The sequence below is a fragment of the Pongo pygmaeus genome, chromosome 9 (genome assembly GCF_028885625.2).
Source record: "Pongo pygmaeus isolate AG05252 chromosome 9, NHGRI_mPonPyg2-v2.0_pri, whole genome shotgun sequence".
NCBI lineage: Eukaryota > Metazoa > Chordata > Mammalia > Primates > Hominidae > Pongo > Pongo pygmaeus.
In genome coordinates, this window is record NC_072382.2 from 18984259 (window position 1) to 19272616 (window position 288358).

The 288358-nt window shown below is 45.6% G+C and overlaps 1 protein-coding gene across 3 annotated transcripts; it reads right to left on the reverse strand.

Moving 5' to 3' along the window:
- Positions 1 to 27092: 27092 nt before the first annotated feature.
- PTPRJ (protein tyrosine phosphatase receptor type J) lies at positions 27093 to 217502 on the reverse strand. Of its 3 annotated transcripts, XM_063671817.1 has the most exons (24): positions 217058 to 217502; positions 88079 to 88097; positions 85170 to 85406; positions 76887 to 77150; positions 74279 to 74536; positions 72965 to 73183; positions 70136 to 70399; positions 67462 to 67719; positions 61561 to 61818; positions 60580 to 60858; positions 58084 to 58374; positions 54807 to 54938; positions 52898 to 53108; positions 52659 to 52783; positions 50886 to 50973; positions 48345 to 48386; positions 47652 to 47739; positions 43952 to 44042; positions 41973 to 42046; positions 41728 to 41862; positions 37826 to 37945; positions 34280 to 34440; positions 33383 to 33518; positions 27093 to 30680 (listed from the first exon to the last, which is right to left on the reverse strand). In XM_063671817.1, the coding sequence occupies exons 1-24, from the start codon at positions 217493 to 217495 to the stop codon at positions 30522 to 30524; spliced, it is 4347 nt and encodes a 1448-aa protein (XP_063527887.1). In that variant the 5' UTR covers positions 217496 to 217502; the 3' UTR covers positions 27093 to 30521. The 3 variants fall into 3 exon arrangements, with proteins under 3 accessions (XP_063527887.1, XP_063527888.1, XP_054295499.2); XM_063671818.1 differs by lacking the exon at positions 76887 to 77150; XM_054439524.2 differs by lacking the exons at positions 27093 to 30680; positions 33383 to 33518; positions 34280 to 34440; ... (11 more) ...; positions 60580 to 60858; positions 61561 to 61818 and adding an exon at positions 66557 to 66676.
- Positions 217503 to 288358: the final 70856 nt, after the last annotated feature.

Sequence of the window (288358 nt, forward strand, 5' to 3'; positions counted from 1 at the left end):
CCTAAAGTGCTGGGATTACAAGCATGAGCCACCGTGCCCGGCCAAGTGCCACAATTTCTATAGCTCCCACCCAAGGGACTGTCTCCTTAATGACTATGGATCTCAGACTTGATGAGGCTTTGCATTTCTGAATGGTCCTAGATGACAGAAAACAAACAGGTAGACATGCAATTAGCTCACTTGCAGCAGCTATCTCCCCAGGATTAGAGAGTGCAGCCTGGACATGAGCACAGGCTTTTGGTACAAATCCCCTCCTCAGCTTAGTGCAGACAGAATAGGAGATAAATGCCCATGTTCAGCTTCACCATGAAGATAAAATAAACTTGAACATGCATCCAACACCCTAATCTTTGTGGCTATATCTAGAAAGTCTGGCTCCTACCTTACCAGTGTTGGGGTACTGACACAACATGGCACATTCTACCAGACAAACACAAAGGTTTGAGTGTCATCTCAAGATTTCTAGTCCGACAGATTGATGAGATTCTTCTCCCACATAAGGCTAGTCTGACAAGACCAGGAGAGGTAGTTGTCTTCTCTAATGCACAGGAACCAATACAAACAGTCAAGGAAAATGAAGAAACAGGGGAATATATTTCAAGCAAAAAAAAAAAAAGAACTCCAGAAACCAACCATGTGAAGTGGAGATATGTGATTTACCTGACAGCAAATTCAAAATAATCATAAAGATGCTGACCGAGGTCAGGAAAGCAATTCAAAAACAAAATAAGAAGGGGAACATCACACTTCGGGGACTGTTGTGGGTTGGGGGGAGGGGGGAGGGATAGCATTGGGAGATATACCTAATGCTAGATGACGAGTGGGTGGGTGCAGCGTACCAGCATGGCACATGTATACATATGTAACTTACCTGCACATTGGGCACATGTACCATAAAACCTAAAATGTAATAATAATAATAATAATAATAATAATAATAGAAAAAAAAGATTTTAACAAAAAGATTGGAAGTATTTTTAAAGTAACACACAGAATCATAGAGCTGAAGAATATTATCATTGAACTTAGATATTCAATAGAGAGGTTCAATAGCAAACTACATCAGGCAAAAGAAAAGATCGGTAAACTCAAAAATAGGTCAATGGAAATCATACCATCTGGGCAGAAAAAAAATGAAAAAGAGAGTGAGGATAATTTAAGGGATTTATGGGACACCATCAAGCATAACAACATACATGTTGTATTAGTTCATTCCCACAGTGCTATAAAGAATTACCTGAGACTGCATAATTGGTAAAGAAAAGATGTTTAATTGACTTACAGTTCCACAAGCTGTACAGGCCTCAGGAAACTTACAATCATGGTGGAAAAGTGAAGGGGAAGCAAGCACATCTTCACATGTCAGCAGGAGAAAGAGAGAGAGTGAAGGGGAAAGTGCTACACACTTTTGAACCACCAGATCTCATGAGAACTCATGATCATAAGAACAGCAAAGGAGAAATCCACCCCCAAGATCCAATCACCTCCCACCAGGTTCCTTCCTCAACATTGGGAATTACAATTCAACATGAGATTTGGATGAGGACACACAGCCAAACCATATCACATATTATTGATGTACCAGAAGGAAAGAGAGAGAAAGGGACAGAAAACTTTCAAAAACATAATGGCAAAAAGTAGCCTTGGAAGGAAATAAAAATCCAGGTCCAGGAAACCCAAAGGACACCAAACAAGAGGAATATAAAAAGATCCACATGAAGACAACATAATCAAATTGTCAAATTTAAAGAGTTTTGAAAGCAGCAAGGGAAAAGTAAATTGTTATGTAACAAGGGTATCTCCATCAGATTATCAGCAAAATTTTTTTAGCAGAAACCTTACAAGCCAGAAGGGAATGGGTTGATATATTCAAAATCCAGGGGAAAAAGTTTGTGATCCATGTTTATAATTGTTACATCTCCCTGATTAGCTGCCTTTTTGTTATTATAAGATATTCTCTGTCTCTAGTAATACAATTTTTTCTTAAAGGCTTTTTTTGTCTGATATAGGTGCTCCTCTCTTAGATCTTTTCCCAACCTTTTACTTTCAATCTGTTTGTGTTCTTGAATCTAAAGTGTGTCTCTTATAGAAAGCATGTAATTGGATCTTGTTTTTCCATCTAGTCTGACAATCTGTGCCTCTGATTGGTGTGTTTACTCCATTTACATTTAATGCTAGTATTGATACAGTTGGGTTTATGTCTGATATTTTGCTATGTTTTCCATATGTCATATGTCCTTTTTTCTTGTTTCCCCTTTATCACCTTCTTTTTTATTAAATAGATATTTTCTAGTGTACCATTTAATCCCCTTTTTTTAATGTTTTGGTGGAGGATGGGATTAGACATTACTCTAGGAATTATAATATGTATCTTAACTTTTCACAATCTACTTCAACTTAAGTGTTTAAAGGGGCATGCAAACACTTCCAACCTCTACATCCCCAAGAAGTTGTGCAGAAAAGGGACAGGAACATTCAGTTTCTATTTTCTAGGAATTATAATATGTATTCTAGTACATATGTATGTTAGTACATATGTTATAAATTCAACAATACAGTGTTACAATTATTGTTTTATGCAATTTTGTATCTTTCAAAGAAGCTAAGAGAAAAAAAGCAAAAATGAGTCCTCTATGTTAACCTATATATTTATCAATTCCTGTATCATTCATCTCTTCTTATGGATTCATGTTATCATCTGGTGTCATTTTCCTGTGCTAATATAGGCCCATTTTCTCTCCCTTTCTTTGTGTATTTTAAAATATATTACATCTTTAAAAGTTATAGGCCCAACATATAATTTTATAATTATTAATTATCTACTTGTCTTTTAAGTGAGTTAAGAGAAAAAAGAGATATATAAACATTCATACTATCTTTTATAATGTCCTACATAATTACTTTTACTGATGTTCTTAAATTTTTTCATATGGGTTTATGTTACCACCTGATATCAGATCCTAAAAATCTTCCTTTAATATTTCTTGTAAAGCAGATCTATTAACAATAAAATTACCTCTTGCTCTTGTCCCTTAGGCTGGAGTGCAATGGTGCAATCTTGGCTCACTGCAACCTCCACCTCCTGGGTTCAAGTGATTCTCCTGTCTCAGCCTCCCAAGTAGCTGGGATTACAGCACCTGCCACCATGCCAGGCTAATTATTTTTTGTATTTTTCTTGGAGACAGGGTTTCACCACATTGACCAGGCTGGTCTCGAACTCCTGACCTCAGGTGATCCACCCACCTCGGCCTCCCAAAGTGCTGAGATTACAGGTGTGAGCCACCACACCGAGCCTTGTCTTCTTTTTTAAGAATAGTTTTTCTGGGTATAGGAGTTTTCATTGATAATTATTTTTCAGCAGTTTGAATATGCAATCCCATTGCCTTCTGGCCTACATTGTTTCTGATGAGAAACCAGCTGTTAATCTCATTGTGGTTCCCTTGTAATTGATGAGTTAAGGTTTTTTCTTACTGCTTTTGAGATTTTTGTCTTTGACTTTCAAGGGTTTGACTATGTTGTGTATAGATGTAAATCCCTGCATTTCTTACTGGGAGTTTGTTGAACATTTTGGGTATGTAGGGATAAGGTTGTTACTATCTTTCATTTGTTTTTTTTGTTTAGTGACTTGCCTGAACTAATTTTGTGGAGTCTGCGTCTCCAAAAGTGTACAACTACTGATGTTTCTTCCAGTTTTCTTTTTATTCTTGCTTTAAATTTTAAGCCTGACTTACCATAGGTCATTTCTATGTCAGTGTAGCTTTGTGGTGAGTCAATGATTGGTCAGAGGAAGAATTTAAACATCTCGAGGCAGTAAGGCTTCTGCCCCTTGCCAGTGGATCTGTGTGTGACTCAGATGGTTTCAGGCCATTTATAAGTCTGCCCCAGCTTTTACTTTCTGCATTCGTGAGGTCTCACATTCAGCTAGATTCAAGTAGTTATTAGGGTTCTCTCTGGTCTCTCATGACCATATGTGCAGCCTTCACATAAACACAGTATTCCAGATCACAAGAGATAAAAAGGATCTTATCAAGGCCCTCTTTGGCTTTCTCATTCCCTGGATCCTCCTGTTACATTCCTGGCTTGTCTACCAGGTTGTTGTTTGCCCCACAAGACTCAAGGTTTCAGGCTACTGAAATGTTGCACTTTTCTGATTGCTTGCCACTGAGATCACTATTGTTTTTGACAATGTCCCAGGCATGAAATTTTCCTTAATCTGTTCCAAATAAAGTCAGCTCCCTCCAGCAGTGGAGCTTACTGTCCTTACAGCCTGCTGCTCTGCCCTAATAGAACTTCTGCACCAAGGAGCTAGGGAGTGAGGGGCTGGGGGCAACCTCACTATAAAATGCCAGAGGCTCCCACTCTTCTTTCCAAGGTTGGGTAAATTTTCTTGAATAAGCACTTCCAAAGTTGTTGTATGCTTTTACTCAATATCCAGTCTTTTAATCATTATTTTCAATGATTTTATCCAGGTTTTTTTGTTATTTCCTGGAGATAAAACTTATGAGTTCCTCACACAGCTTTTCTGGTAGTTCTGCCTTCCCGAACTTTCTTTTTAATGGCAAAAGATAAGATGTAAATATCAAAACATATTAAAAATTATAATAATGAAATAAGGGAAGTATTGGTACAGTGATAGATACAAAATATAGTAAAATAGTAAGTAAAATGTGTAGCACTCCCATGTGACATGCAAGTATCCATGAATTCTTGTTATCCCTTATCAGGAAAGTGAAGGGTGGCTAAGTTGAGAGTCAGGTAATCTTCCAGGAGGGCAACAATGGTGAGAATACCCTACCACAGGCAGTGAGAGACCAACACCCTAAACCAAGGGCCATATGGAGAACATGACTGAGACTCCGAGGGTTGTATAGACAATATGGGCCCAAATCAACAAAGGAGAATGAGGAATCATAACCCATACTGTATATTATCTTCTATAAATCAACAAGGAAAAGGTCAACAACCAAAGCTTATGAAAAGATAATTCATAGAAGAAAATATATGGCCAATAAAATATGAAAAAATTCTCAACTCATAGTCAGGTAAAATAAATTGCTTTAAAATATATCTTTATTTTTACTATCTTTATTAGTTTGACAAAAATATAAAAGTTGATAATATCCATTGTTGGTACAGCAGGGAATGATGGTACCCTCATATATTCCTGGGGGAACCTGTACTATGATTTGGATATGATTTGCTAGGCCCCATCAAGTCCCATGTTGAAATTTGATTCCCAGTGTTGGAGCTGGGGTTTGGTGGGAGGCATCTGGGTCATGGGACAGATTTCTCATGAATGGCTTGGTGCCATTCCCATGAGAGTGAGTGAGTTCTGTCTTAGTTTCTGTGAGAACTGGTTGTTGAAAAGAGCTTGGCACCTCCTCCCCTCTGTCTCTCTTGCTTCCATTCTCTTGCCATGTGACCTCTGTACATACAGGCTCCCCTTTCCCTTTGGCCATGATGGAAGCAGCCAGAAGCCCTCAACAGAAGCAGATGTTGGTGTCATGCTTCCTGTACATCCTGCAGAACCATAACCCAAATAAACTTGTTTTCACATATACATATAAATTACTGTCAACAAAAAGAATCAAACTCTGTAAAATATTTGAAGATATTTATTCTGAGTCAAATATGAGTGACCATGGCCCATGACACAGCCCTCAGGAGGTCCTGAGAACACATGTCCAAGGTGGTCAGGGTTCAGTTTGGTTTTATACATTTTAGGGAGGCATGAGACATCAATCAAATACATTTAAGAAATACATTGGTTTGGTTCAGAAAGGTAGGCAACTCAAAGTGGGGGTTGGAGGACAGGGAGTTTCCAGGCTATAGGTAAATTTAAACATTTTCTGATTGACAATTGGTTGAATTTGTCTAAAGACCTGGGATCAACAGAAAGGAAATGTTCCCATTAAGATAAAAGATTGCAGAGACCAAGGTTCTTTTGAAATCTCATAGTGGCTGCCCTTAGAGACAATAAATGACAAATGTTTCCTATTCAGACATTTAAAAGGTGATAGACTCGATTTCTGGGGGAGGAGCCAAGATGGCCAAATAGGAACAGCTCCAGTCTACAGCTCTCAGCATGAGTGATGCAGAAGATGGGTGATTTCTGCATTTCCAACTGAGGTACCAGGTTCATCTCACTGGGGTGTGCCAGACAGTGGGTGCAGGACAGTGGGTGCAGTGCATTGTGTGTGAGCCAAAACACGGTGAGGCATTGCCTCATCCAGGAAGTGCAAGGGGTCAGGGAATTCCCTTTCCTAGTCAAAGAAAGGGGTGACAGACGGCACCTGGAAAATTGGGTCACTCCCACCCTAATACTGTGTTTTCCCAATGGGCTTTAAAAAAATGGCACACCAGGAGATTATATCCCGCACCTGGCTCAGAGGGTCCTACGCCCATGGAGCCTCACTCATTGCTAGCACAGCAGTCTGAGATCAAACAGCAAGGCGGTAGCCAGGCTGGGGGAGGGGCACCCACCATTGCCAAGACTTGATTAGGTAACCAAAGCGGCCCAGAACCTCCAACTGGGTGGAGCCCACCACAGCTCAAGGAGGCCTGCCTGCCTCTGTAGGCTCCACCTCTGGGGGCAGGGCACAGACAAACAAAAAGACAGCAGTAACCTCTGCAGACTTAAATGTCCCTGTCTGAAAGCTTTGAAGAGAGTAGTGGTTCTCCCAGCACACAGCTGGAGATCTGAGAACGGGCAGACTGCCTCCTCAAGTGGGTACCTGACCCCCGAGCAGCCTAACTGGGAGGCACCCCCCAGTAGGGGTGGACTGACACCTCACATGGCCGGGTACTCCTCTGAGACAAAATTTCCAGAGGAATGATCAGGCAGCAGCATTTGCGGTTCACCAATATCTGCTGTTCTGCCACTGCTCCTGTTTGCTCCGAGGCAAACAGGATCTGAACTGGACTTCTAGCAAACTCCAACAGACCTGCAGCTGAGGGTCCTGTCTGTTGGAAGGAAAACTAACAAACAGGAAGGACATCCACAATAAAAACCCATCTGTACGTCACCATCATCAAAGACCAAAGGTAGATAAAACCACAAAGATGGGGAAAAAACAGAGCAGAAAAACTGGACTCTCTAAAAATCAGAGCACCTCTCCTCCTCCAAAGGAACACAGCTCCTCACCAGCAATGGAACAAAGCTGGATGGAGAATGACTTTGACAAGTTGAGAGAAGAAGTCTTTAGACAATCAAACTACTCCAAGCTACAGGAGCAGATTCGAACCAATGGCAAAGAAGTTAAAAACTTTGAAAAAAAATTAGATGAATAGATAACTAGAATAACCAATGCAGAGAACTCCTTAAAGGACCTGATGGAGCTGAAAACCAAGGCACAAGAACTACGTGATGAATGCAGAAGCCTCAGTAGCTGATGCGATCAACTGGAAGAAAGGGTATCAGCAATGGAAGATGAAATGAATGATATGAAGTGAGAAGAGAAGTCTAGAGAAAAAAGAATAAAAAGAAACCAACAAAGCCTCCAAGAAATATGGGACTATGTGAAAACACCAAATCTACATCTGATTAGTGTACCTGAAAGTGATGGGGAGAATGGAACCAAATTGGAAAACACTCTGCAGGATATTACCCAGGAGAACTTCCCCAATCTAGCAAGGCAGGCCAACATTCAAATTCAGGAAATACAGAGAACGCCACAAAGGTACTCCTCGAGAAGAGCAACTCCAAGACACATAATTGACAGATTCACCAAAGTTGAAATGAAGGAAAAAATGTTAAGGGCAGCCAGAGAGAAAGGCTGGGTTACCCTCAAAGGGAAGCCCATCAGACTAACAGCGGATCTCTTGGCAGAAATCCTACAAGCCAGAAGAGAGTGGGGGCCAATATTCAACATTCGTAAAGAATTTTCAACCCAGAATGTCATATCCAGCCAAACTAAACTTCATAAGTGAAGGAGAAATAAAATACTTTACAGACAAGCAAATGCTGAGAGATTTTGTCACCACCAGGCCTGCCCTAAAAGAGCTCCTGAAGGAAGCACTAAACATGGAAAGGAAAAATCGGTATCACCCACTGCAAAAACATGCCAAATTGTAAAGACCATCAAGGCTAGGAAGAAACTGCAGCAAAAAATGAGCAAAATAGCCAGCTGACATCATAATGACAGGATCAAATTCACACATAACGATATTAACTTTAAATGTAAATGGACTAAATGCTCCAATTAAAAGACACAGACTGGCAGATTGGATAAAGACTCAAGACCCATCAGTGTGCTGTATTCAGGAAACCCATCCCACGTGCAGAGACACACATAGGCTCAAAATAAAGGGATGGAGGAAGATCTACCAAGCAAATGGAAAACAAAAAAAAGCAGGGACTGCAATCCTAGTCTCTGATAAAACAGACTTTAAACTAACAAAGATCAAAAAAGACAAAGAAGGCCATTACATAATGGTAAAGGGATCAACTCAACAAGAAGAGCTAACTATCCTAAATATATATGCACCCAATACAGGAGCAGCCAGATTCATAAAGCAAGTCCTGAGTGACCTACAAAGAGACTTAGACTCCCACACAATAATAATGGGAGACTTTAACACCCCACTGTCAACATTAGACAGATCAACGAGACAGAAAGTTAACAAGGATACCCAGGAATTGAACTCAGCTCTGCACCAAGCGGACCTAATAGACATCTACACAACTCTCCACCCCAAATCAACAGAATATACATTCTTTTCAGCACCACACCACACCTATTCCAAATTTGACCACATAGTTGGAAGTAAAGCACTCCTCAGCAAATGTAAAAGAACAGAAATTATAACAAACTGTCTCTCAGATCACAGTGCAATCAAACTAGAACTCAGGATTCAGAAACTCACTCAAAACTGCTCAACTACATGGAAACTGAACAACCTGCTCCTGAATGACTACTGGGTACATAACAAAATGAAGGCAGAAACAAAGATGTTCTTTGAAACCAATTAGAACAAAGACACAACATACCAGAATCTGTGGGACACATTCAAAGCAGTGTGTAGAGGGAAATTTATAGCACTAAATGCTCACAAGAGAAAGGAGGAAAGACCTAAAATTGACACCCTAACATCACAATTAAAAGAACTAGAAAAGCAAGAGCAAACAGATTCAAATGCTATCAGAAGGCAAGAAATAACTGAGATCAGAGCAGAACTGAAGGAACTAGAGGCACAAAAAAACTCTTTAAAAAAATTAATAAATTCAGGAGCTGGTTTTTGAAAAGATCAACAAAATTGATAGACCACTAGCAAGACTAATAAATAAAAGAGAGAAGAACCAAATAGACACAATGAAAAATGATAAAGGGGATATCACCACTGATCCCACAGAAATACAAACTATCATCAGAGAATACTATAAACACCTCTGTGCAAATAAACTAGAAAATCTAGAAGAAATGGATAAATTCCTCGACACATACATCCTCCCAAGACTAAACCAGAAAGAAGTTGAATCTCTAGATAGACCAATAACAGGCTCTGAAATTGAGGCAATAATCAATAGCTTAACAACTAAAAAAAGTCCAGGACCAGATGGATTCACAGCTGAATTCTACCAGAGGTACAAGGAGGAGTTGGTACCATTCCTTCTGAAATTATTCCAATAAATAGAAAAAGAGGGAATCCTCCCTAACTCATTTTATGAGGCCAGCCTCATCCTGATACCAAAGCCTGGCAGAGACACAACCAAAAAAGAGAATTTTAGACCAATATCCTTGAGGAACATTGATGCAAAAATCCTCAATAAAATACTGGCAAACCAAATCCAGCAGCATATCAAAAAGCTTATCCACCATGATCAACTGGCCTTCATCCCTGGGATGCAAGGCTGGTTCAACATATGAAAATCAATCAACATAATCCAGCATATAAACAAAACCAAAGACAAAAACCACATGATTATCTCAATAGATGCAGAAAAAGCTTTTGACAAAATTCAACAACCCTTCTTGCTAAAAACTCTCAATAAATTAGGTATTGATGGGTCGTATCTCAAAATAATAAGAGCCATCTATGACAAACCCACAGCCAATATCATACTGAATGGGCAAAAACTGGAAGCATTTCCTTTGAAAACTGGCACAAGACAGGGATGCCCTCTCTCACCACTCCTATTCAACATAGTGTTGGCAGTTCCGGCCAGGGCAATCAGGCTGGAGAAGGAAATAAAGGGTATTCAATTAGGAAAAGAGGAAGTCAAATTGTCCCTGTTTGCAGATGACACGATTGTATATCTAGAAAACCCCATCGTCCCAGCCCAAAATCTCCTTAAGCTGATAAGCAACTTCAGCAAAGTCTCAGGATACAAAATCAATGTGTAAAAATCACAAGCATTCTTATACACCAATAAGAGACAAACAGAGGCCCAAATCATGAGTGAACTCCCATTCACAATTGCTTCAAAGAGAATAAAATACCTAGGAATCCAACTTACAAGGAATGTGAAGGACCTCTTCAAGGAGAACTACAAACCACTGCTCAATGAAATAAAAGAGGATACAAACAAATGGAAGAATATTCCATGCTCATGGGTAGGAAGAATCAATATCATGAAAATGGCCATACTGCCCAAGGTAATTTATAGATTCAATGCCATCCCCATCAAGCTACCAATGACTTTCTTCACAGAATTGGAAAAAACTACTTTAAAGTTCATATGGAACCAAAAAAGAGCCCGCATCACCAAGTCAATCCTAAGCCAAAAGAACAAAGCAGGAGGCATCACGCTACCTGACTCCAAACTATACTACAAGGCTACAGTAACCAAAACAGCATGGTACTGGTACTAAAACAGAGATATAGACCAATGGAACATAATAGAGCCCTCAGAAATAATGCCACATATCTACAACTATCTGATCTTTGACAAACCTGACAAAAACAAGCAATGGGGAAAGGATTCCCTGTTTAATGGTGCTGGGAAAACTGGCTAGCCATAAGTAGAAAGCTGAAACTGGATCCCTTCCTTACACCTTATACAAAAATTAATTCAAGATGGATTAAAGACTTACATGTTAGACCTAAAACCATCAAAACCCTAGAAGAAAACCTAGGCAATTACCATTCAGGACATAGGCATGGACAAGGACTTCATGTCTAAAACACCAAAAGCAATGGCAACAAAAGCCAACATTGACAAATGGGATCTAATTTAAAGAGCTTCTGCACAGCAAAGGAAACTACCATCAGAGTGAAGAGGCAACCTACAGAATGGGAGAACATTTTTGCAACCTGCTCATCTGACAAAGGGCTAATATCCAGAATCTACAATGAACTCAAACAAATTTACAAAAAAGAAACAGATGACCCCATCAAAATTGGGCAATGGATATGAACAGACGTTTCTCAAAAGAAGACATTTATGCAGCCAAAAAACACATGAAAAAATGCTCGTCATCACTGGCCATCAGAGAAATGCAAATCAAAACCACAATGAGATACCATCTCACACCAGTTAGAATGGCGATCATTAAAAAGTCAGGAAAAAACAGGTGCTGAAGAGAATGTGGAGAAATAGGAATACTTTTACCCTGTTGGTGGGACTGTAAACTAGTTCAACCATTGTGGAAGTCAGTGTGGCAATTCTTCAGGGATCTAGAACTAGAAATACCATTTGACCCAGCCATCCCATTACTGGGTATATACCCAAAGGATTATAAGTCATAGTTCTATAAAGACACATGCACACGTATATTTATTGCGGCACTATTCACAATAGCAAAGTCTTGGAACCAACCCAAATGTCCAACAATGATAGACTGGATTAAGAAAATGTGGCACATATACACCATGGAACACTATGCAGCCATAAAAAATGATGAGTTCATGTCCTTTGTAGGGACATGGATGAAACTGGAAACCATCATTCTCAGCAAACTATCACAAGGACAGAAAACCAAACACCCTATGTTCTCACTCATAGGTGAACAATGAGAACACATGGACACAGGAAGGGGAACATCACACTCTGGGGACTGTTGTGGGGTGGGGGGAGGGGGGAGGGATAGCATTAGGAGATATACCTAATGCTAAATGACAAGTTAATGGGTGCAGCACACCAGCATGGCACATATATACATATGTAACAAACCTGCACGTTGTGCACATGTACCCTAAAACTTAAAGTATAATAATAATAAAATTTTAAAAAAGAAAAAAAAGGTGATAAACTCTTACTTAATCTCTTCAGAATTGGGAGGGCATGGAAGAAAAAGATCTAGCTATGTTATTAGAGATTCTTTATAGATGCACATTTTCCCCCATAAAGGACTGCTTCGCAGGACCATTTCAAAAGAAGCCAAAGGAACATCTTTTGGAAAATATTTTGGCTTTGTTCTTTGTCATGTAATGTTATGCCAGAGTCAAATTGGAAAGTAAGTCATGATCTATAGGGTTAAATAAAATCCATCTGATGAGAATTTGTGGTTTGTAGGGCATCACTCCCCAGACCCCTTAGAAAGGAATTTGGGCGAGATTAAAAAAAAAAAAAAATCAGAGCTTAGTCCACATTACTCAGGCACAGGTATTTCTTTATAGTAACAAAAATGGTCTAAGACAGCCTGTAAGTTAATAACTGGGGCAGAGACCACTAATTGTCCACCAAAGCCCACTCTCCGCCTCATTTAGGCACACAGCTAGGCAACATTGCTGGCCACTAATGCAGTCAGGAGTGCAGGTAAATAAGTTCTCTCCAATAGAACATAAGAAGTGATGTGAGCCACATGCGGGCCTGACCATAAAAGCCTTATGTGCACACACTCCAAGTCCTTCCTCTTCCACTGCCTGGGTGCAGATAATGCAGAGGCCTTAGTTGATATTCCTGAATGACAAGAGAAGAGCCACCCACCAACCTGACACTACTCAGCACTGCCACCCGACGTCGATTAAGCCCTTGGAGTTTTCTGGACCATCTGCCACCATGACCTATCTTAATGTAACAAACTGAGTTGTTTAGCTTCTAGCAGGACAATTTGGCCTCCTCCTTGAAAATGTAATGTGCATTCCAGTGAGCCAGCAATTGTCCTGGTTACCTCTCCTAAAGTAGTATTGCGAATGGCCCAAGAGTGATGTATACAAAGACACCGTAGCATTGCTTATCACATAAAACATTATTTGCAATGTACCCAAAAAAGGTCTATCTAAACACGGTAGAATATTGCTTATTTGGAAGATGTGGGAGATAAGAGAAGAATGAAGACAGGCCAGGCGTGGTAGCTCACACCTGTAATCCTAGCACTTTGAGAGGCCGAGGCTGGCGGATCTCTTGAGGTCAGATTTCAAGACCAGCCTGGCCAATATGGTGAAACCCTGTCCCTATTAAAACTACAAAAATTAGCTGGGCTTGGTGGCACATTCTTGTAATCCCAGCTACCCAGGAGGCTGAGGCAGGAGGATCGCTTGAACCCAGGAGACAGAGGTTGCAGTGAGCCGAGATTGTGCCACTGAACTCCAGCCTGGGCAACAGAGTGAGACTCCATCTCAAAAAAAAAAAGACGAAAGACAAAATAAATAAATAAATGAGACTGTACATGGATCAGTGATGAAACAAAGAGTATAATTAGCTCAATCTTGAGATCGATACATACACACACACACACACATTTTGGTGCATGTGTAAAATAAAATACTATGAAATAGTTAAAAGAATGGATACATCCACATATACTGACATTGAAAAAGCTCCAAAATATATTATTAGTTAATCAAAAAAGCAAGTTGCAAAACATAATACTGTAAGTGAAAAAAAAAAAAAACTTGTAGATTGAATCCACATATTCAGTTGTTTCCACTAACCCTCCACAACTCAGTTACTGACCTCTTTGAATTTAGTGGAAAATGTTCTCTGCTGCTACAGGGATCATCAAGGGGAGAAAAAGGGCCAATTAGTTCTTCTTTCTGTAAGTTTTGATGATCATTCAGCCCTCTGCCCTCTGGGCACACACCCAGGTTTTATGGCATGGTGACAGCCTTTGGCAACTAATTACACCCTAAGGAGTTGAGGCAGAGAGTTAGGAAAAGTTTTCAAAGAAGCAAATTAATGTCATCCCCTGAGGGTTCTTCAGAGCTACCTGAGAACTTCTTTTACCTCCCTGAGATTCCCAGCAGCTCCAGCTACATAATTAAAGGCATGATTGGAGGTTGGGAAAAAACATCCTCACTAAATGTTCAGGTCACTGATAAGCCAGGACTTAAGGTTCCAAATTCCTCCTGTAAACACACTGTGGGCCAAAATTAAGACGTAATCTTTAACCAGTACCCCTTTAAGGTCCATAACAACACATTTGGAAGCAGCTGGGCCACTGTGCCAATGTAGAAAAACAGAGGTCATTCATTTCTCCTCTACTCCTTCCCCACGCAGGTTGCTCTGGAAGGGGAGAGGACACTGCCATTTATGGAAACCCTGCTGTGCACTGGACACTGGACCAAGCACTATATTCAGCCTCCTGACAAATGTGGCAGAGAATGCCAATACTCACCAACATCCAGTTATCTTCTTCCTGGTCATGCAGCTAAATGCCATTTCCCTATCAATGGAATGTGGATGACAGTCATACACAGATGTCCCTTGGTATTCACAGGGGATTGGTTCTAGGACCCTGGTGGACACCAAAATCTGTGGGTGGTCAAGTCGTTTATATAAAGTGGTGTCGCATTGTCATATAAACTACGCACATCCTCCTGTGTACTTTAAATCATCTAGATTACTTATAATACCTAATACAGTGCAAATGCTATCTAAATGGTTGTTATAGTGTATCTTTTATGTTTTATTATTATATTGCTATTATTTTTATTTTTTATTTGAAATGTTTGTGGGTTTTATTGATGGGTTTTTTCTCCAAATATTTTCAATCTGCAACTGGTTGAATCTGTGAATGCAGAACCCATGAATACAGAGAATCGACTGTATGTCACTTCCCAACTTGGCCATAAAAACCTCCCACACATTGTCTTTGGCCTTCTCTTCTTTGTCTACCAGCTGAATGATGACACTTTGGGTGACCTTGAGAGGTTTGGGTTAAAGGTCATACAACCCCTACCAGCCTAGGTTCTTGAGTGGCTGCCAACCGCATGAAACTGGGGTATGACAATAGGCCATTGAGATCAAGGGGTTGTCTGTTATGGCAGCCATTAATTTACTCCATTTCCTACAATCTATCTCACCACCTGGAAAATAAAAATTAAATCACATCTTTTTTTTAATCCAACTAATGGCTCAAGGCCTCACCTGTCTTATTAGCAGGAAGTTCATTCTCTCTCACACAATGCAGGACCCCATCTCCATCCCAAATTTTCCAAGAACTTCCCAGGAACACTCAGTCAAAAGGACTCCTGCTTCCAAAAAGCCATGTGTGAAGAGAGAAAATTAAAAATCTGACCAATCTTTGTTTTCAGTCATTACCATGCAGTTGGTCCCATATAATCTGGTGGGCATGTGTCTCCGCCCACTGCTGCAGTGATGCTGCTGCAGGTCTGACTTCTGCCATGCCAAGGTTAGCTTCCCTACTTGTGCTCCAAGGTCATTGTTCTCTTTGTTCATTCTCACATGCTCAGCTCTTGATCCCCAAAACACAGTGGTCTAGGATGGTTGGATCCAGAGAAGCTTCCAGCCCCAGCACATGCTGCATCAAATCAAACCTCCCACGCAAACCCCAGTGCTGAGCCTACAGCATCAACACAGGTACCCCTTTCCCTCATGGTAGGATTCCTTAGGGGCTTCTAATATTCTTCTGTGCAGATGGATCATGGTCAATATCATCATCCTGAACCACAAAAATAGGTTTCCTTAATTGCAAATCTCAGAGAGCAAAAGACAGGATCTCACTGGGTGTGGTGGCTAACACCTGTAATCCCAGCACTTTGGGAGGCCAAGGTGGGCACCCAAGGTCAGGAGTTCGAGACCAGCCTGGCCAACATGGTGAAACCCTATCTCTACTAAAACTACAAAAATTAGCCAGGCATGGTGGTGGGCACCTGTAATCCCAGCTACTCAGAACGCTGAGGCAGGAGAATTGCTTGAACCTGGGAGGCAGAGGTTGCAGTGAGCCAAGTTCACACCACTGCACTCCAGCCTGGGTGACAGAGTGAGACTCCATCTCAAAAACAAAACAAAAGACAGGGTCTCATTCCTTCCTTTCCTGAAAGCCCCTTGCTCTGGATGAAAATCTGTCTCTACCCAGGGGAGAGTAGTCTGCCTCAGGAAACACGTAATAGGCTCCTACACTCACGATCTCTGCATTGTTAAGCAGAGCATTCAGTTAACTTCTTAGAATAGAGACTCTACTCCAAGGAAATTTTCTGCCTCTGTTTATATAAAGGCTAGTAGTTCATCTTGAAAATGCACACACTATCTCATTTAAAACTGTAAGTAAATGCTACCATCGTTCTCAGTTTGCAGATGAAGAACCAGAGATTCAAAGAGACGTGGTGGCTTGCCTGCAGCATCACACCTAGCAGATGGTCAGCCAGGACCATCTAATGCCAAAGCCTAAAGCTTGTACCTAAACCCACCTCCCCGCCAGCCCCATGAGTCCACCAGGTATGTTTCACATTCCTCTTCCCCACCCTACCCCTTTCCTAGGGTTTTCCTTTTCCGCTTCCCAGCTTCTCTGCTCCCAAGTGACCCTATGTCTCCTGACCCTGCTACTTACGCTAAATCAGCAGGAATGTCAGCATCTGAAAGCTGCGTCTTAGGAGTAACTCCCTCTTGCAAAGCTGGGGTAGAGTCATGGACAGAGCCCAGATTTTTTTTTTTTTTTTTTTGAGACGGAGTCTCCGTCTGTTGCCCATGCTGGAGTGCAGTGGCGCAATCTCGGCTCACTGCAAGCTCCGCCTCCTGGGTTCACGCCATTTTCCTGCCTCAGCCTCTCCGAGTAGCTGGGACTACAGGCGCCCGCCACCACGCCCGGCTAATTTTTTGTATTTTTAGTGGAGACGGGGTTTCACCGTGGTCTCGATCTCCTGACCTCGTGATCCGCCCGCCTCGGCCTCCCAAAGTGCTGGGATTACAAGCGTGAGCCACCGCGCCCGGCCAGAGCCCAGATTTTTAAGCCCAATAGATGGGAGCTCAATTCCCAGGCTTGCCATTTACCAGCTGTGTGGCTTTGGCAAGACACTAATTGTTTCCACTTTTTAAATAAGGACTTCACAGGGGCTGACAGAAATTGATGATTGTTGCATTTTCCTGCTGAATCAATCTGTGCTTTGTTCCTTCTGCCTCCCTCACATCAAACCAACAGATATGGCCGGGCGCAGTGGCTCACACTGTAATCCCAGCACTTTGAGAGGCGAAGGTGGGAGGATCACTTGAGGTCAGGAGTTCAAGACCAGCCTGGCCAACATGGTGAAACCCCATCTGTACTGAAAATACAAAAAATTAGCCAGGAATGGTGGCGTGCACCTGTAATCCCAGCTACCTGGGAGGCTGAGACATGAGAATCACTTGAACTCGAGAGGCAGAGGCTGCAGTGAGCCAAGATCGTGCCATTGCACTCCAGCCTGGGTGACAGAGTGAGACTCTGTCTCAAAATGTGTTTATGTATCTATGTATATCTGTGTGTGTGTGTGTGTGTGTGTGTGTGTAAAACTCAGAGGTCTATAAGAATTTTAATATTTTATGTGGAGGGTAGGCCCTGGCTATAAAAAGTTCTAGTTTGGTTATAGCTGTTAAAATAGACTTTTTTGAACCTCTCATGTGAAAATAATCTGGAAAGCCAAGTTTAGTGGAAAGATAAAGGGATTTCTAAATTCCAAAAAACTGTCTTTACTTATCCAGAGAATGGGCAGGTACAGTGGCTCAAAGTGTAGTCCCAGCACTTTGGGAGGCCAAGGCAGGAGGATCATTTGAGCCCAGGAATTTGAGACCAGCATGGGCAACATGGCGAGAACCTGTCTCTACAAAAAAAAAAAAAAAAAAAATAGCCAGGCATGGTGGTGCGCACCTGTGGTCCCAGGTACTCAGGAGAGGCTGAGATGGGAGGATTGCTTGAGCCCTGAGCCCAGGAGGTCAAGGCTGCAGTGAGCCATGTTTGCACCACTGCACTCCAGCCTGGGAACACAGCGAGACCTTGTCTTATAAAAAAAATTTTTTTTAAGAGGAAAGCTCAGAATCTGAGCACACAATTTTATTCTAACCATGGGGAGAGAAAACTGAGGATAAAACAGGGAGGGCCTGAAGAGGCTCTGGCTGAAGGTGCAGTGGAAAGAGGCATTCAGAAGGGATGAGACTAGAGTCCCTGAGGACACCACATGGGCCCCCAACAAAGATGCCAGCATCCCGCCCTCTTGCAGGGGAATTTGAACTCAAGTCAACAAAAAGTCAGGAAGAAATTCCAGATAAGGCTGAAAAAGACTTTGAGAACAGCCAGATATGAGCTTCGCCCCCACTTCCAGCACAGCAAAGGAGCAGCAGAGCTGCATGGGTGAAAGCAGAGCTGCAGTGTGCATGTGCGAGAGAACGAGAACTTCCCATGCACCCTATCCCAGGGATGCTTTGAAGCCACACAGACCACAGTATCTGAGGTCCGGACAAGGAGGCAGCCTTGTCCTCAATAATGGATTAAGGAGAATCATTAATTAATGATTAATTAATCCTCTGTAATGACAGAGTCCATGGCCAGGAGCAACAAACATGGCCAAGGAGAGAGGGAGACCAATTTCATCTCCATCAGATTCAGCAATAACAGGCAACGTCTGGAGATACACAGGGTAAGAAATATCAGCAAGAGCCAATGAAGGCCACAGGATGGCCTGAAGACCAGAAGGGTTTCCACCCCACCGCTGTGAGAAGACACAGGCTTCCCCCTCCTCTAGCCTCCATCTTAAAAAAAAAAAAAAAACAAAGGAAGCCGGCTCGATGGCCAACGCTTGTCATCCTAGCTACTCAGGAGGCCGAGGTAGGAGGATCGCTTGAGCCCAGGAGTTCAAGACCAGCATGGGCAACATTGCAAGACCCCATCTCAAAAAAATTTAAAAAGTTGAAAAAAATCAAAGGAGGAGAGTGGATGGAGAAAACTTTCAAGACTGAGCATTTATCAAAGAGAACCTGAGTTAACCTAAAAAACAATTTGGTTGTTTTTCTTTTTTAACTTTTAAGTTCAGAGATCCATGTGCAATTCTGTTGTACAGGTAAACATGTGTCACAGGGGTGTGTTGTACAGATTATTTCATTACCCAGGTGAGTATTAAGCCTGGTATCCACTAGTTATTTTTCCTGATCCTCTCCCTCCTCCTACCCTCCACCCTCAAGCAGGCCCCTGCGTGTGTTGTTCCCCTTTATGTATCCATGTGTTCTCAACATTTAGCTCCTACTTATAAGTGAGAACGTGCAGTCTTTGGCTTTCTGTTCCTGTGTAAAAAAGTTTTTAACCAGAAGACACTGAATCACCTTTAACTGACAAGTCCATGCTTTCCTCAGCCGTTCGCCATCAGCAGGACGGGGCTTGACAGCAAGGTGAGATCGGCTCTAAACGATCCGGGGTGCTGTTCTGCGGGTACTCACCTGAGCTGCAGGGCACATTTTGGAACCCTCAGCAAACTCATCTCCTAGGATTAATAGAACATATGTCAAGTGCTTGGCAGTGCCAAGCCCCACCCAGAGCAGACACTCCGTGAACATCAGCTTGTCCTCCTCCTCCAAGGTTGGGATTTCATGCAATACAAGTGTTTGGGTGGAAGGCTCTTCCTGCCACCCTGTAACTGTACTATGGTGGAGAAGGCCTGCTCCATCCATGCAGTCGTGTACTCAGGCGTGCATGCATTCAGCAAACACACTGTATCCAGATGCCAGGCCATGTGCTGGCCTCCGGGTATCCAGGGATAAATGAGAAATAGCTCCTGCCCCCACAGAATTGTGAAGCCACAATTACAATCCTGTGTTCCAAATGCTATGATAAAAATAGTAGCAGACATTTACTTATTACTTACTATGTTCCAGGCACTATCTTTTCACTTAACGTTGACAACAGCTCTATGCGGGAGAGCCAGCTGGGCCCCAAGGTCATGTGTGAGATTCTATGATAGCACAGTCTAAATAGAAAGGAGTAAGAGAAGGCTTTCTAGAGTGAGGAATGCCTAAAGCTGAGTTTGGCCAAGGAAAAGGAGAAAGATACAAGAATTTGAGCAAAAAGAAGATAATCTTGTAAGATACAATAAATCTTTCTGAGTTTCTCTTCAAGGGATTTAGCCTGTTAACTTCCTTATCCCTCGTTCTCAAACTCAACTTTCTTGTTCTCCTTGCCCCTAGTTAGCATAAACAGCCTACCCCATGTCTGTTAGCTCTAATCAATAAATCTGTTCCCTTGGTGACCTCTGCCCATTGTTCCCCTGAAACTGCACGTCTCACACGCTCCACCTCCATACCTCACGTCCCCCTCCCCTTCTATATTTAGGAAAATATGTACAAGTAGCCAATTGGGTCAGCTCAGATTTTGCAGTCTGACCCCAGCCCATGGGGGAGTGACACAGAGATAGGGACTGCGTTAAGGATAAAAACTCCCTGGTCTCCTTTGTTGTCTGTGCTCTTGTGATTTTGATTGATGCAAGTGACACCCTTCTACAGAAGTAAATTGCCTTGCTGAGAGAATTAAACTTTTGCCTGAGTGCTGGTTTTACTTCACGGCACCGAGCATTTACTCCTGGAGCATTTTATATCCAACAATCTCATGTGTAGAAATCATGTGTAAGTTGTTTATTATGGCTGGAGGGTGGATTCTGAGCAGAATGTAGTGGAGGCAGGCTGGTGGTTGGGACACAGCCATGTCCCATCCACCACCCCAGGTACCCTCCTGCTTCAGCTGGTTACCATGAAGTGACTGAGATGACCCCCTCCCCATCAGAAGCAAATGCAAAGGGCAGATCCATCTTGTTCTCTGATGCCTTCTTTCCATCTCACTGCCCCCAGGACCAACAACATTACACCAGGAGGTAGAGCAGAGGGAGGCACAAAGTCATCAGTCACGCTCCAGGAAAGAGGCCTTCTCAGCAGCCAAGGCTGAGCCTTCTCCCCTGAGCTGCTCCCATGAGAGGGCTGACCCCTCAGGGGAGTTTGCTCCTCAAAAGGCCCTTCCTTGTGTTGAGCCAAACCTGTCTCCCTGTCACTGTCACAGGTCCTAGGCTGACCTGTGAGGCCACATGAGGCATGTGTCTGTCCCCTCTTGCCCATGGTGGCCTTCCAGACTTTCCAAGAAAGAGCCATGCCATCTCCCTCCCTCTAAAGGTTCTGGAAGTAAGCAAGCCTCCAGGCCAGGTGGAGTGGATAGCACCAATGGATTTGTTGAAAGGGCCTTCACAGATTCTTCTCATCTAGGGAGTCTATGGCCCATGTCAGGGAACATGAAATGCCTCAGAAGGACCCTCACATTGCCAAGGCTGCAGGATCAGGGCCTACAAGTCTGGATCAGGTTGTCCAAGACACAACCATGACACCTGAGCATGCAATTTTGACATAACAAAATTGGTCTCATGACATGACACCTGGTCTCACACCCAAGACTGCAGCTGTGGAAACACAGGACAGAATTCCTTAGATCCTGGATGTGTGGCCCTCACTAATTGGGAGACTCAAACCGGTGCTCCCAACTCCTTATAAAGGCTCCCAGAGGTTTTGAGTTTGTGATATTGTTTGGATGTTTGTCCCCTCCAAACCTCACGTTGAAATGTAATTCCTCCCGGGCATGGTGGCTCACACCTGTAATCACGGCACTTTGAGAGGCCAAGATGGGCAGATCACTTGAGGTCGGGAGTTTGAGGCCAGCCTGGCCAACACAGTGAAACCCGGTCTCTACTAAAAATACAAAAATTAGCTGGGCATGGTAGTGGGAGCCTGTAATCCCAGCTACTCAGGAGGCTGAGGCAGGAGAATCGCTTGAACCCAGGAGGTGGAGGTTGTGATGAGCCGAGATCGCGCCACAGCACTCCAGGCTGTGCAAAAGAGGGAGACTCCACCTCAAAGAAAAAAAAAAGGAAGAAATATAATTCCCAGTGTTGGAGATGGGGCCTGGTGGGAGGCGCTCCAATCATAGGGACGAATCCCTTGTGAATGGCTCAGAGCCATCCCCTTGGTGATGAGTGAGTTTTCCCTCCAAGTTCACGCAAGATCTGGTTGTTTAATAGTGTGTGACACGTCCCCCCATCTGTCACCCTCTCTTTCTTGCTCCTGCCCTTGCCATGTGACATGCTGGCTCCTGGTCATCCTCCTCCGTGACTGTAGCTTCCTGAGGCCCTCACTAGAAGCAGATGCCAGCACCACACTTCCTGTATAGCCTGCAGAGCCATGAGCCAAACTAAAACCTCTTTTCTTTATCAATTAAACAGTCTCAGGTGGTGTTTCTTTGCAGCAATCCAAGAAAGGCCTAGCACAGTTTGCTTCTTTTTCATTTGCCTATTCAAGTTACAAAAAGGGGGGGGGGAGGCGGAGTGTTCATTATTATAATGTTCATTGTGGATGAAGCTGTAAAGAAACAGGCATTCTCACACACTATAATGAGAGTGTAAATTGCTATCTAGAGAAAAATTTAGCAGAATTTCATCTAAGCATTACCTTTTTTTCTTTTTTGAGATGGGATCTCACTCTGTAACCCAAGTTGGAGTGCAGTGACACAATCTTGGCACAACCTGTCTCCCGGGCTCAAATGATCCCCCCACTTCAGCCTCCCAAGCAACTGGGACAACAGGCATGTGCCACCACACCCAGCTAATTTTTTGTATTTTTTGGTAGAGACGACGTTTTGCCATGTTGCCCAGGCTGGTCTCAAACTCCTGAGCTCAGGAAATCCACCTGCCTTGGCCCCCCAAAGTGCTGGAATTACAGGCATCAGCCACCACGACCAGCCTAAAGCCTTACCTTTTTATATATATTTTGATTCATTAATTTTATAGAAAAGTTTACTAAGAAATTAATTGTGATGTCTGCAAAGATCTGGCTACTGTGATAGATGCCACATCCTTATTCACAGGAGAGTAAAATCAGAAATAATCTAATGGCAATCAATAAAAGAGTAGTTAACTTGAGAGTGGTATGTGTCCATACTGTGGAGTATTATGCAGCTCTTAAAATGGTGAACAGGATGAATACCTAATAACACAGAAAGAGTTCACAATATGTCAAATATAAAAAGCAAGTTTCAGCCAGGCACGGTGGCTCAGGCCTGTAATCCCAACACTTTGGAAGGCTGAGGTGGGCAGATCACCTGAGGTCAAGAGTTCAAGACCAGCATGGCCAACACGGTGAAATGCCGTCTCTGCTAAAAATACAAAAAAATTAGCCAGGCATGGTGGCATATGCCTATAGTCCCAGCTACTTGGGAGGCTGAGACAAAAGAATTGCTTGAACCTGGAAGGCAGAGGTTGCAGTGAGCCAAGATCATACCATCGCACTCCAGCCTGGGTGACAAGAGCGAAACTCCGTCTCCAAAAAAAAAAAAAGCAAGTTGTATTAGCCAGGTGTGGTGGCATGCACCTGTAGTCCCATCTACTCAGGAGGCTGAGGTGAGAGGATCACTTGAGTCCAGGAGTCTGAGGCTACAGTGAGCCATTATGGTGCCACTGCACTGCAGCCTGCATGACAGAGTGAAACCTCGTCTCTAAAAATAAAAATTTTTAATTTTAAAAAAGAAGCAAGTTTCAAAAAATCTGAGCACAGAACCAACTTAAAAGGTTAGCAGCCAGGATAGTGGTTAGCTTTGCCAGGGTGTGGCTGAAAGGGGGCACCAAGGTGGCTTATGGCATGCTGGTCGTATATACTTTTTTAATTTGGGTGCTGGTTATATGGGTGTGTTCATTTTTGGAAAATTCTTCAAACTGCCAACCTATGATTAGTGCATTTTTCTGTCTGTATTACGCTTCAGTAGAAATATTACTCAAAGAAGTATGTTAATCTTGAAATATGAACATGTTTGATTCCAGTTTTGCAAAAAGATGAAAGCGAATACACGAAGATGAAGATGTATGCATGTGTGCACATATGGGGTGTGTGTATGTGTGTGTGTGTGTGTGTGCTATGTTTGTGAGAATTCTAAAGGTTACAGAATTATTTACAGTAAAATGTTAACAGTGGTATTACCTATGTGGTGGGCTATATTAGCCTATATTAGTTATCTCTTGCTGTGTAACAAATTATCCCAAAACAGAGCAGTTTGAAACAGTAAACATTTATCATCTCAGATGCTTTCTGCAAGTCAGGGAGTCTGGGTAGGTTCTGGCTTGGGGTCTCCCAGGAGGCTGCAGTCAAGCTGTCCGCCAGGGCTACTGTCATCCAAAGGCTGACCTGAGAATCTGCTTCCAGGCCCACTCATGCAGCTGTTGGCAGGAGGTTCAGAAGAAGCCCACCACGTGGGCCTCTCTCAAGGCTGCTCAGAACATGCCAGCTGGTTTTGGAGAGAGCGGCGTGGGAGGGGGGCTGGAGAGAGAGAGACAGCGAGAGAGAAACTGCACAGTTTTATCTCAGAAGTGGGATGCCATCACCTCTCTGCAATCTACCAGTCCCACAGACCAACCCTGCTACAGTGGAGGAGGGGCTACACAAAAGTGTGAATACCAGGCGGGAGGATTATTGGGGGACATCTTGTTGAATGGTGACAACATAGGATTTTTTTATTTTCCCTCTTTTCCTAAATTTTTTTTTACCACGAACATATTATGTAACAAATTATACGGAAAGCTGTCAGCTGCTGGCAAGGGCGCTTCCTTCGCCCTGTTGTTGGTTTTTAGCCTTCCCTTATGGACCTCCTGGTTCCTTTCCCAATCCTATGTGCTCCACTGGCCTGCCACAGCCTAGCCAAGGATTGCTTCCACAGCCCAGTTCTCTGCCGCCATCTAGTGGCATCATCCAAAACTGCTGGCCCCAACAGGGGCCCACTACTCACCTTTTGGGTCAGGAGGCTTCACCTGCCTGCAGGGAGCTAAAAGCCCAGGCTCTCATGTTGGAGGCCCCAGAGATCTGCCACGTTCAGCCCCAAATAGAGCTGTGAAACCCCAGAAGGGATGGGATGGCTATCAGAACTTGGAAGCTTGGCCAGGCGCCGTGGCTCACGCCTGTAATCCCAGCACTTTGGGAGGCCGTGGCGGGCAGATCACAAGGTCAGGAGATGGAGACCATTCTGGCTAACACGATGAAACCCCATCTCTACTAAAAATACAAAAAAAATTAGCCAGGCATGGTGGCGGGCGCCTGTAGTCCCAGCTACTAGGGAGGCTGAGGCAGGAGAATGGCGTGAACCTGGGAGGCGGAGCTTGCAGTGAGCCGAGATCGTGCCACTGCACTCCAGCCTGGGTGACAGAGCGAGACTCCGTCTCAAAAAGAAAAAAAAGAAAGAAAGAATTTTGTAACTTGACTAGTACATTTTAAACTACACTGTAGCTTCATTTTTTTGAGGCAAGGAGGGAAAAGTGCTAAGTTTTAAACTAGTTACTCTTAAGTACTCCATATTCATTGGGAGGGGCAAGGAGGGAAAAGTGCTAAGTTTTAAACTAGTTATTCTTAAGTACTCCATATTCATTGGGAGAAATTAGGAACTATTAACAGGTGAAAATAAAAAGAAAATCCACTCCTAATCCCAACATTATATTATTCTAGAGTTGTGTTTCTTTTCTTCTATGCACTTATTTAATTCTTATTGGGATTGTTCTCTGTTTATAGTTCTATGAATTTGTTTTCTCACTTAAGCTTTACATTTTATAAGACCACAAGGTGATCCTTTGGTTTTTCTTTCCCACAATATCTCAATTCCTAGGCTATACGTGGGTAAGGTAGTTTTTATCAAACTAAGTGCTAGGAGCAGAGAATGCTGTGCTATTTTGCAGGGTAGCCTAGTTTGGTTTTTTTTTTTTTAAGTCTGCAGATAACAGGTCAGCAATACAGTGTCTCCCTGCCTCCTCTAAATCAACACTGTGGGCAGAAAAGTTCTGGGACAACTTTGGCCTGAATCAAAACAGGAAGATGATGGATACTTTATCCGCAGCCCAAGCACTGTCCCTAAGCAGAAAGCCCAGGAGAGCTAATTATATCATAATACACCCCCCACCAACTGGGTATCCATCCACCTGCAGACTCATACCTCCAACTTTCTGGGAACACCCACAATCTTAAGACACACAGCCACTTCTTCCAAGCCTCCTCTTCACTAAATTGCCCTGAATAGGTGTTACAGGCTGAACTGGGTCCCCTCCAAAACTCATATGGTCAAGTCCTAACCCCCAGTAAAACAGAATTTGACATTTGAAGAGAGTGTCTTTGAAGAGGTAATTAAGGTAAAATTAAGTCAATAGAGTGGGCCCTGATCCAGTATGACTCGTGTCCTTATAAGATTAGCCGGGAGCGGTGGCTCACGCTTGTAATCCCAGCACTTTGGGAGGACAAGGCGGGTGGATCACGAGGTCAGGAGTTCGACACCAGCCTGACCAACATGGTGAAACCCTGTCTCTATTAAAAATACAAAAAAATTAGCTGGGTGTGGTGGCAGGCACCTGTAGTCCCAACTACTCAGGAGGTTGAGGCAGGAGACTCACTTGAGCCCGAGAAGCAGAGGTTGCAGTGAGCCGAGATCGTGCCACTGCACTCCAGCCTGGACGACAGAACAAGACTCCATCTCAAAAAAAAAAAAAGAAGAAGGAGGTCAGGACACAGACAAGCAGAGGGAAGACCATGTGGAGGCATGGGGAGAAGACAGCCATCTGCAAGCCAAGAAGAGAGGCGCCTGGAGGCTGGGGCAGGAGAATTGCTTGCACCCAGGAGGCGGAGGTTGCAGTGAGCTGAGATCATGCCTCTGCACTCCACTCTGAGCAACAGAGTGAGACTCCGTCTCAAAAAAAGAAAAAAAAAAAAGGCCTCACAGGAAACCACCCCTGCCCACACCTGGATTTCAGCCACCAAAATTGTAGGAAGTAAATCTCTGCTGTTTAAACCACCAGTTGGTGATACTTGTTATAACAGCCCTAGAAAACTAAAACAATCCAGAAATCCCAAAGAGAAATGTGTTTTTGTTAAGGATGCCCAAGTAAAATGCAGGCCAGTAAACTGCTTGGTACATTGTAAGAAGGAAAAAAGAAGAAGAAAGAAAGAAGCAAAGGCATAATGCATTGACTTTGTTTATATTTGGTATTTGTAAGTCTTTAAAAAAATGTTTTCAGGCCATTTTTTCCTTAAAAAAAAAAAAGCAACCAACAGCAACACTCTGTACAAGTATAACAAACATTAGAAATATGCGTCATTCCAAAATAGTTACAGGAAAATTACAGTTTAAGAGTCCACATCAACACATCCTATTCGTATGTGCCCCCAAGGGAGAAAAAGCTACAGTATATTAAACACACAGCTGCTACACAGTAGTCTGAAAACCCAGAACTTAAGACTTTTGAGGCAAATCAACAACAGTCACCAAGACTTGTTTAGCTCAATAAGTACAATCAAGCATTTCAAAAGAGAACCAGGCTTTTTCATCCCAGATGAAAAACACACGTGATCAGCTGCATAGCTGACCCCCGCCCCTCGATCCCCAACCCCCCGGGAGCCTCTGACTAAACAGAGCACAAATCCAGTGGAGTCAATTAGGCGGAAGTCTGGCTGGAGGTTACAGTATGGCTGCAGTGGGCAGACACCAAATGTCATTTCCTGCTGGTGCCGATCATCACTAGATCCGACTTTGGAGGCAAAAAGTCGTTGTTCCTGGGAGATGCTATCAATGGCCCAAATCCCCCAAACAAGCTGGCCACCGATCTTTGGCCCTTCCATTGACACCCAAACCCATACCAGCTGCTTTTCTATATGCAATTGTCAAAGACTGAACAGGGGCACTTAACACCATCCCCCCGATTCCACTGGACTCTTCCAATTTGAGCTCATTTTTCCTGGGAGGGGTTGAAGAAGCTCAGAGGCACCCTCCTCTTGCCTCTGACCAACCCCCAGCCTGTGTGTCCTTTATATTTACACATTAATCTTCCCTTTTCAAGCACTGTGCTATAAATACCCTTACCACCCCCACTGGCCCTGTCCCCAGCCCTTTTCAGGATGCAGAGAAGCATCGTGACCTTCGTGTGACCTGCCTATTTGGAATCCCAGACCGCTCCCCCGCAAGAGTTCCTCCCATGATTGCTGGGGCCGCTTGCCCATTTCCCACCAGGCGGAAGGGAAGAGGGTTCCTGTGTTTTTCATTTTGATACAATATGTTTACAATTATGTTGCTTTAATCTTTTAAAGAATTTAATCTTTTAAAGGATTTTTTAGCAACAAGTCCCTTCCTCTGACTTCTCTGTGGCGGTGATGTGGGCAGAGCAGGGCTTAGGAGCTCCCTGGGATTTGCCACCCATCACAATGGTTTGGGACACATTGGAGGGGAGAGGGCCACAGACCACAGAACTGCTACCTGAGCAGGGACCTATGAATGAAGTACCGACCGCTCTGAGATCTCTATGAGTTGGAGGCAGGCCAGTGTGAAGGTGTGGGAGGAATCCCAGCTTCATACAGCACCCCGAGGACAGCGTGGCTTCCCTGATTCACACCTACTGAGCCAAGGCCCCCTCTGAAGTTAGGTCAAGAGGGCCCACCCTAGCCGGGCCAACTCATTCCTTTGAGGACCTGATACTCAATGAACTACCAAAACAATGCAAAGGATTCAGCAAAAAGTGCAATTTCCATTTGAGAAGTAAGATTCTCCCCAAAACATGACGCCACCTTTTCATCCTTTCAGTACCTCAAAGGGAAAGGGAAATAAAAGGCATACAGCACTAACCCTCCGAACCATAGCCGGGGCTTTAAAAGTGTGGTTCACCCTTTAGAACCCTAAAAGACCATTAACACGTCCAGTCAGCTATCAAAGTGCCAGTGAGGTGAGGGGCGTGGCAGAGTCAGGAGGGACCAGGAGGCTGGAAAAGCCCGCTCCCATTCTCAACAGGACACACCTGTCCTGTTTACAGCAGGACGCATTACTGTGGAAACAGCCACAGGACTCCAGGGACTTGGTTATTCCTTCATAAAACCTTGTCAACTTCATTGCCTATTGGAGGATAAACTCAAAACAACTTCAAAATATAACCTGAGCCACAATATAAAATAAAAAGAAGAAAAAAATCTTTTCATGTTAATGCCTTAGGAAGTTTACAGATTATGTACCAATAAAATAAATCCACATAAATTTGAAATTCTTGGTGGATACACACCTGAAGCAAAAAAAAAAAAAAAAATTAATCTACATTTTAAAAATCAAAGTAATTACAGCAGCAGTATAGTGAAAAGAGGTTTTAAAAATAATAATTACATCTTTGATACAAATTCAAACTTTGTACATCTCAATTCATAGGAATGACTGTTTTTGAGAGCTTAGTATATATATATATATATACAATAGATTCCGATATGTGTCACGGCAGAGAGAGACGAAAGCCAGTGGACTTTGGGGAAGGAGGGATTAATCTGACACTGAATTCACGCTGAAGTGTTCACAGATTGCCACGCTTCTGAACATACACACACACATACAGACACAGACACATAAAATGCCAACCTGAGTAAAACGTTACTAAAAACCTAGAACATCATGAATCACTAAGTCACATATTGCACCTTTAAATAATCCTTCATACCAAATACAGACATGAGAAAAAGGATAATACAGGGACAAGAAAAGGATTTCTGCCACTGTAGGATTCCTCTGCTTCTCCCATTCCCACCCACAGAAATTCTCAAGGTGATATTTGAGTCGCCATTCTCACCCAACCAATGGGTTGAAAATGTTGCCAACAGAAGAGTCTTTGGAGAAAACTGGGAGGGAAAAAGGAAGAAAAAATGGAGCACAAATGTACAGGGGGCAGGGGAAGCGGGGTTGGGGCAAAGAGGCCTCCTCTGATCAAATGAGAACAGAAATATTACTGAGGAGGCAAACCTCTGATGCTAAGCTACTGTTTAAATATTCCGTATATTCCAATTATGAGATTCAGTACAAAAATATAGATCTCTACTGAGTTTTGCCTGTGGAAGCATAATTCAGAAAAGGCACATGTTCAAATAGAAAACCCATTCGGAAGAGGTGCCACGTACCCCTCCCTGCGCAATCATCATCCACAATTAGGTATTTTCCATCGGCTAGATTCCAAGACACAGTAGGTAAAAATAGACCTCTGATACTTAAAATATATTCAACCCAACACAATCCTGGCTTTAGCATGTGAATCATATAAAATAGTCTTTTTTAAAAAAGAAATTGTTTTGGAAAAAAAAAACATAGCTCCCTTTTCCTGGTTTTCCACAATCCTCAAGGGGGGAAGAAAAAAGTGACCTCATCCCATTGGTCATCAGGAATGCAGGTGATTTGCTCCCCACCCATCCACAGCCCCCGACAGCCCCAATTTGTCATCTGTCATATGCAGCTTCATGCCCTCAAAATTAGTTCTCACAAAACAGAACAAAGAATTAAGATATTAGACATATAAAAACATGTCGACATCGGGGCATGTGCCTTCGCTGTGGGTGCGACAGTCTGCTTCACTCCAGAAAGGTTTTTCCTTTGGAATTAGGCGATGTAACCATTGGTCTTTCCAAACGTGGTCACAGGTGCAAGGTTTTCATAGATTGTCATTGCAGTTGTGTTCTGGTAGATAAGATCTACTTTTGAGTCTTTCTGGGATCTGACAATATCCAAAACACACTGATTGAGGAAAACATACTGGTCCTGATAGAAAAAGGAAAGAGAGAGACAGAAAATGAACATGGGTCCCAGAAATTAGCACCCAAAATTATTTTCAAACAGGTCATTCCCCCGCCCAACTCCCAAACCCCATCCACCCAACAGCAAACAGTTCAAGCGAACATGTTTCAAGAGGTAACAACATTACAGTGAAATCTGAAATCACAGAAGCAAGATGTCCTTCATCAGTGATTCTCAACCAGATGATCACACTCCACACCTCCCCTCCCCAAGGAAAAATGCCATAGTCTCAGGGAAGGGCAAAGGAAGGAGGAAATGTAGAGGAAAGAATGCACACACACATTCGAACAATCAAATGTCCAACAAGATTGCCTTGGCTTGTGAGACTGTGCAGAGTAAGAATCAACAGTAATGCTCAACCGAGGAGCGAGGTTAAAAGGAGATGATCAGGTGGAGCTGGATGAGGACTATCCTTCAGGTAGGTATATCAGAATCTGTGGGTTGTGATGAAAAAAAGAGGAAACGAGGGTATAAGCTGACACAGAAAAATATCCATGATATTATAAGAGGAGAAAAAAAATCACAAAGAAGCAACATATATAAAACAGGATCTGGCCAGGCGCAGTGGCTCATGTCTGTAATCCCAGCACTTTGGGGAGGCAGAGGCAGGTAGATCGGCTCAGGTTAGGAGTGCGAGATCCGCCTGGCCAACATGGTGAAACCACGTCTCTACTAAAAATACAAAAATTTGCTGGGCGCAGTGGTGCACGCCTGTAATCCCAGCTACTCAGGAGGCTGAGGCAGGAGAATGGCTGGAACCCAGGAGGTTGAGGTTTCAGTGAGCTGAGATGGCACCACTGCACTCCAGCCTGGCCAACAGAGCGAGACTCCATCTCAAAAAAAAAAAAACAGGATCCAATTTTTTCTAAGTACTCTGTGTGTGTGTGTGTGTGTGTGTGTGTGTGTGTGTGTTTACAGATGTACATAAAGAGCCTTATAAAGACGTACACCAAACTATAAACATTGGCTACCTCCAGGAAGCAGGACTGGGGAAGGAAGAGTAAGAGAAAAATATATTGAGGCCAGGCACGGTGGCTCACACCTGTAATCCCAGCACTTTGGGAGGCCGAGGCAGGCTGATCATGAGGTCAGGAGATCGAGACCATCCCGGCCAACATGGTGAAACACCGTCTCTACTAAAATACAAAAAAAAAAATTGGCTGGGCATGGTGGCACACGCCTGTAGTCCCAGCTACTCAGGAGGCTGAGGCAGGGGAATCGCTTGAACCAAGGAGGCAGAGGTTGCAGTGAGCCAAGATCGCACCACTACAATCCAGCCCAGTGACAGAGCAAGTCTCCGTTTCAAAAAAAAAAAAAAAGAGAGAGAGAAAAATATATTGTCAAATGCTTTCATATGAATAAGTATTGTTTTCAAAATATAAAAATGAGATTAGACTCTAGTAGCAGGCATAAGAGTTCTATGTTTCTCAAAAAAGGATCAAAGATTGAGAAATACTACTGTATATAATTATAGCAGAAAAAAGAAAATCTCTCTTTTGACCAACACAGGAGGTGAATTTCACTCTTTCCACAACAACCACCAAGCTCACCCCAGAGCACACAATGTACCCAGGCATCTAGAACATTCCCTGCTAGACTCAAAAACACAGCACATATTCATAGAGTTCTAAATTGGTACAGGATGATAGCCTGATACAAAATTAATATTCTGCTCTCATCCTGGTCAAGGAACATTCACCCCTTTGAGAAAAGCAACTTTGCAATATGTTCTGTTGAAAACATGCCTCAAAAACACTTCTTCTCAGTAATATTTTGGGTAAAACCAAATCCAACAGTAGTATAGAAACTATACCATAGATATTAAGTGTTCCTTTTCTCCGCTAGTCAGCCACCCTTCTGTAGCTATGATAATTGATAGTCTTTAAAATGTACAAGTCTGGGTGAGGATAAATTGCTGTATTAACATTTAAGCGGCATTATGATATGTCACATCATTAATGTTTGATGAGTTTGTTTCATTAGCTTATTTTAAAGATGGTCAGACCTTCTTAGAAACAAAGAGTGGAAAATACCAGTTTTATGAGTTTAAAACCTGGAAGCCAAAGTTCAAAGATGTCCTAAGATTATTTAATGAGTCAGAGGCAGCAAGGTAAAGAATCCTGACACTATCTCAGTAGTAGTTCCATTACTGATATCAGTACTACTATGTCACTTATATTGGGTAATTTACTTCCAAGTCAGCTTAGAGTCTGCAAAGAAATCCAGTGTTAGTTCACGGCCAAGAGCTGGAAAGATCTGGAAGGGTGACATATTTTAACACAAGTGCATGACACAATGCAACCTTTTAAAAATGGAGGGGAAGGGCCAGGCACAGTGGCTCACGCCTGTAATCCCAGCACTTCGGGACGCTGAGGCAGGCAGATCCTTGAGGTCAGGAGTTCGAGACCAGCCTGGCCAACATGGAGAAACGCCGTCTCTACTAAAAATACAAAAATTAGCTGGGTGTGGTGTGCATGCCTGTAATCCCAGCTACTTGGGAGGCAGAGGCAGGAGAATCGCTTGAACCCAGGAGGCAGAGGTTGCAGTGAGCCAAGATCATGCCACTGCACTCCAGCCTGGGCGACAGAGCAAGACTCCGTCTCAAAAAAAAAAAAAAAAACAATGGAGGAGAAGGGTGGAATGTCAAATACAGATCTTGGTCTCACCTCTGTCTGCACCATTAAAGGCCTATGCATTCGAAGGTCATACACAATCCCATACACATCCACGGTGTTCTCATTCTCTATCTGGTAGATGAGACGATCAATGGCAATGAAAGTGCCCGTCCTTCCGACCCCAGCACTGAGAGAAAAGAGAAATAAGCCTATTACAGTGGGTTCCCTCGACTGCAAGCCTCTTAGAGTTCCTCATTTGTACATGCATCTTGCTTTCCTTCACTGTCACACTTTGAGGGCAATGCGCAGGATCAGTACACATTTGCTCAGTTGAAGCCTCAGCAAGTCAGACAGCCACTAGCTTGGGACTGGGGCGTAAGTCCCAAACTCACATTTGAGTCAGATGCCACACATACAACCCTTTGCTCAAGCTTCTTCAATCCCAGTCCCATTCAAGTTGCCACCATAACCCAGGACGGCACATTTCATCCATTTTTTCCCCACTGGGCAACAGAGCCCCTCCTGTCTTCTGTCCTAAATTAATTCCTTTAGCTTCAAAGCTAACTTCTTATTGTTAGGGATTGGCAAACTTTTTCAGTAAAGGGCCAGATAGTTAACATCTTAAGCTTTGCAAACCATATGGTCTCTTTCTGCCACTGTGGCAGAAAAGCAACCATAAACAATATATAAATAAATGGGCATGCTGTGTTCCTAGAAAATGTTATTTACAAAAACAGCAGCTGACCAGATTTGATCCATGGGTTACAGTTTGCCAACCCCTGTTTTGGAAGCTCAGGGCTTAGGGAGTAAGTCCATGGTTCCTTATCCAAACCTTTCCTAAATTCGTAAATGCCTATTATATTCCCTCTTAGGCTTTGTTTTTGTAAAGTGCTCATAAATATATAATGACATTTGAAATCTGTCGCACGTGACGTGCCATCTGCATACCTGCAATGCACCAGAATCGGCGATTCGGGAGGACTCTGCTTCATGTAGTCACGAACGAGGTACCGGAAGTTGATGAGCAGGTCAGTGGTGTCGGGAACACCGTGGTCTGGCCAGGAGGTGAAATGGAACTGTCTCAGAGGGTGACTCTCACTTGTCTGGATCTAAAAGCCCAGAAAATGATTTAGATCCAGAGAGAAAGGCTGCCTAACAACATCAAAAAGGCAGGGGAAATCAAGCAGAGCCTGAGTACTAACCGGGAGTTGTAATGACTAAAAATTAAACTTTACATTTGCACAACAGCTGATAACGTGCTTGCTCATCAAACCCTCACAATATGCCCAAGAAGGAGAGTTTATTATCCCCCTTTAAAGATGAGGCAGCAGAGGTTCACAGAAGTGAAGTCATTTCTCCAACACTGATTTCAGATGCAACAGAAGTCCCTCATCCTCCAATTCTGCATTCAGATCCTTCCCTTCCTGCCACAGCTGCCTATCAATAATGAACTCACATTCTTACACCTGCACCTCCTTAGAGCGCCATGAGCCCCATCCCCGAGCCCCCCTGGGAATGTCACTGACAATAAAACCAAAAATAATTTACTCAAATACACCACGATAATCAGTGCCTTCTAGGCAAGAATGGCCTCATAATTCACTATGTCCCCTAGAGAAGTGAATAAAGTGACAGGCCACTAGCAGGCACCATGCAAATATTTAGAACTGGAGAGGGCTGAGAAAGGACTCCCCCAAAAAAACCATCCATTTCAACATCTGAAAGACAATAGAGCTCATTGTTACACAGACTGGTTCCCTACCTCATACCAAAGCACATACCTTGAAGCGCCAGAAGCCCACCCCAGCTGGGGCGAGTCCTGTCCCTGACTCAGCTGTACTCGTTATGCCCATACCAGGGAATGACCGTACCCATGTGACCTACATCCGCACTGCAGGCATTTCCACCTCCTTTATGACAGCTGCCCTTTGACACTCATTTTTTCGTATGTATATTCATGATAAGAACAATGAATGTGCAGTATTCAAAATTTGGAAAACAGCAGGAAAAAAAGAGTGAGGGGAGAGGTGCTAGAAGACCTCATCACAGACAAAGTTAACATTCACACATTTAACCAGAAGTACTAATCCAAAGACAGAAACCAGCTGTGAGAGATGGAGGTGAGGGAAGAGGAAGAAAAAGGGAGGGAGAGGGAGAGGGGAGAGGAAAGGGAGTGGGAGCCGGCAAGGGGAGAAGGAGGGGGAGAGGAAGAGGGAGAAGTGAGGAGGGGTATACTTAGTATTATCTTCGTGGAGGGGCAAAGGGGCTCAGGTTAGGGGTGGTAATCAAAGGAAATCTTTAGCTCTGTTTGTAATTTCTCAATTTTCTAAAGGAAAATGTATTCATGCATTTTGTATAATTAAAAAATAACATGGTACTAAACGCCATGTGGTGTTCTGGATCAGAGCCTGGAACAAAAGACGGCTTTAGTGCAAAAACATGAAATCTGAATAAAGTCTGGAGTTTAGTTAATAAAAAATAATAATCATAGTAATAGCAATTTTTAAAAATGATGTGAACAACTCCACCCTAAATTCCCCTCCACAAGGTAAGCCCCAAGCAGTGGAGGCAACCAAGGAGAAGCCAGTCAGTGCAAACGAGCAAAATCTATAGAAATAAGCATGACAGGCCGGGCGCAGTGACTCCCACCTGTAATCCTAACACTTTCGGAGGCCGAGCAGGTGGATCACAAGGTCAGGTGTTCAAGACCAGCCTGGCCAATATGGCGACACCCCATCTCCATTAAAAATACAAAAAAATTAGCTGGGCTTGGTGGCAGGTGCCTGTAGTCCCAGCTACTCAGGAGGCTGAGGCAGGAGAATCGCTTAGACCCGGGAGGCAGAGGTTGCAGTGAGCCGAGATCGTGCTACTGCACTCCAGCCTGGACGACAGAGAGAGACTCCATCTCAAAAAAAAAAAAAAAGAAAAGAAAGAAGCATGACATTTTTCTACTACTGTGAGCTGCATTATTTAGGTGGCCAGATCATGGTAACAGCTTTGATGGCACCTCCAGAGGAGGAACTGAAATATCGAGGCCAGACCCTTTGAGACACAGCAATTAGTAAAGAATTACTACTTAATATACTATACTTTATCCATGACTTATGGAATCTTCAAGGATAATCTCATAAACTAGACCCTAATCCATCAACCCCCAAAACCCACCCAAAAGATTCAAGATTCAACTCCAGTGAATCTACTTTCCGGCTTTCCTTTTATGCACTATTCATAATATGCATACATTTTCATCTTCTAGAATGTTTCTCTTACATTACATCCTACCATGTCCCCATGGTAGTTATATAGTCTACCCATCCCTTATTTATCTTTTTTTTTTTTTTTTTTTTGAGACCGGGTCTTGCTTTGTCACCCAGGCTGGAGTGCTGCAGTGGCACAATCTCAGCTCACTGCAGCCTCAACCTCCTGGGCTCAAGCCATCCTCCTACCTCAGCCTTCCAAGTAGCTGGGACTACAGGTGTATGCCACCATGCCTGGCTAATTTTTGGGTTTGGTTTTGTTTTGTTTTTGTAGAGACAGTTTCAGCATGTTGCCCAAGCTGGTCTCAAACCTGAGCTCAAGCGATCCTCCCACCTCAGCCTCACAGGTATGAACCACCGCACCTGACCCATCATTTCTAATAGCTGAATAATGATATTATAAGCAGACGAGTCATAGTTAAGTTATCCATTCTACAAAAGCTACAAAAGCTACAAAACCATGTCTGCATGGTTCCCAAAGTTTTCCTCTATTATAAATAATGCTGAGACTCGTCTTTCTGAATAAGCCTTTGGTTGCATTTCAGATTATTTCCTTAGGATAGTCTCAGACTTCAAGCCAGCAGACCAAAGAGAATAGACCTTTTTAGGCCTGTGATATAAACAGCAAAGAGTTATGCCAATGCACACACCCATCAACAGATACCAATGCTGCTTCATGGCACTGCCTCTATTTTCAAAGCATCCTTGAGAAAGAAAAAAGGCACGTAAACTTGACTTCCTGGAATGCCTGCACAATTTAACTGGATTTGCTTTTGTAAATGTTGAGGGTAAGGGAGGCCATGTGCATATGCCCTGGAATCCTATTAATGTAACTGTTATCAATTACTCCTAACAGCAAGTGGCGCAAGTGGCCGCTCCTGATGCCATATTTCTAACCAAATAATCCAAAAGGCTACAGTTTGTTCTGTAAAATCTATGAGCAAGTCACCTGGAAGTGGAAAGAAAGGAAAGAGTTCCTGATGCAGAACCATGCTCTTAAGATTCATTTTATTCAGGAATAACTTAGGATATTCCCAAGAAAGTAAATTTCCCAGAAAAGTCAAGGGGTTGCCTTGGAGTATACATGCATATGGATTGTTCTGTTCTGAAAGGAAAGAAGCAAAACATTTCTCACTGCATAGGAAAACATATTAGTCAATATCAACCTAAAACATATCACCCCCAAATTAACATATGGTAATTACATGAGCTCAATTGATCCTGACTTCTTACTTACATTTTTCACTGTGAAATCTCTGATGGTCCATTCCGGAAGAACAATTTCTGATGTCATTGCCACAGTTATGTCTCCATAGTCCTGAGCCTGCTTGGAGGGCCAATACTCCTCACATTTGGTCTAGAACAAAATTGCATTTTTATAAGAAGACTCAGATCATGCCACCTGCCATCACTAAAACCTCACAAGGGAGACTGGCTATTGAAAACTGGCATCAGAGACGGAATCAGACCTTCTAGTTGGGTTTTGTTTGACCCTTCAAATTTTTTTATTTTATTTTTTAGAGACAGGGTCTCACTATGCTGCCCAGGCTGGAGTGTGGTGGCTATTCACAAATGAGATCATAGCACACTACCGCCTCCAATTCCTGCACTCAAGCAATCCTCACGCCTCAGCCTCCCAAGTAGCTGGGTCTATGGGCACACCACAGCACCTGTTGGAATTGTTTGTTTTTTCTATTTTTAATTTACAATTCTTGCCAACTCTTAAAATTCCTCATAAAAATCCAGACTTATTTTCTCTTTAAAAACCAGATCTGCCTAAACTAGGCTCTGCTTTCAGCGTGAAAATTGATTTAGAGCAGAGCAGCAGCTGTCCCTTGACCTAGGACACAGTCCCCATCCAGCTCCCTTTGCCCCTAGAGTAGCCACACCACAACTGTTCACTGACCTCATCTTCTCCCATAACCCCAGACAGCTGGAAGAAATGAGGACTTTTTCCCCAGGCTTTCAGATATACATCGGTTGCAATACAAATACACACACCAATAAAGAAAATCAAATTAAATCATTCTGGGGTCTTTGATTTCTATAAAGTTGGTGGGCAGATGTGAACAGAAATAACCAGGAAACACCTGCTCTCCAAGAATATCTGAATCCCTGTTTGGCATATGACTACCCACATACACACACACACACACACACACACACACACACCCCCCACATACACACACACGAACACACTCAGTATTCTAAGGTGTGCTCTACTGCTGGTAGTTTTCAAAGCTAATTGATTACCTGTCTCACCTGAGAAGTTTGAGTTGTTTTGGGTTTTGTTTTCTGTTTTTTGTTTGTGTGTTTGTTTGAGACAGTCTCACTCTGTCATACAAGCTGGGGTACAGTGGCACGATCACGGCTCACTGCAGCCTCAACCTCTCAGGCTCAAGTGATCCTCCCACCTCAACTTCCAGAGGAGCTTGGACTACAGAGACATGCCACCACACCCAGCTATTTTATATTTTTGTAGAGATGGGGGTCTCACTATGTTGCCCAGGCTGTTCTTGAACTCCTGGCCTCAAGTGATCCTCCCACCTCGGCCTCCCAAAGTGCTGAGGTTACATGCCTGAGCCTCTGTGCCTGGCCTTGTTTTGTTTAAAAAGAGATGCCTGGGTTCTGCCTCCAGAGATTCTGACTCTGGCTGCGGGATCTGTATTTCTTTAAAGACCCAGGTTCCAAAGAAAGAACCCAGGATCCGGATACACACTGACATGGAGTTGATTCCCAGCTCAGCCGCTTACCAGGTATATTTTTGTTGCTACCTTGTGGACAAGTTCTTAAACTCTCCAAGCCTCAGTTCCCCCATCTATGAAATCATACCTCACAGGGTTGTTACAGGAAAAAAATAACATATATGGAGAATCTAGTGCAGAAAATATACTCCCTTCCCCATTCACCCAGGGTCACTAAACTCACTTCAATCTTGATTTTCGATGAACAAGAGACCATTTAAATTCATCTCCATGTTCTCCATTAATATAATTATGCCATTTTTGTTTGTCTAACAGATAGATTTATAAGAATGTTTCATGTATAAGGCCCTGGGCTCAACAGTATTAAGAGGTTTATTTGCATTCTTCTTTTTTTGTTTTGTTTTGTTTTGAGACAGAGTCTTGCTCTGTTGCCTAGGCTGGAGTGCAGTGGTGCAATCTTGGCTCACTGCAACCTCCGCCTCCTGGGTTCAAGCCATTCTCCTGCCTCAGCCTCCCAAGTAGCTGGGATTACAGGCAGGCACCACCACGCCTGGCTAATTTTTGTGTTTTTAGTAGAGATGGGTTTCGCCATGTTGGCCAGGCTGGTCTCAAACTCCTGACCTCAGGTGGTCTGCCCACCATGGCCTTCCAAAGTGCTGGGATTACAGCTGTGAGCCACTGCACCCGGCCTATCAGCATTCATTTAAAAAACACTTTTATTTCTATTACAGCCTATTCTCCTGATTCAACAAGAGGGTAAGGAGCCCACCCTCTATCACAAGCAACATGAGGATGGGCGTCATCTCTTACTGCTCTGTTATCTTTCCATCCTCCATCCTCGGCCCCTAGCACAGGACCTTACATATACCAGGGGCTGGATAAACATCTGCTAGCTTACCATGAATTAAAAAACATTAAAAGAAATGACGCCTGATGGACTCCCACTATCCCGGGGACAGTACCACTCCAAGTGTGCACCCTGGCGCCACAGCAGCAGGATCACCTGGAAACTGGCAGAAATGCAATTCCAAATTAGAAACTCTGAGGGTAAAACCACCCTCCTGGTGATGCTGATGGATGCTAAAGTTTGAGATCCACTGGCTTAAGGAATCGATTCCTATTCCTCAAGTAATGAACCTACACTTAAAAACAACTCATAAAGCAACATTAAGTCCCATTCCTAAGGCACAGCATTTTTTAGATTAGCATGTGTTTTTCAGTTCTCTTCACATCAATTTATGGAAATACAGAATTTTATTACTATAAAAAATATTGGCCGGGGGTGGTGGCTCACATCTGCAATCCCAGCACTTTGGGAGGCCAAGGCAGGTGGACCACAAGGTCAGGAGATTGAGACCATCCTGGCCAACATAGTGAAACCCTGTCTCTACTAAAAATACAAAAAGTAGCTGGGCATGGTGGCGCCTGCCTTTAACCAGCTACTCGGGAGGCTGAGGCAGGAGAATCGCTTGAACCAGGGAGTTGGAGGTTGCAAAAGCCAAGATCACACCACGGCACTCCAGCTTGGCAATAGAGTGAGACTCCATCTAAAAAAAAAAAAAAAAAAAAAAAAAAATATTATCTTTGATGGAAGCAGCAGAGGGATTTCAGGACATTACAGGAGAGAGGAGGCTGCTGAGGCTTATCCAGGGATAAGTCTGAGATTTTGCTTAAAGAAAGGGTTCCAGGCCAGGTGCGATGGCTCACACCCGTAATCCCAACACTTTGGGAGGCCAAGGAAGATCACTTGAGGTCAGGAGTTTGAGACCAGCCTGGGCAACACAGTGAGACCTTGCCTCCACTAAAAATAAAAAAAATTATCCAGGCGTGTGGTGCATGCCTGTAGTCCCAGCTACCCAGGAGGCTGAAGTGGGAGGGAGTCCAGGAATTCAAAGCTGTAGTGAGCCATGATCGCACCACTGTACTCCAGGCTGGCTGACAGAGGAGACCCTGTCTCAAAAAAAAAAAAAAAAAAAAACCTGGGGTGGGGGCAGGAGGGGTTCAGTGCTCAACCTAAGTTTGAAAATCATGGAGCTGATGAAAACCCTCATCTCACAGATGAAGAAACCGGTTGCTTAGAGACTTGATGGGCTTGTCCGTGTTCATGGGGCCAATGAAGAACACAGCCACACCGTGAACAGCATCTTGCACTAGGCCTGGGAGATTTTGCTATTTACTAACTCCAGCAGCGACGTAATAAACAGAAGACACTGATATTTGTCCAAAAAAAAGATAATGACAAAATAGAATTGTTTAAAGAATGTTTTTAACATTTCTCTTAAGGGGAAAAAAAGACAGAAAACAAGTTTATAAGAATAAAGTGCTAATGTTTGAGTTTTTTTTTAAAGAAACAAGTGGTTTTTAAGATACCCTTCTGCCACAATAAAAAGCAATTAATGTAATTTTAAATTTTAAAACTAAAAAAGATACTTACTCTTCCCTGTTCAACACATTTGGTCAACATAATGATGGCATATACATTTTTCTCCCAAACCATACGCCAAAAATCTTTCAAAGTGTTCGGTAAAGGTCCTTGTGTGGCAATAAAATCTTTCTTGGAGTGGTAGCCCTAAAAATGGGAAACAGCACATAGTCAACCTCAAAGAAACAGAAAGAAGCAAAGCACACTGAAGATTTCATCAAAACAGTCCGGTGCTGTGAGACCATCCCCCAACTTACAGGCATGTAGTTGGCATTGATGTAGTCATCCGTTGAATGGGTCTGGACCGAAAGTTTGACACGGGAAATATCATCTGTGACATTAAAAGAAAAAAGGTCCCCATTATAAGCAAATGTTTTAGTAAAGTTGGATGCAAAACAGAAAAAAAAATGAAATTCAAAATGGCAAAACTGGGACTTGTGTCTTTGAAGATGCACAGTGTGGCATTTCATATAGACCACCTCATTTAATCCTCATGGTCACTCTATATGACCATGGCACAGAGAAGTCACATGATCACCAGAGCAGAGCTAATGAGTGGCAGGGCCAGGATTTGAACCTGCAGCCTGACACCAGGACCCAAGATCTTAACCACACCAGACGCCTTCTCACATAAAATGAACCTGTTACTATTAGCATCCTCAGGTGTCTACCATGAGGGAATATGCTAAAAAATTTTATTTACTCCTCAAAACCACCCTACAAGCCACTGCCCTGTTTCACAGATGAGGAAACTGAGGGTTACAGAGATTACGTGACTTCTCCAAGTCCATATATCTGGTGAGGGGCAGTCAAAATTCAAATCTAGTGCCCCTTCCACTAGGACGGGGTAGGTCCCTAGGTTAACCGTTCTACTCTGCCTCTATTCTCATATAAACAAGTTGTTATAAAAACAGAGTACCAAGTTCAAGTATAAATTGAATGTATAAGAGTAGGAGGGTCTAAAACACAGAATTATATGTTTTATAAATATTATTGTCATCTCAAAAGCATACACACTTAAGCATGCCCAACTTAGATGAAATAATAACCTTAGAACTGCAAGTGTCAGGCTGAGCCAGAAGCAGCACCACCTCAGTTTCCCTGTCTCTCATTGTACTACCTCACCCTCCTCTGGACAAAACAACATAACAATGCTAAGTCTCCTACTGATCTGAGTCTCAGCCTAAAGGCTTCCCAATAAGAACAATACCCAAACACCCACTTCCCAGCTCCCACTCCAGATCTGAGAATCTCCACAGACATTCACAAAAAGGGGCCGATAATCCCAAATTACCCCTACAAGGGCAATACCCCCAGCCTAGTTTTAAAAGCATTTCCCTCAGAACATGGGCCAATATTCCTTGTCAAGTACAAGGAAATAAATGGAGAGAAAGAACCCAAGAACTAGAAAATGCTGAATTTAAAAAGAACTTAATGTTTTAGTCCAGGAATGAAAAACACGGCTTCAAATAAAGATGATGATGTCCTGATGTAAAAATTATCTGCAAAGTCTATCAATTTCAGCTCCATCAGAACATGGCTACGATCAACTTATGCTCCTCTCTGTGCCCTAATTCCCACCCAAAAGAGAGATTACAAGGGACTTTCAATGGAGAAGTATTTACATTTCATCTAATGGTTTGATGTAATAAATAATTCTTATTTTAAACTCAATTTGCTGTTATCCTGTTGACTAAGATGCAGACATTGTTAATTCTCAAAAACAGGAAATGAGCTAAATATAAGTCATACTTAGCTGTGGAATTCACTCAGCCCATGTGTCTGGACACAGAAAGTGTGACTCCCCATCTCCCTCTGCTCGCTTTCATTCCAGAATTATAGAATTGAAATAAATAGTTGTGAGACAGAGGGGTTAAGAACACAGACTCTGGCCTTTTCCCTTACTGAGACAGACAGACCTAGTACAAAGCCTAGTTTTCCCATCACTACCTGTGTGACCTTGGAAAGATCACCTAACCACTCTGTGCATTTTCCTCATCTGCAAAACAAATATTCTACTACCTACTTCATAAGGCTGTTGTGAGGATTAAAGAGAATGCACTTAAATATAGTGCTTAGCACATAGTAGGTGAATAATGGATGGTTGTGGAAGTAGGTGACTAATGAATGGTTGTGGAAGTGGTTACTTAGGATCACTGATTCCCTCCCTCTACAGTTAGAGATGTGATGGCCACTGATGGAAAACAGAGAAGATGCTGTGGATAAAATAACTTACAGGGCAGAACATTATTATAGCGATTCTTTCCTCTATTCTCAGCCAGTTCTGCTGCATATTTAGGTTGACTAATTCCAACAAGCTTCAGATCCTGAAAACAAAACAAATGAGGTGTTCATTTATTTAGTCTTCAAATATTATTCATATTTAGCATAGCATATGACAGTGAAACCAGCCCAACAGTCCCATAGACAAGCTGTTTTTGAATAAACACAGAAATTTACCCTTCTGCTATTAAAGCCTGAAACTTGTATTTGTTTTATCCGAGTTCCTTTCTCAGGAAAGGACCTTCAGGGAGTATCAAAGAACTAAAACTAGTCAGATCACTGCACCAGATGCCTCCTTGCCCCTTCCCTAGTTCCTGTTTTTTTTTTTGTTTTTTTTTTTTGAGACAGAGTCTCACTCTGTCGCCCAGGATGGAGTGCAGTGGCGCGGTCTCCTGCCTCAGCCTCCTGAGTAGCTGGGACTACAGGCGCCCACCACCACGCCTGGCTAATTTTTTATATTTTTAGTAGAGACGGGATTTCACCATGTTAGCCAGGATGGTCTCGATCTCCTGACCTCGTGATCCACCCACCTTGGCCTCCCAAAGTGCTGGGATTACATGCGTGAGCCACCACGCCCAGCCCCTAGTTCCTGTTTTCTTACACATTGTTACATTTCTTTCCTGCTGTATAAACCCCTGGTTTTAGTCAGTCAGGGAGGTGGATTTGAGATTCAGCTCCCATCTCCTTGGCTGCAGCACCCGATTAAAGCTTTCTTCCCCGGCAATATTTGTCATCTCAGTGATTGGCTTTCTGTAAAGGTGAGGAGCAGGACCTAGACCAAACCCGTGGTGTTTTGGTAACAAAAGAACAAAGTGGAAATGTAGAGGTGATATGGGTTAAACCGTGCCCCAAAAAGATATGTTGGATTTCTCACCCCCAATACCTATGAGTGGGATCTTATTTAGAAACAGGCTCTTTACAAGCCCGCACTGCCAAGACAATCCTAAGCCAAAAGAACAAAGCTGGAGGCATCACGCTACCTGACTTCAAACTATACTACAAGGCTACAGTAACCAAAACAGCATGGCACTGGTACCAAAACAGAGATATAGACCAATGGAACAGAACAGAGTCCTCAGAAATAATACCACACATCTACAACCATCTGATCTTTGACAAACCTGACAAAAACAAGCAATGGGGAAAGGATTCCCTATTTAATAAATGGTGCTGGGAAAACTGGCTAGCCATATGTAGAAAGCTGAAACTGACAAAAATTAATTCAAGATGAATTAAAGACTTAAATGTCAGACCTAAAACCATAAAAACCCTAGAAGAAAACCTAGGCAATACTATTCAGGACATAGGCATGGGCAAGGACTTCACGTCTAAAACACCAAAAGCAATGGCAACAAAAGCCAACATTGACAAATGGGATCTAATTAAACTAAAGAGTTTCTGCACAGCAAAAGAAACTACCATCAGAGTGAAGAGGCAACCTACAGAATGGGAGAACACTTTTGCAATCTACCCATCTGACAAAGGGCTAATATCCAGAAACTACAAAGAACTTAAACAAATTTACAAGAAAAAATCAAACAACCCCATCAAAAAGTGGGCAAAGTATATGAACAGACACTTCTCAAAAGAAGACATTTATGCAGCCAAAAGACACATGAAAAAATGCTCATCATCACTGGCCGTCAGAGAAATGCAAATCAAAACCACAATGAGACACCATCTCACACCAGTTAGAATGGCGATCATTAAAAAGTCAGGAAACAACAGGTGCTGGAGAGGATGTGGAGAAATAGGAACACTTTTACACTGTTGGTGGGACTGGAAACTAGTTCAACCACTGTGGAAGTCAGTGTGGCGATTCCTCAGGGATCTAGAACTAGAAATACCATTTGATCCAGCCATCCCATTATTGGGTATATACCCAAAGGATTATAAATCATGCTGCTATAAAGACACATGCACACGTATGTGTATTGGGGCACTATTCACAATAGCAAAGACTTCGAACCAACCCAAATGCCCATCAATGATAGACTGGATTAAGAAAATGTGGCACATATACACCATGGAATGCTATGCAGCCATAAAAAGGATGAGTTCAGGTCCTTTGTAGGGACATGGATGAAGCTGGAAACCATCATTCTCAGCAAACTATCGCAAGGACAGAAAACCAAACACTGCATGTTCTTACTCACAGGTGGGAATTGAACAATGAGAACACTTGGACACAGGAAAGGGAACATCACACACCGGGGCCTGTCGTGGGGTGGGGGGAGGGATAGCATTAGGAGATATACTTAATGTACATGATGAGTTAATGGGTGCAGCACACCAACATGGCATATGTATACATATGTAACAAGCCTGCATGTTGTGCTCATGTATCCTAGAACTTAAAGTATAAAAAAAAAAGGCTCTTTACAGATGTAAACAAATTAAAATGAGGTCATACTAGATTAGAGTGGGCCCTGAATCCCATATGACTGTTATAGGAGGAAAAGAGACAAAGAGACATAGACACATGAGGGGAGATGGCCATGTGAACACAGAGGCAGACATGAGAGTGTTGCTGCCACAAAACCAAGGGACGTCTGGGGCTCCCAGAAGCTGCAGAGGTGAGGAAGGGCGCTGCCCAGCGGTTTAGGAGGGAGTGTGGCCCTGCCCACACCTTAATTTGGGACTTGTGGCCTCTAGACAGTAAATTTCTGTTGTTTTCAGCCTCCCAGTTTGTGGTGCTTTTTTATGGCAGCCTAGGGAACTAATACAAAGGTTAGAATATAGGAAAAAGGATAACCCTTGCCTTCAAGCAGTTGCCACCTGGAGGAGAGGTGTACTGTACACAGAAAAAACTAACATTACAACAAGGCAGCATTAAAGAAATGCTGAATATTGGTAATAAGCAACAGCGGAAACAAGGCAGTCTGAGCACAAAGAACTCAAGTCCTCCTAATGGGATCCCAGAAAGCCCATGGAGGAAGCAGCATGTGCACTGTGCTGAGTGCTGAGCAGGATTTCAAGAGAGCAAAGGCAGAGATGCTGGACAGGGCAGCACAGGAGGACGAGTGTGCATGGTCACTCTGAGCAGAGCTAGTTCCTGGGCTGGTTGGAGCACAGCATGGGGAACTGAAAGGCAGACACTGGCCAAGAAAGTCCTTGTGCAGGGCTTCATGTGAGCCTCACAAGCCATCCTAGGCCACACTGCCATCAAGCCCCAGACCTCTACATGCCCATTTGGTTTCTTTCCAGCTCATACAGTTTCCTACGTATTGTGGCTAACAGTTCCCTGACTTGAATTCCTAGTTTCTGTTAACACTTTTCTAACTTTCAGGAAAAACAAGCCAATTTCTAAGGAAAGTGGCTGTGCTTCAGTCAGGAGTAGTCCGAGGTAGACATCCAGGACAGTATGACGCAACGGGTTTGGAGCGCAACAACCGCGTGCGTTATATAGCCATTTAATGTAACCTGTTTGTGTGAGTTCACACCTGGCTTTGAGTGTGTGAGTAATATATTGTCTGTGAGTAATATAACTGCACTGCTGACTCTGTAGAAGAGAGAATAAAGCCATGTCCCAACTGCCTACAGTCCCTCGAGTGTTCTTTCAGCTACCTGCCACCCGTCCACCAACTCCCCTCAGATCCCAGCCTGGGTTGGAACCTGACACAATTAAAAACACAGTATTTACAGCAACGTACTTCGTATTCCTCTGCGAACCCACAGTTGGAGTCAGCTTGCTGCTTCTTGAAGTAGGCCTCAAAATTCTCCACTCTGATTAACTTAGATCTAAGAAAACAAAACTTATCAGGATTTTTTACATTCAGTGAAGTCCATATTCAATAGAAAAGTACAAGTTATTAAAAAAATAAAGAGATTACTCACTTTTTAGGTCTTGATGATAGAAAGGGAAAGAAAAAAATAAACAATTAGAAAGACTCATTCATACTCTAGAGATGATAGTAAACAATCTTCCCAAAACAACAAAACCTAGGGTACAATTTGGCAAGAGGGGGTCAGAGTACTATGATTCACAAAACACTAAAATATGAATCAGGAAATCTGATTTCTAGACCCACTTTGTAACTAATTGGTTTTGTGACTTTAAGTAAGTTCTTCTCTCCCCTGGATCTTGATAACCTATTTGACATTTTTTAATCAAGAAATCCGTATTTATTGGTAGAAGAGTAGAACATGACAAGGAAGCTAGCTTCAGGAGACTAATGAAACATAGATTCCTTGCAGAAAACAGAGCTAGCAAAAACTTCCAGATGGTCATGGTCAAAACGTGCCAATCAGGAAAAATGACAGCAAGTTCCATCAAAAATTATTTATAGATAGTCACTGAACAGATTGGAGGATTTAAAATACAGCTCATAATTTGAGAGACTTACTTAATTTGAGAAAAGGACACTTCATTATTCTTTGCATCTTTCCTGTTTTAAGAGAAAAGAGACCCATTAGACAAAAAAGGATTCCTTCCTGTGCTTTTCCCTTGCGTATCCGGAGTTGATGTCATCTATGAAATAAAGGTGTTACACCTTTTCCTCAGGCATTAGTTCACAGCTGACACCAAATCCTGCCCCCTAATACTAAACTTAATGACCCAAGCTGCAAATGCTAATTACAAATTTGTGAAGTTATTTTCTTTTGTACTATCTAAAAGAATGAAAAAAATCATATCCAAGTCACTTTTAAGAACTTCCTTGCAAATATATAGCAGTGGCATTACTTTAATGTAAAGCAAGACTTGTTATTTCACACTTTGTTTTTGAGAAAGCTTTTCTGATAAATGAATGCAATAAACCAAAAAACATATCAGATCTGGAACTGGCAAGTTGGTGAGGCATCCACACACTCCTGTACTGTTGACTCAACTCTGCATTGGTATTTAAGAAAAACTTTCTGTAAGGTAATTTGGCAGTATGTATCAAAACTGAAAGCATGCATACCCACTGACCCAGCACTTGCCTAGCTTGGAATTTAGCCTAAGGAAATAATCGTGAATGTGTCCAAAGATTTAGGCACAAGGATAAGTAACTGTGGCCAAGAAAAAAAAAATGGAAACACCTAGGAAATTGGTTAACTAGATCATGGTACTTCCATACAGTTGAATACTCTGTAGCCACTTAAAATGATGATGAAATGAGCCAGGCATGGTGACTGATGCCTGTAATCCCAGCACTTTAGGAGGCCGAGGCAGGTGGATCACCTGAGGTCAGGAGTTTAAGACCAGCCAACATGGCGAAACTCCATCTCTACTAAAAATACAAAAAAAATAGCCAGGTGTGGTGGCGCGCACCTGTAATCCCAGCTACTTGGGAGGCTGAGGCAGGAGAATCGCTTGAACCCAGGAGGCAGAGGTTGCAGGGACCCGAGACCACGCCATTGCACTACAGCCTGGGCAACAAGAACGAAACTCTGTCTCAAAAAAAAAAAAAAAAAAAAAAATGATGATGAAATGAAGCTGCCAACAATGTCTAAACTGAATAAAGCAGGCTAGATACTAACATGTAACATGATTCCATGTGTGTGCACACATTTGTGTGTGAGTTTGGTCGCATCAAAATGTTCAGACTAGTTTTGTGTGGGTTCTGCGACTGCAGATTTCCTATTTATTTTTGCTCTTCTTTTCTATACTTTTTGCCATAAGCATGTATTACTCTTATTTTTAACAAGAAACAATAAAACTGTTTTATCCAGCCACTGACTGATCCATTTCCTCCCCCAAAATCAGAACCTAATCTGGCCAGGCACGGGGGCTCACGCCTGTGATCCCAACACTTCAGGAGGCTGAGGCAGGGGGATCCCTTGAGGTCAGGAGTTTGAGACCAGCCTGGCCAACATGGTGAAACTCCGTCTCTACTAAAAATACAAAAATTAGCTGGGTGTGGTGGCAGTGCCTGTAATCCCAGCTACTCAAGAGGCTGAGGCAGCAGAATCACTTGAACCAGGAGGCAGAGGTTGCAGTGAGCTGAGATCATGCTACTGTACTCTAGCCTGGGGGACAGAGCCAAACGCCATCTCAAAAAAAAAAAAAAGAAAAACAGAACCTAATCTAAAAGCTGGAGCATGAGCTCTGCCTGTCACTCCAACAGGGCAGGGTGGCAGCACAAGGAACCGGCCTGGGCTGCATCAGGACCCGTAGGGCAGGATGGAGATTCCCTGGTTGGCAGCACCTTACAGCAAAGTAATCCCAACTAACACACACAGGCTTCACACACTACACAGACAAGAGGGCGTGCCATGAAGTGCAAGGACCAGGTTCAAGTTCTATTTCCACACTTGCTGACTCAGCTTCCGCATCCTTGGAAGGGACTTACTGGACCTGCCTCGCAGAGCCTCATGCATGAGATAATTCATGGAAAGCACAGATGCAGGCACACGGTGAGCACTCAAAACAGGGCTGCTACTTTTACCATTTAATGACCTCACAGGGTAGTTGTACAGATAAAATAATAATAATAGCATATAAGGCACAAGACACTGAGAAGTGCCTTATTTATTCAGTCCTCCTCAGCTTCACAAGTTAGGCACAATGATTATCCTCCTATCATAGATGAGTACATTAAGGCTAAGCTTCCTAAACAGCTGGTCAAAGACAGAGCTGGTGTTCAAACTTAGCTACCTCTGGAATGAAATCTCTTAACATCATAATACTATGAAACTGACTTGTAAACAAGAACATATCATTTGAAAGTAGCATCCCACACTGTGGCGTCTATCAGTGGCCTGATGTGACACCTGGGAGCACATTAACATTACCCAGCTGGGGGCGCAGAGGAAATAGGACTGGCCAAATGCAGAACACTATGGGTGAAGGGAATATGGCGCTCATCACATCATTCCTTCCAATTCTGTCAATGTTTGAAATGTTTCTTAATAGAAAGCTTCCTTAAATACCAGAGTATTATTATTAGCATAAGCAATATCACCTCTTCTTTCTCCAGAAGATGAAGCCTCCCACAGTCACAATAACCAGGGCACCAAAGATACAGCCAAAAACCGCTCCACAGATGACACCTGAGAAAAGTCCAAATGGGAGACACTTCAAGAGGTGTTCATGCAGACCACACAATGTGCTAAAAACTGGCCTGGGACCCTAACACCAGACAGTTAAAGTGTGTATGCCATACACACACACATGCATGCACACACACAGGCACACACACACACAAGGGAGTTAAATAGCTTTGAATCTAAAACTAGTCTATGCATGCAGAAGCCAGATTCCTGTTCCCAACCCACTACTACCTGGATGGTCTTGAGAAAGTTACTGTTCCTCTCCAGGTCTCAGTCTCCTCAACTGCAAATTTAGGGAACTGGGCTGGATTTTCAGAGATTTTTCCTGCCACCTCTGATGTTTTGAGACTAGCACCCACGTATGAGCAGAGGTACCTACAGCAGCATCCATGCTCAGGTGACAGGAAACACATTTGTTTACTGGGGAAGGATGTGGGGACTCCCTAAACTTTGCTTCTGGGGCAGGCATTCTTTCCTGCGCCCAATAACCACCAACTAGGAAAGAAAAGCAGACAAACTAACAAACCAGTCAGTCCATTCGCCTCTGGCTTGAAGGTAGGGGATGAACCCCTCTTGGATCCCTGAAGCTCCTGTATCACTTAGGTCTATGTGATAAAGGGTAGAAGCACTTGACAAGGGTCCAAGACCAGAATTTCAGGCCTGCCTCTAAAGCCACCGTGTAACCCTGAGCAAGTTACTTCCCCTCTCTGGGCCTTAAAAGTCTCACTTCCAAAAAGCGGGCAGATTGGAAGAAGGTGGAAGAAGGCTTGCGGCCAGGAGTTCAAGACCAGCCTGGGCGACATAGCAAGACCCCATCTCTACAAAAAATTAGCCAGGCATGGTGGTGAGCACCTGTGGTCCCACCTGGGAGGCTGAGGCAGGAGGATCCCTTGAGCCCAGGAATTCAAAGTTACAGTGAGCTATGATCATGCCACTGTACTCCTGGGCAACAGAGCAACACTCTGTCTCAAAAATAAAATAAATAGGCTGGACATGGTGGCTCACGCCTATAATCCCAGCACTTTGGGAAGCCGAGGTGGGCAGATCACCTGAGGTCAGGAGTTCGAGACCAGCCTGGCCAACAGAGCAAAACCCCATCACTACTAAAAATACAAAAATTAGCTGGGCGTGGTAGCAGGCACCTGTAATCCCAGCTACTCCCGGAAGGCAGAGGTTGCAGTGAGCAGAGATCGCGCCACTGCACTCCAGCCTGGGTGACAGAGCGAGACTCTGTCTTAAAAAAAAACCATAAAATAAAATAAATAAACAAATCAATAAACATAATTAAAATTATGAAGTAAAATAAACAGAGGATTGAACAAGACAATTTACGTGGCTTCCTCTGATTCTACTATTTAAGGATTCAATGCACTGTGTCAAACTGTGCACCTGGCATATGGGCCCACAAGTGACCACACATAGATAAGGGGAGTCAATAATCTTTGCAGATTGGAAGAACAACTGGCACTTAGAGAAGGGAGAGTGTGGGGTCCAGGCTGTGGGACCTCTGAGGAGGAAGCCCAGTGAGCCCGGTGACCCAGTGACATCTCAACCTCTGCGAGGGGAGAGCTGGGCACACAAACCCTCCTGAAGGTCTGAGGGAGGCATGTACACAGCTGGCCTTCTATGGACACGTGGAGCAAAACGCCACTGAACCGGTGCCAGGACTGTTGTCTTCTCCCTACCTGGATCCTGGGGCAAGGAAACGGCATCTGAGTAGCGACTGAAGGACACATAGCTCTCAGCCCCATCGATGAGCCCCTTGTTTTGAGGGTGGAAGGTAATGTTGGTGAAGCCAGCCACACAAGCCCTGTGGGATAACAAAGAGCAAAAAGAGGTCCCTGAGATGTGTCTGACCACAGGCATGTAGAGCTTTATGCTCATGAGGCTCAGCCCCCAAAGAGTAAGAACCAGAAGACATTACCGGTAGGAGCCCAGAGGTTCCAGCTTCCCATTGTAATAACCAAGCGTGGTTGACTCATTCCCAACATCAATTTCATATTTCAAAACTTCAGACAAGCTCTGAGAACGTCCCTTTTCTTCTGTTCTTATGAGGTATGTCACATAAGTATCTGAGGCTCCCTTTTTGAAATCCTCATACGTGTATTTCAGGACATCTGCAGAAGGGTGACCAGCTAAGAAAGGTACACAGAAGGAGAATCATAAGAAAGTGATGGCAGAGAGATTTCTTCTCCTGCGTATCTACATGGTGGTGATGCTGAGTGATAGTGATACCAGCAACCATCTCTCAAGTATCTCTCTGTGCCAGGTTTGACTTACATTGAATTCTAAGGGTTTCACCTACAGTAACTCACTTCATCCCCATGAATCCCATCACATAAGCTTATTGTCTCCATTTTACAGACAAGAAAACAAAGGTACAAAAGGCTAAAAGGACCAGGCACAAGGTCACACCGCCTATGAGGTAGAGTTGGGTTCCCAATCCAGGGCATCAGGCTCAGAGCCCAAGGTTTCATCTAATCACAGGCCAGCACTGGTCAGTCTGGCTGCTATGCAACATGGCCTTCCTCAATGGGACTTGCTGACAAGCATCACAGCAAAATGACTAAGAGCTGGAAACAGACCCAAAATTAAAAGATAAAAAGAGAGAGAGATTTCAACCTCACTTTTTGAAATTTTGCCACAGGTTATGGCACCAGCAAATTTCTATCCTCCCAGATCCCCAACCCCGACAGTGTGTTTGGTCTCCATCCTCCTCGAGGACATGAGGACAGCACCACAGTAGGAGAGTGGGCAGAGGAAACACTGCATTATTTATGCATAAAGAATCTCCCAGACCAGGCACAGAGGCTCATGCCTGTAGTCTAGTCCCAGCACTTTGGAAGGCCAAGGTGGGAGGATTACTTGAGTCCAGGAGTTCAAGACCAGCCTGGGCAACATGGTGAGACCTTGTCTCTAAAAGAAAGAAAGAGGGAAGGGGAAAGGAAGGAGAAGGGGAGAAGGGGAGGAGGAGGAGGGGGGACAGGGAGGAGGAGAGGGGGAGGAGAGGAGGGGGAGAAAGGAACTCCCACAACAAAACTCGGGGGGAGGGGGAGGAGGAAGAGGGAGAGGGAGAGGAGAGGTGAACGCGCGGGGTGGGGGAGGAGAGGGAGGAGGGAACCCCCACAACAAAACTTGGGCCTTTAAATCTAGGCCTTATGCAAGCACTCAAACACAGCTACCAAAGAGACTCTCGAATTATTCCTTTCCTACCACAAAAGAATGTAACAGAGCCCTTTAAGGAAAAGCAGCCTTTAATCCACCTCTTCTCTCAGCTAAGGAGATACTCTGCAAATTCCCACTAGCAAATGCAAATCTTTTTCTATTTTCTTTCAAAGGAAAGTCATCCTCTGAGGATGGCATGTGTGTACGTGTGTAGAGTGAGAGAGAGAGACAGAGTTGGTTAAAACTAATATTCTACCACCTAAAAGGCCCAGTGAGGTAAAAGAGAAGAAAAACCTAGATCACAGATCAGCAAGTTATGGGCCACAAACCAAATCTACCTGCCATGGTAAATAACATCTAGTGGGAATGGTCCCACTCATTCCTTCTGTATCTTCTGTGACTGCTTGCACACTACAATGGCAGAGTCAAATGCTTGCAACAGACTCTATACCACCTGCAAAGCTTAAAATATTGGCAATCTGGCCCTTTCCAGAAAGTTTGTCAACCATCAGGCAAATACCTCACCCTTCTTCTCTGAGTACACAGCATGGGCTGCAGTGAGAAGACAGGCGTTTGTCTGCATTACTCACATGCCTCAGTGGGCACAGAGAAAGCTCTGGTCACTGCATCACTCACAGGCTGTTTAACCCATGGAGGCCTCTCCTTACCTTCCCCGGTGGTGAGAATGACAGCATAGGCTTTGATGGGTCCGTGGCTGGCTTCAAATCCACTGAACTTGACCTTTACTGAATTGTGACTGACAGATGTAATATTAGGGGATCCATCTGGAGGAGGGGGATCTAAAATAAAACAAAACAAAACATGATCACCCAATATTGAAAACCAAAGCAACACATTAGGTAGAGAACATGCTTCAGCGACCTCCTCAAGATCTTACCCTGGAAGCTACATTCTGGGCTCGTGCAAAGCAGCAAATCCAGAAGCAAAAGGCAGGGAAGGAAACTGGTGAGGAGCAGAGACGGCAGATCCTGGGAAACCCACCTAGCTCAAAATGACCCCTTCAGGGCATCCAGCCAAATCCCCAGGGCAGGCATCCAGCAGCCTTGTTTGGTTTTGCTATTGTTGTTTTGAACAATACATGCTTTTATTTTTTAACAGATTGATTGAAATATAATTAGAATACAACCAAGGAGATGAAAGACTTGTAGAGTGAAAACCACAAAACATTGATAAAATAAAGAAGACACAAATACACAAATACATGCAAAGACATCCCATGTTCATCGATTGGAAGACTTCACATTGTTGGAAGACTTGACACTACTCAAAGCGATCTATAAATTCAATGCTCCATCAAAATCCCAATGGCAATTTTTACAGAATATAAAAAAAAAAAAATCCTAAAGTTCATATGGAACAATCAAAGACCAGGAATAGCCAAAGTAGTGTTGAGAAAGAATAAAGCTGGAGGCCTCACACTTCCTGATTTCAAGATATATTTAGTCAAAGCTACAGTAATTAAAACAGTATATTAAAGGCATAAAGACAGACATCAACCCATAGAACAGGATACTGAGCCCAGAATTAAGCTCTCACATATACAGTCAACTTATCTTCAACAAGGATGTCAAGAAGACACAATGGGGAAAAGACAGCCTCTTCAACAAATGGTGCTGGGAAAACTGTGTATCCATGAGCAAAATAATAAAACTGGACCCCTATCTTACACCAGACACAAAAATAAACTCTGAATAGATTCAAGCCTTAAACATTAAACCTAAAGCTGTACACTGTAAAATTTGTTTAAAAAAAAAAAAAAAAAAACACATTGGGGAAGAGCTTCTTGACATAGTATTTACAATGGTTGCTTGGATACCACAAAAAAAGCACAGCAACAAAAGCAAAAATTGACAAGCAAGATTAAATCAAACTGAAAAGGTTTTGCACAGTAAAAGAAACCATCATTAGAGTAAGAAGCTAGTATCCTTGCATGAGGAAGCTAACCTACCCTTGTCCTCTCCCCTGGTCCCATATGACTCAAGATGAGCCGGGTTCATTATCCTGAGATCTGGGGTGGAAGAAGGAGAGTGAGAAAGAGACTGTGGTGGAACTCTAAGGTGTGGCCTTGGGAGCTGCACAATGACACCACATGGACTTGGCTTGGCCCCAGGATCAGCTGGTCAGCTGAGAGCAAAGACGGAGCAAATGTCCAAGGAGAAGAATCACAGATGAGGTGGGAGAGAACACACTTTCTGCTGAGACCTGGCCACAGCACTATTCCGTGTTCTTCATAAACAGTCCCCACATTTTTCCCAGAGTTGGTCTAAAATACCACCTACAGAAACCCAACAGATCCTCTTCCCAGAAACCAGAAAAGCCCCCACAGGACCCTCCATGTATGGCCTCCATGATTCTGCACACCCCCACTTTCCACGCCAGGGTATGGAGCCACTCTCTGAACTAACACAAAAAAAAGAACACAATGAATTAAAGATGATCCACTCCACACACTCTCTCTCTACCTAAATTCCTCTCACACATACAGTTTGGGTTATTGTCATTTTTTTTTTATATTTTTTAAAAATAAATGAGATGGGATCTCGCTATGCTGCCCAGGCTGATTTCAAACTCCTGGGCTCAAGCAATCCTCCCACCTCAGCCTCCCAAAGTGCTAGGATTACAGGCATAAGCCATCACGCCCAGCCTGTTCTCATTATTATATATATTCAAGATTCAAGGAAACAGAAATCTGAACTCCAAAACAACCACAACATAATTGTCTAAACCTGCGCTGATACAGCAACCCCCTAGCCACGTGCGGCTGCCAAGCCCCTGAGAGGTGACCAGTTTGCATTCAGATGTGCTACAAGCACACAATACAGACTAGATATCAAAGACTTAGTACAAAAGAAGACGTAAAATAACTCATTAATACTTTACAGAAATTACGTGTTAAAATAATACTTTTAATATACTAAGTTAAGTAAAATGCTATTAATACCAATTTCGGCTATTCCTTTTTACTTTTTTTTCAGTGTGGCTCCTAGAAAACTTTAAATTATACCTGAGGCTCACATTGCACATCTAGTGGATGGTCCTGCTCTAAACTACGAGCTTCAGCAACCTCGCAAGTACCCGGCAGCAGTGCTCGCTGGGAGGTGGCATTCCCATGTTAATAGTCAACTGCTAGCACAGGCTCCTACATTTCCCACCAGCTCTATGCCCTGTAGCTGGCCAGAGAAGGTCAGTCCCCAGGTCCTTGCCACAAAACTGGCAGCAGCATGCTAGCTAATCCACCACCAGACCTGGAAATCCTCTCCCTCTCAATGCTCTTCTCAGTCCTATGCTCCAGGGGCCCTGTCGCCCCTATTCACCATAGTATCCCTCACCATAGCACACAGTAAGACACCAACAGATGTGGGCTAAAAGACGACCAGGCGCAGTGGCTCACGTGGGTAATCCCAACACTTTAGGAGGCCAAGGCGGGTGGATCACTTGAGGTCAGGAGTTCAAGACCAGCCTGGCCAACATGGTGAAACCCCATCTCTGAATACAAAAATTAGCCAGGCGTGGTGACATGTGTCTGTAGTCCCAGCTACTCAGGAGGCTGAGGCACCAGAATCACTTGAACCCAGGAAGCAGAGGTTGCAGTGAGCTGAGATCACGTCACTGCACTCCAGCCTGGGTGACAAGAGCAAGACTCCATCTCAAAAAAATATAAAAGAAAACATGGCAGTGAGGCAATGAGTTATGCTGTAAAGAAAAGGAGACTTTTAGAATGTAAAAAATGAGCCCCTCTTACTCTGCTTTTTTAGATTGATTTCTATGGAATGAGAAACCAGTCTATGCCAGTAAAAGCAAATATTTTAGGGGAAATAAAAAAACAAAAACAGATTTCTAGTCCACACGTGCAGACCCACTGTGGGTCAGCCGCTCCAAGAGTGATCACAGTGCCAACTGACCAGTCCCTGCCTTGTAGCCCACCTGTGATGCCAGTGGTGCAGGTGTTCTGGGTGGAGGCTGCCATCTTTCCACAGGACACAGTGGTGATGCTGATGTTGTACGAGGTAGAAAAATTCAAATACGTGACTTCCGTTCTATACTCAGTGCCATTCTCAGAGGAGCAGCCCTCCAGGTGGGTCGCATTGACCCAGGCTCCACTGCTGACCTCCAGCTCGAAGCCTGCATTGGCACCAGGAGGGCAGGTCCATTTGAGAACCAGGGCTGGCTCTTTGGGGACCACTTCACAGTCGAAGGAGGCCACGGATGCAGGATCTGCAAAGCAAGCACAGCACAGCATGAGATTCCAGGACTTTTGCCTTTGCAAACATGGAAATAGGGAGCAGCAGAATCCTGGGGATGAGAAGGTGGGTGGGTGATGTGGTGGAAGAGGCAGGGGCTGACCCTGAATTGGGCAACACCAAACTGTGTGACCTTGGGTCAGTCACCCAACTGCTCTGAGCCTCAGCTGCAGGACTCTTTGAAGAGTAAATTGAACAATGATGTCAGGCACCAAGAAAGATGCCTGGAAGAGACCAGGGCTCCGTGAGAGTCAGCCGTATCATCCTGTGAGAAGTAGCAACTTCCTCACTTGCACCATCTCATCATGAGGACCCCTTTTTTTTCTGAGACGTAGTCTTGCTCTGTCGCCCAGGCTGGAGTGCAATAGTGCGATCTCAGCTCACCGCAACGTCCACCTCCCGGGTTCAAACGATTCTCCTGTGTCAGCCTCCCAAGTCGCTGGGACTAGAGGCACGCACCACCACACCCAGTTGATTTTTGTATTTTTAGTAGACATGGGGTTTCACCATGTTAGCCAGGATGGTCTCGATCTTTTGACCTCCTGATCCACCCACCTTGGACTCCCAAAGTGCTGGGATTACAGGTGTGAGCCACCAGGCCCAGCCAAGGCCCCCTTGATGATCCTTCTGAGACAGGTGAGGCCCATACTGTCCCATCTGCAGATAAATCCACAGAGGCTCAGAGAGGTTAAGTAATTGGCTGATGATGACGTGGCAGGTGATGAAGCCAAAACTAGATCCCAGGTTTTCTAAGTCTAAGTTCAAGACACTCTCTACTCACATAACATACTGCATCATCAATGGTAAATGGCATCAGTTTCCGCATCTTCAAAATAGAGTGTTATTTGTCTCTATCTGAGGGCCAATAGATTTTTACTGAGGACTAACATCAAACTGATGTAAATAGAAAACTCCATATTACAAATGGAGGACAGTATTATCATTAATTGAATGTCACAGAATTTTAGAGCAGGAGAAGCTCTACCAAGGCACCTAGTGCAACTCCCACATTCGCCACCCAGGGCCTGGAAAGGTAACCTGAACACTGCACCCACTTTTACAGCTCCTGTTCTACCCACACCCAGTCATAAATGCTCAGATAGTTTTTATCTTGCTATAGGCTACAAATAACTATAGCTAAGATAAATATCAGCAATGAAAGGCACCCAAATATCAAAGATGGGTGTCTAGACCAGGTGGGATGGAGCAGAGGTGACCCAAAGCTGCAGGGATTTCTGTGGCCACCCCACTCACCACTGAAAAGCCAGAGGCCATCAAGGCTGGAGCTCCTATACTACCAGGGAGGCTGATCCCATGAGACAAACACTTCCAAATCAGCCTGAACATATCTGAATGGCCTGGGCCAAAAAGGGAAGAGGTAGGAGCGAGAAGAGCAGAAAATGAGTAGTGCACGGGTGCTGAGTGATAAAGGTGCCACAGTCAGCACTGTGAGCAGAAGTGTCCACCACTGTCTGCAAAGCCTTCCCTGGGCTGACCTGAAAGCATCCTCAATTACACAGAGGGCTCTTCTCTTTATCACACATTTTGAGTTGTGAGACAGGTGAGGATCAAGAAGGATGCAAAGGCTGGGCTTCATTTCAACAATAACCTTTCCATCTTCTCCAGCACAAAAGACAAACCAATGCCAGACATCATCCACATCCTGGCTCAGCCCCACTCAGGCCTCACCTCCCACCTATACCCTCCTGTTCCTGCAGGTCCACTCCTCCCACCCTTGCCTCCTGCTCTTCCTCCAGCCTCCAGACACGGTGGTGATGCTGCACAGGCTCCTCCGCACAGGCCTCTGCCTGTAATGCTCTCATGCCCTGATATCCACGTGGCTGGCTCCTTCCCTTCATTCAGATCTCTGCTCAAAAGTCACCTTGTCATTGAGGCCTTTCCTGAGCACTCTAGATAAACATCCCACTTCCTCCTTCGAAAAGTTCTAAGAAGGCAAGGACTTGACTGGCATACGGTATATGCTCAATAAATATTTATTGAATACAGAAATGATGAGGGCATCGAGACAGCACCGATAAGCTAACAGGATGCCTCGGAAAGCTCAATGTCCATCACTGCACAGAACACAAAACCAAACAAACTACAGAGTGGGAGGCCTGACCTGCAAGGTCAGCACCACTCAGGGAGGAGTCCAACAGGCAGTTGGGGCTACACTCACCTGTACAGAATGACTTCCGGCCAGGTTCCAGTGACTTGATCCCATCCCCTACTTGTGCAAAGATCTCCACTGTGTATGATGAGCCAGGTATTAATTCAGTGACTGTAGCATCAGTAATTCCAGTGTCCGTGACTACTTGTGTTGCGTTGCTGGAATTTCCAACCTTCTCAATAAGAAGGCAGTAGGAGTACGTGGGAGAGGCGTCATCAAAGTTCTGCCAACTTAAAGTTGCTGCTGTGGTGTTGGTACTTACATCAATGTTGGACACATTGCTGGGCCCTTGATTTTTAAAAAAAGGCAATTCATGTAAAAGCACAGATTAAGTAGCCAGGACTATTTACTATATCCAAAAATAGCCTGGCTCATTTTAGAAAGAATGAATAAAGCTAGTATTTGCTGGCTCAAAAGATGGAAAACTTCCCAAAAACTCATCAAGAAAATAATTATACAGATTAGATCTCAAAAGAAGTTTAATTTAGGCTTCTTTTAATACTTCAAGTTTATTTCAAATATATTTTTAACATTTAATTTCTAATCTGTTTTTTAAATCTAATAGATGGAGAAAAATATACTAAAAACATATTACAAACTAACATCTTTACCATGTATTTAATTCAAATATTCGCAAAACACCTCCCTAACTGTTGCAGGCAAAGCTCCTCATCTGGGCAGTATCTTCCAACACCAACATGACAAGGTGACCCTTCTCTACTCTGTATTCTCAAGGAATGACTAGAACAGTTTCAGTCTCCATTCCCAAGGAATCATTTCTTCCTTTTAATGACAATTCTAAGTTCACATAGCTTGAAGAACAGTGCCCCATGGGGACAGCAGAACCGTTGCTGAGACCAATGTTTTCAACTTCAGCAATTTCAGAGTCAACCTGGATCCCAGAAGCACACTGGCCATCATTTAACCAGTGCCTCCTCCAAGAGACAGTTAGAGAGGCTGTTCCTTAGAAGGGCATCCTAAGAGACTTACGTGTGTACTGTGCAGTGGAGTTGGGGTCCCCCCAGACGTGGTCCACTTCTGGAGAGATGGTGATGTTATATAAGGTGCCCGGGATCAGGCCCTGGAGAGTGACCGCTTTGTCATACGTGCTTGTGTGGTTACAGCCATGCTTGGATGCTATGACTAAATGGTAAACATACTCGGAAGCACCGTCTGGGCTCTTCCACTCCAGCCGCATCTCCGTGGTGGTGACGCAGACCACGTGGACGTCAAACACTGCACTGGGAACTGCTCAGAAGAAAGGAAGGAGAAGGGAAAACTGTTACTGACTATCATGACGCCCAGCTTCCTCTCCAAGTGCTGAGGAGAGGACCTGCTCTTTTGCCATTACGCTTTCTAATGAGTTCACAAAAGGCACACTCCACAATCGAGCTGAGAAATGCACACACTCAGTGCTCTCAAGAATTTCAGCTCTTCTGCGACGCACATGAACTTCCCAGTTTATCTTACCAGTTCTCCAGTTTTTTGTTGTTGTCTTAAAAATGAGCCCTTAGGCTGGGTGCAATGGCTCATGCCTGTAATCCCAACATTTTGGGAAGCCGAGATGGATCACTTGAGGTCAGAGGATCGAGACCAGCCTGGCCAACATGGTGAAAACCCATCTCTACTAAAAATACAAAAATTAGCTGGGTGTGGTGGTACACGCCTGTAATCCCAGCTACTCGGGAGGCTGGGGCACAAGAGTCGCTTGAACCCAGAAGGCAGAGGTTGCAGTGAGCCGATATCACACCACCGCACTCCAGCCTGGGCGACAGAATGAGACTCTGCCTCAAAAAAAAAAAAAAAAAAAAAAAAAAAAAAAGGCCAGGCACAGTGGATCACGCCTGTAATCCCAGCACTTTGGGCGGCCGAGGCAGGCGGATCACCTGAAGTCGGGAGTTTGAGACCAGCCTGACCAGCACGGAGAAACCCCGTCTCTACCAAAAAAAGTACAAAATTAGCTGGGCGTGGTGGTGCATGCCTATAGTCCCAGCTACTTGGGAGGCTGAGGCAGGAGAATCACTTGAACCCGGAAGGCGGAGGTTGCAGTGAGCCAAGATCGTGCCATCCGCACTCCAGCCTGGGCAACAAGAGCAAAACTCCGTCTCAAAAAAAAAAAAGCCCTTCAAGGGGTCATCTGAAGTGGAAATCACATTCAGTTTTTTGATATGGGTGCTGGTAACGAGATGTGTTCAGTTTGTAAAAGTTCATGAAGCTATGCGCTGAGGATACATCCCTTTTCGGTATGTATATTATATCTCAATAAAGAGGTTTTTTTGTTTTGTTGTGTTTTTTAAATCAGTGACTCAGAAGGAAACATCTTCCCGTGACACAGCCTTACATACCAAAGAGGAAAACTGAAATGGAGAGCTGACCTTTACTAAGATGCAGCATTTGAGGACGGATGAGGAAGGGAAGAAAACAGGCACACCCTGCACCCTGAGAGCAGAGTCAGAAGTGGAGCCTCCCACAGGAGCCCATCCTCCGATCATCTCCCGCTGCCCACTCAGCCACTTGCACCAGGGATGCCTATATCGAGGCCCGGAAGTAACCGCGGAGGCTGGGCCTATTTTCTACCGCGGCGTTTAACCCTATCTCTCTTTACCTGGCAACAAACGTCACCTCCAGGGAGAGGAAATGGGCAGGTAGGGGACAAAAAAGGGAAATACTTTCACTGCAAATACCTTGTCCAAAAAACAAAAAAAAAAATTGTGCCATGTTTACGTACTATCTACTCCAAAATTAATTTTTTTTTTAATTTTAAGTGGATTCTCCTTACAGAGAAGCCACTGGGAGGAGCCTTTGTTTCCTACCAGCAGATTCCTGATGTCAAAGGGATTCCACAGACAAAAGACCATGAAAGGTAGCCTTTGCCTATAAACATAAAAACCTAGAAACAACCTAAATATTCAATAACATGGGGAGGGCTGTGGGCACTGTGATCTGGCTGCATGATGAAATATTCTTTAGCCACTAAAAACATGAAGGCCATGCTAACTATAGGGGAAAGTTGTGGTATAGACTGAGTAAAAAAAAATTCAAATACAAAATAAAAGTATTTGTATAATAATTACAGTAATACAAGCAAAATGTATGACTGTGGACACAGAGAGAAAAGGAATTCGGTTGGGTTAGAAAAGTAGAGATATTTGTTTCTTTTTATTTTTATTGTGGTAAAACATACATACCATAATATTCATCATCTTAACCATTTGTCAGTGTACAATTCGGTGTCATCAATATTCACAATGTTGTGTAACTATCACCACTACCTGTACCCAAAACACTGTCATCATCCCCAGCATAAACTGTAGCCATTAAACAATAATGCCCACTCCCTCCTCTGAACAGCCCCTGGTAACCTCTATTCTAATTTGTGTAGAATATTAAGTTGCCTAATCTAGGTACTCATGTAAGTGGAATCATCCAGTATTTGTCCTTCTGTGTCTGGCTTATTTCACTTAGCATAATGTCCTCAAGATCCATCCATGTTGTACCATAAATCAGAATTTCTTTCTTTTCTGTGGCTGAATAGTATTTTGTTGTATGGATGAACCACATTTTATCTATCCATTCATTTGTTGATGGGATCTTGGGTCCACCTTTGGCTACTATGAACAATGCTACTACTATGAACACTGATGTATAAATAACTGTCCAGGGCCCTGTTTTCAATTCTTCTGGAGATATACATAGGACTGGAATTACTGGATCATATGGTATTCGTTTCCTTTTTTCGAAATTGCTTTTAATGCTGTTAAGCTGACTTTTTCCAATAACAATAAAGGTTATTTGATAATAGAAAGGTAGCCCCCCTAAGAGTTTAGATCTTATAGCAAGCCTGCTTGACTTTCATTCAATGGGACCACTGAATGAAACGGGTCCTTTGAGACAATGGAATTCCAGGCGGGTGTTAAAATTACCCTGTAGAAATACTGATATTAAGAGGAAAGAATATTCATAATAAACTATAGTAAAAGAGATGCCTTCTCCTCACTAATACTAAACTTTACTGCTGTACCACATCAAAGTGTCAATCTACATGGTGGTTAAGCACTTGGTCTTAGACAGCAGACACAGGTCAGTTTGCCACCTTGTCACTCTGGGCCAGTTACTTAAGTTCGCAGAGCCCCCATTTCTTACTCTGTGAGACAGAAATGGTAATAATACCTGCTCCATGAAATTGTGTTAAAAATGTAAAATACAGTATGAGAGCACTCAGCACTTTGCAGACCCCCAGCATATTATATTATTGTTACAGTAAGTTCTGGGCAATAGCAAGTAGCACAATATCATGCATCTCCCTCAGTGGTGATCCTCTTACCATTATCCACATCCTTAAAAGACAGAAGAAACATGTGGATGTTAAGACGTCATGTCAACAGTCTGAAATGCAGATTTGCAAAGGGAATACTGCATTTCATCCGAGGGATGCATTTTAGTAGATCCCTTATTTCAGAAGCAGACCCTCTGAGTGACTATCGGTGCTTAATCCAACCAGCACAGTTGAAGAAGCTTCTTCAAGGAGAATCTCAAAAGCCTAACTCATTTCATGTGTGTTTCAAGGAATCTGTCCCATTTCTTTATATATATATATTTTTTTTTTTAATTATTATACTTTAAGTTCTAGGGTACAAGTGCACAACGTGCAGGTTTGTTACATATGTATACATGTGCCATGTCGGTGTGCTGCACCCATTAACTCATCATTTACATTAGGTATATCTTTATTCTACCCTCTGTATAAAAGATTTCAACTATCTTGAATCTTAGATCAAGGAAGACTGTATGTTTTTCAACCTTTCCAAAAAACAATTATTTCAAAATTTTAAAACAACAATAATGAACATTACTCTCTAGGATTTCCCAGAAGTTTCTCCTGTAGGCCTAGAAACAATTTAATAATTTAAACTGTTTCTATAAAAAAAAAAAAAATTTTTTTTTGAGACAGGGTCTCCCAGGCTGGTGCTGGTCTGCAACTGTTAGGCCAAGCAATCCTCCTGCCGCAGCCTCTCAAGTAGCTGAGACTATGGGTGCAGGCCACCGTAGCTGACTATAAAATGATTTTATCAATTTCAATTAGCCTTCTAGAACTAACAAAGTATCGCATCACAGCGTTGTTTAGGAAAGACTGTGAACAGTCCACCTGCCCAACACAGCACAGTAATTTCTAACACATCTTGACCAGAGGTTCTTAAACTTTTTGCTCTCAGGACTTCTTTACCATCTTAAAAGTTATTAAGGCTCTCAGAGAATTTGTATTTACATAGGTTATATTTATTAATATTTACTATATCAGGGATTTAAAATGAAGAAATTTTTTTTTTTTTTTTTTTTTTTTTTGAGACAGAGTCTCGCTGTTGCCCAGGCTGGAGTGCAGTGGCACGATCTCGGCTCACTGCAGGCTCCGCTCCCCGGGGTTCACACCATTCTCCTGCCTCAGCCTCCCGAGTAGCTGGGACTACAGGCGCCCGCCACCGCGCCCGGCTAATTTTTTGTATTTTTAGTAGAGACGGGGTTTCACCTTGTTAGCCAGGATGGTCTTGATCTCCTGACCTCGTGATCCGCCCACCTCGGCCTCCCAAAGTGCTGGGATTACAGGCGTGAGCCACCACGCCCAGCAGAAATTTTTAAAATCTAAGAATCCACAGCATATATTCCATTAACCCTCAGAGAGACAATGTCATCCCATATTGGATCAAAGTTGGAAAACTCCAAAAGAGAATGAGAATGAAAAAGCCAAATAACATTTTAGTATTGTTACGATAATACTACCTTGGAGACCCCTTGAAAGAACCTAGGGATCCCTAGAGAGCCCTGGACCACAATTTGAAAACCACTGATCTAGCCCAGAGGTCAGCAAACATTCTTTGTAATGGCCAGAAAATAAATATCTCAGGCTTCACAAGCCACACATTCTCTGCTGCCACTACTCAATTCTAGCACCAAAGTAGCCATAGACAGTACATAAGCAAATGAACATGGCTGTGATCCAATAAAACTTTATTTACAAAAACAGACAGTGAGCCAAATTTGGCATAGGGGCCATTCTTATCTGCCAACTCTGTTTCAGATGATGGAATTCCAGGCAGGTGTTCAAATCATCCTGTAGAAATATTGTATTAAGAGGAAAGAATATTCATAATTAATTGGCAAGTTGGGGAAAAGGCAGATTACAAAACCACGTGTACAGATGGCCTCAATGTTTGTGAAAGAAATAAATATATATTTGTGGGCTGGGTGCAGTGGCGCACACCGGTAATCCCAGCACTTTGGGAGGCTGAGGTGGGCCGATCATTTGAGATCAGGAGATCAAGACCAGCCTGGCCAATATGGCAAAACCCTGTCTCTACTAAAAGTATAAAAATTAGCCAGGCATGGTGGTGCACACTGTAATTCCAATTACTCAGGAGGCTGAGGCACAAGAATCGCTTCACTTGAACCCAGGAGGTGGAGGTTGCAGTGAGCCAAGATCATGCCACTGCACTCCAGCCTGGGTGACAGGGTAAGACTGTTTCAAAAAAATAATAATTTTATATATATATATATATATATATATATATCTGTGTGTGTGTGTATGTATTAAATATTAAATATATATGTATTAAATATATGTATACTCACACATATATTTGTGTATCTACATGTATATGTTTAAAAATTGTAAAATGTCATACATCAAAAGTGATTATCTCTGCTTGATGGTTTCCATGTAAGTTTTTTCTACTTGTCTGTATTTCATATAATAAATAAGCATTAGTGTTATGAAAATTTTTAAAGTTTTTTCTTAGATAATTAAAAGAAAAAAATATTTGGAAACATTATGTTTATTAATTATACTGATTTCCTTGAAGAAACATGATGGTTTAACAGAAAAGCCTATTTGCTTACCAGTTCTATTGCAAACTGTCCGAGATGCCCCTTCAGTCCCATTTGGTCCTTTTGGAACTATTTCAAAGCAATACTTGGTTCCAGGGAACAAGCCACCAATGATAATACTTTGGTTGGTGGTTATTTCTACCGAAGACTTGCCAGCTCCCTCCTGTGTGATACGCATCTGAAATGATTCTGCATCATGGCTGCTCCATGCTAAGCCGATCTCTGTCATGCTGACCACTGTCACTCGGAAGTCGGAAACTGGAACAGGGGCTATGCAAAGAAAGTAAACAACTAGATTTAAAAATATATTTCTCCAGGAGACAGGGATGCCCCACCTCAGAAAATATTTACACTGAGATGAAATGTACACTTAGGACACCTGATCCCTCTCTCTGTCTTCTTTGTATCATCATCTACAACATGAGCCCCTCAGAAACTGCTGTTTCTGGCCATGGAGAGAGCACTTGATCATGAGAGTGCAGAAGTTCTGTGCTCACATTGCACACAATCATTCACAGGAAATGAGAGGAGGCGTGAGCTCCTGTGGTCAAGGGCACAGGCTCTGGAGGAGAACCTTGGCCACACTGGCTGCTTTATCTTGAATGCATTACTAGCCTCCCAGAGCCTCTGTTCAGCGAGGGACAGCAGAGACTGGTCTTGACCCTCAAAATCCATTCCCCCATTTTCCCTTCATCATACCCACCCAGATTTTTAGCCCTGTGTGTGCATGGCTGTTGGAAACAAAGACCACATTTCCCAGCTCCCATGGAGCTAGATGTTGCGTGTGACTAAGTTTTGGTCAACAAAGCATGAGCAGAGGTACTGGGTGACTTCTAGGAAGTGTCTTTTAAGGGTGGGGCACAACCTTCTGCCTTTCCTCCTTCTTATACCTGTAGTGTGGATGCAATGACTGGAGCTCACGCTGCCTGGCTCTGGAACCAACACCTCAGCGGTGGCTGCAGCTTCCTGATCCCAGGATCACAGCTCAGAACATACACCCCTGGATCCCGCAACTACAGCAGGGACTTCCTGATTCCTCCCTCTGCTGTCTGTGACCAAGGTGGTGACTCTCCAGGGGGTCAGTTCTGCAGACTTAGTCCAGGAGTCATTTCTTGTGGCCAGGCCTAAAGCCTGCTCCCCAACTGTTATGAACTGACTTGTGCTCCCTCACCCCCAAATGTGTATGTTTATGTCCTAACCCCCAAGACCTCAGAATGTGGCTGTCTTTGGAGACAGGGTCTTTAAAGAGGTAATTAAGTTAACGTGAGGTCATGAAGGTAGGCCCTAATCCAGCAAGACTGGTGTCCTTATAAAGGGAGATGAGGACATAGGCACACGCAGACTAAGGACAACCACATGAGGGAGAAGACAGTCATCTATAAGCCAAGAGGGAGGCCTCAGAAGAAACCACACCTGCCATTGCCTTAATCTTTGACCTTCAGCCTCCAGAACTATGAGAAAGTCTATTTCTGTTGTTTAAGCCACACAGCCTTTGGTACTTGTTCTGGTAGCCCTAGCAAACTAATACACCAGCTCTTCCAATGATTCTGCAAAACCTCAATTCCCAGGACAAATCCCTTTTGGTTAAAATAGCTCACAGTTTCTGTTTCATACAACTGAGCCTTGGATAACCTCTATCATCCCCATCCTGCCTAGCACTGGGCTTCTGTTACAGGAGAGAGAAATAAACCCCTGTCTTGTTTAAGCCATGGATACTTGGGTTTTTTTGTTGTTGTTTTTGGTGGTGTTACTCGTGGCTGAACCTAATCCTAACTAATAAATAGTAAAAGAGTAAAAGGTAAATAAATGCAAGTATATTTCATTTTCCCAAAGATCCAGTCCAAAATACATCTATAAGAATGCTAAGGCGTGCTTCCTGCGAAGGAATGGACATTCTTGTGGGATAAGCCCTGGGTCCAGAGCCACGCACCCCTGGGTTCAAGTCCTGCTCTGCTACTCACGAGCTCTGTGGCTTTGGGCAAACTATTCAGCCATGAGGGTGTCAATTCCTCATTTGTAAAAGGGGACCCCAATACCTACCTTGGAGGCCACTGCAGTGTCTATAAATCTCATGGCACAGTGCAAAATGCAGTGCTGGTGTCACTACTATTGTTTAATAGTATATAATCAATATTATACCACCGTACTACTAGTGCACCATTACTGTTTTATTTTACATTATTGGACCTTCTTTGAAACCTAAAGCTTTTTATTTGCTGCATAAAATCTTATTTTTAAGGGACATTTAAACAAACAGAGATACAGCTGTGCCAGTGATTCATTATAATGTCGGCACCCAAGACACAAGGGGATATGAATACCAGGTCATTTTTGTCTCCCTGTATCAATTCACTCTAGGTCTCCTCCACACTGGAAAGAGAGTTACAAGCGCAGGCTCCAGGTGAGAAATACCAGAGGCTTAATCTCACCTCTGCCACTTTCCAGCTGTGACACCTGTCTAGCACCTCTCTCAGCCTTGGCTTCCTATCTATAAAATAAGGCTACTTCCAACCACGTCACAGGGCTGTTGTAAGCATACAATGTGCCAGTGCAAGGAAAGCATGTCACACGAAGCTTGGCATGTGGTCAGCCAACAGTCACCATTATTATATCATGCATCCTGTGTCTGGGCCTGGCACGTAGCAGGACAGCAGGAAAGGGTGGCAAGAGCCAGGCATGAACTCACGGGTGTGCACTTGGAGGAAGCCCGGCGTGCCCTCGATGTCACCTAGAACAGGACACACTGTGATGTTGTAGAAGGTGCTGGAGCGGAGTCCCAGGATGACAGCGCGAGGCTCACTGACGTTGAGATTGGAAGAATCTGTCTCCCCCGCCACATGTATCTTGTAGGTATAGTTAGATGACGACTCGTTATCACTGACTTTCCAGATCAGAGTCAGGCTTGTGGCATTGATGTTCACAGCAGTGACGTCAAAAACCTGAATAGCATCTGTGAGAACACAAGAGGAGTTCAAAATAACCAGAACGGCCAAGGCAGAGGGAGGGAGAGGTCATCAGGGCATGCTGTCAAGCCCAGCAAACTCTCCTGGGGAGTGTTCCTTCCTCCTCTGCACCATCAACCACGGCTAGGAAGCATGAGGGTCCCAGCCAAAGTCAGGCATCATTGGGCGGTGAAGAAACAACCTGGCCAATGGCACCTGCAGGGTTATTCTTTGTTCCTTTTTGTAAGTTGACTTTAGAGATTTGACCTAAATGATGACTTGGACTCTGCATGTCTTACCCTAGGGCCAGGGGCACCCAGAAAAGCTGTCAAACACACATGATGCAAGAGCGAACACTGTGATCTATGTGATCGCCTGAGATCACAGAAGTCAGGACGAGGCAGGCCTGAGTTCCAGGGCTCGCTCTGCTATGACACCCAGGTGGGCCGCAGGAAAACCGCTTGAGCTCAGCTTCCTCATCTATAAAACTGGGAGAGCAATCCTAACCTCAAGAAAAGATAACCCGAGTGCCAGTTATTCGCCACCTGCCCACTCCACCCTCCCAACGTATCCACTGCCCTTCCCTCACCTGCTCTGTGCCCAGGAGGCTGACCTTGTGCAAGGCATCACGGGGGTTCTTGCCACATGGGCTGTGACCAGGTTCCACCATAAGCCAATGGGCAGGCCCCCGAAGGGCCACAGGAGAAAGGAGTCGGTGCCTTCCTCCATCGCCTCCTGCTCTGGGCCTCCTGTCCTGACACAGCTGTGTCCTCCACTGCCCCAGCTCTCACTGGGCTCCAGAAACACCCTGTCCTCCTCTAGCACTTCAACCCTAGAGGTGGCTTTCTGCCGTGGGCTAGTCTTGGGTGCCTCAACAATGTCCTCTGATGGTTTCCTTAACCCTGCCCCACCTAACTAGCCACTTGAAAAGTGCAGGGTGCTCTGGGATGGGTGGAAATGTGTGTTTGTTTATCTGTGTGTGTGTGTGTGTGTGTGTTGCAACAGACTGAATGTTTCTGTCCCCATAAAATTCCTGTGTTGAAATCGTAACCCCTGATGTGATGCTTTTAGGAGGCGGGGCTTTTGGGAGGTAATTAGGTCATGAATTACCTCCCTCCTGAATGGTATTAGTGCCCTTATCAAACAGGCTGGAGAGAAACCGCTCCCTCACTCCTTCAACCACGTGAAGACCCAGGGAGTCTGCAACCCGGAAGAGGAAGAGGGTGTTCACCCAGAGCCCAGGCATGCTGCACCCCAGTCTCAGACTTCTAGCCTCCAGAACCCTGAGAAATAAATGTTCATTGTTTACACCATCTAGTGCATGGCCATTTGTTACAGCAGCCCAAACTGACTAAGACTTATCTATACACACACACTCGCCCCTTATAGAGAGGGAAAGGCTACTATAATGATTATTTACCAAGCATGAAGACAGTTCAATGCAAAGCAGGATGTGTGTGAATTCACAGCACCAAGAGCCTGAGATGTAATCACTACTACTTTGCTTCTGCTCAAACTGCTTTAAAAAGCAGGGACCCCAGGCCCACACGAATCCACGAGTCCTTTTAGCAAATCAGTCAAAGGGCCCTTCCCCTGGCTGGACCCAGCCCTGGGTGCATGGCTTGATGCAGGGCACACAGACCAGATTTCAGCCCCTTTCACTCTCTCACGCAAGCTTACCGTATGCAGCACACCCCACCACTGCCAACCGCACCCATATGGGAGCCCCTTCCTCCTCCTCCAACTAACCCACCCTCTGGAATCCAAGCCCTCCTCACCCGAGAGCCTCCCGCCTGCCACTCCTGCCAGATCACTGCAGGCCCCATGAGGTCAGGCGGCCTGTCCTATGGCCACATCCTCCCCACCCACTCCCACGTTAGCAAAACAAGTACAAAGGGAAGGAAGGACACAAATGGACCCTCCTTCAACGTGGATACCAGGAAAAACTGTCATTCCTTACAGACATGGCTTCTCACCAATGTCTTGCCAAAACTTCTAGCCCTGTACAAGTAACACAGCCTGGCCAGTAACTACCTCTAAGTATCCCCTCCCGCTCTTTTCACCAAAGCCTCCAAATATTAGTGAACTTACAGAGTGAAAGTGCTGATAAATTATAGCGAGGAAGCAGCAACGTGCATGTCAACAAGCATTTCAACAGAAAGATTGGTATGAATTACAAGGCGGGTGAAAAAATGAAACTCACTTTCATAACTTTGTTAACTCAGAGCAGGGGAAAAATAAGCAATGATTATCTGTTTTTAAGAGGAAAGTATGATGCCAGTTTGTCCCATCAGCCACCACGCAGAGCTGTGAAAGATGGCACGAGGCAGTGCCCAGTGCCCGCACACAGGGGCTGCTCCATGTATTTGATTTCACTTAATGAGAGATGTGCACTGCCTATGGAGTTAAGAAGAAACCGAGCAGATCTGCTCTGTCCAAAATCTCCTCCAGAAAGCTCCCTCTGACATCAAAACTAGCTGTTATGCAAGAAATCACTCAGAATCGGAATCACAGGAGACAGAACATTGTGCTAGGAAACTCTGGCTGCCACCATTTTACAAAGTTCAACCTACTTGTCCTGAACTCTATGGCCTGGGGCTGTCCTTCTGTGCCATTCGCTGCTTGGGAATAAACGGTGGCATTGTATCGGGTGCCAGGCTCTAACCCGACAAGCAGGACTTCCGTGTCTTGGGACTGCTGGCCAGACGATGGGTCTGCAGGTCCCAGGAGGGACTCATCATGCACAGGGGCGGTGGGGCTCCCTGCCCAGCTTCTCTCTGTGTTGTTGGCATCTGTTCAAGCACAGGAGACAAAAAGACATCAACCACAAGAGGGACACATCCCCCATTTTCCTTCGGAGCCCCCACCCCATCAGATGGCCATCAGACAGTGGCCACAGCTGGTGCTGCACCAATATCTGCTCCCTTCGTCCTCCAGAGAGAGAGGCAGCCCCATAAAAAGGCCTGATAGCTCCATCTCCATTTGTACTGTTATTCTAGTAGCACCACAGATATCTGGTGCTTCTCTTTCAAACTCTGCTTATTTCAGGTCATTCTCCCTTCTTTGGGATGTTATCTTCTCCTGTCCCAGCATGGATTTCCAGGGACAGCTCCATGAAGCAGACTTTGCTAATCAGACCCCACTCAAGACACGTTTTCCTGGACCAGACCCTGGTTGGTGGGGCAGCTGGCTGGTGGGGCAGCTGCAGGGTGTGAAACGGGAGCAGCTGGGCTCCTTAAGTGTGCAGAGGGAGCTGCTCTGAGAATGAAGCTGATGAACAGAAAGAAGCAAGAGGGAGAGATGAGAATTGCCTCATCTCTTTCTCTGAGGCCTCCCGCTAGCAGGAAAATCCACATGAGCCAATAAATTGTTCCTTCTGTCTGAGCTATCCAAAGTCTGGTTTCTGTCACTTGCAAGCAAGGATCCTGACACCCACTCTGCAGCTCTGTTTTCTTAAGTGTAAAATGCAGATTAAGTGCCTGTCCTTCTCATGGAGTTATCCTGGGGATCCTCTGCAAATGCTATGAAACCTGCAAATGACAACGCCAACGTCAACCAGCAGACGTGATAAGTTCCTCTGAAGGCCCAACTTGGGTTGACACAGCTGTTAGATAGAAAGCTAAAGGGGCCTCTACTTTCCTGGGTGCCAGACTCTAAAAAGTTTCAATTCCTATTGCTGTTCTCAGCCCCAATGTGTTCCCCTGTAAAATCAGAACACGTTTCCTTCCTTCCTCATGCAGGTGGGGGATCAAACTAAAATGTGGAGGAAAAGCCCTCTATAAATTCTAAATCTCCATACACATGGAAGAGCAATTTATTTTTTAAAACATTTAGTTACTGAAATTGAGAACCAGTAAGGGAGACGGAAGGTACCCTTTGTAACTCACCCAAGCCACCTTCTGTGCCCAAGGGGTCTCCCTTTGTCTTATTTGATTGTAGAAGATACGGGTTGATGTTGTATTGAACCCCTGGCTCCAGGCCCGAGATATTGACCTGAAGTCTTGAGTCTTGAGTCAACTCCTCATGGCTTCCAATGCTTTCAAGAAGCACCCGGCAGGAGGCAGTGCCATTGCCATTGCTCCAGGACAGAGTAGCCTTCCTCACACCCATGAGGGCAACACGGAGATCAGAAACTGGAATCGGCTCTATTTTAAAAATACAACATGCATTAATGGAACAAGATATATGCAGTCACCTTCATTAAGAATGACTGGGGTTCAGTGCTGGGAGCAGGTTTTAAAAGAAAAAAAGAAAGAATGACTGAGGTCACTGATGTCCCGATGTGACTCACTAAAAATACTTCCTTTCTATCAGAGCCCAGTGCATTTCCATCATTTCACAGCAGGGCTGGGGGAGAAAATAATAACATGGAAGAGAAGAAAAAACCTTAAAACTGAAATTGTTTAGGATCCACACTGTTCTCCAAGATTAACCCCACTAGTGACTGGACACTCTTCTAAACTGTCCCTTTTAAATGGTAGCATTTAATTATATGTGTTTTAGATATCAGGAACAAAGCCTCAAATAAAGTGACTGTTTATTAATCTAAAGGTCTCAATTCAAGATAATGCAAATAATATCATTTTAAATTACCAAGACATTTCAAGTAAGCAGCACATTCAATATCCCAGCCCCAAGGGGATTTTTCAGAAGACATTCCATCTCCACTACATCCTGGCCCTTCCTCCCATTGCCTTATTTGGTTGATGGTGACATAAGTCAAACCACTTCACCCAAAATGACATGCACTCCCCTCACTTTTCCAATAAGAACACGAAGACCCAGAGAGGCAGGGCGGCTTGCTCAAGAACACACACTCCTGGTAGCAGTGAGGACAGGAGAACCCAGGGCTGCAGCTTCACGTACAGAAAAGCACAGGTAGTGCTGCAGATAGAGCAAAATCCCTCCTGAGGGCTGCAGGGGCCTGAAGGTAAAGACATTGGCCTAGATGATTCTAAGGCACCGTCCAGCTCCGAAACGGTAAGATGATTACTCACAGCACATGTCTCTCATGCAAAGATTTCTAAATCAGGTCAGTCATGTGTCTTTTTGTTTCATTAAGTAAGGCAGAACCAATAAATTCCCAGCTCGGTGACTGTGGATAGCTGTTATGAACATCACTGCACCACAGTGGTCTAGAGTTAGACTCCAGGTTCCAGCCCCACTGCTTGATACTAATTAACTCTGAGACACCGGAAGAAACTTAACTTCTCCACATTACAGTGTCTTCCGCTGCAGCCCCCAGGGTTACTGTGAGAACAAAATAACATTAAGGACAGAGAGGCACATGGGCCGTGCTCAATACGCAGCAGCTGATGGACCTGCTCCAATGCAGCCCTGTGCTCAGGGCTTTAAGGTAGATAAAGACACTCAGCCCCTCTACCGGTGCTTCCTGCACCTCCGCATCCCCTTTCCCACGGCCACCCCCTCGGGGTCACCTTGTCCTCATCACCATTTCCAAGTTCTATGCTCTTTTCTCTCATTCTCTTCTCTTCTGTCATCTCTCTGTGCTCTCCTTTCCCTCTCTTTCACAATGTAACAGAGTAAACCTTTATGGCAGGTTTTCCCCCCTAAAATAGTGCTCTGAGGAGCTCCGGGAGTTTTGTCAGGGTGCCTGTGACTCCCATTTCTTTGGCTCTTTTCTCTCCAGTTCTTTTTATTTTTACTTATTGGGTTCCTGGGCAAGGTTTTGTTTAAAGAAATAGTTTCCTGACTAAAAATATCGGAAGCCACTGGTTTCATATTTGCTGCTCCATGCTGGACTTCGTTCACCTCCAGCCGTGGGCTCCAACAGCTCAGGCGCCCATGGCCGACTCCAGCCCCTGAGATCACACTCCCCAGCCCCCTAGATCAGAAAACTAACAGAGGACCTCTTTTTTCAATTTTTGGTTCTCCTCACCTTAAAAAATAGTTTCTCCACCTGTTTTTTTAAAATGTTTGGTTCTTTTCAGCTTAAAAAAAGAGCTAAGTTTGCAGCTATAATAGATGGCTTCAGTATTGACATCTAAGATAAATCAAAATCTAAACTGTCAAATCTGAATTAAAATTTAAATATCATCAAACTCTTATTTCATTTGAAACACACACTCCTCTACAAAATACACCAAACTTCCCTGCCCAACAGAAACTCCTGGGAATATAAACACAGCATCAATTTCCTGGGAGCTTAAAAGGCTGGTAATTACCATGAAAACACACGTTTTTAAGGAAGTCTCTACTCCTGAGTCTTAACAGAAAAGTAGGTGTTAACCAACAATAATAAAAGATTTTAAAAACCAAACAGAAGTAGTTAGAACTTCCCAAAACACATAGGGCCTTAATACTGAATGATGTGGCCACCAGAAATCCCAGGCTTGAAACAACATAGCACCTTTTCTCCTCTTCTAGTTTATGAAAACCATTTTCTTTCCAACAGGCAACTTGAATGGACAAGGCCCTAGAATACAGCATAATAAGAAATGGTTTGTCATCATCCCTGGGAGCCAGTCATCTTACCTGTGATGACTTTTATGACTCTGGGATCTCCCGAAGTCTCATTGCCTATTTCTGGAGTGATGGAGAATACATATGAAGTTGCTGGACGTAAGCCTGTGATGTTGCACCACGGTTGATGCACGACAGTAATTGTCTTCTCATTTTCCATCTCATTCTTTACTACATACTTGTACTGAGAAGCAGCTGTGTCGTTACTTTCCCAGGTTAAGATCACATTGGTTGGACTGATGGAAACAGCTTTAATGTTAAACACAGGACTGGGCCCTATATTGTTTTCAAAAAAAAAAAAAATTATTGCACTTCAAAAAGAAATGTAAGAGCAAGGTCTGCTCTATATGTCTAGTTTCCAGAAGTGGCTTTCCAATCACAGAGTTTTATCTCTCTTTGCCTCCTAGACTTCCCTGCACCAGAATTTATTTAAATCCATATGCATACATGTATGTGTGTATGTTAGTAAAACAGAAGCCTTTGGAACAGAAGCAAAACTGACAGAAGTTGGCCATGTTAGCTGTGACTTAAAAATGGGGTTAAGTCTGTATAGAAGCTGATACAAAAAGAGACCAAACTTTAGGAGGTCGAAGCGGGTGGATCACCTGAGGTCAGGAGTTCGAGACCAGCCTGGCCAACATGGTGAAACCCCATCTCTACTAAAAAAAAAAAAAAAAAAAAAAAAAACACACACACAAAAATTAGCTGGGTGTGGTGGCAGGCGCCTGTAATCATAGCTACTCGGGAGGCTGAGGCAGGAGAATCACTTGAACCCGGGAAGTGGAGGTTGCAGTGAGCCAAGATCGCGCCACTGCACTCCAGCCTGGGCGACAAGACCGAGACTCCGTCTCAAAATAAAAAAGAGAGATCAAAGATGCAAAATGAGTCCATCTCCCCATTCTCAGAAAACGCTGCATGACACAGAAGCACATAACTTTTTTGCCAAACCCTGACATCTAGAAGGAAGCTCAGTGGTTTTCTGACATAAAGATAGCAGGGGCAGAGCAGCGTAAAGAGAAAAGGACTGGTCTTGGAACCCAGATCTGGGATTAAAGACCTGCTCCATCCATTAGCTGTGTGACCTAGAATTAGTCCCTTCAAACCTCTCAGTCTCAAGTTCCTCTGTTGACAGCTCTAGCACACCACACTAAACACGAAGAATTATTATTGAACCACCGTGATATGATAAACAAGGGACAAGATGTGGACATTAGAAATCTGGTTTCAGGGTCCAATTCTGCTAGTCACTCACCATGCAATTTTACTCAAAGTCATCTCACCTCTCTGAACCTTAGTTTCATCATCTTAGACGTACAAGATCATAAACCAGTGGAAGCCATCAGGGTTACTAACTGTAAAACTACCAAATGGATGCATCCTAATTAAGCTGAAGACTGAGGAGTAACAACCAGAAACCGAAGAGTAAAACCCAGGTGATACGGCAGTCATTCTCAAGGAGCTTGGGACTAATGCCGAAAGAGTAAAGATGGCATAAGTGTTACCATCTTGCTATGTGCATGGACAGTGTGCCTCACCTGGCTCATGGGATATAGAAACATTCATCCAATCAATAAAAAAACTGCAGGAAGCCAGGCACACTGGCTCATGCCTGTAATCCCAGCACTTTGGGAGGCTGAGGCAGGCAGATCAGATCACTTGAGGTCAGGAGTTCGACACCAGCCTGGCCAACATGGTGAAACCCCGTCTCTACCAAAAATACAAAAATTAATTGGGCATGATGGCAGCCACCTGTGATCCCAGCTACTCAGGAGGCTGAGGCAGAAGAATCGCTTGAACCCAGAAGGCGAAGGTTGCAGTGAGCCAAGATCACGCCACTGCACTCCAGCCTGGGCAACAGAGCAAGACTCTGTCTCAAAAGAAAAAATAAATAAATAAGGCAGGAGAAGAAACAAGAGAAAGGAAAATGGAACAAGCAGGGAAGTATCCTGTGCCCCACAATTCAATAAACGCCATGCCAGAAGGCCCCTCCAAGCTTGAATTTCCTCTTTATAAAGTGACAAGTTCACAGAGTCAGAGTGGCATATTTGGAAGATGATCACTGTGCTTCCATTTACAATCAATAACAATGATGGTGACGAGGATGATGAAACAATATCAGTTACAGTGGTGCAGGTAGCAAGAACAGCAGCACTCCTTTTGAGAGGCCGCCCATGTCCCAGATGCTGTACAAGTATGTTCTCATTTATGCCTCACAACAACTTCGTGAGAAAGGTATGGCACCATTATTTCTTTTTTTTTTTTTTTTTTTTTGAGACAGTCTTGCTCATCACCCAGGCTGGAGTGTAGTGGCGTGATCTCGGCTCACTGCAACCTCTGCCTCCCGGGTTCAGGCGATTCTCGGGCCTCAGCCTCCCAAGTAGCTGGGATTACAGGCGCACACCACCATGCCCAGCTAATGGCACCATTTTAAAGAAGGAGAAATGTGTTAAGAACTACATTTTGTTGATTCATACAGGGATTCTGGGAAGGTTTTGGAAAAGCAAGTTCTTAAGTTCAGAAAAGAAAGCACAGTTAACAATATTTTTTGGTCAAATATTTTTTCTGCATCTACTGAAATGATCGTATGGTTTCTGTCCTTCATTCTGTTAATATGGTGTAGCACATTTATTGTTTTGCACAGGTTGAACCCTTTTTGCATTTCTAGGAAGAATCCCACTTGATCATGGTGAATGATCCCTTTAATATGCTGTTAAATTAGGTTTGCTAGTATTTGGTTAAAGATTTTTGCATCTTGGTCTATAGTGTTTTGGGTTGTATCCTTGTCTGGTTTTGGTATCAAGGTAATGCTGGTCTTGTTAAATGAGTTTGGAAGTATTCCCTCCTCCTCAATTTTTGGAAGCATTTGAGAAGAACTGTCATTAGATCTTCTTTAAATGTTTGGCAGAGGACTGGGTGGCTCACACCTATAATCCCAGCACTTTGGGAGGCCAAGGTGGTGGGGGTCACTTGAGGCTGGGAATTCAAGAGCAACCTGGGCAACACAGTGAGACCCCATCTCTACAAAAAATTTTAAAAGTTAGCTGGATGTAGTGGTGCACACCTATAGCCACAGCTACTTCAGAAGCTAAGGCAGAAGGATCATTTCAGCCCAGGAGTTCAACTTACAGTGATCTATGATCACACCACTGTACTCCAGCCTGGGTGACAGAGGGAGACACTGTCTCTTAGAATAACAACAATAATAAATAGAAATGGGAGATGGTCTATTACTGATTCAATCTCCTAACTCATTATTGGATTATTCAGATTTTCTATTTCTTCATAATTCAATCATAGTAAACGGTATATGGCAAGGAATTTATCCATTTCTTCTAGGTTATCCAATTTGTTGGCATATAATTGTTCATAACTGTTCCTTTGTATTTCTGTGGTATCAGTTTATAATGTCTCTCATTTCTGATTTTCTTATTTGAGTAGTGTCTCTTTTTTCTTAGTCTAGCTAAAGCTTTGTCAATGTTCTTTGTTTTCAAAAAAACAACTTATTGATCTTTTCTATTGTTTTTCTAGTGCCTATTTCATTTATTTCAGCTTTGACCTTTATTATTTTGTTCCTTTTACTAATTTGAAGATTAGTTTGTTCTTGTTTTTCTAGTTCCTTAACGTGCCACATTAGGTTATTTACTTGAGGGTTTTGTTTTTTGTTTTTTTCAGACAGGCTCTCAAAACCCAGGCTGGAGGTTTTGGGAGCTTGCTTTTTTTTTTTTTTTTTTTTTGGAGACAGAATCTTGCTCTGTTACCCAGGCTGGAGTGCAGTGGTGCGATCTTGGCTCACTGCAATCTCTGCCCTCTGGGTTCAAGCAATTCTCCTGCCTCAGCCTCCCTAGTAGCTGGGATTACAGGTGTGTGTCACTACACCCAGCTAATTTTTGTATTTTTAGTAGAGACGGGGTTTCACCATGTTGGCCAGGCTGGTCTCGAACTCCTGACCTCAAGTGATCCGCCCATCTCGGCCTCCCAAAGTTCTGGGATTATAGGCACGAGCCACCGTGCCCAGGGAGCTTTCTTTTTTGATGTAGGAGTTTATTGCTGTCAACTTTCTTGGAAGGGCTGCTTTTGGTGTATCCCATAGGCTTTAGTATATTGTGTTTCCATTTTCATTTGCTTCAAGAAATTTTTAAATGTCCCTTTTAATTTCTTCACTGACCCATTGATTGTTCAGGGGCATTTGTGACAAAACAATTAACAATAGTTACTGTGGGAGATGGCAAGATCAGCATGACCCCCGCTGGGGACCTGACCACGTCCCAGATCCTATACCAGGGGCTGTACAAGCATTTTCTAATTTATGTCTCACAGCAATATGAAGGAGGTTATGGCACCATTTTAAGGAAGAAAAACAAATATGTTAACAAAATTGCTTAAGAACTGATGTTTGTCTCAAGATATTTTTTAGTTTCCCTTTTAATTTCATCATCAACCCATTAGTTATTCAGGAGCATGTTGTTTAATTTCCATATATCTGTGAATTTTCTGAAGTTCCTCCTGTTATTTATTTCTAGTTTGATACCATCATCAGAAAAGATACTTGATATGATTTCACACTTCTTAAATCTGTTAAGACTTGTTTTCTGGTCGAACATATGATCTACCCGGAGCGTGTTCCAGGTGCAGTTGAAAAGTGTGTATTCTGTAGCTGTTGGATGGAATGTTCTGTATATGTCTGATACATCCATTGGGTCTAAACTGTAGTTTAAGTCTGATGCTTCCTTATTGATTTCCTGTCTGGATCATCGTCCATTGCTGGAAGTAAGGTGTTGGAAGTCCTCTACTATTAATGCATTGCAGTCAATCTGTCCATTCGATCCATTAATATTTGCTTTATATATTTAGGCATTCCAGTGCTGGGTGCATATATATTTACAATTGTTAAGACCTCTTGATGAATTGATCCCTTTATCATTATAAAATGATGTTTGTTGTCTCTATTAAAAGTTTTGAACTTAAAGTCTACTTTATCTGATATAAGTATAGCTACTCCTGGCTCTCTGTAGATTTCCATTAGCATGGAGTATCTTTTTCCATCCCTTCACTTTCAGTCTAGGCATGTCCTTGCAGGTGAGGTGAGTCTCTTGTAGACAGCATATTATTGAGATTTTTTTTTTTTTTAACCCATTCACACACTCTATGTCTTTTGATTAGAGAATTTAAACCCTTTACTTTCAAGGTTATTATTGATAAGTAAGAACTTACTACTGCCATTTGGTTGTTTTCTAGACTCTTTGTTCCTTCCGTCCTCTCTTACTGTCTTCCTTTGAGGTTAAGTGATATTCTCTAGTAGTATGTTTTGATTCCTTGCTTTTTATTTTTTGTGTATCTACTAAAGGTTCTTCTTTGTGGTTATCATGAGGCTTATAAAAAGAATCTTATAGTTATAACAGGTTATTTTATGCTGATGACAACTTTGATCACACACACAAACTGACCTCTACACTTCTAGTCCATTCCCCCCTCACATTATGAATTGTTTATGTCACCATTTACATCTTTTTATATTGCATATCCCCCCTGCAAGTTATTGTAGTTATTATTTTTTAAGTATTATCTTTTAACTTTCATACTAAAGATATGTATGACCATTACAGTATTCATGTATTCTGAATTTGACTGTGTATTTATTTTACTAGTCTTATCCTTTCTTATGTTTTCAATTAATCATTAGTGTCCTTTTCTTTCAGTTTAAAAACTCTCTTCAGCGTTTCTTATAAGACATGTCTAGTGGTGATGAACTCCCTCAGCTTTTGTTTCTCTGGGAAAGTCTTTTATCTCGCCTTCATTTTTGATGGCCAGTTCTGCTGGGTATAGTAATCTTGGTTGGCAGGTTGTTTTTCCCTCAGCACTGTGAATATATCATCCCACTCTCTCCTGGCCTGTAAGTTTCTGCTGAGAAGTCCGCTGCTAGCTAAAGTGGAGCTCCCTTATATGTTATTAGCTTCTTTTCTCTTTTTGCTTTCCAAATCCCCATTGTCTGTGATGTTTGACAGTGTGATTATGTTCTGGAGTAGTCTTGTTTGAATTGACTCTGACTGGAGTCATTTGTCCTTCCTGTACCTGAATATTTATATCTTCCTCCAGGTTTGGAGAGTTTTCTGCTACTATTTCTTTAAATAAGCTTTCTACCTCTTTATCTTTCTCTTCCCCTAGATGAACTCCAATTCAAATACCATGTCTTTTGATGCTGTTCCATAAATCCTATAGGCAGTCTTCATTCCTTTTTATCCACTTTTTTATTTTTCCTCCTCTGACTGTATATTTTCAAATAATCTGTCTTCAAGTTCAAAGATTATTTCTTCTACTTCATCAATTCTACTCTTGGTGCGCTCTATTACATTTTTCATTTTGTTCAAAGTATTTTTTAGCTTCAGAATTTCTGTTTGCTTCTCTGTTAAATATCTCAATCTAGTCACTTATTGTTTTCCTCATTTCTTTGAATTCTTTATCTGTATTTTCTTAAAGTTTGCTGGGCTTCCTTAAAACATGTATTTTGAATTCTCTGCCAGACAGTTCGTCAGTTCATACATCTCCCATCTCTTTACGGTCAACCACTTGCACTTTATTTTGTCTCTCTGGTAATATCATGTTTCCCTGATTATTCTTGATCCTTGTGACTCTGTGTTGATGTCTGTACATTTGAAGAAGTAGGTTCTTATTCCAATCATTGTAGATTGGCTTCCTCTGGAAATGCCCTTCAACAGTAAGCCTGTCCAGAGATTTCTGGGAAGACCATCTAGTATGGTCCCAACCTCTAAGCCCAAATTTCTGTAACAATAATTAACATAAGCTTGCTATGAATTTCTTTTCTTTTTTTTTTTTTTTTTTTTTTTGAGACAGAGTCTCACTCTGTCAGGATTGCAGTGGCACCATCTCCACTCACTGCAACCTCTGCCTCCTGGGTTCAAGCAATTCTCCTGCCTCGGCTTCCCAAGTAGCTGGGATTACAGGCATGCATGACCACACCCGGCTAATTTTTGTATTTTTAACAGAGACAGGGTTTTGCCATGTTGGCCAGGCTGGCCTCAAACTCCTGACCTCAGGTGATCACCCGCCTTAGCCTCCCAAAGTGCTGGGATTACAGGCATGAGCCACTGTGCCCAGCCCCTTAAGAATTTCTAAAAGTTTCTCATATTACCCTAGAAATAATTCAATGACTTATTTTAACTGTGTATGTGAAATGATTTTATCAATACTTCTAGAACTAACAAAACTATTGTATCACAATGTTTTTTATGAAAAATTATAAATAAATAATCTACCTTCCCAACAACAGGGGAGTAGTTAAATAATTTACAATGCTTTCAGACAAGTAATTCTTAAACACTGTGGTCTCAGGGCCCTTTTAACTTCTTAAAAATTATTAAGGCTCCCGGAGAATTTTTGTTTATATGGGTTATATTGATTAATATTTATCATACTGTATTAGAAATAAAAAAGATAAAGTTTTTTAAACAATATGAAAGCATACATTCCATTAGCTGTAAGAGTGACAGTGTCATCCAAAATCATATAGAATCTGCAAGACTCCACTGTACACTCATGATAAAATGAGAGTAAAGAAGCCAAATAACATGTTAGTAGTATTATGATGATAATACCCAGAAATACCTTGAAAGAATCTAGGAGACCCCTAGAGATCTCTGAACCACAGTTTTAGAATCAATGATCTAACCCAGGTATCCGCAATGTTTTTCTGTAAGGGACACAGAATAAATATTTCAGGCTTTACAAGCCACAAATTCTCCATTGCCACTACTCAATTTTAGCATGAAAGCAGCCATAGGCAGACTCAATAAAACTTTACTTACAAAAACAGAAAGTGATCTATATTTGGCCCAAGGACCATTATTATCTTCCAACCCTGATTTAGACAATAGAATGCCAGGCAGGTATTAAAACTGTCCTGTAGAAATGTATATACTAACAGGGAAGAATATTTGTAATATATTGGTGAGAAGCTACATGTAAAGGATGACCTTGATATTTGTAAAACAAAATAAAACATATATATGTATATACATATGCACATAGGCATGTATATATCTTAAAATTATAAAACTCGTATATCAAGTGATAGTGGTTATCTCCAGTTAATGATTTGCTTGTTATTCTTTTCTTCTTGTCTATGTTTTATATAATGAATATGCATTACTATCATTATAAAAATTTTTTAAAAGATGTTCTTAAGTAATTAAGAGAAGAACAATATTTGGAAAACATGACATTTATAAATTATACTGATTTCCTTTAAGAAACATGACTGGCAGAAAAGCCTATGCTTACCAGTGCTACTGGGAGTTTTTTGAGATGCCCCATCAGTCCCATTAGATCCTTGTTCAGGTGTTCTTAAACTATCGTTGGCTCCAGAGTTTTCGCCACCCTCACTGGTGTTTGTTTCCACCTGAGGTGTTCCAGTTCCATTCTGTTTGTGAAAGGATTCTGCTGTACTGCTGATCTGAGTTACGCCATTTTCCCCTGTGGCAACAGTTGCTACTGAAGGGTCAGGAATTGGACTAGGGGCTATGCAAAGAAAGTAAACAATTAGATTAAAAATATATTTCTCCAGGAGACAGGGATGCCCCACCTCACAAAATATTTACACTGAAATGAAATGCACACTTAGGAAAACTGATCCCTCTCTTTCTCTTCTTTGTATCATCACCTACAACACGAGCCCCTCAGAAACTGCCGTTTCTGGCCACATGGAGAGTACCTGGCCACGAGAGTGCAGAAGCTCCGTGCTTACACTGCACACAGTCATTCACAGGAAATGACAGGAGGCGTGAGCTCCTATGGCCAAGAGCTCAGGCTCTGGAGGAGAACCTTGGCCGCAATGGCTGCTTTATCTTGAATTCATTACTAGTCTCCTAGAGTCTCTGTTCAGAGACGTGCAGCAGAGACCACTCTTGACCCCCAAACTCCATTCCCCCATTTTCCCTTCATCATACTCCTGGAGATTTTTGGCCCTGTGTGTGCATGGCTGCTGGGAACAAAGACCACATTTCCCAGCCTCCCATGCAGCTAGATGTTGCATGTGACTAAGTTCTGTCAAACAGAGTGTGACCAGACGTTCTGTCTGACTTCTAGCAAGTGTCCTTAAAGGGTGGAGCACAACCTTCTGCCCTTCCTCCTTCTTATAGCTGTAGTGTGGATGTGATGACTGGATCTCATGCTGCCTGGCTCTAGAACCAACACTGTGGCAGTGGCTGCAGCTTCCTGATCCCAGGATCACAGCTCAGAACATACACTGCTGCATCCAGCAACTACAGCAGGGACTTCCTGATTCCTCCCTCTGCTGTCTGTGACCAAGGTGGTAACTCTCTAGGGGGTCAGTTCTGCAGCCTTAGTCTGGGAGTCATTTCTCAGGTCCAGGCCTAAAGCCTCCTCCCCAGCTGCTAAGAGCTGACTTGTGCTCCCCCACCCCCAAAGTCATATGTTGAAGTCCTAACCCCCAAGACCTTGATCTTATTATAGCAGCCCTGGCAAACTAATACAGCAGCCCTTCCAATGACTCTGTAAACTCTCACTTCCCAGGGTAAACCCTTTCAGTTAAAATAGCTCATGATTTCTGTTTCCCGCAACTGAGCCCTGGCCAACATTCTACTATCTACGGTAGATGTCTGTCTGCATAGAAGTGTTCTTCTGCAGCAGTGATTCAAGCCTGTACAAGGTACCCACCAGTTTATTTATTAAACTAATTAACAGGAAGAAAAACCAACTGCAGAACTCTTCCCATTGTTTGCACAGGCTCTAATTACCATTATTAATTGAGATTTGCTTTATTAGAAGATTTCAGCAAGGTCTGCCCTGTGTATGCTTCCATGAGTACAATCTAATTATTTTATCTCACAAACTGAGATTTTACCAATCAGGAAAAAAAAGTTCCCAAATTTTGGGGAGAAACAAAAACCACTGTTTTTTTCCCCCCTAAAAGGTACATTTTTTTAAAAACTACCAACTACTATTATTTTTAATTTTTTTTTTTTTTTTTGAGATGGAGTTTCACTCTTGTTGCCCAGGCTGGAGTGCAATGGCGTGATCTCGGCTCACTGCAGCCTCCAGCTCCCAGGTTCAAGTGATTCTCCTGCCTCAGCCTCCCAAGTAGCTGGGGATTACAGGTGCGTGCCACCATGCCTGGCTAATTTTTTGGTATTTTTAGTACAGACGGCGTTTCACCATGTTGGCCAGGCTGGTCTCGAACTCCTGAATTCAGGTGATCCGCCTGCCTCAGCCTCCCAAAGTCTTGGGATTACAGGCGTGAGCCACTGCGCCTGGCCTTCAATTCTTATAGAAATGTTTTATGACCAAAAAACTAGTAAGGACATAATCCCGGGATGGATGGTGCTTTCAACTGAATATATTTAAGCTTCCTTAAAAAACTTCTAGTCATATCCTTATTTTTCTCATTTTATTACAGACCAGGGAATGAACCAGCACTGTCAGCAGTTGGGACTCAGCCCTGTGCATGAAAGCAAAACATGCGGGAGTCCAGGTCTCGTTTTCCAAAGGTTATGCCGACCTTCCACACCATTCTTTAAATGTAGCAATGTAGCAACAAAAGGGCAATGTAGCAACACAAGAAAATACTTAAAGGATAACAGCACATAAACAATATACAAATAACGTATTACAATTTCAGCTAAGTTAAATCGTCCACAGATGAGGCTAGAAAAAAATTACAGAAAATATAAATTTTCATCATGATTGCACAATTAATTAAAATTTTTTCTTTCATTTGTTGTTTCCACCCTCACTCCTACTTCTAAAGAAAAATTGGGGCCGGGCGTGGTGGCTCGCACCTATAATCCCAGCACTTTGGGAGGCCAAGGCGGGCGGATCACCTGAGGTCAGGAGTTCAAGACCAGCATGGGGAAGCCCCGTCTCTGCTAAAAATACAAAAAATTAGCCGGACATGGTGGCACATGCCTGTAATCCCTGCTACTCGCTAGGCTGAGGCAGGAGAATCGCTTGAACTCGGGAGGCGGAGGTTGCAGTGAGCCGAGATGGCACCACTGCACTCCAGCCTGGGCGACAGAGCGAGGCTCCAACTCAAAAAAGAAAAAGAAAAAGAAAAATTGGAAACCGAGCAGGTTTTAATAAATTAGCATTTTCACATTGCTGTTAATGTTGCTGTGTGTCCATTAGGGGGCAGTAGCGAACAACACAAGAATAGAGAGGAAAAGGGTACTTACTGCCACCTGCGCACAGGATCTGAAACAGAAAAAGAAAACGGAAGTCAGCAGATTCATTCAGCCATGGAAAATGCAAATCAGAAATAAAGCAGTTGAGGATTTAATAATGGGGGTGGGGTGGCAAGAAGCACATTAAGCAAAGGTCTGCTGGTCAGGGTTAGGCCATCTTGGGACATTAAACACGGGGAATCATTGCAACCTCGGGGTCAATTACAAAGGATTAACTGGGTTATGTGGGGGCTGGCGGCTGCTGACTCCCAGTGCCCAGTGTTTCTCCCCAGACACATCCCCCACCTCCAGCCCTCTCCCCGGAGCAACTCCCCAGGTCAGCACCTCCCTCCACCCACTGTGCGATAAGCTGAAGCAGAAGGACACAGAAGCAGAGACCAGATTGTCAGGGCCAAAAAAGGGGGGTTGGGTGGAGGGGTTACCAAGCCCAGCACACCCCTTCCCCAGACCCATTTCCCAGTCCTGACAGCACAGTGGAAACCAGATGTGCAGCAGAAGAAATCCACTGGGTTTGGGATTTTCATTGTACAAAAATTCATCTTCTTCTTTCCATCAGTAGGTGGCAGTAAAATTTTTTAATCACATGTCAAGCAGCTTTGGGAAGAATTAATGCTTGACACACAAGAGACCTTAAAGGTTTAGCTGACAGTGTCAGCTGGGGAGGGGAGCAGCCCTTAAGGATATTCACTGTGATCCACAATTATTTCCCTATACTTTAAAAATCTAAAGTGATTCAAGGTTGTACACTCTATTGTTTCATAAACACACCTTTTTGGTGAATAAGATTTTTTTTTTTTTTTAAGTAGGATCGTCACGAAGAATAAAATAATCAAAAAGGACCCTGGTGGAAAAAACCGTCCTCCTACTTTCCATGACACTTAGAATAAAATTCAAACTCAGCCACAGCCCACCAGCCCCTCTGGTCTCACTGCCCCCTCACATTCTTGAAACTGATTCTCCCCTAGAGCCTTTACATATTTATTCCCTCCCACAAACACACTCTGCCCAGACCTTTTCATGGCCTGCCCAAAACGCCACCTTCTCAGCAAGTCCTTCTCCGAGCAGCCATGGAAACCAACACCCCTCACTCTCTGTCCATCACTGACTCCTCCAACCACACTGTGTGCTCCACGAGAACAGAGATCTTGTCTATGCCCCGTGCCTAGAATGGTGGACACAGTAGGCACTCAATAAACAGCATGGGAAGGAAAGAACGAGCCCAGACGGGAAAAGTCTTGCCCCCAGGTCCTCCAACTCTCAAACTTCCCATTCCTACCTTCCACCCTACAGTCAAGTCCTTCGCGTCTCAGGCCTACCCTTTTTCAGCTCATCTTCCTCCTCCAGCCCCTGCCCTTCAATCTAGGCTGAGCCTCAATCCACAGTCTAGGATAGATCATAGGAGACAGGGAGAAAAAAGAGAAGTCAATAGCTAGGCAAGTCGCACAGGGCAGCAAACATTTTTTTGCCCAGTAAGGGGAAAGATTAAAGTAAAAGCACTGTGGGAGGCTATACTTGCAAACGCATTCTGAGGATAAAAAGGAACTCTAACTTACTAAGCACCTACTATGTAAGAGACACTGTGCTGGGCTCTCTACATCCTTGTCTCAGCACAGAACCATGGAGTGATGGCTAAGAGCTGGGACCTGGACTCAGACCGCCTGAAGGAAGTGGTTCAGTGCCACTGCTTCTGGCCATGTAACTGTGGGCAGGCAGCTTGCTTAATTAACCTCTCTGTCCCTCCCTGTCTGTATCTGCCAACAGGATGATCTTTGTATCTGCCTTGCTTTGGCGAGAATTAAGTTAAATGATCTATTTGAGCTGCTGTTGTCATCATCATCATCCTTACATCTTCACTGCAACCCTGTGAGGTATTCTTATCCCCATTTTACAGGTAACACCGCCGAGGCTCAGATCCTCCTGATAGAAACCAATGTGCAATCTGAAGCTCATACTCTCCCCAGCACTGTTTTCCAAAGTATTTTTTGAATAATTTATTTTCATAATTTTTTTTTTAAGAGACAAGGTCTCACTCTGTCACAGGCTGGAGTGCAGTGGTGCAATCACAGCTCACTGCATCCTTGATCCCACATGCTCAAGCGATCCTCCCACCTAAGCCTCCCAAGTAGCTGGGACTACAGGCATGCACCACCATGCCCAGCTAATTTTTTTATTTCTGTATGGGGACAGGATCTCACTTTGTTGCCCAGATTGGTCACAAGCTCCTGGGCTCAAGCAATCCTCCCACCTTGGCTTCCCAAAGTGCTGGGATTACAGGCATGAGCCACCACGTCCAGCTTTTTCTCCAAGTATTTAAATAGACCAACAACCCAGTTGCAGAGGGCATGGAGGCCCAGAGTCAGTAAGTGGCTTGTTGAAGGACACACAGCCAGAGAAGAGGCACAAGAACCAGAACCCAGATCTTGACCTCAACCACTCTCCCTTACATCTTCACAGCAAAGTCACTAGTACAGATGACCCAAAGCTTCTGCTGGCCCCCATAGCTGGACAAAAGGAGCAAACACTAAGAAAAGAGATCAAGCTCAGGACTCAGCAGTGACAGACACGGGAAGAATGCAGTACAGCCCACAGTTCTGGCCAAAGACTTCCCTATATACCCCAGGTGTGGCAGAAAACCCGTTAGTCACCCAGATGTACCCAGGAACACCCAGTGCTACCCAGGAGGTGGAAGCTTCTCTGTCCCCTTTCCTGAGGGGAAACCCCTCACCGGTGAGCCTTCCAGCCTTGTTCATTGCTAGAACTGCCCTAGAGATGGTTCTAGTTTCACATCCTCCTTTGTTTGTGCTGATAAGTCGAACCCTTTCTTTTTTCTTTTTTTTTTTTTCCTTGCCAGCAGGAAAAACCACTGCCAGTCCCAACTGTGGTTCCAGTCACAAGGATCCTCCTCCAGGCCTCAGAGAAAAAGAAACGGTTAACACGGCTTTCTGCACCATCCCAATTCAGCCAAACCTGCAGCTATGACATCAGTGGTCCACTCTGAACACTGGATTCTTCCCACTCAAAAACTAAGGCCGGGAGCAGTGGCTCACACTTGTAATCCCAGCACTTTGTGAGGCCAAGGCAGGTGGATCACCTGAGGTCAGGAGTTCCAGACCAGCCTGGCCAACATGGTGAAACCCCATCTCTACTAAAAATACAAAAATTAGCCAGGTGTGGTTGCGTGCACCTGTAATCCCAGCACTCTGGGAGGCTGAGGCAGGAGAATCGCTTGAACTGGGGAGACGGAGGTTGCAGTGAGCTGAGATCGCGCCACTGCACTCCAGCCTGGGCAACAGAGTGAGACTCTGTCTTAAAAAAAAAAAAAAAAAAGAAAGAAAAGAAAAGAAGAAAAAAAAGAAACTAAGTCATAAGGATCTTACCAGCTGCATTTACACTTAAAACTTTTAAAATTTTCCCCAACTCCTCTACATGAAAATCCTACATGTACATACACATCAAAACAGACCCCCTACGTATTCTCCCCTTCCCCTCTCTCTGACATGACTGTGTCATTAAACCTGTCTCCCAGTCTGCAAACCAGAATAACTTCTGGTTCTTCCCTCCGCTTCATTCTTTGTGGGTCACGTAAAGATGTTTCCTTGCCCAGCGCATCTTGACTTCCCCGCTTCTGTACTGTGCATATTGTAAACCAAGTCCTAATAACCTCCAGCCCTAAATCACAGAAACAACTTCATCCTAGGGCTGAGAAACACTCAGGCCATTTCCATTTTCATTTCTTGAAGCTCCAGGTGCACACACATACACACAAAATTAGGAAGTACCAGAACAGGGTTGTATCTACTGCCGTGTATTTTTGGTTTTGCTTCTGTTAGAGCAACGCCCTGACTCGACCTATAACCCCTCATTTGGAATATAAGAGGCCTTAAATGGGGGCCTTTTGTGAACACCAGTGGTGACAGCCAGGCCCTACTCCTTCATCCATATACCTGGTTGCCTCTCCCTTCAATCCACAGTAAAAAAATAAATAGAACTGTGAATTCCTCTTTCTGAAACATGCAGTATTAGCCAATATCCTAGCTGGAGCAGATGACACACTCAATGAGGGTGAGTGAGGAGAGTTTTAAAGAGTCTGTTTTCAAGGGTGAGGGTGGGGTTAAGGAAAACCAGTAAGGGACGGGCAAGAATCCTGGGGTAGCAGCAGCGAGGAAGGGCAAGGAGAGAGGCCAAGGCTGCCTCTCCTCATCTCCAACTAGGGTCTCTCGCCAGGCTGGCCCACTGGAAGCTGGAGGCCAAGGGCACCCACTGGTGTAGAACATAAAGGTCAGCCTCCTCCTGGTGGGCAGAGGAAGGTGGAGACGGGTGGGCAGAGTCTCAGGAGCACACAGAGATCTGCAGCACAGAGCTCCCATCACATCACCACTGAAAGCTCTGACAGGTGTGGACTAGGGTGGTTAAGAGGTTAGTTCAACTTCTACTGTCACGCATGAGCTCTGGCACTTGAGGGTCTCGTGGAGCCATTGGTTTCATCAGTTGTAAAATGACGCAGGGGCATCTGCAATACAGATCCCATATCTGAGTTGTCCTGAGACTCGAACAATACAAGGTTCCTTAATTCCCAGGCTAACAGCCTTCTTCTTGCCTCACTGAACCTCCAAAGCCACCACCCTTCAATTCACTTGGTGACTTCCTGTGACTGCTCCAGCCCCTAGGAGCTCTCCAGGCTCTGAGCCCCTCTCCGTCCATGCTGCTGTCCATGTTGCTAATTGTGGCCCTGCAGGGCCCCAGGCCCCAGGTTAGGTGCCAAAGATGCAGAGGGTACTTAAGGTGGTCCTGACTCCCCAAGAGCTCACAGGCAAGAAAAGCAGTGAAAGATCTGGGTGCACCAGGACCTGGTGAGCTTGGGGGATGGGAAGGGAGGGGCTTGAGGGATGGGGAGGGAGAGGTTTGGGGGTGCTTCAGGGTAATATGCAGGGGTAGAATGGGAGAAAACGACATAGTGACCCTGTGTGAGAATCGAATGCTGTTCCATTCTACTTATTATAATATTATAATAATATAATAAACCCTTTGCTACTGTCCAATCGCATGTCAGATGTTGTATTTATCATCTCATTCAAGCCTTACAATAATCCCAGCAGGGAGGAACTGTGTTTATCCCCATTTTCCAGATGTAGACACCGAGCCTTGGAAAAGTTAAGGTCCTGACCGAGCATCTTACAGCAAGTCTAAGATTCAGCCCCAGGTCAATCGGACCCCTGAAGTCCTTGACCTTAACCACCCCCAGGGAGCACTAAGCTGGTTCAACCCTGGGCAGGTCTCAACTGAGACCATGACACCCAAAGGCAGTTCCAGGGCTGCAGGTCAAAAACCCCTGCCTGTCCTGGGCCTTGGGAACAGCCCCCATCAACCCATTTGAATTGACTGAATTAAGGCAGCTTGTACAAGTTTCTCAAAAGGAGCAGTGTTTGGGGGTAAAGTCACAGGGCAGCCTGGATTTCAGCAAGTGACAAAGCTCTCCAGGTTTTCTGTTATCTACGTTGGGCTTTTAAGGATGGGTAATAAGTGACTGAATAGCACAATGGGTAACAATAGACTCTTTATCCTTCTAAAGCCAAGCCCACACACCATATGACAATAGTTATTTTTACCCACTGACGTAATTAACCAAAATGTGAACTGCTTCAAGCAATGTTTAAAATCAAATAGCAGTTTATGGGATTTGGAGCAGCATAGATTTCAACTCTGAAAGGCCATCATTCTTCCTGCTCTCCCATTTATCTGCCTTGTGAAGATTATCCAACAACTCCCTATAAAACTGGCTCCTCAAAGGTAAATCATTAAAATGACAGGCTGGGTGGGCCCTCCCACTGAACTCAGAAGCCAGACAATGAACACCCGAAAGCTTCCCCGAAGGCAGGTGTGGCATTGTGGGGTGGCCTATCTCCCGTCCAAAAGGCAGGGACAAGCAGGCCAGCAGGCAGCACAGTGAACAGTGCCCCAAGCACAAGGCATCAAGCATAGCAAGATGAGAACAGGCCGGCTTCCCTGCCTCATCTGCAAATAAACTCTCTGAACTTCATGCTGTCATCAGGGACTGTGGGGAAGGGGCAGAATAATTCACAATTCCAGGTCCCAAAAATGCCATGGAAGGCTTCGGTGGAAGGAACGAGAACCAACCACCCTGCAAAGATCCCTCTGGCTCATCTTCCCCCTTGGGGAGCTGGAGGCATGATGGCCTCTTCCAAGAGCACACAGAAAAAAGTACCCAGAAGGGCTATTTTGGTGAGGCTGTGTGGACTTTGAGACGCACAGCTGAGGGTGAACTTGGAAATCCCAGGCCAGAAGTTTCCATTGGGTATTTTTAGCAATAGAACTATTTTCTCAAAAAGACTCTTATGAGGAACTTAGGAACTACCCATACATACGGGTATAGAGTTCCATATTTCATACATATCTGTGTATGTATACACCGTGTATACACCTGGATAAAAGCAGCTGTTTCAAATTACCTTGCTTTTTACTTTGAACATAATTGATGTATAATCAAATTAAGAAGCAGATGGTTTCCAGTGAATTTTAAAATTTGATGTGATTCACTATTTGGGCAAATGTGTTGGTTGGTTTTTTTGGTTTGTTTTGTTTTTTAGTTTGTTTTTGTTTTGTTTTTTGTTTTTTTGAGACAGGGTCTCACTCTGTAGCCCAGGTCAGAGTACAATGGCACAATCATAGCTCACTGCAGCCTTAAACTCCTGGGCTCAAGCGATCCCCCAGACTCAGCCTTCCAAGTAGCTCAAACTACACGTGTCCCACTATACCCAGCTAATATTTTTGTTTTTTGTAGAAATGGGGTCTCCCTATATCTCCCAGGCTGGTCTCAAACTCCTGGCCTGAAGGTTTCCTCCACCTCAGGTTTCCAAAGTGCTGGGCAGGCATGAGCCACCACACTCCATCCTGAGCAATTGCTCTCATTACAATTTCAAATATACTCAAATTTGAGAGTGCAGGTTGCTTTTAATAAAACTGAAAGCAAATGCTTATGGAACCCCTGACACACCTCAAGGAGCACACTTTAAAAATGTGTGATCTACCTACCCTTTGACTTTATGGAGGAAGAAAGTAAGTCCCAGAATGGTCTAGCAACTCGTCCCAGAATGGTCTAGCAGCTCAACCCAGAACGCCCAGTACCAAGACTAAAATACAAATCCTGGATTCCTCCACAGGGATAATCTCTTCATCTGAAGAGAGGGTCAGAGTTGGCAATCCCCAGTCCCTATCTGAACCCTTCCTCTACCTTGTATGATAAATCTGGGGGTCCTAAATTGAGGCTCCCCTGTCTGAATCTAGCCCACTGCCATGCATTGCTTGACCTGTGATGTGTCTTAAAATCTTAAGTATTTAAAAATTAGGGAGATAGAAGCCAGGTGCAGTGGCTCACACTTGTAATCTCAGCACTTTTAGAGGCTGAGGCAGGTGCATCACCTGAGTTCAAGGGAGTTCAAGACCAGCCTGGCCTGTAACATGGTGAAACCCCGTCTCTACTGAAAAAAAAAAAAAATACAAAAATTAGCTGGGCATGGTGGCCTGTAATCCCAGCTACTTGGGAGGCTGACGCAGGAGAATCGCTTGAACCTGGGAGGCAGAGGTTGCAGTGAGCCAAGATCACACCACTGTACTCCAGCCTGGGCAACAAGAGCAAAACTCTGTCTCAAAAAAAAAAATTATGGAGATAGCATTTTTTAAATCTTGTTTTTTGGCTTCTCAGAAATACATCTGGCCACATTAAAGACATGAATTGGATCTGAGTGTCAGCCTCGCTTCCCGGGGGGAGGTGCTTGGAGTTCACAGCCATTCCCTAGTAATGTCACCCCAACGCTGAGGACAAATGGCAGTTGCCAAGCAACACTGCCCCCACGCTGTTGATTTTCTCTATCAAACATGAGCATGCGAAAGACTGAGAGGCAGTATGCCTTTCCATCTTTTTGTCCATTCCACTTATTTATGTCCCCAAATGTCCCTGAAGACATTGGTGTTTGTAACCCTTGATCAAAGTGCACCTTGCAACCAAAGTCCACGGGTTGAAATGATTAACAAACTGTTTACTTTCTAAGTGTCTCTCTTAGGAGAGGATTTCTGGCCCATGTCAGGTGTGAATAATGTGCACGATGTGAATATAAAATGTACCATTCTGCCTGCCACTACCTTTTCTCCTCACTCACGAACCGGCCCCTCACACTGCCACCACCACGACCCCCAAAAAAGAGCAAAAATCAGGGCAGAGAGTTTCAGTGCTTCAGTTGAAGAATTCTGGTTGCATGCACTTAAATCTGAATAATGAAACCACTCCATTAATCCTACCAGTTCTCTCCGGCGCCGCTCATCCACCTTAGAATACGGGTAAAAACAACTAACAGGCACCATTTACCAAATGCTTGCTGTGTTCAGGGCTAGCTCCCCATGGAATCCTCCCTTCCCCACTGCCCAGCTGGGTGTATATTCAATCCATGGCTTCCTGGTTCCCCAGGCTCTACATCCCTCCCAGAGGAGGACACCAGCTTCCAAGTTCCAGGTTCACAAACTGCCTCTGACTGACCACAAAATGCTAATCGGGTCTCTGTCTACACTCTGGCCAGAAAGCCAAGGGTTAGCCCTATCACAGGCCCACGAGGAAGATCAGCAGTGAGGTCAACAGTCCCAGATGCTTCTCACGGAACTATCTGCAGTCACCCGGGTCCTTCCAAGGCTTTGCAAACAGAAGTTCCCACAGTCAAAGGACCACCCCACCGAGTCCCACCACACTACAGAGGTAAGGAGGACAGAGACAGGGTGGGGCAGAGAAGCCGCAGGACTTGAAGTCAGGCCTGGGTTTGAAGCCTGGCACCACCACCTATTAGCAGGATGTCCCCAGACCAGTGACCTAACTTCTTGCATTTTTCACCTGTCAGTTACCATCCGCTCTGCAAGCTTGGTGAGGGGATTAGCAGCACACAGTAGGGGCTTTAGAAACAGCAGCAAATGTCCTGGACCCCAAAAGGGGGAGTCATCTGGCACCATCAGCCACTGAGTGCAGGAACTTTGAGGACAGCGGGATCCTACCAGCTACAGGAACCTGAGAAAGCCACTTACCCGCTCTCAGCAATGAGCAATGACAGGAGGGAGCTGAAGCAAAGATGGGTAAAATGCGGATCAGTACTGAACCTGAGACATGGGCACCTGGAAGTCTATTTGACCTTTTTTTTTTTTTTTTTTCTTTTTGAGACAGAGTTTTGCTCTTGTTGCCTAGGCTGTAGTGCAATGGCACAATCTCGGCTCACTGCAACCTTCACCTCCCAGGTTCAAACAATTCTCCTGCCTCAGCCTCCCAGATAGCTGGGATTATAGGCATGTGCCACTACACGCAGCTAATTTTTTGTATTTAGTAGAGACAGGGTTTCACCATGTTGGCTAGGCTGGTCTCAAACTCCTGACCTCAGGTGATCCACCCGCCTCGGCCTCCCAAAGTGCTGGGACCACACCCAGCCCATCTGATCATTTTCATAACTAAGAGAAAATGGCAAGGGGTGCTTGGGATATCTCTGTGAAACTTCCTCTACATTTTGCTGTGAACCTAAAACTGCTCTAAAAATAGTCTTTTTAAATATATATACAGTATTTACCTCATAAGACTGTTGTGACAAGTATTAAATTATATAATCTACATGAAGCACTTAGCATACGAGGGGCACACAATAAATAGTAGCTATTATTGTAATCACTGCCACTAGCATGGCCTTGGGAAGGAGAGTTCGAGCAGTGAAACACGGGAGAGGTGAGCTGCCTCACTAACATAAAGCAGGGCCAGAAAGTATCTCTGCAACACAGAAGCCTGCCTGAACAGCAGACAGGGGCAAGTCAGTGTCTTGGATTCTGCTGCATGAAAGGAGGAACTTGGGCTGAAGTTCTCAGAACAAGAAGCGACATTCTTGTCTCCTTCTGTCCATCATGGCCAGAGCTGCACTGAGCCCCCAAGGCAGCCACCCCACCTCCACCCAAGGAGCTCAATGCCCTCCACAAAGCCTCTATCGCCCCCACAACACACACCTGCCAGTGGGGTCTGCCGAGTTTAGCTGGGAGCCCAGGACCCAGGCCCCCTCTTCCCCATGTGCCAAGAAAGTCCAAGGGTGGGCTCAGACATCTCAGGTGGTGGTGATAGGTCAGCTCTTAGACAGTCTCCTGCCTACAACAGTCCCTTTCATTTAAAAGTTAGGGCATCATTCGACTTCAATTCAGACAGCACAGGAAACTCCGGCTGTTCTGCAATCCTTTTTCAACGATAACCTAAATACAACCATCAGCAAAGGCAAAATAAATTCAAGGCAAACCCATCCAGTCATCCTAAGACTTTTGATAAAATGACATCTTGGCAAATCACATTGGGCAGGTACTCTCAAGCCAGAAATGCCACAAAGCAGACACTTTTATTTGACATCCATGCAATGGAAAAAGAACTCTGAGCATCAGATAGGAGATCACTGGAGAGCTGGTGCACCAGAGCCTACCCACAATCAGAAGAGAGTGACAGGAGGAGACAGGTGATTTTCAACATCTCATCAAGCCTCATGAATGTCCTAAATCAGGGGTCAGCAAACGTCTTCTGTAATAGGCCAGACAGTAAACATTTTAGGCCTGGCAGGCTTTAAACTGTGCCCTTGTGCTGTGAAACCAGCCATCGATGATATGTAAACTAACGACTGTAGCTGAGTTCCAATAGAACTTTACTTACAAGCATTAAATGTGTATTTTATGTAACTTTCATGCATCATGAAACATTACTCTTTGTTGATTTTTCTTCTCCACCCATTTAAAAATGTATAAACTATTCTTGGCTCTTGGGCCACCCAAAAACAAGCAGTGGCTACATTTGGCCCATGGGCTATAGTTTGCTGACCCTTCCCCTAAATCATCCGTTTACCCTGGACAGAGCCACAGGGATGGACCCGCAGCAGCTCAGAGCAGGGACCATGTGGTCTGGTCCTGATTCTATATCCTGGTTCTGATGATTACTAGCTTGAGATCTGAGCTAAACTTCAATCTTCCCTTCTGAAAGGAAGGATTATGGCAGGACTCTCCTCAAGCCCTTGAGAGAATTAAGTAAAATAACATCAGGCATGAGGCAGATGTTCGAGAGAAGATAACTGTTATTACTACCATTGTTTCTAGATTTCAATCAACCCAATTTAAGAACACAGGGTCTCAATCCTTGTCTGAATTTCCAATTGGAGATTTTTGGTGGATAAGACATGGGAAGGAACAAATGAATACAGGTTATTTAGGAGATAAAATGATTTGAAATGTGGGTCCACTGGCAACAGAGGATGGTGCCTGGTGGTCAAGGCTGTGGGACCACAGCTGCCTTCTCAAAGCAGGCCCTGTGGTGTCCAGGACATATGCAGCCTGGCCCACTCTGTGAGCCTCGGCATAAGCCTTGCATTTCCATAGATTTACCTTATCCTGCTAGTTACAGTAGAAACTGTTGAGGTAAGAGAAGTTACACACTTCCTACCCACCAGAGCCTAGCTCGTGGCCTTCTCCACGAGCTCATTCAGCACCCCCAGGGAACTGGCTGGTGAGTGGAGTTTTAATGGGATTTTCAGGGCCTGGAACAGAGCTGGCCTGGCCTCTCGTGGGTCAGGCTGAATAGGCATGCGTGGACACCAAAGCCTCAAGGGCAAGCAGTGGAACTGTGTGATCAGTCATAAAGGGGACGAGATCCTAGGGACTGTCTATACCGACATCCTCTGTTTGGAGTTGAGGAAAAAGGCCCAGAAAGGTAAAGTGACTTATCCAGAACACCTGGGTCTGAAACTCATTCATTCATCCCCTTCACTGACTGTGTCCCCTAAGTCAGGCCCTTTGAGCTCTCTAGGGATGGAGTGAAAGCCCCCTAGTCTTGGGTTGCTTAAAGGCCAGCAAAAGCAAAAATAAATAAACAAACAAACAAAAAAATTCAGGCCGGGTGCGGTGGCTCATGCCTGTAATCCTAGCACTTTGGGGGGCTGAGGCTGGGGATTGCCTGAGCTCAGGAGTTTGAGACTAGCCTGGGGCAACACGGTGAAACCCCATCTCTACTAAAATACAAAAACTTAGCCGGGTATGGCAGTGTACGCCTGTAGTCCCAGCTACTCAGGAGGCTGAGGCAGGAGAATTGCTTGAACCCGGGAGGTGGAGGTTGCAGTGAGCTGAGATCATGCCACTGCACTCCAGCCCATGCAACAAAGTGAGACTCAATCTCAAAAAAAAAAAAAAATTTTCTTCAGGTGGAACCATTTAATTTGGCAAGAACAAATTTTCACATCTTACCATTTTATGTCTCCACTTGATCTTGTTCTGAACTTTTCAACATACACACTATTTTTAAAAACAACAGATGTAAATCAATGCTTCTGTAAAGGAAAGGCTGAGTCACAAAAGCAGGACTCACATTTCAGGTACATTTTTCCATGTATCAACATACCTCAAATTCCCTGAATGAGCCATGCTGTCATCCTCTACCTTGCTTCATGCTGGTCCTACTACCTAGAAAGTGAGAGCTTCCTCACTCCCTCCTTTGCCCACTTAATTCCTGCTCATCCTTCTATGAGGACGAGCATAAACTCCCCTCCCCTAGCACAGCCAGAGCCTTCCTCAGTGGGTCCACGCAGCACTCACCTCTTACCACCAGGAGCTGGAATGTCTGTGGACTGGCCTGAGACTCGATACCCCAGGCCTAGCACTTGAACTGACTGGCAGGGGGGCTGGCTGGATGGGGAACAGGAGGGTGGGCTGAAGGATGAGAGCAGGGACAGGGTCTGGGTGTGAAAATTAAATTTGATTTGGACAGCAGGAAGGAACACAGAAGAGCAATCAAGCCAAGAAGAAGGTGAGAAAAAATTTCAATGGCAAGAAATCACAAAGGAGTAGTTCTCACAGGCTAGGAGGTAGCAGAACCATCCAGGGAACTTGGTAAAAACAAAGGCCCAGCACTATTCAACTTCAATCAGCCTGGGCCTCTGCTCTTTATCAGCTCTTGAGGTGACTCAAAACCCTCTCCAAAGTTTGAGAACAACTGGCCTCAGGTACTTTAGAGAGACAATGTGGAAGGATGATGCAGCCCAGGGTCTGCTCTGATCTGAGGCAGCCACAGCCACAAGCCCCCAGGAAGGGCCTGAACAGCTCTAGGGGGTGAACTGAGGGGTGGTTTGGTTTGAGGAAAACTCAATCCAGAATAAACTGAAGACGTTCTTTAATGGTCTTTAAACAAACAAGGTTGTGGGGGTGGGGGCGGGCGCGGGAAACTGTTGGGCTAAAACCAGGATAGTTTTGGTGGAGAAAGTGGCCAAAGGGAGTGTCTCCCTCCAATGCCCTGTAAACTTCTGATAGCTTCTTCCAGTTCTCCCTTCAACAAATCCAGCAATCCAACAAATCTGAAAAGCAATCCCATCGGCCTTCGCAGGAATTTGGGCTAAGAGTGATTGTCCTCACTAAGAACTCCACACGGTTTTCATACCAAGGTCAGGAAGAACAATCCTCTGCCCCCACCCAGCGCCTAGCAGATCGTTTTCCCACCTGCTGACCGGCATCATCTGTCCACACAGCACACGGTGGGTCACACTGCAGAGCCCGTGCTTTGCTTTGTGTGCTTTTAGGAAAGAAAATCGACACTTAAAAGGCACAATGGGTGCAGACAAATTCTGTAAATGGCAATGAACTGTGATCAACTGAGTAAGTGAGCAATTTACAGAAAAAGAATAATGCTGTGGGAGTCAGGGCTGAGTTTGAGTCTCTGCCCCATAACCCACTAGCTGAATGCCACGGGTGAGCCACCAATTCTCCCAAAGCGTCAGTTTCCACATATTCATCGGGGAGCAATGTGGCCAACCACGGCTGTGGCAGGAAAGAACTTCCGCAAGCTCTTGTACAAAGTAGATGCTTGAGGCAGGGCGTGGTGGCTCATGCCTATAATCCCAGCACTTTCAGAGGCCGAGGTGGGTGGATCACCTGAGGTCAGGAGTTCAAGACCAGCCTGGCCAACATGGCAAAACCCTGTCTCTACTAAAAATACAAAAATTAGCTGGGTGTGGTGGCATGCACCTGTAATCCCAGCTACGAGGGAGGCTGAGGCAGGAGAAATCACTCGAACCTGGGAGGTGGAGGTTGCAGTGAGCTGAGATCATGCCACTGCACTCCAGCCTGGGTGACAGAGCAAAAACTCCATGTCAAAAAAAAAAAAAAAGGTATATGTTTGATAAACATTATAGCTGGTTATACTCATAAGGTGCACTCGTCTTCAGAAGTAGCAACATTTGGCTTTGAACAAAAGATATTCTCCCTCTCCTCCTACTCTTCTCTCTCTCTCTCTCTCTCTCTCAAACACACAATGGTATTTTACCCAGTTGAAGATCATTATTAGCTATTAACAATAACTACCACATTGTACAAATAAATTGCATTACAGAAAGAGTTGCTCTCTTCCAAAGTTTGCATTAACAAAGAAAAAGCAAAAATTCTCAAAGTCTCATAAGTCCAGTCCATCTTTCTTTGCCATCTAATAAAACACTTTTTATTTCCTTTCATGGGCTTAAACTTCACTAAAAGGCAAATTGTCTGAGGGCACGCTGCTGAGACAACAGGACTCTGTGTGTGCTCAAATAATCCCCTGTTCCAGTTGACTGTTTTCTATTTTTCTGAATAGACACTGGACAGAATTGGGAATCAGAAACAGTCCTGTGATCTCTCTAATTGCTTCCACAGACAAGTCCAAAATGGGTAATTTTTTTAAAAGACACAACTGACTCAAACTCCAAATGCTCCTCAAGGAGCCTCAGCCTTCTCTCTGACCGTGGCCTGGCTCCCTTGGCCAGCCCTCATCCCCTCAGGGCTGGGCAAAGATTCACATGGCAGAAAGGGCTGCCCCTCCAAAGACCCATCACTACCCAGAACTTAGAAGACACGGGCCAGGAAGTCGGAGAAAACATGTTCTCGGGCATCCATCCTCTTGCTACCCTGAAGTTGACCCAAAGTCTAATCCAAAATCTAACGTTTGAGAGCCTCTCTGTTACCCAGAACTTCTGCGCACCAAACACATCCTTAAAGGCCACACACAGACTTCAAATACACACACCCATCGCAGTAAACACGGCAGAAAAGCCCACCAAATCTCCAATTTGACACATCCCAATAGGGATCAGAGTCTAAGTCCCTCCAGCATTTTACTGGGGTTCTCCAAATCCTTGTATTAGATCTGCAAGAAAATAGGTCCAGTTAATCAAAAGGTTGGGCCAACAAGCCCACGCAGAGGCTAATGTCTTATCAGGAAAGAGTGCAAGGTTCAAATTCCCCACAGGCTCGACATCAGACAGACAACACTTCATTTCGGACATCAACCCCTGTCAAAGTTATTTCCCCACTCGGTAAACTTATGTCACAAAGATCTCCTTATGGTACTTGGTTAGCTTGACAAAATGACTTTATTGCCATTCGCTAAAAAAAGATAATAAGAAGCTCCAGCAAGGTGGTTTTGGCAAGGTTGCTTGGTGGCACTCTCTTTGGGACCTAACAATGTAAGAACTTTCTTCTTCTTACATGTTTTAGCAAATTAAATATCAGGGGAACATTGTACTTGGTCCTTGCTGTTCAAAGAAAAATTTCCCTACTTGCACTGTGGCTTCTTGACATCCTGCCAAGTTTCAGACACTGAAATATGAATGGGATTAATAAGGATTAAGAAAGAGTAAATGCTATTAACAGCTCTTCTATTGCATGCATCTATCTTACTCAGGAGCCAATGACCCACCAGGGAAAAAGAAGGGCTGGGAGGGAACTGAGCTCATTCAACACCTGCTCACAGATGGCAAGGTCAGCAGTTAATGCTGGGCTTTCTCCAACCACAATCATGTGTCTGTCAAAGGTCTGCACCACTCATCTTGACACTTAATCAAAGAACACTTCATCAAGGATCGTCAGAGCCGCAGGAGCCATTAGCAACCAGTGGCTTCCCTTTTTGTCTTTTTCTTTTTCTTTTTTTTTTTTAGGGCAGCAAAATCTTCTTGAGAAATTACATTTTATAAGAAACCCAAATAAACTCAGATAAAATAGATAACATTACTAGTAAGCCTTAATTTGAAAATTCCAAATTCACAACATTTATTTATTATAGAGTATCAATCTACTTTAAAAAGGCAATTTGAGCAAACAAAAAATACATAAAATCGCTTGTTACATTTCCTTCATTTCCGGGTTTCATTTAGTTGTACACGATCAATAAAAGTCTGACTCATAGAGATGTATAGTTGCAAATGGTAAAAGTTTAACAATTCATCTCCATTAAATAGAAGGCAGAGGTTTTCTTCCTGAAGATGTCATAAAAACAAGTTAAGCTGGCAATAAAAGCAGCACATGGATGGTCACCAATGCTAAAAGTTTTAAATAATAAAAAGAAATGTTCTAAAAATTGAACCAAACATCTAATGAAATTCCTGAAACATATCACAAACTATTTGATTGAGAAAGTTTACTCACTTATACTCTCATCTTAGACCACTCTACTAAATAATTTTTTTAGAAGGATAAACATTTCCCTCATTCTATGAAGCCAATATAACTTTGATACCAAGACAGACAAGGACAAAATGTGAATGAAAAGTTACAGAGCAATCACATACATGATCACTGAGGCAAAAATCCCAAACAAAATATTAGTGAAAACGAATCCAGCTACGTATAAAAACGAGAGTAACACACTGAGTTGATTTATACCAGGAATACACGAGTAGTTTAAAAATAGAAAATATAGGCCATTTATTACAGCATCAGATTTTTTTAAACACATAAAGTCATCTCAGTGAATGCAGAAAAGCATTTGATAATATTCAACGCTCATATATGAAAAGCTGTTTGCAAACTCAGACTGGAAAAGAGCTTCCTTAACTCAACACGGCAATTTGCCCATGTTCATTGCGGCACTATTCACAATAGCCAAGACATGGAAACAAGCCAAGTGCCCATCAGAGCCTGGAAGACATTATGCTGAGTGAAATATGCTAAACACATAAAGACAAACACTGCACAACTTCACTTATAGGTGGAATATTTTCAAAAAGTCAAACTCAAGCCCGGCGCAATAGTTCACGCCTGTAATCCCAGCACTTTGGCAGGCTGAGGTGGGTGGATCACCTGAGGTCAGGAGTGTGAGACTAGCCTAGCCAACATGGTGAAACCCTGTCTCTACTAAAAATACAAAAATTAGCCGGGTGTGGTAGCGAGTGCCTATAATCCCAGCTCCTTGGGAGGCTGAGGCAAGAGAATATCTTGAGCCCAGGAGGCAGAAGTTGCAGTGAGCCAAGATCTCGCCACCGCAGTCCGGCCTGGGCAACAGAGCAAGACTCTGTCTCAAAAAAAAGAAAAAAGACACTGAATTTTTCAGCAGTAAGTAAGATGCTACCCTTATCAGTTTGGTAACTACCTTGCTATCCCACAGCAGTAGCTAGAAGCACCTACCTGCATTTCTTTTTTTCTTTTTCTTTTTTGAGATGGAATCTTGCTCTGTGGCCCAGGCTGGAGTGCAGTGGCGCGATGTCGGCTCACTGCAACCCCCGCCTCCCAGGTTCAAGCAATTCTTTTGCCTCAGCCTACTGAGTAGCTGGGATTACAGGCATGCACCACCATGCCTGGCTAATTTTTGTATTTTTGTAGAGTTGGGGCTTCACTATGTTGCCCAGGCTGGTCTCGAACTCCTGAGCTCAAGTAATCTGCCTGCCTTGGCCTCCCAAAGTGCTGGGATTACAGGCATGAGCCACCGCACCCAGCCACCTAGCTGCATTTCTAAACAGCACCCAGGGGACTCCAGAAATAACAATTCATGCTGCCAAAGCCTGTAACCTACCAGTTTCACAGGGGAGGCTTACCTCTACCCTACAGACCAGCAATGAAAGCTTCAGCCCAGTCCTATCCTCAGCAAACTCTGGGCCCCAGAAAACAGGTTTGGATCGTTCTTATGGTTGGGGAGGAGACACCATCCTTTGAAATAACAGTCCTGCATAAACAGCAAGGCCTCTTGGGAGGTATTTCCAAAAAGCTGACTTCATTCTTGTTGGTTCACTTAGTCTTGTCTTGAAACCAATTCTGAGGAAACAGGTGACTTTCAGAATTTTTTCAATCACCTGAAGGAACAAAAGGTCAAATCCAGAGCAGAAAGGGAAAAGAAAAGTTGGCATAAACTACATGTTTTTCCCCTAAAGAAGGCCAAGTCAAGAGCTGCCTTTAAGCAGACAGTAATTGTAAGATCAGCGGGGTAGGTGACTTCTCCAGCAGTCACCAAATGCCCCTAACTAAACAAGAGCTATCCTGCCCTAAGGTTCTAAAGAATTTTACTTTGACCTTTTAAATATACACACACACTTTCACACACTTAATGCCTAACAGGGAAATAACAAGAAAATGCAAATCTGGGATAGTAATGATATTAGTGCAACAGCAAGCTTCTACTGAGCTCTTCCCCTAGGCCAGGAAACATTCCAACACCTTAAGTAATCCTAATGACATTCCTGTGACATAAGGGATGCTCTCAGCTCCATTTTACAAGAGGAAAAATCGAGATGCAAACATAGGAAGGGAATCACCCAAGACCAGACAACTCGCCTGCAGCTCCAAGGCACAGAGGCTCCTAACATTGCCCCGCCTTCCTCCTCGGGGCACAATTGTTCCCTAAAAGCCCACACACCTTCCGCCTTTCATCAAGGAGGGGTTCGCTGGATTGCAGATTGAAGAACCCCTCCTAGGCAAACAGGTAAACGCCATCATCTGAAGTCTTCGGAATGTGGTATGACAAACAGCCTTGGGTTTGAGAAGCACCACCACCTCCCCATACTCATCCTTTGGAGTGGGGCAGGCTGGGTGCCTTTCCCACAATGCTTGACATCATGAGGCAGATGCACCACCAGGACAAGGACTGGGCCTGAATGACTCACAGTGGAGAGTGCTGGCCACAGGACCAGGCGGGCAGGACCAGGGGACGGACAGCTCCAGGGCACAGGCACCCGAGAGAACCAAAGATGGAAAAGCCAGTGGCCCATGCTCTTCTCAGGAAAGGGAAAGGTGCACTCCTGGCCTCTCGAATTTAAGCGAACTGGGAAAATGTTCATCATAAGGTATTTATGACATTCTGACCATTTCAAACAAACCAGCCTTCTCTGACACTGAGGTATGCCGGGTCTAAAAAACAGCAGCATTCCGGGGCAGAAAACAGCCTGCGAAGCCCACGTGTACCTACTGCTGGTCTGGGAGGACAACAGAGGTGCCATCCTGCTGCACGGATCTGTCTCTGAAGAGGGCCACTGTGCTCAGCTCTGACCAGAAGATGACATCGAAGCCTTCTCCTTAGGGGTGGCTTCAGGAGACACGTGAAAACCAGCCACCAGGCTCTGTCAGATGCCAGGCCCTTCAAGACCAGTGTGAGCTGGGGGTCTGGGAGGGAGAAACCACCTCCTACTTCCTACTTCCTCCCTGAAGCCTGAGTAGCAAGTATTTGGAGGAGACAAAAGAGGGTACCAGGAGGAAGGGAAGGATGCAGGGCGCCTGGGGCTGTGAGCCTCATTCATCAGCTAAGGATGCACGGGCAGGTGCTGCGCTGGGTAGGGGACAAGTGTTGTGTCTGCCCTCAAGGGCTGCTCCCAGGCCAGCACTGAATCACACAGTAGACTGGGAATTAAAGAGAGTTTCCTTGGTTGGGGGGAGGGAGGGGACTGAACACCAGCTTTGTTTAAAGATGTATTTTCCAACATTTTCCTGAATAATAACAACCAATTCCTACTATGAGATGACCATCTGGCAGCAGTGCTCTAAGGATCTCATATGGGATATTTCATTAAATCCTTATGACAACGCTTTGGGGTATATGATAATTACCCCCATTTTACAGGTGGGGAAATAAAGGCACTGCACTTCAATCGCTGGCTCGAGGCTCTAGCAGCCAGATATAGCAGAGCCAGGCCTGGAACAGGGCAGTCTGGCTCAGGAGCCCACTCTACCTTACACCCTCCATAAAAATTCCTTCCATTTACTGTGAACAGCTCCAGATGCCAAGCACCTTGCTAAGCATTTTACATTTATGACACAGCAGCCCTTCAAATGAAATCTATCAACTCCACTTAAAAATTTATATATGGACACTATGACAACTAAATTTTTTAACACATTTTTTAAAAGACTGAGAAGACACACAACCATAAACAATGGGCTCCTCAGGTGATAGGTAACAGGCAATATTTATTTTTTGTTGTGTGTGGAGTTTTTTTTTTTTTTTTTTTTTTGAGATGGAGTCTCGCTCCGTCGCCCAGGCTAGAGTGCAGTGGCGCAATATCGGCTCATTGTAACCTCTGCCTCCCGGGTTCAAGCAATTTTCCTGCCTCAGCCTCCTGAGTAGCTGGGATCACAGGCCTGCGCCATTATGCCTGGATAGTTTTTGTATTTTTAGTTGAGATGGGCTTCACCATGTTCCCCAGGCTGGTCTCAAACTCTTGGTCTCAAGTGATCTGCCCACCTTGGCCTCCCAAAGTTCTGGGATTATAGGTGTGAGCCACCGCTCCTGGCTAATGTTTATTTTTTGTAACATGCTTCTGTGCTTGTCATGATTTCCACACAGGACATAGCTTCCTTTTACAACTTCTTTTTAAAATGAGGTTTTATTTCACGCCATTTAACAACAACATGTTGGTATGAATAAATAACCAAAGCAAAAATGTTCAAAGTGGTTCTTAAAGACAACAGGCAGCCCTCCTGGCCGCACAGCATGCTGACCAGGGATTAAAAATGGAAGTAGCACCGAAATTAAGAGATAGAAGTGTGTTACCTGAATAAATAATAGATGATGAACTCTTCGCAGAGTCACTAAAACAAAGCATGTGAGCTGACTTGGCAGAAGCCAATACAACACGCATTTCCTTAATGTGGCACGGCAGGGTGGAGAGTGCATTTGCTAACATCACCCTGAGTCAAGCACAACAAAGCCTCAGTAGAGAAACCAAGGAGGGGGAGAAGGAGACAGCCTTGTGCACAAACAGACCTAACCTGGGTACCTAGCTCATCCGTCCTGCAGAACACAAGAGCCATAAGAAGCAGATACTCAAGTAACATGGAGAGTAACATGGAAAGACCTCAGGACCTGGCCAGAGTCAGGAATCCCCAGGTGATGACCTCTATAGAGGGCCCATAGAAGGCCCACTGGACACCAAGAGCAAAGGTGGGCATTTTTCACACATCACTGTGCCCAAGTCTCAAGGACAATCCTGTGGCAGCAAGCCAGGAGCGTTTGGGGCTGTTTGCCAAGTTCTGCAAACATATGCAGCCACTAAAACTGTCACCAGGAGAGCCCGGTACAGCACAGCTTAGGCCAGGGCCACTCCATTCCCACAAGATAATTTATGGCAGTTATTACAAGCCTTCAAGAGGGAACATGGGATGTTCTTTGGTCTTGAAATCTGCCAGGATGTCATGAGAATGTCTGCATGCTTGCTACTCTGTGATATCTCTGTTAAAAGGTGGCCTCCCCGTACTCTAGACGAGAAGAAAACGTTATAAAGGAATGTTATTGTTGTCAATCATCTTGGGTCTCCAAGAAGGGGACATGTCATCTCAAGAAAGGGAAGAGTGACCAAGCTGTGTACACAGCATTTGACCCTGGGCAAAACCCTTTTCATCTCATCCTCCAAAGACCTGTGCTGGGACTGGAGACAGAAATGCTGGTAGAGGGGTTTCAAAGCTCTTCCTAGATCTTTGAACTCATTCAACAGCTAAAGAGAGAGATCACCAAGAGAGAGCTGAGAAACCAACGCAAGCAACAGCTGATATTACTTAGGATTGTAATTGTACATGCAGGGACCTTGCTGAAAACAAAGCCCTTCTAGCTGATGCTGCTCCCTGACCTATCACAAGGATCTATTTATTAACAGGTAAAGGGAAGGCAGGGAGAAGAAGCAAGGGGAAATTTGCCAGTTTTTCCTAATCCAAATCATCTCATTAAATCCTCCCGTGAACCCCTTGGGTAGGTATCCCACTTTCACAGGTAAGAAATCAGCTCATAAGTAACAGAGGTAGAATCTGAACACAGGTGTGTTCAAATGGATGACTCAAAACCAGTGCCCATGACCATCCTCTGTGGGTTTCTAGCCCTGACTTGCTTCAGATTTGCTGTGTGACCTTAGGCAACTCACATGCTTTCTCTGAGCCTGAAGTTCTTTATGAACTAATTCCTAAGATCCCTTCCAGCCCTGTCACTTCTTGGTTTTATCTACCTGGGTTTGGGATTTTACAGACCAATGCAGTTTCAAACATTACACACACCAAAATGTGAAGGGTTGACAGAGGGCCACAACTTTTTGCTTTGCCAAATAAAAAGTACTTACCACCTACTAACACTTTTGTCTCACAAAAGGAAATATTTTCCTCCAAAAACTACAGGAAGGACATATTCTCATTGAAGGATGATTATTTGAATCAAGTAATATTTAGCTTCATTTAGCTTCACAAGAATCTCAGCACTTTATCCTTTATCTCTTTTTAAGGACTGCTGAAAACTTCACAGGCTGTGTTCCATCTGCACACCAGTGTTTGGGAACCACTGTCACATGCATTTCCAACCATACTAATCTTAGGACATAAAGTTTACTGCTGTTCCTGGCACACAGGAAGAACCAATGCATTTTAGTTTTAGAATAAGCTTCTGTACTGTGAATTATACAAGTCAACTATCAAGATTGCTAAAGAGATATAACACTATCATAATGCTACATTGTGTTATTATTATTATTATTACTATTGAATCAAAGTGCTCAGTGCTTGACATGCATTAGTTCATTTAATTCTCCCAATACAACTTTTTTATCCATTTTCTATCAAAGTATGCATTTCCCCAGGTGCACAATGATATGGAAATACTTTGGACTAGAAAAAAAACAGACTGAACATATTTCGTGGCTCAAAGTGGGGAAACACACACACAGACATTTTTTAAAGCACTGCTGCTCTGAGAAGAGCACCCGGAAGTTATAGAAGAGCAACTAAAACACACACTCAGTGTCTTCCTTGAAGAATAACTGGTCAGTCGAGATGCAGGTGGCCTGACGCCAATGACCTCAGTGGCTCAATAAATCCCAGGAAAAGATCCCATGGAAGGTCACTGCTGTCATCCTGGGCTATGGAGCAAGGAAACAAAGCTTCAGGCTACAGGTTGGAGACAGTCTGGGACCCAGGATGAATGTAACTGAGCCTTCACCTGTCGCTACCTCAGTTTACCCATCTGCAAGATGCAGTGGTCCCCACATCTAAATGTCCTTTCTGGGCTGGGCATGGTGGCTCATGCCTGTAATCCCAACACTTTGGGAGGCCGAAGTGGGTGGATCACCTGAGGCCAGAAGTCCCAGACCAGCCTGGTCAACATGGTGAAATCCCATCTCTACTAAAAATACAAAAATTAACCAGGCATGGTGGTGTGTGCCTATAGTCCCAGCTACTTGGGAAGCTGAGGCAGGAGAATCGCTAAACCCGGGAGGCAGAGGTTGCAGTGAGCCGAGATCACGCCACTGCACTCCAGCCAGGGTGACAGAGACTCCGTCTCAAAAAAAAATTTTTTTTTAAATATAATAAATGTCCTTTTTGCCTGCCTCACAGGCAACCCTTATTCAGCTTTACGTGTCACCTTTTCTCTAAAATCTTCTTTCACTGTTTCAATTCTCACCAGTCTCTTTCAGAGGAGTGAACAGAGCTAACACGTGGATGTTCCAAGAATTAAATATGAAAATGTTAGAGATGAAGGAGACTCAACCCATTTTCTTACCACCCCACCCCCAGACCCCTGGGCCAGTTTTTAACACATGAGCAAATGAAGGAGCACAGAGACAGCAACTTGCCCAAAGCCCCGCCGCAGCTGGAAAGGCAAACCTATCATTCATACAGAAACCACCTGACATAGGGCTGCTGAATAAACACTAATCATTCGCTTAGAAAAGAAGCCTATAGGATCCACAGAATGGCTTCAATCCCTTCCATAGTCCACAGGGCTCTGTCTTGACCAGCACATCTTAAACTTTTTGGTCTCCTTTATGCTCTTAAAATTATTGAGGACCCCAAAGAGCTTTTGCTTATAATAAATCTGTTGTTGGGCATGGTGGCTCATGCCCGTAATCCCAGCACTTTGGGAGGCCGAGGCGGGTGGATCACCTGAGGTCAGGAGTTCGAGACCAGCCTGGCCAACATGGTAAAACCCCGTCTCTACTAAAAATACAAAAATTAGCCAAGTATGGTGACGGGCGCCTGTAATCCCAGCTACTCAGGAGGCTGAGGCAGGAGAATCCTTTGAACCCGGGAGGCGGAGGTTGCAGTGTGCCAAGATTGTACCATTGCACTCCAGCCTGGATGGCTGGGTGACACAGTGAAACTCCATTTCAAAAAAATAAAAAATAAAAATAAATAGATCTGTCACCTGTTAACATAAATGACACTGTATGGAAAACAATGTTTCCAATACAAAAAAAAAAGTGAGAGAGAGAGCATTATTTTAGATATTTGCAAATCTCTTTAACGTCTGCTTAGTAAGAAACAGCTGGATTCTCATATTTGCTTCTGCGTTCACTCTGTTACAATAATACAAAGAAATTCTGGACTCACACAAAAACATGCAGTTGAGAAAGGGAGTATTTTCTCAGCCTTTTCAGTAGTTGTGGATATTTTTCTTTGCTGTTACACCAAAACTCAACATGTGGATGGCAGTTATTAAAAACTTCTCTGCAACGTGGAATGTGAAACGTGTCGGTGAACTTTTCATATTCTGTTACATGAAAATCCATTGGTCTTTGCATCCATTGCACTTTGGGTTTTTTGCTGTTGTTCTTTTTTTAATTACAAATAATTGTATAATTTATAATGTATCCATTGCACTTTGAACGGCTCTGTGAACAAACATGAACCTGAAAAAGCCAATCCCCTCAAGATGGACCCCAAGCGGCAAAGTGTACCTAAATTTAAAATACAGCCAAGTAGCCATTTGCTGACTAGAGGTCACACTACATACTCCGAGTTCCCCAAAACCCCACACCCTTTTGACTTTGGGACTTTCAGAGCTCACATGAACCAAGCAGTCAGAGCTCGTCTGCTTCAGCCAATCGGAGCTCAGCTGTATCAACCAATCAGAACTCAGCTTTGTCAGCCAATCAAAACTAAGCAAGTTTGACTCCCCCCCTTCATTTGCATAATCAAACCTGATTGGGGACATGGGCCAGAAATTTTGCTATAAAAACCTAGATTCCGCCATGCCTGTAATCCCAGCACTTTAGGAGGCTGAGGCGGGTAGATCACTTGAGGTCAGGAGTTCAAGACAAGCCTGGCCAGCATGGTAAAACTCCATCTCTACTAAAAATACAAAAATTAGTAGGGTGTGTGGGTGTGGTGGCAAGTGCCTGTAGTCCCAGCTACTCGGGATGCTGAAGCAGGAGAATCGCTTGAACTCGGAGGCTGAGGTTGCAATGAGCCAAGATCACGCCACTCCACTGCACTCCAGCCTGGGAAACAGAGCAAGACTCAATCGCAAAATTTAAAAAACAAAACAAACAACAACAACAAAAAAAACTAGATTCTCTCTTTGCTCTCTGGAATGCACCTTCATTTTACACCAACGCTGCATCTCCCAGTTTGTGATCTGTTCACTAGAATAAACTCTCTTTCCTCCAAATTCCTCTCTAGAAAACTTTTGTTCATAGCTCTTTTTACCCTGCATGGTTTTGTGTCCTCATGCATTGGTTATTTGGAAAATATCAGTTCACTGAGATTTGCACACATGAGGGAATGAGAGTGAAAGGACAAATAGTGTACTATTATTATAAAAATACTTTGACCTCACAGACCTCACAGATCCCTAAAAGGATCTCACGAATCCCCAGGAGTCCCAGGACCACTCTTTGAGAACCATGGGTCTAGACTAAGGTCCAAGAACTTCCCACCCACTTAAGTATTCATTCATTCATTCCACAAATATTTACGGGGTACTCACTATATGCCAGACACTGTCCTGGGTGCTGGGAATTCATGAGTGAACAAAACAATGTCCTGACCTCATGCAGCTCACCTTCTCATAGGAGAGGAAGACCATACACAAATAGACAAGTAAACTTACACTATAATGTCAGGTAGTAGTAAGTACTAGTGGAAAAAAATGAAGCACTGTGTCACCAGACATTTGCACATGTGGGATGTGGTTTGCCTGGGAAGCCTTATTCAGCCACCCTGAGATTTGCTAATTTAAGTGTTTCACAATAAAATAAGAGCTTTTTAGAAAAATAATATTTTTTATTTAAGACAGAGTTTCACTCTTGTTGCCCAGGCTGGAGTGCAATGACATGATGTTGGCTCACTGCAACCTTCGCCTCCCGAGTTCAAGCGATTCTCCAGCCTCAGCTTCCCAAGTAGCTGGGATTACAGGTGCACACCACCACACCCAGCTAATTTTTTATTTTTAGTAGAGATATGGTTTCACCATGTTGGTCAGGCTGGTCTCGAACACCTGACCTCAGGTGATCCACCCACCTCGGCCTCCGAAAGTGCTGGGATTACAGGCATGAGCCACCGCACCCGGCCTTAGAAAAACAACTTAATACCAAAATGCTTGCAGACACAGGGTGGTGGAAGAGCGACCTGCCCTAGAAGAGCTGAGAGCTTACCACTGAGGCTGAATTGCTTTCCAACTGCTCTAGGAAGAGTAAACCTCAGAGGTCATCTCACTTAGGGCTTCCACCCCTCCAATGAGCCAACCACACCATCTGCTTACATACATTATCACTTCTGCAACCCCTTGCACCCTTACAGCACATTCACATACACTATGTATACATGAGCCTTGCACAACTCCTGGAGGGTGGATACTATTCACCTATTTTACACATGAGGAAACTGAGCCTGGGAGAAGTTGACAAGTGTCACCCCTATTATGTAATACATGGTTTATTGCACTGCATGAATTTTTACCAAGTCTTTAACCTCTGATATTCCTCCACGTAAAGAGAAACTGGGCCAGGCACAGTGGCACACACCTGAAGCCAGGAGTTCCAGAACAGCCTGGGCAACAAAGCAAGATGACTTCATCGCCATTAAAAAAAAAAAAAAAATAGCCTATCAGGCTGGACAACATGAGACCCTGTCTCTACAAAAAAAAAAAAAAAAAAAAAAAAAAATTAGCCTGGCTTGGTAGTGCATGCCTATAGTCCTAGGTGCTCTGGAGGCTCAAAGGGTGAGGCAGGAGAATGGCTTAGCCCAGGAGACAGAGGCTGCAGCGAGCCATGACTATACCACTGCACTCCAGCCTGGACAACAGAGCAAGACTCTGCCTCTCAAAAAAAAAAAAAAATTGCCGGGTATGGTGGTGTAAGCCTGTGGTCCCAGCTACTCAGGAGGCTAAAGGAGGAGGATCACTTGAGGCCAGGTGTTTTGAGGCTGCAGTGAGCTATAATTGTGCCACTGTACTCCAGCCGCCAGCCTGGACAACAAAGTAAGACCGTGTCTCAAAAAATAAATAAAAAGAAGAGAAACTGGATGAAACGTTGAAAACAGAGGTAAAGTTTCTTCCTCCAAAAATGCCCTGCTCCTCATATCCCCTCTTCTCAAACAGCAAGTTAAACCTGTGAAGAAGACAAAAGAGAGATGGGACAGATGCTTAGTAGGTGCCAATATTTGGAGATATTGGCCCCATAAACATTTATGGAGACTACTCCGCACCCAGCCCAGTTCTAAACAGTGGGGATACAGAGAGGAAGAAGAAAGACCAAGCCCCTGCCTTCTGGGACCTTCTGTTCTAGTGGGCCACCATCAACACAATACCAAGAGACTATTCACCACATCTACCCTGAAAGAGTTAACTACAAAATTCGAGCTTCCTGAGACTTCATCAGTAGCAACAGCCCAACAACAGAGCCCTGTGTTCAATCTTGACATGGGCCTTAAAACATCCCTTTCAGGAGAAGAAAGAAGCTTTATGATGCTGCCCCTTCCCCCCACCCATTTTACAGATGGAAAAGTAAGCCCAGGGCCCAGAAGCCACTCCCTCTGAATCTTACAATGAGTCCGTGGTGGGACGGGAGAAAAGGCAGCTCTCCTGTCTTCCTGCACAGCCCTGGCCGCAGCCTGGCCCCATTCTCTCTTTTTATATCTCAGGAGGCCTCCTGGAACAACAGCCACGCATTTGTGGCGACCGACCAACACACAAGCCAGCCGGGGAAGTGATTATTTCAAGAGGAAAGGGGCATATTTAGCAATGGTCCTCGGCGGCCACCCAAAGTCCGGCCAGCCCCAAGTCGTCGGCCAAGCCCAAGCCCCACATGGAGCTTCCTCTCCTCCCTGTTTGCCTTGCCAGCACAGTTCCCACCAAGGTTTTAAAAAAGAAGTGGAAGTTCCCTTCTGCCTGACTGGCCAGCACATTCCACTGACTCAGACCGTTCTGGGCACCACGGAGAAGACACTGTTCATTTTCCCTGGGCTGAGAACTGGCCCACATCCGGACCTGTCGCCGGCAGGAGGGGGCACTTGGCGGCTCGGCACAAGCAAATGAATGGCGTGCTATTTTTAATGCTTAGTTCCTGTCTTTATTCCAGAAGGCTGGGCACCTGTGCCAGGGTTGCTGCAAGTGTGGTTTGCAGACCACCCGCATCAGAAACACCTGGGCGCTTCTGGGAAATTCAGATTCTGGGGTCCCACCCCAAACCTAGGAGTCAATCACCAGGAATAGGGCTCAAGAGTTTAGAATCTTTAACCAGCTTTTCAAGTGACTATTTTGTAAAATAAGGTTTGAGAATCGTTGACAATCTGGGTCTGTATTCACTCATTCTTTTATTCGCTCAACAATTCCTGAGTGCCCCCAATATGCACTGGGCTAATAATATGCACTGGGCTATAGAAGTAGGAATACAAAAATAAATGGCACATGCTCTTGGCCTTAGGGCCCAAGGGGAGGCATGACGCAGTGTGAAGTGCTAAAGACAGAGCTGAGGTACTCTGGGAGCTTAAAGGTGGAGGAAGTCAATCCTGCCAGGGTGTCAGGGGCAGTTTTACAGAGGAGGGGAGCGTGGAGCTGAGGCCAAGAACAATCATTCCCTATCTTGGCCGATCTTTGGTATTCTGTTTGGCTCAGCCAAAGCCAAGATGGTATACAATCTGTCCTCACCAACCCAACACCCTTCTGACTTCTTGCAGGTACTCAGTGCACATCTGATGAATGAACAGAAACCGAGAATGGATTGGACACTGGAAACAGGAGCTAGGAAGCCACTCAGAACAGTTTTATGTGCCCCTATTGGCTAAGAACATTGGCTCTGGAGTCAGTCTCAGATGGACTCTGATCCAATTTCCCTCTTGAGTTATCGGATCACAGGCAAGTTGGCCTTTCTAAGCCTCACTCTCCACACTTGCAAAAGACAGACAATAGCTACTTCCCATAGTTGTAGTGAAGATTAAACCTGCAGATAAAGCATCAACATCCAGCACATAGCCAGGCACACGGTATGCACTTGAAAAAGTTAAGATTTGTTCCACAGTAATAATAAAAGACCTGAAATTAAATCTAAGTTCCAGCACCAACCGGCTTTGATAAATCCATCCATCTTGGGCCTTGCGTGGCTTCTCATCTGCAAAATGAGAGGCTTAGACCAGAACCTCTCTAAAATATTTTCTAGCAATAAGACTCAATTTCTCTAAAGGTGGGAAGAGGCTTTTGTCCCCAGGAACTGTCCTGGACTGATGGGCATCTGCCCTCAGACTCACAGCATCTGAGATGCCCATTCTGCACCTGCAAGCCAAGTGAAAATCATGCCTCTTCCCTGATGGGGGATATGCTTCGGGATGTTCTGCTGTCCTCTGGGGTCTCCTTTTTCACTCTGTGCTTCCTCTTTTTACCTTTTCACATTTAGAGAGTTCAGTGGGCAGCACTCTCCCCAGCCCCAACCCAGAAGCAGGCACGGGACTGTAGGGAAGTTGACCTCCTGGCCCTTTCTTTACTCTAAAGCAGTCATCAGCTTCCCCTAAAGGCAAGCGGGGGAAAGCCTGAACACAGCCAGAAACAAAGAGCTCCAACGCCTTAGGTCAGACGCAAACACACCCTTGAGAAGCTGCAGCTGGGTAGAAGGCATTCTCCCAGGGGCCGCTCCTCCTCTTCCTCTGCCCTCCTACCTTCTCTGCACAACACAGTTGCCCCCAAGAGCCTCAGAGTTACGTGTGGGCCTTTGACTTCACTACCCAGTCTTGTCCGGCTTCATCAGCAGGCAGCAAGCTGTCCCTCCATAAAAACTGCACTAAACTCGCAACCATCCAGTGTCTGGGTTTACTATAAGACTAGCTCAGCATCACTCACACACACAAACACACACACACACACACACACCAGCATCATGAAGGCACAACCCTTTCACCCTTCCACACACACTCCCCTGCCTAAAGATGCCTACATCTAGAACACCGCCACCAAGACATGGAGTTACATCAGAAGAGAAGGGAAAACTCTCCTGTACTGCGTCTTCCTCTAAACCAAGCTTGGCCAACCTATGGCCCGCATGCAGTCCACTATGGCTTTGAATGCAGACCAACACAAATTCATAAACTTTCTTAAAACATCAGGAGATTTTTTTGTGATTTTTTTTTTTTTTTTTTAGCTCATCAGCTATTGTTAGTGTTGGTGTATTTTATGTGGGGCCCAAGACAATTCTTCTTCCAGTGTGGCCCAGGGAAGCCAAAAGATTGGACACCCCTGCTCTAAACTGTCCCTTGATCCTGCCCGTCTTTGCATTTCCAGTCATACACTCATTCACCCTGGTTGGTCTACACCTGGGGTCTGCTAATTTTTTCTGGAAAGAGCCAGATAGTACATAAGTACATATTTTAGTCTTTGCAGGCCATACGGTCTCTGCAGCAACTACTCAGGGCTGGCAGGATGGTGTGAAAGCAACCACAAACAATGCATAAATGAAAAGTATGGCTGTGTTCCACAAAAAAAAAAAAAAAAAAAACTATTTACAGACACTGACATTTGAATTTCATAGAATTTCCACATATCATAGCATACATTCTTTTGATTTTTTTCAATCATTTAATAAGGTACAAACCATTCTTAGCTCTCTGGGTATACAGAAACAGATGGCAAGCCATTGCTTTGTGATCCCTGGTCTACACCCCTGCCACCTCCTTCCTAGACTGTAGCAATGTTCTCCTACCCAGCCTTCCTGATGCCTCTCACTCCACCTTTTAAATCCATCCCGCTCACTCCTACTCAAGCAGATCTTCCTAAAAGGTCCACTTTAATCATCTCATTCCTCTTCAAAAAATGGTCAAACACCTTGGCTGGCACTTGAGGCCCATCTCTGTAGGGCTCCAGGACACCTTTCCACCCTTGTCTCCTAACAACCTGAACTGCCGAAACCCATCCTCTTAAATTTTGCACATAAACTGAATCCATCAGGCTGGGCGCGGTGGCTCATGCCTGTAATCTCAGCCCTTTGGGAGGCCGTGGCGGGTGGATCACCTGAGGTCAGGAGTTCAAGACCAGCCTGGCCAACATGGTGAAAACCTGTCTCTACTAAAAATACAAAATTAGCCAGGCGTGGTGGTGGTCTCCTGTCATCCCAGCTACTTGGGAGGCTGAGGCAGGAAAATTGCTTGAATCTGGGCGGCAGAGGTTGCAGTGAGCCAAGATCGCACCATTGCACTCCAGCCTGGGCAACAGAGCAAGACTCCACCTCAAAAAAAAAAAAAAAAGAAAAAAAAAACACTGAATCCATCTTTAGCTATTTGTCCCAGATCTCTTCCTTAAAACCTTCCCTGATCACCCAGCTCCAACTTAGTCTCAATTCCTATAGCATCTGTTTATGCCATTCACTTAGCCATTAAAGGGCAGGATACAATTTGCAGGGAGATAAGTGTAAATAGATCATTCCAGTAGAATAAAATGAGTAGAATATTTGTTCACAAGGTTACAAATCACTGGAGAACAAAGCAACCAGCTGGGGAAAAATCAGAAGAAGTCTCCTTAAAGGATTTAACCCTTGAATCAGGTCTTGAAGGTTGAATAGGGATTCATGAGCCATTATGAGGTCAGGATTTCGGAGCAGGGAAAAAGACCCATCTCAGGCTGCTCAGGCTGGAAAGATTCGTGCAAAGGCATGGGGTAGGGCCGAGGGTGAATGAGTGGGCAGGTGGCAGGATATTGGATCAGGAAGACTGTAGCACTCTCGGTAAGGCTGTCGTGGGGAGTCCTGGCATGGTGCTGAGACACAGAGTAGGCCTTCAGGAAATGTATTTTGGGACCACCATCAAAACTGGGAGGGATTCCATTTCTCATTCCTGGAAGAGTCGGTCACTCCAAGCCTCAAAAAGTCAACAAACAAGAGCATCAAAGGGTCCATGAAGGGAAATCACTGGTCTTTAATCTCCCTGTCTTCTCTTTCAGCCCACACCCACAGCTCCAAGAAGAACTGGGTGTGAGGTCTCAACAGGCCCAAGCCTCTGTTTTCTGCTATGTAACCTGCAACCCCATTTAGCCATCTTGGAAAATGTTACATACAAGTTAAGGCTTTATTTCTGTCCTAAGATCTTGTAACTAGGACAAAACAGTAAAAGTACCGTTTTTTTTTTTTTTTTTAAAGAAAAAAGACTTGGCCAGGCACAGTGGTTCATGCCTGTAATCCTAGCACTTTGGGAGGCCGAGCCAGGTGGATCACCTGAGGTCGGGAGTTCAAGACCAGCCTGACCAACATGGAGAAACCCCGTCTCTACTAAAAATACAAAATTAGCCGGGCGTAGTGGCACATGCCTGTAATCCCAGCTACTCGGGAGGCTGAGACAGGAGAATCACTTGAACTGGGGAGGTGGAGGTTGCGGTGAGCTGAGATCGCGCCATTGCACTCCAGCCTTGGAGAGTTTTGAGAGCGAAACTCCATCTCAAAAACAAAAAAGAAAAAGAAAAAGAAAAAAGAGTTGTTCTTTTCTACCAATTGTAAAATCCTTTTCATTTCTCTAAGACATCTTTTTTTTTTTTTTTTGGAACTTCACTGGCTTATGTTTGATATCTTAAAGGCACAGATATTTCGTAACCCTCCCCCTTTACCATTTAAAAGAATTATAAAAATAGAAGTCCCCAAAAAAATCTTAAATGCAACCGCCACAGGGTCTTCCATTGATGCCAGTTCCTACAGGCTTCAGTGGCAAGTATTTCTGGGCTGGTGGGAGCTTTGAAGTCAACTCTTTGAAGTGAGCCTGGTACTTTTCTCAATACTAAAGGAAGTAAAAATGGAAGCTAAAAAATGAGGAGAAAGACAGAACCAAAAAAGGGAAGAAGGCCCCTTTGAACACAAGAGCTCCCTGATTTCATCCCTTATCCAGAGTAACTCCAGACCAACTTGACTCTATGTATATCAGCAAAACACTTTTTATATATGAAACAAAGAAAAGACAATGTCATCTCCCATAAGATTATAATTTATTAAAACAAGGTAAGACAAAAAAACAAACTCTAATACAATAATGAATGTGCAAAACACCATTAGAGAAACAGAAGAGGTAAGACATCAATGCTTGGAGAGAAGCTACTACAGTCAGGCCCTGTGTAAGGTACTTCAGCCACACCAGCTCATGGGGGTTAGGTATCCTCTGCCCCATTTTGTAAGGCACTGAGAACATAAATTGACAGACCCAAGATCACTCCCCAGGTAAACAGATGGGTGAGACTGGAACCCAGGTCAAGCCACCATGTTCTTCCTATAGGGTAATTCCAAGAGGAGAGAAAGTATACCTGGTTGGGGTAGGGGGGAGGACCATGAGAGGCTTCATGAACAAGGGGGCCTTTCAGATGGAAATGGGATGACCAGGACTTTAGCTGGGAAGGAAGAACACTCCATGCAGGAGACTCAAACACCCAGTTTCAGGAGAGAAAACAACGGGCAGGTTGGCTGAACTGGAACTCCAGCTATGTCTCAGGGAATGAGGCTGGAAAAGGAGACGTGGTAGAAGGTGTGGAACGCCAAGGTAAAATGTGGCAGAAAGCAGCAGCCACCAAGGGAAGGGACATAACATCTGGGAAAGACGTTAAGAGCCTAGCACGGGACAGGTGTGGTGGCCCACGCCTGTAATTGCAGCACTCTGGGAGGCCAAGGTGGGAAGATCGCTTGAGCCCAAGAGTTCAAGACCAGCCTGAGCAACACAGTGAGAACCCATCTCCACCACAAAAAAAAAACAAAAAAAAACAAAATTTAAATTAGCCAGGCATGGTGGCACTATAGTCCTAGCTACTTGGGAGGCTAAGGAAGAAGAATCACTTCAGCCCAAGAGTTCCAAGCTGCAGTAAGCTATGACTGTACCACTGCACTGCAGCCTGAGTGACAGAGTGAGACCCTGTCTCAAAAATAAATAAATAAGGCCAGGCACAGTGGCTCACACCTGTAATCCCAGCACTTTGGGAGGCCGAGGCAGGGGGATCACGAGGTCAGGAGTTCGAGACCAGCCTGGCCAACATGGTGAAGCCCCGTCTCTGCTCAAAATACAAAAATTAGCTGGGCGTGGTGGCGGGCCCCTGTAATCCCAGCTACTCGGGAGGCTGAGGCAGGAAAATCACCTGAACCCAGGAGGCAGAGGTTACAGTGAGCTGAGATCGTGCCACTGCACTCCAGCATGGGTGACAGAGTGAGACTCCATCTCAAAAACTAACTAACTAAATAAATAAATAAATAATGCTAGCATATAACTGCTAGTTGTTAACAAAGACAGAAAAATCTTGGAGGTTCAATAGTTTCCAACTATTCTTCATGTTCTCCTCCTTCAGCTGTCTCACCTGGTATACACCCACTAGCTCCCCTGTATGCAAAGGAACCTGGCCAAAGGACTGACAGCCATCACTTCCCCTTCACTGCACCTCACCTATGCTTGCTTAATGTGTAAAACCCACATAAAATTTTTGGAGGTGAGATTCTTCCATGCCAAGAGCAGTGACTCCTGGCCCTAATTTGCTGAAATCTCATATTTTCATTAATTATTCCAGCAAGGGCCTTAGAATTCTCAGAATTATCTAAAAACTAGGGCACGCTGCACTTTAGACAACGTTCCACATGAGAGTCAAAAAAAACTTTGAATCCCTGGCCTAAGGATTAAGGTTCAATGTCTCCACAACCATCATGTGAACACCGAACTTCACAGTTTCACCCAAATTGCATCAGTACAATAACTGACTTTTTTCACACCAACTTTACTAACTCCCCCTCTGGATTACAGGAGAAAGGGTCTAATTAGACTAAGGCTCAGAAAGATTACACACCTTGCCCAAGTTCACAGAACAGGTGGGGAGACAGTCTTTGCCACTCCCTAAATGATGCTGGTTTATATAATGCATCGTTGCCTAGAATCTAAATACTGTCTATTAATTTGGGTCTCATGCTGGCAAATTACAAATTCAGTCATGATATACATGATTCTTGTCAAGTAAAAGGCTCTAAATATATCCATGCACAAATTAATCCAAGGTTCCAACATGTCAATACTAAAGACAGCTGAAATAATTACTGCTGCAAAAATAAATTAGGAATACAGAAAACGTGAAGATATTTAAGTTTCTCAATTTAAAGTCCTGTAAACACTTTTTTTTCTTTTTTTAGTTTTTAAAAATTACAGCCCGAGCAACATGGTGAAACCCCATCTCTACAAAAAATACAAGAATTAGCTGGGCATGGTGGCATGTGCCTGTAGTCCCAACTAACTGGGAGGCTGAGGCAGGAGGATTACTTGAGCCCAGGAGTTCAAGGCTGCAGTAAGCCATGATCGAGCCACTGCACTCCAGCCTGGGTGACAGAGTAAGATCCTGTCTCAAAAATAGAAATATGCTACATGGCTTATATATTATAAACTATGGTTTTTTTAAGTTTAATATGTTTTAAATATAATTTTGTCATGTAAAATATATATAAGAAAACAGCTGCAAGCTGTCTTAAATATAATACTCTAAAGATTTGCAAAGTGAATGGGTCAACTGAAAATGCAAGAAAAATCTATGAGACATTTTCAGCTACGTGGGTTTACTTTTAAATCACATATACATAGAAATTTTTTAAATAATAAACCATCACCCAGAAAAAAAGGAGAAGAGAAACTAAACTTGAAAGTGAAAAGATGTCAAATATCTTTTTTTTTAAAAAAGGAAAAACTGATCAAGGGAATTGGGAAAGGATCCTTTCACTATGAGTCCAAAAGTCCTAAGTCTGGAAATTTTCAAGTTACAGTTGATCAGTTCATATTGAAGAAGCCATAAACAGAAAATAGGACCTATTGGCAGCAAAGGAAAAGTGACTTGACAGTAATAACAGTAGTCTGTGCTAGTAAACACTGCTAAACACATTATCTCTCCATCTTACAGATGAGAAAACTGAGGTGAGCAGTTCATGGGAAATGGATCAAAGGGCAGGACGATGGGTGGGAGTTTGGACTGCAGGGAGCATCTGCTAAACAAGGTCACCATCACAGCAGCTGCACCTCCGGGGATCTCAGGAGAAGCTGGACCTCATGTGGGATGCCCACAACTTAGAATAGGACTGCCAGTGGAGAAAGGCCAGGGCAGGAATGGTCAAGGCCTGCAGGGAACAGATCAGATAGCTGGGGACATTTAACCCAGAGAACATACCAAAGGAAATGAGAGAGACATACATAGCTCCCTGTGTGTGAGCCCAGAGGAACCAAACAGAGCCAGTGGGCACAAGGTGAAGCCTGGAGACCACCCCATCGTAAGACTGTTCTGACCAGCAGAACCACGTTAAAATGAAATGGTATCTATGAACACATATATCACTTAAATTAATTTGGACATTCAAGTACCATCATCATTTTTGCTGTAGCCACAAGCCATTTATACTATTATCTATTTAATATTTTTATTTACATTGACCTGCATATTTTTTAGTGAAATAAAATTAGCTTCACCCTATGTAATACTATCCAAGAAACCATGGGGTTTTAATGGGCTTCATTGTTTTATGGGCTTTTTCCTAATACATATTAAAATAGATGACTATTAATGTTCATCTGTGCAACATTTAAAATCATCCTGTACACCAGTAGCACAGTATATCAACACATTCAGAAACACAGATCAAAAAGAGTCAAGAAAAACAGATCATTGGCGTTGGGAATGGACAAAAGCCAATGATCTTCTGTTTCTATGTGAACCCTCCTGAATCTCTGTGCATTTCCAAATGGGTATGATATATATTGCTATCTCTATTCGAATGATTTTTAGGATTGTTGGAAAAAATACACCCCAGTACAAAGCACAATCCCAAGGACCCAGTAGTTTGATACTTCTTGCCACCTGCCATGGTTTGAATGTCTGTCCCCTCCAAAACTCATGTTGAAATTTAATTGCCATTGTAACAGTATTAACAGATGGGATCTGAGAGAGATGATTAGGCCATTAGGACTCCACCCTCATGGGTGGGGTTGGCGCCATTATAAAAGGGCAAGTTCAGCCCCCTTTCTTTGCCCTTCTGTACTTCTGCTATGGGATAGCACAGCAAGAAGGCCCTGGCCAGATGCTGGCGCCTTGATACTAGACTTCCCAGCCTCCAGAACTGTGAACCGGTGAATTTCTGCTCACCCCTTACTCAGTCTTGGGGCTGGGCACAGTGGCTCACACCTGTAATCCCGGCAGTTTGGGAGGATGAGATGAGCGGATCACCTGAGATCAGGAGCTCAAGACCAGCCTGGCCAACATGGTGAAACCCCATCTGTACAAAAATACAAAAATTAGCTAGGCATGATTGCAGGTGCCTGTAATCCCAAGTACTCAAAAGGCTGAAGCAGAAGAACCGCTTGAACCCGGGAGACGGAGGTTGCAGTGAGCCAAGATCATGCCACTGCACTCCAGCCTGGGTGACAGAGTGAGACTCTGTCTCAAAAAAAAAAAAAAAAAAAAAAGGCCAGGCGTGATAGCTCACGCCTGTAATCCCAGCACTTTGGGAGGCTGAGGCAGGTAGATCACGAGGTCAAGAGATCGAGAACATCCTGGACAACATGGTGAAACCCCGTCTCTACTGAAAATACAAAAATTCGCTGGGCGTGATGCACCTGTAGTCCCAGCTACTCGAGAGGCTGAGGCAGGAGAATCACTTGAACCCAGGAGGTGGAGGTTGCAGTGAGCCAAGGTGGCGCCACTGCACTCCAGCCTGCACGACAGAGCGAGACTCCATCTCAAAAAAAAAAAAAAGGCTGGGTGTGGTGGCTCACGCCTGTAATCCCAGCACTTTGGGAGGCCGAGGTGGGAGGATCACAAGGTCAAGACCATCCTGGCTAACACGGTGAAACCCCGTCTCTACTAAAAATACAAAAAATTAGCCGGGCATGGTGGCGGGAGCCTGTAGTCCCAGCTACTCAAGAGGCTGAGGCAGGAGAATGGCGTGAACCCGGGAGGCGGAGGGTGCAGTGAACCGAAATCGCGCCACTGCACTCCAGCCTGGGCAAAAGAGCGAGACTCCGTCTCAAAAAAAAAAAAAAAAAAATTACTCAGTCTCAGGTATTCTGTTGCAGCAGCAAAAGCAGACTAAGATATCACCTCTACTAATGTTTTTCACACTGTTTGATAGAAAGAGTTCAATCAATGGCCACTGTTATTATGAGCTATTATATCTGTTCAGAACCCCATAGAATGTTCCCTGCACTGGAAGAAAAGTGAGCTAGAGACTATCTAACCCTTCTTTTAAATCACCTGTAGTTCTAGTGAACCAATAATTATGCAATCCCAGGAAAACCAAGTCCCTCTACCTCTCAGAAAATAAGTAATAATATACTTTAACAGCAATTTGCACAATTATGTGACATTCAGACCAACTAAAGGTCCTATCATACAGCACTAAATTATCAACTTCCCTCTAAATTTGAAAATGTCAAAGCCATTTTTAATTAAAAAATATAAAAATAGTTCTGTCCTCCAAACAATAATGAATATTTGCTGTTGTTGATAAATTGCCAGAAGATAAATAATGAAGTATACTTCAATAATCCCATTTAAGAAATTTTCCACACAGAATAATACATAGAACAAAAACTCTTAGCAATGGCACGTTCACATTTAAAATCAGATCACCAGCAGGTGCAAAAACAAAAGGCCCATGGAGAAATCCCCTCGCATAAGTGTATTACTCAGGTGAATTAAACTATACCTGCTGAGGGGATTCAGGTAGTGAAATAAAAATAATTTAAATAGTGTGGGTACTACTCCACCCACACTATGGAGTTGAGACTAAGCTGGGAGATCTAAATCTACTGAGTCCCAACCCAATTCCTGTGTGACTTTTTTTTTTTTTTTTTTTTTTTTTTTTTTTTGGAGACAGGGTCTTGCCTGTCACCCAGGCTGGAATGCAGTGGCACAATCTCAGCTCACTGCAACCTCCGCCTCCTGGGTTCCAGCATTTCTCCTGCCCAGCCTCCCTAGTAGCTGGGATTACAGGCGCCCACCACCACACCTGGCTAATTTTTGTATTTTTAGTAGACATGGGCTTTCACCATGTTGGCCAGGCTGGTCTCGAACTCGTGACCTCAAGTGATCCACCCGCCTCAGCCTCCCCAAAATGCTGGGATTACAGGCATAAGCCACTGCACCCAGCCCCTTGTGCCATTTCTCAACATCCTCCTGGTGAGCTAACCTTTAAGGATATGGATTTTCCATACAGGTAGCCCCTAAATACAATATTTTATTGGATGCCCAACCAAAGATATGGCACTTTTTTCAACCACAAAAGGACCAACTGGCTGAGGAGAGCTTACTGAGATATGGTGAATGTTTCTCAATGTGGCAGATAAATATCACTTTGTTCATTATATTTTGGGATGATCCAAGCGATGATTTTCACTGACGATTTTGACTAAGTATCATTTCTCCCACAGCACTGACTTTTCAGGGAGAACCAACTACAAATGAGATGCAAGTCCATGACATTAGCTGTTTCCTTGAACAACAACTTGGCATCTTTAATGGCGACTTTGGTCCAAAACCCCAAAATAAGTATTGTACAGTCAAGTTGCATTTGTTCACCATCATTGGATAACTGGCTTTCCATAAACAAATTAATTGTCAATGCAAGGCCAGGCGCAGAGGCTCACACCTGTAATCCCAGCACTTTGGGAGGCTGAGGTGGGCGGATCACGAGGTCAGGAGATCAAGACCATCCTGGCTAACATGGTGAAACCTCGTCACTAAAAATACAAAAAAAATTAGCTGGGGGTGGTGGCAGGCGCCTGTAGCCCCATCTACTCGAGAGGCTGAGGCAGGAGAATGGCGTGAACCTGGGAGGCGGAGCTTGCAGTGAGCCAAGACTGCGCCATTGCACTCCAGCCTGGGCTCCAGAGCGAGACTCCATCTCCAAAAAAAAAAAAAAATTGTCAATGCAGTTTTTATCACAGCCATTTAGAACTGAGAAGATTTGGGCCAGGTGCAGTGCCTCATGCCTGTAATCTCAGCACTTTGGAAAGCCAAGGCAGGTGGATTCTTGAGGTCAGGAGTTCAAGACCAGTCTGGCTAACATGGTGAAATCCCATCTCTACTAAAAACACAAAAATTAGCTGGGCATGGTGGCAGGCACCTGTAATCCCAGCTACTCGGGAGGCTGAGGCAGGAGAATCGCTTTAACCCAGGAGGCGGAGGTTGCAATGAGCCGAGATCACCCCAATGCACTCCGGCCTAGGCATCAGAGCGAGACTCCATCTGAAAAAAAAAAAAAAGAAAATTTGAAAATGGGTACACATCTTATTCTTAACTGGTGTTACCTTCTTTGCACCCCCTAGGGTGATTTCAAGGTTGGATTCAAAGATCACTTCCTCTCCAAAGCTGTCCTGGAATTCTCCCTGGGGTAGATTTGGAATGTCAAGGAACATAAAAATAAGAGTATCAGCAGACATCAGGATATACCAGGCTGTGTGCAAAGGCAGTTTCCATGCCTTTTCTCATTTAATCTTCACAAGAGACCTCTGAGTGTAGAACTTACTTGATCTACATTTCACACATGAGCAAAGTGAGGATTAGGGAGGAGAGGGACTCAGCCCATGCTCCTGGAGAAAGTAAGGGCAGGGCCAGATTCAGTGCATGGACCATCCTGGCTCTGTGTTCCTCTGCCTGAGCTCGCTCTTCTGTCTTGAAGTGGATCACATGAGCTCTCGCCATCACTACAGTGCAAACTCCCTACAGGCAAGGTCCATGTCTGTATTAGTCTGTTCTCACGCTGCAAATGAAGACATACCTGAGACTGGGTAATTTATAAAGGAAAGAGGCTTAATTGACTCACAGTTCCACATGGCTGGAGAGGCCTCACAATCACGGTGGAAGGGGAGGAGGAGCAAAGTCACATCTTACATGGTGGCAGGCAAGAGGGCTTGTGCAGGGGAACTCCCATTTATAAAACCATCAGCTCTCGTGAGACTTATTCACTACCACCAGAATAGTATGGGGGAAACCACCCCCCCCAATCAGTTATCTCCACCTGGTCCCACCCTTGACACATGGGGATTATTACAATTCAAGGTTAAATTTAGGTGGGGACACAGCCAAACCATAGCAATGTCTTTTCATCTACCCATTCCCAGCAACCTGTGCAGTTCCTGACCTATACCAGCTGATTTTAAAATGTTCATTCAGTGTTCCCGCTGCCTAAAGCAGGCCATTCATTCAATCAATAAATCAATCAATCTAGCCATTGCTAACGTGTCTATCTCAGCCCTGTTGCCTCTCCAAATGAGGAATAAAAGAAATGATGGAAATCTGTATGTATTACACTGTGTCATCTTCCTAAACTGAGTACTCTGAATGTAATATCGCCCTGATCTTCTAAGCAGGCCCAGTCATATAATTAGCAGACTGTTCATATTGGGCTGGATTAATATTTTTCGGGCCTATTGAGACATGGGCCTTCTGTATTCTCATTAGAAACTAAGCCCGTCCCCAAGGGCTATGGAGGTGTTTGAGCGCATGCCTCCCCTTTTTTCAGTTTTTCCTATCCTATTTCCACCCTATCATAGCTTTTTGCAGGCCTCTCCTATTCCTTCTAATATCCTGCTTATCTAGATAGGAAACTAGAAGAACTATACTTGTTGGACCAATCTGTAAAACATGAATGAAAAGACTGTCCTCTGAGAAAAACAAGAAGGCATGCTTTGGGGAACTTCTATTCTCCTTGCTTGTTCGGGTTTCTTTTTCCTGTGGTTTGCCTCTTGGTGCAGAGCAGTGGTTTGGATAATTGCTGTTGCCTGGCCTGTCTAATCCAGGGGGAAAGAAAAAGAACACTTCCTAGGATAAGACTCTCTTCTCTTTCAAATTTCCAAATAAATTCACAGTCAGAGGGCCCTTCCCTGCCTAAGAAAGTCTGAAACTTTCTTTCCTGGACAATAGTCTGTAGAGAGTGAAAGCACATCCTATCTCCAGGTCCTACCAGGGGACCTCCGAGGAGGGACTTTGAAAGCGCAAGCAAGTCTGGCATTGAGGAAGTCATCCGCACCATTGGCAGCGGCATTGCTTTCCTTTCCTTCCCCTCATTGTCCGCAGAATGGTGTCTCCTCCAGGCCAGTGAGGAAGGTTCCAGGCCGGAGGCTCTGTAATTGCTCTGGGGGAGGGGAGGGGCAAGTTTGATCACAGGAAAGGGACTTCTTTCCAGGAGGCCTCCTAATCCCTTCTCTCTCCAGAGGAGAGAAAAAAGGAAGGGGCGGGGTGGGGGATGGACTCCTTCTACTTCCTTCTTTTCTGTATTCCCCACTGCAGGTTTCAGATTTTCTAAACCAAAACTGAAGATTTGCATTATTCTGTCCTTGTCCAAAGTTAATTCCCTTTTTCATTGAAACCCTGGGAGGTACCCACAATCATTATTTAATTGTGACTCATTTAACCATTTAATTGTGACCCTGGAAGGTGTCCAAAACTTCATGGAAAACCATTTGTCAAGAATACGACTGGAAGGCTGGGCACGGTGGCTCACACCTGTATTCCCAGCACTTTGGGAGGCCAAGGCAGGCGGATCACCTGAGGTCAGGAGTTCCAGACCAGCCTGGCCAACAAGGTGGAACACCATCTCTACTACAAATTAAAAAATTAGTTGCACATAGTGTCTCAAGCCTGTAATCCTAGCTACTTGGGAGGCTGAGGCAGGAGAATTGCTTGAACCCGGGAGACGGAGGTTGCAATGAGCCAAGATGGCACCACCGCACTCCAGCCTGGGCGACAGAGCGAGACTCGGTCTCAATAATAATAATAATAATAATAGTAATAATAATATGACTGGATAATTCCTATAAAACCCGCCCCTGACTAGTTTCCCAGGAAACAGTCACAGTGGAGAGGGGAGATCTGGATTCAACTCAGGCTCTTCTGTTGCACCACCCTGTGCCCTGGAGCTGACTTAACTCCTGAACCTCAGCCCACTGCCTGCAGAGCGATGGCGGGGACCCATTAGGATAACTACATATTTATGATACTTAATGTATAAAATACACAAGCTTTCCAAGTGGTAAGTCTTCAGGGACATCTCTTGTTAACTCTTCAGTCTATCTCAGAGCACTGGAGAAGGAGTGGGGATTCTCACTTTTTGCTTTTATGCATCTACATTATTTAAATACTTGATGCAATATGCATTACTTTGGTTTTTTTTTTGTTATTGCTTTGTTTTGACAGGGTCTCACTCTGCCACCCAGGCTAGAGTGCAGCATGATTATAGAGCTCACTGCAGTCTCAAATTTCTGGACTCAAACGATCCTCTTACCCCAGCCTCCTGAGTAGCTGGGACTACAGGTGCACACCACCGTGCCCAGCTATGTATTACTTTTGAATTTAAGAGAAGGGTTTTCATGTTTCAAAAATAAGTCAAAAGTGACAATTCCTTATCCTGCTCAATAACATGAAGGCCAGCATGGTATAGTGGTTAAACACCAGGATTCTGAAGTTCAGCTGCCTGGGTTCAAATCCCAGACCTCACTTGGCAAATGCCTGGCCTCAGGAGTGTCATTCCACCTCTCTCTGCCTTCTTCTCTCCACCCTGTAACACGGGTGACAATAACACAATGGATAGTTGGGGTGGGTTAGTAAGGTAATGTGTATAACATTCTTAGAACAGACCTGGCATAGTAAGTACCCCATAGGGTCTACCTCGGTATCATCTATAAATATTACTTATAAGTAAAACAATGCATGAAAGGGCTTTGTAACCTATACTATGCTACACAAATAGGTCACCACAGAGAAAGACACTTACTTTTAAAAGTTTTTTAATCTAACAGAGAATATACAATTTACAAACAGGAAAAAGACTTACAGATGTTTCTAGAACATGTAAACGTGAATCTGTGTAATGGGGAAACACTGAGGGGTACCCCAGGTGGGGGAGTGAAGACAAGAAGAGTGCAGATTTCGGCATGGGGTCCTGGGAGAGCCACCACCTCCCAGGAATGACACACACTGAGCAGGCTTAGAGGAGGAGGGAGGACTCAGAAACCAAAGCAGTTGGCCAGGCGCGGTGACTCACGCCTGTAATCCCATCACTTTGGGAGGCAGAGGCAGACAGATCACCTGAGGTCGGGAGTTCGAGACCAGCCTGACCAACATGGAGAAACCGCTTTTCTACCAAAAATACAAAATTAGCCAGGCGTAGTGATGCATGCCTGTAGTCCCAGCTACTCGGGAGGCTGAGGCAGGAGAATCGTTTGAACCTGGGAAGAGGAGGTTGCGGTGAGGTGAGATCGTGCCATTGCACTCCAGCCTGGGCAACAAGAGTGAAGCTCTGTCTCAAAAAAAAAAAAAAGAAAGAAAAAAAAAGGCATTTGAGGAAAACAGGTCTCAGCCCCACTGGTGCTGTGGAGAACCTCTTCCTTCAGTTTCCCTATTAAATTTGCAGCTCAGAGCTGGGTGCAGTGGCTCACGCCTGTAATCCTAGCACTTTGAGAGGTCAAGGTGGGTGAATCACCTGAGGTCACAAGTTCGAGACCATCCTGACCAACACAGCAAAACCCTGTCTCTACTAAAAATACAAAAATTATAGATGGGCGAGACTCAGTCTCGGGCCCGTGGTGGGCGCCTGTAAACCCAGCTACTCAGGAGGCTGAGGCAGGAGAACTGCTTGAACCCAGGAGGCGGTTGTTGCAGTGAACTGAGATCTCACCACTGCACTCTAGCCTGGGAGACAGAGTAAGACTCTGTCTCTAAATAAATAAATAAATAAATTTGCAGCTCGGGCTTCGTAGTGGGCTTCATTCCTCACTCCTTGCTCAGCAGGAAAACATGCTGAGGATCCTCAGGGAGCAGGAAAGGCTCGGGCAGACTCTGCCTAAACAGGCAATGCCCAAGTTCAGCCCATGGTGAGCTGACCCTGCAGCTCCAACTGCCGCTGGGCTGCTGCCTGGTGTCAGCCCAGCTGTTCAGACCCTGCTGTATCCTCTCCCCACAAAAGGTCCAGCCCTTCTCACTTTCTGAACCAACCCAGCCCTTAGGAGAAGAGACCTTCAGGTCCTTAAGGAAGGGCCATGACAAAGCCAGGGTTCAAGGGCCTTCAGCACCTTCCCCGACTCACAAAATTATACATGAAGAAGAAAGAGGACCCATTTGATGCACAGTTAAAATGAGGGTAGAGGGGTGGGGAAAAGAGCCCGTGTACTTTGAGACCCTGTCCCACATAAAAACTAAAAATAAAAGGAAACACAAGCTGGGAGCAGCACTTCAAGGCCTAAAAAAATGATTAAGTCACCTCTAAAATGAAACAACTTTAGGCACCCACTTGAGAGCTGGACTTTCAAGAAGCAGAAAATCAACTCTCAGGCAGAAAAAAAAAAAAAAATCACTGAGAATCCAAACTAAAGCCTTTTTAAATATGAGCTCTTTTTAAAAACACACACACACACATAAGCTGAGAACTTTCTACAACAAATGCCAGATTTTAGCTTGGGAGAAAAACAGAAGCCTTTGGATAAAATAAACAGAAGGGCGAAAAAGTTCCCCTCACATAAACCAAGGGGAACCTCCTTCCCCAGATCAAGTTCTGACCTTTATGTGAACTCAAAATAACTAGCTCATGATTTCACAAAGCAAAAGGAATGGCAAGCATTTTGAATGATGCTAAAAATCTTAGTTCTTCTCTGGCTTTTTGTTAGGCAGCCAAGTGTATCAGTCAGAGCAAAAGTAGCTTAAAAATGTGCACTTCCGTCTCTGGGAAAGACTGGTGAGGCCATCACAAACGGCCACCCCCCAGCAGCCTGTTGGGACACTGCCCATGTATGTGAAAACCAGAATTTTTAATGAGAACTGAGCAGGGAAGGCCAATTACCTTTCGTTCATTCATTCATTCAACAAATATTTATTGACTACCTACTATGTGCCAGTCACTATTTTAGAGCAGTGCGAGAAAGAGACCAAAACCCTCCTTTTCAGGAGATAACCTCTCCAAAGTTAGGGGTTTTTTCTTTTGTTGTTGTTGTTGTTGTTGTTTCTGAGATGGAGTCTTGCTCTGTCGCCCAGCCTGGAGTGCATTGGCGCAATCTCAGCTCACTGCAACCTCCGCCTCCCAGATTCAAGCGATTCTCCTGCCTCAGCCTCCCAAGTAGCTGGGATTACAGACATGTGCCACCACGCCTGGCTAATTTTTGTATTTTTAGTAGAGACAAGGTTTCACCACATTGGCCAGGCTGGTCTCGAACTCCCGACCTCAGGTGATCCCCACCTCGGCCTCCCAAAGTGCTGGGATTACAGGCATGAGCCACTGCATCCGGATCAAAGTCGGATTTTGAAATATAGGCATCAGTTCTCTTTTTTAACAACTAAAAGGACATCTAAGACATTCCCTGACACCCTCATTCATACAAATCTGCTCTTACCTTGCTCCTGCTTCTGCATAACTAGTAGCCTGGAATGCATGACAACTCCACTGCCCCTGCCTCTATCCAGGCAGAGACAAAGATAACCCACCCAGGAACAAATCTTAGCCCCAGGCTGATAAAGTATAGCTCTACCTAAGTATGCACCTGTTGGAAAAGTTGGCAGGGAGGGGATGATTAAATGGGAGAATATATGAGAAGGTGCTTCAGAAACAAAGCTGTCCAAGGGCAAAGCAGTCTTCTTGTTCGATCTCTCTTCCTTGACGCTGCTCCAGCACCTTGTCCAACCTCGTAGGCAATTTTCTATCTCCACATTGACAAGCAGAACAACAGTTGCTCAATTACCTGCCAATGTTGTTGAAAATGATCCTTTAACAATAACAACAAAAAAACAACAAGCACTGAGGATCTGTCGCCCAGGCTGCAGTGCAGTGGTGCGATCTCGGCTCACTACAAGCTCCGCCTCCCGGGTTCACACCATTCTCCTGCCTCAGCCTCCCAAGTAGCTGGGACTACAGGCGCCTGCCGCTACACCCGGCTAATTTTTTGTATTTTCAGTAGAGACGGGGTTTCACCGTTTTAGCCAGGATGGTCTCGATCTCCTGACCTCATGATCCCCCCGCCTCGGCCTCTCAAAGTGCTGGGATTACAGACGTGAGCCACCGCGCCCAGCCTGCCAGGCACTTTTTTAAGAAACCTAGAAGTTTGGCCGGGCATGGTAATTCATGCCTGTAGTCTCAGCACTTTGTGAGGCCGAGGCAGGCAGATCAATTGAGTCCAGGAGTTAGAAACCAGCCTGGGAAACATAGCAAAACCCACCAAAACAAAAAAAAATTAGCCAGGCATGGTGGTGTATGTCTGTAGTCCTAGCTACTCAGGAGGCTGAGGTGGGCGGATTGTTTGAGCCTGAGGGCTGAGCCAAGATCACACCACTGCACTCCAGTCTGGGCAACAGGGTGAGACCCTGTCTCAAAAGAAAAAAAAAAAAAAAACTATAAGTCGGTGCCATTATGATCCCAATTTTACAGAGATGAGAAGACCAAGATAAAGAAAGTTAAGGAACATGTCCAAAGTCACACAATATGGAGTGTTTCCATCAACCACATAAAGCATTCGGCCCTTAGTAATAAGTAAGGGGGGTATTTTTCCCCGATAATAAGTGCTCCCGAAGCAGACAGCCCACCCAGGACACTTGCAGCCTCTCAAGGCCCCTCCAGGGTGGGACTCGCACCTGTGTGAGAGGTACATAACAGAGAGGTGGTGAGAGCAAATGCTGGTGCCAGGATCCCAGCTCTGTACTTAGTGTGTGGCCTGAACGGGTCAGGTGCCTTTCCTCGGACTGTTTCCTCATCCACCCAACAGAGATCATGACAGTATCTCCCTTACAGGATTACTGTGCATGACACAGCACTGCCTGTGTTACTAGCAGCAGCAGCAGAACCATTACTGGTTCTGTAATGTTCAGAACATTACAGCACCTCTGAGCACGGCATCCACACCCCAGTCACGCCAGAGTCAATCCCCCATAGAGGGCTTTTCCAGGAGCCCCACCAGTGACAACAGCCTGCAATCATTTGCCAACACAGGGTCAGGTGGCCACTCCTATGTGTGAGTGAAACTGAGAAGCAGGCTTGTGTTAGAAAGGAGAAGAGGGCCAGGCATGGTGGCTCATGCCTGTAATCCCAGCACTTTGGGAGGCCGAGGTAGGCGGATCACCTGAGGTCAGGAGTTCGAGATCAGACTGGCCAACATAGTGAAATCCTGTCTCTACTAAAAATACAAAATTAGCCAGGCGTGGTGGTGCATGCCTGTAATCCCAGCTACTTGAGAGGCTGAGGCAGGAGAATCGCTTGAACGATTGATAGCGCCATTGCACTCCAGCCTGGGCAACAAGAGCAAAACTCCGTCTCCAAAAAAAAAAAAAAGAAAGAAAGAAGAAGAGATTAAGATTAAGAGGAAGCCAGTAGCGTCCGCCATGGTGGCAGAGCCAGGACTGGTCCCTAAGCAGCACACTGCACATAAGAGCAATTTGGGGGCAGCCTGAGCAGGCAGCAGCCTCTGCCCCCTCAGAGGAACAAAGTCTCAGCCCCAGGAACAAATCTCAGCCCCTTCAGAGGCCCGCTAAGAAGCCACGTATCACACAGGACTTGAAAGCCATGCATTATTCTGGAAGAGTAGAGATGAGGAAGAAAAGCAGGCTAGAAGCTGGGGCTGGGGGATCCTGGCTGCTCAAAGGAGGCAGATCCCCTAATCAATCTCTACAATAACAAATTTGTTGAGGTGATGGTTCTAATAGAAACACTAAACAACCTAGAAGCTTCTTCCAAACTTACTAAAATTAATAGGAGCCCCTAAAAGAATCTGCCATTACCTCACTGGCTTCCGACTTCTTCAATCAACCCTGCATCTTTCCAACTGTGCGTGTGGGTAGAGCAAATGCTTGTTTTTGGAACACACTGGTTTATTTTGTTGTTTGTGTGGCAACATGAGTTTGGATCTCTAGAAAAAAAAAACCAGCTTCTGTTTCTATAAGTTATAGAAACGTGGCAGCTCACGAGAGCTGAGTCTTTGTTTACAGTACACCATCCACACTGTAATGGAAAAGAGAGTTTTCCTGGAGTTTGCTTCCTGGCTAAAAACAGGACATCTCGAAAACATTTTTCAAAAAATAAAATTGCATTCAAATGTTATCTCGTTAATCCACCTCTTGAATTCTCAGTAACCATAGCCCCCAATCACTTTAAATTTTACTAATGGCAAAAATCTACTTTATAGACCTAGAGGGGAAAAAATAGGCATATCTTCACTTTCGAAAGTGTGATGTACTTCAGTTCATCCGAAAAGCAAGCTAATTGGGGGCCAATCACTCCGTTTACCAGGGGAGTTCGCTTAACAAAACCTCCCTTCCACAGAGGCTTCCCAGAACCCCTTTTCCATAGAGCTCCCCATTCACCGTGCTCAAAGTTCCCTTATAGCTTCAATCAAATAGGGTATGATGCTTCCTTAATGCAATTCGGGTTTGAATCCGGTGGCAGCAGGTATGGTGGGTAAGAGCACAGATTCTTGAAGCCAAGACCCATGGCTCAGCTTCACCACACGCTAGGTGTGACCTTGGGTCAATTACTTATCCTTTCTTTGCCTCACCTGTAAATCAGACGTGATAACTAACAGTAGCTACCTCGTCAGGCGGCTGGAAGCATTTGGCACAGTACTTGTCTTAGACTAAGAGCTATGGAAGTGTGCACTACCTTGTCCCTTAGGAGACCACAACCCTGTGAGGGCAGGGACGATGTGTCTTGCTCCTGCTCTATCCCAGGTGCACAGAGCACAACCTTCAGTATTTGCTACAGGACCATATTCTGTTCCTATTCTGTGCCAGACACTGTCTTAAGTGCTGAAGATGCATCAGTCAACTAAATAGACCAGCATCCCCCTGTAGCCTCCATTCTAATTCAGGGAGGGGCAGTGTCATATATTAGAGCCAGAGCTATGGGTAAAAAGCAGAGCATCCAGGCGCAGTGGCTCATGCCTGTAATCCCAGCACTTTGGGAGGCCAAGGCAGGTGGATCACCTGAGGTCAGGAGTTCGAGACCAGCCTGGCCAACATGATGAAACCCCACCTCTATTAAAAATACAAAAAATTAGCCGGATGTGGTGGTGGGCACCTGTGTTCTAGCTACTCGGGAGGCTGAGGCAGGAAAATTGCTTGAACCCGGGAGGCGGAGGTTGCAGTGAGCCGAGATCACGCCATTGCTCTACAGCCTGGGCGACAGAGTGAGACTCTGCCTCAAAAAAAAAAAAAAAATGGCTGATCAGGTGATCAGGGCCGGCCTCTCTGTAGGGTGGAGGAAGTGGGGAGAGCGCCGCGTTGTGCCTGGGAAGAAGGCCCATGCAAAGCCCAGAGGCAGGCATGAACATGACGTGTTCTAGAAACTACCAGGGCCAGTGTGGCTCTGCAGAGGGGGCAGCGGGGGCAGAAAATGAAGAGGCCAGGGAGCTGCCGGGGGCAGATCGTACAGGCCTTTGGGAGGACCTTGCCTTTTCCCCTCGGTGTGCCAGGGAATCACTGCGGGACTTTGAGCAGAGGAGCGACATGATCTGACTTCAGTTTTTAAAAAAGATAATTCTGGTGGCCTCATAGAAATAGACTGAAGAGGGACAAGGGCAAAAGTGGGGAGACCAGGAAGAGAGCCCCGCACTAATCCAGGTGAGAGACGATGGTGGCTTGGACCAGAGCAGTGGCTGGGGAGAGGTGAGAAGTAGTAAGGTTCTGGGTTTGCTTTGAAGATTGAACCCACAGACTGGCAGACGGACTGAATATGAGGTTTGAGAGTCAGGAGTCAAGGGAGACCCAAGGCTGGGTACAGTGGCTCATACCCGTAATCCTAGCACTTTAGCAGGCCAAGGCAGGAGGATCGCTTGAGGCCAGGAGTTCTCAAGACCAACCTGGGCAACATAGCGAGATCCCATCTCTACCAAAAAAAAAATTGTTTTAATTAGATGAGTGTGATGGTACACATCTGTAGTCCCAGCTATTCAGGAGGTGGAGGCAGGAGGATTGCTTGAGCCCAAGAGGTCAAGGTGCAGTGAGCTATGATCACACCACTGCACACCAGAGATCCTGTCTCTTTTGGTTTTGTTTTTGTTTTAAAAAAAAAGGCTGGGTGTGGTAGCTCATGCCTGTAATCCTAGCACTTTGGGAGTCAGAGGCAGGTGGATCACTTGCGGCCAGTAGTTGAAGACCAGCCTGGTCAACATGGTGGAACCCTATCTCTACTAAAAATATAAAAATTAGCCAGGCATGGTGGCACATGCCTGTAATCCCAGCTACTCGGGAGGCTGAGGCAGGAGAATCACTTGAACCCGGGGGGCGGAGGCTGCAGCGAGCCGAGATCACGCCATTGCACTCCAGCCTGGGTGACAGAGCAAGACTCGGTCTCAAAAGAAAAAAAAAAAGGCAGGAAGACCCAAAAGTTTTGGGTGTGATCACCTAAAAGGATGAAGCAGTCATGAACTGTGGTGGAGAAAACTGGCTAGAACCATTGGCAGAAGTAGTTTCTTGTTTTGTGGGTGTTTTGCTGGGGTGTTGGGGAGCTTTCTTTAATAGTCATTGTGATCAATATGCTTCTTCCCTACGTCTGGCTTCCAAAAGGAAAGTTTTTTTTCCCTCAAAACTCCAGGCTCCCATCTGCCCCTCCACACAGTTCTCCCCCAGGGCTCAGGAGTGATTTCTCTCACTCAGGTGGTCTGTTCTTCCACCTAGAAGTATTACGGGGGCTACCACTGCCACCACCTCCACCACCTGCCTCGACCCACGTGAGAAGGCCTCTGGGTACCCAAGGCTGCCCGTGACTGGCCTGGTACATCCACCCAATCTCAGCTTCATATCAGAAAGCTAATGCTGCCCCACAACTAAGCTGCATTCTCCAAGCCTGTATCAGGAGTAAAGGTGATATTCTCATCTCCACCTTCTTTACACTGTGCCTCTCTTAAGTGGTTCCGAAATCTGAAAAACAGGTGTGCTGTTTAAACTCCAATCATAAGCACCTCAGGACATTTAAAAGAACAACTAACGTTTACCCAGAGCTTTTATTAGCTCACTGGAACTTCCTAATAACGTAACACAGTCAGTTAATCAGCAAATGATGCCTAAGCACCTATTATTAAACACTCACAGCCGTGCACCACACCAGGCAATGGGGGGCAGTCTGTATCATTAGCACCATTTTACAGTTGGGAAGGCAATCAGAGTCAGGCACTCTGTGGTAGGCCACACCACCAGGACACGGCATGCAAGTGTGCCACCCAGGTCTTCTGACTCTAAAGTCCCTGCTCTTTTCATATTTATGAGCTGGGTTACCTTGGGCAAGTTACTTAAACCTCTCTGTGCCTGAGTTTTGTTTTGTTTTGTTTTGTTTTGAAACAGAGTTTCGCTCTTGTCGCCCAGAATGGAGTGCAATAGCACAATCTCGGCTCACTGCAACGTCCTCCTCCTGGATTCAAGCGATTCTCCTGCCTCAGTCTCCTGAGTAGCTGGGATTATAGGCATGCACCACTACACCCGGCTAATTCTTTTGTATTTTAGTAGAGAAGGGGTTTCACCATTTTGGCCAGGCTAGTCTCGAACTCCTGACCTCAGGTGATCCGCCTACCTCGGCCTCCCAAAGTGCTGGGATTACGGGCATGAGCCACCACACCTGGCTGCCGAGTTTTATCATCTGTAAAACAGAGATTAGAACAGCACCTACCTTATCGCTTTATTGTGAAGGTTAAATGAGCTAAGTGATGCAAAGTACTTGGAAGAATAGCTGAGGTAGTAAGCACTCAGTGAAACTGTCACCATCATCATTATTAGTGCCATGCCAAACTGCCGCTCTAATTGTTAAGATAATAGCTACCATTACTAAACACTGTGACAAGAACTGTATACTAAATGCTTTACACGCAACAACTCACTGAAACCTTACAATAATCTGAGTTTTTGTACCTATTTTACACTCAGGAATCTGACACTCAGAGAGTAAGGTCAAGTAAACTGGCAAGAGCTCACACAACTAAGAGGGATCAAAGTCAGGATTTGAACTCGGGTCTTATGGATTATCTGGCTGAAACGTATTTACTGCATCAAGTAAAGCAATTATGTGTGCATCTAACTTCTATTCAGATGTTAAAAATGCATGCAGAATCAAGGGCACCTCCTTGATAAACAAAGCTCCTTTTGAGGCACCTTCGCCCAAAAGTACAAAAGAGGAAAAAAGCTCCATAATTCGTGTTAACTTTATCCACAGTGTGTGATACTAATCATCCCAGACCACATCCTATACCCACCACAACCTGAAAACCCACTTCCTCCCCAGAACACATCCCAGGGAGCACAAAAGTCAACATTCAGCTCCGGCTTCTCTGAGAACACCTTGTATATTGACCTATGCATGCCAGCAAGTAACCGAGCTGGAAAAAACATTCTCCCAAAGCCTGGAAAGGGATCAGAGTGCTTTGGGTTGAAATGCATCGTGTCTTCAGCACTGCTTATTGCTCCCAGCACTCACAGAGCTGAGCCAAGCAAGCTAGCAGCGTCCTGCTGGATCCTGAGGTCAGCGATCAGAACCAGAGACAGGCTAGCCCAGTGGCCTTTTCTGGACCCAACTTCAGGGATCTACCTTCCTCACCTGACCCTGAAGCCCCAGGGTGGAATGGGACCCTCGTGCCCCCAGGACTGCACAGGGATGTCTGTCAGCATGCCTTGGAAGCTAGCCTGCCTTGAAGTATGGAACCTAGAGACCCTTCTGAGAATGTGGAGTAGGGGGTGGCACTGCTCTTCACTTGTCAGTCATAAGACCAGCCCTCAAGGCCAGAACTTACCAGAAACGTAGAGAGGATGTGACTGTCACACTGGTGAGGGTGAGGAGGAAAGAGGCCAAGAATGAAAAGCAAAAGCTTGACTGGATGTTAACCTCAGAGATCTGGCGGGAGATTTGAGGCCTTTCAGACCCCAAGGATTACTGTTGCATCAAAAGTTCCCATGCTTGCAGGCATTCAGCCAGGCAAAAATGCAGCCTGTTGCCACCAGAAGAATCCATATTCCCTAAATGCATGGTGAGTCCTGGCCACTTTGGAAGGTCATCTTTTGAGGGCCTACCATGTGCCAGGCACCATGCTAGGGGCTTTATTTTTATTTATTTATTTATTTAGAGATGGGCTCTCACTGCATCGCCCAAACTGGAGTGCAGTGGCGCGATCACGGCTCATTGCAGTCTCAACCTCCCTGGCTCAAGCAATCCTCTCACCTTAGCCACCCAAGTATCTCGGACTACAAGCATGCACCACTATGCCTGGCTAATTTTTGCATGTTTTGTAGAGACAGGGTTTCACCATGTTGCCCAGGCTGATCTTGAACTCCTAGACTCAAGCAATCTGCCTGCCTCAGGCTCCCAAAGTGCCAGGATTACAGGCGTGAGCCACCATGCCTGGCTGCTAGCGACTTTATATACCCTCCTTCAGTTACTCCTTCCAAACACCCTGTGAGAATGGGGACTGGCCCTTTAAAAAAAAAAAAAGAAAAAAAATGCGGAAATTAACACTCAGAGGCGTTAAATAACTTGTTCTCATATAAAACAGACTCCATGGTAGGGCAGAATTAAAACCTACTCTAACTTACAGCTCACATGCTCAACTTTTTTTCATAAAAGGGCATCCCCGGGGGCCACACTGTGAGAGGCCTGGTGTACATCAGGGACTACGAGTCCGTGGGCAAGACCACAGAGAGGGCAAACAAACAGTGAAATGAAACGAGACAGGAATCAGAAGATGACGTGCTTCTAACTAGGTGGGCAAGTCACTTCACCTTTCCAAGTCTGTTTCCTCACCTGAGAGATGGAGCCAGTCTAAAAGAAGATAACGCAGACAAACTACTTGGCACATAAGAGGAGCTAAGATGTCATTTATCTCAATGCGACTTCTTACAAACATAGACAAGGTGACCTCTCCTTCATAGAGTTTCTGTGAGAGCAGAGGGCCTGAAGAGCAGAAACTTCCTGGTAAACTCTAATTTGCTATATAAGAGGTTGCACAATGGGGCCCCCTGTCCAAGTCCAGCCCCAGACATGTTTTGTTTGGCCATATATATTTTGTGAACTAGGGCCAGGCACCATGGCTCATGCCTGTAATCCCAGCACTTTGGGAGGCCAAGGCGGGCAAATCACCTGAGGTCAGGAGTTCAAGACCAGCCTGGCCAACATGGTGAAACCCCCCGTCTCGACTAAAAATACAAAAATTAGCCAGGCATGGTGGCAGGCACCTGTAATCCCAGCTACTCAGGAGGCTGAGCCAGGAGAACTACTTGAACCCAGGAGGCAGAGGCTGCAGTGAGCTGAGACCATGCCACTGCACTCCAGACTGGGCGACAAGAGTGAAACTCTGTCTCAAAAAAAAAAAAAAATGAACGCGGTGCCAGAATGTAAACAACAGAATATTTCTCAAAAAAATATAATTTCCTGGCCAGGCATGGTGGCTCATGCCTGTAATCCCAGCACTTTGGGAGGCCAAGGCAGGCGGATCATGAGGTCAGGAGTTCGACACCAGCCTGGCCAACATGGTGAAACCCTGCCTCTACTAAAAGTACAAAAATTATCCCGGCATGGTGGCACACACTTGTAATCTCAGCTGCTTGGGAGGCTGAGGCAGGAGAAGCACTTGAACCTGGGAGGCGAAGGTGCAATGAGCCAAGATCGTACCACTGCACTCCAGACTGGGCAACAGAGCAAGACTGTGTCTCAAAAATATATATATATAGTTTTATATATATATAAATTATATATATAAAATATATAATATTATATTTGACCTCTCCTTCAGAGTTTCATGAAGTTATATATATATTTTATATATATCATATTATATATTTTATATATATTATATATTTTTTATTTTATATTATTTATATATTATATATAAATAATATAAAATATAATATATATTTTATACATTTTAAATATACATATTATATATTATATATAATATATAAATTATATAAATATATAAATTATATATAATATATAAAAATATTTTATATGTTAAAAATATAAAAATATAATATATTTTATATATATATATATATTTCCTGCTTCTGTTGGAGGGGAAAAAAAAACCAGAATATCTGGAAACACAGAGCCACATTCTCACATGACAGTAAGGGCTGGCGATGAGTGGTGGCCACCTTTCAGAGGGCAGGACCCCTCCAACTCCACACCAGGGTCCTCAGCATGCTTCCCTCATCTCTGTGGCTGCCAGGCCCCTAGCGGCTGGTGGCCCACATACTGCACAGTGAGGTGGTGGAGAGGGCACAGCTGCTCAGCCATTACTAGTTTCTCCATTTCTGCCAAGTGTTTATCACACTGTAAGATTTTTGGTACTACTTCCCTGTTACCCAGGGATGCATGAAGGACATGTATTAATGGCGGTAAGGTAGGGTCAGCCCTCTTGGGCAAATAAGCTTGGCATTCCCCCCAAGCTCTTCTCTGTACCCTGGGTTTATCTGTCCCATCCTTTGAGATCTGGTTTCCCACTGATTAAGTTGCTCCCCTTAAAAGTATCAATGAAGAAACACAAACCCATGAGATCTCTGGCCTCGCCTGGCTTCAGAGGCACCCCCAACCACCCAGAGAGCAAAAGCCTTTGTCAAGCAAGGTGGAAATGCCTGCCCTGCTTTCACAGCTCTGGCACTAACCCAAGGCTGGAATGTTGAGGGCCTGCATTCCAGGCTAAAGCAAGGAGCGGGTGAGGCCACCCCTGGGCTTCAGAGGATGTCCAGGATCTCCTGAAGTCCTGGAAGGGAAAAGATCTTGATTAACGAGAGAGAGGCAATGCCTGCTGCAAGGGAACCACACTCACACATTTCAAGAGCCTGAAAAGCGTCCATCTATGCTCCCAGCACAAACTCACAGTTGAATCATGCCTCTACTATGTTCACAGACCAAACATACACACTGAGCTGGATGTCACTGTAGACGGGCTAGCTCACATCTTTCCAAAAATTCTAAATTTAGCCCCATCCTGACGGGATCCAGGGGTAAACCTACAGGCAATTCTAGACACTAGAAAGAAAGCACAGAACAAGACAAAACTCTGCCCTCAAGAAGCTTAGACACTTCACCTTCATTCATACTGGGTTAAGCACCATCGCCATTATCATCATCATCAATCTTTATTGTCACTATCATCACTGTTACCAAGGCACTAACGTTCACCAAGTGTTCACTGTGTCCCGGGTTGCATTTGATTCTCGTTACATTTAGATATGACTATCATCTGCCTATGCAACACGAGAAACCTGAGGCTTAGCAAAGTTAAAGTAATCTGCTCAAAGTCATAGAAGAAGCTAGGATTCAAACCCAGGAAGTCTGAGTCCTGAACTCATGCGCAAAATGCCAGAGAAGTATCATTTTCTGATTTTCAGATGAGGCAGCTGAGCCCCAAAAAGTTTATGTAATTTGTTTAAAAACTAGGTAGAGGTCTCACTCCCAAGCCCACAGGGCTGATGTGAAGAGTAAAGGAGGCCAGTTATGCAATGCCCTGAGGTCAGTGGCTGGCTTACAGTAAGCAGTCAACTGCTCTTAGTTATCATTAACATAATGATTCTGATGTCCAGATGAGACCCACCCCACTGTGACCTGGAAAACCTCTCTGAACACCAGGAGTAGGTTTTTCCACATCACATTTACAGATCAGCACGATCAGCAAAAGAATCATTTTCCTATGCCATGGGTGGAGGGAAAAAGCATGATCAAGTGACTTCCTCTAAATAAAAAACAGAAAACACGGCCAGGCGCAATGGCTCATGCCTGTAATGCCAGCACTATGGCAGGCCGAGGCGGGCAGATCACTTGGGCCCAGGAGTTCGACACCAGCCTGAGCAGCATGGCAAAACCCTGTCTTTACCAAAGATACAAAAATTAGCCAGGCGTGGTGGCGTGCACCTGTAATCCCAGCTACTCAGGAGGCAAGGCAGGAGAATCACTTGAATCCAGGAGGCAGAGGTTGCAGTGAGCCAAGATCGCATCATTGCACTCCAGCCTGGGTGGCAGAGAGAGACTCCATCTCAAAAAAAAAAAAAAGTCATCAGTTAATTGGCTATCACCTCTGAAAAGTACTATATTAGTCCTGACTGGAAGACAGAAATATTCACCAGATGCCTTGGCAAAACTGTTCTGCTAGGGTTACCAAAACTGGCAAGTGAGCTATTTCCTAGAAACCAGCCACTCCCATGAGATGTATAAAACATAAGACCACTAGGACACCCACCAAAGGCTGCCTGCTACAGAAAGGGGCACAGTGCACCTTGGCTCAGATATGTGTTGCTGAAAAAGTATGCCTAAAGGGGTGTTGTAAATTGAACCCAATTCATGGCATAACAGGAGGGAGCTGTGTTTTACAGAATCTATGCAACGGAGTTATCTAATTTTATCATCAGAAAAAAAAAAAATTCCCTAAATTTACTGTTCTATTTGAGGTTTTTTATAAATTGGATTTTCTAAGTACAAGACATCTCAGCAAACTGCATGCTCTAATGTTCAATGAACTCTCCAAATAAAGGCTCAGGGGCTTCAAATACAGCCTGGAATACAGCAGGCATTTGAGCACTGAGGAACAAATGTGTGAAGAAATGTGTGAACAGGAACTATACATATTGAATTGAGGAAATCACAGTTACATGTCATCATACCTTGTCCAAACCCAGAGAATGTACAATGCTATGCATGAATTCTAACAGAAACTACAGACTTTGTGTGATAGTGATATGTCAATGTACGTTCATTGATTGTACCACTCTGGTGGGGGTGTTGCTAACGGGGGAGGCCGTACATATGTGGGGGCCAGGGGTATATGGGATATCTCTGCACCTTCTGCTCAATTTTGCTGTGAACCTAGAACTGCTCTAAAAATAAAATCTATTTTAAGAAAGAAAGAAAAAAAATCACATTTGACAAAACATGACAGGTTTACTAGTCACGTGTATAAAAACAAACTCATACAGTCTGTGTGCATACACCACAAAACACACATTCTCAAATCATCTGACTGAAGAGGCTATGAAACCTGAAAGGCAGGTTCATCCACAGCTTTACGGAAAGCACAGGAATGTTCCGCTGACTATATATTCTCCACGTGTCTGTCAGCAGACTCAAAAGAGGCCCTTCTAGTTTTCACCTGGTTCTTTTTAATAAAAAGTGCTTTTATCCACAAAACTTCAATAAACCTAAGACTATGATTTTTCCCCCAAGCTTCCATTGCAAAAAGAAAATATTTTAAGGGGGTTTCATATGGGAGGGCTCCAAAAGGCCTGCAGTGTAATTTAATTTTCATGATGAAAGGTTACCCCACATTAAGCCCACTGTCAATCTGTCTGCCCACACAGAGGGTTGCAGTTAAAGCAGCAGGGTGCTCCAGGTTTTCTAAGATAGTACTAATTCTTTTTTTTTTTTTTTTTTTGAGACAGTTTCACTATTGTCACCCAGGCTGGAGTGCAATGGCGCGATCTCGGCTCACTGCAATCTCCACCTCCCAGGTTCAAGCGATTCTCCTGCCTCAGCCTCCCGAGTACATGGAATTACAAAAGTGCGCCACCACACCCAACTAATTTTTGTGTGGTGTTTTGTTTTGTTTTGTTTTAGTAAAGATGGGGTTTCACCACATTGGCCAGGCTGGTCTCGAACTCCTGACCTCAGGTGATCTGCCCGTCTCGGCCTCCCAAAGTGCTGGGATTACAGGTGTGAGCCACCGTGCCCAGCCAACAGTACCAATTCTAAATGTTGCACCTTTCTCCATCTCTACGTACATCCTGGCTTAGGGTTTGAAATGGTTGCCATGACTTGGTGGTTCTCAATTAGGCAAGATTTTGTCCCCCAGGGGACATCTGGCCATGTCTGCAGATATTTTGGCTGTCACAACTGGGCAGAGTTGGGAGAGGGGTGCTACTGGCATCTAGTGGATAGAGGCCAAGTATGCTCCTAACATCCTGCAATGCACAGGACAGCGCTCACAACAAAGACTCACCAGACTCCAAACGTCAGTAGTGCCGAGGCTGAGAAACTGTACCAGAACCTGGAAGCTTACTAGTGGGAAAGCTAAGGAAGCTTTAGAACCACCCTGCTCAGGACTATAAGTGAAGGTTTATTCCAAGCAGCAACTGTGCTCTCTGGGTGCCACACAGCCCTCCAGCATTGGCTGTGTGAGCCTGGACAGTAACTGACTTTTATCCAAGCCTTAGATAGGCATCAGCTGTAAAATGAGGATAACAGAAATATCTGCCTTCCAAGACCGTGAAAGTGATGTGAGATTGTATACACAAAGTGTTTATTTTTGTTTTTATTTTTATTTTTCAGATGAAGTCGCGCTCTGTCACCCAGGCTGGAGTGCAGTGGCACAATCTTGGCTCACTGCAGTCCCTGCCTCCCAGGTTCAGGAGATTCTCCTGCTTCAGCCTCCCTAGTAGCTGGGAATACAGGCACGCGCCATCACATCTGGTTAATTTTTGTATTTTTAGTAGAGACGGGGTTTCACCGTGTTGGCCAGGCTGGTGTCGAACTCCTGGGCTCAAGTGATCCGCCCGCCTCAGCCTCCCAAAGTGCTGGGATTACAGGCCAGAGCCACGGCACCCGGCCCATAACGTGTTTAGAGTGCTCCAATGGCCAGCACACTGCAAACACAAAATGCATGAAAAACAAACAGCCAACTGAAACGCCTTCTGCACTGCAGCAGCCGTCATGGCCGTAAGCTGTGCGGCAGCAGGCCTGAAGAAGCATCCAGCAGAGAAAGGGGTCTTCCCAGCAGCAGGGCACTGCCACTTAGGAGGCAAGGAGAGCTGAGGCAGATCAGGTTCTGTGAGAAGGGGTATCAACAACTGAGCAGAGCTGCTTGGGATTACCTGTACGCCCAAAGATGTCCTGGATGAAGGCAATGACCTCCCAAGCAAAGGCAAGGGAAGGAGGGACCCAGGTACCAGAGACTCTCAGTGCAGTATTTGGTGAGAGGAAGGCAAACACTATCAAAGAAAAGGATTCGAAACAGCAGCAGACTAAACTGCAATCCCCTCCAACATATCCTTTAAATAACATGGACAACAACAACTGAAAAATGCATGTTCAGGGGCCTCAAACAGGCCCCCAAAACGCCCCCAAAAGCCATTAATGACCAGAACCCAATAAAGTTACTAATAACCAAACTGGGAAGTACACAGCCCCCACAAAAGCCCCCACAAGACGTGAAGGCTGCATGTGCAGTGGAACTTCTGTTTCCAAACAGAACCACTCAGCATCTGCCCCAGGCCACGTCAGCCCCACCCCACCCCCAATCCCATGCCATACTCATACTCACAAGGAACAGGAGGTCACCAGTGGCTCAACTTCGAATTTCCAGACTTACGTTTTCTAAAACTTTGAGCAGAGTTTAAAAATTACCAGAGATTAGCCTGGGTGACATAGCAAAACCCTGTCTCTACAAAAAAAGTGCAAAAATTAGCCGGGCATGGTGGCACGCGCCTGTAGTCCCAGCTACTTGGGGGGCTGAGGCGGGAAGATCGCTTGAACCAGGAGGCAGAGGTTGCAGTGAGCTGAGATCCCACCACTGCACTCCAGCCTGGGCAACAGAGTAAGACCCTGTCTCAAAAAAAAAGAAAAAAAATTACTATAGGTTAATGTTGACAACAAATTTGAGAGGTTTATTTTAAAAAGCTTTTCACCCTAACCCTAACTGGGAGACCCCTGCAGCAGGCAGAGACCCTCACTCTGACCTTTAGACCAAGACAACTCACATTCCTCAGTCCAAATTACAACAGACACCGGACTTCACTTTGTTAGCAACTCTCAACTTTTTAAAAAATGTGTTCAAGAGTTCACCAAAATGTTAACAAAAGGATTGATAATTCTTCTGCAAACTGCTTTTTAAACAATTTTTATGTAAGGCCTGGCACTGTGGCTCACGCCTGTAATCCCAGTGCTTTGGGAGGCCGAGGCAGGTGGATCACCTGAGGTTAGGAGTTCAAGACCAGCCTGGCCAACATGGTGAAACCCCATCTCTAGTAAAAATACAAAAATTAGCCAGGCCTGGTGGTGCACACCTGTAATCCCAGCTACTCAGGAGGCTGAGGCAAGAGAATCACTTGAACCCAGGAGGCGGAGGCTGCAGTGACTCTGTCTCAAAAAAAAATAATAATAATATATATATATATATATATGTAAACATATTAAAAGGCAGCATAGAAGGACAGAACTCAACCTAGGGTCTGCTCAAATTCAGGTCCTCTTCTGTGCAACCTGGGATAAGTTACCCAGCCTCTCTGAGCCTAAGTTTACACATAAGTAAACTGTAATAATCCACATAGCGTAGGGAGGAAGCACACGGGAAAATGTAGTAACATGGTGCAGTATAAAGCATTTGAGTAAAATGAGCTAAAATCCTAATTCTCTCTCCAGTCCCCAAACCCTAATCATCACCCTCTCCCTACAACACCACAAAAGAAACCATAATAAGGGATCTTTATGCCCAGACTCTCAGCTCTATGAGAACAGGGAACTTGTCAGTCTCATCTACCAAAGCCAAGTTCAGGCCAGGGCCCAGCACAGAGTAGATACCTAATAACTATCTGTTGATGAATAAATGGATGACAGCAACCCTTGGCAAAGAGCTCTTAGTCTCCATTTCCTTACCTATAAGACAGAGATATTACCCTATTGTACCACTGTGAAGATTAAATGAACTAACTTGGCTGGGCATGGTGGCTCATACCTGTAATCCCAGCACTTCTGCGAAGTGATTTGGAGACAAGAGGATCTCTTGAGGCCGGGAGTTCAAGACCAGCATGGGCAACATGGCAAAATCCCATCTCTACTAAAAATACAAAAAATTAGCCAGGCATAGTGGTACACAGCTGTAGTCCCAGCTACTTGGGAGGCTCAGGTGGGAGAATCACCTGAGCCTGGGAAGTCAAGGCTACAGTGATCCGTGATTGCACACTGCACTCCACCCTGGGCCACAGGAGTGAGATCCTGTCTTAAAATAAATAAATAAGCTAACGTACGGAACTGTGCTCAACCTGGGCCTCAACCTAGGTGCTCCATAAGGTGGCAAGTCAACCCCTTATAAGGCACAGATGAGATCACAAACAGAAGAAAACTCTGAAATGGTTGCAATTACCATTTCAAATGGTTGCAATAACCATTTCAAATGGTTGTTCAACTAATGGCTGAACATGATCAGGAGGTATTTTCATTTTGTCCTCCACTCACGGGAACACATGTAGAACCAAACTTGTTAAGTACCAGGTGGCCAGGCCCTCACCCCACTGGCAGGCAGCAGGGCAGGCTGCAGAAGGCCAAACAACCGGGCCACAACCACCTGCCCTGACCCAACAAGGGTCTGGGAAGCTTGCCCCACACTCACTGCAGCAGAACTTCTCCACTCGAATACTGCACCAGTTCCCTTCCACACATCACTACCCAGATAGCCACGAAGGGCTCAAAACCACAGGCGGGCAGAGAAAAGGGAGGCAGAGAGAAGAGAAGAAAACCAAACTCCAGAAAGACAAGCCCTTGATATCTGCAAAAGTCGGGAGCAAACAGTTTCCATTTATTACTTGGACAAAGAGACACTCCCACCATCCTGAACTGAGACGTTCTCCCACTCAGTTCCATGTGGCAGGAACGAAAGCAGCTTCAATCTTGAAGGATGTCTCTGATCACTCTCAGGGCCCGCTCATAATCCATATTCATAGTCCAGAGTCACCCAGTGGGATCAGGGCAGAGAAAGCACTGCAGTGAAGGAGGAGATTCAAGCCCAGCTCCGCCTCTGCTCACTTGGGGGCACCAGGTGGTTCCCAAAACCTGTCTGGGATCTACTCTCCCAGTGAGGAGATAAAATAAAGAAGTTCTAAGTAAGGACTCCCTTCCAAGGTCTATCTGCATCAGAAGCAAGTTCAAAATCCAGGCCTCAAATTAACACACAGAGCCTAAAGTTACCTAATTCTCCCAAAGGGCAATCCCAAATCCCATAATTACGGAGGAAAAGAGAAACTGAATGGGTGCCCCAAAGGTGCTGCTCAAAACCTGATCCTACTCCTGCGATAAGAGGTGTTACCCAGGGAGGAGAAAAAAGGGAGTCGCAAAGAGAAGAACAAAATTCTGGAAGGTGCTGAGCAAGTGAAAAAGAGATCATCCCCAACACCAATATTCTTTCATTCACTCAGCAAACACTTATTAAGAACCTGAGATAGCCAGATGCTGTCAGCAGCTTGGCACACAGCAGTGAACAAGACCAACGCCAACCGTGAAGGCTTCAACTCTGTCTGTGGTCACTGCTAAGTCCAGCCAGCCCTTCCTTCCCCTTTAGCTTTGGTCACTTGACTTGGCCTGCATCCTCTCTCTGGCTTTAACAGAGTAGAGGAACGAATACCAGTCTTGGAAGAGTAGCTGCGGTCCAACTACCTTACGATCTAAAACAAGTCTCCATTTTCTCATGTATGAAATGGGGTATACAGAACCACCTGAGCCTGCCTGCCTACCTTGTCTCTTGTGAAACCCAAAACCCAGTTGTTACATATGAAAAGTTAAGCAAATGAGTTATTCCCTCGTCCAACCTCGCTAGCCAGCCAACCAGCTTTGGAGATCCCTTAGAGTCCTGCTGAAAATCACATGCAACAACCATCCCAGCCCCAGCTAGGTTCCAGGGTGATCTAATTCCTCTTAGGCCCTCGCCACCTGCCAGGCCTGACCTCAGAGCAGCTGTGAATCTGCCCAACCATACAGTGGCCCTCATGAGGTTACTTTTCCCACCCCCGAGGTGGGACCCACTGAGGCAGTCAACCCTATGTCCAGTTGGGCGAGGAATGAGTTCAACCACATGAAGCACATATGCCTCAAAACAAACACAAGTGAAAAACCCAACAGGAGACCTCACTATCCCAGAGAAGGCTGTGAGGGCCAAGGCCAAAGCCCCCACAGCCCTAAGCATCAGAGGTTCCTCATGTCTTTCGCATGTGCGCAGTCCCTCCTGCAGGAGGAAAAATGCCCAGAGCCTTCTGAGTAAGCTGACCATCTAGTTTTGGAACATCCTAGAGTTTCAAAGCAACAGTGAAGGATTATGCCTCCCTTCAGAGGGAGGGGAGAGGGCTGCACACTGAGGATGTCAAAGGTTCCTCCAGCAGCAGCCTGTGTGGTTTCAAAGCCAATTAGAAGCTGTAAGATAGAGAGTCGCTGGCTGCTGGCTCCCTTTAAACCCCCGCTTCCTCCACCTGTAGGATGGTTTTGAGAAAGAAGCACAATGCCAGGCACAGGGCATGCACTCGGTAAACAGAGCCATTAGCCCACCATGGCTTAGCCCCTTCAGAGACTCCCACCCCACAGACCCCTCCTCAAGGATCCCACCGTCCATTTCACTGGACCTTGACATTTTGAGATATCTCTTTGGGGGTGGGGGAGACTCAGGGCAGAGAAAGAACAAAAGGAAAAAAAGAATTATTCAACCATTTCCTTCCCTCTTCTGCTTTGACCGTCTGCTGTCTTATACAGCTGGCACTTGTGCTGGTTAACTGAACACTGAACTTCTTCTCAAGACAAAAAACCACTGCTTTCCCCTCACTCACTGATGCTCAGCTCCCACAGCCCTCTAGCCAAGAGGTTGCTGGTCTTGCTCTACCTAGGTCTTCCTGGCCTGAGGAGTATGGTTCTGTTCCTCCAGAAACAAAAAAGACCCAACTAGGAGCCAGGAAAGGTGGCTCCTGCCTGTAATCCCAGCTACTCGGGAGGCTGAAATGGGAGGATGGCTTGTGCCCTGTTCGAAGCTGCAGTGAGTTATGATCATGGCACTGCACTCCAGCCTGGGCAACATAGCAAGATCCTGCCTCTCTTTAAAAATAAAAATAAAATATCTGGCTAAATGTGACCCCATTTATAAATATGGAGCTAAAAGAGAAAGTTCCACCCAAAAGGAAAGTGATCAAAGATTGTGAAAACCATGGTCTGCACTTGCACCAGGCTCCAGATCTCACAGGTCAATGCCCACTCTGTGGGAGTTTATTTTCTTTCTCATAAAGCAGCCTACCAGCTACAATTCTATACTTTTGTAAGACTTTTCATATTATCAGAATCACAAATCTAAAGAAAACCTTTTATCAGACTTGAGCCTGATTCCAGGACTGGAAAATATGGCTATGTTTCTTTGGGTCTTAACATTTCAGGAAGTCCTGTTCTACTCTGCACAACAGCTTCCTAATCAATCATTCTTCCTTCCCAGCCCCAACCCCAGCTCGCTCTCTCTTACTCTCTTTCTCTCTCTCTCTCTCTCTCACACACACACACACACACACACATACACACACACAGGCAAAAGAACATCAGAACCCAGGGCCATAGATTTATCCTTGTAAATGTCTCCAATGTTCTAAATCGCCGTACTCCAATACTGAATACCCACCCGTCTAGCGTCAGGACACAGCACTGTTTTGGTTTAGAAGAGTGGAGGGGAGGAAGGGATTTCCAATCATTGGCAGAACATCAATTTCTAGTAAATTTGCTAAAATTAGTCATGTAATTAGTCATGTAACTCAAAATATAATTTTCCAAACTCAAAAGACAGAAGGGAAAGAAAGAGAAAATACAAGACATGCTTTCCTTGTCACACAGGAGCACCAGGAATATCTTTACCTGGGTTGCCCCAAAATGAAAAAGCCCATTGGTTCCAACATTAGAAAAATACACCACGTGCTGGCCCCAGTGGAGCAACAATTCAGGACACAGAGTGTTCTATTCATGAGCAGAACATAAGAGAGATGTTTTCTTTGACTATTCAGAGCCTCAGTCATGTCCTACTGGGCAAATAAAATTCATATGACCAAAAAGACACTGAAGAGACCCCTTATAACATAACTCCTCATTGCTGCAACACCCTATCCAGCAGTCCTGTGTCCTTCACAAAAGGTGAACTCAGTCTAACAGGGATATCAGATTCTGAACTATTCAAAGAGATTGTATCTTTATTGATTCAATTAACAAGTACACCTTGGCCTTCGCAGAAATGCAAACTATTTGACAAGGAAAAGCCTTTCTCTCTCTCTCTCTCTCTCTCCCTCCCTCCCTCTCTCAAGAGTTGGACAACTGGGAACCTTCCAGGGCCCAAGCACCTAAAATTTGCTTAAAAGCTTGTCAGGCTGGGTGCGGTAGCTCATGCCTGTAATCCCAACACTTTGGGAGGCTGAGTCAGGCCAATCGCTTGAGCTCAGGAATTTGAGACCACAACAAAACCCCATCTCTACAAAAAATACAAAAATCAGCCAGGCGTGGTGGCAGGGGCCTGTGGTCCCATCTACTCAGGAGGCTAAGGTGGGAGGATCGCTAGAACCCAGGAGGTTGAGGCTGCAGCGAGCCGTGATTGCACCACTGCACTCCAGCCTGGGTGACAAAGCAAGACTCTGACTCAAAAAATATTAATTAAAACAAAATAAAAGATTGTCATATTTCCCTGAGTCTCAGGGATAAAGCCTTTCAGCTTTAAATCCTACATGTGCCTCATAATGCTCAGAAGCCACAGTCAACTCTAGTGAGACTTCTCATCTGAGAAACAAAGAGAAACAGGGCCCTGGTTTCTTTATTTTTGTGATGAAGTCTGTAATAACGCTATGTGTCTGGGAATTCTATGTGGGTTAACAATAAATAAACTGTATAGCACACATGGAATGCATGCACACAGTACGCCTTCAATGAGTAGCAGTGTGTATGAGAGTTATTAGTCAAACCCGGGAATGGTCAAGGAACAGAAACGCTCAGCCTTCCATCTCCCTGCATTTTCACACGAATCCTTCATTCCACACACAGTACCTGAGCCCCTGCTGGGCGCTAAGCACTGAGTTGGGAGGTACAGAAATGAAGAATGCATGATGCCTGTCCTCAAGATGTGAATGATCTAGTTGCGAGGGAGACATAGATAAAACCCAGCATAGTGAGCTCAGTGACACAGAAAGAGGATGTACTCGGGGTGGACTGGACTGGCATGAATTTCCAAAAGTGGCCAACAGGAACTAGCCAGGTGGAGGAGGAGCAGGACGGTGACAGAAGGAGGGTGCAGCCAGCCTAAAAGGTCCAAAAAAGAGAGGGCAGTGCACATGTGCAGGACAACCCGGAGCTCTCCACGGCTGTAGTGAACAGAAGAAAAGAACGTTAAGAGGGCATGGTGGCTCACGCCTGTAATCTCAACATTTTGGGAGGCCGAGGCGGGCAGATCACTTGAGGTCAAGAGTTCGAGACCAGCCTGGCCAATATGGTGAAATTCCATCTCTACTAAAATTACAAAAATTAGCCAGGCGTGGTGGCAGGCGCCTGTAATCCCAGCTACTTAGGAGGCTGAGGCAGCAGAATTGCTTGAACCCAGGAGGCGGAGGTTGCAGTAAGCCGAGATTGCACCATCGCACTCTAGCCTGGAAAGACTCCGTCTCAAAAAAAAAAAAAGAAGAAAGAAAGAGAAGCCGGAGAGGTGAGCAGCCACCTGTCCTATCACCCTGAAGGCAACAATGAGCCAAAAAATAATTTTTGACGGTAGAATGGCACAACCAGATCTGCACTTTGGAAACAACTATGTTTAGTGGCAGTGATACGGAAAATAAATTTGTGGAGGCTGCAAAAAAGCAAAGATGAGCAAAACATATGGAATCCCTGTCAAAGCTGTGTACATAAGGAGACTAGCCAAATTTGGGCTCTGGGGAAAGAATTTCTTTTACTCCCGGTAAATGTTTACATCTCACTAGGTGCACATGCATGTGCGCGCACACAGCATCCTGCGGGCTCTATGATGGAGTTCCTGGTGCTGTGTTGTTTAGCAAAGCCTGTGCTATCTGGCAACTTCGGTGAGAAGTAACACCTACCTGCAGTTTGTCTCCAAAGAAAACAAATCTGAGACTTGGAACTCAGAGACGCTCGGGGACAGGATGCATTGGTGATGTCAAGAAAAGGCAAAAGCGGCCAGGCAGTGTGGCTCACGCCTGTTATCCCAGCACTCTGGGAAGCCTCAGCGGGCAGATCACTTGAGGTCAGGAGTTCGAGACCAGCCTGCCCAACATGGTCAAACCACATCTCTAATAAAAATGCAAAAATTAGCCGGGCATGGTGGTGTGTGCCTGTATTCCCAGCTAATGGGGAGGCTGAGGCAGGAGAATTGCTTAAACCCTGGAAGCAGAGGTTGCAGTGAGCCAAGATCACACTACTGCACCCCAGCCTGGATGACAACAGCAAAACTCTGTCTCAAAAAAAAAAAAAGAAAGGGCAAAAGGGAGACTTGGGGGACACTTACCTATTACTGTCAAACTTAACAGTGGGAGCCCTAAAGCCTCAACCAGTGTCTCAATAAAACTTCAAAAATAAGAGGGGTGAAGGGAGAAACAGAATTAAGACACCTTAGCCACAGTGAAACCCACAGAGACCATGTCTGGTAGAGAAACAGAAATGATGTTATTCAGAAAGAGAAAAGAGACAGGAAAGGAGTAAGGAAGATTCAGGATCAATTCAATAAGTCAGTAAAGGCCACACACATGTGTTCACACACACACACACCACAGTGTTCAATAAAGGCCACACACACACACACACACACACCCCACAGTGTTGTATTTGGCAAAGTTATATGGTATATGGACTGCAGAACAAGACAGACCTAAATTTAATCCCCAGCACTGCCATTTACTATATGACTTTGTTTGAGCCAGTTTGTTTGTTTTTTCTTTTTTTTACCTCTCTAAGCCACAGGTTTTGCCACTGCCTGAATAACAAAACCCTATCTCATGGGTAGATGCAAGGATTAAAGAAATACTGTGCATAAAGCAGTTAGCACCATAGCAAGTGCTCAAAAAACTGAGGGCTGTTATCAATAGTCTTTTTTTTTTTTTTTTGGAGACAGACTCTTGCTCTGTCACCCAGGCTAGAGTGCAGTGGTATGATCTCAGCTCACTGCAACCTCTGCCTCCCAGGTTCAGGCAATTCTCCTGCCTCAGCCTCCCAAGTAGCTGGGACTACAGGCACCCGCCACCATGCCCAGCTAATTTTTGTATTTTTAGTAGAGACAGGGTTTCACCATGTTGGCCAGACTGGTCTCAAACTCCTGACCTCAAGTGATCCACCTGCCTCAGCCTCCTAAAGTGCTGGGATTACAGGCATGAGTCACATCCGGCCAGTATTTTTTTTTTTTTTTTTTTTTTTAAGAGCAAAGTGATAGCAAGTTTATTAGGAAAGTAAAGGGATAAAGAATGGCTACTCCACCAGGCACAGTGGTTCATGTCTGTAATCTCAGCACTTTGGGAGGCCGAGGCAGGTGGATCACGAGGTCAGGAGTTCAAGAACAGCCTGGCCAATATGGTGAAACCCTGTCTCTACTAAAAATACAAAACTTAGCCAGGCGTGGTAGTGTGCGCCTGTAGTCCCAGCTACTCAGGAAGCTGAGGCAGAAGATTCACTTGAATCCAGGAGGTGGAGGTTGCAGTGAGCTGAGATCATGCCACTGCACTCCAGCCTGGGTGACAGAGCAAGACTCCATCTCAAAAAAAAAAGAAAAAAAAGAATGGCTACTCCATAGGCAGAGCTGCCTATTATCAGTAGTCTTAAAGATGAAACCATCACGTAACTGATCAGAAAAAAAACTCGGAAGTAAGGCTGTCCTCCCCAGTGATGCTGAATGGAGGGAAACGCAGATTCTGTGTCTCATGCAGTAACCCAAGGTCAGCATAGAAATTGCCAAGGGGAACAACTTCACTGCCAACACTCTTGACAGGAACTCTCACCACTGGAAGTATTAAGTTACACCATGAACACTTGTTCACCAAGCATTTACTGAGCACTTACTAAGTGCAAGGCAATGTGAGAGCCTACACTGCAGGAATGGCAGCCCAAGACCAGCTCTTGTCTTCAAGTAGATGAATCAAAAGACATGCACACAAATAACTGTAATACCAGATAGAAAAGCGCTCCACAGAGACAGACACAGAGAGCAGCAGACCAAGAGGCCAAACCATACAGAGTATGTAAAATGATAAAGCAAAGAAGGATGATCTGAACTGAGCCTTGAAAAACGGATGGGATTTAGCAATGTGGAGGAAAGAGAAAGGCACACCAAGCAGAGACAAGGGCACACATGGACTCAGGGAGGCCAGAAAGAACAAGAAGTGAAAAGGAGATGGCAGGTATGGGGTCAGCCTGTATAGGGCTGAAAAACTAGGTGTGTGGATTTTTTTTTTTTTTTTTTTTTTTTTTTTGAGACAGAGTTTTGCTCTTGTTGCCCAGGCTGGAGTGCAATGGCACAATCTCGGCTCACCGCAACCTCCGCCTCCCAGGTTCAAGCGATTCTCCTGCCTCAGCCTCCTGAGTAGCTAGGATTACAGATGCCCATCACCACACCCACCTAATTTTATATATTTTTATTAGAGATGAGGTTTCACCATGTTGGCCAGGCTGGTCTCGAACTCCTGGCCTCAAGTGATCGGCCCACCTCAGCCTCGCTGGGATTACAAGCGTGAGCCACCGCGCCTGGCCGTGTGTGGACTTTAATTCTAGCTCAGCAACATTCCATATGCTGCTTATTCCACAGGATTATCAGCAGGTATTCTGTGGGACATACTGGCTTCCAGACAGACTCAAACAGGCTTCCTGACCGCGGCATCTCTCTGAGCCTTCAAATGCTGTAAGCGCTTTGGGAATCTCGTTATGAGGCTTTTCCCCAGTTTAACCAATGACCACCCCCCACCCACCTCCTATTAAATCCTGGTTCTGAGAGAATACAGAATTTGGAAAAGACTCTTGAGTCAATCAGAGTTCTGCTTCAGAATGTCTCTTCGATATATCATAAATATAGAAAATATGTTACTCTACTGACTAAAACTGCTAACTGATATTTCCAAATAGGAACTCTGAGGCACTCTACAAAAGTTCTGAATCGGGTGGATTAAGTTACACTCAGTATGGCCTCCAAACTATATCTTACGCTTTCAAGTGTAATTTTCTTCAACAATGTGATATTGTTTAACATATGATATCTGCATGTGCAAAGATATGACAGCGTGTGCTCATGTCAGGTAAAGCAGATGACTCTAATACAAGCTGACTTACCTGGTGCTGCTCCAGGGAATGGTTAACCACTGCCAAGTTAAAAAAAGAAAAAGCAGAAATACAATTCTGGAGCAAACCACCCTAGACTACCCAGGTAAGAAGCAGCTCACCGGTGTGGAGCAGTATCTGCCTGGTTTCTCTGGGAGAGTTCTAGAATTCTGATAGGTAAAAAAAGACAGGAGAACTCACATCAGTAGAAAGAGCGCTGGATTTGAAGGCAGACAGATCTGGCTTTAAAGCCTCACTTTCTCTTAAGCTCATGCTCTCAGTGAACTCATTTCTAGGAATCTCTCCTAGGCTAATTGCCAATATACATGACTTACAACAGCAAAAGAAGAAAAAACCAGGATTCGACCTAAACATCCCAAAATGGTGAAGTAATAATACGTAGATATGATAAGGCCACCACTAAAAATCACTTTTCAAAAATTTTTAAATAATATTAACAATTACATTTACAACCCATGTAACATTGAAAGGGATTAAAAAAAATACGACTTTAAACCTGATACCAGTGACATGAAATTTACAGAAAAAGAAATGAGAGAAAGGAATGCAAGAAGGTGACAATCAGGAGCAACTCAAGAAGCACAGAGCACTGGACACTCTGCAATTAAAACAAAGCTGAGAAGTCAATGGCATGCAACCCGAGAGGGCCTGCCTCAGCTCTGGGACAGACTCCCTTGGAGGCTGTGCTGGGAATGCCAAGAAGGGGCAGAACAGAGATAGACTCTTCTATATGTTTCAGCCAAGATGTAGGTCAGTGTGTCATTTCTTCAAAGAGGTGAGTCAGGATCAGAAGAGATGAGAATTCAAAGGCAGAAGAGACAAGAGCTAAATTAAAGAGGCCCCTCCAGAGAGTCCAGCACTCCCCTAAGACTTCGATCGTCATGCTATTTTTTACCCAGCTATTGACTGAGAAGAATGCACTATTAAGTAGACCATGTCTCCCCTTCTCCCACTGTCCTATAAATTGGTCCTGTGTTTCCCAACCCCAAATGGGGTAGTAACTCATGGAGAACAAAATGCCAGTAGTACAGATTTAGAACATGGGTTAAAAACTATTCTGATCAAATCCCAGCAAGAATCCTGAAGAGGAAGACAGGGGGGAAGAAAGCAATAGGCTTACTCTCCCTACAACTTAATTCCATGCTCTAATTCAGAGCAGTATAATTAACCCCGAGTTTCACTGCTAACACTGAAGTTTTTCAGCCTGATGAGAATATCATTTAGTATCCTGCAATCGCCAATAATAGCAATATGACACAATGGTGCCTATTGAGGCTCTAATCAGAGCACATAGTCATTTACATAGAACATTTTCTGTGACTCTCTGTAATACAACGTCACAAAGACTCAATTGAGACACAAGTCTCCCTTTCCCATAAACCAAAAAAAAAAAAAAGGAAGAAGAAAGAAAAAAGAAAAGAAAGAAACCACAATTTCCTTTCCAGGAGAGCACAGACGGTCCCCACCCATCCTGGGGGCTCACCAGGCCCAGGCTCTTCACTACAAACAGCTCATCCCAATGCTGACAAGAAACTACACACTTGCACACTACCGTGTGTGTATACATCTGCCTAATCTCTTCTCACGAGAAAAGGAGATCTGCGGTGCTTTAGGAAAGCCCTAGGCTTAAAACGGAGCAAGGGACATGGAGGGGCTCAGGTCGATTAACAGCTTTCAAAGCCAAGCTCTGACTCTGCTGGCCTCCCTGGGGTGGCTCATGTGGCCTCACAGTCAGGCCCGGAGAAATGGGAGCCACTGTCCTGTCATGACACAACTGGTTGCCATGGGCCACAAAGTGAGTCTGAAAGGAGGTAGCCAGGTGCCGTGAGTCACCAGAGAAGGAACATGTGACAGCCTTGCAGGACAGCCACCGTGCTGAGGAAATAGCAGGATTCGGAAGCCAGACAAACTCGAGTTTGAATTCTGGCTCCACTCCTCAGCTTTGGACTTCGAGCAAGTTACTCAATTCTCTGAGCCTTCATTTCCTCCTATGTAAAATGGGCTCTTAATATATTGTGGGGACGAAGATTCTCATTCGTGCATCTGAAATACACAACACAGTGCATAGCATATAAAGCACAACAATTACCAGTATGGCCATCGCCATTGTTCTTCAGTAAAGATTGATGGGAAAACCGACAGGCCTTGGAGTATAATGGTGAAGAAAACTAGAACATGGAGCCAGGCTCCCCCCAGTTCAAATCCTAGCTCTACTGCTTGTTAGTTGGGTGACCTTATTTAACTGTCTGTGCCTGTTTTCTTGCCTATAAAATGAGCAAAATAATAGTACCTACCTCCTAGGGCTGCTGTGAGGACTAAACGAATAATATGTACAAAGCTTTATATACAGTATATGCATGTGAGTGCAATAGAGCACCAGGCACTATTCTAATGATTTATTATACAAATAAAAATAAGATGAATCAATAAAGGACCTGGGGAATAGAGGTATCCTTTAACACAATCGAAGCAACAGTTCCTAGTATCTATATTATGCTTTCATAGCCACTATGTTGTTTAATTTTCTAACGGAAACCCAAGAAAAACAGAATCCCATGATGTAAAACTGAGACCTAAATTCTAAGAAAGGCCTGAGAGCCCTCCTTTCTTAAAGGTTTCCTTTAAGATAAAAGAAAAAAAAAAAAAAAAGGCCCTGGTTAAAGGGAAGCACCAAATGAATAACCACTTGTTCTTTTTCTAGCTCAAGTCTTTGCCCATCCAGCCAAGTTCTTCTCAACACAGCACATCCTCCCCACGTGCCATCTCGAGAAGATGTTCAGTGCAAAGACCAGAGCCAACATCTAGCACCAGAATAGGATGGGCCAAAGGACAGGAAAAGGGAGACTTGGGCCAAGTTTACAGGTTACTCTCCACCCAAGTGAGAAGGACTCCACTCAGCAACTGTTAGTGTCAGCACCCGGAGTTCAGACTAGAAGCGCTTGTAAGTTCCTGTTTCTCACATGCCCCAGTTTGCCTTGGAAAGAAGAAGGCTTTTAGGAAGTGAAGTGTTTGCTGAACAGTCAGCTGGTTACTACAGGTCAAACACTCTGTATCTGCTAATCCAATCCAATCCCAAAAGATCCACAAAGACTTCCGGTAGGTGTCTTCCTAGTTCCCGCCTTGGACCACAGGTGGTCCAAACAGCTCCTCCTGGTCCTCCTTCACAATCTTCAAATCCCTTGAAGGGCCATCATTGTGGGTACCACCTACCATCACAACTATCCAGGCCAGATCTCGAGTACAGGTTCACCAATCAGTGATCAACTGTCTTCCTCTCCACTGCTCCCTGTCTCATCATTCTGAGGGATTTCCACACCTACACAGTTAATCCATCCCATAGCCAGGTTTGGAGCAGCTCAGTGGCTTATCCTTGGTCACTATGCCCAGATACAGATTAGATGCCAACAAGATGAACAGGTACTTGTATCCCAGGAACATCCGCTGAGCCTGGACACATGCACCACCTGGCCAGTCCCATCCTCTCACATGACGGTGATCTTACCCCATCCCACAGCTTCAAAAGCTGATTTATCTCAAACTTACAATTCCAGCCTTCATGTCCTCCCTCAACTCCAGGCTCGTGGTTCCTGCAGGCTGCTCAGCATCTCCAAGTAGGTATCTCAAGCTCAGACTCCAAAATCCCCCCCACCCCCAGCTCATTCCACTTCCCACCAAGCTGATCCTTGTTATTCCAGAAAGATGCCAGTGAGTCTTCCAGGCCTTTGCACCAGCTGTTTCCTATGGCCCCCACCAGGAGGGGCTTTCCTTGGAAAATAGCACCCATCCCCTCAACACACTGTATTCCCTTACCCTATGTCACTTCTTTCACAGCCCTGAAGTCTACCTGATGTTAGACTTTTTTTTTTTAATAGAGGCAGGATCTCACTATGTTGCCCAAGCCGATCTTGAACTTGTGGGCTCAAGTGATCTCCCCACCTCGGCTTCCCAAAGTGCTAAGATTACAGGTGTGAGCCACTGCACCCAGCCTACACTTTTGTTTCTATATTTGTCTCTCTTCCACCAAACGTAAGCTCCATGAAACAGGGAACTTGGTCTGTTTGGGGCATATCCCCAGTGTTTGGAACAAACTATGTGTTGAATAAATTGTGCATGCTGAATGAATGAATTAGATTTGGGGTTTTTTGTTGTTTTTTGTTTTGTTTTTTGAGATGGAGTTTTGCTCTTGTTGCCCAGGATGGAGTGCAATGGCGTGATCTTGGCTCACTGCAACCTCCGCCTCCCAGATTCAAGCAATTCTCCTGCCTCAGCCTCCCGAATAGCTAGGATTACAGGCATGTGCCACCACGCCCGGCTAATTCTGTATTTTTAGTAGAGATGGGGTTTCTCCATGTTGGTCAGGCTGGTCTTGAACTCCCGACCTCAGGCGATCCGTCCACCTCTGCCTCCACCTCCCAAAGTGCTGGGATTATAGGCGTGAGCCACCGCACCCGGCCTAGATTTGTTAACTAAATAGAAGCCAAGGTAGCAAAGAGAAAGTCAGCAAACAAAATCACATCTGAGGCCTAACTTGAAGTTCTTAAGAAGTACTGAAGCCCAACTGAGAAGTCCTCTGTAGCCACTCAGCTGTCAGAGTTGGGTTAGGCTTCTCAGCTTCTCTCTTCTCCCTTCCCCCACTGATGTTGTGTTTTGTAAGGTTTTGAAACCAACAGTACATTGAAGTCCAGAGCTGAGGGATGAGCATTTCACAAAAAAGGGAACTAGGCTAGGGGAAGCATCCTGGCAGGGGGCAGGAAAAGACACACTGAGAACTGAGTCACCCTCTGCCACCAGCCCCATGTAGCCAGCTGGACGCAGTAGCAGCAGCAGCAGCAAAGGTCACTCACTGAGCCTGGACAGAGCACTGGGCACTGGGCTGGACACTGCCTGCAGTTACTTCATTTCATCCTCATCAACCCTATGATACAGTCACAGAGACACTGCCTTTCATATGGTGCTAAGTTCTAACGTTGACGGGGGTGGGGAGGGTGCATAGGCAAAATAACCCTGGAAATGTACCAACATAAGCATTCATTGGCAAAGGACACACCATCCCCCAAGCCCCAACACTGGAACTTACTAAGTAAAATAATGGGTTAGTGGCTTGCATTCAGGAGCCACACTGTACGGAAATTACATGCTTAAGTCACACTCTCCATGGCAGAATAAGAATAAGCACACCATGAGAGGCACCAGGAGACCAACAAGAAAGACCAGATGCATGTTGCCAATCCTGCGTTCCCTATGAGCCAAATCTGTACATACAGCAGTAAGGAGTGGAGCCAGGATCCGACCCTGTGTGTTGAGCCAAACTCAGGCTGGACCACACAGGCCTTTCCATCCAAGTGCTTCATCTCACGATGTGATCCCACCCCATCTTACATGACCCCAATCTTACATGGGTGCTTCCCACGTGCCTGCTGGAAGCACCTCAGCCACATAAAGTATTCATCATCTGCGCCATGCTTTGGAGTCCAGTAGGGCCTTCCACAGCACCAAGTTGGCTAAGCCTCACTGCAATCCCATAAGGGTTGTCATTCCCCATCTTACTGATGTGGAAAGCTCAGAGAGCCCAGAAACTTTACTGAGTCCCAGGAGAGGACAGACCAGAGTTGACCCAGGTCTTCTGACACCAGGGTCTGGGCTCATTCTATAAGCCAACAGAATTTACCTTCTGCTCCTGTGCTAGTTGAACTTTGACTCTGCTTTTCCAAGTTTCCTGCATCCTCATTCTACCATTTATTAAAAAAAAAAATTAAAAAAGATGAGGCTAGGAATCTATTCACCAAGAATCTAACAGGCAATGGTCACCATGCAGAACAATTAGGTGGCTCTTTGGTTAGAGGTGAGCAGAGGAGTAGAAAGGCAGCCAGTTTACAAAGTTCTACAATCTGTTTCAGTACTTTGAAAACACTGCTTGCTGCCCATATCCATGACATCCAGTCTCTTCCTCCTCCTTAGTAAAAGGACCCTTGTTCTGAATTTTATACATATTGTATCTGGGACTAAGAGACTATACTTCTCAGACTCCCTTGCAGCTCAGTGTGTGCATCGGACTAAGTTATGACCAATGAGATAAGCAAAAGTGTTCCATGGAACTTCCCAGGAACACTGCTCAGAGAGAGCTGATGCAGCAGGAAAGGCCTCCTCTTTTTTTTTTTTGAGACGGAGTCTCGCTCTGTTGCCCAGGCTGGAGTGCAGTGGCACAATCTCGGCTCACTGCAACCTCCACCTCCCAGGTTCAAGCGATCCTCCTGCCTCAGCTCCCCTAGTAGCTGGGATTACAGGCACACACCACCATGCCTGGCTAAATTTTGTATTTCTTATAGAGATGGGGTTTCGCCATGCTGGCCAGGCTGGTCTCGAACTCCTGACCTCAGGTGATCCACCGCGCCCAGCTGAAAGGCCTCCTCTTGAGCTGTGCCTTTCCTCCTTATGCCAACATATGACTCAGACAAGGGGGATGGAGCCCCAGCAGCCATCACAGACTGCAAGGTGACCTAGATCCTGAAAGCCAGCCTCTAACTAATTTTTACTACCTCTAACTAATTTTTATGTGAGAGAGAAATAAAACTTTACATCACTTAAGCCTCCATTAACTGACTATAAATCTGATTTGTTGCTGTTGTTATATGCAGCTAAAGTTAATCCTAAGTAACATAAGCCCAAAGCAAAAATAAAATACCAACATGAGCCTGCCCCCACTTCTTAATCCCAACCAACTCCATAAAAAACAAAACATCTGTCCAGATAAAAATCCAACATTCCTACAAATTAATCTGTTTTACATTTGAATGTCCAGAATTTCTTATACTATCTCTGTCACTGGCTCCAGAGAACATACAATCAAGATACTATGCCTTTTTCTAATTAAGATAAAAATTTCCCCCTGTCTTACCGGAGGCACTCATCAGGGGGCCTTCGTGAGTCCAGTGGTGGGAGGGTGTGGAAAGCAAGCTAAAGTTCCTACATGGAAGGGAGGGGGGGCCAACTAGAACTTCAGGTAGAAAACAGTACTGTTCATCTTTACTATTTTCCTTCTTTCTCTTATGCAGCTAAAGATATGTTTATCAAAAACAAACTGTGCCTACCCACTATAGCCTTGAGGCTGGAAAGGGATTCAGTCTATCCTCCTCAAAAAGACCCATAAATCTAACCTCAGTGTTTTTACTGTAATTACAAAAGACCACTAAAGAAATCCTGGATATACAAAAAAGAAGAAAAAAGCTCTATGAGCACCCTTTATACATGCACAGGATTTGGAAAATTTCATACCAACTAACTTAATCCACATTAAATAAAAAATAACAATAATATGAGTTAAGTTTTATTACTGTCCTGTAACATCCAAGAGACACGGGTTTGAAGAGGTTAAAGGATTTGCTGTAGATCACATGACTAGTGAGACATTCTTCCTGTTAAAGGAATTGGGAGGGGAAGAGAGAAAAGGGAACAAGTAATTCTCCCTGTTTTCCTTCTGCCTTTCTGTATGATATGAATTTTATGCAACATGTACATGCATTACCTTGATCATTTCACTTTTTTCCTCTAGCAAAATAATAGTTATTATTCATGGCTCTGAAAAGGGAAAAGTAATTGAACCAAAATGCAATGACATCAAAAGAGCTAAGCAACGAACACAGGTGTAAGAGGCTCACCTGACCCAAGAAGATGAGCCCACATCCTCCAGGCATGGGTATCAACGCCGAATCAGGCTATGCGGGCAGGACCTCATCCACTGCACTCCCAGCAGCATCTGCAGCCCTCAGCAGAGGGCCTGCACCCCACACAGCAGGCCTAGGGCCAATGTTGTGCTCAAAACCACTGCACAACATAGGGACAACCTGTGTCACGCAGCACATACTACCAGAAAACGGTCTGAAACCATACAGTGACAATTTACTTCAGATTCACTTCCAAACCACCTTTTATTTTCAGGGGTCCTAACTTGTAGCTTTAACCTCTTTCTCCACTACGGATCTAAACAAAGGCTGCAAACTGGTGGGCTACAGGCTGAAACAGGCTTGCAGATGTGTTTGATTCACCCACACAAGGTTTTTGGTTTGTTTGTTTGTTTGTTTGTTTGCTTTTGAGACAGAGTTTCACTCTTGTTGCCCAGGCTGGAGTGCAGTGGTACAATCTCTGCTTACTGCAACCTCTGCCTCCTGGGTTCAAGCAATTCTCCTGCCTCAGCCTCCTAAGTAGCTGGGATTATGGGTGCCCGCCACCACACCTGGCTAATTTTTGTATTTTTAGTAGAGATGGGGTTTCACCACATTGGCCAGGCTGGTCTCAAACTCCTGACCTCAGGTGAGCCACCCACCTCAGCCTCCCAAAGTGCTGGGATTACAGGTGTGAGCCACCACGCCCAGCAGCTTAACCTTTTGTTAAGGGTTCTGGGCTGGGCTGTGGCCAGTCTACTCTCCTACCACAGAAGAGTAAAATGCCCTGCACCCAGCCCACACAAGGTTTTAAAACAAATCTAAGCCTACTTTAGCAGTTATGAGATTTCCCATGAAATGCCAAGATTTCCAGATTTCATGAAGAACTGCATGATGGGCTACATTGGGTCCACATTCTCAGGCTGCCCATGAGGAGAGAGGACAGTGTGGATTAGGGGCACAGGTAGTGCTCTCCAAGCCATGTCACTCTTCAGTCCTATATCTCCACTGTTAGAGAAACATCTTTCAGTGTCCATGCCTCTGTGAAAAGCACAAAATAGAACAACAAACCAAGATGACCTTATGTTTCAAGAAAGGTGAGACTACTTATGGCTCAGTAGTAGCAAAGATGTTTCCTTTATATCTAATATGCAAGCCCCATGCAACTGGGAAGAAATACTATTAACACTGGATGCCTTTTTCTTTCACTAGAGGAGCCTCCTTCACTTCCACTCACTGCCTGGACCCTGGAAGCATCTGGACCCTGGATGCAGGCAAACTTGGGACCTAAGAGCTCTCGGAAGCAGAGTTTTGTGGGGAAAAACAAACAAACCTGACAATACTGCAGCCTTCCCTGGAGGGCAGACAGCCCCTGCACTGAAGATTTTTTTTTTTTTTTTTTTTTGGAGACAGAGTCTTGCTCTGTTGCCCAGGCCAGAGTGCAGTGGCGTGATCTCTGCTCACTGCAACCTCCACCTGCCAGGTTCAAACAATTCTCACGCCTCAGCCTCCTGAGTAGCTGGGACTACAGGCATGTGCCACCATGCCCAGCTGATTTTTTGTATTTTTAGTAGAGACAGGGTTTCATCATGCTGGCCGGGCTGGTCTCGAACTCCTGACCTCAGGTGATCCACCTGCCTCGGCCTCCCATAGTGCTGGGATTACAGGCGTGAGCCACCGCACCCAGACGACACTGAAGTTTTATTGTGTTGGGGAACAGGGAGGGGATTCAGTTCCACGTTATTAGCAACAATATGGAGATTCTAGCCCCATCCATATCGGGACCAAGTTGTTCATCTTGCATGGTGGCCCTTCCTTTTATGGGAAGACTCTATATCCTGGGTTCTTACCCATCCTCAGCCCTTTCTGGCTACATTTTAAGGGTATTCCGGGCCAGGTGCGGTGGCTCATGCCTGTAATCCCAGCACTTTGGGAGGCCGAGGCAGGCAGATCACAAGGTCAGGAGATCGAGACCATCCTGGCTAACACGGTGAAACCCCATCTCTACTAAAAATACAAAAAAAAAATTAGCCGGGCGAGGTGGCAGGCGCTTGCAGTCCCAGCTACCCTGGAGGCTGAGGCAGGAGAATGGCGTGAACCTGGGAGGCAGAGCTTGCAGTGAGCTGAGATCACGCCACTGCAATCCAGCCTGAGCAACAAAGCGAGACTCCGTCTCAAAAAAAAAAAAAAAAAAAAAAAACAAGGGTATTCCAAGACCCATCCTTGGCATTAAGAATGACACAATGGACTTTGGGGACTCAGAGGGAAAGGGTGGGAAGCAGGTGAGGGATAAAAGGCCACAAATTGGGTTCAGTGTGTACTGCTCAGGTGATGGGTGCACCAAAATCTCACAAATCACCACTAAAGAACCTACTCATGGCCAGGCACGGTGGCTCACACACGTAATCCCACCACTTTGGGAGGCTAAGGCAGGCGGATCATGAGGTCAGAAGATGGAGACCATCCTGGCTAACACAGTGAAACCCTATCTCTACTAAAAATACAAAAATTAGCTGGGCGTGGTGGCGGGCGCCTGTAATCCCAGCTACTTGGGAGGCAGAGGTTGCGGTGAGCCAAGATTGCACCATTGCACTCCAGCCTGGGCAATAAGAGCGAAACTCCGTCTCAAAAAAAAAAAAAAAAGTCCTAACATTCAAGTCAAGCCCCAGTAAGGCTCATGGCCACGGCAGGAAGACAGCAGGATACTGCCTTTCCAAGTCAGAGATAGGGTTTTAGGTATTGCCTTGGGCTGAAAGAGAGCTGGATCCAGCTTTACCTGCTCCTCTCACACCCTCTGTTCCAGCCAACTGCCCCTTTCCCAGGCTTACCAAAGACCTTAAGCACCTTCCTCATGAGAATCAGTTTTCCATACTCTACCATCAAGTGTCTAAGTCACTAAGCCTCTATTGACTGTTGCCCTGAGCCAAATGCTATGGGGATACAGTAAGTAAGACTCGAACCTTCCACAATGACCTCATCATCTGCCAAGGAAGACCGACCTTTCTCAACAGCTATGTCGTAAGGGCTGTGGTGGAGATGCAGGGTGAGTGCTATAGAAGCTGAAAGAAAGATGTGATTTATTCCAAATTTAGAGTCGGGAGGGTAGCCGACTTCAGGGAGAATGTGCCTTTTGTCCAGAGCCTTTTGAAGGATGAGTGGGGAGTGGGATTTCCATAATTGGGGGGATGAGCATTCCAGGAAGAGGAGCAGCATGAGCAAATCAGGGAGGGAAGAAAGTGCAGCATGTCTTGGGAACACCCGGCTGTCTGAGGCAGATGCAGCCTGGGCAGTCTGGAGGGATTCAGGGGGAGGGAACACTGGACTGCTAAGCTGAGGCCACACATAGGAGCTGAGGCGCCATTTAGAGCACCTAAAGGGCATTTGTAAGGAAGGTACGGAAGACCTTGAATGCCAGACAGGGAAATTTGGAATTAAGCTGTAGGAAGCAGTGGAGTCCTTGGAGGTGCAGGAAGGGAAGGAGACAAGGAACAGAAAGAAGGCTTTCTGGTGGGCAAAGAACTTGACCTTCGCCTCCTTAATACCAACTTTTGGCACCTGCTCTGCCTGCTCTGCATGTCATATTCATTTCTGTGGCAATTCCGGTATCTGACCATCTGGATGGTGACTAACACCCACCTATTCTGACCCTATGGCAGGCGTTACGTCCCCTGGTGGCCTCCGGCATACACCAGCCCTGCCTACTGCTCAGAGGCCAGCAGGCATGATTTTACAGTTGAATTGGTTGCCAACTTTTAAAAATTAGGGGACACCACTTAACCTGGGTTTTCTGGGGCTGTACTTTCACATCGCAAGAAGCTGACTGGCAGCTGCTCCCTTTGGGTAGAACATGTAACCTCCGGTTTCCAGTGGGGGCACCCCTTTTTAATCTCTAGGACTGAGAATAAACAGTAACTGCCCATTTATCATTTCACCAGGCTGCCCGAAAGGCCTCTGAGTTTGCAAGCCACAGCCACATTTAGCTTAGATGTATGGCTCCCCTAGATTCCAGGTCCCTCCAGGCCCAGGTGCTAACCCCTCTCCCAGATCCCATAGCCTGCCCACAAGATCCAGCACCCCACTTATTCCCATACACTCTCAGGCCTGCCAGATGGCACTGCTGAAAGAAATCAGAAGGCCCCTTAGGGGATTAGGCAGCAAGCCTAGAAGAAATCTAATATACCTTTACTTTCCCTTCTATCACCCGAGAGCTCTGTAAACTCGACTGTTCCTGATTCCCTACTGTGTGGCAGGCCTTCTAAGCAGAGCTCAAGAAATGCAGCTGAATGAGACAGGATCCCTGCCTTTGCCAGGCCTGGGGAGCTGGAAAAACTCCAGGTAGCCCTGGCGCAGATGCCACTCTGAATGAATGAAATGACAACACAGCTCATGCGTGAAACTCAGCAATCCACATACATTCTACAACCAAATGTTCAACACTCTCCAGCTAGTCAATGAGGCAGCAGGCACAGAGTTTCAAAACAGGGCTGATGTACGGTGCCTGACACTCATTCCCATTAGCAACGGCTGCTTGGGACAGATGCAAGGAAACTGACTCCACTACTTTGATCGTAGAAACAGTGAGAGAGATAGAAAAGAAAAGGTTGGTCAGGGTAGAAAAATAGAAAAGAAATATAAGACCAGGCACAGTGGCTCACGCCTGTAATCCCAGCACTTTGGAAGGGCAAGGCAGGTGGATCACTTGAGGTCAGGAGTTCGAGACCAGCCTGACCAATATGGTGAAACCCTGCCTGTAGTAAAAATACAAAAATTAGCCGGGTGTGGTGGCATGCGTCTGTAGTCCCAGCCACTTGGGAGGCTGAGACAGGAGAATTCCTTGAACACAGGAGGCGGAGGTTGTAATGAGCAAAGATCACGCCATTGCACTCCAGCCTGGTCATCAGAGTGAGACTCCATCTCAAAACAAAAAGAAAGAAAAGAAATATAAGTGTGGTGCCTGTCTTCAATGAGCAAACAGTCTATTTGAGGAGCAGAACATGGAACCTTAGAGATTAATGAAGCTGCTAACTGTAAGTGTGGGAGGAATGTGAATACAGGTGGGGGTCTGGGTGGGGGGCCTGCTGGATAAAAGGTGCTAACACTAGGTTTTCCTTTTTTTATATATATTTTTATTTTTTCACTTCCATCTCCTTTTCCTGATAAGCGTGGGGTTTTCCAAGAGGATTTTTGGATAGTGAGGTAGCCTAGGATGGCACACATAATCAAAATTCTGGTTTTGACCAAAAAAGTTGTGGATCTAATAAAAACTGGAATTGAAAAAATGATAAGAGACATTAAATTCCAATGTATTTATTTATTTATTTATTTATTTATTTTTGAGTCCAAGTCTCGCTCTGTCGCCTAGGCTGGAGTGCAATGGTGTGATCTCGGCTCACTGCAACCTTTGCCTTCCAGGTTCAAGGGATTCTCCTACCTCAGCCTCACAAGTAGCTGGGACTACAGGCACGCACCACCACACCCAGTTAATTTTTGTATTTTTAGTAGAGACGGGGTTTCACCATATTGGCCAGGGTGATCTCGAACTCCTGACCTCATGATTGGCCTGCCTCGGCCTCCCAAAGTGCTGGGATTACAGGCGTGAGCCACCGCACCCGGCCGGTAAATCCCCACTTTAATAAGAATGAAGTTCTAAAACCCAAGGAAAACTCTGACTCCGAAAGCCAAAGATTCATCCTGAAAATGGTTTTTCTACCTGGCAAGGCAGCTCCTCATCTCTAAGTGATCATACAAATGAATGAAAGGGCGTGCATGTCAGGGAAACTCATCGTGATTATTAGAATGGAAAGGAAAAACAAGACAAGAGGAGGAAGAGGTAGCAAGAATATGAACCACTGGCAGGCACCCTCTGGTTTAAGTTCTGGCAAACCTAACAGCTGTTTTGTTCAAGCTGCAGAGACTTCCAGCAAATTGAATTTCTACATCCTTAAGACACTCATTTTTCTCCTTGTTTTCTTACTCTTACTCTCTCCTCTACATTCTGGTTGCCTTATCCAAATGAGGATCTTGACACTTTATAACACGAAGCCATTTGTACCTCCCTAATAAGTAAATCAGCTCATACCATTTGGACAAAATTGTAACAGCTTTTACCCACCACCCTATCCCACCCTATATTGAGTCCCATCCTGCACCGTGTGACTTGAGTCTTCAAATCCTTCTCCCCAGGCCCCCTGTACACCCACCAGGCCTATCCCCACCAGCTTCCCCTCAGCTCACCTACTTCCTCATGCATCTTCCCAGAAAGAGTCCTTGGGTCATCTCATTCAGCCACTTCCACACTTCTTTGTTTATCAGACACACACACACCGGCAAGAGAACCCTTTCTTCCCACAAATCAAAATCCAAAAATGAAATGAACCCATGCTGCTCTGACTGAAGCAAGGATGGAGATCCAGAAGCCTCTTTCACTTGGTCTTGGCACTACCCCCACATCCACCCCTTACCACAGTCTAAGAAAAGCACTGTGCAAGTCAAACTTCTTCATTTTACAGGTGTGAAATCAGTACCCCAGGGGAAAGGGCCTGGCCCAAGGACACACAGTGTTAGAAACAGGCCAGAAGCCAGGTTTCCAAACTCACCAGACCAGGACTCTTCTCATGGCCCCACGCTGCATCTTCATCATCTTAATTTTTTTTTTTTTTTTTTTTTCTTGAGATGGAGTTTTGCTCGTGTTACCCAGGATGGAATGCAATGGCGCGATCTCGGCTCGCTGCAACCTCTGCCTCCCAGGTTCAAGCGATTCTCCTGCCTCAGCCTCCCGAATAACTGGGATTACAGGCATGCACCACCAAGCCTGGCTAATTTTGTATTTTTAGTAGAGACAGGGTTTCTCCATGTTGGCCAGGCTGGTCTCGAACTCCTGACCTCAGGTGATCTGCCTGCCTTGGCCTCCCAAAGTGCTAGGATTACAGGCATGAGCCACTGCGCCCAGCCTTCATCATCTTATATACAACCAACACGTACATAAAATTTACCATGGGCCTGGCACCCCTCTTCGTAGACTAACATATTTAATTCCCACAACAATGTAATGACACAGGTTCTATTATTCTCTCCATTTTACAGAGTAGGAAATTGAGGCACGGAGATTAAGTAACTTGACCAAGGTCACCCAGCTGGTAAGCAGCAGAGCAGGGGTTTGAACTCAGGCAGCCCGGCTCCATGCCCATGTTTCTTAAAGAGTTTGCCAGAAGGAATCACTTGCTGCCTTAGGTCAGGAATGGCAATACTATGTTACTAACCATCTGACAAGTGAAATAATGAAGTATATCATCCAGAGTTTCCCTTAAAAGGCAAAGCAAAGTCCAATAAAAATGAAAAAACAAAACAAAACCCACAGACAATTGCACTGGAGATGACAATGAAAGTCTCAATGCGCTAGACTCATATTAAAGCATCTTTGTCAGCTTTCTTTCTCAGGTGCTGCATGCTTTGGGGAGGAGAGGCAGGGTGCAGTGCTCCTTAATCTACACAATGGCTGAGGGACAGGATGCCGTGCTGGTTAATCTACACAATGGCTGAAATTTTACAACTCATTCTCAATGCATCTGTCCTTTGGACACACCCATTTTTGGCTTCCTTTTCAACCCTGATGCCCCAAACCCTGGGGCTTCCATAACATCTATTAGAAATGGCCTGCGTATAAACCTTAACCTCTTTTTTTATTTATTTTATTTTATTGATTGATTGATTGATTGATTGATTTTTTTGGGGGGGACGGAGTCTTACTCTTGCTGCCCAGGCTGGAGTGCAATGGCGTGTTCTTGACTCACTGCAACCTCCACCTCCTGGGTTCAAGCGATTCTCCTGCCTCAGCCTCTCCAATAGCTGGGATTACAGGCACATGCCAACACGCCCGGCTAATTTTTGTATTTTTAGTAGAGACAGGGTTTCACCATGTTGGCCAGGCTGGTCTCAAACTCCTGACCTCAGGTGATCCACCCATCTCCGCCTCCCAAAGTGCTGAGATTACAGGCGTAAACCACCATGCCCAGCAGCTTAACCTTTTGTTAAGGGTTCTGGGCTGGGCTGTGGCCAGTCAACTCTCCTACCACAGAAGAGTAAAATGCCCTGCAATCTCTTTAAAAAAATAAGAAAAATGAAAATAAATCACTGGTAGCCAGGCTGCCCTTTTGGGGATCTTTCTCTGTCTCTATTTGGGAATCTCTTTCTTCACCCAACTCTGGCACATGCCCCTCAAAATAAAGTCAGATACTCTGAGGTGGACTGTCCAAATCCCTTGCTGCTTTTTGGTTTCATTCACTTGCCCACGGGCTGTTCTTAGTGCATTCGCCCATCCAAACCTGGGAGGGGCAGGAGGAAGAGTAGGGACATCCAGCATTGGGACCCAACTCAGTCCGTGGTACTTCCAGAAGCTCCATGCTGGAAGCTGGCGACTGTGGAATCGACAGGCAGCTTGGCTTCAGAGGGTTTTGAGACCAGTACCTGCTCAGCTGCTGCCCCACCTAGGGTAACTGAGCCATGACCGGCTGCAGTCTGAGCCTTCACTCTGCCCCCGGACTGCACTGCATTCATTTACTAGATCTCCAAATGTGAGTTTAATGGAGGCAGACGTACAAGGGTTCTCACAAGCCCAGGGAACTCTAAACTTCTAGAAGGAAACAGGTCCACACCAAACAAGATGATGGGGCAATCAAGAGACATTCCCATAACAGCAAGGAACAAAGAGCATTCACGCCTCCTATGCCAACGCCCTCCACCACCACCACCAAAAATTACCGTATTTCATAACACCAGCTGAGATAACTGACTCAAATCTGTCCACTTCCACATTTGCATACTGGGTTCTGACATTTGCCTACCACTGAACAGTCACCAAGACGCAAGGTGGAGGCGTCCCCACAAAGCAATATTTATTGTCTTTGGATCACCACTAGCTAAAACCTCCTGAAGTTTCACCAAACTCAGCTCTGTAAAACAAAAAAAAAGAACACCACTATAAATTACAGCTTCGCCAGGATCTCAGGACATGCCTATACTTCGTATTTTATAAGTTCCGTATAAATACTGGAACAACATAGAAACAGGGATCTCAGAAATAACGCCATTTTGAAGGCCACAGGACGAAACCCAACTATTCATTTCATTTTATTCTACTTCTTATCTCAAATACACAGTTCCTTTTCCTTTAACGAAAATATCGCTCTTTTTAAACAATATGTGATGCAAAGCAAATATAACAGGGTACCAACACAAATCTTTCCTGCCAAATTTATGGTTCCTTGCCTGTCCCCAGCTGCACTCAGAACCACTACCCCAGCCTATCGCTGTGTACACAACACGGGCTAGGAATTCTAAAGAACTGCCTTAATCTCTCAGCTGTGTGCAGTACGATAGGGTACGCTTGGATGCCAGTTTTTAAAAAGCAAATCAACTTTCCTCAAATTATTAAGATAAATAATTAGAAGGGGAAAGCTGCCGGCATTCAGTACAATAGGGGGAAAACCAAAACACTGAATGTTCCTGAGTCTCACACAGGGTGATGCCTTTGAACAGTTAACACAGTACCCCGGCAAAATGTCAACCACATTTTTTCAACCCTTAACCTGGGTCATTATATTGTACTTTCTAGACAAGAGCAAATGTGATTGCTGAACAGGCAACACAGGGACTAGGGCCCCTTCCTGGAGGTTTCTCAGTGCACTCTAACACAATTAACTCCTCTCAGGCTCAGAGAAAGGAGGTGGGGTTTTGGGGAAGGTGGGGTGGAGGGGCAGATTCTAGTGAAGTCAGAGGCCTGGAGAGGCTGTCGCGGTGGGGCCAGGTGGAAGAGAGGGAACCAGAAGGGCGGATGCTTCCTCGTCACTGAAAATCCTCCTCTGTTGTTATAAGGGCCAAGTGCCCGCCCAGCCCCTGCCACATCCACGTTCCTAAGCAGAGAGAGGGCCTTCCACAGGCAGAAAAAGGGCACAGAGACCGGGAGGCAGCAACTTAAACTCCTGGCAGCCGGGAAGGGCAGGACCCACGGGCTCACTCCACTTACCCCAGCCTTTCCACAGGCCCTCCTGAGAGGGGTTCTCCATCCCCCAAGGCACACACACACACACACACACACGCAAGCGCGCGTACACGCACACATACACAAGAAGAAAGCATGGAGAGAGGGTAACTCGACTCCCCTGCCCCCCTCCCCACCAGCCTGCAGAGGCGAGGGGTCGGGGAGAAGGAGGGCCTCTGCTCTATCCTCCCAGGTATCTAACCCTCCCTGGGCGGCTGTCAGCTTCCATTTGCATGAATGAAGACTGTGGTCAATTGGTACCTGGGAGAGAACAAAGCAGGAAATAAAAGGGGCTGTCACTTACTCAAATCCAAAGCTCATCAAGTCTAACTAAAGGGAGTGCCACATTCCGCACCCCCAGTTCAGAGGGAGGGATTTGCTGGCCGGGCCCCGACGCCCCTCCCCCTCGCTGACACTGACAAAGGATCTGGTTCTCACTGAACCTGCTTCTCTTGTGACTGTTTCTAGTCTCCAAAGGGACTGTATTTTTAATTAGCTGCTTTTTACAGGAATTTTTTTAAGTATTATGATGACTTACATGTGGTAAGAAAAAAAGAGCTAAACAAACAATGAAAAGCCTCCACTCAAACCTCGGTCTCCTGGAATCCCAGTCTCTCAGCCATTCCAGGGGCTTCACTGTGGCCCGGGGCTTCACACCACTCACAGCCGTCCACTACCCCCAGCCCCCAACTTCAGCAGAGCTGGCATGCTCTCATCTGCATTCAGCAGCATCCCGGGTGTATAGCTTGTGTTTGGCACTGTGCTAAGGCTTTGCAAAATGGACTCTCCACAAATTGGTTGAAAGAAAAAAAAAGAAGTCATGTTGAACAGTTTCCAGAATGTAAAGGGTTACAAAATCCTTTGCATACACCCAGAATTAAGGAAAAAAAAAAAAAAAAACCAGGAAGAAAATATACTAAAACGTTAAATGATAAAGCTACTTAGAAGGATTGTGGATGACTTTTAGTTTCAATTTTATACTTTTCCTCTATTTTCCGAGTTTCACATAAATAAGCATAAAGTATTTTTGTCATCAGAAATGAATCCATTCACACATGCATACACATTCATCTCCCCACCCAGCCTGGCAGAGCCATCATTTTTTGTGCATTTTGTTTTTGCAGGAACTAATTTACATTTTTAAGTGCTTTACAGCTGATAAAGTGTTTTGAAAACAGAAAAACTAACCAGGAGTCAATGATGGTCCTGAGACTAATACTGGTGTCACTGCCCAAAGCTCTATGAGAAACTGTGACACTCTAAACTGTCCCTCACCCTTATCTCTGGTCCATCACCCACCAGGCTCTCTGCAGCCAGTGGGCCCTTGCTCTCTGCAAGGTGCTTTCCCTGTCCTATACAGAGCACTTCCACAAACACGGTGCATGCAGATAGGAGAGCAGAGAGCATTCCCCTCACAGAAGAGGATGCTGAGGTCAGGTGTGTGGCTTGTTCAGTGTGGCTAGCCCTCAGATGCTACTACTCTCAGGTGGGACATAAGCCAGTGCTACCTAGCAGGGGTGAGGTCACCATTCCAACTAATTTACATCTACACTGCACTTTGTGGAATGCCATGTCACTCTTATAACACAGACATTTTTATAGCAATGTATAAGTATCTAGGTATCTCTTATTTTCTTTAATCCCATGAGGCACATTATTATATCATCATCTTACAGGTGAGAAACTAAACCTCAGAGACAAACTCAGTGTCCCAGGCTTGTTATCCAGCCAAGCCCCAGCTTCTATTGCCTCTCCAGGGCCAACCCCTACCCACACCCAACTTCCTGCCCCCAGATGGCCCCTACCTACCAGAATGATGTGCACAGATGCCATCAACCCAACCAAAAAGGTCCTAGACTTCTGCTGTTTCCAATCTGATAGCAGTGATACCACAGTAGGGTCACCTGCTTGGGATCAAATCTGGGCTCTACTATGTAACATCTCTACGACCTTAAGCAAATTACATAAACTTTTTTGAACCCCCTGTTTCCACCTGTAAAAATGGGAAAATACAGCCAGGTGAAGTGACTCACACCTGTGATCCTGGCACTTTGGGGAACCGAGGTGGGAGGATTGCTTGAGCCCAGGAGCTCAAGACCTGGGCCACAACATGAGACCCTGTCTCTACGAAAAAAAATTTTAAATAAACAAAAATAAATGGGAAAATAATAGACGGTCCCTGCTCACCTGCTTGTTTTCTGCATTCATTAAGATAATGTATGTAAAGTTTACCATAGTGACTATTATAGGAGGCAGTGTTCCTTAAATGTTCACCACTATTATTACTATTAATACCATCACCACCATCATTAGCACAATGCAGACAGAACCCAGCACACAGGCACATGTGGTTAATGCCAGACAAAAGGCTTCTATGTTCATCTTCTCATTCAGTTTCTCATGACCATCCTGTGAGGCCGGCAGGGCAGAAATTAGGGCCCACATTTTAAAGATGAGGCGGCTGAAGCTCAGAAAAGTGACTTCCCCATATGCACATAGTAGTGGCCAGGACTCAAGTCCATGGCATCCAACTCCCAAATCCTAGGCTCTTCCTGCTTCCCATGCCACCTTCTCTCCCGCAGAAGGTACCGCGGGTTCACACTGGAACTGTCTGGCCTGAGAAATGCCAGCAAGCCAGAGTTTTTTGTTGGGTTGCAGACTCAGCCATCACCTGGTGGGTGGAGTCATTTCACCTCTGTAGGTCTCCGTTTCTTCATCAATACCACCCACTCATCCTCTCCTTTTCTATCCTGGGCTACTATGAGGATAACGAGTGGGAAGCAGCTGTGAAGAACATAACAATGCTCATCTGCTCTGACCCCTGCTTGAAACGTGATGCCCCACAAGCAAGAAGCAGAGGTATGGGTTCTCTCCTGGGTGAGGCTGAGCAGCCCTCACCAAGAAGGAATCCACAGTCCAGAGCCCTGCTTGAGCCACAAGTGACACTCAGGTCAATCCAAGCCACTCAACACCTCGAATCCAGCCAGCCCAGCTTCCACTGGAACCCATAACACAATGGCTGCAAAAGCCAAACAGACCTCGCTCCCACTGCAAAGGAACCTTGCAGTGGATCCTAATCCAGAAAGGCACTGAGTATGTTGGAAAGAGGGTGGGGCCAGGAGAGCTGGGCTTGGAGCCCGACTTCCCCATAGAGTAGCTGGGGGATCTTATGCAAGTCATCTCACCATTAGTTTTATTTCTTTTTTTCTTTTTTTTTTTTTTTTTTGAGACAGAGTCTCACTCTGTTGCCCAGGCTGAAGTGCAGTGGCATGATCTCGGCTCAGTGCAACCTCCGACCTCCATCGAGTTCAAGGGATTCTCCTGCCTCAGCCTCCCAAGTAGCTGGGATTACAGGTGCACGCTACCATACTCGGCTAATTTCACCATGCTGGCCACGCTGGTCTTGAACTCCTGACCTCAAGTGATCCACCTGCCTCAGTCTCCCAAAGTGCTGGGATTACAGGCATAAACCACCACACCTGGCCCTCATCATTATTTTTAAAATTTAATTATACCCAGCTCCATCCCACCAAGTATATGTGGTGGTTTAGAATAATACAAATAACACAAAAGAATAAAACAAACCATCAAGAGAACCAGGCAAGGCAAAAATGAGTATAGAGAAAATAATAAAGCGGGATGGGGGGTGGGAGGTTGGGGTAAGATCAGCACATAGAAATGCGTGCCATATGGTCCCTTCCTGCGGAAGTGTCAAGATGGGCCACAAATCTAGCTCTCAGGTGCTTAGTAACCAAAGCCAAAGGAAAACATGATGAGCCACACACTTCTCGGTGCTCATAACACAGAAACAAACCAGTTGTTCCCGAGAAATACCTCTTTCCCGGCCTGATTCAGAGCCTCTTCTCCATCGGGCCTTCATAAATGGACACAGTGATACAGCAGCTAAGGCCTGCAGCATCCCCACCGCAGACTCCAATTTCTCTTACAGAAATTCTTTATTTCACCACCTCCCCTTGCAATTTGATGACATAATCCAAAAAGGACAATGCAGCTGCCAAAGTGGCCAACTCTCTTTACCCCTAGAGCTCAGTTACCTAATCTTTAAAATGGTCCATCTGGCCTGGGACAGTGGCTCACACCTGTAATCCCACCACTTTGGGAGGCCAAGGCAGGCAGATCACCTGAGGTCAGGAGCTCGAGACCAGCCTAGCCAACATGGTGAAACCCCATTTCTACTAAAAACTACAAAAAAATTAGCCGGGCATGGTGGCGCATGCCTGTAATCCCAGCTGCTCGAGAGGCTGAGGCAGGAGAATCGCTTGAACCTGGTGGAGGCTGGAGGTTGCAGTGAGCCGAGATTGCGCCACTGTACTCCAGCCTAGGCGACAAGAGTGAAACACTGTCATAAAATAAAATAAAATAAAATAAAATAGTCCATCTACCTCACCAGGCTGTTGTGAGGGTTAAAGCAGATAACGTGTGATAATTCACATGCCTAATACACAGTAAGGTGCTCCATAAAAATGAGTTCATCACTTCTGCTAGAATGGAAGTTCTTGAAAGCGGGATCTTGGTTGGAGGTGGTCACTGCTGTATCCCAAGCACCTAGAGCAGTCACTAGCACATAACAGATGCTCAACAAATATTTTTTGAATAAATGAATTTCCTACAGCAGGTTCCTAAAAACATTAGTCTCATGAGATGCTTCTAAAAAGAGACAGCTACAGAGTAAAACAAAAATCTAGGGAAAACAAGGGTTTTATATCCCCTTCCCTCTTAAAGAGTTATCAACAGATTTAAGTTTCTTCTAAGTCCTGCAAGAAAGACATCTATTTGATTTTGTACAGGCCAGAGTTCTCCAAACTTGCTTAACCACAATACACCCCCTTTTTCTCACACAGAAGGAAGGATAGACCCACATTCATTCTCATGATCCCAGGGGACTCTAAATGATCCTAAGAAGGAAAGGGGCCACTACCCTATAGAGAGATAGTCCCAGTACAGCAAAGGAATGAAGAGCATCCACACTCTTCACTCCAATACCCTCCATCACCACCACCTACTAACTCTGGAACACATCATGTTTCTAAAAATCAAACCAACCCTTCGGACCTAAACAGCTGGCTTCACCCAAACAGATGGACACTCTGGTTGCCACTGCACATTCCAGAACCCACCTGCTCTGCCCAACTTCAGCAAAGCCAACTCCCAGGGCCACATGAATACCCAAGTAAAGGCCAGATCCCAGAGGCTGGGGCCAGCAGAAGGTCTTCATCACCACTGGGAGGGCAGCACTTTCTTTGAAGTGGGTAGGGGAGGAGGGATCTGGGTGCATGTCCCGAGTCCCCAGGTGGCCGCCCACAGGGTGCATCACATGGTTCTGCTTGGCTCACTAAGCCAAGAGGCTCCTGGCAACAGCTCCCTCGCTGTGCTCGCTGCTTATTTACCCACACAGCTGTGAGCTGCCCCACTGCCCCGCCTCTGCAGGTTGATGCCACCACCCCAACTCCCAGAGAGCCAGCAAGCAGGCAGGCGATCAGGCCACCCAAATGACAACCACCCATTCCCCCACGAGAAGCAAGGTTCTCCTGAGCATACCACGGAGCTTCCCTAGGCAGGAAATGATTAACAAATGTTTACTGAGCACTTCCGGGAGGCCAGGCCTCATCTCCCCCACTGGCCCTCAGATCCCGAGGACCATTCAGTCATCTGAGTCTACCTAGTACCGGCACTGGCTCCTGCAGGAACTGGGTTCTGATAGACAACTTGCCTTGACCTCTGACCCCTGTATGCTGCTGCCTGCCAAGCCTGTGGTCCATACCTGGTATGGCACCTACACAGCCACCAGATTCATGATCTTCCTAGTTCTAAATGCCCATTCCATGTGTTTGAAAGAAAATAAGGGGCCTGCGGGTGAACATGAGCCCAAATGGAATTTAACATCACCTTTCTGTTACCCTTATGCTACCCTCAGTCCCGTGGGGCTTGACATCTTGAATGCAACCTTTTTTTTTATTTTTTTTTATTTTTTTTTTTTGACAGAGTCTCACTCTGTTGCCCAGGTTGGAGTGCAGTGGCACGATCTCAGCCCACTGCAACTTCCCCCACCCAGTTCAAGAAATTCTCCTGTCTCCACCTCCCAAGTAGCTAGAATTACAGGCACACACCACCACACCGGCTACAGCTAATTTTTCTATTTTTAGTAGAGATGGGGTTTCACGATGTTGGCCAGGTTGGTCTCGAGCTCCTGACCTCAGGTGATCCAGCTGCCTCAGCCTCTCAAAGTGCTGGGATTACAGGCATGAGCCACCGTGCCTAACCTTGAACTGTATACTTTTTAAATGGGTGAATTTTACTGTATGTGAATTATATCTCAGTAAAGCTGGTATTTATTTTAATTGCCATCAAAAATATGCAAACTTTTAGTGCCTGGGCTAAGTGCCAGGATATGAAGATGGATGAGAGCTCTGAAATCTCTCTCAAGGGGCTCACCCTGGAGGACTCTTCTCCCAAGGCCCCCCCAGAAGCATCTTTCCCTTCCCAGCTCCACCAGTCCGCCAGGGTTGCTCTTACCTCCTGGAACATCATTCCTCAAAGGTTACACTTGCTGTGTAAAAGATAGAGTAGGTACCCCTCTCCTCTTCCACTAGATCATGAGTTCCTAGACTCTGGGGACACTGCCCTCCACATTTACTCCCCTGGTGCTTAGCATAGGGCTTGGCACAGAGCAGGTGCTCAGGGAAATCCTGCTAACGAACAGGCATGGCAGGCAGCACTTTGGGTGACTGGAATACGGTATAAGACCTTCTGACAAGGCCTCCCAAATGCCAACCTTGAAAACATGACCTTGGGGCTGTGGCTCAATTCAATGAGCACCACTTAGAGGGAGGATGTGGGTCAAAACTAGCTGATCTGCAAGGCTGCCACTAACCAAGCACTCACAAAAAAAGAAATGAGAAGAAAACTGGGACAGTGACTAGCATCGCACTCACCCTAGAACACCCACTTCACAGGTACCCCACCCACACCATGCCCCCAAGTGTGAACTCATAGGACTCCCCACAAGAAGCCAACTGAACTACAAAATACGCATAAATGGAAACCACCGTACTCTCACTTCAACAGAGCAGACCTAAATCTTCCTTCAGTGCTCTCTCCTTAAGCAAGTATTTTTAAAAACAGAGGCGGAGCACAGTGGCTCACACCTATAATGTCAGCACTTTGGGAGGCCAAGACAGGAGGATCACCTGAGCCCAAGAGTTCACGATCAGCCTGGGCAACTTGGTAAGACCTCATTTCTACAAAAAAATGTTTCTAATTAGCCAGGTGTGGTGACATGTGCCTGTGGTCCCAGGTACTTGGAAGGCTGAGGTGGGAGGATCACTTAAAGCCAGGGAGTTTGAGGCTGCAGTAAATGAGGTGTGTTTGTGCTACTGCACTCCAGCCTGGGCAACAGAGCAAGACTCTGTCCCAAAAAGAAAAACAAAAAAGGGTGCCAGACACTTAGTGAGCATCATATGTGTGAATTTTAAAAGGAGGAAGAGGAGGCAGAATTCTCCTTCAAACAGGGCAGGTTCTCACGGTCTGCCAGAGTACCCCCAACTCTCTACTGCCTTATTAACACCAATCACATAAGAGTGGCCCATCATATTCTGAGCTGTACCTCTGTTTAATGAGAATAAGGCAAGAGAAAACACTTGGGACACTCTGAGCCCCTGATCGGCATTACTTTCTTAAGTGACTCCACTCAAGAGTACCCATCTAGTAAGTGGTAAGTCCAGAAACAGAGCCCAGGCCACCTCCTGCCTCCAAGTCCAGCTCCTATCTTACCATCAGCACAACACAAGAGGCCTTGTGCACATACATTATTGCTGCACAGGCTTGATCTGGATGGATCTCTCTTACAAACAGGCATACACAGCCCCCAGCTATGAAAGGTAGCAAAACTAATCAAGTCTTATAGATTAAATGTCTTACAAAGCATGATGACTCCCGCATGACAATGAAAGCTGAAAGGCAGATTGTGCCAATGTTATCTCTGCCTTTGCCCAGGGGCCCTGGTCCCTGAACAGGTAGTAGGGACCACCACTGACTTCTGTCCTGCCCACCTCCTAGAACAGTGCACCCACCCTGCTCACCAAACCCCACTCTTTATTTAAAGACCCAACTTGCTGGGAGGGACAGTGCGCCTGTAATCCCAGCTACTCAGTTGGCTGAAGCAGAAGGATGACTTGGGCTCAGGAATTCAAGCCCAGCCTGAGCCACACAGAAAAACCCTATCTCCAAAATAATAATAACAATAATAGGCCAGGCATGGTGGCTCACACCTATATTTCCAGCACTTTGGGAGGCCAAGGCAGGTGGATCACCTGAGGTCAGAAGTTCGAGACCAGCCTGGCCAACATGATGAAACCTCATCTCTACTAAAAATACAAAAATTACCCGGACGTGGTGGCATGCCTGTAATCCCAGCTACTCAAGAAGCTAAGACAGGAGAATCACTTGAACCCAGGAGGCGGAGGTTGCAGTGAGCCAAGATCACGCCACTGCACTCCCAGACTGGGTGACAGAGTGAGACTCTGTCTCAAAAAATAATAATAATAATAAAAGTCTCACTCAAGTCCCATGTCTTCAATTCATTCAACAAATTACTGAGCACCTAATGGGCCGCACAGTGGTTCACACCTGTAATCCCAGCACTTTGGGAGGCTGAGATGGGCCAATCACTTAAGGTCAGGAGTTTGAGACCAGCCTGGCCAACATGGCGAAACCCTATCTCTACTAAAAATATAAAAAATAAGCCGGGCGTGGTGGCACCCGCCTGTAATCCCAGCTACTCAGGAGGCTGAGGCAGGAGGACTGCTTGAAGCGGGGAGTGGGAGGTTGCAGTGAGCCAAGATCACGCCACTGCACTCCAGCCTGGGCGACAGAGCTAGACTCTGTCTCAAAAAAAATAAAATTACTGAGCACCTACTGGGTTGCCAGGCCCTGTGGCACGATGTCCTTGGGGAACCCCGTCTATTTAGGGAGACAGAGGTACAAGAGTTACTCCATCACATGCAAGGACCTAGTGGCAAGAAAGGGTGTGGCACACTGGAGAGACTGTAAGAAATTTGGGATGGGGAGTCCCTAGAGTATGTATGTCCAGAAATGCTGCACTACATGCCAACCCAAATAACTCAACAGTATCCAACAGGCATGGGGGGCCTTGATGGCTTAGAGCAGTAGATAACTTGTTTGGTCTGATCAGAGCCACAGCACATGAAGCCCTTTCTCTGAAAGCCCAGATAGCTCATTTAATTCTCACAACAACCCAGAGAGATAAGGTACCAGTCCCACTTAACAGCTGAGAAGCCTGAACTTGGAAAGATCCAGTGACTTGCCCAGGGGCACACAGCAGTTATGTGGCAGAGCCCAGACTTGGCCCAGGTCTGCCTAAATTGCTTTTTAAGCACCACATTATAGTGCACCACATATCCATATAAAGCACGGCTTCAAGTCTAAGGTTTGTTTGTTTAACCAATTTTTTTTTTTTTTTGAGATGGAGTCTCACTGTATTGCCCAGGCTGGAGTGCAGTGGCACGATCTCGGCTCGCTACACCCTCTGCCTCCCAGGTTCAAGTGATTCTCTTGCCTCAGCCCCCTGAGTAGCTGGGATTACAGGCATGAGCCACCACACCCAGCTAGTTTTTGTATTTTTAGTAGAGATGGGGTCTTGCCATACTGGCCAGGCTGGTCTCGAACTCCTGACCTCCAACAACCCACCTGCCTTGGCCTCCCAAAGTGCTAGGATTACAGACGTGAGCCACTGTGCCCAGCCTGTTTGACCAAATTAGGTTTATACTCTACTTTGAAGCTCGCGTCTTTAAATTTCTTATAACATAAACATCCTGCCATATCATGGAACATTTTTTCAGTGCATTGGTAATGACTGCATAGTAGTCCACAATTTCAGCAATCTTCTACCGCTCAATACTTAGGTTGTTTCCAACACATGGCTTCTTGTTTTTCTTTAACAGACCATCCCACACACGGTTCATCCCATTGTGTCCTCACAGGGGGAAACCCTGCAACCCTGATACCACTCATTGTGTGACTTATCTCATACAAGGATGAGTAAGACAATGACTTTCAACGAAATATCAGCAAGTTTTATTATAGAAGGAACTACTTTCCTTTCCCAACCCACCCCCCGGTTTTGCTAACAATAATTCATTTGGTTACTGGATTGATTTCTCTATTAGACGCAAATGCAATAAACTGGGGTGTGGCCGGGCGTGGTGGTTCATGACTGTAATCCTAGCACTTTGGGAAGCTGAGGTGGGTGGATCACCTGAGATCAGGAGTTCTAGACCAGCCTGGCCAACATGGCGAAACCCCACCTCTATGAAAAATACAAAAATTAGCCGGGCATTGTGGTACAGGCCTGTAATCCCAGCTACTTGGGAGACTGAGGGAGGAGAATCGCTTGAACCTGGGAGGCAGAGGTTGCAGTGAGCCAAGACCACACCATTGCACTCCAGCCTGGGCAACAAGAACAAAACTTCAACTCAAAAAAATAAAAAATAAATAAATAGGCCAGGCATGGTGGCTCACGCCTGTAATCCCAGCACTTTGGGAGGCCGAGGCGGTTGGATCACGAGGTGAGGAGTTCAAGACCAGCCTGGCCAAGATGGTGAAACCCTGTCTCTACTAAAAATACAAAAATTAGCCGGGCGTGGTGGCACATGCCTGTAATCCCTGCTACTCGGGAGGCTGAGGCAGAGAATTGAACCCAAGAGGCGAAGGTTCAGTGAGCCAAGATCACGCCACTGCACTCCAGCCTGGGCCACAGAGCAAGACTCTGTCTCAAAAAATAAATAAATAAATAAATTGGGGTGAAAGGTGTGGAACATCTGAAGCAAATACCCCTAAGGGTCCAGGCATGGGCTCAGCCTCCCCTCAAAACACATTCCAGAGTTCAGAAGACACCTTCAACTCTTCCCCAGAAGTAACAGATTTCCCTCCAGCAGATCACCTGGCACGTGTCAGAACTCAACCCTAAAAGCCCAATTCAGCCTCCATTTAAAACACGTCAAAAATAGATAATGTTACTGAATATGCTGTGTGCTCACCACTGTATCTTTAGTGTCGGGAAGAAGGGGGCAGAAAGAACCAGAAACTGGAGCCAGGAACCTGGGCTCACAGTGATACTAGCTGTGTGGTCTTGGGCAAGTCACTTCCCCTCTCTGGGGCTTGGTTTCAACATCTCTAAAGTAAACGGTTTGCATTAGATGACCTTCAACGACCCTTCCTGCTCTGGGCCTGACCAGTTTTATAAGTGACCAGTGACTGTACATCATGATGTCAACTCACAAGTACAGCTCCTACCAGCTTGCTGCTGCCTGGAGGGAAGACAGCTGGAATGCACAGAAGAAAAAGGCCTCAGCCGGGTGCGGTGGCTCACGCCTGTAATCCCAGCATTCTGGGAGGCGGGTAGATCACTTGAGGTCTGGAGTTCAAGATGACCCTGGCCAACATGGCGAAACCCCGTCTCTGCTAAAAATAGGAAAATTAGCCAGGTGTGGTGGCACATGCTTGTAATCCCAGCTACTCGGGAGGCTGAGGCACAAGAATCGATTGAACCTGGGAGACGGAGGTTGCACCAAGATTGCGCCACTGCACTACAGCCTGGGTGACAGAGTGAGAAAAAAAAAAAGAAAAGAAAAGAAAAAGGCCTGGCCCGGCGCGGTGGCTCACATCTGTAATCCCGGCACTTTGGGTGGCTGAGGCGGGCGGATCACGAGGTCTTGATCTCCTGATCAAGACCAACCTGGCTAACACGGTGAAAACCTGTCTCTAGTAAAAAAAAAAAAAAATACAAAAAATTAGCTGGACGTGGTGGCGGGCACCTGTAGTCCTAGCTACTCGGGAGGCTGAGGCAGGAGAATGGCATGGACCCGGGAGGCGCAGCTTGCAGTAAGCCAAGATTGCGCCACTGCACTCCAGCCTGGGAGACAAAGCAAGACTCAGTCTCAAAAAAAAAAAGAAACAGGCCTCACACCTAGGTCCCCTATGGAGCCATTGGTCACAGTAAAGGGGAACACATCAGACTGCTCTCTAATTTGGGAGTATGGGTAGAATTCTGATTTCAGATTTGAAAAATCATCTAACCTTTATCACATATGCCTAGCTTCATATTAAGACAAAGGTATTCATTTCATCAAAAAAAAATGACTGACTCATAACAAGCCAGCAAAATAGAGTCAGAACAAGAGCAAGTCATCGTGATACCAATGCCAAAGGGAGGTTTCTGTCTTTATTTTCTAACTGGCAATGACAAGCTTTTTACAAAACCCAGGCAAGCTGCAAGTCAGTGATAAAGGGGATGGTCCGCCTTGCCACTTGAACAGAGACAGGCCCAGATAGGCAAGGACATTGGGTGACCTTTAAGACCCAGAAAGGCCTCACTGGTTTTAAGGTAATGCCCAGTAGGAATGAGGGACGGGTGTGCCAGGGGATGGAAGGTGGCTGCTGACACTGTGTGGGTCAATACCAGACTCTCTGCAGAAACAAAGGCTCAAGTTCAAATATGTACTAGGAAAAACTGACAGTCTCTGGATTATAACCAGCTCATTGGCCTCCAGGTGGGAGCTTTTGCAGGGTTCAGAGCTCCTCTGAATGGGCAGGGATGTCCATCCAGATGACCAGGCTACTTCCTCCCACACCTGCCTGCACCTGCTGCGTGTCCCTCCCTGCCCCTAGATTATGAGCTCTGCAGGTTCTAACAGGTTCTGCCCTCCTTTCCCACTCCACCTCTCTCGCCCCCATCCTCTCCCTCTCTCTCTCTCCCACTCTTTCTCCCGAATCACCCTTGAGAGAGGCAGGAAGCCAGAAGAGCCCCAGGTTCCAGATGAAGAAAGTGACGCTCAAAAGAGACAAGATCAGCCCAAGGTCACATAGGCTGCACCAAGAGTCCAACCCACTCTCCTAAATCAAAGTCTTGTTTCTCCCATCACAGCGGTCCTGTGGGTGCTGCCTCTGAAACATCTCCTCTTATCCCACAACCACTCAGCCTTCCCCATCCAGGTCCAGCCTGCTGCCTCTCTCCAGCACCACACAGCCTCTGGGCCCCTCCCAGCCAAGACCACTGCAATTGCCTGGCCCAGCAGGGGCAGGTGGCTGCAAGCTGGCTAACAGCCAGACAGGGCTGCGATCTGCCATTGTCTAGCCATGCAGCTTATTTAACCTCACTGAGCCTGAGTGCCCTCATCTGCAAAAAGGGGATAATAACCCTGTCTCAGAGAGTCCCTTAAAAGAAAGGAAGCACATAAAGCTTGCCCTAAACCCAGCCCAGTAAGGGCAGACACACACAGGCTCCTCACAGCCCACCCCACCCAAAGGCTCCAAACACCACTCCCCAGTTCAAAATCCTCCCACATTGAAAACCCGTGGCCACACAAACACTGGTAGACAAACGTACATAGCAGCATCACTCACAATAGCCAAAAAGTAGAAATGACCCAAACGACCATCAGCTCATAAAAGGATAAACAAAACATGGTATCTCTCTGTGATGAAATATCATTCAGCCATAAAAAAAGAACAAAGCAATGATACCTGCTCCAATATGGATGGACCTTGAAAACACTATGCTAGGCGAAATAGCCAGAATCAAAAGGACACACAGCGTATGATTCTGCTCACATGAAATACATAAAACAGGTAAATTCACAGAAACAGAAAGCAAATTGGTGGTTGCCAGGAGGTGGGGGGAGGGAGAAATCAGGAGTGAGCACTCGTGGGCATGGGGTTTCTTTTGTGAGTAATGAAAATATTCTGGAACTAGACAGCAGTGATGGTTGCACAATTCTGAACATACTAAAAACAACTGAACTGTATGCTTTTTTTTTTTCAAGATAGAGTCTCACTCTGTCGTCCAGGCTGGAGTGCAGTGGCGTGATCTCTGCTCACTGCAACCTCCACCTCCCGGGTTCAAGTGATTCTCCAGCCTCAGCCTCCCAAGCAGGTGGGATTAGAGGCACCCACCACCATGCCTGTCTAATTTTCGTATTTTTAGTAGAGACGGGGTTTCATCATGTTGGCCATGCTGATCTTGAACTCCTGACCTCAAGTGATCCACCCACCTCAGCCTCCCAAAGTGCTGAGATTACAGGCATGAGCCACTGCGCCCAGCTTTGAACTGTATACTTTCTAAATGGGTGAATTTTACTGTATGTAAATTATATCTCAACAAAGCTGGTATTTTTATATTGCCATAAAAATACAACAAAACAATAAAATGATTAATATTTACAACATGAAAAGAAAATCCTTCCATGATACCTCATTCTCTACAAGATAGAATCTAAATCACGCAGGCATCCTCCAAGTCCAGCCCCAGCCTACCTTGCCACAAACATCCTGCATTTGCCCAGCAAGACCCCTCACTGTACCCCAAATGAGTCTTCCCCACTGCAGGCCTGGGATCCTAACATTCACCCCCACAGTAGCAACAGTTACTCACTTGGCCTGATTCTTGTCTCAAGTCCTGGCTGTTCCTTTGAGGCCTGCACTGCCTATGACTTGAAACTCTGACCAGCCCATCTATCTCCCCAACTAAGCCGGAGCCTCCTTTAAGGAAAGACACCTGGACCAGCCTGTTTTCCTCCTCTCCTGTCCCCACTCCTCAGGACAACAGTAACAACAGCTATCACCATGACTTCCTGTATGCAAAATCCTTGACAAAACGATGTCCTTAATTCTGACAGTAGCCCACTATCAACCCAATTTACAAGTAAAGAAACTAAGGTGTGAAGTTGAAGAAAGGGTAGGGAGGAAGCAGGGGAGGAATTTGATCAAGTTATTGGTGAAAGGGGCAAAACTAGGATTTGAACTCAACATTCTCTTCCCAAGGTGCTAGCACACACTGCCTTCCTAAGATATAACCAGGAATGTGTAGACAGCTAGTAGGTGTCAGTCATATTTCATTCTGCAAGTGTTCACCCAACAATCACGTTAGAGCTAAAATATAGCTCTAAAAATAAAATGAGAGCACCCAATGACCTTTGCAGTCAGGTTATATACAACTAGGCTCAGCTGGTTTCTGGCTACAGTTAAGAGTTTTTCTGGGTACCACCAGACAAGTGCAGATTTCAGTACAAAACATAAACAATTATTTGACATTTTCCCTGAGCATTAAAAAAATGTAATTATTTTTTAAAAAAGGACACAGAAAACAGGCTCTATGTGAGTCACACACGGACAAAAAGTGGTGTGAGGCAGCCACCATGCAGCCCAGTTGGCATGTGTGCAAATGCAAATATTAAATTTAAAATATTGGCTGGGTGCGGTGGCTCACGCCTGTAATCCCAGCACTTTGAGGAGCCAAGGTGGGTGGATCATCTGTGGTCAGGAGTTCGAGACCAGCCTGGCCATCATGATGAAACCCCATCTTTACTAAAAATACAAAAATTAGCTGGGCATGGTGGCAGGCGCCTATAATCCCAGCTATTTGGAAGGCTGAGGCAGGAGAATCGCTTGAACCTGGGAGGCGGATGTTGCAGTGAACTAAGATCATGCCACAGCACTCCAGCCTGGGAGACAAGCAAAACTCTGTCTCAAATAAATAACTAAATAAATACATTTAAAATCTTTTTTTTAAATGATAATATCCAGTGCTAGGATGGACGTAATGAAACAGGCAATCTCATATGTTCTAATAGCAATGTAAACAATGAATTCCTTTTGGAACGTTATTAGGCAAGTGGTATGTGTCTAATATCAGAAAGATATCTGGAAATTAATCCTGAAGAAAGAATTTCTGCTTCACAGAAAATGCTGTATTCATGAAGATATTGGTCCTTGCACCACTTGTAATGGTGAAAAATTGGCTACTGCTTAAATCTCTAAATACGAAAAAGGCTAAATGAATTATAGTACATCCATTTCATGCAGTATTCTGTAGCTATTAAACATCATGGTTTATATCATCCATGTATCAACATGGAAAAAATAAAAAGCTCTCTTTATTTAGCCTTTCAGCATTAAAGGATCTGAAACGGTCCCTGCTCTGTGAATATAATTATTTTAAATAAGAAGCCACCTGGAATACATCGTACTTGTAACTACTTTGAAATTATAATAGTTTTGTGATGGGGGGGATAAAGGGCTTTTTTTTTCCTTTCTCTAGTTTCTACATTTCTTTTTATGTTGTTATACCACTGTTACCTAACTAGGAAAAAATAAATTTTTTTAAATGACCAAGCTCATTTTGAAGCTGCTCGGTGTCACATAAACACTGAGGCCTGCCTGCCTCAACTAAAGCAGCCACTTGAAATGCAGCTCCAGTTGCTCATTCTTCTGTTTATCAAAACATGGCAAAGCCGCCCAGGAAACTTGCCTCAGCAAGGTGACCTGACCTCAGGCCCATCACAGTCACAAATCTGTATTTCCAATAAAAAATAATCACAATGAAGAAAAGCACCCAGGTAACCAGTTATGGAAAAGCAAAGGATTGATGAGTTGGGGGTGACAGGACAGTGAATTACTGTTTTTGTTTTTTTGTTTTCTTGGGGTTTTTATACTGATCATAGTCACAATGCCTACCTAGCACAAAGTAAGTGCTTAATAAGGATTTGAAGCAGAAAATGTTTTAAATGGGAAAATGCACTCATTTACCCATTTTAAAAATTTAAAGGACTGAGGCCAGGTATGGTGGCTCATGCCTGTAATCCCAGCATTTTGGGAGGCCGAGGTGGGCAGATCACTTGAGGTCAGGAGTTCCAGACCAGCCTGGCCAACATGGTGAAACCCCGTCTCTACTAAAAATACAAAAACTAGCCAGGTGTGGCGGCAGCCTCCTGTAATCCCAGCTACTCGGGAGGCTGAGGCACAAGAATCACTTGAACCCGGGAAGCACAGGTTGCAGTGAGCTGAGATGGCGCCACCGCACTCCAGCCTTGGGTGACAGAGAGAGACTCTGTCTCAAAAAAAAAAATTTAAATGGGAAAATGCACTCATTTGCCCATTTAAAAAATTTAAGGGAGTGCCCACACTTCCTGAGCACCAAGGCCCAAAACACCATGCACACCCCTGGCCTGAAAAGTTGTACTCCCTTAGTTCTCATCAACAGAAGCTGTGTTTGGAAGTGAGCAGTCAGGAAATTGGTACTTTTGTCACCAACTTGACAACAGAACAGTCAGAAAACTTAAATGTCACCAGGAGAGTAAATGTCAAAGGGGGAGGGGTAACTACGGTTTACCAAGTATCTCTGCACCACTACCTGTTCCGGGGCCTGTGGGCATGATTTCATAAAGTCCTACCTAACACTCTGACTCTAGCACCAAGCAGCCTAGGCTTGAACTCTGACTCTCAACTGACTGGCTGTGTGGCCTCAGGCTGGTTGCTTAGCTTCTCTGCATCTCATTTTCCTCTCCTGTAAAATGAAAGCAAGAAGAGAAGAGACCTACCTCGTTAGGGTGTCATGAGGATTCACTCAGCCAATACACACAAAGCACTGGGTACAGTGTCTGGCACAAGCACAGCATCTGTCAGTTACTTATTAGTATTGTGCTTACATTTTGCAGCCAAGAAAAACTGAACCTCACAGAGGTTACTAATGTCCCAAGATCACACAGCTTAGTAAGAGGCAGTGCTGGGATTCAAACCCAAATCAAAGGATCTGTGCTCTTTTCACCAGAGCGAGCTAAACCCCACCTGCAGGATTATTATGATCCCCACCCCAAACACACACACACACACACACACACACACACACACACAATTTGGGGCTGTCACTGCAAAAGGTAAGAATATTATGAGATAATAATAAGTGATATGGGGCCAGGTACAATGGCTCACGCCTGTAATCCCACCACTTTGGGATGCCGAGGCAGGCAGATCACTTAAGTCCAGGAGTTCAAGACCAGCCTGGCAAACATGGTGAAACCTTGTTTCTACAAAAACACAAAAACTAGCTAGGTGTAATGGCACATGCCTGTAGTCCCAACTACCGGGGAGGCTGAGGCACAAGAATCGCTTGAACCTGAGAGGCAGAGGTTGCAGTAAACCAAGATCGCCACTATACTCAAGCCTAGGCAACAGAGTGAGACTCTGTCTCAAAATTAAAAAAAAAAAAAAAAAAAGATATGGGACTGGAAGAGGAGGTCCAGTCCATTGTAACCTGTGGATAATACCAGCCCCATGTCAGGGTGGTTCTTTCAATTCATTCACCAAGCAAACATGCTTTTGAGGCACGCTCTGTCCTATACATGAGGAAATCAGACATACAGGGTCCCACTCCCCTGAACTCATAATCCAAGAGGTGGGGAGACAGACAGAAATGAGTAGGTGATAAGGATGGGAGGAAATGAAGGAGGATGATGGGATAGAGGGGCCTGAGTGATAAGAAGGAGCGAGGAGGATAGTACCAGGCCCTGAAGGAGAGGGGCGGGGTAGGTTCAAGTGTCTGTTGTACTAAAGCCAGGTGACTGCAGTCTGTGAACAGGAAGTGAGTAGCCAGGATGAGGTCAGAGGGTGGAGGGGAGGGAGGGATCTGATCATCCTGATCTAAGGTTCAGAGTCTTGCAGGCCACTGTTTGGGTTTATACTAAGAGCGATATGAAGCCATGTAGGCTTTTAAGCAGTGGAATAACACAACTCAATTTACAGGAAAGAAGCAAGCCAGGAGAGGTGGCTTGCACCTATAATCCTAGCACATTGGGAGGCCAAGGCGGGATGATTGCTTGAGCCCAGGAGTTGGAGACCAGCTGTGGCAACATAGTGAGACCCCCATCTCTACAAAAAAAAATTTTTTTAATTACCCAGGAGAGGTGGCACACACCTGTAGTCCCACCTACTCAGGCGTGTAAGGTAGGAAGATCGCTTGAGCCCAGGAAGTTGAGGCTGCAATGAGCTGTGATCACACCACTGCACTCCAGCCTGGACAACAGAACAAGACCCTATCTCAAAAAAAAAAAAAAAAAAAAAGGGCCAGGCATACCAGCACTTTGGGAGGCCAAGGCAGGCAGATCACCTGAGGTCAGGAGGGCAAGACCAGCCTGGCCAACATGGTGAAACCCCATCTCTACTAAAAATACAAAAAATTTAGCCAGGTGTGGTGGCACAAGCCCGTACTCCCAGATATTCAGGAGGCTGAGGCAAGAGAATCACTTGAGCCCAGAAGGCGGAGGCTGCAGTGAGCCAAGATCGCACCACTGCATTCCAGCCTGGGTGACAGAACGAGACTCCATCTCAAAAAAAAAAAAAAAAAAAAAAAAAGAAGAAGAATCTCGGCATGAAAGTAAAAGAGACTAGCATATGGGTGGCATTTGATAAAGGCCTTTTTCCCCCCTAGTTTTCCTTCTCCTTGTGCCAATAGCCCTACATAACCATAGACAATCATGTTCTCCCTTTCTGGGTCTCTGTTTCCAAAGAATTTTGGTCTCAGTGGTTCTCAACCCTGGCTACATATTAACAACACATGAGGAGCTTGGAAAATAAAACACCAATGGGGGCAAGAGGTGTCCATCCACCCAGATATCCAGAATCCACTGGTCTGGGGAGGGAGCCTCCAATTGGTATTTTCCAAAAGCTTCTCAGGTGCAGCCCCAGTTGAGAAGAGCCCACTTAAAGGGGCTTCTAAGGCCTTTCTACCTCAGTGGTCTAAGTTCGAATTGGGAGAATTGCCAAAAGACAGAATGTGCTCTTTGAAGACAGTTCCTCCTCACTGAAGACTATCAAGCAAAAACTACTTGCTCAAAGACGCAACTCTATAATCAGACATTCTTAACAGATTCCTTCCAAAAGAGATTTTTGTGGTTTAATGACTTGGGTGATCGTCCAGTAAGCAAGCAAGTCTTGGGCCTCAGTGTCCTCAGCTGTAGCCAAAGACAGCAAATAAACAGCATATGTGCCACTCCTTGCCTCTCTTGTGGCCATGGCAGACATCACTAATAGATCCCACCATAGCCTTCTGCTGAGCCAGGAAATCCCAAGTGATCTGAGAATCCCTTCTATGCAGGGCCCAAGCAGTCACTCACTATCAATCATCTGAAGATGGACACAAACTGGAACCCATTTGTCTTTCCTAGCCTAATGTCCCTAAGGTCTTTTCCAACTCTGATATTCTTTGAGGGGATGATCCTTTTAATCATTAACTACCAAGTTGCATGGCAATGAGCTCAGCTGGCTTGAGGCTAGTCAGACCATAAGATCACATGTTTCATCCCTGAGGAAGGCTCTTGCTGTATTTCCTGAACTTCAGACTCTGTCCTCTCCAGGTAACATCCCTCCCTTCCCTGGCAGCTGCACCTCCAACATGTATTTACCGAATAGGGCCTGAGACAGATTATTCAAGTAGATCAGGGCAGACCAGTCCATATTCCTGGAAAAACTCATCAAAGCAGGCATCCTTTATGATCACTGGTAGTTGAAACAATAATAATGACAGCAGCTGGTGTGTACAGAGCACTTTCTGTATGCCAGTTACCTTGCCGGGGGCACTGCATACATTTTTTCACGGAATCTTGATCACAATCCTCTAAGGTATTTATTAGCCCCATTTGGCACACAAGAAAATTCAAGCTTTGAAAGCTACTAAGTTGCTGCTGATCACAAAGCAATAGAAGCAAGATTACAGGAGAGCCACATACCTGGATCTGGGCAAGTCCCTCCACCTCTCTGTGCCTCATCTCTAAAATGGGCATGATAATTTTTTCAAGAACACATTTTTGGGGCACATGTGGTAATTTAATACATTCACACAATTTGTAAAGATCAAATCAATGTACTTGGGATGTGTATCACCTTAAATATTTGTCTTTTCTTTATGCTGGAACCAAATCGTTCTCTTCTAGCTATTTTGAAATATACAGTAGATTACTGTAAACTGTAGTCACCCTACTAATCTGGCTAACATGAGGTCTTTAAAATGAACATAATAATTGTAAGGATAAAATGAGAGCCCAGCACACAGTATATGACAGTCCAGTGGATGTCTCAGAAAAACTTCATGAAATTCGGGTTAAAAAAAAAAAAAATCAAGAATTGAAGTTCTGACCAAGTCTGCTCTACATTGTGCTAGGAGCTCTTTTTTGGCCTCACAAAGTGAAGTATTCTTGATAAGTTGTGTGCACATCCCAGTTTTCAGAAAGCAAATCCTACCACACTCTACTCACCCCTGGCTGGCATCACCCTTCAAGTCAGTTTCTTCTCCTGCCTCTTTCCTGCTATTCTCAATGTCACTGGCTGGAAGGCATTCTCTCTCACTTTACGCCCTGAGGCCTTTAAACACTCTAAAAACTGAAAATTGCTCCAGGGAGCTAGTGGGAGGGGGAACTTGGCAGTGAATCTCTTTGTAATGGGATCTCCCTTTGACAGGGCATATCTCTTGTGTGGAAGGAACTTGGTCTCAAAGCTCCTAATAAATGGTAAACCTTTCCCTCAACTTCACATCCCTTGCAGCAGAGCTTAGCACCACACCATCAATCACATTAACACGGGGTTCCTTTCCCACCCAGACAGGAAAAGTATCAGTTACTCCCATTTTACAGAGGAGGAAGCTGAGGCTGAAAACACTAGGGAGGAACTCGACACCTAGATGCCCAGACACAGCACAAACTCAGCCAAAGCTCCCAAAAAAGGACTCAGTGAATGAGAAGGGAGTCGATGTGAACCCTCTTTTGAGCCCTGGCAACCTGGATGTTTGTCACATGTGTAAACCTTGTTAGTTTAGACCTGCGGTCTCACGGGGAGGAAGTCAGCTACCAGCATGAAGCCAATCCCATGAGAATGAGAGGACAGCCAGTCCCACCTAGTAAGACTGCCAGGGCATAGGCCATCCGCACCAGTACTTCGAAGCAAGTATTACCTACAGCAAGGGTAGTTTGCCCTTTAGGGGACATCTGCCAATATCTGGAGACATTTTTGTCTGTGGGGGAGGGGGCGCTACTGGCACCTAGCAGGCAGAGGCCAGGGAGGCTGCAGGACATCCTACAGTGCACACAGGACAGCCTCCCAAAACAGCGAGTTATCCAGCCCAAAATGTCAATAGGGCTGAGATGCAGAAACCATGTTCTGGAGGAAAAGAAGTTGTCCTCACTCACCCCAACCACATGGTGGGATAGGTGCAAAGCCTAAGCCAGGTTCCAGGGAAAAGCAACGGCTAAGCATTCCATGTGCATCTTCCAAAAGACATCGAAAGGCTGGTCCCAAACTCTGTGGCTGGATAGAAGCTGAGGGTCTCAGTCTTACCCCACAACACGTCTTCTTAAATAAGAGCTTCCACTCCTGCACCCCCATCTCCAACGATTTCTCTTCACACCATAGGATTCGGTGACTGCTCTACGCAACAAAAGTCCCTGGCACTGAGGCTGACAAAAGTTGTCTGAACACCTTCAAGACAAGTCTCCCTGCACCCTGGGTGCACGGCAACACTGGCCAGTGCTCTGCATCACTCTGCAGCCCCAAAGTCAGGAGATGTCCTGTTAACAAGGAGGTCACTGAGTTGGGAGCAAATGTGCTGAGGCCTACTAAGTGCCATGATCTGGACTGAGTGCCTTACATGCCTTCCCTCATTTAAACCTAGCAACAAAATGGCCTGGTTGTTACTACAGATGCAGTGACATTTCCAGATTTCCATTTTCCAGATGCAGTAACAGATTCTGAGAGGCTCAAGTCCCCGTGCAGATAGCAGGGTCACACAGGTATAGGGGAAGAGCATGGAACTGGACACATGCTTCCGCTGACACCAAAGCCCATGCTCTTTCCCATGTTCCTCTTTTTTTTTTTTTTCAGACAGAGTCTCGCTCTGTCCCCCAGGCTGGAGTGCAGTGGCAAGAATCTCGGCTCACTGCAAGCTTCGCCTCCCAGGTTCACACCATTCTCCTGCCTCAGCCTCCCAAGTAGCTGGGACTACAGGCGCCCGCCACCACACCCGGCTAATTTTTTTGTATTTTTAGTAGAGGCGGGGTTTCACCCTGTTAGCCAGGATGGTCTCGATCTCCTGACCTTGTGATCCACCTGCCTTGGCCTCCCAAAGTGCTGGGATTACAGGCGTAAGCCACCGCACCCGGCCTTTTTTTTTTTGGAGATGGAATTTCATTCTTATTGCCCAGGCTGAAGTGCAATGGCACAATCTCAGCTCACCACAACCTCTGCCTCCCCGGCTCAAGCACTTCTCCTGCCTCAGCCTCCCGAGTAGCTGGGATTACAGGCGTGTGCCACCACACCCTGTTAATTTTTGTATTTTTAGTAGAGACGGGGTTTCACCACGTTGGTCAGGCTGGTCTTGAACTCCTGACCTTGTGATCCGCCCGCCTCAGCCTCTCAAAGTGCTGGGACTACTGGCGTGAGCCACCACGCCTTACCCTCATGTTCTTCTTCTAATGGGACATCCTGAAGTTATGTCATCCACACGTGACTTCAATCTCTATGAAATCCCAAACAATTTACAACAGGAAGGCCCACACCCGAACATGATACCATGACATCACTTAATCTGGGTCAGACAGCCTTCTTACCACTTTATAGCTCCAGGATCTAAAATCCAAAACAAAGATACTCTTGTTTTCTGTGGCTTTGGGAATCATTTCACTCCTTCTGCATCAGGGCTCTGAGGATCAAAGGTCAACAAGTCACCCATCCTCACAGAAAGACAGCCTTCCCACCTGTGAGACTGGCCCAAGTCCAGCTGTCCTTCCTGGAGACTCAGACACGCCCTGTCCTATGTAGACCCTCCCATCCAGCTTCCCTGTGCCTCAAAGGAAGCCCACAACTAGCTGGCAGAGATTCTGAGCCTCAGTTTCCTTCCCTATACCTACATCATAGGATTAAATGAGTTAATATGTACAATGTGCTGACAACAGTTCATGATAAATATTCAACCGATGGTAGCTACTATTGTTACTTTTATTATTCAATTTATCTTAAGGCAATCACCAGATTATAAGTTCAGAGCTAATCACAAAGTCAACTGAATAGGGCCTATCATGGCAAAAAAAAATTTGAAAATAAACTATAAGACTAATCACAGGACTTATTAGATAAATTAAGGTACCTCCACATAATGGCATGGATGCAACAGCTAACAGTTATACAAAAGAAGAGTATTTACTGTCAGGGGGAAATGTTTGCAATATATTGTCAGTCCTTCACAGATTGCCGTACATTGACCCTGAGAATAGCAAGGAGCACTCTCATACCCCCAGAGGGTCTGCAGGGTAGAGATTTATTTGTTATATACTGTACTGGTTGAAAAAAAAATCCTGATGCAAATGTGGTATCTAGTCCATAATATGTCCATGTTTGTGGTTTTCAAAAAACATTACAAAATAATTTCTACTGAGCAACAGTGACCCTCCAGCAAGATGCCTGCTTTTTATCCTGTGGCTTCCCGGGGTACCCCTAGGGAGACATCCACCTCAATTGTTTTTTTATTTTATTTATTTAATTTATTTATTTTATTTTTTTTTTTTTTTTGAGACAGAATCTCACCCTGTAGCCCAAGCTGAAGTGCAGTGGCACAATCTTGGCTCACTCCGCCTCCAGGGCTCAAGTGATTCTCGTGCCTCAGCCTCCCAAGCAGCTGGGACTACAGGCGGGTACCACCACTAATTTTTTGTATTTTAGTAGAGACAGGGTTTCACCATGTTGCTCAGGGTGGTCTCTAACTCCTGAGCTCAGGCGATCCGCCTGCCTCAGCCTCCCAAGGTGCTGGGATTACAGGTATGAGCCACCGCATCTGGCCCACCTCAACTGTTAAAAAATAAAAGATTTAAGTTACAAAGCACATGTAGGAGGTTATCCTATTGTAGTATAAATAGACAGAACATGCATTTAAAAAGACAAATTGCATCAAAAGGGTACCAGGAGTTAACCTGGATGAGTGGAGATTACAGGTAATTTTGCTTTCTTTTATCTGTATTTTCAATTTTTTTATATTTAAAAAAAAAAAATGGCCAGGCACAATGGCTCATGCCTGTAATCCCAGCACTTTGGGAGACTGAGGCAGGCAGATTGCCTGAGCTCAGGAGTTCACAACCAGCCTGAAAACACGGTGAAACCCTGTCTCTACTAAAATACAAAAAACTAGCCGGGTGTGGCGGCCTGCACCTATAGTCCCAGCTACTCGGGAGGCTGAGGCAGGAGAACTGCTTGAAACCGGGAGGCAGAGCTTGCAGTGGGCCAAGATCCCACCACTGCGCTCCAGCCTGGGCAACAGAGCGAGACTCCCTCTCAAAAAAAAAAAAATGAACTGTTTCATGGGAATCAAATTAACCTGGGGATCAGGATCCTTCAGCCAGTTGGGCTAACAATCTCCAGAAGGTTCATTCAGGCCCATGCAAATCAGTGCTGGAGCCTAGAGACAGCACAGCCTAGAGCTAGAGGTCAGGCAGGGCTGAGCTGAGTCACCCACTATTCAGACTTCCCTCTTAGAGCCTCAGCTACTGGATGGTGGTCATTAAGTTATCATTTAAACTACAGACGCAGGCTGGGCACGATGGCTCACCCCTATAGCCCCAGCACTTTGGGAGGCCAAGGTGGGAAGATCACTTGAGGTCGGGAGTTCAAGACCAGCCTGGCCAACATGATGAAACCCCGTCTCTACTAAAAATACAAAAACTAGCTGGGTGTGGTGGTGCACATCTGTAATCCCAGCTTCTCAGGAGGCTGAGGCAGGAGGATCACTTGAACCCAGGAGGTGGAGGCTGCAGGGAGCCGAGATCGCAACACTGCACTCCAGCCTGGGTGACAGAGTGAGACTCGTCTCAAAAAGAAAACAAACAAACAAATAAACTACAAATGCAGTAGTGTTAGCTCTCTACCAAACCCATTTACCAAAGGAACACACAACTCTGACCCATAGCTTGTTCACTAGGCTGGTCGCCCTGAAGTTTCCAGAAAAGCAGCTACTTAAAGGCAGGCTTCCAAAGCTTTCAGTCAGCCCACTTCCCTTCCTGAAGCGCCTCTCGAGAATTTGCTTCTTCCTGCTTACCTGCTGCAGGAATGTTTTCCAGCTACACATAGAGACACCGACAATGCATAACTGGGGACTCTATACTGGTTTTTTTACTGTCTCTGGAAACAGAATCTACCTCCATCCCCCACCAGGCATCTTCCGCCATTCCATTCCCTGGAACAGCGACTTCCGGTGTTTTCTGGCAACAGCTGAACCCATGATAAGAAATTCATTTTATATGCAATTTAGTATACACACACACACACCACACACACGTGCGCACATATATAACTGAAATGGACAATACTCACCAGCAAATTCTGGTATTTTTACAATACTTACCAGCAAACTCTGATATTCTACCATTTTTTTAATGCAGGTCATAACTCACTAAATTGATTTTACATCCCAGTTTCAAATACACCGCCTTACAGTATGCAAGTCTATGATTTGGTTTTCCAAACTTCACTTTAAGTGTATATTTTCTGGAACATACTAGATTGGAACCATATACAAATACTAATATTCACAGGACCAAAAACAGTAACTTTATATGGTTCAACCTAATAATTATGTGTGAACCAAACTGGAGGACTCCACTGATTCGCCTCTTATAAGCTAACTCTGAGTAATTCTTAAAAGTGGCCTATACTTGGGTGCGGTGACTCACGCCTGTAATCCCAGCACTTTGGGAGGCCAAGGCAGGCAGATCACAAGGTCAGGAGTTCCAGACCAGCCTGGCCAACATGGTGAAACCCTGTCTCTACTAGAAATACAAAAATTAGCCAGGCATGGTGGACGGGCTCCTGTAATGCCAGCTACTCAGGAGGCTGAGGCACAAGAATCGCTTGAACCCAGAAGGCGGAGGTTACAGTGAGCTGAGATCGCACCACTGCACTCCAACCTGGGTGACAGGGCGAGACTATGTCTTAAAGAAAAAAAAAAAAAAAGAGGTGGCCTATACTATGAACGTACACTATTATTATTGTGCAAAAGACAGATAACACCTGAATTGGACAAGTCAATTACAGCCACTCTGAGTCATACCTTTTTAAATGGGAATAACAATGACAAACTCAAGGACCCTGTGAGGATTGAACAAGCTCATATATGTGAAAGGGCCTTGTAAACTACAGTATAAGGTTAAAATATTTAATTTTTGAATTGTAAATTATGCCAGTGTCTCAGCAAAATAAGATAATAAAATAGCAGCCAATATCTGTTGAGGGTTTTTTTCATGCTAAGCATTTGTCATGCAGATCCATTTAATCCTCCACAGCAACCCTATAAAGTAGGTATTCTTGCTGTCCCCATTATACAGATGAGGACAGAAGAGACTGCAAGCATTAGGATTGGCCCAAGGTCACACAGGTAGGAGGTGGAGAAGTTGGGTCTGACTCCAAAGCCCATGCACTAAGCACTGGCCAGCAATTTCCCTTCACACCCAGAACAATCTCCCCATAGTTCTCTACGTCCTGGCCACAGGAACAAGACCACGAGCATGGTGTGCTCTCATTGAGACAGGAAAACTTCCCCATGACACAATGACATGAAAATGCGCTGGCCCCTCAGCCAGCAGCAGGAAATGCACAATCACCTTGCTGCCGTGGGAACAGGTGGCAAGTCAGCACAGACTCTCAGCCTCCCATCTCCCGCAATTACAGCCAAGGATTATGTCTTTAAACTTTCCCATTGGTGGCTTAAAATAACTCTTCTTGACCCCCACAGAAAATGTACCAAAAGACAGGAGGCAGCCACAGCCAGAGCTAGCCAGTTCACAAGATAAAGAGAAATGCTCAAACCAATACAAAGAGAGCCCTATGTTTTGTTTTGTTTTTTTTAAGGGACACAGTTAATATCCCTGTGCTCCTTTGGGGCTAGGAATAGACACTGGCCATTCTTCAGTCACACTTGGTGGTCACTTAATTTATTTAACTATGCACGTTTGTCAAAAAGGAAATATTTAAATTGTGCTATCAGGGAAGTTCCACTGCTTCATATTATACATTTTAATACATTTGCATGTGTCTGTGTGTGTATATATATTACACACAATCCATTGTGGATTTAATCTCAAATCCAATATAAGAGGTTTCATGGGGCCAGGCGCAGTGGCTCACGCCTGTAATCCCAACACTTTTGGCCGGGCGCGGTGGTTCATGCCTGTAATCCCAGCACTTTGGGAGGCCGAGGCGGGCAGATCATGAGGTCAGGAGATCGAGACCATCCTGGCTAACACAGTGAAACCCCGTCTCTACCAAAAATACAAAAAAATTAGCCGGGCATAGTGGCGGGCGCCTGTAGTCCCAGCCAGGCTGAGGCAGGAGAATGGCGTGAACCCGGGAGGCGGAGCTTGCAGTGAGCCGAGATTGCAACACTGCACTCCAGCCTGGGTGACTGCGCAAGACTCCATCTACAAAAAAAAAAAAAAAAATCCCAACACTTTGGGAGGCCAAGGCAGGCAGATCACTTGAGGTCAGGAGTTCAAGACCAGCCTGGCCAACATGATGAAACCCTGTCTCTACTAAAACTATAAAAATTAGCCAGGCATGGTGGCGCATGCTTGTAATCCCAGGCTGAGGCAGAAGAATCGCTTGAACCTCAGAGGCAAAGGTTGCAGTGAACCAAGATCACACCACTGCAATCCAGCCTGGGCGACAGAGCAAGACTCCATCTCAAAAAAAAGAAAAAAAGAGGTTTCATGACATAATTTTGACAATTCATAATTATTGATAATTATGATATTATGGTCTTTGCTCTAACTCTTCAGTAAATGGAATACCTCTCTCTTCTGATACACAAGTATCTATATTCACCTTTTTTTGTCACTTTAAAGGTAACATTATATATACATTGTTCTCTACATAGCCTTTTAATTTATTTAGATATCTTGGAGAGTATTTACCACCTGCACCTATAGCTGTAACTCATTCTTATAAAAGACTGGCTAGTTTTTTGTTTGTTTGTTTGTTTTTTGAGATGGAGTCTCAGTCTGTCGCCCAGGCTGGAGTGCAGTGGCACGATCAAAAATACTCTTCTGATGTAACTCTTCAATAAATGGAATACCTCGTGGTATTTTATAAAATGCTGTGTTTATGTTTCCATAGCCATTTACAAGGAATTTTAGCATAATATGATCACACTTACCTTCTCCAACTACCCTGTGTCAGAGGTACTCCTATTATTAGCATTTTTGGAATATGAACAGCAAGGATCAGAAAGGTCAAGATACCTGCCCAAGATCACACAGCTAACGAGGTGGTAGAGCCAAGACTCCAACCAAGGAGTCTTGTTCCAAATTCTATGCTCTCTTCACCACCCTAGGGTCTTATTTATCTCTGAGTTCCTAAGGAACAAGGGCTACATCTAAAATAATTGGCGATGGGGGGGGAATGTGTTTGCAATACAAATGACAATCAAAGGACTAATTTCCAAAGAGCTTATACAAATTGATAACAAAGATTATATCTATATCTATCTATAGATACAGATTTTTTTTTTTTTTTTAATGAACAGGGAGTTAACCAAAAAACAAAAAATGGGGCCAGGCACAGTGGCTCACACCTGTAATCTCAGCACTTTGGGAGGCCAAGGCAGGTGGGTCACCTGAGATCAGGAGTTCAAGACCAGCCTGGCCAACATGGTTCCTAAGGAACAAGTCCCATCTCTACTAAAAATACAAAAAATTAGCTGGGCATGGTGGCATACACCTGTAATCCCAGCTACTCAGAAGGCTGAGGCAGGAGAATCACTTGAACCTGGGAGGTGGAGGTTGCTGTGAACCAAGATCACGCCATTGCACTCCAGCCTGGACAATAAGAGCAAAACTCCGTCTCAAAAAAAAAAAGAAAACAAAAAAAGAAGAAGAAGCAGAGGCAAATGACCAAAAAACTCAACTAACTCAAAATTAAAGATATAAATAAAAATAACAAGATAAGGCCAGGCGCGGTGGCTCACACCTGTAATCCTAGCATTTTGGGAGGCCGAGGCGGGCAGATCACAAGGTCAGGAGATCGAGACCATACTGGCTAACACAGTGAAACCTCATCTCTACTAAAAATACAAAAAATTAGCTGGGCTTGGTGGCGGGCGCCTGTAGTCCCAGCTACTCCGGAGGCTGAGGCAGGAGAATGGCGTGAACCTGGAAGGCAGAGCTTGCAGTGAGTCGAGCGCCACTGCACTCCAGCCTGGGCAACAGAGCGAGACTCCATCTCAAAAAAAAAAAAAAAAAAAAGACAATTTTTCACCTTTCAGACTAGCACACATGTAAAAATTTTCATTTCAGATGAGACGGTATGGAGAAACAGACACTCTCCAAACCTATGGATACAGGTACAAACTGAGGTGACACTTCTGGAGGACAACCTGACAACAGCAATCACACTTTTAAATGCATGCATCTTCCAATCCAGTAATCCTGAAACTAGAAATTTACTCTACAGATACACTTGTGAAGGTTACAAGAAATATCCACCAGAGACATTACGAAGTATGATTTGTGACAGGACAGGGAGGTGTACTAAAATAACTAAAGTATCCATTGATAGAAGAATGGTCAAATAAATTGTAGTAAATCCACACATCAAAACACTAGTCATGGTCAGGCATGGTGGCTCACACCTGTAATCCCAGCACTTTGGGAGGCCGAGGTGGGTGGATCACCTGAGGTCAGGAGTTTGAGACCAACCTGGCCAACATGGTGAAACCCCATCTCCACCAAAAATACAAAAATTAGCCAGGTGTGGTGACACGTACCTGTAATCCAAGCTACTCAGGAGGCTGAGGCAGGAGAATTCCTTGAACCCGAGAGACAGAGGTTGCAGTGAGCCAAGATCGTGCCACTGCACTCCAGCCTGGGAGACAGAGTGAGACTCCATCTCAAAAAAAAAAAAAAAAAAAAAAAAAAAAAACTAGCCAGTCATTTATAAGAATAAGTTATAGCTATAGGTGCAGGTGGGAAATACTCTCCAAGATATCCAAATAAATTAAAAGGCCACATAGAGAACAATGTATATATAATGTTACCTTTAAAGTAACAAAAAAAGGTGAACATAGATACTTGTGTATATCACCTAAAAATTTTCTTATTTTTTTTTCCTGGAAAGAAACCAAGGATACACCACAGTGGTTCTCTTTGAAGAGGACTGGTAATTTTCTAACCTTATACAATTTTAGATCGGAGGTTTTTTTAACCTGGGCTTCATGGACTGTTTTAAAGAGTCTATGAGGCCGGGCACAGTGGTTCACACCTGTAATCCTAGTACATTAGGAGGCCAAGGTGAATGGATTGCTTGACCTCAGGAGTTGGAGACCAGCCTGTGCAACATGGTGAAACCCCATCTCTACAAAAAATACAAAAATTAGCCGGGCATGGTGGCTCACGCCTGTAGTCCCAGCTACTTGGAGGGCTGAGGTGGGAGGATCACTTGAGCCCAGGAGGCAGAGGCTGCAGTGAGCCGAGATCCAAGATCATGCCACTGCACTCCACGCTGGGGTACAAACTGAGACCGTGTCTCAAAAAAAAAAACAATAAAATTAAAAATGAAAAAAAACCTTCTGAAATTGGATACTATATTGTAAATATGTGCATTCCCTTTTGGGGAAGGATTCTTCCCTTTTACATACTCTCTATACTCTCTAGGGGTGTTGTATCTCTTCTTTTCCCCCCCAAGAAAGATTCAGAACCACTGTGTTATAGGCTCCATGTTGATGTGAAGTTTCAATACTCACTCACTCATTTACTCAGAAACCATGAGATAACACTGGGCTACGCCCTGGCACAGGCTCCCAGAAAAATATCACCCAACTCCTGCCCTGGAGACGCAGATCGTTTGTAACACAATAACGACATTGTCCGCCCAAGTTTCAGAAATGGCAACAGGGGACAGCTTCCCTCTAACAGGAAGAAGGAAAAGTGGAACTGAAAATTATTTGCATGTTTAAAATTAGAACTTCTGTGGGAGCTGACACTGCCTCGTTTTCAAAATGCCCCCCATCTGCTTACCACCACCCCTTATCCTAGCATTTACATGCCAGGGAAATACTGAGACAATAGGATGACAGCTGTCACTAATAAGGAAGTAATAACAAACTTCCTACGGCCCCTGTCCTCCAAGGGGGCACCAGTAAAGCCACTGGAAAACCAGCCATACAAGGTGGTAAAAAAACTGCTCTGGGCTTCTCTGGTCTGAGATATTCACCACTTTCAGGGATCTCCACTTAGGGACTGGCTGTCCCTCGTTATCACCATTCCTTCTCTGGCAAGTGGCAGCCCTTTCTCTGAAGCGGGCAGCAGGGATGTCATTCACAGTCACATCTTACATCACAACTGTGACTGGTTGGTCGGTGCGATCTGAGTCTTGCCCAGTGGCCAGTAAGAGCCATGAAGACAGGCTCCTGTTCCCCACCACGGCCTCTGCTCACTGCCTGTCCCCCAGACTTAAGCAACTGATCATCTTTACAATTTGGTCATAACCACATCATACTCACATAATTATTTACCCAATGTTTTCTTTAGACCAACTTTTTATGATATTTAAACAAATTTATTTATCATGATACCACATTTCACCTCATTCGACCTATAAAATCATGGACTTTTAGGAGGTCTTTCTTTACTAAGACCCCCTAAAATAAATTATTTTTTATTTTTTTTCTTTTTGAGACAGGGTCTCACTCTGTTGCCTGGGTTGGAGTGCAGTGGTGCTATCAAGGTTCACTGCAGCTTCAACCTCCCAGGGCTCAAGCCATCCTCCCAACTCAGCCTCTCAAGTAGCTGGGACCACAGGTCCATACCACCATGCCCAGCTAATTTTTTGTATAGACAAGGTCTTACTTTGTCATCCAGGCTGGTCTCAAACTCCTGGGCTCACCTGATCCTCCCACCTCTGCCTTCCAAAGTGCTGAGATTAAAGGAATGAGTCACCCTGCCCAGCCAATAATTCTTAACATTAGGGGAAAACAAAGTAATGTGACTGAGCTCAGTTCATCTTGCACACACCCAGGGTTATTCCATACCACTCTGTGGAAAACACTTCATAAATATTTGTCATATGGGCCAGGGGTGGTGGCTCAGACTGTAATCCCAGCACTTTGGGAGGCCAAGGCGGGTGGATCATCTGAGGCCAGGAGTTAAAGACCAGCCTGGCCAACGTGGTGAAACCCCGTCTCAACTAAAATACAAAAATTAGCCAGACATGATGGAGCGTGCCTGTAGTCCCAGCTACTCAGGAGGCTAAGGCAGTAGAATTGCTTGAACCCGGGAGGCAGAGGTTGCAGTAAGCGGAGATCGCGCCACTGCACTCCAGCCTGAGCAACAGAGTGAGACTCCGCCTTAAAAAAAGAAAAAATTGTCATATGATCTAATGATCTGGGGCCTCATTTCTTCTCTCCAAGTAACAGCAGCAGCCACAACTAGCAGTTGGGCCTTGCTTTAGGTGTTACGCAGCAATTCCTCTTCTAACTTATTTGATCCTCTCAACCACCCAGTGAAGCAGGAAGTATTAGTCCCATTTTCCAGATAAGGAAATGAGAAGTCACAGAGGTTAAGTGACTTGCTGAGTTTATGCAGCTAAGTGGCAGAGCAAAGACCCAAACCCAGGTCTTTCCATCCCAGACCCCAATCTATCTCCACAAAGGCAGACTTGCCTTGTAAACTGAGGCCCCAAAGAAATATAAGCAGGAAAGAGGGCACCTGGGTTCTCTGTGTTACAAATGAAGCAGATCATACAGGGTTTAAGACACAAAGAACCCAAAATACAGGTAGCATGTCCCTGCAGTCCTGGCTACTTGGGAGCATGAGGAGGGATGTCAACTGGACCCAGGAGTTCGAGTCCAGCCTGGGCAACACAGCAAGACTGTCTAAAAAATGTCTGGGCCAGGTGCGGTGGCTCAGGCCTGTAATCCCAGCACTTTGGGAAGCCGAGGTGGGTGGATCACCTGAGGTCGGGAGTTCAAGACCAGCCTGGTCAACATGGCGAAACCTCATCTCTACTAAAAATACAAAAATTAGCTGCGCATGGTGGCGCACGTCTGTAATCCCAGCTACTCAGCAGGCTGAGGCAGGAGAATCACTTGAACCCAGGAGGTAGAGGTTGCAGTGAGCCAAGATCGTGCCACAGCACTCCAGAAGGGCAACAGAGTGAGACTTCGTCTCAATGAATAAATAAATAAATATATAAATAAATAAATAAATAAATAAATGTCTGCCACCTCCTCTCTTAGCTGCACACAGAAAACCTTCTCCATGACTTTTTACAGCACAGGACGGTAAATTGGGGCAGTGGAGACATCAGCCCTGGCTCCGCCACGTAGTAGTTACGAATCTATAGTAAATTATTTTTCTTTTTTTTTATTTCTCTGTGAAGATTCCAGAAGTATACAGTTAAGTTCTGAACCTCAGTTTTCTCTCAGATAAAATAAAAACATGTCTGGGTGCAGTGGCTCATGCCTGTAATCCCAACACTTTGGGAAGCCGAGGTGGGCAGATCACTTGAGCCCAGGAGTTCAAGACCAGACTGGGCAACATAGCGAGACACCATCTCTATTAAAAAAAAAAAAAAAATTAGCCAGGAATGGTAGCACATGCCTTTAGTCCCAGCTACTTGAGAGGCTAAAACGAGAGGAGCCCTTGAGCCCAGGAGGTTGAGATTGCAGTGAATTACGTTTGTACCACTGCACTCCAGCCTGGGTGACAAAGCAAGACCCTGTCTCTTAAAAACAAAAACAGGCCGGGCACGGTGGCTCACACCTGTAATCTCAACACTTTGGGAGGCCGAGGTGGGCAGATCATGAGGTCAGGAGATCAAGACCATCCTGGCCAACATGCTGAAACCCTGTCTCTAATAAAAATCCAAAAATTAACTGGGCGTGGCGGCACGTGCCTGTAATCCCAGGTACTTGGGAGGCTGAGGCAGGAGAATCCCTGGAACCCAAGAGGCGGAGGCTGCAGTGAACCAAGATCACATCACCGTACTCCAGCCTGGCAACAGAGCTAGACTTCATCTCAAAAAAAAAAAAAAAAAAAAAAAAAGGCCGGACACAGTGGCTCACGCCTGTAATCCCTGCACTTTGTGAGGCCAAGGCAGGCAGATCACCTACGGTCAGAAGTTCAAGACCAGTCTGGCCAACATGGTGAAACCCCATCTCTACTAAAAATACAAAAAGTAGCCAGGTATGGTGGTGCACACCTGTAATCCCAGCTACTCGGGAGGCTGAGGTAAGAGAATCACTTGAACCCAGGAGGTAGAGGTTGCGGTGAGCCAAGATTGCGCCATTGCACTCCAGCCTGGGTGATAGAGTGGGACTCCCTCTCAAAAAAACAAACAAACAAACAAACAAGAACAGCACCTACCTCTTGGTATTTCTGAAATGGCCAAATGAGATAATGCATTAAAACCCTTAGCACACAGTGCCTGTCATGCATAATGTTACCTATTAATTATAATATCATCAGTGGCATTATATTAGAAGGGAAACACACAGAAAATTGCCTCTTATCCTGCACTCAAAATAATTCCCCAGCCCAAGAAGTGAATGAACTGAGAAGTAATTACTGATGATCCTCTGGCTACACCCAGGCCTACGGTCGTTCAGCCACTCTGCCTCAGCCCCAACCTCAAGCAAAAATTACTTTTAGGAGCTAAATAACCCCTTTGCTGACCAAAATTGCTCATTTGGAAGCCAGGATCCTCTCTGCTTAGGAAAGCTTGGGTATTCCATGGTTATCTTTATCGTGGGGCCAAACTTGAAGTCAGCTCAAAGTCACAGTCTAACCATAAACCAATTTGCTGTTTTCGTAAACTGTCTGCAAACAAAACATAATCATTTGGTTTTCCCGTTGTCCTGAAGCAAAACAAAAATATTTAAAGTCACTCATATGAGAATCTAACAAGCAGTTTAAAGAGGAGTCAAAATATACTTTGTACTCTGGATGGAACAGGTAAGGAATCAGGCTTAAGGATTAGCCATGAGAGATAATAAACCCAGTTATTATTCACCAGGAACAAGAAAGTGAAGATAAAACAAAACCAAAATACTACATGACCAATAAAACACCTATCAGTCACCAGCTTCTTTTTTCATTTATTCTTTTAAAATCAGCCCACATCAAGCTGATTTCTTAAAGAATCTGTCAGGATTAAATTTCTCAAGAGAAGGAGGCAGGAGGAAAACTGCTTTGTCACATTGCCTAAAACATACACACAAACCAAAACTACTGTGCAAAACTGCTATGAGAATGGGAGGAGTCAGACACTGCAACTAGCAAAGTCCTCATGTTGGAATCATCTCTGACCGTCCTTCCTGTCTTAGAAAAGGGGAATGAGATGCCAGTTCAAAAATTGCTTTTCTGGGCCTACTAAGCACTGAGCCTTCCGGCATCTCAGCTTTCCAGCTTCCACACCCGCCCTTATTAATGTCCAAACAGAGCTGTGTCTTTTCCATGACTTGTCCATTTGTTTAACCTGGTATAGTTGATTCCATTTTATAACACACACATGAGCACATACACACACAATCGAGGCCTCAAAAAACCAGTCAGCTCTTAGGAAGGTAGTCACATACTCGTTTCCTAAACAAGCTTCAGAAATATCTCAAATTGATTCGACTTTGAAAAATTCCATTCACACCCACCGTTTTGAGAAGACACAGTGATACGTCCCTATCATTAAAAGTAAGATCAAAGTGAAAACACGGGAAAAAAAAAAATAGCACTTTGAAAATACCAGGCCCAGGCAGGTGACCCAGGTTCTTCTCTAATACCTTGCTGGGTGACCTCAGCCTGCTCCCTGTCTTCTCTGGACCTCAATATCCTCATCTAGGAGCTCTGAAGGGTTTCAGCTGTCTTGAAAGTCTGGTCCAGCTCAAAAATGCACTGATTCCCTGAAATATCCATTATCAAAATGAACTGCTGAATGTGGATTTTGAAGATGCTTCTTCTGAGAGCCTTTTAGATTTCCTATTTCATAATGTGTCCAAAAAAAAAAAAAAAAAGAAAAGAAATAAGAGAGTCCTTTTGAGGTTCTACAGAACAAACCATACAGGAAGGAAATATCTAAATACAGGACAAGTGTAGAGTGGCAATATGCTAATGAAATACAAGGAAGGATTGAGCAAGCAATAAATTTACCCAAGAAACTTTTTGCTGATTGAAAACACAGCTAGCAACTACTATGGCTGGAGCAAAAAAAAATAAATATCATATATATATAATCTAAAATTTTTTTGCTGAAGCAAAAAACTAAATTACATATATTATATATTTAAAAATAAATGAAGCTTTAAGTTTGGGGGTTTTCTGTTTTTCGTTTTTTGTGGTTTTTTAGCATAAACTTTTGATACAAGAAATCTTCAAATACAACGCTTTTTTAACTTCAGACACTGCTTCCCTGAATTCCTTACATGGACAGGGAGAAGACAGCCCCCACAGGCACCGTACCTTAATAATGAGAATCCCATCTGGAAACCCTTAATATTTACAAAGCTCTTTTAGACATTGGCCAGTGGAAGCCCCTCAAACAATTCCATTGGGCAGGGGGTGCTATACTCATTCTACAGATGCGGTTAACTGAGGGTAGAGGAGCCTGAAGAGCAAGTCCAGCCCTGTGGCCTGGCCCTGGAGCCAGTCTCCTGACATCTACTCCAAGGTTCTCTGCAGGAGGTCACATTGCCTTCCGGCCCCCAGGAGAACCTGTGCAGAACCTGATGGGGAAACTGCGAGGAGAGACCCTTGGGTGCCGAGGGTCACGCAGCCCCTTTCTCCTACAGCCTGCTGGGCGGCATTACTGCCCCAGGATGATGCTTCTGCTCTCTCCTGTATTCGCGCTGGAGAAGTTTTCCCTGAAACCAGGTTCCATCCCCAGCCAATAACTCATTTCCTCAGAGATGGTGTCTGTATAAAACAAGCAAGATGGTCATTTGCAGAAACGCACAGCAAGGCAGCCCTAGACCGCTTTCCCTGAGGGTTCAAACCCCAACAGGCTCCAGAGGCTGAGAGGACGCGCCCGCTGGCTCAGCTCCCATGGCACGGGCTGGGTGCTCCGCTCTTTCACTTCTCTCCCTCAGTTCCCCATCTGTGAAATGGGAATGCCCCTCAGTTGCCCTGCCTCACCCCCTATGGAAATGCCAGGAAGGGGAAAGGTCGGTCACCAAAACGCCAGGGACAGCATTATCTGAAAAGTGAAGCAAGAAAAGAGGGTGAGGGTGGGGTGGGGTGGGGTTGGGAGGGGGAGCCGGTGCCCACAAAGCACGAATTAAATACCCATGAAATCAAGCACGACGCCAAGAGGGCCGGCTGCCTTGAGAAAAGCCAGCGTGCGTCCACCTTTTCCCCGGCCTGGGAACTTTCCCCAGAAACAGCGCCCTCGGCCCGGAGTCCCGCGCCTCGCCCAGGGCCCCACTGCCCAGCGCCCGGCCCTGCTCTGTCGCCCCCGCCGCCCCTCGGGCCCCTGCAGGCCGGGTCGGAGGTCTGTCGGCAAAGGCTCGGCCAGGCCGCCCGGCTCTGCGTCCCCAGACCTCCGCAAACACGCCCCCTCCGGCCGCCTCCGGCTGGCAAGCCGGGCCCGTGCCCGCCAGATGTGCCCAGAGCCGGGAAAAGCCGGGCCAGGGACGGCCTGGAGCCCGCGCGGAGGCTTTCTCCGGGAGGCTCGGGCACCGCGGAACCCGGATCCCGCCTCTCTCCCGCTGATCCTGGGCAGCCGGAAAAGGGATCGATCGCCGGCGTGCGAGGCCAGCCGGGGTCCCCGCAAGTCGCCTTCCGGGGATCCGAGGATCCGGACCCCCGCCCCCTTCCCCGGAACCCCCCAGTGGGGTACGCTCGGGCAGGTGCAGTCAATGCCAGTCCCGCCCCAGCCTCCTGACCCCCGCCCGAGCCCTCCCGGCGCTTACCTGGCCCAGGCGCAGCAGCAGCAGCAGCAGCGGCAGCGTCCAGCGCAGCCCGGGCGAGCGCGGAGGCAGCCGCGCCTCCCGCGCCGCCGGCTTCATGCCCCGCGCGCCCTGGAACGTGCCCGGGACGCGCGAATCGGGCCCCGCCGTGCGCCCGAGCCCGGGCACCGTCGTCGCCGCCTCCTGCCGCCTCCTTCGCCTCCTCCTCCGCCCGCCGATCCGCCTCGTCCCCGCTCCGCCCGCCCCGGGCTTCCCCGGGGACATGGCAGCGGCGGCGGCGGCCGCAGCCACACGCCGGAGCCTAGCGCGGCTGCCGTGGGGGGGCCGCGTCCCTGAGCGCGCAGGGGCTTCGCGGGGCGGAGCGAGCGGCGCCCACCCCCAGCGCGCCGCTCCCCGGTCCCGGCTCCCGCGGCTGCTCCCGCTGCCTCCTCCGCGCGTCATGCGGCTGGGGCTGCAGGGAGCCGCGGCGAGCGCTCGGCCCCCTCCCTTCCCCTCCCCCTCTGAATATTCATCGCTTCCTCCCGCCCCGGCCGGCCCGGCGGCTGCGGAGCTCCGCAGCCCCTCGCCACCTCCCGCCGCTGCCCCCGCCCCCTCCGAGCCGGCCGCGGCTCCCCTCCCGCGGGCAGAGGAAGCGCCCCCGCCTCGCCCGCCCCTCCGCCCAGCCCTCCCACATTCCTGGGACTTGGAGCCCGGGACGAGGCTCCGTGGCTCTAGCGCCTCGAGCCGGCACCCCTCAGGACGGGCTCCCCAGCCTCACACCAGGTCCACGGCGCCGGGTTCGGGTGGGCAGAGGTTGACCGAGACCCCTACTGAGAGCGCAGCCAAGCCTGATTGTAGACAGCAAGCCGGTGAAGGCGCGCTTGACCTGGCCCTGGGTGGGCTTGGGGGTGCGTGAACTCCGAAATTGTAGAAGGCACGGTGTACATTGTGTTCTGTCCCCCAGCCCCCGAGCGCCGGCCAGGGAGGCAGAGAGCCCAGTAGAAGCCAGTCCAGGGATTAGAACCCCAGCAGTGGCATACGGTGGACGGGGCTCTGCTGGTAGTACCAGCCCTGTGAACTCTGGAGACGCATTTCTCCTCTCTGGCCGCCCCCCCACCCTCCTCTCCTCCTGTGTGAAATAAAGATCATACTAGGACCTGCGGAGAGAGAGGTCCACTGCATTCGCGATTAAACGAGACAGTAGTTAGTAAAGTCCTAAACACCTAGCGTGACACATCGTGGGACTCCACATACATTAGCTCTTCTGGAAGCTTTCATCACGTTGTTAAAGAGGTCCATGAACTGACAGGAGTTAAAGATCACAGCAGATATTACTCCTGTGCCCATGCACAGAGGAAGACACTAGGATCAGGGAGGCTATGCCACTTGCCCAGGAGAAGCCGCAAGAGAAAGGGCCAAACCAGAGAGTGCTAAGGAGGAAGAGGTTAATTCCAACCAGGAGAGAGGTGACACCTGAGCTGGGCTTTGAAGGATGGGTTGAGTTTCATCGGGCCAGTAGGGGGGAGAAGTGTCTCAGGAGGTGGGGCCAACTTGGCAGAAACGAGGCAACAGATGCTTCAAGCTTGGCCTTCGGAGAAACAGGAATGGGAGGCTGGGGGATTCATACTGGGGGAGACTTCAAAGGCCAGGATAAAGAGTCTAGGCTGGATTCTGTGTGCAGCAAGATGCAGACCACGAGGTGTCCAACACTACCTCCAGACACCCCTTGGGCCTCAGGTTACCATCTACAAGATGGGAACACACATTCACTTACAGGGTCTAAGTGGTTCCCACCAGAGGACACACCCAGACAAGCACTGAGGATAAAGAAACTTTGCCGGGCCGCACGATGGCTCACGCCTGTAATCCCAGCACTTCGGGAAGCCAAGGTGAGTAGATCACTTAAGCTCAGGAGTTCGAAACCAGCCTGGGCAACAGGGTGAAACCGAGTTTCTACAAAAATTAGCCGGGTGTGGTGGCACACGGCTGTAGACTAAGCTACCTGGGAGGCGGATACAAGGATGGCTTGAACCTAGGCTGCAGCAAACCAAGATGGCAACACTGTACTCCAGCCTGGGGAATAACGTGAAAACCTGTCTCAAAAAAAAAAAAAAAAAAAAAGGGGGCTGGGCGTGGTGGCTCACACAACGCCTGTAACCCCAGCACTTCAGGAGGCCGGGGCAGGCAGATCACTTGAGGTCAGGAGTTCGAGACCAGCTTGGCCAACATGGTGAAAACCCATCTCTACTAAAAATACAAAAATTAGCTGGGCATGATGGCGCGCCTGTAATCTCAGCTACTCTAGAGGCTGAGGGCAGGAGAATCGCTTGAACCCGGGAGATGGAGGTTGCAGTGAGCCAAGATTGCACCACTGCACTCCAGCCTGGGTGACAGGGTGAGACTCCATCTCAAAAAAAAGAAAAGAAAAAGAAAAAAGAAACCTTACCTATGGACTTACACACCTTGCCACCCTTCATTTAAACACTATGTAATTATCATAATTCACAAGGATTTTTGTTGCTCTGTGCCTCCTCCCCTCTTGAGGCAGAGACATAAAAGGTGTTCATGTCCATGATACCCAGAGGGAAGGAAAGCTTGATTTAAGATGCTACCAGGGGTCTGGGCACAGTGGCTCACACCTATAATCCCAGCACGTTGGGAGGCCAAGGTGGGTGGATCACCTGAGGTCAGGAGTTCGAGACCAGCCTGACCAACAAGGAGAAACCCTGTCTCTACTAAAAATACAAAATGAGCTGGGTGTAGTGGCGCATGCCTGTAATCCCAGCTACTCGGGAGGCTGAGGCAGGAGAATCGTTTGAACCCAGGAGGCAGAGGTTGCAGTGAGCAGAGATCGCGCCATGGCACTCCAGCCTGGGCAACAGGAGTGAAACTCCATCTCAAAAAAAAAAAAAAAAAGATGCTACTGGGTAGCCAAGGATGATTGCCAATTATAAAAAAGAAAAAGAAGATGCTAGTAGGTCTGCAGGCTGCCTCGGATCCTCACAGACCCTACAGACCCTACTAACCCTGAAGACCGACCCAGGTCTCCACAGATTCATGGCTTGGGTCAGCAAACAGCTCTATGAACTCCTGCACGCCCTTCAGTTTTCTCCTGGGTAAAATGTATGCCCAGCTTAAGTATTGGTTGGAACCGGATTTCGCCACTGCACGGTGATGAAACAAAATAAACAGCCTTTTCAGGAAAGGGAGTGAAGACCTGAATAATAAACTACCTCTTCAGCCATAAACAGATCACACTGGATTAATGACCTCTGAGAGAAATGAAATTAATCCTGGGTAGGTGTTACATCAACTCCTTGAGGACAGGGGTTGGGCCCTCCTCACCTTGGTAGCCCTGCAACGTCCCACTCAGTGCCTTGCCTGTAGCAGGAACTGAATATTTGTGCAGATGCATGGCCACAAAAATGTATCCAGGGGTACCATGATGTGAAAGTTTATTTTTCGGCTGCGCGCGGTGGCTCACGCCTGTAATCCCAGCACTTTGGGAGGCCAAGGTGGGCGGATCACGAGGTCAGGAGATGGAGACCATCCTAGCTAACACAGTGAAATCCCATCTACTAAAAATAGAAAAAATTAGCCGGGCACGGTGGCGGGTGCCTGTAGTCCCAGCTACTTGGGAGGCTGAGGCAGGAGAATGGCATGAACCTGGGAGGCGGAGGTTGCAGTAAGCCGAGATCGCGCCACTGCACTCCAGCCTGGGCGACAGAACAAGACTCCGTCTCAAAAAAAAAAAAAGAAAGAAAGAAAGTTTATTTTTCCACGAAGATAAGTTGGGGAAGGATCATTCCCTTTGCAATGGATTTGAGACTATATTCCAGTCTATAGGTTTCTCCATCACATGTCACTTCACCTAGAAATTCCAAGATGCCCCAACACTGAGTTGGATGCACTTCCTCCTCCATCCACCATAGCTCCCTGTGCTTAACCTTATCTAACCACAATTTTGTAATTGCCTGTTTATTTGACCATCTTCCTCGCTGGACTCTAAGGCCCTTGAAGATGGGGTCTGCATCTTGTTTATCATTGTATCCTCAGCAAATAACAGTCACTCAGATAATATTGATTTAAATTAAATAGCAAACTAAGGTATTATGTATATGCTTGTTCTCTCACGAACAAAACAAATTCCATCTGCAAACAGCTTTTCAGGAATAAATTCTACTATGCAAAGTTCAGGACACATTTGCCTTGAGAATATACAATATTTGACCTTCTAATCATGTCTCCTTCAAACAAACCTAAAGCTTTACTGAACAGAGGGCCGGATAAATAGAGGACCAAAAGGCCAAACCAAGGACCTGGAGTGGAGGGCTCCTGGATGCATTCCAAAACTTCCTCATAGAAGCCACCCAGTGGCAGCTCACACCTATAATCCCAGCACTTTGGGAGGCCAAGGTGGGCAGATCATGAGGTCAGGAGTTTGAGACCAGCCTGACCAACATGGTGAAACCCTGTCTCTACTAAAAAATACAAAAATTAGCCTGGGGTGGCGGCACACGCCTATAATCCCAGCTACTCAGGAGGCTGAGGCAGGAGAATAGCTTGAACCCGGGAGGCGGAGGTTGCAGTGAGCTGAGATCATGCCATTGAACTCCAGCCCAGGTGACAGAGCAAGACTCTGTCTCAAAAAAAGAAAAAGAAAAAGCAACTCAATGGCTTGTTATAATATAGATTCCCATGCCTTTCCATAGACTGTAGAGGGTGAAGCCTGGGAATCTGTATTTTTTTTTTTTTTTTTTTTTTTTTAGACAAAGTCTTGTTCTGTCACCCAGGCTGGAGTACAGTGGCGCGATCTCGGCTCACTGCAACCTCTACCTCCCAGGTTCAAGTGATTCTACTGCCCTAATAGCCAGGATTACAGGTGCCCGCCACCACACCTGGCTAATTTTTGTATTTTTAGTAGAGATGGGGTTTCTCCATGTTGTCCGGGCTGGTGTTGAACTCCTGACCTCAAGTGATCTGTGCCCACCTCAGCCTCCCAAACTGCTGGGATAACAGGCGTGAGGCACCACACCTGGCCAGGGAATCTGTATTTTTAACTAGCCCTTGGAAAATTCTTACTGTCAGGCATGATTAGAAAACATTGTTTATCTGCTGGGTGCCTGTAGTCCCAGCAACTCAGGAGGCTGAAGCAGGAGGATCACCTTAGCCCAGGAGTTCCAGGCTGTAGTGTGCCATGATCATTGCCTATGAATAGCCACTGCACTCCAGTCTAGCAAATCCAGCAAGACCCTGTTCTCTAAAAGGAAAAATTTTACAGCTGGGCATGGTGGCTCATGCCTGTAATCCCAGCACTTTAGGAGGCCGAGGCAGGCGGATCACTTGAGCTCAGGAGTTTGAGACCAGCCTGGGCAATATGGCTAAACCTCATCTACAAAACAATACAAAAATTAATCAGACATAATGGTGGATCCCTGTGGTCTCAGCTACTTGGGGGGTTAAGGTGGGAGGATCACTTGAGCCCGGGAGGCAGAGGTTGCAATGAGCTGAGATTGCACCACTGCACTCCAGCCTGGGTGACAGAGTGAGACCCTATCTCAAAAAAAGAAAAGAAGGCAGGGCACGGTGGCTCATGCCTGTAATCCCAGTGCTTTGGGAGGCCGAGGCAGGTGCAGATCACCTGAGGTGAGGAGTTTGAGACCAGCCTGGCCAACATGGCAAAACCCTGTCTCTACTGAAAATACAAAAACACACTGGGCGTAGTGGTGCATGCCTGTAATCCCAGCTACTCAGGAGGCTGAGGCAGGAGAATCATTTGAACCCAGGAGGCAGAAGTTGCAGTGAGCCAAGATCGTGCCATTGCACTCTAGCCTTGGCTACAGAGTGAGACTCTGTCTCAAAAATAAATAAATAAATAAATAAATAAATAAATAAATAAATAAATACAGACCATTTATCAGGTACCCACTGGATGCCAGCACTCATCTAGGTACTTTACATCCATTATTTCTACTCCTTACAACAATGCTGTATAATAGGCATCATCATCAATATTTTACAAATAAGGAAACTGAGTCTCAGGCTCACTTACTTACACAAGGTCACACAGTTTCAGACTGGCAAAAACCAGGATCTAAAACTATATCTTTCTTGCCACTATGCCGTGATGTTCCTCCCCTTGACATTTGTAGACAAGTTAACATAAAGTGATCTGTGTTGGCTCTTATTTCTTATATTATTACTCTCTTGGGCCTCCGTTGCCCCAATTTTAGAACGGGAAGGGACAGAGTACAAGACTTTCTTCTTCATCCCCCAAGAACAGGGAATAGGTGAGGCAACTACGTTTAACAACAAGTCCACTAACCCACCAGGAGGCAGCTCTGCTGAGCACCAGCCTAGAACCAGGTCACCAGCCCCGCAGGGAGCCCATTCAGCCTGACAACCCTCGGTGTATTTTAAAAGCCACCATGAGCAAACCATTCTCCAAAGCCCTCCTAAGCGGAATGGAATGTTTCTTGGGAGTCTGATTAGCTAATGTTGCAAGCATGGCTGCCCTGAGACCTTCCTGCCTCACAGACTGAATTGAATCAGAATGGAAAGGAAGACTTTTAGAAAATTCTTTAAAAAAAAAAAAAAAGTAGCACTTCATCTTTATAATAGTAACAGGATGTTTCCTGTGGACTAATAACTGGGCTGTGGTTAGAACTCCATGTTTGTCCACCAGACCTCAGTTCCTCTCTAAACACTGTCTTAGTCACCTGCCCATGCACAGAGCTCGGGAGTGCCTTGGCAGTGCTGTTCTTGTTTCTCATTTCAAGCATTTGCAACATTAAGTATTTTCCCAATTCTTTTCTAGTGTGTGCATGCGTGCGTGCGTGCGTGCGTGTGTGTGTGTTGAGATAAGAAACAAAGTTTGACTTCCAAAGAGATAGTTGCATGCCGAACCCCAAAAGCAAGAGACTAGAATGCAACCCAGTCAGAACCCAACAATCATATTTTAACCATACATTTCCCCAGATTTTCAATGCAGGGGAATAAAAGCCTGTAACGCCTAGGAGAGCAGAAATAGGGCTGTTGCTGTCAAGGGTCCCCACCCTATCCCCATGTCAGAAACCCACTGGCCTCTGTGCCCCAGCCCACCTCCTGAGCTGTTAGGATCTGAGTCAAACCCCCAGTGAGCCCAGTACCTGCATGTCTGGCAGGACAGACCCAGGACCCAGGGTTTCAGGATATCTGAAAACACAGGGAGTGTGTGACAAGGAGAGTCGAGGCCTAGAGGGCAAGGAGCTTTTGTCCAGGGCTTGAGAACAACTGCTATACAAAGCCCAGAAGTGAGCTGGGCATGGTGGCTCACGCCTGTAATCCCAGCACTTTGGGAGGCTGAGGCAGATGGGTCACCTGAGGTCAGGAGTTTGAGACTAGCCTGACCAACATGGTGAGACCCTCGTCTCTAGTAAAAATACAAAATTAGCCAGGCGTGGTGGTGCATCCTTGTAATCCTAGCTACTCAGGAGGCAAGGCTGGAGAATCACTTGAATCCTGGAGGCGGAGGTTGCAGTGAGTTGAGATTGCACCATTGCACTCCAGCCTGGGCTACAAGAGTGAAACTCCATTTCAAAAAAAACAAAGCCCAGAAGTGGCAAGCAGTGGGCAGGAGGCAGTCAAGCCTGCAGCAGAACCATCACCTCAAACAAAGAAAGGACTGAGAGGTACAAAGACAAGAAGGGCACAAGGCCAGAGGCCCACGGCTTCTCTGCATCTGGGTCCTCCAGGCTTGTTAGAAATAAATTAATTTTTTCCAGGCTTGAAAAGAATGTTCTTTTTTTTTCAGGCTGAAAAGAATTCTTAACCACATTGTGCTGGCTGCATAGAACACCTCGGTCTCTAAATTAACTTGGACCAATTGTGTCATGTGGAAAAGTACCCTGCAATCTAAATAAGCAAATGAAAATTATATATGGTAGCCAGGCACGGTGGCTCACACCTGTAATCCCAGCACTTTGGGAGATCGAGGCGGGCAGATCACTTGAGGTCAGGAGTTCAAGACCAGCCTTGCCAACGTGGTGAAAACCCATCTCTACTAAAAATACAAAAAAAAAATTAGCGGGGCGTGGTGGTGCATGCCTGTAATCTCAGCTACTCGGGAGGCTGGGGCAGGAGAATCGCTTGAACCCCAGAAGGCAGAGGTTGCGGTGAGCCGACATCGCGCCATTGCACTCCAGCCCAGGAGATAGAGCGAGATTCCATCTCAGAAAAATTTAAGAATAAATAAATAAAAATTAAAAATAGCCGGGCGCGGTGGCTCACGCCTGTAATCCCAGCACTTTGGGAGGCCGAGGCGGGCGGATCACAAGGTCAGGAGATCGAGACCATCCTGGCTAACATGGTGAAACCCCGTCTCTACTAAAAACACAAAACAATTAGCCGGGCATGGTGGCGGGCATCTGTAGTCCCAGCTACTCCAGAGGCTGAGGCAGGAGAATGGTGTGAACCCGGGAGGCGGAGCTTGCAGTAAGCCAAGATCGCGTCACTGCACTCCAGCCTGGGCGACAGAGCAAGACTCCGTCTCAAAAAAAAAAAAAATTAAAAATAAACTCATTCTTTTTTTGGGGGGACGGAGTCTCGCTCTGTCACCCAGGCTGGAGTGCAATGGCATGATCTCAGCTTACCGCAACTTCCACCTCCCGGGTTCAAGCGATTCTCCTGCCTCAGCCTCCCAAGTAGCTGGGGTTACAGGCATGTGCCACTATGCCTGGCTAATTTTGTACTTTTAGTAGAGACAGGGTTTCTCCATGTTGGTCAGGCTGGTCTTGAACTCCCGACTTCAGGTGATCTGCCTACCTTGGCCTCCCAAAGTGCTGGGATTACAGGCATGAGCCACCGCACCCAGCCCATGATTTTTTACCTCAAAGAGCTGTAAAGAGAAAAGGAAATGACACATATGAAGTTCTTGGCACATTTTCCAGGAGACCCGAGTGGTAAAGACAGTGACTGATGGAAAGGAGATTGGAAGTCAGAGCCCTGAGACTTCATTAAGCAGGTATCAGAGCACAGACAAGTTACTCCTCCTGGGCTTAGTTTCTTGTTTTATAAAATGTGGATTAGATTGGCATATCAGTCAGAATGGGCTAGGTTATGCTGGAGTCACAAACAACCCCTCCAAATCTCATGACTTAAGACAACAAAACTGTGTGTCTTTTTCTCGCTGCATGTCCATCACAGGTCAGCACAGGGCTGTGCTCCATGCCATCCTCACTTCAGGGCCTGTCTGCTAGAGCAGACACCGAAACACTGCCAGTTGCCATGGCAAAGGGAAAGAGACCTTGAAAGGGTCTGGAACCAGCAATTAACTGTCCAGTCCTGGGGGTGACATGCATCTCTTGTTCACAGCTCATTAGCCAGAACAAGTCACTTGGCCCCACCTAACACACAAGCTGGGAAGTATGATCCTATCATATGTCAGAAAGCAGGGTGAGAAATGTCTGCTGAACAGCATTAATAACCACCACAATCAGAGAGTCTCTAAAATGTTGCTATTAAGAATGTAATCACCAGGCGCGGTGGCTCACGCCTGTAATCCCAGCACTTTGGGAGGCCGAGGCGGGCCGATCACGAGGTCAGGAGATTGAGACCATCCTGGCTAACACGGTGAAACCCTGTCTCTACTAAAAATAAAAAAATATTAGCCGGGCGTGGTGGCACGAGCCTGTAGTCCCAGCTACTCAGGAGGGCGAGACAGGAGAATAGCTTGAACCCGGGAGGTGGAGGTTGCCGAGATAGCGCCACTGCACTCCAGCTTGGGCAACAGAGCAAGACTCAGTCTCAAAAAAAAAAAAAAAAGAATGTAATCTACAGGCCAGGCACAGTGGCTCATGCCTGTAATCCCAACACTTTGGGAGGCTGAGGTGGATGGATCACTTGAGCTCAGGAGTTCAAGACCAGCCTGGCAAACATGGTGAAACCCCGTCTCCATCCCCATGCATGGCAGTGCACGCCCATAATCCCAGCTTCTCAAGAGGCTAAGGCACAAGAATGGCTTGAACCCAGGAGGCAGAGGTTGCAGTGAGCCGAGATCGCGCCACTGCTCTCTAGTCTGGGCAACAGAGTGAGACTCCATCTCAAAATAAAAACAACAACAACAACAAAAATAATAAAAATGGAGTCCACAGACAGCAACATGGCCACCACCTGGGAGCTGGTTGAAAATGCAGAATTTCTGGCCCTACACCAAACCTGCTGAATCAGAATCTACATTTTTTTTTTTTTTGAGACATTCTCACTCTGTTGCCCAGGGTGGAATGCAGTGGCATGATCTCGGCTCACTGCAACCTCCACCTCCCGGGTTCAAGAGATTCTCCTGCCTCAGCCTCCTGAATAGCTGAGATTACAGGCGCTTGTCACCGTGCCTGGCTAATTTTTGGATTTTTAGTAGAGACGGGGTTTCACCATCTTGGGCAGGCTGGTCTTGAACTCCTGACCTTGTGATCCACCTGCCTTGGCCTCCCAAAATGCTGGGATTACAGGCATGAGCCACTGCACCTGGCCAGAATCTACATTTTAACGATCTGGATTCCCAGGAACATTAAGGTTTGAGAAGCACTAGCCTAGTCTGTTGGGTGGCAGGGCAGCATGCTGCCTACGAGCTTGGAGCTCGGCCTTGATTGGTGAAACATGCTTATGCCTGGGCCACCCTCAGGGGACTCAATTGGAGTCTGGAGGGAGAGCTCAGGAATCTGTAGTAAGAGTCACACAGGTAATTCACATGCAATTAGCTTCCTCCAACCCCACCTTGAGAAAATAGCCTCAATTTTTTTCTGGATTTTTTTGTTCCTTTTTATTTATTTTAATTTTAACTAATTAATTTATTTATTAGAGACAGGGTCTCACTCTGTCACCCAGGCTGGAGTGCACTGGTGCAATCATAGTTCACCACAGCCTCAACCTCCCAGGCCCAAGCAATCTTCTCACTTCGGCCTCCCAAGTAGCTGGAACTATAGTGTTCACCACCACGCCTTGCTAAGTCTATTTCTTAATTTTTTATAGAGACAGGGTCTCACTATGTTGCCCAGGCTGGCCTGGAAATCCTGAACTTAAGTGATCCTCCTGCCTCAGCCTCCCAAGTAGCTGGGACTACAGGTACATGCCACCACACCTGGCTAAGTTTATTTCTTAATTTTTTGTAGAGACTCGGTCTCGCTTTGTTGCCCAGGCTAGTCTCAAATCCCTGGGCTCCAGTGATCCTCCAGCCTTGGCCACTCAAAGTGCTGGGATTACAGGCATGAGCCACCATGCCCCATCTGGATTTTTATTTTTCTGTGATGCAAAAAGAATGTTAAAAGGCCTAGACTACCACATCTAAGCAGAATAGCGTAGAGAGTTTCCCTTTACTTGCTTGGAAACCATAACCCAAGATAAGGAGAGGGCAAAAACCATTACGGGCAGCTAACTATGTACCCGGGTCTGAGCAAGCTATCACATACACTTTATCTCATTTAATCCTTACCACCACTCTGTACCACAGGCACTAGCATGATCTCCATTTTATGGCTATGGAAACTAAAGCATGTGCAGTTTAAGTAACTTGCTCAACGACACACAGGAGGCCAAGCCCAAGCTTGTGTTAACCACTACATGATCTGCTTTTCAGGACAGACATCCCTAGCCTAAGGAGGGCGTTCTGCGGAATTCCTCCGCCCTGGGCAGTCTCCTACATGGTCCTTTAACTTCCAGCTTCTTGGAAAGGGCAGCAAGTTACAGATACCCCTGACTTCACTGAATGCACATCATAAATGAACCGTTTCAAGACAAGAACATAGACATAGAAATTCTTCATCTCCCTTGATTTTTGTTTGTTTGTTTGTTTTGGTTTTTTTTTTTTTTTTTTTTTTTTTGAGACGGAGTCTCGCTCTGTCGCCCAGGCTGGAGTGCAGTGGCGCGATCTCGGCTCACTGCAAGCTCCGCCTCCTGGGTTCACGCCGTTCTCCTGCCTCAGCCTCCGGAGTAGCTGGGACTACAGGCGCCCGCCACCACGCCCGGCTAATTTTTTACTATTTTTAGTAGAGACGGGGTTTCACTGTTTTAGCCAGGATGGTCTCGATCTCCTGACCTCGTGATCCGCCCACCTCGGCCTCCCAAAGTGCTGGGATTACAGGCGTGAGCCACCGCGCCCGGCATCCCCCTTGATTCTTATTCATCAGCTGCCTTCATTTTCTTCTGTCATTGACATTTTTTTAAATTTTTTGTTCATTTATTTATTTTTTTGAGACAGAATCTTGCTCTGTCACCCAGGCTAGAGTGCAGTGGCGCAATCTCGGCTCACTGCAAGCTCCGCCTCCCGGGTTCACGCCATTCTCCTGCCTCAGCCTCCTGAGCAGCTGGGACTACAGGCGCCCACCACCACGCCCAGCTAATTTTTTGTATTTTTAGTAGAGACGGGGTTTCACCGTGTTAGCCAGGATGGTCTCAATCTCCTGACGTCGTGATCCACCCGCCTCGGCCTCCCAAAGTGCTGGGATTACAGGCGTGAGTCACCGCGCCCGACCTCTTTTTTATTTTTTATTTTTGAGATGGAGTCTCACGCTGACACGATCTCGGCTCACTGCACCCTCCACCTCCTGGGTTCAAGTGATTCTGCTGCCTCAGCCTCCCAAGTAGCTGGGACTACAGGAACCCTCCACCTCACCCAGTTAATTTTTGTATTTTTAGTAGAGACGAGGTCTCACCATGTTGGCGAGGCTCAAACTCCTGACTTCAGGCTATCTGCCCGCCTTGGCCTCCCAAAGTGCTGGAATTACAGGTGTCAGCCACCACGCCCCGCTAACATTTTCATCAGGCATTTTTTTCTTAGCCTTGCATCCACTCTACTAAAAGCGCTGCCGCTGCTCTTGAAGTTTATTGCTCCGAGGTTCGGGGAGTTGTAACATGTAACACATGACAAAGAACGTTGGAGAAATCCAGTCCAACCTGCTCATTCTACAGATGAACAAATTGAGGCTCAGAGAGGCTAAGTAACTTGCAAATGGTAACAGCTGGTCTAGAAATCAGCAGCACTTTAGCCATGAGGCTTCTGTCCTGTCATCTTCCTTGACATGGCTCGTTCTCCTCTGTGTGACTGTCAGGGAAGAAAATGAGATCTTCCTCATTCTGGGCCCCCAGCCTTCTGCATTGACCTCCATTAATTTCTGGGCTGTTAAGAAATGTCGGCCAGGCTCTGTGGCTCATGCCTGTAGTCCCAGCGCTTTGAGAGGCTGAGGTGGGTGGGTGGATCGCTTGAGCTCAGGAGTTCAAGACTAGCCTGGGCAACAAGGCAAAACGCCCATGTCTACAAAAAATACAAAAATTAGCCGGGCATGGTGGCATGTGCCTGTAGTCCCAGCTACCTAGGAGACTGAGATGGGAGGATGGCTTGAAGCTGGGAGGTAGAAGTTGCAGTGAGCAGAGATCACACGACTGCACTCCAGCCTGGGTGACAGAGCCAGACCTTGTCTCAAAAAGAAAAAAAAAAGAAAAAGAAGAAACAAAGAAATGTCAATATGCTTGAATGCTTGATTTAGCCAAGTCTTGAAGTTTGCAGTCACCAAAGATGTAGAGAATGTGAAGCATTTTTGCCTTGGGCTTCTGGACCCTGGGGAATCAGGCTGGGCTTAGCTCATCCTGGGCCTGGTTCTAACCTGGCCATCGTCCAATCATGATCCTGGTGTAGATGAGGCTACAGCAGGTGTCCCAGGTGTCCTGGCTTTCCTGGCAATGTTAGACTTGCCTTAATCTGGTCCCCACTGACACAATGACAACCTGGAGGATCATTTTTTTTATTTTGAGACGGAGTTTTGCTCTTGTTGCCCAGGCTAGAGTACAGTGGCGCGATCTCCGTTCACTGTAACCTCCGCCTCCCGGGTTCAAGCGATTCTCCCACCTTAGCCTCCTGAGTAGCTGGAATTACAGGCACCTGTCACCATGTCTGGCTAATTTTTTGTATTTTTAGTAGAGATGGGGTTTCATCATGTTGGCCAGGCTGGTCTTGAATTCCTGACCTCAGGTGATCCACCTGCCTCAGCCTCCCAAAGTGCTGGGATTACAGGCGTGAGCCACTGCGCCTAGCCTGGAGGGTCATTTTAATTTTTTTTTTTTTTGCGGGGCGGTGGGGTTTGAGACAGAGTCTCGCTCTGGAGTGCAATGGCACTATTTTGGCTCACTGCAACCTCCATCTCCTGGTTCAAGCAATTCTCTAACCTCAGCTTCCCAAGTAGCTGGGACTACAGGTGTGTGCCACCATGCCTGACTAATTTTTGTATTTTTAGCAGAGACGGAGGTCTCACCATGTTGCTCATGCTGGTCTCGAACTCCTGAGCTCAAGCAATCCACCCATCTTGGCCTCACAAAGTTCTGGGATTACAGGCATAAGCCACCACGCCCCGCCCAACCTGGAGGATCATTATGCCTGGGGTAAAACATCTACATTGCAGAATTATATAAACCTAAACAAGGAGAGCAGTGAAGGGATCCTGCCTTACTTCCCCACTCACCCTGGAGTTTGTTATCTGGGAGAATCCCTGGGTCCCTGCTTCCCGGCCTTAGGGCCTTTAGCACCAACCAGAGGTAGATATGCTTCCTGCACGCCTGGGCCATATCCAGGTGTTAGCCAACCAACTCAACTTTTGGCTGTCAGCTGGAAGAGACTTTAGAAGTCATGCATTCAACCCCTGATTTACTGATGATTAAAAAAGGCCCAGAGAGGCCGGGCACAGTGGATCATGCCTGTAATTCCAGCACTTTGGAAGGCTGAGGTAGGCAGATCATTAGGTCAGGAGTTCAAGACTAGCCTGACCAACATGGTGAAACCCCGTCTCTACTAAAAATATAAAAACTAGCCAGGCGTGGTGGCATGTGTCTGTAATCCCAGTGACTCAGGAGGCTGAGGCAGGAGAATGACTTGAACCTGGGAGGCGGAGGTTGCAGTGAGCCGAGATCGCACCACTGCACTCCAGCCTGGGGGACAGAGTGAGACTCCATCTCAAAAAAAATAAATAAAATAAAAAATAAAATAAAATAAAGGTCCAGAGAAGGATAACAACTTGGGTAAGGCCACGGGAAAATTTACAGGAAAAGTGAGAATGAGGACAGGGATGGGATGTGGAATATAGTAGTCCCCCCTCATCCATGGTTTCACTTTCCATGGTTTCAGTTACCCACAGTCACCCTCAAATAGGAATGATGTAGGAATAAATTTAGGAATAACTTAAGAATAAACTATTCCTGAACTTTAAATTGTGCACTGTTTTGAGCAGTGTGAAGACATCTCTCACCATACCGCTCTGTCCTGCCTGAGTTGAGCATATCCACGCTGTATACGCTACCTAACGTCAGTCATCCACATCCTGTGTTCCTGACATCCAACCATGGACATTGTCACGGCTCAGTGCTCCAGGATCACCCGAAGCAAATGATCCTCCTTCTGGCTCTCAGAGGGTCAAGAGTAGCCGAGCGCTGCAACACAATGCCTGCCTCATTTTCCTCGCTTCATCTCATCACACAGGCAGCTCATCATCTCCCGTCATCAAAAGGAGGGTGAGTACAGTACAATAAGATATTTTGAGGGCCAGGCACGGTGGCTCATGCCTGTAATCCCAGCACTTTGGAAGGCCAAGGCAGGCGCATCACTTAAGGTCAGGAGTTCAAGACCAGACTGGCCAACATGGCAAAACCCTGTCTCTACTAAAACTACAAAAATTTACCAGGTGTGGTGCTATGCGCCTGTAATCCCAGCTACTCGGGAGGCTGTGACAGGAGAATTGCTGGAACCAGGGAGGCAGAGGTTGCAGTGAGCTGAGGTCACGCCATTGCACTCCAGCCTGGGTGACAAAAGCAAGACTCTGTCTCAAAGAAAAAAAAGATTATTTTGAGAGAGATAGACCACACTCACGTAACTTTTATTACAGCTTATTGTTATAATTGCACTATTTTATTATTAGTTAATGCCATTAATGTCTTACTGTGCCTAATTTATAACTAAAACTTTATTATAAGTATGGATGTACTGAAAAAACACAGTGTAGGCTGGGCGCAGTGGCTCATGCCTATAATCCCATCACCTTGGGAGGCTAAGGTGGGAGGATTGCTTGAGCCCAGGAGTTTGAAGCCAGCCTGGGCAACATGGCAAAACCCTGTCTCTACAAAAAATTAGCTGGGTGTGGTGGCACACACCTGTAGTCCCAGCTACTCGGGAGACTGAGGTGGGAGGATCACCTGAGCCTGGGAGGTTGAGGCTGCAGTGGGATGAGCAGTGATCGAGACACTGCACTTCAACCTGGGTAACAGAGCAAGACCCTGTCTCAAAACCAAAAAAACAAACAAAAAAAAGAAACCATAGTGTATATGGGGTTTGGTACTATCCACTGCTTTGGGTATCCATTGGGGGTCTTTGAAAGTGTCCCCCATGGATAAGCAGGGGCTGCTGTCTATGTAGGTATAGACATGCACGCACACACACAAACACACACAATTTTATACCATGTTAAAGTTTACAAAGTTCTTTCACATATGATCAGGAGTAATACTCAAACTATTTTAGCCAGTCGGGCACAGGTTCTGATGAATCAGGATGAGCATCAGCTCGCAGCCCTACAGACATTAATACATTCGGCATTTCGCCAACCCTGAGAAATGGGCATTGTTACTATTCCCACCTGATGCCATTTGAATATTTGTCCCTGCCAAATCTCATGTTCGAAATGTAATACCCAGTGTTGGAGGTGAGCCTGGTAGGAGCTGGTTGGATCATGAGGGTGGATTTCTCATGAATGGTTTAGCACCATCTTTGAGGGCTTTCCTCACAATAGTGAATAATTTCTCGGGAGATCCGGTTGTTTAAAAGTCTGTAGTGCTGGGCACGGTGGCTCACGCCTGTAATCCCAGCACTTTGGGAGGCCAAGGTGGGCAGATCATTTGAGGTCAGGAGTTTGAGACCAGCCTGGCCAACATGGTGAAACCCCATCTCTACTAAAAATACAAAAATTAGCTGGGCATGGTAGTGGATGCCTATAATCCCAGCTACTTGGGAGGCTGAGGCAGGAGAATTGCTTGAACCCAGGAGACGGAGGTTGCAGTGAGCCGAGATCGTGCCACTGCACTCCAGCCTGGGTGATGGAGCAAGACTGTCTCAAAAAAAAAAAAAAAAATTAGCCAGGTGTGGTGGCGTGAGTCTGTAGTCCCAGCTACTTGGGCGGCTGAGGCAGGAGAATCGCTTGAACCCGGGAGGCGGAGGTTGCAGTGAGCCTAGATCATGCCACTGCACTCCAGCCTGGGCAACAGAGCAAGACTCTGTCTCAAAAAAAAAAAAGAAAATGTGTGTAGCGCCCTCTCCCTATCTCTTGCTCCCACTCTCGTCATGTGAGATGCTGGCTCCCCATTTGCTTTCCATCATGACTGTAAGCAGCCCAAGGCCTCCCCAGAAGCCGAGCAGATGCCAGGCACTATGCTTCCTGAATAGACAGCAGAACCCTCAGCCAATTAAATATCATTTTTTATAAATGACCCCATCTCAGGTAATCCTTTATAGCAGTGCAAGAATGACCTAACACAACATCTTACAGACGCAGAAGTGGAGGCTCAGAAAGATTAATATTTAGGCCGGGAGCAGTGGCTCATGCCTGTAATCCCAGCACTTTAGGAGGCCGAGGCGGGCAGATCACCTGAGGTCAGGAGTTCGAGACCAGCCTGGCCAACATGGTAAAACCCTGCCTCTACAAAATACAAAAATTATCCAGGCGTGGTGGCGCATGCCTGTAATCCCAGCTACTCGGGAGGCTGAGGCACAAGAATTGCTTGAACCCAGGAAGCGGAGGCTGCAGTGAGCCAAGATCATGCTGTTGTACTCCAGCCTGGGAGACAGAATGAGACTCGTCTCAAAAAAAAAAAAAAAAAAGATTAATATTTAGCCCTATTCACCACCTTAAACAAGATTTGTGTTGCTTCTGTGCAGGTTATAGAAGTAGCTTAAGCAAAGAAGGGCTTTATTATGAGGACACTGGAGTGTCTCATAGACCTCCCTTACCCAGGGCAGGAACACAGCAGGGACTCCCCAATGCCTGGCACCAAGAACTGGAAAACCACCAAGAGCCCAGACCAGCTGTTTCTCTTTCTGTCTGCACATCTGCTTCTTGGTTCTCTCTAGCAGGCCACCCTTCTCTGCATCTCCGTGACCTTCTCATCAGTTTCCCTGACCTCTATTACATGTTCTTATAGTGACTCCTAGTCCATTTCAAATCCCAATTCCCAAGCAGGGCATGGTGGCTCACACCTGTAATCCCAGCACTTTGGGAGGCCGAGGCGGGTGGATCACTTGAGGTCAGGAGTTCAAGACCAGCCTTGCCAACATGGTGAAACCTGGTCTCTACTAAAAATACAACAAAATTAGCTGGGTGTGGTGGTGGGTGCCTGTAATCCCAGCTACTTAGGAGGCTGAAGCAGGAGAATCACTTGAACCTGGGAGGCAGAGGTTGCAGTGAGCTGAGATCATGCCACTGCACTCCAGCCTGGGCAGCAGAGCGACACTCTGTCTCAAAAAACAAAACAAAATAAAACAAAAACAAAAACCAAATCCCAATTCTCAAAGGGAATCTGATTGGCCCAGCTTGGATCCCATGTCCACCCCTGGTCCTATCAATGTGGCTAAAGGGACAGGGTCATATGGTGTAAAAATGGCTACCACCTGGTGTAGTGATGCACACCTGCAGTCCCTGCTACTTAGGAGGCTGAGGTGGGAGGACTGCTTGAGGCCAGGAATTTCATACCAGACCAGGCAACATAGTAAGACCCTGTCTCTTAAAAAAAAGGTTGTGGGTGGGGGAGGTGCCTACTTCCTTTAAGCTGGAGCTACAGGAAAAAAATGAAATAAAAATGTTAAAAGGCTGCCAAGGTCAGGCGCGATAGCTCACGCCTGTAATCCCAGCACTTTGGGAGGCCGAGGCAGGTGCATCACGAGGTCAGGAGTTTGAGACCAACCTGACCAACATGCCGAAATCCCATCTCTACTAAAAATGCAAAAATTAGCCAGGCATGGTGGCGTGCACCTGTAATTCCCAGCTACTCAGGGAGCTGAGGCAGGAGAATGGCTTGAACCCGGGAGGCAGAGGTTGCAGTGAGCCGGGATCACGCCACTGCACTACAGCCTGGGTGACAGAGCAAGATTCCATCTCAAAAAACAAAAAAAAGACTACCAAAGAGCACCCCACTGGAAAGCAGATGCACAGTTGGGGGTAGCACTGAGCTGAGCAGATGCCCCAAAGGTTATCTACTATGGTCACACAGGGCATGCAGAATCAGGGCTCCAACCCGGTGTCCAGACTCTCAGAACAGAATGTTCTTTCCATAGGACCACTGATCCCCCTGTTCCCACCATCCAAATGCATTCCTGCTCACTCCACATTAATCCTTAGATGCAAGGGATATCCCTGCAGCCCTAGAAGGACTTGGGCCAAGGGTTAAAATTAAATTTCAGCTGTGGCTATTCCTCCTATGCAGATCAAGGAAGATTCCCTGATTGGTTCCTGAGAGTATTGATGAAATTGGACAGGAAAGCAGAGGAAAAATAAAAACCTGCCTTCAGCCATGAAGCCCCAGACTCCAGCCTGCTTCTTGCCCTCTGGTTGTCTAAGGTCTCCACTTGGAGACCATTGAGTCGGTGGTTGATTCTGTGGGAAGCACTGCATGGTGCCATGGTAAATGTCAGGAAGATTTGCAGGGAACCTCAAAACCAAAGGCCTGCTCAGAGCAGGCAGGAAGCTGGAGTCAAGGAGCCAGAGATGGGCAGCGCCAAAGGCTGCCAGACTGAAAGGCCAGGGCTGACACTGAAAGACAAGGTATGTAGCCAATGAGAGAACCCAGAAGGAGGGGGAGAGGGAGTGAGCAGGAAATAGATGTGGACACACTGCTGGACACCTCCCTCCAGAGGCTGTCTGGAGCTGGCTCTTAAGGACAGCGGTGGGAGGGGGCACAGGAGGCTCACACATTGCAGGTGGGAATGGAAACCGATCCAGTCTCTCTTGAGGCCGTTTGGCAGTATGTATTAAAAGCTAGTGTGGTCGGGCACAGTGGCTCACACCTGTAATTCCAGCACTTCGGGAGGCCAAGGCGGGTGGTTTGCTCAAGCCCAGGAGTTCAAAACCAGCTTGAGTAACATAGCAAAACCTCATCTCTACTACCAAAAAAAAAAAAAAAAAAAAAGTAGCCAGGTGTGGTGATGCACACCTGTAGTCCCAGCTACTCTGGAGGCTGAGGTGGGAGGATCGCTTGAGCCTGGGAGGTGGAGATTAAAGTGAGCTGAGATGGCACCACTACACTGCAGCCTGGGCAACAGAGCCAGACTCTGTGTCAAAAAAAAAAAAGATGAGTTGGGCACAGTGGCTTACGCCTGTAATCTCACCACTTTGGGAGGCCGAGGCAGAAGGATTGCTTGAACCCAGGAGTTCGAGACCAGCCTGGGCAACATAATGAGACCCTGTCTCTACAAAAAAATACAAAAATTCGTCACCTGTAGTGGCATGCGTCTGTACTCCCAGCTACTTGGGAGGCTGAGGTGGGAGAATCACCTGAGCCCAGGGAGATCAAGTCTGCAGTGAGCTATGATCACACCACTGTACTGCACTTCAGCCTGAGCAACAGAGTCAGATTCTGTCTCAAAAAAAAAAAAAAAAAAAAAAGATGAAGCCTGGGTGCAGCGGCTTATGCCTGTAATCCCAGCAGTTTGACATGTCAAGGAAGGAGGATCACTTGAGGCCAGGAGTTCAAGACCAGCCTGGACAACATAACAAGACCCCGTCTCTACCCAAAGAGTTTTTTGTTTTGGGTTTTTGGGTTTTTTTTTGTTTTTTTTTTTTGAGACAGAGTTTCACTCTTGTTGTCCAGGCTGGAGTGCAATAGCACAATCTCGGCTCACCACAACGTCCACGCCTACAGGGTTCAAGCAATTCTCCTGCCTCAGCCTCCCAAGTAGCTGGAATTACAGGCATAAGCCACCAGACCCAGCTAATTTTGTATTTTTAGTAAAGATGAGGTTTCTCCATGTTGGTCAGGCTGGTCTTGAACTCCCAACCTCAGGTGATCTGCCCGCCTCAGCCTCCCAAAGTGCTGGGATTACAGACTTGAGCCACCATGCCCGACCCAAAAGAGTTTTTGAAATTAGTAGGGCATGCTGGCATGCACATGTAGTCCTAGCTGCTCAGGAGGCTGAGCTGGGAGGATCACTTGAGATCAGGAGTTTGAGCCTGCAGTGACCTATGATTGCACCACAGCACTTCGGCCTGAGAGACAGAGCCAGACCCTCTCTCAAAAAGAAAAAAAAATGATGAAATAGATTTATACCTATTCCCCTGAAAGAATATTCTCAATATTTTCTTGGGTAAAAAAGGCAGGATAAAAATAATACCATTTTAGCTGGGTGTGGTGGCTCATGCCTGTAATCCCAGCACTTTGGGAGGCTGAGGCGGGTGAATCACCTGAAGTCGGGAGTTCGAGAACTGCCTGACCAACATGAAGAAACCCTGTCTCTACTAAAAATACAAAATTAGCCGGACGTGGTGGCACGTGCCTGTAATCCCAGCTACTCAGGGGGTTTAGGTAGGAGAATCACTTGAACTCAGGAGGCAGAGGTTATGGGGCGCCAAGATCGCACCATTACACTCCAGCCTAGGCAGCAAGAGCGAGACTCTATCTCAAAAATAATAACAATATTTTAATAAAATTAAAAAAATTTTAATATAAGCACAGAGAAAAAATAATGTACCAAAATGATAATAGAAGATGAAATTTTAGGTCATTTTAATACTTTTTCATTTAGTTTATTTCCATTTTCTAATTTTTTTACAATTACTTTGTATTATTTGTATAATTAAAAACCTCGTCCCTTCTAAAAATACAAAATTAACTGGGCGCTGTGGCTCATACCTGCAATCCCAGCAATTTGGGAGGCCAAGGTGGGTGGATCATCTGAGGTCAGGAGTTCAAGACTAGCCTGGCCAACATGGTGAAACCCCATCTCTACTAAAAATACAAAAATTAGCTGGTCTTGGTGGCGGGTGCCTGTAATCCCAGCTACTCAGGAGGCTGAGGCAGGAGAATCACTTGAACCAGGGAGGAGGAGGTTGTGGTGAGCCAAGATTGCGCCATTGCACTCCAGCCTGGGTGACAGAGTGAGACTCCATCTCAAAAATAATAGAAGAAGATAAAAGAAATTAATATATGAAATCATTTCTCATTGAGAAAGAGAGAAGTGGGCCAGGCACAGTGGTTCACAGCTGTAATCCTAGAACTCTGGGAGGCAGAGGTGAGAGGATTGCTTGAGCCCAAAAGTTCAAGACCAGCCTGGACAACATAGCAAGACTTCATCTCTAAAAACAAACAAAAAAAAACCTCACAAAAACTAGCCAAACATCATGGTGCATGCCTGTAGTCCCAGCTACTTGGGATGCTGAGGTAAGAGAATCACTTCAGCCCAAGAGTTCGATGCTGCAGTGAACCATACTCATGCCACTGCACTCCAGCCTGGGTGACAGAGCAAGACTCTGTCTCTCTCTCTCTCTTTTTTTTTTTTTTAATATTTTGTCTTAAGACTCTGTCTCAAATTAAAAGAGAGAGAGAGCGAGAGGAGAAGTGGGACCAAGAGGAGAATGGGTACAGGTGATCAATCAAGGAATGATTTCTGAGCACTAGTTGTGAATGGCGCCAACTGATTCAGCAACTCCCAAGGAGTCAACAGTGTGATAGCAGCAAGTCACCGGGAGGGTATGAGATAACTACAGGCTACTGCTGAGACTATGGGGGCACCTGGACCACCAGCAGCCTTTTACTTCCTGCCTAACTGGGCCTGTGACCAGAGATAGATTAAGACAAGGCAGGCTAGGGCTGTGGACAACAGAAGCTGAAGAAACAGAGATGCAGCCAGAACCAGGGAGAACTAAAAGGCCAGCAATGATGGATAAGAGCCAACTACATCAGTGAGAATTTAATTTAGCAGAAAAAATAAAAATAAAGCACTCGACTTCATATTAGGCACTTTGATAGGTGCTAGGGATAGAGTTAACCAAAACTAGCAAGGTCGGCTGGGTACGATGGTTCATGCCTGTGATCCCAACGTTTTGAGGGATAGTTTGACCTCAAGGGTTCAAGACCAGCTTGGGTAACATGGCAAGACCTCTTCTCTACTAAAAATTGAAAAAAAAAAAAAAATAGGCCGGGCACGGTGGCTGACGCCTGTAATCCCAGTACTTTGGGAGGCCAAGGTGGGCGGATCACGAGGTCAGGAGATCCAGACCACCCTGGCTAACACGGTGAAACCCCAGCTGTACTAAAAATACAAAAAAAAAAAAAATTAGCCGGGCGTGGTGGGGGCGCCTGTAGTCCCAGCTACTTGGGAGGCTGAGGCAGGAGAATGGTGTGAACCCGGGAGGCAGAGCTTGCAGTGAGCCAAGATCACGCCACTGCACTCCAGCCTGGGCGACAGAGCAAGACTCTGTCTCAAAAAAAAAAAAAAAAAAAAATAGCCACCAGGTGCAGTGGCTCACGCCTGTAATCCCAGCACTTTGGGAGGCCGAGGCGGGTAGGTCACGAGGTCAGGAGATCGAGACCATCCTGGCTAACACGGTGAAACCCCATCTCTACTAAAAATACAAAAAATTAGCCGGGAGCGGTGGCGGGCGCCTGTAGTCCCAGCTACTCTGGAGGCTGAGGCAGGAGAATGGCGTGAACCCGGGAGGCAGAGCTTGCAGTGAGTCGAGATAGCGCCACTGCACTCCAGCCTGGGAGACAGAGCGAGACTCCATCTCAAAAAAAAAAAAAAAAAAAAATTAGCTGGGTGTGGTGGTGCCTGCCTGTAATCCCAGCTACTCAGGAGGCTGAGGCAGGAGAATCACTTGAACCTGGGAGGCGGAGGTTGCAGGGAGCTGAGATCACATCATTGCCCTCCAGCCTGGACGATAGAGCGAAACTCCCTCTAAAAAAAAAAAAAATTAGCCAAGTGTTGTGGCACGTTCCTGTAGTCCCAGCTACTCGGGAGGCTGAGGCAGGAGGATTACTTGAACCCTGGAGGTTGAGGTTGCAGTGTGCTATGATGGCACCACTGCACTTCAGCCTGGGTGACAGAGGAAAAACCTGCCTCAAAAAAACAAACAAAACTAGCAAGGTCCCTGTTTTCAGGCAGTTACAGTCAGGTTAGGGGGCAGGCAGAGAAAATATACCAATCAATAAATAAACATATATAACAAGAAAAATATCAGATAGTGATAAGTGCTATCCATTTTTAAGCTTCATCCAAATATCCTCATTGTCTTACTTCAAAAAGCAAATGTCATAAGGAAGAATAATATCATAAACATCCAGCCAGGCATAGTGGTTCATGCCTGTAATCCTAAGCACTTTGGGAGGCTGAGGCGGGCAGACCACTTGAAGCTAGGAGTTCAAGTCCAGCCTGGGCAACATAGTGAGACCCCCTCCCCACCTCCCGCCATCTTTATAAAAAATTTGGCCAGGTGCAGTGGCTCACACCTGTAATCCCAGCACTTTGGGAAGCTAAGGCAGGCAGATCACTTGAGGCCAGGAGTTCAAGATCAGCCATGGCCAACATGGCAAAACCCTGTCTCTACTAAAAATACAAAAGTTAGCCAGCTGTGGTGGTGCAGGCCTGTAATCCCAGCTATTTGGGAGGCAGAGGCTCAAGAATCACTTGAACCCAGGAGGCAGAGATTGCAGTGAGCTGAGATCACGCCACTGTGCTCCAGCTTGGGTGACACTACCTATATACATATGTATATATGTAATATAGATACATATTATATATATTATATATGTATTATATGGTATATATTACATATACATAATATATATGTAAATATACAATTATATATAATTAACTTTTTATGTATTATATATAATTAACTCTTTTATGTTTATGTATAACTATATATATATAATTATATATATATATATTTATTTATTTATTTATTGAGACACAGTCTGGCTCTGTTGCCCAGGCTGAAGTGCAGTGGCACATTCTCAGCTCACTGCAACCTCTGCCTCCCAGGCTCAAGGCATCCTCTCACCTCGGCCTCCCAAGTAGCTGGAACTACAGGTACATGCCACTACACCCATCTAATTTTTGTATTTTTTGTGGAGACGGGTTTCACCGTGTTGCCTTGACTGGTCTCAAACTCCTGAGCTCAAGTGATCTGTCCACCTCAGCCTCCCAAAGTGGCGGGATAACAGGCGTAGGTCACTGCGCCCACCCCCAAAATATTTTTTTACTGCTGTATTTTTTTTTTCAAACTAGGATCCAATCATCATCTACACATTGTGTTTGGTTGTTTTTACTTCTAAGTATTTTTTTGTTATCTATATCTATATCGCATCTACATCTATGTCTACATGTATATCTATAGATATAAGTCCATTGTTCAAATGACTGTTCCCAAATGTCATGTACCCAGAAAAAGGACACATCCTAGCCTGACCCACCCAAATGAAACCCAGGCTATTTGTGGGTACCAAATGCTGTAGCTTGGTCCTCCCCTATCCACTGGTAAGAGACCACTGATTATGGGTAAAATCCATGACCTTGGAGAAAACCAAAGGAAACCCTATATGTAGATCAGCCTCATAGGAAAAGGACTATAGATATGTAGTTTCTCTCTCCCTCCACCTTTCTTGTATAATTCAAAGAGGCAAATGGGTGTAATGAGAAGAACACAGGCAGATAAGACTTTAACTCTAGCTCCATGACTGTAAAGCTATATGACCTTGGGCAAGTCTTTCACCTCTTTGAGTTTCAGTTTCTTTATCTGTAAATTGAGGACAATGCCCACTTGAAGTGTTACTGTGAGGGCAAAATAAATTAATTTATACAGAATGCCCATCACAGTCCTTTAATTCTCTATAAAGCTTAGAGCAGATATTGCTACCTGATTACTAAATCCATTTCCTTTTCTTCCTGGGGACCCAGCTAGACTACATTTCCCAGACTCCCTTGCAGATAGGTGTTGCCCTGTGCTCAAGCTGTCGCGGTGAAATGTGAGCAAAAGTGTGCTTTGCAAGCTGTTTCCAGGCTTAGCCCATAAAACCTTTTATTCTTATGGGCCCAGGGCAACCCTTCAAATGACCTGGGGAAACTGACAGAATCTCTGTGTCTGGATCCCTGAACAACAATGTGGAGTACAGCTCTTGTTGTCAATAAGAGACATCTGATTTGGACTCTACATGAGCAAGAAACAAACCTTTATAGCATTAACTGCTGAGGTTTTAGCTGTTACAGCAGTTAGAATTGCTTTAACCAACATAAAGCTCAACGTGACAGATGAAGTCACTACTAAAAAGGAAAACCTGCAGGGCGCGGTAGCTCACACCTGTAATCTCAGCACTTTGGGAGGCCCAGGCAGGTGAATCACTTGAGGTCAGGAGTTTGAAACCAGCCTGGCCAACATGGTGAAACACCGTCTCTACTAAAAATACAAAAATTAGCCGGTCATGGTAGCACATGTCTGTGGTCCCAGCTACCAGGGAGGCTGAGGTAGTAGAATCCTTTGAACCTGGGAGGCGGAGGTTGCAGTGAATAGAGATCACGAACTGCACTCCAGACTGTATGACAGAGCAAGACTCTGTCTCATAAATAAATAAATAAATAAATAAATAAATAAATAAATAAATAGGAAAACCTAATAGGTTTTATTTAAACCATGGTGGCTTTGGGAAAACCATATAGGGAACCATACAACTGTTAGGGGGGACATTCACATTTTAATATTATATTTCATCAATTTGCAACACCTTTTTTTCACGTTTTTACACCAATGTGTAAATTAATGTGCAATCGATGGCATCTCAAATTGCTGATGAATTGCTGACAGCCAGGTCATTGTCACTGCCCACACGTGCACAGGGCTGGTCACAGCTCTTCCTCTTGCCAACCTTTCCCTTAAGCTGTGTGCACTGTTAGCACTATAGGTATTGGGTTTAATCACTACTTACAATGTCTTCAAAAACATTCCACACTGATTCAGCACTGAAATGAAAAATTATTATATACTAAAAAGGATAAGAAAACAAGCAGCTTGATATTTGATAAAAATCTATGTCTAAATAAGACTTAAAAGAGCTCTTTTAATATGCATAAAATGAAATTTTTAAGTGATAGGAAAGCTTTGTGTCACAGTTTTCCTATTTCTTAGAAACACATCAGTAAGGGTGTGGGTTACAATTGATGGTACCTTAGATTTGGTGACATTGCCAATAATGTAGACATGTCAGTGATTTTAACCCAGGAAGGAATCCAGTGTAAATAATAATAACAAAAAAAATTCACATATATTGAGAGCCAAATATACACAAAATTCATGCTTTACTCATATCTTACTATTTATTCATCATAATAACCCCATGAGATGGTTACTCTTTTTTTTTTTGAGACAGAGTCTCTCTCTGTCACCCAAACTAGAGGGCAGTGGCATGATCTCCGCTCACTGCAACCTCTGCCTCTCAGTTTCAAGTGATTCTCCTGCCTCAGCTGGAGTAGCTGGGATTACAGGCATGTGCCACCACGCCTGGGTAATTTTTGTATTTTTAGTAGAGACAGGGTTTCACCATTGGTCAGGCTGGTCTTGAACTCCTGACCTCGTGATCTGAGATTTGGGAGGCCTTGGCCTCCCAAAGTGCTGGGATTACAGGTGTGAGCCATGGTGCCCAGCCCAGTGTTTACTCTTATATACAATTGCAAATTGTCCTAAGTGCTATGAGAGTGAATAACAGGGAAGGAAAACATAATTAAGATTAGGAGGAGAGGCCTCCCTAAGGAAGTGACAAGACTCGAAAGTTAACAGTAGGCAGCATTTATTGAGCACTTACTATGGACCAGATACGATTCTAAGTTTATCATATTGACTCACTCAATCCTTCCCAAAACCCTAAGAAGTTTATTATCAGCTCCACTTTACACAAGGGAAAGTCAAGACAGGAGTAGAGAAATTACATACCTTGCTCAAAATAACTCAGGTTACACATTATGGAAGATAAGCCTAGAATTGGAACCATGGCAGTCCAGCTCCAAAATCCATGCGTTTTACCACTTCACCATCATCTCTCAGTAGAGATAGATGAATAGTATCACATGAGTGAGGCATGCCCCCCTTTATCAGTGGGAGTGTCAGTAAATGATCTGGCCACAAGCAAAGACTCCAGAGACTGACATTCAAAGTCAGGCTCTGCAACTGCTCAGCAAGGTATTTTAAATATTTCTATGCCTCGGTTTCCCCATTTGTTGTGATTAAATGAGGATTAATGAGTTGTTACACATATAGAACTTAGCTCAGAACCAGAAGATAAATGTTAGGTGGTCTTATCATCTTCATACAATGCTCATCACAACCCAAAGGAAACAGACCCAGAGAGGTTTAGGAATTTGTCAAAAATCACGTATTTCAAGAAAGGAATCAGGATTTGAACCTAAGTCTGTTCACCCAGAAGCCCTTTCTTTATGCGTTACCCATGAAGCTTTCCATTAAAAATGAGTCAATGGAGCTGGGTGCAGTGGCTCATGCCTGCAATCCCAGCACTTTGGGAGGCCAAGATGAGAGGATCTCTTGAGCCCAGGAGTTCAAGACCAGTCTGGGCAACTTGGTGAGACCACCACCCCCCGCCCCCTACCACCCTGCCATCTCTATGAAAAAATAATTAATTAATTAATTTTAAAAGGAGTCAATGGTTTAGGTCTTCATTCCTAAAGATTTCCATTTAGAAAGGAGATCCTAAATCCCAATGTGACACCTCATTTTAACATCCCGAGTCTTAATCAACAGTGAGGCTCTCCCATTGCAAATCTAGTTTTCAATTGTTTTGAGGCCATTTTCTCTTTAAGAAGCCCGAGGGAAGAGAGAAACTCACCAGTTTCTTTCTTTTCTACCCTTCATATAAGGTATTTCACATTTCCCAACCCACGTTGAGAAGGCAGGGACATTTTAGAGTCAGGCACAAAGTAGGTGCTCAAGGCTGGGTGTGGTGGCTCTCACCTGCAATCCCAGCACTTTGGGAGGCTGAGGCGGGCAGATCACCTGACATCAGGAGTTCAAGACCAGCCTGACCAACATGGAGAAACCCTGTCTCTACTCAAAATACAAAATTAGCCAGGAGTGGTGGCACATGCCTGTAATCTCAGCTACTCGGGAGGCTGAGGCAGGAGAATCGCTTGAACCCAGGAGGCAGAGGTTGCAGTGAGCCGAGATCACACCACTGCACTCCAGCCTGGGCAACAAGAGCAAAACTCCATCTCAAAAAAAAAAAGATGCTCAACAAAAATGTGTTGCATGAATGAAGAAACAAGTGAGAAATCTCTAATGTACTTCACAGATCAGATGAACCCCACGCCACTCCGCCCCTGCCTACTCTGCTTGCTTTTCTTTGTTTTTCTTTTTGTTTTTTGCTTTTTTTTTTTTTTTTGAGACAGAGTTTCACTCTTGCTGCCCAGGCTGGAGTGCAGTGGCCCGATCTCGGCTCACCGCAACCTCCATCTCCCAGGTTCAAGCGATTCTCCTGCCTCAGCCTCCCGAGTAGCTAGGATTACAGGCGCCCACCACCATGCCCAGCTAATTTTGTATTTTGAGTAGAGACAGGGTTTCTCCATGTTGGTCAGGCTGGTCTCGAACTCCCGACCTCAGGTGATCCATTGGCCTCGGCCTCCCAAAGTGCTGGGATTACATGCACGAGCCACCGCACCCAGCCTGCTTGCTTTTCTTTGATTCCCATGTCTTAACCCTAGTGTTTCTCAAACAAGAGTGTTGCAATGGTATTCTGAGGACATTGTGGAGTTGAAGTGGCCTTGGTATGTGGTGACATGCTAGGTTTCTTCATTCCTCATTCCCTTAAGACACTTTTTGACCAAGAGGATAGAGTGGAGTTATCTTCGGGGGCGGAACTGCTGAGGATGAGAATAGGCAGGGGGATGGACGTGCACCTGCAGCCCTCACACATTGTAACAGTCGGTCAAAGTCACTAGGTGTCACAGGCAGAGGAAGGCTGAAGCCCTACTAGACATTCACTGTAAAGACAGGAAACCTGGCCGGGTGCGGTGGCTCACATCTGTAATCCCAACCCTTTGGGAGACCAAGGTAGGTGGATCACTTGAGGTCAGAAGTTCAAGACCAGCCTGGCCAACAAGGTGAAACCCCATCTCTACTAAATATACAGAAATTAGCCGGGCATGGTGGTGCATGCCTGTAATCCCAGCTACTCAGGAGGCTGAGGCAGGAGAATCCCTTGAACCCAGGAGGCAGAGGTTGTAGTGAGCCAAGATCATGCCATTGCACTCCATCCTGGGTGACAGCGTGAGACTCCATTTCAAAAAAAAAAAAAAAAAGACAGGAAACCTGAGCCCAGGGAGTATAGGTCAGACTCCTTTGGTTGCAAATAATGGAAATCCATCTCAAATAATCCTGAGGGAAAAAGGAAAGCATTGCATTGCTCACATCACTTGGAATTTCAGGGATGATGCCGGTTTTAGATATGGATGGATCTAGACATTCAAATAAGGCCTCAACTTTTCTACCCCTCTGGCCTGTTGTTTTTCCCTCTGTGTTTGCCCATAGCAGCCCCTCAGCAAGCAGGCTTTCAGCAAATGACTGCTGCTGACAACCCTCAGATCGTACCCTTCCAGTTGCACAGAGTTCTAGCCCTTATGACTATGTTTAAGTTAGGGGCAGAGAGGCAGGGTGGTCCCAAGGGAGGAAGTAGGAAATGTTTCCTTTTGTCAAAAAATCAAAAGCTTTCTCAGAAGCCCCAGAGTAGACCTCCCCTTAGGTCTTATTGGTAAAGCTGCAAGGGGGGCTGGGGAAGTGGGAAACAGAGCGTCATTATTGGCTTAGACATGTAAGAATCCACCACCCGGGGCTGGCCACGAAACTGAAACTGGTGTTTCTTTTTCTTTTTCTTTTTTTTTTTTTTTTTTTGAGTCGGAGTCTTGCTCTGTCCCCTAGGGTGGAGTGCAGTGGCACCATCTCGGCTGACTGCAACCTCCACCTCCCGGGTTCAAGCAATTCTCCTGCCTCAGCCTCCCAAGTAGCTGGGACTACAGGTGCATGCCACCACACCTGGCTAATTTTTTTGTATTTTTATTAAAGACAGGGTTTCACCATATTGGCCAGGCTGGTCTCAAACTCCTGACCTTGCGATCCGCCCGCCTCAGCCTCCCAAAGTGCTGGGATTACAGGCGTGAGCCACTGCGCCCAGCTTTTTTTTTTTTTTTTTTTTTAAAGACAGTTTCGCCCTTGTTGCCCAGGCTGAAGTGCAATGGTGTGATCTCGGCTCACTGCAACCTCCACCTCGTGGGTTCAAGCGATTCTCCTGCCTCAGCCTCTTGAGTAGCTGGGTTTACAGGCGCCTGCCACCACACCCAGCTAATTTTTTGTATTTTTAGTAGAGACGGGGTTTCACTATGTTGGCCAGGCTGGTCTCGAACTCCTGACCTCAGGCAATCCACCTGCCTTGGCCTCCCACAGTTCTGGGATTACAGGCGTGGGCCACCACATCCAGCGTCTTTTTCTTTCTTTCTTTCTTTCTTTTTTTTGAGATGGGTCTTGTTCTGTCACCCAGGCTGGAGTGTAGTGGCACAATCTCAGCTCACTGCAGCCTCAACCTCCCAGGCTCAAGCAATCCTCCTACCTCAGCTTCCCAAGGAGCTGGGACTACAGGCGCGCACCACCACACCCAGCTAATTTTTGTATTTTTTGTAGAGATGGTGTATCACTACGTTGCCCAGCTGGTCTCAGACTCCTGAGCTCAAGCAATCCTCCTGCCTTGGCCTCCCAGAGTGCTAGGATTTTAGGCATGAGCCACTGTGCCCAGCAAAACTGGTATTTCTTGAGCCAGGAAGGAGAGAGACTGCACTGGGTAGGTCACTAATGGTGTCTACCACAAGAAAATATTGTGAGGCAACCTCACCAGATCTTGTTTTTGTTTTTGTTTTTTTGAGACTGAGTCTCGCTTTGTCGCCCAGACAGGAGTGCACTGGCACGATCTCGGCTCACTGCAACATCCGCAGGTTGAATCATCCCAAGTTCAAGTGATTCTTCTGCCTCAGCCTCCCAAGTAGCTGGGATTACAGGCACGCACCATCATGCCCGGCTAATTTTTTGTATTTTTAGTAGAGATGGGGTTTCACCATGCTGGCCAGGCTGGTCTCAAACTCCTGAGCTCAAGTGATCCGTCCCCCTTGGCCTCCCAAAGTGCTAGGATTACAGGAGTAAGACACGGCACCTGGCCACCAGATCTTGTAACAAGGATGAGGAGAAGTTTTGCAAAAGTGGAAATGTTAGCTAGCCAGAAACAACTAATGTGCACGTTAGAGTTGGGGAACAAGGAGTGAAAGCCAGGAAAAGTGAGTTGAATCAGGGGAGGTGGGCATGGCTCGAAAGGAGAGGATGGTCCAGCTGTGGAAAACACCTGTTGGAACATTTCCGGGAACATACATTTCTTATCTAGAGGATATTCCAGAGCAGGAGCACAACAAATACAGAAAATTCTGGGTGAGCAAGTGACAGGCTCCTTATCACACAAAGAGCCTGAGTTTTTTCTACTGTTTTTGTTCAGTCCTCACTCTTTGTTCTCCAAGGTGGCCCTAAACCAAATGAACAAAGATGCAGCTCTGGCCAGGCGCAGTGGCTCACACCTGTAATCCCAGCACTTTGGGAGGCCGAGGCAGGCATATCACCTGAGCTCAGGAGTTGGAGACCAGCTTGACCAACATGGTGAAACCCTGTTCTCTACTCAAAATACCAAAAATTAACCAGGTGTGGTGGTGAGCACCTGTAACCTCATCTACTCCAGAGGCTGAGGTAGAAGAATTGCTTGAACCCAGGCGGTGGAGGTTGCAGTGAACCAAGATCGTGCCATTGCATTCCAGCCTGGGCAACAAGAGCAAAACTCCGTCTCAAAAAAATAAGATGCAACTCAGAGGCACCAAGGAAAGACATGTTCAAAACTCCTCAGTGGCTCCCTACCAGCCATGAACTCCAGTCCAAATTCTGAATCTGGCCCTACTGTCCTCTCCAGCCTTATCTCTCACTGTAACTCCTCCTCCACCCACTTACAGCAGCTCCTTGCAGCTCCCTAAATCCAGCCCAGACTTTCCTGACTCCAGGATTTTGTCCTTGCTGTCCTCTGTGCCCTTTCCTAGCTGTGATGTCTCTGTGCCTCCGTTTTCTTATCTATAAAATAGGAAGTTCCTCCCTTACAAGTTATTGTGAGGTTTACAAAAATGAAATAAAACATGTTACGTGCTTAGAATACTGCCTGGCACACTTTAAATGCTCACTATATGTTAACTATTACTATTATTCATGAATCACTGGTTGTTTGTTTGTTTTCTGAGATGGAGTTTCACTCTTGTTGCCCAGGCTGGAGTGCAATGGCGCGATCTCGGCTCATTGCAACCTCCGCCTCCCAGGTTCAAGCGATTCTCTTGCCTCAGCCTCCCGAGTAGCTGGGATTACAGGTGCCCGACACCAAGCCTGGCTAATTTTTTGTATTTTTATTAGAGACAGGGTTTTACGATGTTGGCCAGGCTGGTCTCAAACTCCTGACCTCAGGTGATCCACCTGCCTCGGCCTCCCAAAGTGCTAGGATTACAGGCGTGAGCCACCGCTCCCGGCCTGTTTGTTGTTTTTAGAGACAGTCTCTCTCTGTCACCCAGGCTGGAGTGCAGTGGCACAATCAAAGCTCACTGCAGCATCTACCTCCGGGACTCAAGTGATCCTCCTGCCTCAGCCTCCCAAGTAGCTGGGACTACAGGCACACACCACCATGCCCAGCTGACTCTTGGTTTGAAGTATTAACCAACTTGGTGCATGGCACTTGGCATCCACATCACAGTCCTTACCCATTTCTTCTTTGCTGTATCTGAATGTGTCTGGAGTGAGCATCACCAGGCCCAGGTAATGCGTGTGGCTCCCTTGGCGTCTTGCTCAACTTTGTCGTGAGCGTGCCAAGCACACAGCTGTTTGACCTGAGATGGAAGCCAGCCAGCCTGTCAAGGGGCAGAACCTGTCCATCGAGGACAGCTTGGAGAATGAAGTGCTAGGCTGGGCAGAAAGTTCCCTCTTGCTGGCCGAAGGGTCACATTAGGAAATGGAGCCCACCCACAATTTCACAACGAAGCTGTTAGGAAAGTCAGACAAATTCATCCACTGATGGTGTGCGGTTAAGGCCTGGCGCCAGACATTTCCCCCAAAAAGGCAGGAACCTGCCACTGTGAAGAGATGAGGACTGAGCCTCCCTCCTGGGCCCAGGAGCAGTGACTCAGCAGGAAGCCAGCCAAGGCCTGAGTCACTCCCTCCCCTACAACCACACCCAGGGTTTTCCTTAAGGGCTTGGAAAGTTCGCTGGGAGCTGGAGGTATAAATCTTTGGTACCTGGGTCTACCCAGGCTAATGAAATCATTTATTTAATGATTTAATAGCTTAGTGTTTAAGAGCACAAACTCTGCCTTCCTCAGCAGCTGCCTCTGACTCTTATGTAACCTGGAGCAAGTTTCTTATCATCTCTGGTCACAATTTGCCCATCTGTAAATGGGAACAATAATAGTACTTCCCTCCTAGGAGTGAGAAAACTTAGAATAGTATGCGGCATGTCCACGGGGTTCCTCCAACACACCTGGTCTCACTTCAAGGCCTTTGCATTTGTTGTTTTCTTTTCCTTCCTTTCTCTCTCTCTGTTTTTTTAAGACACAATCTCACTCTGTCACCCAGGATAGAGTGCAGTGGTGCCATCTCGGCTCACTGCAACCTCTGCCTCTCAGGTTCAAGCAATTCTGCCTCAGCCTCCCAGTAGCTGGGATTACAGGCACACACCACCACGCCTGGCTAATTTTTGTATTTTTGGTAGAGACGGGGTTTCGCCATGTTGGCCAGGCTGGTCTCAAACTCCTGACCTCAGGTGATCCACCCACCTCGACCTTCCAAAGTGCTGGGCTGCAGGTGTGGGCCACCGCGCCTAGCTGCCACATTTGTTGTTTTCTATGCCTAGAATCTTTTGCCTCAGACAGCCACATGGCCAGCTCTCGCACCTAATTCAGGTATTTACTAAATATTAATCCTCCCAGTGAAGCCTACAATGGCCAACCCTTCTAACTGCTCCTCATCCAATACTTTTTACCCCCTTTCCCACTTTTCCTCCTTAGCACTTATCACCATCTAGCATGTATCTTCTCTATTGATCTCTCCCCACCCACAATGGAATTTAAGTTCCATTGTTGTCTGTTTTCTTCATTGCTGTATTCCCAAGACCTAGAAAAGTGCCGGCACATAGCAGTTCTCAGTATACATATGGGGGGCCAGGCAGGGTGGCTCACTGCCTGTTATTCCAGCACTTTGGGGCTGAGGAGGGAAAATCGCTTCAGCCCAGGAGTTGAAGACCCACCTGGGCAACATAGTGAGACCCTGTCTCTACAAAATAAAAAATACAAACATTAGCCAGGCGTAGGGGTGTCTGCCTATAGTCCCAGCTACTCAGGAGGCTGAGGCATGAGGATTGCTCGAGCTCAGGAGGTCGAGGCTGCAGTAAGCCTTGATCATAATGACTATACTCCAGCCTAGGCCACAGAGCGAGAGACCCAGTCTCAAAAAAAAAAAAAGACTGGGTTCAATGGCTTACATCTTTAATCCTACCACTTCAGAAGACTAAGGCAGGAGAACCACTTGAGCTCAGGAGTTTGAGACCTGCCTGGGCAAGATAGTGAAAATCTGTCTCTACCAAAAAAAAAAAAAAAAGGCCGGGAGCAGTGGCTCACGCCTGTAATCCCAACACTTTGGGAGGCCGAGGCGGGCGGATCACCTGAGGTCAGGAGTTCAAGACCAGCCTGGCCAACATGGTGAAACCTTGTCTCTACTAAAAAGACAAAAATTAGTCGGGCATGATGGCACACACCAGTAGTCCCAGCTATTCAGGAGGCTGAAGCAGGAGAATCACTTGAACTCAGGAGGTAGAGGTTGCCGTGAGCTAAAATTGTGCCACTGCACTCCAGCCTGGGTGGGCAACAAAGCAAGACTCCGTCTCCAAAAATAAAAAAATAAAAACCCTCAGCCTGGCCAACATGGTGAAACCCTGTCTCTACCAAACAATCCAAAAATTAGCCGGGCATGGTGGCATGCGCCTATAGTCCCAGCTACTTGGGAGGTCGAGGCAAGAGAATTGCTTGAACCCAGGAGGCAGAGGTTGCAGTGAGCCAAGATTGCGCCACTGCACTCCAGCCTGGGCGACAGAGTAAGACTCTGTCTCAAAAAAAAAAAAAAAAAAAAAGCCAAGTATGGTTGCACACGCTTGTAGTTCCTGCTATCCTGCTATTCAGGAGTCCGAGGTGGGAGAATTACTTGAGCCCCAGAAAAACAAAACAACCAACCAACTATATGTGTGTGTGTGTGTGTGTGTGTGTGTGTGTGTGTGTGTGTACATACACCTATGTGGAATGAATGGAAATGAATGTCAACTTATTCACCATTTTTTTGAGGCAGATGGCCAATAAATACTGTATGTGAATCAACAGACAGTGGTGAGAACCAAGGAAGTTTGCAAACCCCACCTAAAGGCATTTACATTCAAATTTAAAAGATAACTTAATTTAGATTCAAAAGATAACCAGCCAACCACCTCTCTAGGCTACATTCCCTGGTTCCAGTCTGTAACTGTAAATTTCTCTCATCTCCCACTTCATCTTTCTGATTTTAAAATATCCAAATATTAATGATTCAGAGCCCTGTATTCTTCTGAAAATGTTTTTCCTCCATGAGGGCACTACCATGACATCAAGACCCCAGGTGGCTTCACAGGTTCAACAGTCAGTTCCAATCCTTACTAGCTGCCCTATTCTGGGCTAATGTGCTGCCCTTTGAATTCCTCCAAGATTCAGCTGGGGGTAACTCACCAGTGCCTTCCCAAAGCCTAGCAGAGCTCCTGACACAAGGGAATGAGTGAGGGAGTGAATGAATGGCGTGATGGCTCAGAGGAGGCCGTCACAAGGGCCCACGGTATCTTCTTAGTCTCCATTATTGAATCTTAGTCTTCATTATTTAATCTCCAGTAAACTCCTAGGGAGGAACCACTGTCCAGTTGGAATCTCCCTCCAGGAATACTATTTCTCCCTGACTCCCCAAGGGTGAAGGTCTGCTAAAAAGACACCCAATTCACATCACTAAAAAGAACTCCTAGCGCTGCAACTGCGAGACTGGGGTGACCCCACTCTCGTCCTCAAAGACAATGGGCGGGGATTTGCCTCGAGTTCTCAGAAAGGCCCTCCTGGTGACTTTTCCAAACAAAGCCAGGCAGCTCCAAAAGTAGGGAGGCTTCAGTCCTAGACACGGAAATCGCCGGGACTCCTTCCACCCTCCCCACCTCCGCCACGTGGCACTTTCTCATTAAAAGAGAAGGAATTAAGTCCCCGTGTCACACCCCGCCCCCCCACACACAGATGGAGAAATGGAGCCTACATGGCTTTAAATTAGAATTTTCACCAGCTGTGTGGCCTTGGAGTTCTCTGAGCCTGTGTCTTTTCAGCTGTGAAAAAGCAAGAATAATGGAGTGACCTAATTGGTTGCTGGGATAACTAAATGCAAACCACGCCTTCTCCTGACTTGGCCCAACCCCAGCCTTAGCCTGTCCCCCTCCCTCTCTCTGTCTTCCCCCCACCCCCTCCCACCTATAATAATTGCCATTATTAGCCGAGCGGGTGGCTCACGCCTGTAATCCCAGCACTTTGGGAGGCCGAGGCGGGTGGATCACCTGAGGTCGGGAATTCGAGACCAGCCTGACCCACATGGAGAAACCCCGTCTCTACTAAAAATATAAAATTAGCCGGGCGTGGTGGCGCATGCCTGTAATCCCAGCTACCTGGGAGGCTGAGGCAGGAGAATCGCTTGAACCCGGGAGGCGGAGGTTGCAGTGAGCGGAGATCACGCCATTGCACTCCAGCCTGGGCAACAATAGCGCAACTCCGATTCAAAAAGAAAATAGTAATAATAGTAATAATTGCCATCATTATTGTTATTAGGGTTACTCCAGTGAATGTGAAACCAAGACAGCCAGCCCCACACCAGCTCTCAGTACCCACCGCCACCCTGCCTCTTAAAGCAAAGAACTTGGAAAAGCAAATTCACTGTAACAGAAGCGTGTCTGTGCAGCTTCACTGAGATTTCAGCAGACCCCGTGTGTGTGTGTGTGTGTGTGTGTGTGTGTGTGTGTGTGTGTGTGTGTGTGTTTTAGACAGGTCTCGCTGTGTTGTCCAGGCTGGAGTACAGTGACGCGATCTCAGCTCACTGCAACCTCCGCCTCCCAAGTTCAAGTGAGTCTCCTGCCTCAGCCTCCCAAGTAGCTGGGATTACAGGTGCCCGCCACCACAACCGGCTAATTTTTGTATTTTCAGTAGAGACAGGGTTTCACCATGTTGGCCCAGGCTGGTCTCAAACTCCTGAACTCAAGTGATCCGCCCATCTCAGCCTCTCAAAATGCTGGGATTACAGGCTTGAGCCACCATGTTCGGCCATAATTATCCTTTTTTAAAAAAGTAATTTTGTTTTGTTGAGCCCAGATCTTTCTCTGTCACCCAGGCTGGAGTGCAGTGGCATGATCACGGCAAACTGCAGCCTCAATCTTCCCAGCTCAAGTGACCTCAGCCTACAGGTGTGCTCGCGCCATCACACTCAGCTAATTTTTTTCTTTTTTGTGGAGATGAAGTGTAACTATGTTGCCCAGGCTGGTCTCAAACTCCTGGGCTCAAGCAATTTTCTCTCCTCAGCCTCCCAAAGTGCTGGGATTACAGGCATGAACCACCTTGCCTGGCCATAATCATCATTTTTATAGAAACCTTACATGATCACAGCTCATTGACGAAGGAGTGAGTATTTTTAGGCAATTTCTGCCAGAAACAACGGTGTGAAGACATCACAGGAATCACCTGACAGTCCTGCAACCTTGAACACATCACTCATCCTTCTGCTGACCCCAATGGTAGGTTTCACAATCTGTTTGCTCCTCTGTCCCTCCCACTAACTAACCTGCCAGCACCAAGGGCTGAGATGAGTTTTGCTCCTGTATGCAGTTCCTGATCCTCAGTGTCTAGCACCCAGTGGTGCTGAATAAACACCGCTTGGCTGTAAGTGTGAACAAAGGCCATCTAGAGAGGTTTTCTCTTGCCTCTCCATCCCTCCCCATCTGGGGATGGGGAGGAGTAGGGCAGAGCTTCCCACTTTCTTCTTGTTCCCCTCCTGCCCATGCGGTCTTGAGAACTGGGCATCTGGCCCTCTGTAGCCTGACAGTTCTTCCTCTTTCTCTTTGTCTTTGACAATACAGCCTTTGACCACTAAATGTGAAGTGGCTCCGAGGGTAGTGAATCTAGGACAGAGGGATCTGGAGGTGCAGAGGCTGCTTTAGAATACAAGCTTTGCTGCTAACCTGCTGTGCGATCTCAGGCAAGCAACCACATCTCTAATCTGCAGACAGAAAACCAACATTCATTGTATGCTTATAAGGTGTTTAGGCAGGCATTCACACGTTATCTCATTTGCATTGTGAAATGAAGGAGTTGGACTATACAATTTCTAAATTACCTTTTGGGAAAGGTTTCAGTAGTGGCTTTCAAGCCACTCCTGCTCTCCATCTGCAGAAGAGGCTGTGATGCCACAGAGAGAGTACAGGATATGGTGCCAGGCCAACTGGCCCGGCGTTTGAATCTCTGATCTATCTTTTACCAGCTGTGCCGACGTGGGGCAAGTCACATGCACACTCTGAGCCTCAGTTACCTCATCTCCAAAATGGGGACAAAAATACCCCCTTGCGGGGCTGCCTGGAGGATAAAATGGGACGGTGTATGGAGGAGGCCAGCACTGCACTTGGCATATAGTAGGAATGGACCAATGTCAGTCCCTGCCCTTTCCCAAAGAAGACTTGAAGATGAGTCTTAGTGCAAATTATTTCTGCTACTCCCTGAAGCCTTTGGCTTGGGTTTGTTTTTCAAGAAGGAAGCAGAAAGTTACATCTGATGGTCTAGAAGAGTGCTGATAGGGAAGGTTTCATTTCTGTAGCCTCTGCTCCAAGCCAGTGTCGACGGTCATCACCCCGAATCCTAGCAAAGTCAGTCTTCCCTCAGGACTCTGCTATCCAAGAACAAATATAGTTCTTTAAAAAGTGTCCCCCTTCACTGTGCTAAGGTGCAGCCCAGAATCTGCGTCACTTTTTCTGAGAGTCCCTCCTGGATTCCCCTATTTACAATTCCAGCCCCTCCCCTGCCTCTGGCAAGTCCCTGCTCCTCTTTCCTGCTTGATTTTTCTCCATAGCACCTATCATCACAGAACACAAACACAGACACACACACACACACACATTTCACTAGCATGAAAGCACTGTTAGGATAGGGCTTGTGAATGCTGGATTCACTGTAGCATCTCCAGTGCTGAGAACAAGACCTGCATTCGTAGGCACTAAAATTTGTTGAAAGAATGAATCAGGCCGGGCGCAGTGGCTCACGCCTGTAATCCCAGCACTTTGGGAGGCCGAGGCTGGCGGATCACCTGAGGTCGGGAGTTCGAGACCAGCCTGATCAACATGGAGAAACCCCATCTCTACTAAAAATACAAAAATTAGCCGGGCGTGGTGGCACATGCCTGTAGTCCCAGCTATTTGGGAGGCCGAGGCAGGAGAATCGCTTGAACCTGGGAGGTGGAGGTTGTGGTGAGCCGAGATTGGGCAATTGCGCTCCAGCCTGGGCAACAAGTGCGAAACTCCATCTCAAAAAAAAAAAAAAAAAAAGAAAAGAAAAGAAAGAATGAATCTGGGCCTGAGCTAAAGCCAAGCTCGCAGCTATGGCCAAATAATAATAAAATATCAAGTGAGTCCCTCATTTTACAGTTTTGATTGAGATGAGGTGTCATAATATTTATAAAGGCCTCTCATAATATTTCTTTGATCCTGCTGGGTGGGGTGGCAGGTAATCTATCTACTTGGGAGGCTGAGGCAGATGGAGCACTTGAGCCCAGGAGTTCGAGGCTGCAGTGAGCTATAATCACATGACTGCACTCCAACCTGGGTGACAGAGCAAGACACTGTGTCTAAAAAAAAAATTAAAATAAAATAATAATATTAATTTAGCCCTGTGCAGAAGGATTTGACTCTGTATTTTCGAAATGAAGAAACCTAACTGAGAGAGAAGAAATATCTCTGGAAAACAGAGGAAACACTTTTGGCCTCTTGACCTTGGGCAAGTCACTTCCCTTCTCTAATCTCATTTTTCCTTATCTGTAAAATGAAAAGACTTGGACTGGGTCTCTTCTGGAGCTAAGACTTTAAATTCTTAAATCCTATGACCTGATTGTTAACCCCCCCTTTTTTTTTGAGACAGATGATCGCTCTGTCACCCAGGCTGGAGTGCAGTGGCGCCATCTCAGCTCACTACAACCTCCACCTCCTGGATTCAAGCAATTCTCCTGCCTTAGCCTCCTGAGTAGCTGGGACTATAAGAGTGTGCCATCAAGCCTGGCTAATTTTTGTATTTTTTGTAGAGACGGGGTTTCACCATGTTGGCCAGGCTGGTCTCTAACTCCTGACCTCAAATGATCTGCCCCGCCTTGACCTCCCAAAGTGCTGGGATTATAGGCATGAGTCACCACGCCCAGCCTGTTAACCTTTTAAAGACTGACTGAAATGATGTTACCCACAAACCGTAATTTCAGAATAAGGACAAGCTGATACCTTGGTACCACCCCATCTCATTTCAATTCAGACCCCACCACCACTGGGACACATTCCAGCTGGTCTACTCAGACACTCAAACAAAAACACACAGTAAGTTCTGTGCAAGCATGAGTCGTTATCATTGTTGTTGTTATATGGTCAAAGCAGGCAATTTATTTATTTTAAAAATAAATCATTCTTCGCTTGCCTGGATTTTTTTTTTTTTTTTTTTTTTTTGAGACAGGGTTTCACTCTGTCACCCAGGCTGGAGTGCAATAGCATGATCTCAGCTCACTGCAACCTCCGCTTCCCAGGCTCAAGTGATCACCCAACTTCAGCCACCCGAGTAGCTGGGACAACAGGCATGCCACCATGCCCAACTAATTTTTGTATTTTTTTGTAGAGATGGGGTTTTGTCATGTTGCCCATGCTGGTCTCAAACTCCTGGCCTCGAGCAGTTCTCCTGCCTCAGCCTCCCAAAGTGCTGGGATTACAGACATGAGCCACCATGCCCGGCCTATGGATTTCCAGTAGTCTCCTAACTCTCCTAACTGCCTATCCCTAGGCACTCCTCTAATCCATCCTACACACTAGTATTAAGCAAACCTTGCTTTCAGGAAATCAACAACTTTCAGCAGCTCTCTACTGCCCACAGAAAACAGTTAGAGGCTTTCGGCTACCATCTGAGGCCCACCTCACCTCAATCTCACCCTAATCCTTTCAAATATGTCTCCCTGTCCCACTCACTTCTTTGTTTCACCAGAACTCTTTGTTCTGTTCCAATCAATTCAGCCCATCCCTCCATTCACTCAATAACTGTTTATTATATCCCTACTTTTTTTTTTTTTTTGAGACAGAATCTCACTATGCCTCCCAGGCTGGAGTGCAATGGTGTAATCTGGCTCACTGCGGCCTCTGCCTCCCTGGTTCAAGTGATTCTCCTGCCTCAGCCTCCCAAGTAGCTGGGATTACAGTCATGTGCCACAACGCTTGGCTAATTTTTGTATTTTGAGTAGAGATGGGGGTTTCACCATGTTGGCCAGGCTGGTCTTGAACTCCTGACCTCAGGTGACCCACCCACCTCAGCCTCCCAAAGTGCTGGGATTACAGATGTGAGCCACCACACCCGGCCTACATCCCTACTATTGCCAAACACTCATAGCTGTAGGCACTGGTGTGATGAACAAGAGAAATTTCTATCCTCATGAAGTTTATATTCTAGAGGGAAAAATGGACAATAAACAAGCAAACACAGGAGTACAATTATTGCAGACAGTGATGAGGGCCAGGCTGTGATAGCAGGAGCACACGCAATGTCATGAATCAGGGTGCAATGACAGAAAGACACTGGGGCTGCGCTGGACCTAGTGGTCAGGAAGTCCTCTCTGTGGGCACACATTTAAGGAAGACCTGAGTAAGAAGGGGACAGCCATGCAGAGACCTAGAAGCAGAGTGTTCCAGACAAAAGAAAAAGCAAATGCAAAGGCCCCTGAAAACAAGCTTCTCATGTCCTCGGGGTGAATTGAAGGAAGTAACAAGGGCAAGGGAGATTGGTAGGAGATAAGGTCAGGAAGGTGGGCAGGGGCCAGCTCAAACAGCCTGGCCAGGAGCTTTGATTCTATTCCAAGTGCAGCAGGAAGCTGATAAAAGATGATCACACAGGCCGGGCATGGTGGCGCACGCCTGTAATCCTAGCACTTTGGGAGGCTGAAGTGGGCAGATTGCTTGAGCCCAGGAGTTTGAGACCAGCCTGGGCAATATATGGAAATCCCATTTCTACAAAAAAATTTAAAAATTAGCTGGGCATGGTGGCATGCATCTGTAGTCCCAGCTACTCGGGAAGCTAGAACAGAAGAATCACTTGAGCCCAGGAGGTCCAGCCTGCAGAGAGCCGAGATTGCACCACTGCCCTCCAGCCTGTGTGACAGAGTGAGACTCTGTCTCAAAAAAAAAAAAAAAGAGGTCTGGGCACAGTGGCTTATGCCTGTAATTCCAGCATTTTGGGAGGCCAAGGAAGGCAGATCGCTTGAGCCCAGGAGTTTGAGATCAGCCTGGGCAACACGGTAAAACCCCACCTCTACACAAATACAAAAATTAGCCAGGCATGGTGGCATGTGCCTATAGTACAGCTGAGAGGCTGAGGCAGGAGGATCACTTGATCCTGGAAGGTCAAGGCTGCAGTGAGCTGTGATCACACCACTATACTCCAGCCTGGGAGAGAGAGTGAGACCCTGTCCCCCCAAAATTTTTTTTTAAGTAAAACGATGTTCACAGGAAAGTGAAATGATCTGTGTTTTAAAAGATGATTCTAGCTATTGTGTGGAGAATGAACTATGAAAAGTGTAAAAGAAGTAAGGAGACCAGGCCGGGCACAGTGGCTCATGCCTGTAATCCCAGCACTTTGGGAGGCCGAGGCGGGTGGATCACTTGAGGTCAGAAGTTTGAGACCAGCCTGGCCAACATGGTGAAACCCCATCTCTACTAAAAATACAAAAAAAAAAAAATTAGCCGGGCATGGTGGCGGGCGCCTGTAATCCCAGCTACTCAGGAGGCTGAGGCAGGAGAATCGCTTGAATCCGGGAGGCAGAGGTTGCAGAGCCAAGATCTCGCCACCGCACTCCAGCTTGGGCTATAGAGCAAGAGCCTGTCTCAAAGAAAAAAAAAAAAAAAAGAAAGAAAAGAAGAAGTAAGGAGACCAGGTGAGGGGTGATGTGGCCTGAAGGCAGGTGGCAGTGCAGATGGAGAGAAGTGGAGGAATCACGGATGTTTCTGGAAGTAGAGCTAATAAGACCAGCTGGTGGATTCTTTAGAGGAGACACAGGGTAATGGGGATAGGAGGAGTCAACATTTTAGGCTCACGGCCCTCCTCAAGAAGAGTGGATGCTTTTCGTCCCCTCTTTATTTTCTGTCCATATCCTCTCTCTACTCTGCTTTCTTTTCATCTCTAAACCTATCCATTTTTCTTTTCTTCTTCTTCTTTTTCTTTTTTGAGGCCGAGTCTCACTCTGTTGCCTAGGTTGGAGTGCAGTGGCGAGATCTCAGCACACTGCAACCTCCACCTCCCGGGTTCAAGCAATTCTCCTGCCTTAGCCTTCTGAGTAGCTGGGACTACAGGCACCCACTACCACACCCGGCTAATTTTTTTTTTTTTTTGTATTTTTAGTAGAGACATGGTTTCGCCATATTGGTCAGGCTGACCTTGAACTCCTGAACTCAGGTGATCCACCCACCTCAGCCTCCCAAAGTGCTGGAATTACAGGCATATGCGTGGCCTTTTCTTTCTTTAAAAAAAAAAAAAAAAAAAAATAGAAAAACGGGTCTCGCTGTGTTGCCCAGGCTCGTCTTGAACTCCAAGGCTCAAACAATCTTCCCACCTCGGCCTCCTAAAGTGCTGGGATTACAAGCATGAACCACCACTCCCGGCCTCCATTTTCACAGAAGACTCACACCCCCCTCCCCCATTTTGGGGCACCTTCCTTTTCTGTTCTTTTCAGTCCTAAGAATCTTCCTTCACTGAATCTCTGGCTCCTGCTGGGTGCGTATCCAACAGTACATATTGGATGGATTTCTCTTTTGATGGCTATGTTGTGGCTCCCCTACTAGGGATCAATTCTTTAAGGGCAGGTGGGACAGAATGGCATGTTAGCTATGGGCACTGTCAGAATCTCATTTTTTAGTGCTGTCAGACAAGTGGCTGACTTATCTGAGCCTCAACTTGAGAGAAAAAAAAAAAACGGGGAGGCATTGTATAATTACGTAGATAATGTATATAAAGTGCTTAGGACTGTGCCTGGCACATTAGTAAGACTTCAAGGAATGATAGCTGTGGCTATTACAGTTGTTCCTCACTATCTGTGAGGGATTGGTTCCAGGAATGCCCCCCAACCCATATCAAAATCCATGGATGCTCAAGTCTCCGAAATGGTGTCATATTTGCATATAACCTACACACATCCTCTCAAATACTTTAAATCATCTCTAGATTACTTTTTTTTTTTTTTTTTTTTGAGACGGAGTCTCGCACTGTCACCCAGGCTGGAGTGTAGTGGTGTGATCTCGGCTCACTGCAACCTCCACCTCCTAGGTTCAAGCGATTCTCCTGCCTCAGCCTCCCTAGTAGCTGGGAGTACAGGCGTGTGCCACCATAGCCAGCTAATTTTTGTATTTTTAGTAGAGATGGGGTTTCACAATGTTGGCCAGGATAGTCTCGATCTCTTGACCTCGTGATCCGCCCACTTTGGCCTCCCAAAGTGCTGGGATTACAGGCCTGAGCCACAGGCACATGGCCTAGATTACTTATAATACCTAATACAATGTAAATTGCTATGTAAATAATTGTTACACTGTATCGCTTGGGGAATAATGACAAGGGGGAAAAGTCCATGCATATTCAGTACAAACTCAACCATCCCTGCCTTCAATATTTTCCATACTCAATTCCACCTTCAATATTTTCCATACCTGATTGTTGGATCCACTAAGGCAGAACCCAGGAACATGGAACTCACAGATACAGAAGGCCAACTATATTTGTTTTGATTTGTTTTTTTGAGATAGAGTCTTGCTCTTTTGCCCAGGTTGGAGTGCAGTGGTGCCATCTCTGCTCACTGCAACCTCCACCTCCCAGGTTCAAGTGATTCTTCAGCCTCAGCCTCAAGAGTAGCAGCTGGGATTGCAGGCGCGTGCCACCATACCTGGCTAATTTTTGTATTTTTTAGTAGAGACGGGGTTTCGCCATGTTGGCCAGACTGGTCTCAAACTCCTGACCTCAGGTGATCCGCCCACCTTGGCCTCCCAAAGTGCTGAGATTATAGGCGTGAGCCACCACGCCCCGCCCCAACTGTATTTGCAAGGCATTTGTGCTACTTGTAGCTATGATTTTGACCAAGTTGTTTTCCCACTTTGAGTCTCAGTTTGCACATCTGTAAAATGGGATGTGGTTAGCATTCAGCTCTAAGATTCTTGGTACTTTTGTTCTACTTGTTAGCACTTTAATCCACTTTAAATAATGTTACCCAAAACCCATGTGATATGATTTATTCTTCGTAATGTTGTACCGCCCTCTATTGGAGATACTCTGCCAGCATTTGTCGGAGCCTTAAATCAGCAGATGCTTAAATGAAGGCCCAGGCCTCCTAATTTATATTCTGAAAACAATCTCTCCTTAAGTAACATCTCTTCCCCTGTAGCTATGGGTTATTTTTACAAAAACAAACTTTTTTTTTTTACATTTTAAAATTCTGTCCTCATTTTATTCCTTTTCTGAGGACCTTGTCAAAGTTCAAGGATTTTATAAATTAACATTTATTTTGACATAATTTTAGATTTACAGAAAAATACTACAAGAATATTACAAGAATAACAGTATATCCTTCACCCAAATTACCCAAATCTTAACATTTTACTGCATTTGCTTGATCAATTTCTCTCTCCACACACATACACGCATACATATGTATGTAATATGTTCATATTCTTTTTTTTTTTTTGAGATAGAGTCTAGTTGCCCAGGCTGGAGTGCAATGGTGCGATCTCAGCTCACCAACCTCTGCCTCCCAGGTTCAAGTGATTCTCCTGCCTCAGCCTCCCGGGTAGCTGGGAGGAGGGTTGATAGGGAGAAACCACCTTAGTTCACTTCTCTTCCGTTCCTGCGAGTGGCACCATCCCAGGTCTGTTCTGTCCCAGGAGAGGACTGCCACTGGGTTGTTCATTAGACTCAGGTGACACAGACAGTGCAGGACAACCCAGTGGTAAAATAATGGTTTTTTTTTTTTTTAATCCATTCCTTGGGCCGGGCACGGTGGCTCACACCTGTAATCTCAGCACTTTGAGGGGCCGAGACGGGCAAATCACAAGGTCAGGAGTTAGAGACCAGCCTGGCCAACATGGTGAAACCCCATCTCTATTAAAAATACAAAAATTAGCATGGCATGTGCCACCATGTCTGGCTAATTTTGCATATATATATATATATATTTTTTTTTAGTAGGGATGGGGGTTCTCTATGTTGGTCAGGCTGGTCTCGAACTCCCGACCTCAGGTGATCTGCCCGCCTTGGCCTCCCAAAGTGCGGGGATTACAGGCATGAGCCACTGCGCCTGGCCGAATCTGGGTGTTCTTTTTTTTTTTTTTTTTGAGACGGAGTTTTCCTTTTGTTGCCCAGGCTGGAGTGCAATGGCACGATCTCGGCTCACTGCAACCTCCGCTCCAGGGTTCAAGCAATTCTCCTGCCTCAGCCTCCTGAGTAGCTGAGATTACAGGCGTGCGCCACCATGCCCTGCTAATTTTGTATTTTTAGTAGAGATGAGGTTTCTCCGTGTTGATCAGGCTGGTCTTGAACTTCTGACCTCAGGTGATCCGCCCACCTCAGTCCCTCAGTCTCCCAAAGTGCTGGGATTACAGGCAAGAGCCACCGTGCCCAGCCCTTTTTTTTTTTTTTTTTTTTTGAGACAGAGTCTCACTCTTGTTGCCCAGGCTGGAGTGCAATGGTGGGATCTCTGCTACTGCAATCTCCACCTTCTGGGTTCAAGCGATTCAAGCGATTCTCCTGCCTCAGCCTGCTGAGGAGCTGGGGTTACAAGCATGCGCTGCCACACCCAGCTAACTTTTGTATTTTTTGTAGAGATGAGGTTTCACCATGTTGGCCAAGATGGTCTTGATCTCCTGACCTCCTGACCTTGATCTCCTGAGGTCCATCTGCCTCGGCCTCCCAAAGTGCTGGGATTACAGATGTGAGCCACCGCACCTGACTGGAATCTGGGGTATTTTTATAATTACTTAAAAAATATATATATATATAATTTAAATAATTTTCATTTGCATAGCACTTAATTTGCAAAGCTCACACATCTCATATCTAATAATACCAAGTAAATGATAATAATGACAATTTATTGAAAGCTTACTATGAGTCAGGTGCTATGCTGTAAGCTTTACATGGATTCCCTTTTAGTCAGCTACTCTTTGAGGTAGGTACTATTGTTAACTCCATTTTACAAGAAGAAGAAACTGAAATTCAGAAAGGGTAAGTCACCTGCCCAAGATCAAACAGCTTCTAAGTGTCTGACTCTAGAGCAAGAATCTGACTCTAGAGCCTTAACTTAATAGTACTTCATAGTACACTGTTATGTAATTGCCAGGAAAAATAGGTACTCTTATGCAAACTCAGCTACATTCATCTTATTTTCATGTTGTCTGTTAAAGGTTATTTTCCATATCAGATGAATGTGTTTAATATGAAAAATGTCTTGCTTTCGTTAGTAACTTTCCACCAACACTCAGGCACGTGCTTTTTTCTAAAAAGCAAACACACAAAATAAATAACAGTAGCTAGGCAATATTCAGTCATTTCTTTTCTTTTCTTTTCTTTTTTGACACGGAGTCTTGCCCTGTTGCCCAGGCTGGAGCGCAATGGCCCAGTCTCGGCTCACTGCAACCTCCACCTCCCAGGTGCAAACCATTCTCCTGCCTCAGCCTCCCAAGTAGCTCAGATTACAGGCGCTCGCCACCATGCCCAGCTACTTTTTGTATTTTTAGTAGAGACGGGGTTTTCACCATGTTAGCCAGGCTGGTCTCGAACTTCTGACCTCGTGATCTGCCCGCCTCGGCCTCCCAAAGTGCTGGGATTACAGGCATGAGCCACTGCGTCCGGCCCAGTCATTTCATTTATAATAACGATTTTAAAACATGATGCAATATTTTTGAACATTTATAGAACAGTCATTTTTCAAAAAAAAAAAAAAAGCTCAAAGAATGCCTTTCATTTTTTTCCCATGTATCAAGACCAAAAATTTTTGCTAAAAAGAGATCTATCTAAAAGGCTTGAGATTAGGAAAACAACATCTAAGTGTGGTTTGATTTAGTGTTGCTAAGTTTTCTTTGCTTTTTTTTTTTTTTTTTGGAGAAGGAGTTTTGCTCTGAGTACAGTGGTGTGATCTCAGCTCACTGCAATCTTCGCTTCCCGGGTTCAAGCGATTCTCCTGCCAGAGTAGCTGGGATTATAGATGCTTGCCACCAAGACCGGCTATGCTTTTGTTCTTAAGAAAAAATATTGGAAAAATATGTGGGCCATCCACTGTGAGTTACAGAACAAGCACAGGACTGGGGTTAGGAGTCCTGGGTTTTTATTTCCTAATTTAAAAAATGAAGGGATTGGACCAGACAGTCTCTAAGGAACCTCTCAGCTCAAAAGTTCATGATTTTTCCTCATACATAAGGAATGTTTTTTTTTTGTTTTTTTTGTTTTTGTTTTTTTGAGATGGAGTCTCGCTCTGTCACCCAGGCTGGAGTCTCGCTCTGTTGCCCAGGCTTGAGTGCAGTGGCGCGATCGGCTCACTGCAGGCTCCGCCTCCCGGGTTCACGCCATTCTCCTGCCTCAGCCTCCCAAGTAGCTGGGACTACAGGCGCCCGCCACCACGCCCGGCTAATTTTTTGTATTTTTAGTAGAGACGGGGTTTCACCGTGTTAGCCAGGTTGGTCTCGATCTCCTGACCTCGTGATCCGCCCGTCTCGGCCCCCCAAAGTGCTGAGATTACAGGCATGAGCCACCGCGCCCGGCCCAAGGAATGGATTAAAAAAAAAACCGCATGATTTTACCACTGGGTTGTCCTGCACTGTCTGTGTCACCTGAATCTAATGAACAACCCAGTGGCAGTCCCTCTCCCGGGACAGAACAGACCTGGGATGGTGCCACTCGCAGGAACAGAAGAGAAGTGAACTAAGGCGGTTTCTCCCTATCAACCCTCCATCCACTTAGGCTGTTCTCACCTCTTGCCAGAAAAAGGAGGATGCAGAAGGAGAAACAAAAAGTGAAACAGAGCTACTAGAGTTGAAGAAGGAGGAAGAAGGAAAAAGTGGAAGAACAAGAAGGACGAAAAGGGAAAAGATGTCTCTTTTGTTAAGGGTTTTTGTGTCTTTAAGCATCCCAACATTTTGTAAGTTACTTAAAGTCTATATAATATATTCTTGTATTATAAATCAGCTAAAATGAATTTAGTTCTCTAAAGAACTCTTTAAAAGTACTGTCTTTAAAAAAGTTTCTCTTAAACATTTTTCTGTTAAAAGTTTTTTCTTCCCATCACTCCTAATTTCTGGAGCTGTGTTGTCCAAAATAGTAGCCACTAGCCCCATATGACTATTAAAACGTAAATTTAGATTAATTAAAATTAGGCTGGGCATGGTGGTTCATGCTTGTAATCCCAGCACTTTGGGAGGCCAACATGGGCGGATCACTGAAGGTCAGGAGTTCGAGACCAGCCTGGCCAACATGGTGAAACTCTGTCTCTACTGAAAATACAGAAATTAGCCAGACATGGTGTTGGGTGCCTGTAATCTCAGCTATTCAGGAGGCTGAGGCAGGAGAATCACTTGAATTCGGGAGGCGGAGATTGGAGTGAGCCGTGATCACACCACTGCACTCTAGCCTGGGCAACAGAGTAAGACTCCGTTTCCAAAAAAAATTAAATTAAATTTACCCAGGTGTGGTGGCTCACGCCTATCATTCCAGCACTTTGGGAGGCCGAGGCGAGCAGATCACTTGAGGCCAGGAGTTCGAGACCAGCCTGGCCAACATGCAGAAAACCCGTTCTATTAAAAATACAAAAATTAGCCAGGGGTGGTAGCACACACCTATGGTCCCAGCTACTCAGGAGGCTGAAGCAGGAGAATCATTTGAACCCAGGAGGCAGAGGTTGCAGTGAGCCAAGATTGCTCCACTGCACTGTAGCCTGATGACAGAGCGAGACTCTGCCTCAAAAATTTTTTTAATTTAATTTAAAAACCAGCTCTTCATTCAAACAAACCACATATCAAGTGCTCAATAGCCAAATGGACAATGCAGACATGGAATATTTATTCTTACTTGTATATTTTTAGAGACAGAGTCTCACTCTGTCACCCAGGCTGGAGTGCAGTGGTGCGATCATGGTTCACTGCAGACTTGAACTCCTGGGCTCAAATGATCCTCCCCTCTCAGCCTCTGAGTAGTGGGGCTACAGGTGTGAATCACCACACCTGGCTAATATATATATAATAATTATAATATTATTTTATTATTATATTATTATATAATATATATTATTCTATAATATAAAAATAATATATTTTTATATTATATATAATTTATATATGTGATATATAATATATTATTTATATATACTATATATTTTATATATTATTATATATTATATATTATTTTATATATATAAATTATATATATTTTTTTTTGTAGAGATGGGAGTCTTGCCATGTTGCCCAGGCTGGTCTCGAAATCCTGGGGTCCAGCATTCTCCCCTGCCTCAGCTCCCTGAGTAGCTGGGACTGCAGGTGTGAGCCACCACGTCCAGCAGAATATTTCTTTTCTTTTCTTTTCTTTTCTTTTTTTTTTTTTTTTTTTTGAGACGGAGTCTCGCTTTGTCGCCCAGGCTGGAGTGCAGTGGCGTGATCTCGGCTCACTGCAACCTCCGCCTCCCTGGTTCACGCCATTCTCTTGCCTCAGCCTCCTAAGTAGCTGGGACTACAGGTACCCGCCACCACGCCCGGCTAATTTTTTGTATTTTTTTTTAGTAGAGACGGGGTTTCACCGTGTTAGCCAGGATGGTCTCGATCTCCTGACCTTGTGATCTGCCCGCCTCGGCCTCCCAAAGTGCTGGGGTTACAGGCATGAGCCACCGCGCCCAGCCATCCAGCAGAGTATTTCAATCATCAAAGAAAGTTCTATCCAACTGTTCTTGGCTGTTTGATTAGGGGAAAATAGGGTTCAGAACACTTGAGGGAACGTTAGGCAATAGGAGAATGAGAATGATATAAATAGGCAGTTGTTAATATTTATAATTATTATAATAGTTCCAAGTATGGGGTTAAGCAATTTATATGCATGATCCCTCATTCCTTATAACCTCCTCATGAGGTGGGCACACATATCCCCATTTACAAATGGTAAAACACCTGCTTATTTCTGCCTTTTCCTCCACCCCATCAGTCTCTACTGTGGTTTTTGATGATTTCCCCTTTGCTTAAGCATTCTGGCGAAATAGGACCCAAAATAGAAAACAAGAGAGTGCTGACTTGGATGCGAAATAGAGCTGCTTGAACAACTCCAAGCAACAACAATGTGCTAATCGCCCTCCCCTAAGCATCACCAGCTCACATTTACCGACAATGTCACCTTACAAGTCAGGGCCAACACTTTTACTCTGCAGCCAGCACATGTGTGTTGTGGGCCTGTTATGGAAAAGGCTCAATTGTGCAGGCTCTGGGGGAGAAACAGAGGTGGGTATGTGTGTCAAGGCTTCTGCCCCCAAACAAGCCTACCTTGTAAGGAAAAAAGACGATGACTTCCGGGATCCTACGTATTTAGGCTAGGCGTAAGGAGGGGAAATTTCATGGACAAGGAGGATTTGAGCTGGGATTGAAGAATAGGGAGGATTTTAAAAGGCAGAAACAATAAGGAACTGCCTGTCATGCAAATGGAAAGGACAACAGAAAAACATGTATAGAGGCAGGAGTGGAAGAGATGCATTCACTGGGCACAGCAGCCAGCATCTGTCTCATCAGTTCTGATTCTGGACTGATCATTCAAAGTTTTTATTTTTATTTATTTATTTTTAAATTTTTTGAGACAGAGTCTCACTCTGTCACCCAGGCTGGAGTGCAGTGGCGCAATCTTGGCTCACTGCAACCTCGGCCTCCCGGGTTCAAGCAATTCTCCTGCCTTAGCCTCCCAAGTAGCTGGGACTACAGGCGCACGCCACCATGCCTGGCTAATTTTTGTATTTTTATTGGAGACAGGGTTTCACCATATTGGTCAGGCTGGTCTTCAACTTCTGACCTCAGGTGATCTGCCCGTCTCAGTCTCCCAAAGTGCTGGGATTACAGGCGTGAGCCACTGTGCCCAGCCTTTTTTTTTTTTTTTTTTTTTTTTTTTGAGACAGTCTTGCTCTGTTGCCAGGCTAGAGTGCAGTGGTGCGGTCTCGGCTCACTGCAACCTCCGCCTCCCGGGTTCAAGTGATTCTCCTGCCTCAGCCTCCCGAGTAGCTTGGATCACAGGCGTGAGCCTCCGCACCTGGCCAAATGGAGAATGTCTAAAAGAGCTTTACAAGTTACATAAATTCAAAGGGCTGGGTTTATTTTCACCTCTCTGGAACCATTTCCCCAAGCATAGCTCAGTCATCCAAAAGCTGTCCTGGATCCCATCTAAGCAGGGCTCCCCACAAGCTGCATACATCAATCACCTAGGTGACTTGGGAGGTGATTTATTTTTTATTTTTTATTTTTTTTGGAGACAGAGTCTCATTCTGTTACCCAAGCTAGAGTATAGTGGCACGATCATAGCTCACTGTCATCTTGAACTCCTGGGCTCCAGTGATCCTCCCACCTTAGCCCCCCAACTAGCTGGGACCACAGGCATTCACCACCATGCCCAATTAATTTCTTTTTTGGTGGATATGGGGGTCTCCCTATGTTGTCCAGGCTGGTCTTGAACTCCTGGGCTCAAACAATCCTCCCGCCTCAGCCTCCCAAAGTGCTGGAATTACAGGCACCTGGCCTCACGATTTTTTTTTTCACATTTATCACTATCTGAAATTCTCTCATTCATTTATTTGGGTTCTTGATTGTTGGTCTCCTTCCCAGGCCACCAACCAGACTGCATCCCCATAAGAGCAGGGTCCCTTGTATCACTGCTGTTCTCTCCAGTGTTTCGCAACAGTGTCAACACCAACAGGCACTCCATGGATACTTTTTGAAATCCATAGAGGGCTGAATGGTAGAATCTCTCAAACGCACACATGCACACGCCCTTTGATTCAGAGTGACTGTGGATGAGAATGTGAGGGTGAATCTGACTTACACTTTTCTTAAAGGAACCGAGAGAAGCTCTGAACCTCAATCATCAAAGTTATATATTACACCATTGTTTATAATAATGAAAGACTGGAAGAACCTAAATGTCCACTTGGTTATATAAATTACAATACAGGTATGCAATGAGGATAGTGAGCACACCTATATAAAATAACACGGAAGCTCTTTGTGAACTAATATAGAGAAAGATTTCCTGGATATATTGTTAAGTGAAAACAAGTGTTAAGGTAGGCTATCGCTGGTGAAAGAAGGGGGAAGATGTATACATATTTGCTTGTTTGTGCAAACAAAAAAAGGGATACAAAAAATTAGTTACGACAGCCGGGCATGGTGGCTCACACCTGTAATACCAGCACTTTGGGAGGCCGAGGCGGGCGGATCACAAAGTCAGGAGTTTGAGACCAGCCTGGCCAATATGGTGAAACCCCATCTCTACTAAAAATACAAAAACTAGCTGGGCATGGTGGCGGGTGCCTGCAGTCTCAGCTACTCGGGAGGCTAAGGCAGGAGAATCCCTTGAACCCGGGAGGCGGAGGTTGCAGTGAGCCGAGATTGAGCCACTGCACTCCAGCCTGGGCGACAAAGCGAGACTCCATCTCAAAAAACAAAAAACAAACAAACAAACAAACAAAAAAACCTAGTTATGACCATGCAGTGCCCCATGCCTATAATCCCAGCACCTTGGGAAGCTGAAGCAAGAGGATTGCTTGAGCCCAGGAGTTCAAGACCAGCCTGGGCAACATAGTAAGGCCCAATCTCCACAAAAATGGGAAAAAAAAATGAGTTATGATGACTGCCTACAGGGAGGGTAACTGGATAACTTGGAAGTAGGAAAGATTTTTCATGGTAAGAGTAGAAGGAATGGGGGTATAGGGAGGGATTTGTTAAATGATACAAAAGTACAGCTAGATAGACAGAAGGAACAAGTTCTAGTGTTTTATAGCACTGTAGGATGACTAAACAATTGTATATAGTTTCAAATAGCTAGAAGAGAGGATACTGAATGTTCCCAAGATGAAGAAATGATAAGTGTTTAAGATGTTGGATATACTAATTATCTGATCACTATACAATGAATTTTTTTATTATTTTATTATTATTATTATTTCTTGAGACAGAGTCTCACTCTGTCACCCAGGCTGGAGTGCAGTGGCGCCATCTCAGCTCACTGCAGCCTCCGCCCCCCAGGTTCAAGCCATTTTTGTGCCTTAGCCTCCCGAGTAACTGGGACTACAGGCGAGTGCCCCCACGCCTGGCTAATTTTTGTATTTTTAGTAGAGAGAAGGTTTCGCTTTGTTGGCCAGGCTGGTCTTGAACTCTTGGCCTCAAATGATCCCCCTGCTTTGGCCTCCCAGAGTGCTGAGATTACAGGCTATTTTTTTTTTCTTCTATAGGCACAGTCACAGCTCACTGCAGCCTTGACCTCCTGGGCTCAAGTGATCTTCTCACCTCAGCCTCCCAAGTATCTGGGACTACAGGTGTACACCACCATGCTTGGCTAATTTTTTTGTTTTTTTTTATAGAGACAGGGTTTCGCCATGTTGCCCAGGCTGGTCTCGAACTCCTGGACTCAAGTGATCCTCCCGCCTCAGCTTCCCAAAATGCTGGGATTACAGGCATGAGCCACTGCTCCTGGCCTACACTGTATATATTGAAACATCACTATGTACCCCACAAATATGTACAATTATTATGTGTCAATTCAAATAAATAAATAGATTTTCCACAATAAGCCTTTTTGTAACTTTTGAGTTTTGAACCATAACAATATACTACCTATTCAAAAATAAAATCAATTAAAAAATACACAATTTGTTTTTTTGAGATGGAGTCTCACTCTGTGCCCCAGGCTGGAGTGCAGTGGCGTGATTTCAGCTCACTGCAACCTCCACCTCCCGGGTTCAAGCGTTTCTCCTGCCTCAGCCTCTTGAGTAGCTGGGACTACAGGAGCGCGCCACCACACCCAGCTAATTTTTGTCTTTTTAGTAGAAACGGGGTTTCACCATGTTGGCCAGGATGGTCTTGATCTCCTGACCTCGTGATCCACAGGCCTCAGCCTCCCAAAGTGCTGGGATTACAGGTGTGAGTCACTGCACCCAGCCTCTAGTCACAATTTTTTTAAATAAATATATATTGATTGAAAAATTTGGTGAATGAGGTTCAGAGTTTCCCTCGGTGGCTTTCAGGAAACAAGCTACTGTCCCCTCCCACTCTCATTCAGAGTCACCCGCCTGGGCCTGCCCACACTCTCCCTCTCCATGTCGCTCCCCTCCCCTAAAAAAAGGTCAAGTTCTGGAAGACTGGGCTACTGCAGCAGCTGTCCCGCTGGCTGGCTGGAGGTGTGTAAAGGACAGGTAAACAGCAGCATGTGGTGGCAACAGAAATTCCCTTCATGCCAATGTGTCCTGTAAACAGAATGAAAAAAATGTGGTGATGTTTACCTTCTAGGGAGTTTCACAAAAACAACTTTCCTGCTTCCCTAAGCTTCTAGATAAAAGAAAATAAACTTGTCTCTGCTCTGAGTCAGCTGACTTAGCTATAAACCATCGAGTCTGAGGGAAATTTTTGGTCAAGAAGTGGTGGCAGTCCAGGCGTGGTGGCTCACGCCTGTAATCCCAGCACTTTGGGAGGCCGAGGAGGGTGGATCACCTGAGGTCAGGAGTTCAAGACCAGCCTGGCCAACATGGTGAAACCCCATGTCTACTAAAAATACAAAAATTAGCCAGGCATAGTGGCAGGTACTTGTAATCCCAGCTACTCAGGAGGCTAAGGCAGGAGAATAGCTTGAACCCGGGAGATGGAGGCTGCAGTGAGCCCAGATCACGCCACTGTACTCCAGTCTGGGTGACCAAGACTCTATCTCAAATAAAAAAAAAAAAGAAGTGGCAGCAGCCTCTTGTATGCCTGGTCTATCCTGGCTGCAAGAGAGTTGTGTGTGGAACAAGTATCATTCTTGAACTGACGGGAAAAGGATCTCTGGGAAGTTGCAGTGTCCACAGAGAGAGCAGGGCCAGCCCAGAAAATCTAAATGAGTCTCCTGGCCTGCCTCCAAAGGCAGCAAGCAGGGCCAGTGTCATGGGTGTGCAATCTCAGCTTAGAGGTGCCCTTGCACATGGCTGAATGCTCTGCTGACACTGTCTTGAAATTTTTAATAATTTTTCAACATGGAGTCTATATTTTCATTTTGTTCCAGGCCCTGTAAGTTACATAGTCAGTCCTGTAGGAAGTGTCACAAAACTCCTTTGTCACCTTAAGTATCCTAGCTTATTATTTTTGTTTGTTATGAAACATATCGAGTCCATTGTTTTTCTTTTCTTTTTTTGTTTTTTTTGAGACAGAGTCTTGACCTGTCACCCAGGCTGGAGTACACCCAGGCTGGAGACAGTCTTGACCTGTCACCAGGCTGGAGTGGTGCGATCTCGACTCATTGCAAACTCTGCCTCCTGGGTTCAAGCAATTCTCCCACCTCAGCCTACTTGAGTAGCTAGGACCACAGGTGTGCCACCACACCTGGCTAATTTTTGTATTTTTAGTAGAGATGAGGTTTCACCATGTTGGCCAGGCTGCTCTCAAACCCCTGACCTCAAGTGATCCGCCTGCCTCAGCCTCCCAAAGTGCTGGGATTACAGGCGTGAGCCACCGCGCCCGGCATATACAGCCTATTCTTATTCACCAGTGTGCCAAAATGTATGGGATCCTTTCCTAAAAGCCATTTTATGTATTTATGTATTTATGTATTTATTTATTTATTTATTTATTTATTCATTTATTTATTATTAGAGACAAGGTCTCTCTCTCTCTCTGTTGCCCAGGTTGGAGTGCAGTGGCATGATCACGGCTCACTACAGCCTCAAACTCCCGGGCTCAAGCGATCCTCCCACCTCAGCCTCCTGAAGTAGCTATGATTACAGGCACAAGCCATTGCACCCAGCCTGAAAGCCATTTTAGAAGGGCTTGAGGATCCAGGCACTTGCACCTGTGGATGTGTGGGAGGGAAGGCCACGGTCAGGGTCAAGAGATCAGACAGGGAGTCTGGGCTCAGTAGCTCACGCCTATAATCCTAGCAGTTTGGGAGGCCATGGCAGGCGAATCGCTTGAGCCCAGGAGTTTGAGACCAGCCTGGGCAACATGGTGAAACCTCATGCCTACAAAAAATAAAAATAAAAAACCTAACCTGGCATGGTGGCGCATGCCTGTAGTCCCAGCTACTTGGGATGCTGAGGCAGGAGGATCACTTGAACCTGAGAGGTCAAGGCTGCAGTGAGCAGAGATCATGCCACTACACTACAGCCTGGGCAACAGAGGGAGGTAGGCCAGCCTACTCACTTGATATACAGCCAGGCACTTTATCCCACTGCAGAGAGAAGGGAGAGAAGGCATCACAAGCCCCTTCAGCACTGGGTGGGTACTCTTAGGGCTAGAGAAGGGAGCTAGGCCAGTTACCATTTCTTGTGCCAGCATCTCTCTTTATTCCTGGTCCCATGGGGTGCTCAGAATTAGCGGTTCACAGTGTAGCATCTTTGAGGAAAATCTTCCAAAGAAGACACAGAAGCAGGGTCTTTAATTTTTGTTGTTTGCTCTGTCATTCAATAAATATTTACAGACTCCATCTCTACAAAAAAAAAAAAAAGGCCGGGTGCAGTGGCTCACATCTGTAATCCCAGCACTTTGGGAGGCCAAGGCAGGCAGATCACCTGAGGTCAGGAGTTTGAGACCAGCCTGGCCAACATGGTGAAACCCTGTCTCTAATAAAAATACAAAAATTAGCCAGGCGCAGTGGCAGTGGCAGTGGCAGGTGCCAGCTACTTGGGAGGCTGAGGCAGAAGAATTGCTTGAGCCTGGGAGGTGGAGGTTGCAGTGAGCCAAGGCCGTGCCACTGCACTCCAGCCTGGGTGATAGAGTGAGACTCTGTCTCTCTGTCTCTATATATATATGTGTGTGTGTGTGTGTGTGTGTGTATATATATGTGTGTGTATATATATAGATATATATATGTCTATATATATATCTATATCTTTAGAAGAGATGAGGTCTTGCTATGTCACCCAGGCTGGTCTCAAACTCCTGACCTCTCCTGGCCTCAAGCGATCCCCCTGCCTCAGCCTCCCAAAGTGCTGGGATTACAGGTGTGAGCCACCACACCCAGCCGAAAAAAAAAAAAGAGAGATATTGATTGAGCACTTAGTGGAGCTAGGCAATAAGCAACTAAATGAACACAATGATAAATATGAATTGCGGTAAGGGTTATGAAGAAAACAAAGACTGCCAAAAGAGAGTACCTGGACAGAGGTGGGGAAGGGCAGGAGGACTACTTGGCTAGTATCATTGGGGAAGGACTCTGATAACCTGAGCTTTTTCAGCTGAGATCTGAAAGATAAGTAGAAGCAGCTATGTGCAAAAAGGAGGAAGGGCAGACCCAGTAAGGGAAAGCACTGTGGGATGTTGCGATGTGCAGGAACGTGGCCTCTTCATGAAATGGACAAAGGCCAGTGGCAGGCTGGGCATGGTGGCTCATGCCTGTAATCTCAGCACTTTGGGAGGCCGAGGCAGATGGATCACGAGGTCAGGACATCGAGACCATCCTGGCCAACATGATGAAACCCCGTCTCTACTAAAAATACAAAAATTAGCCGGGCATGGTGGCATGCACCTATAGTCCCAGCTACTCAGGAGGCTGAGGCAGGGCAGGAGAATTCTTGAATCCAGGAGGCAGAGGTTGCAGGGAGCTGAGATCGCGCCACTGCACTCCAGACTGGGTGACAGAGCGAGACTCCATCTCAAAAAAAAAAAAAAAAAAAAAAAAGGCCAGTGGCTGGAGCGTCAGGAAAAATGGGGAGTATGCAGTAAGAGGAGGCGGGGCCTGGAGAGGTGGGCAGGGCCAGACCCTGCAGGGTTCTGCAGGACACACTGGGGACCTTGGGTGTCATTCCAAATGTATCAGTCTTTGAAGACTTGTAAGAGGGACAGTAATGCCATCAGATTTACATTTGGGAAACCAAGAATAAAACCCAAATCTCCATCCTAGCTCTCTTTCTACTTCACTCAAGGTCTCCTAGCTTTGGCCCTCTTCCAACTACTGAAAGGTCAGCCCTTGTACTAGAAGAGCTTTGAGGAACAGAAGACTAGCCAGAACTGAAAGGCAAAATGTTGCTTAGCAACCAGAAGGGTGGGGAAGTGTGGTTTTGCCACCTGGCATCCATTTACCCTTCTTACTAATGTCTTCAGCTGCAGATTTCCTCTTGGGGGAATGGAACAGGACCCCAAATGGAAAAACTAGCTACAAGTTACTAGTTAGGTAAGAAATGGCAGTGTCTCAGACAGGGGTAGTAGTAATGGGAATGGGAAAAAATGAGTGGAATTGAAGTATGCTTTAGAGGGGGAATAGTTAGGTTTTTTTTGTTGTTGTTGTTGTTTTGAGACGGAGTCTCGCTCTGTTCCCCAGCTGGAGTGCAGTGGCGTGATCTCAGCTCACTGCAACCTCCGCCTCCCTGATTCATGACATTCTCCTGCCTCAGCCTCCCGAGTAGCTGGGACTACAAGCATCCGCCACCACGCCCGGCTAATTTTTTGTATTTTTAGTAGAGACGGGGTTTCACCGTGTTAGCCAGGATGGTCTCGATCTCCTGACCTCGTGATCCGCCCGCCTCGGCCTCCCAAAGTGCTGGGATTACAGGTGTGAGCCACCGCGCCCAGCCAATAGTTAGGATTTAATGACGGATTGTGGCAGGATAAAAGAGAGAGATGTTCAGGGTCACAGGTATCTGGCATGAGAGACTGAACGGCTGTAGGTGACATTTACAAAACTGGGTGAAGACTGATCTTGGAGGTGAGGACCAAGATCAAGAGATCTATTTTGAAGATGTTTTTTTTTATTTCTTAGAGATAGGATCTTACTCTGTCACCCAGGCTGGAGTACAGTGGTGTGATCATAGCTCACTGCAGTCTCAAACTCCTGGGCTCAAGCAATCCTCCCACCTCAGCTTCCTGAGTAGCTTGGACTACAGGTGCACACAACCACACCTAGCTAATTTTTAAATTTTTAGTGGAGTTAGGGTCTCACTTTGTTGCCCAGGCTGGTCTTGAACTTCTGGCTTCAAGTGATCCTCCCTCCTCGGCTTCCTAAAACATACATGTTAATTTGAGGTGACTGTGAGGTATCAGAGTGGAAGCGGCTATCCCAGCCCCACTAGACAGGTCAGAGGGAGGCTTCTGTCCAAAGGCTTGCTCGGAGGGACAGAATGCTCAGAAAAGATGGGCAGGGCCTGGCTTCCTGCTCCCTCACTGCCAGCTGCTGGGTCCTGGGCCCCCAGACCGAGACTCCAGGATAGACTGTGCAAAATTTGGAATAATCAGTGACCTTTGTTTTTCACCCATCCTCACAGTTGCTTCAGGTCACCCCCTGATGTGGCACCTACACGCAGAAACACAAGGTTTAGAATAAATACAACTAAAAGACATGCACTGTGGAAGGACTCATGCTCATTGAATGTGGGCACTAGCCTTTTCTCAGGAGCACCGAGTCCCAGAACCACAATGGCCTGGGAGACAGGGACACTGGGTGGATGGGCCCTCCATCTGCACAGAACTTTGGGGCTTACAAAGCACTTTCACATCCATTGTCTCATTTGATTCTCTCAACAACTTTTGAGGGATTATCCTTAAGTCCACTTTATATAAGAAGGTTCAGAGAGGTTAAGTAATTTGCCTGGGTTGCACAGGTATTAGGAGGAGTCAGAAATTAAGGACAGGGGCTGGGTGCAGTGGCTTACGCCTGTAATCCCATCACTTTGGGAGGCCAAGGTGGGTGGATCACCTGAGGTCAGGAGTTCCAGACCAGTGTAGCCAACATGGTGAAACCCTGTCTCTACTAAAAACAAAACTTAGCTGGGCGGGGTGGTATGCACCTGTAGTCTCAGCTACTCAGGAGGCTGAGGCAGGAGAATTGCTTGAGCCCAGGAGGCGGAGGTTGCAGTGAGCCGAGATCGTGCCACTGCACTCCAGCCTGGGTGATGAGCGAGACTCAGTCTCGAAAACAAACAAACAACAACAACAAAAAAAAACACGAAATTAAGATCAGAAACCAAAACAAATCATCTAATGCCAAGATTGAGGCACTTTCTAGCAAGCCACATTCCATGGCAGGGATTGCCCATGTTCAGAGAAAGCTGCCTTCACTTCTAAGATATAATATGAGAGGCACAGGAGGCCCCCACTGCCTATGACATTGCCCAGAACCCAGCCTAGTAAGTTGCAAGGGCCCCATAGAGATTCTATTCAGTCTTCTCGTCTTACAGCTGAAGAAAAAACTGAGACTCAGGGAAGGAAGAAAGTACGTGGCAATATCAGGACTAAAACCCAAATCTCCAGCCCAGATCTATTTCCACTTCACTCAAGGCCCCTGGGTTTGGCCTTCTTCCAACTCCAGAACGGTCAGCCCTTGTGCTAGGTGAGCTTTGCAGAACAGAAAAGGAACCAGAGCAGAAAAACAAAATGTTGCTTAGCAACCAGAAGGGTAGGCATGTGTGGTTTTGCCACCTGGCATCCATTTACCCTTCTTTCTGGTGTCTTCATCCCCAGCTTATTATCAGGGGACCAGCTACACCCCCTTTTCAGGCTCTGCTCCTCAAAGAAATTCATTTCCTGGAGTTCACTTCACTTCCCACTCCAAGAGTGGGCATGTGACTCAGGGTTGGCCAATCGGAGCATCACATTCCTCTGGCCAGTAAAGTAAGGGTCTGGGGCGGGTAGCAGGGTGGATAGGCTTTTCACATGTAATGCTTCACAAGACTGCAAAGCACCACTCAAGGACTGGAGGCTGGCTGAAGGGCTTTACAGACAAGGTCCTGGGTCCAATCCTGCCCCCTCTGCAACTCCAAGCCACTGCCTGATTCTGGCCAGCTGTTCACAAATGTGAATAAACAGGGAAGAAAATGTGAATCTGAGCCAGGCGCAGTGACTTATGCCTGTAATCCCAGCACTTTGGGAGGCCAAGGCTAGCGGATCACTTGAGGCCAGGAGTTCAAGACCACCCTGTCCCAACATGGTGAATCTCCACCTGTATTAAAAATAGAAAAAATTAACTGGCCATGATGGCCTGCACCTGTAGTCCCAGCTGCTTAGGAGGTTGAAGCATGGGAATCACTTGAGTCCAGGAGGCGAAGGTTGCAATGAGCCAAGATCATGCCATTGCACTCCATCCTGGGTGACAGAGAAAGACTCTGTCTCAAAAAAAGGGAAAATGTGAATCGAGTGACGTAAACCCCTCGACAATATAACTCCAATGTCCTGCTAACAGGGGAGGAGGGGGAAGTCTTGGAAGGCTCACAAACTTCTCAAGATTCCTAAACTCATAAAGTACAGATTGCAAAGAGAAGTAGCAAAGATTCACCCATCTCCTCCATATCTCAGACAAGGAAACCAAGGCCCAAACTGGGGAGATGAGTCCTTAAAGCCATGCAGAGAGTAGGTGACCCAGGTCAGTACTCAGCCAACAATGGCCCCTGACTGCTTTTATGTTATGAAAGCAAATGGCCCAGGGTCTTTTTTTTTTGAGACAGTCTCTCTTTGTTGCCCAGGCTGGAGTGCAGTGGCATGATCTCGGCTCACTGCAACCTCTGCCTCCCAGGTTCAAGTGATTCTCCTGCCTCAGCCTCCTGGGTAGCTGGGATTACAGGCGCACACCACCATGCCCGGCCAATTTTTGTATTTTTAGTAGAGATGGGGTTTCACCATGTTGGCCAGGCTGATCTCGAACTCTTGACCTCAGGTGATCCGCCCACCTCGGCCTCCCAAAGTGCTGGGATTACAGTGTGATCCATAGCACCTTTTTTTTTTTTTTTTTAACCTCTAAGTTGGTAGACAGATGGCCCCTTCAGCCTTGCAGATTGGGATGCTTGTCAAAGCTGAAGAATATCCTCTGGCACCCCTATCTCCTTAGTAGTAGCAACAGAGGCAGCCCTGACCCAGCTGCATTTTTCTCAGGCTTTCTCAGACAAAGGGCCTGCATGCCTTGCCTTGTTATCTGTTAGTCTTAATCAGCTCTGCTCCATTTTCTATCATGTTTTATCTGCAAAAGCCTCCTTGGCTGCCCAACAGGAAAGCTGGGCCGAGGTCCCAGAGTTAGTTTGAAAGCCAAGTTGGGACTGGTTTGATGGGAGAAAGAACAGCGGATGTGTCGGGCCTGCAGCCTGCAGTGCCTTCAGAGATCCATATCTCTGCACTCAAGGCAGTGTGGGGGCGGAGAAAGAGCAGGCAGGCTGGCCTGGGTTCACAGTCCAGCTACTTCCCAGCTGTGTGACTTTCAGTGAGCTATTTCGCCTTCTGAACCTTACTCTCCTCATCTGTAAAGGAGGATGATACCACTTGCCTCGCAGGGTTGTTGGATTGCATGTGTAGCGTCATTAGCTCTGGGCCTGGAGAATGGAACTCTGGCTATATTTGCTTTCCTGGTGCTCAAGGTGTGGAGTCATACTAATGAAGAATCAATATTCTTATCCACGGGATTAGAATTAGTATTCTATCTGCCCTGAAGGTTGGGCTGTAGCATGATAGGCAGAGCCCAGGAACTGGGTCTGAGGAGGGTGCTGATGCTCACCAGCTGTGGCTAATCCCACTCTTCTTTAAGATTCAATTTCCTTGTCTCTAAGTGGAAAGCTTAATACCTTTTCTGCATCCTGATATTATAGTTATCAAAGTGCCTTGTTAACTATAAAATACTATGTCAGTTTTATTTCTTCTTATTAGTACACACTGGTGTATAATCAAATCCTTCTGAGACCTTGGGCAAGTCATTAAACCCCTCTGGGTATATCCATCAGGGTCCCAGCAGGAAACAGATGGCACATTCAAATTGGGCAATTTGATTAGTGTGTAATAATGGGGCTATTTACAAAGATGTATGCACAAAATGGATAGGGCAGTACCTAGTAACCACAAGGAGCCCTTGCTCCCCCTCGGCCTTGAAAGAGCGAGGGAGAAGCAAGGGAGCGAGGGAGAAGCAATTCCTTGGACCAGAGATGGCAGCTGCATGGAGAAGGCCACCTGACAAGGGTGCAGCTCATCCAGGGTGCCCTTGCAGGGAGGCAGTTGAGGAAATAATACTCACATCTCGCTCTCCTCCTGCCCTTTGATCTCCGGTGCGTGCTTTCCTTTGGCCTCACCAAACTGGAAGCCAGAGGGTAAGGGAACTCCTTGATGCAGGCCATACGGGTCACCCTCCCAGGACACAGGACAGGATGGAAAGGGTGGAGAGCAGGTCGGGTGTTGGGGAGTGGGGGGGAATTGGCAGGTATCCAGTGCCCTGGGCTTTAATGTATTTCACAATTAGAGGAAGGTGTTGAATGAGATGATGTCTCCTTCTTTCCCACCCCCTAACAGATTCTCAGTGCTTTTTCCAAGCTTCAGATCTGGACCTAGGGTTAGACCATAAGCCAGAATCCAAGCCCTCTCCCAGGGAGATCTTTAGTCTTCCTGATTAATAAAGAACAAGGACATCCTTTTCTGGCAGCCCTAAATTTAAATTACCCCCTTTGAGTCCCATACTCAAAGCAGTGGGTAAGCCAGCCACAAAGGGGGTAATTCTTTGGATTACTATGTTTTAGTATTTATTTTTCTCTTTTAATCAAAGTGAGCCAGGTGCATGTCTCAAATACTAAACAGATGCCCTTCCGCTTTCATTCATTGGGAAAAAAAAAATAAAACTAATGCAATGTAGATGTCTCTTTAGGCCTTATCTTTAGAAATAATAAATTGCGTACAAGGGAACACCCTAGAGCAATCTAATTTCTTCCAGTACCTTCTAGCTGACAGGCAGCATGGCTCCCAGGGGAGAAATCAAAGAACTGAGTAATCCTGGAGAGACAATAGTTCCCAAGTCCCCTTTTTCACTCCATCCTATTCCGGATGGTTGCTATAAATCATGCGCCTGTAAAAGAAGAGATAAGAGAGGGCTTCCCCAGAAATTCCAGCGTGGGCAGTACAGAACAATAGTTAAAACCATGGGCTCCAGGCCTGGCACGGTGGCTCACGCCTGTAATCCCAGCACTTTGAGAGGCCAAGGCAGGCAGATCACTTGAGGTCAGGAGTTCGAGACCAGCCTGGCCAACATGATGAAACCCCATCTCTACTAAAAAGACAAAAATTAGCCGGGCGTGGTGGCGGGCACCTGTAATCCCAGCTACTCCAGAGACTGAGGCCAAAAAATCGCTTGAACCTGAGAGGCAGAGGTTGTATTGAGCCAAGATTGTGCCACTGAACTCTAGCCTGGGCAACAGAGTGAGACTCCGTCTCAAACAAACAAAAAAAAAACCAAAACAAACCAAAACAAAAACCATGGGCTCTGGAGACAGTGAAACCTGAGTTCAAGACCTTGCTCTGTCACTCACAAAATTGTCTTTGTGACCTCGGACAAGTGACCTAAGCTCCAGTCTCCTCATCTGTCAAATAAACATCATAATACTCTACCTACTCGTAGGGTTATTTCAAGAATTGCATGAAATGGTACATGTCTTTAGCATTCCATAAGTGGTAGTGGAGGGGAAGTTAGGAGCTGAGGACACACTAGATCCACAATAGTGCCCCCTTGCCTGCCATGGTACATCATATATGCTTCTTCTGCGGCCCCCATTGCTTTCCCTTGCATTTTAGCCATCCCTACCATCCCCCTGCTCTAGACGTGTCAGTCATCACTGGCCACACCCACAGTTCCCTCACTGAGGAGCACTGCCCTTCCCCCCACTGCTATAAATCATGGGTAGTTTTTAGCTCCTTAAGCAAATCACCATAATAAAATACTGTGTTTTATTTATTCCCGCATCATAGATACAGGACCAAGAAAGGCCATCCTGGTTCTGTAATGCAGACGAACCTAGAATCAGAGAACCCAGGTATTGTACTAGATAGAACCTGGAAGATTGACTTTTCTTTTTTTTTGTGAGATGAGGTCTCACTCTGTCACCCAGGTTGAATCCCAGTGGTGCGATCTCGGCTCACTACAACCTCCGCCTGACAGGCTCAGGTGATCCTCCCATCTCAGCTTCTCAAGTAGCTGGGACCACAGGCACATGCCACCACGCCTGGCTGATTTTTGTATTTTTTGTAGAGACGAAGTTTTGCCATGTTGCCCAGACTGGTCTTGAACTCCTCAGCTTACCTCCTCGGACTCCCAAAGTGCTGGGATTACAGGTGTGAAGCACTGCGCCCAACCTAGACGAGTGACTTAACCATAGGTTTCTACGTGAAACCTATCAACAAGCTGTGACAACACTAACCACCTGTGGAAAGCCAGCCTGCAAACACAAAGCATACTTAGGAAAGAAGAAAAGAAAGGAGAGAGGAAAGGAAGTTTGAAACATATTTACCTTTTATTTCTAATTTTTAAATATATGTATTCATTTTTCTACTTATTTATTATTTACCTTTTATTTATTAGGAATTAGCAAGGAGTTTTCCTATGAGATCATGAGGTGAGGACCACAACTCTGGGAAAGCTTTATCTCCCCCTTTTTTACAGCTGAGAAAATGAGCTCAGAGACGGTAAGCGACCTACCCAGAGTCACACAGCAAGTTAGAGGAAAAGTTAAAATCTCAACAGAGTGATACATATGTTTTGCGCCACCCCTTTCAAAAGTAGGTTGTTAGCATTCTTTATAAACAGCCCCTGTAGTTTGCTGACATTTTGCTTGTATGTCAACACCACAGACTATTATGCAATATTATAAAATTTCACCATGATCTGTTTGCACTACAACAATGTACCTAAAGAAAATTTTTCTCTCATCAATTGCCTCATCTTTTTTGTTCATTTGTTTTGTCTTGTTTTGTTTTGAGACAGAGTCTCACTCTGTCGACCAGGCTGGAGAGCGCTGTCGCGATCTTGGCTCACTGCAACCTCCGCCTCCCAGCTTCAAGAGATTCTCCTGCCTCAGCCTCCTGAGTAGCTGGGATTACAGGCATGCGCCACCACACCCAGCTAATTTTTGTATTTTTAGTAGAGACAGGGTTTCACCATGTTGGCCAGGCTGGTTTCGAACTCCTGACCTCAGATGATCTCCTCGCCTCGTCCTCCCATGAGCCTCGGCACCCTGACCAGTTGCCTAATCTTTTACATCTGTCTTTCATGGTGATAAACTACTGGCCTAGAGGAATCATCCAAGAATTTAAAGTGTGCTCTGGCCAGGCGCGGTGGCTCATGCCTATAGTCCCAACATTTTGGGAGGCTGAGGCAGGAGGATTGCTTGAGCTCAGGAGTTTGAGACCAGCCTGGGCAACATCGTGAGACACCCCCCTCCCCATCTCAAAAATAAAAATAAATAAAGTGTGCTCTTTCAGCCTGGCTTGCACCCTCCTTCCTTCTTGCCACCTTTAGTAAACGACAAAGTCTTACTCTAAAATCTTGAGTCTGTGGTCTTATTTTTCCACATCCTTCTTTTCTTTCCAGCCCCACTGCAGTTTCTCTGGGTCAGGTCTTCAGATTATTGTGATAAGCTCTCGATGTTCTTCTCACCTCTGGCCTCTCCATACTAATCATTTTACACACATTGGTGATTAATTTATCTACTACACTGCTCATATCACAGTACTTAAATACTTTCATTAGCTTCCTGTTCCCTACAGAAAAAAAGCCTGTTTTCCTTCTTTTTTTAAATTTTGTCTTCTTTCTAATCTTCCTTCCACATATATATATATATACATACACACACACACACACACACACACACACACACACACAGAGATATATATTTTTTAGATGGAGTCTCGCTCTGTCACCCAGACTGGAGTGCAGTGGCATGATCTCTTGCTCACTGCAACCTCCGCCTCCCAGGTTCAAGCAATTCTCCTGCCTCAGCCTCCCAAGTAGCTGGGATTAAGGCGTGCACCACCATACGTTGCTAATTTTTGTTATTTTTAGTAGAGATGGGGTTCCACCACGGTGGCCAGGCTGGTCTTAAACTCCTGGCCTCAAGTGATCCACCCGCCTCAGCCTCCCAAAGTGCTGGGATCACAGGCATAAGCCACCACGCCTGGCCTGCCTTCCCGATATTAACATCCTTGCTCCATCATCCCCATCAAACTGTACTTTTCACTGTTGCCCTCTTCTCCCTGTACTTTCCCAGAATGATGTGTCCAGGCCCCGTTTCTCCTGCCTCTGTCTCTGCTTCTTTCTCTGTTTCCCTCCAGGCTCTGCCTTCTTGGTGAGGACTCCATGCTCAGAAGTCTCCCCTTGTGCCTGCAAAGTAACTGCCCGTGGCTTCTAAGGATATGCGCTTCCATGTTCAAATGCAGCAGAGAAAAGAACCTCTGCTTCCCGGGAAATCTCTTTGTCCTGACTGGCCTGACTTTTGTCATATGGCCCCATCTTTGAATCAAAGCCTGTGGCAGAGGGAGGGGAGAGGCTGATTGTAGGAACTCCCCGAATTTCTCAGTCATGAGGGTTGGGTAGGACTGACTCCCAGCTTCAAGTCTGGGGACAGGCCCTGATTGGCTTGGAGTAGTTGGGGGAAGACACTCTGGAGGCCCCACCTTCCATAGAGCCTCTCCCTTACCCCCTTAGCTAGAAAGCAATGTTTTCTCTGAATTTGTGCAGCTCTTTACAAGCATTTCTTTTTTTTTTTTTTTTTGAGACGGAGTCTTGCTCTGTCACCCAGGCTGGAGTGCAGTGGCGCCATCTCAGCTCACTGCAAGCTCCGCCTCCCGGGTTCACGCCATTCTCCTGCCTCAGCCTCCCCAGCAGCTGGGACTACAGGCGCCCACCACCATGCCCGGCTAATTTTTTTTTTTGTATTTTTAGTAGAGACAGGGTTTCACCGTGTTAGCCAGGATGGTCTTGATCTCCTGACCTCGTGATCCGCCCACCTCAGCCTCCCAAAGTGCTGGGATTAACAGGCGTGAGCCACCGCGCCCGGCCACGAGCATTTCTTTTATTGGAGGAACCACTGTCTACCTTGCGTTAAAGGCCTCTGTCTCATCTCTGTGTCCTGGGCGTCCATCGTGGTGCACACCACACCTACAATCTCCTATGAGAAATGGCGCTGTCCACAGTCCCTGACTCAGCAGCCAGCCCTTTGTGTTCTCTCTCCTGTCTGTCCTGTCTCCCTGCTGGCCACGCTGATTAGACCTGGGGTGGACACCTGAACCAAAGGCCCCCAACCGGAGGCTGGCCGGCAGCTTCTGAGGGGTCTGAAAGATGTCGACTCATGCCTGTAATCCCAGCACTTTGGGAGGCTGAGGCGGGTGGATTACTTGAGGTCAGGAGTTTGAGACCAGCCTGGCCAAACCCCATCTCTTCAAAAATACAAACATTAGCTGGGCTTGGTGGCACATGCATGTAATCTCAGCTGCTCAAGAGGCTGGGGCAGGAGAATCGCTTGAACCCAGGAGGTGGAGGTTGCAGTGAGCTGAGATCGAGATTGCGCCACTGCTCTCCAGCCTGGGTGACAGAGCAAGATTCCATCTCAAAAAAAAAAAAAAAAGAAAAGAAACTTTTCTTTTTTTTTTTGACACGGAGTCTCGCACTGTCGCCCAGGCTGGAGAGCAGTGGCGTGATCTTGGCTCACTGCAAGCTCCGCCTCCTGGGTTCACGCCATTCTCCTGCCTCAGCCTCCCGAGTAGCTGGGACTACAGGCACCCACCACCACGCCCGGCTAATTTCTTGTATTTTTAGTAGAGACGGGGTTTCACCGTGTTGACCAGGATGGTCTCGATCTCCTAACCTCATGATTCGCCCACCTCGGCCTCCCAAAGTGCTGAGATTACAGGCATGAGCCATCGCGC

What these genes read in the sequence shown, in the direction of transcription:
- PTPRJ (XM_063671817.1), bottom strand. Translation starts at nt 217,495, where the DNA reads ATGACGCGCGGAGGAGGCAGCGGGAGCAGCCGCGGGAGCCGGGACCGG. An exon ending in TCAATGCCAACTACATGCCT is followed by an intron (nt 41,863 to 41,972) that starts GTAAGTTGGGGG and finishes TCCCATTTTTAG; the next exon opens with GGCTACCACTCCAAGAAAGA. An exon ending in CTTTAATGGTGCAGACAGAG is followed by an intron (nt 30,681 to 33,382) that starts GTGAGACCAAGA and finishes TTTTTCTATCAG; the next exon opens with GACCAGTATGTTTTCCTCAA.